The sequence below is a fragment of the Pseudoliparis swirei genome, chromosome 17, assembly GCF_029220125.1.
Source record: "Pseudoliparis swirei isolate HS2019 ecotype Mariana Trench chromosome 17, NWPU_hadal_v1, whole genome shotgun sequence".
Lineage (NCBI taxonomy): Eukaryota > Metazoa > Chordata > Actinopteri > Perciformes > Liparidae > Pseudoliparis > Pseudoliparis swirei.
Window position 1 is genome coordinate 7,556,908 of NC_079404.1, and position 288,358 is coordinate 7,845,265.

The window sequence follows — 288,358 nt, forward strand, 5'->3', positions numbered from 1 at the left end:
TGGAAGGAGGAGGGGCCAGGGGGGGATCAAGGAGGTTGGAAAAGATAGAGAAGAGTTTTTTGGGGTTAGAGAAGGAAGACTGAATTTTGGTCAGGTAGAAAGAGCTTTTGGCTGCAGAGATAGAGGTAGAGAATGAGGAGAGGAGAGATTGATAGAAGAGCAGGTCTTCCGCTTGATTCGATTTGCGCCATTTCCTTTCCGTCGCTCGCAGGGTGGCTCTCTCGGCGCGCACCGAGTCCGACAACCATGGAGCCGGAGAGGATTTCCGAACCGGTCGTGTCTTAAAAGGACAAAGAGAATCAAGAGATGAAGACAGGGAAGAGAGGAGTGTCTGTGGCAGTTAGGCTGCATGAGTGAGAAGCAGTCAGTGGATGAATTACATTTGGAATGCTTGAGATGGAGTCCAACTCTTAAGGACCAGAAGATCTGCGACTTTTACCATTTTAGCGTACACTTTTCAAAGCTCACTTGAAAAGTAGATGAAGGGATGGATTGAAATTTGCCGACCAGACCATGTAGGGATAGATTCACATATTAAGGGTGCCATCTTTCAAACTTCAGAAGTCTTTTTAGTGCAAATATTCATCTTTGAGTCTCCCCGGACCGTGTTTATTACCGAGCCGTGGTGTAGGGATATCAATTTTCATTTGCATAACTAAGCGACTGCCTTTCCGTGCCAGGACCGTGGAGCTCCTACATTACAAAGCGTTAGCAGATCACTTTATAGCCCGTGAGGAAACGGGATGAAGCTCTTGTGGCAACAATGTCACCGTACATATTGACATGTGTTGTGTTAAATGAAGTTTTACATGGGAAACAGGCTTTCCAAGAGTTCAATGAGGTTTGACAAGTAGCAAAGCTTAGCAGAATACAGGAAAGTCTAGTTCTATGCAAAGTTAACAACATCTTTAAAGCTCATTAATTGACATGTCATATTGTGTTTGTAAAAATGACACGTTGTGATTTTACGTGGTTCAATTGCTGGATCTATTTCCTTGAACAGAGCCAGGCTAGCCATTCCCCCCTTCTTCTAGTCGTGATGCTAAGCTAGGCTCATCAGCTCTCTGGCTTAATATTTAACAGATGTGAAAGGTATCCATCCTCTTTCTTATTTCCAAATATGTTGAACTATTTGAAATAAAAACTCAACAATAATCTATCCTTAAGACTGCTGGGTATTCATTTACTAAACATGAGCAGATAATCCTTCAGAACAATTCAAAAATCACTGCTTTTGGTTAAGAATGCTAGAAATACAGACGCATTAAAAAGACAAACATCACTTATTTTTACAACTACATTTATTAAAAAAACAAAACCCAAAATAGAACAAAAATGTTTAAAAAGCAACCGGTGTCCCACCAGGGATGAGACAGTTTACGCAGACACATTTTTAAAAGCATACAAACCAGCCAACTGTATTCTAGCAGCATCCAAATGTTGGAATCTCCAAAATCATCATTTATATATTTAAATATATAGTTGTTTGCCCTGGCAAGCTACACACTTTACAACATACACAGAGCTGTATCTCTCCTTTGTGCATAAAAATACAACTTAATTAAATAAACAACTTTAGGTTAAATAAGCTTAAATAATAGTGTTAAATACAAGACACTTCTGTGGCAGATATGTACAGAAATAAACACATTTGGCATTGTAAGTGTGGTTCACTGGCGCTTGCTCTAATGCTCTAGAATCCACTGCATAAGAACACATTATGCTGTTTTCTCACACACACGCACACACAAACGCGCACACACACACACATCAGTGAGCCACAGACAAGGCATGTGTTTAGAAAAGAGAATTAAAAGCATAAAGAAAAAATCCATTTACAACCAAGAGTTTCAGGCACAGTCTCTTCCTGTTTTATAAATACATGGCCAGTAGAACTGCTGCTCGACAGGAACTAGTCACGTTTGTGCTAACTTCTTTTTCTTTTTTTCTCTCCTTAAAAACACAGTTTTGTAACTACCACTTCATTATTGCTAGGACATTGTGACAGTGAATGGAAACTACTGACAAACGTGTGTAGGGAAAGCACCTATAAAACATCAAGATTACTGCCATGTGACCCTATATTACAACACTGAGGTAAAGAAAAAGTGGAATTCATTGAAAGAAAAAAATGCCCTAGAATATCAAACCTTGAAAGTTGTGGGACTTTGGGACCCAGAAATCTAGACAAAAAGGGTCTCAGTTGAGCTACATTCATTTCCCCCCCACCTCCCCCCCACACTGTATATTTCAAAGACCGCCACATGTGGATTCCTCTTGGTGCAAGCAGACAGTAAGTACCACATTATTATGTCCAGTACATTCCTCCTCTCCGCGCCGCACCCTCTACTTTCCTGTCTCTGTGAAGGCCGGCACAGAAACAGCTGTGTGACAGTGTGAGCAGTACGATACAGTACAGCTGAGTATACAGTACAGTGGACTGATGTGACATACGTAGGTAGATTATAATTATACAGTAAATGAGCTTTACATTCCATTACTGTAAGAAGATCCCAAGGGACTCAAGATGATTCCCAATTCCTCTCCAGCGCAGGAGATGAGGAGGTTTCCCAAGAGTCCCTTTAAACCAGGATAGAGAAACTGTTAACGCCAGAAACAGCCCAGCACTTCAAACAGAGGAAAGTCCCAAAACTAAGGTCCAGATCAGGGTTTCAAGACTCTCCTCACAGGGCTGCACTCGAGTCTCCTAAGCAGGGCCTTTTCTTTTCTTCTTTTTTTTAAGAGTCTTGATTACTCTGTGGGCTGGTAATGGTTTGTTTGCCTGGGGATCATGTGGGAGTTTTACAAAGGAGTTGACTGGCTGCCCGGGAGGAGTGAAGGCCTTCTCTCTTTCTCAGGGTTTCTTGTCAATGGAGTGAAAGAACCACTCTGTGAACTTCCTGAGCTGAGCTGACGCCGTCAGGCTCTCCTCATGCAGTCGCATGTTGTCCTGTCTCAGGTGCTGCACTTCCTCCTGCAACATCGCCTTATCCTGTTTCTCCTGAACACACACACACACACACACACAATCAACACCGAGCATGAGGAAAAAATAAATGGATACAAAAGAGGTTGATAAAATCCCCGCTATTAAAAGAACATCCGTCTGTCGTCAGCCCAGTGTAAATGTGAGGCATTAACATGGAAAAGCAGCCTTTTCTCTGTTGCGATAAAAGTGCACTTCCTCTCTCCATTTGAAGCACATTAGTAGAGGTGGGGATAGGTTGGGCTGGGACACAATGAGGGAAGGAAGCAGCATATTGAATTAAGTGGACCAGTTTGTATTACACAGACCGCGGGGCACACATTACTCAATGTCTATTCTCCCCATCTGTGTGACACCGACATGCATTGTTTGCCGTCTTGGAAAAAGGCCAGCAAAAAGGGGACGGCAACGGAATCCAGAATAGCGTTTGCTGAACGTGGACTCACCTTTCTGAGGTCGTGCTGCAGCTGCCTGAGGATCACCTCCAACTGGTTGACTTTGCCAGTTAGTGTGGAGGGGGCGCCGCTGTTGGGGGACAAGAAAGGATGCTGTTAAGACTCAAGAACAACTAATGTATCACTTGAACAGTCAACAGAATACATAATCTAATAAAGGACAGCTAGCTAAATTACTGTTGCCAAGCCTGTCAAGTGTTCAGTCTTTGCATGTCTAGCAGTCGACACTCAAGTCGGCCGAATGTCGCGAGCCGAGTTTACCCGCTTTAGCTAGCCAGTGTAAGTTAATGCTAAAACACAGTGCCCATTGAAAACTCTGTAGCCAGCTGACATTTAAATGTTTGTTGAAAATTACAATAACAGACAAAGTGGATAAAGAAGTACCACAGCAGCATTGTTTATGTATTGCAATGCAGCCTCAGAACTTTGACTAAATACATACAATGTAATCAAATGTTGTTTGAACATAACCATCGACTGGTTCAGATGCTTACCATTCAGAACACATCTGGACAAGCTGCACAGTCGATAGACTTTTCTGTATTTTCAAACAGGATGTTTTTCAGGCTATCTTAAGCAGATTTAGGAGAACATGACCTATAAGCCCACATAATAACATACAGACGTTAGCTAATGACATGCCCCTTGCCTTTGTAGATAACACTCGCATATGGGATCCAGGCATACCAGCAGTGTGTGTTCCACTCGGGACATTTTTGGTTTTTGTTTCTTCAAACATTATAAAGAAAGACACCACACTCTACATTCTTAGAGTATTTCTCTTATTAGATGTTATTACATGTACACCTAGATATGGTTGCTGAGCTATGATTGGACAATCAATGATCAGAGGGCGGGTTTTAGCAGAGAGTCAATCGTTCGCTTGCTATGGGAGCGCTGGTGTTTGTGTGTGTTTGTGTGTGTCGGTAAAACCTACTCTGCTTCCAGTGCTGCTCCCTCCGCCTCCACCACCCGTCTGGTCAGCTCCCTTGAGATCTGCAGAGCTTCCTCCCGCTGCATGTCCGTCATGGTGCAGAAAGATGCCACGCGCTGGTCTGGAGACAGAACAGGTGACGCAACAGGTCATAATCTGCCCTTCACATAAAAAACAGGAAATGTGTTCAGCAATGCATCTCATGGTGTCCACATGCAACTAAAATTGAGCAGCGCAACACACCCACACCCACACATTCCTGACAGGAATTCATTCACACTTGGTATGATTGAGCGTCTCTAAAATGCAGCAGCAGCAGCAGCAGCCCCCCCCCCCCCCCAAGGAGAGATCTGTATGCAGGCAACAAGGAACAAGGTGGGAAACAGAGCCTTTCTAGACCATCTCGGATAAAGTAAGTCCCTTGGGTGTTGCTCCGGTGCCATCGCCCCCCTGAGCTTCCTCTTGACAGCTGTTTGGCTCACAACGGGCTGGATCCCAGAGAGCTGTGAGGCACCAGTCATGCTTGTTTTACCATATCAGGCCCTTAAGCTCGCTCAAAGCCCCATGGAAAACCCACATTTGGCATGTTCTGCTTAGGGACTGCTCAGTCTTGAGGCGTAATGCTCTTTTCTTTAGAAACCACTTTCTCTCTCTCTCAAGCCCTTGGTCTGAGACTAAAGATACGAGGATCAGCATATTCAAAGAAATGATTAAGCATACCCTTCCATTAATTTAGCCCCCCTAATGAAAGCTAATCCACTCCAAGACAAAAGCTGATCGAAGCTGGAATTGGTTGTTCAGACGAGGTAGGAAAGGGAGACCAAGCTTTAATTTACATATGAATGAACATTTTCCTCAAATGCGATGGCTGCATTAGAAAGATTAAAAGACTTCTTGGATAGTGGAAACAGCTTGTCATTTCTGCGTGACCTGGTGGGTGTCCAGAATTACTGTACAAACAGTGGAAAATCAAACAAATATAGATTATAAGAAAGAGAAAACACAACAATTTATGTTCTTCACTTATTTTTGAGAAAATATTAAAAGCATATCCACTAGCTTTCAGTGAATAGGACAAAAGTCTTTTGTTGTTTGAAAATTAGGCCTTTAAAAAAAAAGATTCTACGGGTATGAGTGCCATACATGCAGGCAACCTCTTTCTGTCCTGGCTCTAAACAGAGGTGGGTAAAATTACAAGGCACAATGGCAGCCTGGAGTCCCTTTCTGCTCGGCAACAAGGCTTGAAGCTTTACACGGCGCTTTTCTGGGCCGGCCAGGCTGCCGTGACAACTGCCTTCAAGCTGCCAGTCAGACTCTGCATGATCTCCACTGACTCCACTTAAATGATATGCTGCGGGCGATGCAGCGGGAACAATATCAAAGAGATCCACAGAGCTTTCATTAATTATGACAAATGAATGGTCACATGCCATTTTAACCGCTCGCTCGTCCCGGGGTCAGGCGGAGTTCGAGTTCAAAACATACTCGTGGTGTGTGAGCATTTCTGTGATGGATGGGAAATACACTGGCATGAGTGGACACACAACTACCCAAGAGCAAGGAGAAAGAAAGAAATGAGCAGAAGTGATGATGTTGATCATGAGGTGGCTGAGACGTGCCAATGCCAATTAGCTGAAAATAGTGTGAAAAGACAGATCTGCGTTTTGACAGGAACATACCGCTCATGTCGTCTAGAAAGACAACATACTGTGAGCCCTCATCAGTTTATCTGAACACTCGATTCCTAAAGTATTGGTTCCAGAGTCCACAAATCATCTTAAGCAGCCACATTCAGACAGCGTATGAAAAAAACCACCTTAAAAATGAAGATTTCTATTTCTAAAGGAGAGAATCAGCCGCGTTCGGCCAGACGAGTTGTCCGACATCGTTTTGTTAAAGAAAGAAAAACATCTTCCAGAGTATATTCAGATTTAATGGACAAAAAGGCCACGAGGGGAGCATCATTTACCCCAAACTACCAACAGTAGAAAGAGCTCTCCCCGAGTGGCCCCTTGCTGGCAATATGGTGTGAAAATTGGCTTCATGTCTGCGCTGACAAATTATGGCTTATTCTTTTCAGGCTACAGCACTCGCTGCGAATCACAACGGGGTTCAGGGCTGAGGTGCAACGAGCCAAAAGGACCCCCACCAGACACCTCCCACAGCATCTTAGGAGACGCTAGAACAGACACAAACACAAAGCGCGCACACAAACCTGCACATGCAAGCGAGCTAGCACTTGCAGTCACACAAAACGCACACATACACACGCACGGCAGCCAGGAGGAGGTTACACAAGGTGCCAGCAGCTTCAGCCAGGCTGGTTACCTTCAAAGGCTCGTGCTGCGTCAACCAGGTGAGACCAGTCCAGGTCTGAGGCAGTGTCTGGGAGGGGCATGAGGCCTGGGTCGCTGAACTTGGACCTGTCCGCCAAGGAGCCGTCAGAGAACCAAAACTCATCTGCAGAGACAGGCAGGCACTCTGATCAGTGGCTAGGCCTGGCCTGAGTTTAGTGCTAATCTCCGAGTCGCCACTCAGTTTGCATCAAAGCAGACACGAGGGGTTGGGAGAGGTATAGCAGGGCACAGAGGAGGGTAGGCAGGGGGTTTATTCAAAACTGGCCGCCGTTGCTTGAAGGATGGTAGTTACCGTGGTCCTGCCCTGCACATCACAACACCGTGTCGAGTCAAACTCCAATCCAGTTGCACCGAAGAAACAAATACTCCCCAACATCGCAAACAATTTAACTCTGAAAAGCAACAGCACAATGGGCTCACATTCAACCACCTTCTCTGCATAGCATTGGCAAGGGGCTGTCTGAGGGGCAATACATGACTTGTCTAAGTGATTGTATTCATGTTTCAATCAATATGTCCTGTCCCTCACAACTGTCTCTTTCTCTCTCTCTCCATCGCCCTTTCTCTTCGTCAGCCCTGAAAGACGGGGAACGCAATAAACAAGCTTCCAATCTGCAGTGAGGCATTTAGAAAAGCATGAGTGGAGAAGCCGAGAGGAGACGGAGAGAGAGAAAGAGAGAGAGACAGACAGAGAGCTTGAGGTGATGCCGACACTCCTTTCAATTTACACAGCGACTTGGAGCTTGAGTGATTCACTGTTTACCAAATTGGTCTGTTTCAGTGGGGGGAAAAAGAGCGCCAGTGTTCTCAACTACCCTTCAAAACCATCAGGAATCCATCAGCTCGACAGCCAGAAGAGGTCTACGAGAGAAACGTCTTTCCAAAAGCTATCTTCTATCCAGCGACGGCAGCCGGAGACGGGTGAGGAGCGTTATGGAAATGAGGCAGGACGGACAGAGAGGGGGAGGCAGGCAGCGACTCATGAGTGAATGAAACATAACGTATGACAGACATCGTGAGCTTCCTGATGGCATGTTCATGTCAAAGATCTTCAAGACCTGCAATGGCGCGCAGGCAGGACACATCGGACCTCTCGTCGCTAAAACATTTTCAGTGGGTGCTGGGAGGATTGGCAGAGGGCGAACACTCGCCAGCAGTCAGTGTGTTTACATGATGGTATAATTCGAATCTTGCTTTAGTCGGACTATGCTATCTTTTGGGTCATCTGCTATTATCCCAATATACATGGCAGTGAGTAATTCGAATCATTGGCCGAAAGCATGTCATATCCGATACGATAGGTGGCGCTGTTTTCATTACAACTCGTGGTGATACAGCCATTTCCGCTGGACCTCTTCACCACTACCAACAACAACCAACAACAACAACATCAACATTTCGAGAAACATGGCGAACAGAGAGCAAGGTTAAGCATAAATTCTGTCTGCTCTTCGGTCCAGACATGTGTGGTGGCTCTTGTGTTCTCCATAGCGTTGTTTGTTTGTTTTCTGCCGGCCAGGCTCCCGGCAGTGACAACTTATCGTCTCTTTCGACTTCCGGGTCACGACATGGGAGGGAGGGGGAGGAGGGCGGCGGGATCTCAAGCATGCGCAAAGACGCAAAGTCCAGTTCCTAATCCAATTCACCGTTACATGCCGCGATAGTCGAATTATCAACCGGATCGGATCGAGTTATCCAGGGGTGTTAATCGGATCGTAGTCGGACCGCACATAGTCGAACAAAGGTGTTTACATGAAACGGATAATTCGATTTCAGTCCGACTAAGCCAGTTATTCGAATGCATGTAAACACGGTCAATGACAGGTGTCTGCTTAATGCAGACGGAGCGGGCCCAATGCAGGTTGCACCTGCCTCGCCCAGTTCCAATTAGAGGCTATATTGAGGAGTGTGTACCATTTGTGAGAATAATATTGGTGGGAAACAAGTGGCTCTCCATCAAGTATCGATATCCTGGCTTTTATCTGGTGCCAGAGAAGAGGAATGATAATCCAAGAGCAATATGCGGAGAAAGTCTACTTCAGCCGTCTCGTCTCTACGAGGTATTTTAGAGCCGCTTGCTTTATTTAAAGCAGCACCTCTGCCGTATGCTCAGTGAGTCCAATTGTACACATCGCTGTACTCACTCCTCAGGTTGGATGCTCCTTGGTTGTGGATAATGCGAGGAGGCAGCGTGCTGTGGTAAGGTGGGGTGGTGCTGAACAGGATGTCATTGGGCATGGCTTGGTCCAGCATGGAGCTATGGGAGCTGGCGTAGGACGAGCCCTTGCGGTTACTGCACACACTCTCGTCCGATAGAGTCCGGTATAGGGAGCGTCTCGGTGACGAGCTGCCCACTGCCGACACCTGAGGGAAGGAGAACAGTTTGTCAAGAGAGAGCCACAACCCCACCTTCCAACACCCCCTTAGCCTTTCCTCAGCACAGCAGGTTTACATGAGCGGGCAGCTGGGCGGGAGCATCGGGGAACAGTGTCAGGAATCAATTACAGTCTTTGCTCTCAAGAAAATGCAGATGGATTGAGCACAGCTGGAGAGTGTCTGGCAGAGTGGTACAAAAAAAAAGAGGGGACAGGGCTTCTGGAGGTGGTGACAGAGGTCAGCCAATAGTCACTGAGCCTAATGTGAGAAACTAGAAGGCAGACAAGTGCCAAAATACGATATGGATAGAGAAAACACCAAGGATACCAGAGTCTGCACTTGATACATTCCCGATGTTCATCATTTTGAGTCCTTTGGGGCTAGTGAGTGCATATGGCCGCATATATGGAAAATCTGTCGGGTTAAAAAAAAAAGAAGCAATTTTCCTGAAACGAAGCTCCAACATGATCTATTATCCGGGGTATGTCGACACAGATATACAAAGAGCAGTGGAACTCCTGGAGAAGCAGGTTTAACGCAGGGCTCGATTAAAAGCTCATCTATGTCTGTGAATTAACTCACCGCACGCTTTCTTTTTGTTTGTTTGCTTGTTTACGAACCCGACGTTCAGTGAAGTGGCAATAATGAACTTCAGAGTGCGTTTGCGGCTTTGTGTGCACTCTCCAGTATCGGACTTGTAGCGCAAAGATGTATAAACGGGCAACGCAGAGGTTGAAAGGAAGCACAGGGTCACGGTGAACAATCACAAAGGCTGCGAGGGTTTCAAAAGCTGCATCGTCCTGAGGCGGCGTCATCTGTCCACAGAGAAGAATCGCACAGAATACCGCTGCAGGGATAATTGAGTTTCATGACTGTGGCCAGAATTTTGACAGAGGATCTCCTGTTTAAAACACACAAAACCGCAATGGCCAATCCAATCTATCATTGTCCCTTTAAGCCTACATAAATATTGCAGGAGTGACATTAAAAGTAGCCACAAATGATATGTGAGGCAGTTGGCCAGATGGGTAAACAACTGCCTCCGGCTGCATCTGCAACCAACGCTAGACGTGGAAACCCGCAAGCCAACACCCAGCCCTCTCCATTTCAAAGACGGATACCCCACAAATCCCACCGTGACAATTTAACCAACATCAAGTGCGTCCTTTAAGCGGAGATATACACTGGAATTCAAAGCAGCGTACATGCACACTGCCTCCACAAAACATCTCACAGGTTTTAACTCTACAAAGATGTCTCTTACTTTAAGTTTCCCCACCTAACTTGACAAGATAAGACCCCATAAGGTTGTCTCTTATCAAAAAACGATTTGCTGCTCTCTCACATAAAGCAAAAAAAATAGCACCGATTTAGAGCTCCAGTAAATGGAGTCACGGCAAATTAAAGCATTCGCAATAGGGCTTAACGTTTTTTCAGAAGCCATCTATTTATTACAACCACAGCTTCAAGCCAGGTTCTCTGAACATATCTTGGCACTGGGTAACAGAACCTGCTGTGCACATTACACAGAAAATATCGTATTAATCAAACCTAGAAGAATGACTATTTTGGCATGTCTAAATCCACTTCAGCTGGCAACAGTCCACACGCCGAGTTGAGCTGTAAAGTGTTTGACTTCCTGTGGCAGCGGCGACACATCAAAATCTTTCCTGATTACCCGGTCCTTCCTCCTCTCCGCTCGCACTGAACAAAGACAAGAACCAGCAGCGAAACCTTTTGACGTGCCACTTGGGAGGATGTGTTGGACAACCACCTATTCAGCGGTGGTTCACTTTCCCACAGGAGGTTCAAAAGAGGAACGTTGTGGGAGAATAAGCCGTGAGCGGCCTTTCCTTTACGTCAGCCAAACAATGGTGTGCCTGTCTGTGGAAGGGCGTCTCAGCGGTGGGCAAGGGAAATCTCTCCGCACCTGCTCACTAACACAAAGACCCACTACTGGATGTGACACACAAATTAACCTTTAGGTGATTAAACAAGTCAGACAGTAATTTGAGATAAATCGACAATGAAAGCCAATGTTGTCACTACTGTATTCTGAGTATTTGACGTTCCAGCTGATGATTGAAAACATGCTGTCCCCGGAGAATCAAAGTATTTTTTCATTGGGATCAGATGTGTATATGGTTGGAATGTTTGGTTTTGAGCCCTCCCTTATCACTTTGAATGAGAACAGAGAGTACATCAAGGACTACACTGCGCTGCGCTTTGAATTTGCCGAACAGCACTGTGGACCTTTGTTCTGGATGCTGTGTTTTCTCTCTATGGAGAACAGAGAATCAAATGAAGGGAAAATCGGAGGGCAGGCCCGATACACCAGCTCCTATATTTTGGCCTGGTTCTCTTGTAAGCATCACAGTATATATTATGTCTGTAAGCCCGGTGCACGGCTTTTGGTTTCCAAAAATGATAATATGTTTCTGTAGGATGTGCTACCGTGAACTAGTGAACTCATCAAGGTGTTGAACATGCTTCGTCGTATCATTTTCTATCCAGCTCAAAGGTCTCACACATGATCAGTTAGCGTGCGCAGCGTTGTGTGTTTCTGGTTCTGACTGTAGCAGCAATACATAAATATCACTAATGCCACAAATGTTGCCTGCCTATTCATTTTACTTGTTCAAACAGGCGAGGACATGGCAATCCTGTGGAACCCTGCAGCACAACAACAAAACCAACTGGTCATTACACCGAGCTGCTTCGTGAGGGACAAGGCCAGCCTCCGTTAGAGGACATGCTTGTTTTCCGTAGGGACAAAGTGCTTTTATAGCACAATTGAGCAACATCCAAAAATAACTCATTTGTATGTCTCCAGGGTCCCTTCCTGGTAGATAATGGACGGGAGCGGAAGATGCAATTAATAGAGTCTGCAGGACTCGGCTACATCAAACATCAATGCAATCTCTGCAACTCCCCGCCTTTAATCCATGACATCCCGACTGAACAAACCCAGGCCCCGTTCTAAATGTAATTTTCCAAACACTCGGTGCCAGTTCATGCGGACTGAAGGGCCCCGTCAGCTGCGGTTCCCAGCATAAGCTTATCTGATCTGGTTCTGACTCTTGCAGGTACTACCCCCGTTAGTCATAATGATGAAATAGCTTTAGGATTTGTACTCAATCCCAACAATGTCATGTCATCATGCACATCAAATCATCACGTCACAGTTTCAACAGGTTTTAGTTGTCCACATCACAATTATCATGTAATTTAGAGGTTAATTAGTCAATTCAGCCACAGTGACCTCACCTTCCCACTCCCGTCTTCTCCTGGAGGGCTGTTGGGCAACATCATTTGAAGGTATTCTTCTTTCGAGAGTCTCTGCAGTGATTTCCCATCCTGCTCAGTAGCCTGGAGCTGGCAGGCGGCCTCCTGTGCGTACAGCTGCCTGTAGACCCAAACAGAGGAGCAGATCTCATCAGAAGGGTCACGAAAGCCACATCCTGCAAGGGAGGCCATGGGCAATCGCAGCTTGGGTCCAGCTATTTAGAAAATAATGTCAGTATCACACTAAGGGTTTAGGTGGGACCGTCTTAGCATGCCATGCTGGTCAGGTGAACGTGGGGTAACAGGGCTGCAGAGGGGAGCCAGAGAGGAGTTTATTACCAATCCCCCCCGCTCCCATCTCTCTCCGCCAAAGCAATGATTAAAGACAGTGTGAAGAACGCAGCCAAGCACTGTGAAGACTAGAAAGGAAGGGGAAAAAGAGGGTTTTGGACAGAAAGTACATACAGAGACAAGTGCAAAACACAGACTCTAGAGGAGTGTTCATACAACAACAGAGGACATGAGAGCTGTGCGACAGGATTGGACAAGGACCCACAAGAGGTGGCATGTTTTGCGGGCGTCAGTGGGATGGTTGTCATTTACATGATTTTATGGAGTGTTTAGAAGAGGGACGAGGGGAGGGGGGTGTATGGTAAAGGGCAGGAAGTGACTGACCTGGCTGGTGAAGTTGTGTGGCTGTGAGACCTCTGCTTTAAGTGACCAGCCTGCGAGCACGGCACACTGAGTGCTGTTGGCAGGCTGATAGACGGCCGCAGGGGGATACGAGACGATGGGCAGCCTGGCTGCGATGGTTACCTAGAGACACTATTGCTGAGCGTCGCCCTGTTTTAAGCTTTTGGCACCATGGCAACCGAGCTCTAAATACATAGACGGGTCTTGCAAATGTCTCTGTGTGATTGCCAGATGCATTCAGACCATGAGCTCTCTGGTTAATAAAACAAACGCTCTGTTCTAAAGGCTGTATCCAGGAAAAAGAAGTGCAAGTAATTTCTCTCTGTATACTCGTGGTTTGATGCCAAGACTGTAGGGAGCAACCCCCTCTTTTCCCTCTGTATCTTGACATAGCCCTTGTTCCAATCATCCCATAATCATGGATCGATCATGTAACAACAAATTGGACAATGCTCAAGCCCTGACCTTTGCAATTAAAGGTTATTCTACTGTGCCACAGCGACTGCGTAACGCAGACAATGAGAAATACAATTTTTCTTGCACAGCAGGTCTTAAGTATGGGTGTAAAAGAAAGAAGGTACGTTTTCATCCACCTGTTATAAATACACCTTTTCTTGCTAGAAATGTGAAGAAGAAACCAAAGACAATAACAACGATAAAATGTTTTCAGGCTTGGCTGAGGTGATAAAGTTGCCATATCGAAAAGAGAAAAGTGCAATAAAGGCTGACGGAAACAGATTATTATGAGTGCAACCTTCCTCTACTGTCGAGAAGGCATTTATGCTATTCTGCCACTCACTGTTCCACAGCTTCACCACAGGCCAAAACATAAAGGAGGTTGTCAGGGTTTGGGTGCAGACTGGATTGCGTCTGCATGTCACACCCCCTCTCTTTCTCTATCACTATCACGGCTGATAAGAAACGCAGCAAGCATTGTAGGCTGTTACACAGCGGTAGGATTCTGTGGAGACACAGCAGAAATGTCACAGCCACTGATGCAGTTGGCTGTTCTCCACTCGCAGGTCTGGGACAAAGGGTGGGGGGCTGGAGAGGTGTGTGCAGGGGAGCAGACCGGGCCACGGGGGTGGACTTTGACTAACTGTGTACCTTGAACGCTCAGACAGCATTTTGAGGAGGAACGCTAACAAGCTCTCCGCTCCTCTGGAACAAGAAGCAGAAGCAAGAGAGAGAGAAACAGCCCAGGGTTAGCAGCATCGTGCATTACATACAGTGTTAGAGCAAATGAGAAAACTTTTGTTCGGGAGAAGGAAGAGAAACTTCATTATGTTAGAACAATATCTGCGAGTAATATTAGGCCATATATCACAAGGCGCTGTTACGTAAGATGAAATATAACTGGAGGAACCAACAATGGGGAAGGTAACTGAATTACGTTGCTTTTTCATAAGTCGGCAGGAGATGACTTCGCTGCTTGCGATCAATCACGTAGTCCTTAAGTGGCAAATTTCACAGGCTAAATTAAATTACTTGGGAGCGACAGCAGGGGGGTTTCTGCCAGGGCAAATCTCACATTCTCTCTGCCCACGGCCCACATGCATAAAACTACAAACAACCATGCACGCCAGCACACACACACACACACACCATCACAGCCGTGTTTCAATTCCACCTTTAATGGCTCTCTGTTCTCTACTGGAAACCATTTAATCACCAGACAAATACAGTCAGTCATTCACTGCTCATATAAGGTCTGAGGAGAGTATACGCTCTAAACCTGGTACAGCGGCTGCATAGTTTCAGCTCCTCTTGCCGGTACTTCTGAGGCTATTCTGTGGCGCGTGTGTCCGTGTGGCTGCATGTGTGACGTGTGGGTCGTTGCTCGGCTCCCAGCAGAGATGCCGATCTGGTAGAAGCTCGGCCTGGCAGTCCACAGGGATGCGACTTCACCAACAATCAATAACTGCAAGTGACATGTGCCAAGTGCATTACGTCCGCAGCTTCATTGAGCTTATTTATTTTGTGGCTGTCGGCATCAATCAAGGCCAGTTTATGCACACTGGGTGGGCCAACTGGGAGTAGGGTGGGCACTTGTGTTGGAGTGGTTCTGTCTCTCGTGCAACAGCTTGTCTGGAAGTAAACAGATCCACAATGAGAGAAACCGTGCCGACGAGGCCAGTGAGCGTGATTCAAGAGTGTGTCGTCTAGCTTGGCACGAGAGATGCTGTTGCACTTATGTGACTCAGCACTAAACTACAAACTCTTGTTTTTGTGGTAAAAGAGAATATTTGGTGTGTTCATGATCTCCTATATGCTCCTTCTTGCTTGATTTCTCTCTCTCTCTCGCTCACACACACTCACCCACACTCTGAAATGTTGGGAGGTCCCTCAGTGCTGTGGGCATCATCATCATCAGTTGTCTTCATTCCCCCTGGGAGTGTGCAACCGGGCTGTGGGCGTGTCTGTCCACAGGCCTCTGAGCTGAGCTCCGGCCCCGGCTCTGGCCCCGGCACTGAGCTGCTGGTCTGGGGGATGGTGTACACCTTGGAGGAGTCAGCGGACATACAGTATCTGGCACCGCGGGCCAAGGGACTGCCAGAGTGGTGTGAGCCACTGACCAAACAGCAACAAAAAAAAAAAAAGCATAATGTAACTCAAAAGTGACCAAAATGAAAACAGTAAACCAGGTTCCGCGGAACTACCTCTGGATAGCTCCAGGCGTACCGGGAGTCGGAACAGCATAGCTGTCTGAGCTTCGAACGGGGGCCTAACACTGACTCCTAACCTAGCTAGACCGCAACGTACACTTGGGCTCTACAAAAAGGGCGTCTAGTCAGAGGAGCAGGGAGTAGAACATGAGCGAGCGACTGACGCAAACCCAGAGCAAACCTTAGAGTGTACAACGGTGAGTGAATGTCTAGGAAGTTAGGGAAAATGACTGGGAGGAGAGAGTAAGCGTGAGAAAGGCGGAAGGTAAGTGGAGCCAGAGAGAAGAGGGGAGTGGCTTCCGTGAAGTTGCCGGCAAGAAGAGGGAGTAGAGGGAAGAAGTGCTCGGTTGGAATCAGGGGGTCGGGCTTAGTCACTGGGAGTGGAGAAGGTCTAGAAGGAGAGGCAGTTGGAGAAGAGCAGGTGCAGGAGGTGGGGTTGACTAGAATGGGTGACAGCCTTCAGGAGCTGAAGATGGGGGAGGCGAAGAGGATTGTTTGGGAAGGCAGAGAGGAGGAAAGGGGTAAAAGAGGTGAGGTGGAGAAGTGAGAGAGGGAAGGATTGAAGGGGAGTGGAAAGTGTAGGGGACAGGGGGAAAAGTGGAAGAAGAGTGGGTGGGTGAAGGAGGAGTTATAGGAGTCGTTTGTAAGGAGATGTAGTGTGGAAAAGAGGTGGAAGGAAGGGGTAAAAGGAAGGAGGTAGAGAGAGAAAGTTTAGCGAGTTGGTAAGGACGGCAAGAGTTGGCAACGGAAGCAGGTGGAGATTTGCACCGTCGTGTAGAAGTGACAGGAACAAGAAGAGACAGGAAGAAAGGTCTGAGAGGGATGAGGTGGTGCAGGTTGTGTCTCGGCAGAGTAACTCGACCATGGATCGAACCTAGTTCTGAATCAGAACATGGTGGCAAGGAGGATGTTGCGACAATTAGGAGATACATATAAGGTGATTGTGCGATATGATGAGAGACAGTGGTGCCAGTTTCATTGGATTTAGTAAAGACTCTATCTTAGTGTTAGCTGAAGGAACATTTTAGCGAAAACTGGCTTCTAAAGGCGTATTAAGTTAGTGAAAGAAGTTAGAAATTAGCCGACAGAATTAGAGAGATTGATATTAATGATTTTAAGATTCAGGCGTGCTAGTCAAAAGTTCATCTGAGCAATCCACATTACAAAGTCACGTCTGTGTTTAAATGACACTTTTATGGAAATGCGATCTATTTTGACAAGCAGGCAGTATTGCCCTACTTTGTGTAGCAGTAGCTCCTTTAGCCCTGGCTAAAAGTGTAATATGCATCTCTTCTATTGAAGTTAATTAACATTTACAGATAAAAGATCATTCTATCAGCTTAACTTCAGTTTCAAAAAAATGACATTAATAGTTAAGTTAGTGCTAAATAAAGTTAAAATACATTCACTTATTTTTAAAACATTATAACAAATTAAAAAGAATACAGTGATTAACATGTACATCAGCATTTTGTACAACACGATGTTAGATCCATCCTCTTCTATTGATTCCAAACATGTTGACTAATAAATCTTAAGTATTCTACGTCCTTTAAAGTACCATTATCAATTTCAACATACATATGTTAAACAACTTAATAAGTTAATTAACTTCAAAATGGTACCATTTAAGACAACATAGCAATTTCTTTAAAAATTTGAAAATCTACCTCAAATGAAGCAAAAGCATTGACAAAGAATTTCATATTAACACACAACATAAAGCAAAACAAGCACGTAAAGATCAAGTTGATGCGATAGAAACATAGAATATTAAACTAAATGTTTTCAGCAGCTTCAAATTTACATCATAAAGTCTATCTATCTGTTAATTAACTATCTACTTGAACTAGACAGGACTTACTAATAATCTAATAAACCGTTTGATAACCATAACATAAATACATGTTGACTTGAAAATGTAGGAAAAGTCTATAGCATCTTAGATGCTCATATTAAACACTGAAGTGGACTTTGGCTATTCAATATAAGAACACATGCTATTCATTTCACACAACCTCAAACGCTCAGACAACAAAGTCTCTTGAAGCAAAGGGTAAGTAAATACACATTACACGCATTTTTACGCATGTACTCAAAGTTTATAAAATACTATCCAGTACTTACATCGGAAGACTATTCCACTCTACGTCAAAATAGTTTCATTAGCAACTTACAGTGCAAACTGACGATGATGCAACCGACAATGGAATAAAGTCATACAAACTTCAAGATCCAAGGAAGCTACAAGCGATCAAATTTATCAGGAAACCAATTCAACCTAGTAGGTAATCAGGTTGCAAAGGGTTCAAGAGTTACCACAGATTCAACCGACAAGCAGCTTTCTTTTGGTTTGCCATGAACCAAGGTCTGCAGCTTCAGAGTTCCACATCCATTCCTCTTTGTCTCATTCGCTTAAAGTTTTGGATTCTCTGAAGCAGAGCCAAGTACAGCTTTGAGCGCATAGATAATCTCTATCTGGCTGACCCTCACTCTGATCGTCTGTCTAAGCCCAGAAAACTACATGAGCATGAAATATGCTGATTTTCCCGACTAAAACCCACACAAAACACCTTCAGAGAATGAAGAGCATTGTAAAACAAGACTAGCATTCCTAGCATATAGAAAGATCCTTCCATAAGAGCATATGTTTAGCCTTCCACAAGGGGAAGCAAGTCATAATAGAGTGGCTGTCCAGAGGCGAAGTCAATCTATTTCATGGTGTTGCCGAGATCTTTTAGAAACGATTATTCTCCGTCATTAAGGCTGCATCTTTCCAGTAGTTTGTGTAGGACAGGAGACATATGGTACTGCAGCCCCTTAGCTGAGTGAAGCTTCAGCTTCATGAGTGAGTGCCCTTTAACTGTTCTTGAAATCATAGACCGAAGGTCCACAAACCCAAACTGTTACTGATATAACAACATGATCTATTGAATAAAAACCTACAATCACGTGTAAGGCACTTATGGAAGCTACTTCAATCAGTGACATAAAGCCTATTACACACAGTTGACTGTTTAAACAGCATTAATTGTGCATAACCATGGACAAATTAGCTTTCTCTTCGTAACGACAAATGCACTTTAAAATTAGAAAGCAGCATTATGGATCGGATAGCGCAGCTAGTTGAATCACTGATAAAGTTTGTGACTACAGGACCGAGACCTTCAAACACATTTACATACTGCACCAGTTTGTTGTACAAGGTTAGGTTACTACAGATTAGGAAACGACAGTCAATAGAATCAACTTGTAGTAATAGCTTGCCTTTAATGACCCAAGTGTCGCACATGTCCATGGCACCTGGATTGTTCCCTGGGAATTGAGTTCTCCTTGAGCTGTAACAGAGAAAGAAGCCTAAATGATAGAGCACATATTCATGACAGAGTTCAGAAGCAAAGCATAATCCAGATAGGGTTTCATGTCTAGGTCAAATCGTAGCCAGCCTAGCTGTTCATCGTAACATTTTTACAGTCCTTCACATGCGCATTCCTATGTGGTTGCTCACGCTGCATCTGAAATCTGTGCATGACATCAAAGGTGTTTACATAAGGACAAGTGTGATACAGCTCAGCTAAAGCCAGAAAGCTCAATTGCTATGCTGCCTCACAATCAGATCTTGAAATTCAACCAATGTCTCGATCTTCTAAAGACGCAAGCTTCACAGAACCCCATGCACTTTGCCCATAGAGGTCTGATCGAAACAGAAGGCTGTTAAGCATGATTTACAGACCATTAAGGATACAACATCATTGTATCGAGCTGCTGACTGCTGCATGTTGTCAATGGGCTGGAAAATTGCCAGTGCACTGTCACTGTACATCGTTTGTCACAAAGCTATGTGAAAGCCCATAATTGGATGCTCTTTGGATAATTCATGCTGCTAGCATGAAGCACTAATAAGCCTTCCATAGGGTTGGGTAGCATGGATCAAATTGCAAAAACATAGACATGTAGTGAATTGTATTACAGCAAGGAACCTATCAACTTATCAGTGAGCTTCTCTCCACAGAGCGCACTCCTTGAGTGAAACTTGCCAGGATGGTGGTCAAGAGAAAGTTCTGACTGTGTAACAGAACGTGACGCAGTCTCAGGTTCATATCAAGCAGTTCATAACAATGTTCCAGTAGTCTGAGGCAACTTCGATGTGTAATGTAAGTAAAAAACATGCGTAAACATCCAATTGAGAGCGAATCATATTTATTGAGTAATCCAATGCACAGACTCTGTTCCAATAAAAGGTGGAAAACTTAACACGCATTTCGGCCTAGTTGGCTCTGCCATCGCGCCTCAGATCCGCTGACTGCGTTTGCTCCAGCTATGCTCAGCATTCAGACAGTAACATTTAAATTCAGGCAGAGGAAAGATCTGGAAGCCATGCACTGCGCTGTTGAAGTCAGTGAGAATCAAAATGACTCGTGGAGAGAGACCACTTTCTGTCATTTTCTAGATAAGACAACCCAGTGCAAATACATAGAAATATTAGTTGTGACATTAGGTTGAGTTTATGAGTAAGTCCTTGCAGACAACTCATGCAACTGAATGTACAAGCTTTTAGAACATAACCCAAGCATTTTCAGAAGCATTTCCTAACAATGCGCTTAAAACTTTCAGAAAGCCTTGCCAGGCCACAATGCCATCTGAGTAGCAATATGACGACAGCTTGAAAATCAAGATGAAACTCAAGGAGATCCCCAACTTTCATAACTTAGGTTGGTATGCATTAAGCTGTCCTGAGCTGTGAGTTGAGTAAAATTTTTTCAGTAGATCTTAAAAGTAAGATAGGCACCAGGCACCACTCAAGTATTGGCTAGCAAAAGCAAAGTGGTACTTACAAGCAGCATGCTGACTAGCCTCAGCTGCAGGAAGGTAAAAGCCATCAGCAGCCAGGCTTCCTGCAAGGCTAGACGCAACAACGCTCAACTGGACTGATCAGTGTAGCTGCGCACGTCGACTAAAGTTGGATTCCGCCAGAGCTCATCACTGACAACCATCACACGTCAAAACCCGCTGAGACCTAGGCAGGCTCGTTCGCAGACTGGTGGTCGAGCTGCTTCGTGAGCGAAAACACTGCACAGAAACATAAGGCAACAGGACAGAGCATTTTACTCCAGTAGCTAGTGTCAGTAGTGCTGCACAGGGTGCCAAGTGCACAAATGGTGGCAAAGCCGACTCATACGGACACATGCCTGAAAGACAATCTGCACACACATTGGAAACTACATTCCAAAATTCCAACACAACAATCAAAAACGGCCCCCCAAAAGGAAAAAAACCCAAGGTTTTAAATTTTAAAGGGAAAATCCCCGGTGGGCTCGGGAAAAAACCCCCCCTAAACCCTTTCAAAACCGGGGCTCAACCCCTACCCAAATTGGGGGCCCCCAGGGCCCCCGGGGGGGAAAAAGGGAAAAAATGGGGGGAAAAAATTTTCCCTTGCTTAAAGGGTTTTGGGCTGGGGCCCCAAAAACCCCCCCCAAAAAAAATTTCCCCCAAAAAAAAACCAAAACAAAACCAAAACAAGAAAGGGTAAAACCCCTTCAAAAAAGGTTGTTTCAGCAGTAATTGGATGAGATGAGCAGAGCTGTGTCAGTGTCCCCATCACCTCCTCCTCAGCAGGGTGCAGGAAGAAGGAGGGAGCGGGGAGTAGGAGGGGGTGTATAGAGAGGGAAAGAAGCGAGGGAGAAGGAGTAGCCCCGCTGCCAGGGACTCTGATTAGGCAACGAAGGCAGCCATTATCCCAGTATAGTCAGAACAGGCAACACCAGGGGGGGGGGGGGGGGGGTGTCGGTGTGACACACTGCAAAGGTTATCATGACTGTAGGGGTTTCATTAGAACGAACAAATCACTGCTTTACATGGCTCAATGGAGATGTCCAAACGGAACACCGTCTAGGACAGAAACAGAGTCTGAGTGTAGCCTTCTCATCTGAAGGGAGATGAAAGCGAAGCCGTGAATTCATTGGACTAAAATGCTCCATTTATATGTATGCAAATAGCAGAACACAATAACCGGCTCCTCTCTAAATGAGGAAGGCTCGGAGTTCAAAGATTTCATCTCAAAGGATCGGGTCCTTTGAGCATCACGATGCTTGATCACGATTCTAGGTCTCTGAAAAACCTTGCGTAGAAAGCTTGACTTCCAAAAGTGCCCTAAAAGGACTTTATGTTTTGTGAAATTTTGTCTCCAACACCGTCTGTTTCTGTGACTTGATCTCGATGTGATGGTAACTTCCACTCTCACAAAAGGTGAACGTTTTGAGTTGCTATCCGTGTCATGCATATGCTATGCTTCAAAAACCTCCAGCTGAATGAGATGTGACTGATGAAATTGTTAGCCAGTTGTCAAAATCCTTTTTTAATGGAAAATACAGGTTAAAAAAAAAAGGATCGCGTATTGACCCAAGAGTTGCAAGTTGTTTTACAGGCAGAAGATGGATATATGCAAGTTCCCGCAGTGCTCCTTTATTGTACGCGGATCAATACGAAGCAGTGAACAACGCTGCTTTCCCCTCCGTAGATGAATAGTCGTTCACAATCTAGCTTTACCTGGACCCATCTGGCAACTTCCTATCAAAGGAGGTGCTCCGTGGGATGGCTGCCTGGTGCTGCTGGAGGATCTGCTGGCACTGCAGTCGTTCAGGGCCCTGTGTGGGCGAGCCCCGGGACAGCTGGGGCCCAGCAGCCGTGGGCAACCGATGCCAATTGGTGTTTCTCCGGAAGGGAGTCTTGTACTCGCAGGGGGTACCCTCGCTGTCGACCTTGTACTCCACCAAGGGTATGCGGTAGAGCTCGGAGCAGCCCCTGCGCGGGAAGGAGGATGTGGAAGGAAACAAAGAAGATACAAGGGACAGTTCAGCAAGAATATCTGAAATATACATGTTTCCTCTTACATAGTAGTGATTAGGGTCGTCACGATACCAAAATTATAGCTTTGATACGGTACCTGCCATAAATATTGTGATACCCGATTCCACAATTCGATACAATACCATAAATAAGATATGATACCACAAATATAATACTGGTAGATTTATCTATAACAGTAATAAATAAAACATCTGTATGGTCCCCTTTTTTACCAGCTTGTTTCTGCCCAGCTTTTTGAACACTTAATATGGCATTTATATTATTATTAGCCTACAGCAAGATATTAATGAAAACTACATGGTACCAGCGTAGCCTTGATTATACACGGCTATGCAGGCCTTTTGTCTGTATATGACTAGATGACTACATAGTTCCTTCCATAACTATGAGCAATTGTAGTTACATCATGTTACAGGTGTGTGTTTGAGTTAAAAACCCATTGGTCTGTGTGGCTTTGAAAAACATTTTGCAGACGGGTCTCTGTATGTCAGTGAGCTACCTTCACTTTTTGCAATGTAGCCAAAGTACTTCCACATTTCGCTTCTTGGATCTTTTTTTCCAAAAAGCCAGGGATTGTCGGCAAAAGCTCCTGCACTTGATGCCATGTCTCCTACACTTGATGCCATGTCTCCTACACTTGATGCCATGTCTCCTGCACTTGACGCTATGTCTCCTGCACTTGACGCCATGTCTCCTACACTTGACGCCATGTCTCCTACACTTGACGCCATGTCTCCTACACTTGATGCCATGTCTCCTACACTTGATGCCATGTCTCCTGCACTTGATGCCATGTCTCCTACACTTGATGCCATGTCTCCTGCACTTGATGCCATGTCTCCTACACTTGATGCCATGTCTCCTGCACTTGATGCCATGTCTCCTACACTTGATGCCATGTCTCCTGCACTTGACGCCATGTCTACTGCACTTGACGCCATGTCTACTGCACTTGACGCCATGTATCTTACACTTGATGCCATGTCTTCCCAGCGCTCGCTCACTGTGAGCGAGCGCTGGGAAGCCCCCTTGCAGTTAATGAATGACAAACATGTATGACAAATACTAGTGGAAAACACTTTGCCTTTTTATTTTTTATAGAGATGAAAATCTCCACTTGCCACTTAATCAGAGATTGGTTTCCCCTGAGTAGCTCTACACAGGAGGCTTTCTCCTCCCTCCATCTCCATCGATATCTCTCTCCCATTACTGCTCTCTGAGATCGACACGGCCTGTGATGCCATTTCATGCAACATTAATCTTCGGGGCTGGACGGAGGCTTGGTGTGTATGTTTGGAAGGACGAGAGGTTTACAGGGTGGTGGGTCAGGGTTAAACAGCCCGGGTGCTCTGCTAGCTCTCCAAACGCATATCAAGCATGACCCTAATGATTACACTGGCCTCCCCCGCCAAAGTCCATTTTCCAGGACGGGGGACGGAAAGCTGTGTATGCTTTGCTATAGTCATACGTGTACACCGGCTGGTTACATAGGCGGTGAGTAATCCCTCTCAGAGAGACCCTTTTCATCAAACCGGGCCATGGGTGACTGGGGCTGTTTACAGTTAGCCTCCCACTGGAGCCGTGGGTGTTAAAAGATCTAACTAGAAGATCTATTTTTTTTTCTTCCTCCTACCCAAACATGTTTCCCACATTTGGTCAGTGTCACCGGCGAGCTGGCCTTATCCATAATGAAAGATGAATGCGAGTGGTGTAGACTGCTCCACAACCTTATAGTTTACATTATTTATTGCATTTATGTTGCACGCATCACTGGTTTGATATATGGGACAGTGAGAGTAATGAGTGACATCAGAAGATCAGACACGTCTGTAATAAATAAGGCGTTTATCTTGGGGTAAAGCTGCCATATAGAATATAGATAATCCCCCCCCCCCTTGCCCTTCTACTTTCATTGTGAATTCGGAGATCTGTCGATTTATTCTTGTTAATATCAGAAAAAAAATTATGCAAACAAGATTGTTAGATCTTGTTTGCAAATGTTGGTCAAATGTTGTTTCTAAACAGGGCTGCTAACCCACTCACTACTTTGATTAACTCTGTGTGTGTGTGTGTGTGTGTGTGTGTGTGTGTATGGTTGTGCCAAGCTGCCACGAATCTTTACTCTCGAGAACAGGCTAAAGCTAGCCAACAGCATGTCAACATGAAAGGTCTCGGCCGTTGTCTCCTGCTCTGCTCTCTGCACCAGAAGGAAAAATAACTGACGGGGTAAATGTCACTTATGATCCTAATATTCTTTCCCAGCGCCTCTACGAGCTTAGCTGGAGGTGGAAAGTGGCCCGGTGTATGTGGAATGTGCTACTTGTTTGTAATGTATGTAAGGGGGACTCAGACACACGGTGTATACATCGCTTAGAAAGAGCAGGAAATGGGTGTTTGGTCAACACTTCAACCGCAGCTGGAGGAGACGCATCCAGCCTGCTGCTATAAGGAGAGGAGGAATACTATTGCCTGCTTCCAGCAAGTACCGCTGGTGCACTCCTCCAACTAAATGTGCAGGTCTATAAATTATACCACGATGACCTACATGAGCTTGGAGAGAAGGAAAACATCTACAAATTAAAACCAACATCCAGTCCACTCAAAATACAGCAACTGCATCTCTGGCTTTTAACACAATCGATCAATGCTCAATAGAAATTAAAATAAAATTAAAATAGTCAGTGACCAGTTAGTGGGGAACAATCAGCTCTTTCAGCCATTGGCTCTTAATGAATTACAATAGATCAGTGTGACAACAGGACCTTAGAGGTTAGAGTGCCGTCACTCTAATGACATGGCCGGCGACTAAGGGACGTGCTAATCCATTCCCACAGTCAGAGTCCATGTCACAGAAAAGAGCCACAGAGGCTGTGAACATTGTCAGGAGGTTTATTAAATAAGGTGTGTGAAAGAGTGCATAGGATTGAAAAAAGAAAAAGAAAAGAGAAGCACAAAAATAAGCCCTTTTAACAGATTATTCTGCAATGTGATCTAAAGGAGAGCACACCTCCTGAGAAGAATGTGCAGGGATAAAGACGAGCAATTTGTGGTGCAGGCTCTTTGAGTTTTGGTTCAGTGGTGCTCTCTTTAGCAGGGTGTCGGCATGGGAAGTGAGAAATCCGGCTTAACTTCAGGCCAGATGAAAATCCGTGATGAAAAATCTGATGACACTTCAAAGGGGAAAGGTCACAAGGGGCTATCTGAATGTCACAGGCAATACTCATTATGAGCAGGCGGCTGATGCAGGTTGAACGCACCTAATGCGGGTTACCCACCATTTTAAAACATGAATCTTTGAGATTTAAACCGTAAATGTATATGTTCTAACAAAATATATCTATGGCAAGTGACAGCTGCTTTTTGTTTTTGTTTCCGTTACCATTTGTATATCTTGTACTAATCATCCATTTTAAGCACATGTTGTACTGATCCTCTTGTTTACTCTTCGATCTCTGATGACCATATTCCAAAACATACAAGCGCTGGCATGTTTCTGTACATTGCATTCCTGTTTTAAAGAGTTAATCTTTCTCATCTTTTTCTCATTAGTTTGATCCAAGGCTAACATGTTGAACTTGTTTGAAGCCTTACAGAGTGATGATGGAAAAGCCTCGAGTATTGCACTGGGCAAAACCACATCCTTTCTCCAGTGTAAATAAATACACTCCTCGGCACGGCTAATATTAGAGCCATATCTCCACTGGTTTCAGGCTGAGCAGGCGAAACTCATTCAAGGGATAAACAGCTTCACAGTGCTGAACAAACGTTCCTTTTTTCTGAAATATTAGTCATTCAACACCAGATTACCTCATCACTCCTCACTGAATCTGGAGGAATCACAAAACAACGAAGCCAAAATTACATTCGGACAATTTAGAAACGGCAGAGGGAAAACGTGCACGTCTCCGGGCCCCAACATGTGCTTATGAAAACATTTCTACTCGCCTTGGTAGAGCAGTGTGGAGCCAGGGTGCATTGTCTGGAGGTCATGAGACTCTCGCCCATTGTTATTAAGACTAAACCTCATCTCTCTGGCCACAGGGGACTGACTGGGGCTGAATTCCTTTCCTCTGAGATAAGAATGGAGAAAATAGAGTACTTAATGTTGACTGCAACACTTTGGCAACTCAAAGACGCATCGGCGAAAAGAGTTGAGGGCCCTCGAGATTCTTCACCTGACCTCTCACCTCTAGATTTGTTGGAGACTTGGGGGGGAAATTCACAGGACCCGAGACGACGATGAGAAACTGTGTTTCAGTAAGACAGTGGAATCTCCCAGTATAGCTCAACAGCTCAGACCAGTATAGTCTTCGAGTGTACTAATCTCCCAGACGCATCTGTTAGCAACGCCATTTATGTGGGTCAAGCTCAATGAATTATGTATCATACCACCCATTATGCGCACACACACACACACACACACACACTTTAAGATCGTATTCACATTGGATCTTCAGCAAGGCAGCCATCAATATCATTTTCCATCAAATGCATTTACACTTAATCCTCTATAAAAAGATGTCATCTAAAGTCCTTCATCGCCAAAGATTTATCAAAAGGCTCCATCAACACTTCTGTATTGAAATGCACAGGGTTAACGCATATGCACACAGAGCAAATGTGCTCTGTGTTAGTTTATTAGGTCTTGAATTAGACTTATTAGCAAACGGCATTAGCATTACCTGTAACGTCGCAAACAGAAAATGTGATTGAATGCCTCTCTTGACACCATCAATTCAATTTGCTGTCCTCATCTGGCACTAAGTAGGAAATAGCATTCTGTGGTACCCAAATCTGTCAGCATGAAGCACAACCAAAACAAAGATGTCAAAAAATATGAGTGTGAAAGAGTGATGGATATCATTTTACTGTCTGACCGCAGACAAAAGAAAACAGGTGTGCTTTCAGAACGAGCATTTCCCACATCCATCCATCTCTTCCTCGTCAAAACAGATCCTTTGGAATATGCTTCTCCCCTTGGTGTCTCCCTGCGTGTGTGTGTGTACCCCTGAAAAGACAAACATTACCGTCCTAATTGCTGAATGGAAGATTGGACCCAGTTTAGAAGAGAAAAAAAAGCAATCTGCAAAAATGTGAGCTGTCAGACAACGGCAGCGAGAGTTGAGCCATTAATCAAAATGCTCCTCTCATTATCATTAGGGAGAAACGCTGACCGTCCGTGTCTATGTGAATACAGCCTGCTGGAGCTTTCTTCTGCAACAAAGCCACATCAAGAGAAAGACGGTCCCCTCTTCAGAGAAATCCAACATCAACCCCATTGCAACTAAAACCGCGTGTAAGCATTTATCTACGCTAATCAACACAAACATGAGAGCAAATGTCAAGCTCATTTACCCCAGCTGCATGGAAAATGGAGAAAATGAAACTTTTCTGCTAGAACTTCATACATTTTTGAGGAACACCTGTTTCTGTGTTTCAATGAGTTCAGCCAAAGAAAAGAGGAGGTATGCATTTGATTTGGAAGCAGCTTTTGTCTGTTATGCTATAAGAAAGTGTTAAGATCTCAAGTGAAAATAAGAAAAAAAAGAGTGGAAGAGTTACCGCCGGGGCGCGCCATCTTCATGAGGCTGGATTATAACCACTTTGACGCTGACGGAGGTGCGCAGCAGATCAATCATTTGCTCGTGGGTGAGAGTCGCGACGGCCACCTTGCAGATCTCCACCAGCCGGCTACCCTGCCTCAGCCCCGCCTTCCAGGCGAAGCCAAAGGGCTCCACGTCGGCCACGATTCCCTCAAAGTTGACGTGGAATCCGAGCTGGCCGAGGCCGTTCCGACGCAGCGTCATCTCTGACGTCTCGCATCCTCTGGTGGCGATCTGGAACCGGAATCAAAATGCTTTGGTTCGTTATCTCCAATTTAGATATATACAGAAGTGTTGATTGCATTGATCAGGAGACACGAAGACAACAGCACTTAAGAGACACAAAGACGCATGACAAGGTCGCAATCACAGAGAAAACCAAAAACAAGCATGAGATGGACACAGACAGACAGACAGACAGACAGAGAGAGAGAGAGAGCCGAATGATCATAATTTCCCCTTAATAGGAGCTTTCTCAGCTATCACAGTTTATTCCAACAGCAGCCTTCAAACAGTGTACAATTTGCATATTTCCTCTTTAGATATGTGAGAAAAATACTATTAGAGCAGAGTAACATCCTGTCCTTCGGCAGAAGAGCACGAGCATATTTGTTTGGCTAATTCAAAGAACCTCTTCAAATCGAAGTTAATAAGAGGGTCTATGACAGAGCTAACTGGTTTAGCCTTAGAGCTGCAGAGAAGCAGCTAAAATTCTACTGCACGCACACACACGTCTGTCTTGTGACCTACAGGGGCTTTGTGGGTACTATGGAGGGAATTGGGATCAACGTGGCCCCTGGGACATGGACGTGTCCATAGAACCAGAGCTAACTCCTGTAAAAAGGACTTTGTCGGACAACATTTAGCCACCAACACACAATCTGCATCAACTGGCAGCTGATGAACACAAGATGATCCCTCCATCCTTCTTTTCCTCCCTATTCTGGCGAACGAGACTTCCCCTGTGGATACTTGGCAGACAGTCGCTGCTTGTCCTGTTGTGTGCTTGAGTGAAACTTAAAGTTGGTTCTCTTCCAATCACGCACTTGAATGCAAATTAAGTTGCTCCCTTTGCTCAGCGGCGGCTTGGCCTGAGACTCTGCTTTAATGGGATTCAGGTTCAACTGAAGGTCAGGCAACCCTGTTGCTTGGGCAGCAATATTTCAGTAAAAACAGAAAGCATTGAGCAGCTATGTTCACCTTGGTCACATGGAGTCCCTGAGCTTATGGAATATAGACTGCAGTGCAGTGTGGGTTCTCAGTGGGACTTGACAGGTTTTCCTGCAACAACCACCAGAGAGAAAAAAAACACACTGCATCCAATGAGCTTTAATTATCCTTCAGATTAGTCTTGGTTCCGTTGTGGGTGGCTGCCTCCATTTGCTGCAGCGTGGCAGCTGGCTTCAGGGACACATCGACTCAAACGATGGCCTGTCGACACTCCACCAGATCCTCACACTGGCAGAAATCCTACCCCGCTGTGTGCGAGGGGACCCAAAACAGCCATCACGGCTCTCACAGAGACACAACCCTAAACACTTTATTGACTTATGAAAGCACTTATCTTGTTGGTGAAATGTGTGACAATCAGTTACAAGCAATACATAAATGTTTGGAGGTCGAGTTTTCAAATGGGACATAAAACTACAGGGGCACTTTGGTGACGACACAATCCCTCCGCGTAAAACATCAAGGGCAAACGAAATGGGAAAAGTGGAATCCAAAAGCTCTCTGGGGCCAAAGTCTGGGAGTAAATGGTCTGTGCATGAAGAGGACCTTAGCTTGAATATTAGGGGCCATGAATCAAACTGTGTCAGAAATTCATGAGGCCTAAATAATAGCTTTCTAAATGCATTCATCAATGCACATTAGTCAGTCTATCCACAAAATGAATGTGTCCAGGTTCCCCTCCGAATGGCCAAAATCTATAATGGCCGAATCTAACAGGACACTCATTATCTCATCGGAGGGATTTGTGGCCCGTTAAGTTATTTTAATGAAGGATGGTGGCATGGAGTTTGGCAGCGAGGATGACACAAATCTGTGAGAGTTGGGACATAAAACGCCAATCCGAAAGAAACAAAACAGTTGTGGAATCTGTTGTGAAGTAGTGCTGCTGGCGCGGCTCCTCTGTGAGAGGTCTGACAGTCGGAAGTAGCTCTGGCATGTTTCACAGACATGACAAAACCATGTCATCCAACTGAACTTCAAAGGATAGATTGGTGAAACGAGGGTCAACCGTTTCCTCTGGGCCGAATATCTGTGAATCAATTCTACAACTAGGACAGGGGCTTCCAGTGGGATACTGCACTGTTTTTCAAAATGAGAAGCCAGAGCAAGACATTCACGTCAGCAGTTATTAATCCAGCATTTAAAAACGGTGCCGATGAATCGATAGTTTGATGGACAGAAAATTATTAAACAAAAACCCACACGGCAATCTATTCAATATTTAAACTGTTGAAGCAGCAAAAATAGAAACCATTGATTCAGATTGTGCTGCTTTTCTAAATTAAATGAAAGAAATGCCACTACTATATATGGACATTTTATACGATAAATAAAAAGATTAACCGATCATATAATTTTAATTTGTTGCAGCCCCTGAACTGATCGATTTTACTGTAAGAAACGCTTATCGTCTTGATCCAGTAATCAGCAGATCATTTTTATCAATCGATCAATTAGTCGTTTTGTAAGTAAGATGACAACAAATGGTGAAAATGGCCATAATAAGTTACCACGTCAAGATGTGGAACGCATAAACACCATGTTTCAACCAATCAACAGTCTTGAACCCAAATGTTTACCCTGTACTTTGATATGGGCTTATACATAAAAAAAAGCATGGAATTAAAAGATTTGAGAAGCTGCAACCAGTCAAGTTTTTTCTCGTTTGTTCACTGAGGTCCACAGCAGACACGTAGATTTGCTTCTATATAAACACAGTACATAAAGTAACACGCAATGTGTGGGACTGCCTGTACTTTGATCAGGTAACAAATTAAACGTGGCACCGAGCCAAGATGGCTTGTCTCTTAAAAAAAGACGAGCATGCGGCCACCCAGCTCAGCAACACCCTTGAGAGCAGGACGTTATTATCACTAAGCTTTTAGCTGTGCTCTCACAGTGGGCTCCTCGGTTACAGTGGGCAATCTCTTCACTCTGGTTCGCATGACATCACAGGTCCGGCTGCCTGTAAAGCTCCCCCGATGAAACATGACTCGAGCCAACCTCTGGGACATTAGAGTCACCTTTGGGACAAAGAATGCACGGTCAGCTCATACCCAAAATGTGCCTATCGCTCCTGCTCCACTGTCTCTGTGAGTAACTCACATAGCCACCCACTTATTAATACTTATTCTGAGATTTGCCTGTGAAATATCCCTCACAAATCCTGTGGGTAAGTGGACAGTAAATGTGAGAGGATATTAGCATAGTGAATGTGGAAGCAACGTCCTTTGGCTAATCACAAATGCTAATATATCCGGCGACGTCCTTTCTTACGATGAGTTGAGCAGACACTGAATGACACTCGTGTCCTTTAAGATTAATTATGGTAAATACTTCTTCGGGATCTTTGGCTATTTTTGGGCGGTTGCGAAATCTCTTTGCTCGTTTTAGTTTCACTGCGAAAGGTTACAATAAGAAAAGGTGTAGATTATCTCCTATCGAAATCCTCAGAAGAGTGAGGTCTTTTCTTATGCTTTCCACAGGAAATGGATTGCTACTCCCATGTTGTTGGCTGAATCAAGGATATGCTGACTCGGGTCTGTTGGAATTTTCTGTTGATGAGGTTGCCAAAGGGATAAGTGGAGGAGAGTATGCAGGCAGGCATACATAAGGTCATGCACAGCTCAGGTTTGGATTTTGGGATTCAATCTCAATGTTTTTTTTGGGATAAAAACAAAAGGTTTGCCTGATTAGAGGTTCAGTAAACAAACCATGGAAACTAGATTAAGAAAAGCAAGCCTCGGCAGCAAAACAAGGAGCGGAAACAACGCATCGGATGCCAGCGTTCAGGCTGATGAACCAGGTGTTTGTCCCTTCTTTTTTGCAGACTTGCAAAACCCTCCAAAAAAACACCACAATGTAACAAGGGTTAGACATTGGACTCAGTAGATAGCTCTCAAAAGGAGCGAAGTAGTGGGGACAAGTGTCATCTAGTCTTAGTCTGTAACTCCAAACAAGGTGTTTTCCTCTCCTCCCCTGCATAAGCTACCTTCTCCTATACCTGCACCCAGACAGCAGAAAAATCAACAATGGGCCTAAATTACATCATGACTAATCTTGCAATCCCATGAAGTGGACTGTCTGCCGCAGGGAGTGGCTACAACTTTTTTCTTTTTTTGTTCTTTGGCATTTCATATTGGTTTATCCTGATCAAGAGCCGAACAACATCTGCACTGCTTGACCTAGACATTTGACTGTACACCTCTGCTGAGCCTGTGTGATGAGCCAAATAAAGCCATCAACAGGAGGTCTCCATTGATTTCACTTCATAGTTTCACATTTATGTGACACTCCCGTCTCTGGACAAGGAAGGCAGAGGAGGTGAAGTTGGGAAGGGAAAAAAGAAAGACAGAAGGAAAGAATACCAGAAGCTCAGTGCAGAGTTGCAACACACCACAGGTACTTGAAAGTATGGATATAGGTTAAACAAGCAACAGTTCCACTGACATTACGATGCAACTAGAATAACAAGGTTTGTGGTATGTAGTAAAGCTACACTGGTAAGAGCAATACTTGCAGAATGCATTGTTTCACCCCGGAGCTACCACAACGATCCAAAGTAAAATGCCTGCACCATTTAAAGAAAATGCAGCTATTTTCCTTCACATGCCATGGAGCTTATGTGTGAAACTAGACTTGCTGGGACAGACTGCTATTCTGTGTTCCATGGAAGTTACTTATAGGTCTCTTTTTGGGCAGCATACATTGGTGAACTTATTTTCAATACAAAGAAGTATATTGAGACCAAAACCTCAATAAAGCAGTTCTCATCAGATACACAACACAAACTATTTCATTTTAATTATTATTTAGAAGGGCAATAGCACAAACCAAAATATGGTCCGTGAGCCATATTGCAATGTAGAGCAACAATAAGACCAATGCAAACAATCTCTTCAAAAAAATGGGACTAAGTTGAGCAACAGGTGAAGACGAGTTCAGCATGTACATGTCATTATTTGTTATGCTTTCCTTTTGTGTTGCACTGAGGCTAAACCGGAAAATGTGTCGTGAGTTACTGCTAACATAGGCTGCTCCTTGTCTGATCCATTAAAAACGGTTCCAACGCCGTTATTGATGTTTTACTGTCATAGGCTCAATATATCAAATGTAAACTGGATGCCAAACTAGGACTAAAGTATTTCTTAACCACGGAGTCTTTGTGTGGTGGGATTAGAGACTGGAAGTGACTCAAGACATGGACATACAGCAAGCTACAACAGATCAGCTCCAGGAGACATTACTCCCTCAAAAATGAGATTATGACAGTTGAGTTTTAAGGATCTTACCTCTAGTCTTTGCACCATCTCCCTGATGTCCTCTCCGCAGTTGTCGTGTGCGGACAGCATGACACACTCCCCGCGCTCATAGAAGATCTTAATGCTCATAATCCCCGAGGTCCATCCAATGACGTCACGACAAGAGCAGTTGAAGACCACGTTTTTTGATTCCTCCTCGATGAGCACAATAAACTCATTGGATATGCCGAGCAAGCAGTCCACGTCCATCGATTGTCCAAAGTCCCGGGCACGGACCCCCCAGGTGACGGCCCCCACGCTCCACAGATGTGCATCCTTCCTGGGTTTCACCTTCTCTTTCTTCTTGGCTCCGAGAATGATGAAGCTGAATTTCACAGCAGAGTCAATAGTAGCTGTGCTAACAAAGTTCTCAGCCAGGTCCTTCAGGTACTCCTGCCGCGTGCGAGTCGCCATGGCTCGGAACTTCTCCGACTTGTGTGCGGCGTTTTCTCCATTGATGACCTTGGCGAGCAGGAAGTCCCTGAAAACGGCCGACTTTGGGAAAGTCACAGACTTCGGAATAGGGGGGCCGAATGGTGGCACGTCTTTAGATCTGGAGACGGCAACGCTAGAAAACAGGATGGAAAGAATAAATCACGAGCAGAAGTGACAGTTAAGAGTACGTAAAAAAAAAAGTGAATGGCTATTGAACAATGAATGTTGAAATGATATGGTTTTCTGCTGGAAAGACTGAGATGAGCTCCGCATAATCTTGTTCTGTTCAATGCTATGTTATTAACGAGAGTTGTACTGACTTCAGAAAAACTTGAGAAGAGTTGCAAGTCATAATTTCAAGGCGGCTCTGAAGATAATAACTGCATCATTACCGAACAGATAAAAAGAGCCCTATGATTTCCTCACATTACTATAAAGTCATGACAGAAACCGCAGAAAGCACTCAGCAGGCTATTATTAATATTCTTTACAATTAGGTGTTCTTAAAAGACATTTATGAAAAGCACATCAAAGGATAAACACTTTTCCCCTAAATTGTCTCGAGGATATTAGTTAGTTATCCCATGGTGAGGAGTTCCATCGTTTGGAGGTTCTTCCTTTTAATATCTTTTTGAGAGAGACTTGCAAGTTACCTGTAGCAGACGTTATCAGTGCAGGGGTTGTGGACTTTGACGATGACAAACACATGTTGGAAATGAGAGCGGATGTGTTTTGGAGTGAAAGGAAGGGCCCCAGGCTCCTGGAATACGATGGTGACGATATCATTGCCAATATGCCTCTTCCTTAATAACTAGAAAAAGAAGGGGGTTAGATACAAGGAGCAATAGCATTACATAAAGGGGGAATATAGTGCAAGAGTACACCGGGGGTCAATTACGGGATATGGGTAAATGATCAAACTAAGTATAAATAATGAAGAGTCACAAAGGCTGTGGAGATGTCTTCATACCACATCAAGTACTTTGTAGAGCAGAGCCTCAGAGCATCCTGTATTGAGCAAAGGAGCAACATTTCATTGATTAATTTGTAAGGGGAAGAATGTGTTACTTCTTCTTTGAAAAGTTTCGTTGTATTATTGTAAGTTGTTGCTGAGCCCTTTTGGATGAAACCATCGACTTACGGAGTGGATTTTTAGGAAAATTCCCAGGGGCCATTTGAAAGCATTTGAGTAAACAAGACAAGGGAAATAAAGTCCCCACAACATTGCAATGAGGAATAACAAATTGAATGTAATGTCTGTTGAGACCAAGATAAAGGGTTTTTGGGATACGGCCAATGCATCCTGCTAACACCATTAAGCCTTTTCTTTAGTTGAAGGAGACTTCAGAATCAATTCAGACCTCCTGCATTGTTGCATTGTGCAGATAGTTAACCACATTCTGTGGCTCATATAAAAGTTGTCATTGAGGGTCAGCAGGATGCCGAAACAAGTAGGATTCCAGGGTTCAGGGGTGAAATGGAAAGGATGAAGAGATAAGTGGGGGGAGCTCTGCCTGAAGACGATTACCACCAGGGATTAAATGCATCTATCCCACTTCATGACATGTAATCAAAGGAGGAAATAAAAGAGAATCCTGCCCATCGCACATTTGCTTCCACATGATGGATTAGGTCTTTGCAGCATCACTGTAGCTCTGTAGTTCCGGCCCTTGCCTTACTCACTACCTCCTTCAGCGTCTTCACTGTTATCATATCTGCAGGGTTGTACCCTCATGGTTTTAACATGGGCTCAAAAAGAACTTCCAGCTACCAGCAGTGCAGAGCCTAAGATGGTGAACCTCTGCGGTTGCAGTTTTATCGGGCCATCGCTCGGCAGTTCACCACTACATCTACTTAATTCCACTTGTTAGCGCAGACAGACACAGAGGCCCATCTAATACCATGTTGGATACAGCCCCTCTGGGAAACATTGATTAAAATCCTACTGTGGGGTACCAGTTACCATGGCAATGCTCATGCTTTCAACTGATTGGTCATTATCGCGGCAAAATGAGCCCCTGGGGAAGATTGGCAGGAGCCGGGATTGAAGATATCCTAAAAGGAAGCTGCTCAGGGACTTATTACCAGCATTAGTCACCGGCTTGCCACAGTAAAGTAAACATGGCGGTCCTCAGAAGAGAATGGGGGGCAGGGGGGGGGGGGGGCGTGGACTGTGGCGTTTACTGACCTGCTGTCTGTTGTTGGGTGTGTAGGGGAGCATGCTGGACACGTGAAACATCAGCTCATAGTCCTTGTAGGTCGTGTAGAGAGAGTGTGTGCCTGTGGAGTCCGCTGCAACACAAAAGACCATTGTGTAAGATAAGCTGATGATGTAATTAAATAGAAATCAAGATTGAAGATGTATAGTCTTTAAAAAAAAAATATGTACACCTCTAAAATAGGAAGGGAAAAAAAGAAACAAAGCAGAGCCTCTGCACACAGCAGGAAGTGAGTGGGCTTGCACTTTGTAAATGTTTACGTTGGATGCGTCCCGTAACTTACTCTTGTTATCCAGCTGCGCTCTGTACTTGGTGAAGCCTTTCAGGCGCACCCTCTGACCGAGCAAATCCAAGAACTCCTCCAGCGCCGGTCCGGCACTCTCATTGTTGTACATCTCCTCTTCTGTGCTCTGGCCCGCCTTGCAGTAAAGCACCCCCACCTTGTGCTGGAAGCTTAGCTGGAATGAGGGACATTCACAGACACTCAGCGGGTAAGTATCACATCCTGACGCAGATATGCATCACACACTCCACACTAGTGTTCATGCTGTACATTATGCACTCAGGAGCACGCGAGTACCCACTTTACATCATGTCACTTCGAATGTGAAGGCCTTCACAGCCCTTCAAGGAAAGAGCTGAAATCCCCTTTTGTGAAGCCAGGCTATGAACCCTCAGGAGCTCTGAGCAGAGCATAAATCAAGCCCGGCTAATAGCTGCTACTTAAGAGCAGCTGTGGAGTGAATTGCGGACAGATAGCAGGATAGCTTTAGTTTATGGCAGAAAACTCTGTAAGCTGCCAGAAAAAGCATTTAAATCTGTTCTAACACGTAGGTGTTTGGTAAACTAACAAAATACAAGACATTGAACTTCCAAACACCCCACTAATAATACTCATGATTCAGCCATTGTTCTACAGAGAGGGCCTCAATGAAGATACATGTCTTATTCACAAAGAGGAGTCTTCATAGACCTGCAGAAGTCAGGCAAAACTCAAAGCTTTTCACTGCAAGCATTATTCGTATCCAGAAAGGACAGGTCTGATATGAACTTGTCTTTCGAAGAGGCAGGAAGAAAGAAAACATCCGGAGTGATTCCTCTCGCGCGAGAGCCCACTCCACCAACATGCATCTTTCATGGCTTAAATCTCCCCGATGCCGGTCAAGAAAGAGGAGATGGGGAGTGAAAAAGAAGGTGAAAAATGGCCCCTTGTGCTTGGCACCTGTTACCTAAAGTCAAAGCTGAGGACAGCAGGATCTCGACCCGAGGAAAATGTGTCAATACGACGAGATGAAAGGTTTCTCCGAATGTGACAGCCAGCAAATTGAACCATACACTGAAACAAATTGAGATTGTCTTTTTTCCTCCTTTACAGGTTATCTGTTCCCGGCTCCTGACACTGTTGTCATGATGACTTCCTCCATCAGGCAAGCCGACCCTGCACTAGAGCTCCTGCGGTGGACGGAAAGCTATTATAGCTTCGAGCCCAGTGGAAATTATGTGATGTGCAATGATGAGGTCTTCTATTTTTCAGCCTGCATTATGCGGGCTCACTTAACCTACCTCTCCTCTTAACAGACTGGCCGACGGCAAGGACAATCGCATTGCCCTTTGGTGCTGCAAATTTGTCTCTGCCTGAAAAGTGCAAATACATCAGGGCACATATACAGATGAGAAATGCTCCCGATGTAAAGCCCATTGTGGAACCGCCTTTGACGTTGTTGTTTTTTGGTGGCATCAGCTTCTGATGAAGTAATGCAGCTGTAACGGGGAATAAGGTTAACCTATTTAACGGATCTGTGATTCGCTAATAATCTAAGCTGCTAAACAGCATGAATTGTCTCTCCTTAGATAACTTTCCTCTAAAATATTCATCTCCCTCTATCAGAGCTGCAGGGTGCTGAACATTGCTCCCCCCTCCTTCTTTTCTGGAAAGAAAAGAGAAAACCCCTCTAAAAAAATGCAAACATATAAAGAGACTTAACGAATGGAGAGAGAAATGAGGACAACGTTCCCCTTGGAATGCTCCGATACGCACCTGAGGGATATAGCATAACATCCCTGTGATACCTGTCTGCACTGCAGTCTCCCCGATGCAGTAAAAGAAATCCAAAACACGAACTCTCACTGTTGCATTTTGGGATAAAACATGGAACTCAGATGTGGCGGGGAGGGGGGGATATATTCTGGTCAGGGCATAATTTCCTCGAATTAATCCTTATCATGACGGGGGATTGATATACATTAAGGAGAGGTGATACAATAACGGCCTCTGCAGGTGGTATATTACTTTATTGAACTTGTGGAAAAGAGCTCACCTGACTTGTACTTCGAGGTTGAGCTGTCGCTGTGGGCATCAGGAGTAATTTGTGGCGCTGCAGAGGCTTTACCCGTTGACTAATTTAAGTAAACTTGACAGGCAGCGTTGGCAGTTGGGCCGTGCCACACATTTACTCTTTGTTCCCGCTATGATTTACAGATTGCTGCAGTGAAAATAGGTTTTCTCTGAGGTAGAAGGTAACTTGTTCAGCATCATTGAGAGGGTAGATTAGTAACTTTTCCCTGACCTCTTTGATGTCGTCTCTGCTATCACCAAACACTACTATGTGTAGTTACATGCAGACACCTGCAGGCGAGCCTTTATCTTGCTCATATGCTCACTTTTCTCTCTTTATATTATCAGGATTTGTAAATTAAAGCTTAAAATTACATGTTTAATTCTGAAACCGATTCAGATGATAAACAGTTTCTATGAAAGAAGAATCCTGTCATCTTCCTAGATTCAAGACTCGAGATGAAAACAGCAGATACACATTTTTAAACCGAGGGCTTTCTTAGAAAAATATGTCATTTGTGATTTCCATCACTTAAAATCACATCTCAGAAATCGGATTAACTGCCTAATGTTTTTCCCAGTCCATCTGCACAAAGCCAGTCCTCTGTGATCAACAGTGTGATCTAAAATACATTCACATATGCTCTGTTCTCCTCTTACATCCAGGGCCATTACAGCGCTGCTTTCAGGGACTTTCCTCTCTGCAGAACTGACTGAGGTTATTGTGAAGATTGTCTGGCTGCAGGATACTCTCATAAACCAGATATGCATTCTGTTCACAGCAAAAAGAAGCCTATCGACAATCTCCGACATGAGGACTAACGTCTCCTTTGCGGTGGGCAAACACACTCAAACAAAGAAAATCCCCTGATAAAAGCTTTGCGGTGGAAGAACACCATGAGCTCATACAAACAAAAACAGGGCAGGCAGAGCACTCTTCTTCTGAGGTGCAGTATTTCCTGTATTCCAATATCAGCCTCCTCATATAAACACATTAGTAAGGGCTGTGAAAGCCCAGCTCTGTTAAAAAGGAAGATGACGTATAACGCAAGGCAAGCAAAACATTAATGATTAAAACAGGAGTGTACAAAAATACTGATGCTCAAATATATAACTGGCCTCCACTGGGTGTTTGGTTTGAGGTCTGTGAGGAGGAGTGTCAGTTGGAGGAGCTTTGAGCCCCACTTGGGCCTCTGAAAGTAGTTTCTGCGATTACTTTCTTGCTTTTTCCCTCCCTCCCCTGTGCGTCAGTTTCAGTCTTTATCTGCGGACAGTCTCTCATAACAAAAAGCAGCGGGAGTTGTGTGGCAGGTGAACTACCTCCTGTATCAGCTCCATGAGATCTGGCAGGAAACACTTCCACTTACTTACAAAGTTACTTTGCGATAATTGGATGCCCAGAGTCTGTCATCATCTTAAGTGCATTGAACTTGCTTTGGAGAGGACACTACACTGCTCCCGTTTATGTGTGGAACAAAATCTTAATATACAAGAGGGACATGGCTGACACTTTTTATTATGAGAGCCTTCCCCTGTCAAATGAAAGGATGGGCTCATGGTAATGAATGTAATTACACTAATAAGCAGCCAATGCTCTGGTAGCAAGACAGCACTCGTTAATCCCCCCACACTCCTTTCCATCTTGCAGTTTCCTTAGATGAGATATTAAAGGCCTTAAGATCACACAATGAATCCATCTCTGACATCTGTGACTGTACAGGGTCTGTATTACTAATAGCCATTTTATTCAAACAGAGATAATGCAAAACGACATTCTCCGCCGTTCCGGCAGAATACCAAATCACCTGCTCTCAGGTGAAGTAAGTTGTCAGGAAGCGAGTCACTTAGCTGTCGTCTATGAGCAGAAAATGTGTGTCAAAGTAGTCGATAATGGCGACAGAGAGAGTGGGATCACATCGATTCTAATTAGGTGTGATATTGGCTGTCTTTTGGCTCCATGCGGGAGCGTGGGTTCGTCTATAATAAGCAGCTCACATATGGGCCAGAGCTGCCTGCTATTTGAAGTTAATCCCTCCCGTTGCCTTCTACAGTTGACGCAAAAGGTCAGATAGCTTGAATATAAGATCTATATCACAATATCAATATAGTCCATCATAATCTAATTCCAAGACATTATTCAAAATAAAGATATATTTTAGTCTGTGTGGAGGAGAGTGAACGGGCCACATATTTTCCTTTTTAAAAAGGATTAGTTCAACACCTTAGGAAATGTGCTCATTGGCAAAGAGTTAGAGTGGAGTAATAATACCACTCGTGTCTGGTCGTTGAATATGAAGCTATACAGCCAGCAGCTGGTTAGCTTAGTTTAGCATAAAGACTGGAAATGGAAATCCACCTACAGGCACCACTTAAGTTGACTAAGTTGGTTTTATCTGGACAAAAAGAGAAATAAAAAAGGTATATTATTATTATTATTAAGTAATAGGATGTAATGCCCAATAAATCCACAAATTGTAATGTTTCAAACTGCTTTTGAAAGCAAATGGACATATTTCCCACATAACAAACGTCCCTGATCAAGACTCTTCGCCACAGATTGCTCCAGTTCTGCTCCAGTTCTGCTCACACGTCTGTGGTGGCACTCAAAAGTACGGAGGACATCTCGGTGTACTCACCCCCTGCTCATCCAGCTTAAGTAGCTGCTCCGGGACCTTGGGGGAATTGAGGGCCAGCCTCAGACACTGGATATTAATCTCGGGGATGACGTATTCGAGCACTTCCTTCAGCGGCAGGCCGCGGGCCGTCCCATGTCTTGCAGTGGATGGAATGGCATCCTCCAGGATGGCTCCACGGAGTGTGGTCAGCTGGCAGAAAAGACAAATGATGAGGTTTCATCCAGTTAAGCCAAGTGTCTTACGCACTCTAGATGTCCCCTTGTAGAATGCGTGTGATTTTATTCATGATTTGGATCTCATAGAGCCCTTGTATTTTATTGAAATATGTTGGAAATCAAACACAGGCTTATATGCTAGCTGCTCTGTGCGCCAACAATAATATCATTTTATGCTGTGCCATATTATTCAAGGCAATGGCCCCATTACGGCTCTATTGAAAGGCATTAGGAACTCACATTCTAAATAATTAAGAAAAGCTAACTGCGCAGTAAATGTGAAGTGATATTTTACTGGTAAGATCATTAATGTGCCAGTAAATATTGACCCAAACAGATTCTGGACACCCACTTTGTAACTCTGTGTTGTTTTTGGGAACATCGGACACATTTACGGCAATTTCCATGCACGCAGCCTATGGATATGAATATCAGCAGTCAACGGCTGTCCGACTGAAAAGCAGATCCTTCAGAGACTCGATGAGGGAAGGGAGAGTGACGGAGAGAGGCAGAAAGTGCTGGGGCTAAAGGATAGGAGTACAGGCAAAAAGACTCTCCATTTGTTGGGCTGGGTGGGTCTAAACATTGTCTGCATGCTACTGCAGGGCTACATGACCCAGATATAGTGCTTTATCGTGGGAGTGGTGCTTTACACCAAGAATGGCACAGGATATCAGTGACATTTTCCTGCCCGACACGTCTGTCACACCTGAATTATCCAGTGAATGAGACCACCCTGCCTCAGGGAGAGGTTTCCGTAACGCAGGCGACAGTGGGACCGTGCATCACAGGTTGTTTTTTAGAATTGGGTGCGTATGGAGAGCAAGGGTAAGCGCGCTGACTCCGATAGACGGCAATCAGTGTTTGCATGACTGGCCAACTGAGTCACAACTGGCACCGAACTCGGCATATCACGGTGCAAGGAGCAGATTTAGGAGCGAGAAGCCTCCTCGTTTTCAGGAGTACCGAAGCATTCCTGCACTCCTGTGCAGTTTGAACAAGCCCTAAACTGAGAGACCTCAACATTGAAAGCAATACACGAAAAACATCCCTGAAAAGCAGGATCTGGCTCGTAGTCAATTATTTAATTCAGCAATAATAATCAGGTTTCTCCCACCGAGCACCTCCAGTAGTTATAGACAAAAGGATGTGCATAATAAGTGCACTTCGATGTAGTGTAGTTACCTGGCTGGTTCTGAAGGTGACTCGATAGTTGTGCTGCATTCCATCTTTCTCCTTCCCGTCATCCAGCCGCTCCCTGCGGACGCTGACCGCCACGGGGCCCAGGTTGTCATCAACCCCAAAGTAGTTTTGATGCTCTGGAGGTCGAGCAAGAAAGATGGGAATTAGAAACACACATTTAGAGCTCTGGGTTGACATCAAATTCACATAATAAAACAACCTTTACTTCCAAGAGATCTTTCAGAATGGTAATCTATAATTGTTCTTCAAATCCGTTTAAAATTATTGCTTTTGGTTCGACAGAATATAATTTTATGTTTCCGAGCCTGTGTATTCATACATTTTATTTATATATAAACAAATCTTGTGTGTGGATTGGCCCTGGACAAGCTGTGACACTGATTAGAGAATGCAGCAGGGGGTCCAGTGGAAATAGTCACTTTGGATGAGAGCACTGGGATTTAAAAACTAAACAAACAAATAAAAATAGAGCTCTGTGAACCATCACTGACCCAGACATGATATAAACCCATTCAGAGCAAAGTATTCTTACAGCATTAGTCAAATATTATCTTTGGCATATTTTATTTTTGTTTCGTTGATGATGTAAAATGAGAATTAAAAAAAGATACAAAAAGCGCCCCATAAACACCCTCTTTATAGGGGGCTTTTTGTATCTTTTTTAAAATGTGTGTTTTTGAACTCACGACAGACTGTGGCTGTACGGAGGAGCAGGCTTAACAACCCATGCTGAAATTAAGGGTTACATCACTCAAGGTCATTTTTGCTTTTGTGTTCATGCCATATGGCTTTCATTCGATAATTGACTGCATGGAGAGAATATATGGGGAGAGACAGACGAGGCAAAGTTTCCTGGCTTCATTTAAACCCAGTGGTTTCATGGCATGTGCCTTTAACCACAAGGCCACCAGGATGTCCCCTCTGATCAGGCTCAGAGTATTTGTGTCCTTTAGGGGAATGTAAGCAGAACACTTGTTGATGTTTATGTTTACTTTTACAGGCCAGATTGGTAGACAAATGTTGTTTTGATGATAGTTACACATCAGATGTTCTTTCCAGCAGGTTGTGAGGATTAAAGAAACATGTGATAAACACGAGAGGGGACTCAGAGTCTTTTTAGTTCAAAGCATTGTAAACACCAGTACTAATTTATGTCTGGACATAAAGTAAAAGTATTACATTTGAAAATGCAATATAACTGCCTAAATAAGACAATCAGAATATAGTTTAGTTAATGAGAACATCGCAAAGATATGGTGCCATTGCGAAAACATATCTTTAATGTTATTCTGATAAAGGTCGGCATGTGTGTTGTGTATGTGGAAGTGTGTGTTTAGGTCATGGACAGGAACTGAGCTCTGCAAACAAAAAGTGATGCCTTGCAAACACCCACTAATCCAGGCTAAAACCGTGGAGAAAGACCTGGATTTAGCAGACAACAAAAGAATAACCTCGCAAAGAGATTCCTGCAGAAGTTTTCACTAAGCATCCATGCTGTGTAAGGCTTATCGTTTGGGTTTTCTCCGATACCGGTGCTAAAATGGACGGCATGCCAGATGCTTCATTAAATGTGCGTGTTCCCCCCTCTACATGTAACTTTTTTTTTGCATTTATTGCATGTCGCATTGTTAAAATCTTTTTGGGAGAAATACAGCCACACTTTTGACTGTTTACCTTTCTGGCTAGCTACTGTAGCTATATAAATGATAGGCTATTGTTAGGTTGTAATAGTTTATTTTGATAACATCTGCAGAGGTTTTATGTTTTAAATTAATACATATACAAAGATATTATAATAGAAAATATTAGGGAGAATATTGATATTAATGTATTATGAAGCATAGGGGTCATGTTTACTCTATGCACATGTAAATGGCAAGAATTAATGTATATTGCATGAGAGTGACTGTATGTTAGTATTATAGATTGACGAGGCCGGTTGAATTCCGTGAAGTGACTTACAATAACAGGGACTTTTATTGTGAAAGTGACTTTAATGCGGACAACAACAAGAGGGGACTCTTATTGTGAAAATACTTGTTTAGCGACTTGACCGGAAGTGACGTTTTGACCGGGGCCAGTGATTTAGAGTCTAAAACTCCGTGGATTAGAGAAATCGGGTCTCTTTTACAGGTATCCCCGAGGCCGCAAGGCTGAGGGGGCGGAGGAGCCGGGAGCCGAGGAAGAGCGCCTTGAATGTTTGTTTTACACTTCCTGCCATTAAATGTTGATAACTTAATTCACGCGCGTCCGGAAGCCTGTTTTCCATCATCTGCGAAGTGCCCAGTTTCAGAACTACTTTACACTATTGTAACCTGTACCCAACCCGAGACTAGAGCATGCAACATAAACACGCCGATTTCTGTCACTGTGGCATTAACGGGGCAAAGCACATATCAGCAGGAGTAATACATTAACTGTATGAAAGGCAGTGCGGGGTTAACCGCCGAAGACATGGCTCGCGAGGAGTGAGTTGGAGATGCTTTGTGAGGCATACGGTCAATTGACGGTCGGGGGCTCAGGGGCCTCTGTATATGATCCACGAGGCATCAGCATGTCGACGGCACAGTGAGGGGGATGGCGTTTATTGTAGAGGAAAGCTTTTTGTCAACACGCATCAAACTTGTCACAGTTCCTCATCACATGGCGTTGACAATTTGCCAAAAGTTGTCGAATGGATGACTTTGATAGTCATGTCAAATACATTTCACATCTTCCCGTCACTCCACAATGAAGAAATGCCTTCAGAAACTTGAATCTGAATGTTTGAACTTTTTATAAATATACTCTATGAATACATGTGTGTGTGTGTGTGTGTGTGTGTAAGTAACAAGTTATGGCCCAATGTTGTGGACAAAACATTGTGTCCATTAATGCAGCCTGGGGAAAAACACTCCTGTTGCTAAGGGAAGGAGGGCTTCAGGCAATCAATTGGATCAATGTTCAGCCCAGGTTGATAAAAGCCTGTCCTAAAGTGTTGACATGTGGCCATGTTTGTGCGAGTGTGTGCGTGCGCCTGTTCGTGTGGGTTTATGGTGAAGCAGAGGTGATGACAGAATTGTCTCTCCGATGAAACGCCTCGTGAAGAAAGGGCAAAAGCTGCAGCGATATACTGTGAAAAAGGCATCTCCTGTAAAAGCCATAACATCAAAAGCAAACCGACAGCAACACGGAGCGTTGTGCATACTCTGGTCCGCCTCAGAGGTTAAATACTACAATGTGAGGCCACATTTCTCGGTAAATAATGATCAGAGTAAACTTCATGGTACAATGAAAGACACTGTACACAAACAGCTCTGTAATGGTCTCGTTAACTGGAAACACTGATCCTCGATTGAGATAAAAAACTGTCCTACTGAAGAATAATTTAACACTCAGTATCTTTTTAAGAAAAGGTCAGGCATCTCTCAGTGTTAAAGGTGAAGCAGCTGTTTTCTGGGGAGGCTCAAGAATGGGTAATTCAATCTGCTGAGAGCGGTGGACAGAGTCGCACAGACAGTGGGAAAAACAGACACGTATAATGTGATGATGGGTCGGGGTCTGCGTGGCATTTCCAGCATCAGGCACATAGGTGTTTTAATGAGGGGACTCGGGGACATGGCATAGTTTTACTGACCCTAAAGTTTCAGAGGAGGGGTTCTCGCACCCCTGCGGCCTCCGCAGCGAACAGCTGCAAACACACCCTCTCTCTCACCTCTCTCTTCTCGCATGACTAATCACAGCCTCTCCGCGGGGTACAGGGCAATATCACGGGGAGGACATGACAGCTCCTCTCCCGAGGAAGTGAAACACACACCCAACACAAGCCTGCTATTGTTCTGGCCCTTATTTCATCTGGTCCTACAAAAATATCTTATCCAATGAGCCGAGGCTGTTCCATTTGGGAAATTGCTCTCACACAGCATTGTGCATAGTCTTGAAGGAAAATGGATTTGGCCTTGGAAGTTTAAGAATCCTCAGCATTGAGCCATTTTAAATCCTCACCGTTTAATCTCAGTACACTCAAATATAACGCATCATCGAAGAATTCCTTACCTCTCCCATAGAAGTACTTGTGGTAGTAGTATGCTCCAAGGTCGATGTGCTCAATGATGTAGCGTTTGACCTTCTCCCTGTGAATAGGCTGGTTTTCTCGAGGCACTTCTAGCACGGAGACGCCAGCATTGGTGCAGTGGGAACTTAAGGAGGATTCAAAAGAACAGCTCTCTGACAAACCACTGTTGGCTCTGGAGAGGGAGATCCTCCTCTCGCCCTCACCACCGATCTCATTGCGGAAGTGAGGACAGGTCAGCACTAAGCTGTTGCTCTTCCCATCTCCCTCGTCAATGTCCAGGTTCTCCTTGGGGTTTAAGTCCTCCCTGCTGCCGAGTGGAGACTCAAACATGGGGGTATTTCCACTGCTACATCCTGCTGCTCCGCCATCGGCGCACCCAACCCCGGGTCCAGCCACTGCTCCACCTCCGGACACCACAGCTCCAAGCCCTATAGCTGAGGCGGCTGAAGCCCCAGTGGTGGTGTTCTTCCTCTGGCTCAGGGTTGATCTGCTTGCCACCGCCTCGCTGATGTTGAAAAGAACACTTTGGACGTCATAGTGCGCAAAGCATTTTTGGAAGCTGAGTGGTCGCCGGTCGTCCTCTATCGAGAGCCGCAAGGCATCGCTCTCGCTCTTTATGGTCCGGAGTTTCTTGAACAGAGACGTTTCGGATGACTCCGATTTAAGGCGCCTCATGAAGGACCGCTCTGGCTCCCGGCTGTAAATGAGAGAGTTGTCTACGTAGTCGTAGCCCGGAATGGGGACTATCTCACCCCTGGCTATCTGGGCTGCTGTCTGCATGCTGGGGGAGAGGGAGGCATCACAGCGCAACAGCTCGGGGAAACCCATAGGCGGTATGCTGCGGTGGTCCAGAGTGTCAACTCGGTAGCCTCTAAGCATGGTGAAGAAGCCGTCTGCAGTCAGGCCCTGGCGGTCAATGGAGGATGTGCTGCCATATTCGCGGTGCAGTGAGGCCCCAGTGTTTGGATTGACGGCATTCTGGTCCATTATGTCCTCAGAGTCAATGTCACTAATGGTAACGTCGCTGTTGCTGCGCTGGCGGATTGGATGTAGACCCTTCAGCGGGGAGTGTCTGAGGAGGTCACTCAGTGTGTATTTGTCAGAATAGTCTACCTCCAGGCAGACTGCCTCGCCTTGCTCCAGTATTTCCACAGAAAGTTCTTGCTGACCGTTTTGAAATACAGGTATCACACTCTGATAGTTCGGCGAAGGTCGTCCGTCCCATCCATCACTCCTTGGTGGCCAGTCTGTCACCCTGGCCCTGACGCCCATTTTAGGCATGGCTGGATTACCATTTGTTTTCCCTGAGCCCTCGGTTTTCCCCTGCATGTTGGGGGCTGGCGGTCCCATGCTACCATTCAGGGCTTTCAGTTTCCTGTTGAATAGCTCCTCTGACTGCATTGGTCTGGAGTATTCTTCTGGGCCTCCCACAATTCCCACGAGGTTTGATTTGTTATCTGTCACAAGGCTCAAAATACTCATATCCTGCTGGCAGACTCCTTGAAGAGCAGACTTCCCTCCTTCATTACATCATGCGATTCGCTCACTGCTGAGCGGAGGAGGAGCCTCTTTCCTGGGTCAAGGAAGCAGCCGTCGTCATAACTCACAGAAGGCGGCTGGCACGACGATCAACACGCAGCATTTGGATGTCAAGGACAAGTGTCTGAGGGGCGCTGAGGCACAGCGCCGTGGAGTTTTTTCTCACAGCGTGTCGCCAATGCAGAACGACAGCTGGAAGGGTTGGATCTATGGCACAGAAACGAAAAGACAGAAGAAAAATGTTAGCACACGGCGAGAGGGTTAAAACTTTGAAACTGAGAAGAGGAAAAGTAATTTTGTCTTCCTCAAAATGACCCAAACATGGCACATTCAGTTCAGACATAAAAAATGATCACACTGTTGAACTAAATCTTCTGCACCCTGTTATCTTGTAATACACTCCAACTGAAGGTTTTGTCGGGCTGCATTAGCTTTGGAGCAACTGCAGAGCATATCAGCGAATTCGGCTAATTAGAGTATTTGAGAGGAGCTGGTGCCATTATGGGTTTGTAACAAGATAGATGTATATCTATGCTGGTGCTTCCAGCCAATGCCTAACAGATGGCGGTGAAGCAAATTACAGCAACAAGAGGCAGATGTTCAGCTAAATGTTCACATGTACCAATATCTCATCCAACTGCTCGCAGCGTCATCAAACTGCAGATTATACATGGGGGATAGTTTTGCATATTCAACAACAATGCCACATCGACCTTTTAAACCAATTCAGATGTATTGGGTTAAGAGGAAAATTAACAAGAAACCAATGAGGTAAACAGACTATGACAAACAAACAAACATGCATTACATGCAATATAATACACAAAATAGCCACAAACACACTGATTTAGGAAGTGGTAGTCCACTCCATACCATAACTAGAGAAAATAAATCTCTAACCCTATCAGTTCTTTTCCCCTTGTTCAGTTGTGTTCAACTGGGGGGAAAATAAACGGACAAAAGGCTGCAGATTTTATTTATTAACCTGACCATCTGAGGACAGAGGGAAGGGGAGTGGAAGCAACAGTTGGCTTGTCCTTGAAAAGCAGATCTGTTCCCTCTTGGGTATTTCAGATGTTGGATACACTGGTGCTGCAAACTCACATGGTTTCCATTTGTATCCGTACTGTCTCTGTAAATCAGCTGTGTGTAGACTTTTGAGTCACAGCCAAAAGTCATGTTGGTCCTATAGCCCCGTTCCAACTGCGGGAAACGGTTCGACATGGACAATGTAATAAAGATGCCAACAAACAAAGACTGTGCTGCATGCGGTCGCTGAAAGCAAAAGAGGAAGTGAGCAACTCCTCTTGCATCAAATTCCATCCAATGCCATTGAATATGTTGTCGGGTGTCGTGGGGGTAAGTCACTGAGGTGTTAGACTGGAATGGAATCACCTGCACAAAAAAAACTGGCTTCTGCATGGAAGTTAACACAACACCATGTCACACTGGCGACTACATGTCTTCCTACATTGACCTAAATGCTTTTCTCGTGTTATTTGGGGCTGGTGGTGTGCCTCCTTCCTCCTACTGGAATCAGGTGAAAACCCCATGGGTTACCAAGAGAACCCTCCACATCACAGAGGCACTGGATTGCTAGTTTTGTTTTGCTTCAGTGCCGATGAGAATCCTTGTTAAAGCTATTGTCGTTTGTGAGGTTTCAAGGACAAAGTTGGGCACGGCTTCCCAACCTTTACTTTAGCTCCATCCCCTGGACTCTGGTATTATATATTCGGTTCCCAGACAACTAGTAAACTATCTTGGGATGAAATGTGGGTCACATCAAGATTAGCTACAGGCCAGACTGGACCAACTACACTGAACCTGAAACATAGTATTACTGAATGTGCTTCAGCCTGGGCCAAATGCAGGTTAATGCATGCATGACCTAAATGTGCATGAAGAGATTGATAATGATACCTCCTCAGTGAGATATACTGCCTAACTACCCACACTCCTCTCTCTCTCTCTCTCTCATCACGGACTGGTCTGCTTATGAACACAGCTTCATTCACAAACACAACACTGCCGTGCCACTGCGTTTAAACACAAGGCGTAGAGGACAGAAAGACATTGTGTTGTGTCATGCAAGTGCATAATGTTGCGACAAGTACTGTTCTGGGAAATATGTTTGTCCTTTAGAACTGGCAAATGATGAATAATGGAATATCTGCCAGCTTGTAGTGGAGTCAATGTTACCAAAGCAATGCAGACAACATTCGAGTCTGAAAGGCTCAAGTGGTAGATTTGAAGTTGGTTTGGGTTTTATTATTGAACATTACAAATGAGAATTGTCCCATTCAATATTCAGTAAAACCATTACTAATATGGTCTATTTTCTGATTCATACACATGTAATACCAATGTGACCAATGATTTTAGATGTATGTAGTCCCTTTCACATAATGAGCCTATTCCTGAAATGTTTAGGAACATTTCCTGCATGGACTCATGTGGGACTGGGAGCAGGATACATTCTCAGGCACAACTGTTATTGTTACACTTTAGACATTTTAGGGGAAATGTTGCTCTGGCTGTGTTGTGACTGAAAGCAGTAACATTGCATATAAGCACAATAAAATCAAGTCAGTCTGACAAAAAGGACGCTTTCATATGGAGCGAGCAACTCACATATTACTTGTTGAGTATTTAATCCACACAACACTAAAGAACACTGGTATCAGACAAAAACAGCTCCTTGCCTTAAGATGAGAGATGTTGGCCCGTCGTGGTAATAATTAAGTTATTATACAATATATGGACATTACCTCAATCTTTTTTTAAGACCATCGACTAAACAGTAGTTTTCAATTCAGTTTTTTTTCTTTTCCCTACGAATATAAAACTTGAGCATGACTCGCATATAGCAATATCTTTGTTACCGGAGCCCGAAAGTGCATTGTAATAGTTGTGTGTTTATATTTAATTCATGTTTTAATTATTTAGAATAATTACATTTTCAATTTTAAATCAATTGCTCTTTAAAAGTGTGTAGGCATCTTGAACTAGTGTGTTATTAGATTATTAGTGCCATAAAATAGTTTCGAAATGACAATATAACATTTATCAGAATTATATATTATATTGTCCAACAATATTGTGACAGCTTACGTGCCCCATTTTCCTCTTCTTTTTCCGTTGAGTTTTATGGCAGTTTTATGGTGCAAATGGTGAAAATCACTAGCGGTGCCCAATTGTCCCGGTCGTTCACCAAGAACTGTGTGTGAAAGAAGTTTATGTCCAGTAAAAGAGTGGAATGGTGACTCATATGGCAGTCTGCTGAACACCAACACCAAATGTCATGCGTTGACTGAACGCGGCCCTTTTACACTCACAATTAGAGCGAGACAGAGCAAAATGTGACACCTGTGCAAACAGCTTCATCAATGGGGACACTCCAACAGAGGCTTTAACGGATGACTGAGAACGAGACGAACAAAGAAACTGACATACTGTAATCTCAACGCATGACAACCAAACAGCATGAAGGAGATTTTACAGTGTCAAGCAGCAAAAATGTAAATAAAAATAAGATAGTTAGAGGTAACAAAAACAATCAGAGCTTGAGGTTTACTATCACTGGTAGGAGCAACAAGGTTACGTTATCGTGTGGAATGAGAAAGAATGGACAAACATGAAGCAATAAAAAGTAAAGGAACAAAATAAATCACCACTGTTAAATAGCTTCCTAATTTCCACTCCAAATATTTTCCAACTGCTTGTGAATTCACAGTAAAAACAAACAGAAGAATGTTTTATGTGTTTATGTTACCGTCTTGCCTCTCCCTGTTTGTGCTGCTACACGGGGTCAGCAAAGGGTTAGCTGACCTTTATTTCACATTGTGGACAGGATAAACCAGTGACCATGGTGGTCTGCGTTTCCCTTTCCCGCCTCCCATTAGCTACTTTCTCTGCGACAGTGATTAATGAACACAGTTGGACCATGTCTCACTTCACATCCATCCATCCCCCCGGCGAACCAATAGAGAGAGCCACAGGGTACTTGGTCAGCAGATTCCATGTTCTTTGTGACCTGAAGGAGGCTGTTTTCTGTCCCTTGCTGCCTTTGTAGCGGTGTGTGTGTGTGTGTGTGCGTGTGGAAGGGAGGCAGCAGATGGAGGGTGGGCAGTCTGCTTTGCTAACAGCCCTTTATTATTGGAGTAATGCATCGCCATTATGGGTGTTTAAGACACAAGGCCTGGTGAACAGGGGGAAGGGATGGTGAAGGAGGGATGGGGAGAGGAAGAGAGGCCTAATTACAGTAATGAACTCATTCACTGTCTCCGATGTTGGATAGTCCGTCTTTCATCGTGGGCCATCCAGAGAGGAGTGGCCCAGTGGTTCTGCCAGGTCTTAAAATAATCCTCTGACATTGTGGCCTGATTAAAGGCCCGGCAGATATTAATATGCTGTCAGAAAAGTGCACGCGTTCTGTCCAACTTCCTGAGATTAATGGTACACTATCGCTGATATTTCACCCGAGCAGGACACGCAGCATGATGTCAGCCAACTCTGACAGACTCACTAGACTGACGGATTTCTCTAGACTTCTACAGCTCCTACACAACGCTCTGGAGAGCAGGTCTGTCTGAACAAAACCTGGAGTTGTCTTTTTGTCCAAATTATCCACGTTCGCAGTATCGGATTGGTCTCACTGGGTATTTATGATTTTATGAGTCACAATGCAAAGATGGTCCACAAAACAGCGGCGCCTATTTTAACACTGCAGTTAAATTTGATCCCAGGTGCAAACTTGGAAATATTTCTTGCACATAATTATTAAGGTTCATCCACTCCGAGCTGACAGCACTTTAGGAAATTAGGTACACATTGTACATTCAAACAGCAGGGCCAAGTCATAAACCCTTTAAAAACCTAAGGTTACATTTGAAAAACATTTCGTGCTCGCTCATGTACTAACAGTTTAGTAAATTGTGTGTCGAAATTGCAAAAAGTCACCTGGATGTCAAAATTAGGCAAGCACAATATCAAGATTTGCAGTAAGAGCATCTTGTGGGGAAAAGAAGCCTCTCAAATGAGGCAGTTCCTTCTTGAATTTTCACAAAGATATCCTCCAGTGTCCAGCCTATTGCACCTCGGGTCAAGCATGTTTATTTAGCCCCTACCACGATGCTGGGCCATGCACTTTCAGCCCCGGGGGTGAACGCAGACCTGTGATTATGGCCAATTATCTTTAATATAGCCCAGCGTAATTGAGCCATATTAATGCTCCTCTGTTCTCTGCAAGCAGGACGTAGTAGCTGGCCTCGTCCCCAAGATGCCTCGACCTCCGGAGACGAAGCCAAGCTGCGATGTAGTCATCCTCTCATCCTGCGGCGCAATGTAGGTTAGAGGCCAAGATGATTACACCAATTTTCCAGCTCATGGACTTCATCATATAGTGAGTCAAGCTGTGTTACTATTTGAAGCAAATATATAAGTGCCACTCAGTGCGTTCACAACCCCCTTTTATTTGGGTTCCTAGTAACCTGCCTTCTACTGTTTAGTAGGGATGCACCGATCTGATCGGCGCCGATCCATATCGGCCGATATTCCCATTATCGGTTTTGATCGGCGTTCTCAAAACGGCCGATCAAAACGGCCGATCAGATGACATAACATCTGCGAGAATTATCAGACGTTTCAATCGCCGCGCACCGCAACGGAGACGATGCGCCCGGCAAGGGCCGCAGAGTGAGGGGATCCTCACGCACCGAGCGGCGTCCCCGTCCCCCGAGTTGAATCTCTGGGTCAACTCAGCCGACACTTACATGTCTGCCCCTATAGAGCGTATTCACTCACGTGACCACAACAAACTCTGGCGGCCATGTTGGGGTCCCTCCACGGCATTGTTTTGCTTTATTTTATGCCGCTCTTCCCTTAGAAATGACCATTATATCACACATATCAGACACAATTTCAGTTCAAAACGGTGTGCCTTGTGATTATGGTGCTGTGCCTCATTGTTGGATGTGGGACTAATGATTCAGAATATGGGTTTATCAGCTCAACAAGACAGGCTATTACTTCAACTTGTCATGCATCTACTTCGGCTTCACTCGGCGTATGAGCGTTAGGACTGTTCTCATGTGTTTCTGTTGATACATCGGGTTGTGGGCACGTTTCCATTGACACTCTCGTCAATAATCTCTTTTTGCTTTTTCGCCGAGTGAAAATCAATGTCTTTCACTTGCGCAAAAGGAACTGTGGATGGAAATTTGGGAGGAAGCCATGAACATGGCAACTCCGTCGGGCGATGTCTGCCTTTACTCTGTGATTCATTTCAATGTAAAATAAAACACTGGCTCCATGGGAACAGCACTCAGCACGGCCAGCCAAACAGTCACTGCTGGTCCTGAAGGAGCTGGAAGCGGCTTCATCCAGACACTCGTCCTGGAGGCGGAGCTGTGCGACTACGGATCATATATGAACCCAGACACGGGGCGCTTGATGTGGTATTTCTACAACAAGTATAACGCAGAAATAGTTGTTAATGTCCCATGGTCGATAGCGGAAATGAAAACTGTTTTACAGGAATGTGACCGGGCTATGTGCTGGTCACGAGGGGTAACTAGAGAATTAACCACAAAGTGTTGAGCGAGTAAAATCAGGTAAAAAAGCGTTGCGAATATTCAATTCCAACCGCTGAAATCTTTCTTTGGTCATGCAGAAGGACATGAGGTTGCTGGGCTCTCGCATAATCAAACAGCGGACACGATAGGTCAACTTCTTCTGACATTAAGTAAGTGGACCCCAAGATGGCGCGATTGAGATGCTGACGTCACGTGAATACGCTCTATAGACTGATGTTGACGGTAAACGCATTCGATCAGGAGCGCGCGAGGGTTTTGATAAAGTTAGCGGAAGGATTTAAGTGACAACATCCGGTTTTGCAAAGTTAGCGGAAAGAACCACGTGAAACATCCATTTTTCAAAATAAGATGTCGACAAATCATACACGAACATATAAAAGTAAACAATGAACTGATTTTGTATCTTTATAGATCGTTTCTGAGATTTAGCTTAAATTATGCTAACATTAAAACATTTTTACTGTACCAAGGAAGAGTTTATAAAAATAAGTCAGACTTTTGTATGTTAAGAAAAGTCATGTATATAGATTTCCCCAAGAATTCCAGGAAATGAATAATGCAGATGTGTTCCATACATATCTGAAATCCCCTACAATAGCAATCAAACAATTTTAATGTATCAATTAGGACATTTTTCAAAGTAAAAGTCCTAAATGTTTAAAGAAATCGGTAATTTCTTTAATGTTTGTGTTGCTTTAGATATGTATTTCCTCATAGTCCTAGGCAGGGCTCCAGACTGCGACCAAATGGTCGCATTTTGCGCCTAAAATTAGACACAGTGCGAGTAAATTTTTCATCCTTTCAGCGCATGTGACAGATAAATTTTTCTTTTTTTTTTTTTTTTTTTTTATTTTTTTTTATGTTGCTCTACACTTCACTAACTCATAAGCCTTATAATGCCTGAATGACTGGTTTGCTAATATGCTAACCGACAGAAACTAGAAGAAGAGAAAAGCGAAAGAAGAAGAGAAGAAGGGCCTGTGTGAGGGGGGGGGAGTGTGTGAAAAGAGGCAGCAGAGACGCAGAGGGCAGCAGGGCAGGAGAGGTCAGAGGGGATCCTCACCACCACCCGCGTCCCCCCCCCCGAGGGTGGGTCAACTCAGACGACTCTCTCTCATGTCTCTCCTCCTAGCTGATGATCACGCTAAACAAACACATTCCATCGGGAGCGATCGGGAGCGATAAAGTTGATAGAGTTTAAGAGACAAGTGTCAGTTTTGCAAAAGTTAGCGGAAAAAAACAGAACCTATGAAACAACATCCGTTATCAAAAAATATAAACATATCACAAATCACACTATAAGTGATTTCCCAAGTTCAGGGAAATGAATAATGCAGAGATGTTCCATACATATCTGAAAATCCCTAGCAATCAAACTATTTTTTTTAATGTATCAATTATTTTCAAAGTAAAGAAGGCCTAAATGTTTAAAAATAATTTCTTTCTTTGAGTTTTGAGTTTTATATATATGTATCCCAGTCCTAGGCAATAATGCTACACAATAAATAGAATGCTTCAATCGACACCGTGATCGGTGATCGGTATTATCGGATCGGCAGATACTGATTTCAGTGATCGGTGATCGGCACCAAAAACCTGATCGGTGCATCTCTACTGTTTAGTGTTGACAGGCTGCAGCCAGACAAACATGTGGACGTGTCACACCGTGTCCATCATCAACACAAAGGAAGGAAGGAATCCAAGCAGAAAACAGACAACCCGGAAAGCATGTCGCACATGCTTCACTCCCTTGATACCTTAATAAACTCGATGTCAGTAAAATCAATGAATCACATTCCATGTCACATGACACTCAAATATGCTCAAATTCCCGCTGCACGAGGTTTTAGGACTTTGTCCTCCAAGGAGTTGCTTTTTAACAACGTGGGAGCTCTGTTTTCAATCCTCTATTTAGAGCAGCTGTTCCAACTGTGCGGTGGGAATTGGAGGGGAGTACGCAATGGTTTTGGGCAGCAGCGAGATTAAATGCATCACACTTTCAGTCGGGGAAGGAGGGGTCGACTGCAACCAGACACGGGCATCTCTAATCTGAGGAAAACACTGGCGTTTCTGCTTCAGTGGAGCGATTCTTTACCTTAACTAGGTTAAAGCGAGGGAGAATGCAAGATTAAGAAGAGAATGGACAAAATGGTGAAGTGGGAAGGAGAATGGGAGTTTTGCCAAACCTTGCTCAAAAGAGATTTGTGTAATTAAAGTAGAGAACCAATTCATTGGGCGATGTTATCCTTGAGAGTTCATTACTGGAGCCTGGGAAACCTGGCATGCCGATCTTCCCCAAATGCCTCCATAACCAGAAAGGACACTTGTTAATGCACTCTGTGTGTGTGTGTGTGTGTGTGTGTGTGTGTGTGTCTAAAGAAAACCAAATCCACCATTCAACATCTCCCCCTTTCATCAACTGCTTGCACAATTCAACCTCACAACAGGGAGGAATCACCCACCAGCTGACCCTCAAATTAGCACCGATGCTGAAGCCCTTCCAATAATGGCCGAACCCTCCCCTTGCGGTATACACAGCAATAACTCCCTGGAGTCTTTGTGCCTTCACGTCTCATAGGGTCCATTGGACCTGGCTGTGTCTGATGCGCCCTGCCCCCACCCCCACTCTCTTACCTCTTCTGTCTCATGGATTTTGGAGGTCTGGATCATGGTCCATGCCTACTACGATCCATTCATATATTCTGTCACATTCATTGAATATGTTTAGATAACTCTGTAATGCTTCATTCTGTACACTTGACATATATTGCTTCTTTCCATCCGGGGAGAGGGATCCTCCTCTGTTGCTCTCCTGAAGGTTTCTTCACTTTTTACACATTGAAAGGGTTTTTTCTATTTCTTGGGAGTTTTTCCTGATCCGATGTGAGGTCCTGGGACAGGGATGTCGTATGTGTACAGATTGTAAAGCCCTTTGAAGCAAATTCGTAATTTGTGATCTTGGGCTATACAAAAAAAAAAAAAATGAATTGAATATCTGAGCCAGCAAGAACCTAATCAACTGACTCCACCGCCTGTTATTGTGGCCAGACCACCAACTGAACACAACCCGATGGCCCATATTGCCTGTATGGAGTAATGCTGGGATTTTAATGGCCAGTGTGAATAGAGGGTCACACCCTCAGTGGAAGGTAAGGAAACAAATGAAATGTGTTCCAGCCAACTTCCTTATCGAGCCTAATATGTGGAAACTAACAGCAAACTATATCGAGCCAAGCTATCCTTGACAAATATTCACATGGGTGAGAATTTAACCACCACAGATGCCAACATTATTTAGGTTAAGAGGACTTGCATGAAAGCTACAGAATTTTTTTTTTTTTTGAGAATCACATTTAAGGCTGTGTGTGACTGCAGATCTGTCTCTCTAAGCAAGAGGGTACGTTTTGCATTGAGACATGAAGCCAGATCTCTTGATGGTGAACCTTTAACCTGTACACATTACATCTATTGCACCTGTCCATCCTGGAGAGGGATCCTCCTCTGTTGCTCTCCTGAAGGTTTCTTCCCTTTTTTCCCCGTGAAGGGTTATCTTGGAGTTTTTCCTGATCCTATGTGAGGTTTTGGGACAGCAATGTTTGTGTACAGATTGTAAAGCACTCCGAGACAAATTTGTAATTTGTGAAATTGGGCTATACAAATAAACTGAATTGAATTGAATTGCATGACATTTCTGTTTTTAAAATGTACAATCAGTCCCTCCATGTTCTAGTACTCTTCTGCAATCTCATCTCTCTTTGACCATTTGCATATGTGCACTCTTTCAATCTGAGCTTAAAAACATTAAAATAAGCTTAATAACTACTGACCATTCAGATATGATAGACATATGTCACCCACACACACACACACACACACACACAGATAGAAAATAGCACAAATGGGAAAGAGTGTGTGCACAGACAAGTGTGTGCTTGCAACAACAAAAGCTTCTGCAGGAGCGATTAGAGGCTTTCTGTTTACATCTCAGTGCACACAGACCCGAGTTGACCCAAAGAACAATCAGCAGAAGAGATTAAAAGGAAAAAAGGAGGTCAGACAGCAAAGAGTAAACATGCACCCTCATCATCTGAGTCTCATAATGCACCGTGGGAAATGCCCAAATTCACGAATGCCCCGTCAGTGCTCCAGGTGCTCAGACTTCTGAAAAACCGAGCCTTTATCAAAACAAGCACTGCAGTGCATCTAGGACTCTCTACTTCGAAAAGAAACACTATTTATACTCCACATTTTGATCTCTATGAAAAAGACTTTGACTTCTTGAAACGAGGAGACTAGACAGGAATTTCTGCGAAAAAGGAAATTGCTTTATACCAGAATAAGACTTCCATAAGCGCGTAGATATAATTAAAACGCTTTCCACAGATATGAATCAGCTGGACTAAAAGAGGCCGCAGAGATGCAGCCATTCCCTGAACTGCACCGTCTCATATCTGCTGCTGTGGTTACTCAGCTAACCCGAGGTCACTGCCCTCCAACAGCCATCTCGCCACACCTCTTCCTGACAACGGTTGTGCTCTCACGTGTAACATTAAAACAAAAGATAGCCGTTTGCTTCTCTGGACTTTGCGTTCTGGACCACGTGGTTATTTTTAGGCGTGGCCTTATCCTGGCGGCAGCTTCCACGAGCATTAGTCTGTTTGGCTACATCAGCTGAGTGCACCCTCGAGTGCGCTCTTTTCCATGCTCGCAGTAGCTCCATCTACAATGTCTAAAATACCGGGGTCACCCGTGATCCACCTCCATTTCACTTGGTTCAGAGAACAGTAAGTATTCACCCAACAGTAACTGAAAATGGTACATTTAATTTCCTGCACACGTTCTGATCGCATAATGTCTACCATATGCTTTGTTACGGACAAAGAAAAGCAGTCTGCCAGTAGCGAGTGGTTTGAGCCACCACGTGAACTAGAAGGAGGTAAAGTCATTGTAAATTCAACTACGTTTATGTTTATCCACGTAACTGGAAGGCACATATCTTTCACCAAGTTGAGCCTAAAAAGAATAAGAAAAAAGGAACCGATTGTACTGTGAAGCACAGCAGCATGTTTTGAAGCTACGCCTGTAAAAGGGTTCAAAGGCAACATGTTTTGCTTCCAAAAACCATCAGTGTGTAAGTAGTGTTTTGGCAGGCTATATGCTCAGTAAATATTCAATACAGATGTTGTTAAGAGTGCTTTAAGAAACCCGAATCTTCGCTAACTAAGCAGATACTTCATTCATCAAGTAATTTGTGACGGTACTTCTAGTGAAAACACGAGATCCACTTTATGCATCAGCTCGACTGTTTCTAAATTGCAATGTCAGATATTGCATTAAGATGACAGCCGTTGATCAAAATAAAAATATAAATGACCACTGCAGCTCTGGAATTTCTGCGTGCCAAGATTAACACAATTACGAACAGCAATCTATCAAGCGGGAGCACAACCAGTGTCACAGCGCTGATGGCAGCTTCAAATAATCGTTGACATGGTGTAGAGCCGAGCTATGCTGCAAAGTTACGTTGTGAAGAGAAAAGGGCCCCTTTGATCTTGAGTTAGTTAGGCACAGCACAATAGTGGTTGTGCGTGCTGTGCGTAGGTAGTGCCTCCTCCCAGCTCCTCAACAACAACAAAAGGGGAGTCTCCTACCGTGTTGCCCTGCCAGCTGGCCATCTGCCCGGCGCCTGCCAGGCAGCACACTGCCATTGTCCTTTAGTTGTCTCAGAGTTAAAATAGACAGGGCAACATAATTCTCTCGTTTATTCACATTAGAATGAAAACAGAACCACAATGCACCGAGGACGGAGATTGAAGCGAGGATGTAAAAGTGGCCACGGATTGCGTAGAGAGCCCCTATTCTGATTCAACATGAATGCAGGCTTATATGACTAATGGAATAGCATGTGGTTATACATGTGGCTAGCAGCAGTGCTATCAGAGAGCACTTTGTTGTTTGTCAGGTACCATTATGCATCAATCAGCATTCGCATCACACCTGCATCGTTTTAGATGGCAGTCCCAAGGCCTATTCAGGTCTCACAGACCGAAGCTCCTGTATGTTTCCCAACAGAAGGAGTGTGTTTGTTCTTGGCTGCTCCAGCGGAGCCCCACAAACAGAGAGCACTGTGCTGTGGCCCTTCTCCAAAAGGGACCATCTGTCCCCCCGAACTTGGCCCACCGGCCCTCACTGCTATGGTGGGACCGAATGGGACGCCCAGGGTTGATGTGGCCCAGAAGGCCTCCAGAATAAACCACCACCTCTTTCCCCATCAGCACACATCCCTCCCTCTGCTGCTTCCCAGCAGCCTGCTGCTTTACCCTGCAACCTCCATACCAATGACAGCCTGTCAGCAGAGTGCACTCTCCCAGAGAGAGGGGAGAAAGAAAGAAAACAAGGGGAGGAGGAGAGAAATGGGGAGAAGAGCACTCTCATCCTGCAACCGGAAAGCTGTTGAAAGAGTTGTGATGAGTTCAGATCGAAAGCTCCGAGAACATCCGCGCTGCTGCTCCTCTGTTGAGGTCAGTCAGAGTCAACATCGCCCCGTTATCGCCGAGAAACAGTGCAGCGGAAGAGGGGCATGGTAAGCCGTGAGACAGTGTTAGGATCGAGCGCAGACGCACTAACTAACGCACAAACTAGGAATTTTAGAAAGGCTGACAGGCAGGAGCCGCTAGGGAGGAGCCGACCCTTGGAGCGGTTCGGTGACCGCGGCGCTCCCCAACCACATTTTCTTTTCAAAGTCTGTTTTTCACACTTTCTTTGGTGTTGCCGACATCGCCGAAATCGGAGGCTAAAAAGGCAATTTAGACATCTGGGAAGCAGCTGTATGTTTAGTCAAACAGAAGATGCACGGGATAAGGAGGACAGGAGTGAGCACAGATACGCAGATGAATCGCTGGTTCATTCACCCAACGAGAACTTTGTGAGCTACATGCACTCACAAATTCATCTTGTGATGTGGCCCACAGGCTAAACCTCTCAAATACACCATTGTCTAAAAACATGACTCTCCTTGCTTTATATAAGTCTTATCCAGCATAGAAATGGGTCAAGATGAATTATTTAGCCTTTGCATGTCTTCCTGAGAAACTATGACACAAAAACCAAACATTAGAAATCAATTGCTGCCATGCTTACCTGATTAAGAGAGTGCTTTTTCATCAGAGCCATAAATCCGAATGGCAGAGGACTCAAAGCCCCATAAGCCACTGTGGTAATGAGGCCACTGTGGAGATGCTATCCAAGTGCATTAAATCCATCAGCCACTTGTTGAGAGAAATCCGCCACACTTCACAGGAGAAAGCCTCTGGAATAAACAACAGCAACCCTTCCTTCTACTCTTTCACCCAACAACTAGTTTGGGGAGGGAACAGAGAGGGGTCGAAGAAAAAGGAGGAAGGAGTAAAATATGGACAAGTCTGGCAGCGATTGGAGAGTCAATTTAGTGAAATGCATACAGCTGCCCCCTTAATGCACACAACCCTCTCTCACCCCCTGTGACAAAGCCACCAACTGAATGAATGGGACTGCACCATTAGCATATGTAAAGGAAAGTAGGTGGCTGTGCTGCATGGGGGGAAACGGTTGGGTGTTGAAGGGGTGGGCCGTGACATTCAGAGCTTTTCTGGCTGACAGGAAGGACAAGAAAAAAGAAGGGGGGGGGAAAGCTATTGTTCTCAGGAAAAGATGCCCAGGTCAAGCCTGTGACCTTCCAAGTTTCTCGCAAAGGCTGACATTTGGAGCGACGGGAGACGGAGGAATCCACTTATCCACTCTCTCTCTCTCTCTCTCTCTCCTACGAACTGCAGCACGGTACAAAGGTCTGTCTGACAAAGACTGCAACCACGACCACCTTAACCACACTGAGATAAGAGGAGATAGACACAACCGGAGAGGGAAATTGCACTTCTTTCAGAACTGATAATCCCTCTAGCCACATGCCAAATGCTGAGCCTGCAATACCTTCAGCAGAGGCCAGAGCAACAGACATGAAGGAGGGAGCGAGGGAGGGAAGGGGAGAGGCTGCAACGGTCATAAGAGCAAGAAGAAAAATGTATGTGTGGGGAGGGCTCCTCTCTGGCGTTTCACTGCAAACACATTTCCTATTACACAAGCGCATGTCAGCTGGCCGTGAGCTGTGGTCTTTGTGGTGTTCAAATTCAACAAGACGTCAAGCGGCATTAGCGCAAACCTGTCATTAAGTGTTTGATCAGTTGCCGTTTTGTTGACGCGAGTCGTTTGAGGTCAGCTTGGAGCGCCCTGCCCCCCGACGTGGAGTAAGTGAAGCAGACTTGTGACTTGGGGGTTTATGGTCGAAATACGTCAGCCAGGAGGGGAAACTTGGGTGTTGGAGGCTAATAAAACGCTTCTCAGCAACCCCAGAGGCACCTCTGCGCAAGGCTCTCCTAACTACTGCGTAACCAATGTTAAAAGCTACACTTGTGCGTTGCAATAACTCGGTATGAATGTGTGCCAGTACGTTGACCGTTTGTTTCAGAACCCTCTGAAGCCACATAAAGACTAAATAAAGAACTCTGAGGAAATGAGTTCCGATGATAGATTTCTGAAGTTGAGCTTCAGGGAGCTTAATTGGAAAAACACTAAAAAAGTGTCATTGTAACCACTTCCTGATGACTGCTTTGCTCTGCCCATTTCTGGGTGGAGGTAGGAGCATGTTAATGGCAGGAAATGACAGACTTAAATCAGGCTGACTGAATGGCAGCAGGTACAGGTTACTTTGTGCCACATTGGGCTTTGATCTAGCCTCCGCAGCCAGGTTCTCAGCTTTGATTCAAGTGGTTTGGAAGGAAAGGGTTGTATTTGAAGAGTGGGAAGCCCCAGGAGGTAACACTTAAGATTTCTTGTCACTGCATCCCAGCAAACAGACAAACTATTCATCAGCCTACACACATGTGCAGAGGGGCCTGTGGAGAAGCACACAATCCCACACTGCTCCTTTGAACATGGACGTCTGGGTCTGATGGGGAGTTTACATACTGAGGGTAGTCATTACACAAACGGATACACATGCTGAACGGCCTACATTTACAAAACACTGAATAAACAATCATTCACAGCTCATCTTTCGAATGCAGAGTTTTGGCAGATTTAAAACAATACACCTTTTGTCATCCAACTCAATGCTATGGCAATATTTAGCCAGACGCACAGATTTTCCAAACTTTTCCAAGGCAAATCTTTTTGGAACATGGAAATGATTTAGCTTTCGATTGAGATTAGCACATTAGCTGTGAACTTAATGTTGACAGGAATAGTTCATAATTTGCTTTCTAGACAAGAAGATTGAACATGTGTTTTGGGAGATCCCAACACAAGCGGTCAGCTCGATGGAGAGTTGTGAATGCACCCGAGACGCGTTGAGGAGGCGGCGCTGCGATCCGATCTGGCGAGTCTGGCCTGGTATTAAATCACACGCTCTTATACCATCTCTGTAGCGGAGCCTGTTCTTTCCAAAAACAACCCCGAGGGTGACTTTTCTACGGTCAACCTGAAGTCAAACTCTGCATGGAGGTCTGGGAACCATCAAGGCGTACGTCTTCATTACAGTAGTAAAGAGGTTGAAACAGCTTTATGCGATAGTGGAGTAGGGCTTCCAGGGGGGCATTTAATCATCCACCAAGAACAAAAGATACCTGTGTCGACCTAAATTAAGCTCTCTTTCATGACTCTGTGACGATGGCCCAGGCATGCAAAGCATTTGTTGTCCAGTGTTTTTAGTCCTGCTGATAACGTCAGGTTTCTTCTCAGCTATGCAGAGTGGGAGAAGAGCCGTTTAGGGAAATGGCCTGTTTCCCTCGCAGAGAAGAAAAGAGGAAAAGCAGCTCGCAGGCAACAGGCAGACACTCCATCTGTGAATGTCACTTCTCCCCCTCCTCTCCTCTCCTCTCTCCCCCTTCTCTCCTCCTCCCAGTTTGTTCTGTATCTGTTGTCGGAATTCAACAGAGAGCAGGAGAACGCCACTCCATCCCCACCACAGAAGAATAGAGTGAGCGGAAAAAGGGGATAGTGGGCACATGAGGTGAGGGGGTGGAACGTAAACAGCGGCTTTGCATCCCTCTATGTTGTTGCTAGGCAACTTATTCTGCATATGACAGCCTTGAGTGACAGCAGACCTCCGTTAACAATGATGACGGAAAGTTGAGGGAGGGCGAGGAGTGGCGAAGAGAGCAGCGGCACGGAGACGCGGGGTGATCTGGTGAATGCAAGGAGTTTGAAGCAATACATAATGAAACATTGGGACACATTTTAAAAGTCCATAAAACGGTGAACCAACATGACCTCAGAGCAGTCATTCCCAATGTCAAGCTCAAGATTCACCAGGGGTAAAGTTCGCGACTATATTATTCAAATTAAATGTGGCCACAACTTATTGCCAGATGAAACGAGGTGATGGGAATGCAAGCCTGAAAAAGTTAGAACCAGAGTTTCAAAACAGGGCGCTTTTGAAAACATTCCGTCCAAACAACTTTATCTCGGTTTGTACCTGATAAAGAAAACTTCATTTCTGTTACTGTGATCCCACTGCAGGGCAGATTAATGGATTCATTTTAACACTATAACATTGCCACCGGCCCACTGAGCATATCAGTTGAGTGCTTATTTGAGTCTTGTTTATATTCGGCAGCCCTCTTTCATTATCTATGACATGATTAGGATCCGTCAAACTCCAGAGGCAGAGCCCCAGTTTTACCTCCACGACCAACAAACTATCCTTTGGCAAAGGTTGGCAGACACCAACGGTTCCGGCTCAGCAGCACAGATTTCACGCTTCTTCCATAGGGCACATAATACGTGTTTTTTTTCCTGTTTTTATTTAACGATTGTATGGGCTAAAATTAGCACCTGATTAATAACTACTGGCTGCTTTTCAATGAAAGTTTGGCAGAGGAAAGTGCACTTGATGCCAGATCAGGGGTGCTGCTGTACGGATGTGAGCAGAGGGAGTAGGCAGTCAAGAAGCAAAAGGAAAGTTGACTCCGGTTACCATACTGTTATCAGAGGGATAGGCAGAGTGCCAGAGCTGTTAGATGACCAGGATGCACCACGAATACTTAGAGACATGGAATACAACACTATAAACAAACAACGGTTACATTAGTAAACTAAGGTATTAAACTATTTACATAGTGTAGGTGTGGCTTGTTAGAGGCAACAAAGACACACTCTATTCAGAGCATTGTACAGGATCTAGCCACCAAAACACTATTAACAGAGCATCCTCCCTAGAGTTGGGAACCGGAAACCGGTGCCAATGTGGTACCGGTTCCAATACAACCGGTATTACCCGGACCGAAACGCAACGCACATTTCGGTGCTTCTTTCCGGTGCCTGAGCCGATTGAAATTTTAAAAAACTATTGTTGTGAACTTCTCTGGTGACTCCGCCCTGTCAGCAGGTTGCGATAGCCTCTCATATTTAAGTTTGACAGCGGAGGCATGCGCCGTGTGTGACCGCGTGAGCCCGTGTTGAGCACACCAGCGTCAGGCTGGGCGGGATGGGGAGACAGTCACCGGTCCCCCTGAACACGTGGAGACCGATGATGACGAGCAGCCTTAACTCAGATTAGTACCATATCGTTGATTGCAAGTCTTGCATTCATAAAAGTAGCCCAAGAAATAATAAATTATCCATTATAACCATGTTTAAGCTAGCTCGTAGCTAGCGCTAGCTACGAGCGTGACAGTCTGCTAGCAGATGTGTTGATGTACAGCGGTCCCGGCTGTATACCCAGTGTTACCGGGAATATAATGACGGAGGAATAAAGACCGTGGGGCATCACTTTGTTTCAGTGTAACTCTCGCTGTCAGAAGCAAAACTTTATTTGTCACGTGTCATCTTCAGTACCTCTAATTGGTTGTTCTCTTTGCCCATCAAAACAGTGACAGGATTAACCCTATAAAGTCTGCACATGACAATACATATCACATCATATAATGGAGAACATATATTGCGTATGTTAACAGTCCGATATCCATTGTTTGTCAGTGCTCCATGATAACGGCTTCTACAGGGAATATGGCCAAAGAGGTTTTTAATGTCCTCATTGTGCGTTTTTAAAAAAAAGTATCGGTTCAGGCACCGGTATCGTTTTAAAAGTACCGGTTTAGCACCGGTATCGGAAAAAACCCAAACGATACCCATCCCTAATCCTCCCCCCCCCCCCCCCCCAGAGTGAAGTTCATGGCCATCTGGAGCATATATTCCGGTGCAGCAACTTCCTCCGGTAATTAATGAAGTTCTCCAAAGGGAACAGTCTGATTAAGTGAAAACTCTTCTTATTCTCTACAGGCCTTGTTACCAGAGCTCAGAGAGAACTGGCTCCGATAGAATTCCTAAGAAGTAGGCGGCCCTGGTTTGTCATGCAGCTGGCATCTCTTTTATGGAGTCACTTTCAAAAGCTTTTCCCCCCCTACAAGTGGCATCAAAAACATCTGTTCCCTGAGCAGCCACCCACATGAGAGATCGCTCCGGTCCTGGCAAGATGGCCTGCAGATGTAGGCTATACAACAAACATGCAAATGTATATGTGAAACCTCAGACAACCACATTGGGACATGTTAAGACAACGGCATGTCAAAAAGTGAAAGGAAAGGCCAAATAGAGACATGAAAGATAGTGGAAAATGACACAAAAGAAGAATGAAGGGAGAGAGAAAACCAGAACAACAAGAGATGGTTATAGTGGATGAAGAAGAGGACAACGAGCCGGTGTGGCCATATTGAAGGACGCTTAGTGGTGTTTTGAATCCCAGGCAGAAGACCAATTGACCTCTATCCTGTTCAAAGCAGCTGTTGGCGGAAGGTGCCTGATGAAGTATCAGTAGTGAGCTATATTTAGGCTGCAGTGTGCAGGACGTACGCAATGCCTTAAATGTGCACTCTGCCAGCACTCGGAGCGGTGTAAAACCTGTGCATCATTAAGGGATGTGTGCTTAAGGAAAGCAACTGCAGAGCACAGAGAGAGCGAGAAGGCGGCGATGGGAAATGGTCCCAGTTATTTCCACTCCCTCAGCCCGTTTATGGAAACATTATTGAAGCGAGGTTCAGTTCTCAGAGGAGAAAAAGATTGAGGAAGCGAGTGCGAGTGAGGGACAGCAAAAGGAGGAGGTAGAAATGCAGTTTGTAGCTGTTTTTCTGGAAAAGACCTTGCTCTCTGTGTTTGTGTGTGTGTGTGTGTGTGTGTGTGTGTGTGTCCTTTATTGTGTGTGGCTCTCCCTGTGGCAAAGGCCACAAAAGCCTCCATTTATCTTTCCCGAGCATCAAGCCTTATTGAGAAAGAACCTCTGAAAGGCGGGCAGCCATCACATGAGCCAGGGTGACATGGCTTTTCCCTTGTTAACACTTTATACACACACACACACACAAGTGAGGGATTACTGCTGCCGGCAAACGGGCAAAAATAAATAGTACATCTGTTCTCTATATTTGCATTTCTTTGGTTAACTCACAATGCGCCACTTGACTCGAAGGAAAGCGAACATTCTCAGTCAGCCGTGAGAAACCCACCCCATCAATGAGGCCCCTTTCCACCCTTTGGTTTCTTTAGCTAGGGTAACAGCACATCACAAGAAGCAGCTTGCACAAAAACACAATCTGTCAACTTCGAGTCAGATGGGGCCAGTTTATTCATGATTCACCCTCATCAGTTTCTATTTACTCAGTGTTCTTGGGAGTAGAAAGGGGACCAAGTGCAATTCTAGGACATCGCAATGTGCGCTATTCAGCAATCTGCAGCTCTAATTGCAGAGTGAGGGGAAATTTTCAACGTCTCTAGCATTGAGGCATGACAGCTGCAGCTGGCATGGCATGCGGTGGGTGTGTTTAAGGGAGGTGTGGCAGCTGAAAGGGTGTCAGAGAGTAACCTCCCGCTGAGAGCCACCCACACACATGCACCTAGGCATAAACATACAGACAAATGCATGCGGAGTTGCACGCCCCTGTGTTCACAATCAATAACGTTAATGACATACCAAAGCACCAAATGTGTTTTCTCTCTAATGCCACTGAGTAGTACAGCCTTCATCTCACTGATTTAGAGAGCAGTCAGCTGTTGTGAAAAAATAATAATAATCCAACGCATACTCTGCATACCCATTCCTCCAGTCAACTGGTCTTAAAGCTCTGCCACGAGATATCTGCGTACACATGAACATAAACTGTACATGAACCTTTAAAAAGTGCGTGGAGAGGAGGAAGGGATATGAATGCTCTCTTTTTATTCCCACCACGTTACTCCACCATTTTACCCATCCCCCTTCCTGGATGCTAAATAGGGAAAGTGTCCAGGGAGATGAGTGCTGATGAATTCATTCCTTCTACCAGGAGCCAAGTGCACTGATCTAACCTGACGCGAGGGCCCCCCAGTGATCGAGTAACCTTTGACCTTTGGAGCAGATCGAGGCCAACGATCTAATGAGTTGCTTCTATGATTGGGGGGAAGGGAGCGTAAAAGATAATGTGGGGGAGGGTAGATGTAAAACACATTTTCCCCAGTCATAAGAAGTATGGCTGTATTGCATCCTGCTGCAGTTCCTCAGAAACCGCGATGGGGAATTAATATGTATGCAATTTAGAAAAGGCATTACAAAAAACATCTTTGAATCTTCACATATGCCGAGATCGGGCACACAATGAAAAATGTGCACAGGGAGGTGTTTAGCCTCAATCACATATTTGGCCAAACTTTAGAAAGAATCCCAAATAAGCACAGATTTCCTTATTCCTCACTTCCTTATCTCTAAAATGCAGCAGGCTCTGAAGAATGTCATTAAGAGAAATCACCAGGCAGTGGCAGCTGTTCAACATGCACTCAGGGTCACCAGACCGGCAGAATCAAGAAGAAAACTGTGCTTTCATTCAAGTAGCCTAGATTGTGATATCCAGCAGGGTTTGGTAAGACGGGCTCCCACAGGCTGTTGCTATAAATGAGAGCGAGAGAGGAGAGAGACACACCTCTTTGGCTAAAGTGACCTTGAAATAACACCTCAGAAATATGAAATATTTGAAAATATTTACTACCATCCCTGAGAAATCACAGGCAGTAATACGATTCAATATAAAATCCATAACAATAACAGTCTCCCAGTATGGGACTCCTCGAAGATAAATCATATCAAGGAGACTCACTTTTGTGGCTAAGTGAATGTGTTTTTCAGCATCCATGGCAAAATCTTTGCAATCCCATCATATTTGAAATTGTAAACCTAGCCTAGCGGGCATGTTGTTGATTCTGCAGTGTAACAACAGAAACCCTGAAGTGACAAACCAGCGGTCCAGCAGCAATCCATGAAGTGATCAAAGAGAAGTGGGACTAACCAGGCTCTGTTTGATCAGAGTCTGGGGGAATGCAAGGGGTCCCCTCAGGGACAACAGACCCTGACTGCTTTTCAGTGGAAATTTAACAAAATGACAGGAAACAATTAACCTACACTCATTTCTCTCTTTACACTCACCCGGAAAATGTCAAATGTCAGCGCCTCAGAGAACCGCTCTTTGTGTGTGACCTGATGAGAATCTCTATGTTTACATGCACTCAACTAAACTGATTATTGTTGGCTTTCTGTAGAAACCCGATTTCTTCAGAGTCAAGTAAAGGAAGATGTTTTCTTAACGGAGGGAAGGGATTAGGACCACTCGGAGATCCACAGGAGAAAGCGGAATACTTTTGCGTACGTAACCACTGGACAGAGTTTTTCCTGAGTCAAAATGAGTCTTCGGTGCTCCCAAAAATCTTTGTGTTGCCATGTCACCGTAATTAGCAGACATCTATGTATTTTTTTTTTCCATAAATAATGGAGGCTATGCTTGAGGAAATCATTTTGCTTCCACTTTAGATTAAAATAGATAGGCTAATAGATTGACAATAGTCCAGGTGTATTGGTGCACGTCGGGCTGTTGAGTGAGTGATCAGCAGCTGGCCGCTCTGTCCATTCGCGCACCTCACAGTTGCGTATTGATCAGACAAGAAGACACGCTTATCAACTCGATTACTATTGATCAAAACAGAACGAGGGTTCGGCTGTAGCCTACTTGAACCATACTATTGAGAACATATTCGCTGACATGCACGTGATGAACACAGTTTTGTTTTGTTTTCCATCGCGGACTTTTTTTTGCCTAAAGGTGCGTTCACACCAAAAGCGAAACTATTTTTCGGGTCGCCCAAAACCCGTGAGTTTACTCGCTCGACCGTTCGCCGTGTTCTCGCCATAAGCGTCGAGACGCTCCACGAGGGGCGGGGCTTATCTCCGTGTCTCGTCTCCGTAAAGACCGTTATCATTTCCTTCATCCACCAGAATAACTAACCACTAGTTCCGCTTTATATTTGTTGTGGACGTCCCACACACTAACGCCCTCGTGTTTGGGTTCTTGACATCACCCGTAGGCTCACTCAGCTCGGTCACTTTCACCGATGAAGTTACTGTTACGTCTGAAAGACTTCCGCTTCCCGCGCTACGAGAGCGGAACTCAAGAGCTGATTGGCCCGAGTTGCGAGATGACCGCCTCAAAGTTGAAACATTTCAACTCGGGGCGAACATTGTGCCGCTGGAAACGCGAAAAAATAGTTTAGCTTTTGGTGTGAACGCACCTTTAGGCGCTCGGGATTTGTCATAGGCGTTCGGGAAAACGGCTTAGGCGCGCGCCCACATTTTCTCTATGCAGGAACAACCCTGCTGGAGTTTGTGCGTCAGTCATGTATCAAACCATGAAAGCCGTGTGGAGGAAAGAAAAGAACTGACTCCAAGGAAGTAAATGTGTTACAAGATAAATCCATCAACAAGTTGGACGCTTATGTTGACCTCTGACCTCTGGTGTTTGCGAGCCCCACCTAAACACAGATCGTCTCGAGATAGACGGGAACAGTGTAATTACACAGCTGCTCCTGCGGTCAGATAGGCAGCACCTGGCTGTGTATCCAGCAGATGTGTGTTCCCCTCGTTTTGGCTCAAGCCCATGCAGCTCGGTGCTGAACTGCTTGTGGCTTGACGCTGCCGTTTACATTTCAGAGAGGTTCCAATGGCTTCCAGTAAACATAGCCCGGGGAAGGTACGCAGTGAATGAACACACAGTGTAGCTGCTGGGCATTGTAAGAATGAGAGACCTATTGTTTGGCTCCCGACACGGCGTCTGGGACACCGTTATGCAATCTCCTTCTCGGCTGCTTCTTCTTTTAAAGAAGGACGTAAACCCATATAAAGGCAAGCATTCGGCATCAAGTCTGCTCTGCCCGTTCTGCTCGGGATCCCACCCCCCGTGGCTAACCTCCAAACGTCCACAGACTGTTACAGTACACTTTAATGCATGGAGAGCAGTTGATCTCCTCCACATTGACAGACGAAGGCAATTACAGAAGCAAGAGAAAGGGGAAAGAAAAGAAAAAATCAGGCCACTGTTACTCCAGATCATTATCCTCCATCAACAGCCTTTCTAAATAGCATAAAAGTACGGCTTGTCAAGATGATGTCTCAAAGAAAGAGGAAGGGGGGGGAAAGAATATACTACCTTAGCTTCAAATTAGCTCTGCTTGGCTTGGCCGGTGCTCCTTAAACGCATCATAGCACTGCAGCAGCAGCAGCCCAGAGTACGAGGAGAGGCCAGGCGGACTGCCAGGCGGACTGCCAGCCCTGCACTGTTCAGCTCTCCTCAGCCTTCCCTTCCACTTTGTGTAAAAGGCTTTCCCATACACACCAGTAACTCCAGTATCCCCGGCTTGTCTATAATAGTCACAGATAACTATGTCTTCGCTAACAGCAAGTTACAAGAATAGGCCAAAGGCAACATGTAACGGCATTTTTGTGCTTCAGTAAGTGGAGACAAGGGGCTGCATAGTAATGTCCTGGTTTAATGGTGTGCATAATTCAAAAGTACAATCTGAACTGAACTATGAGACAAAATAGTTCCCTGTCAAGGATATTAAAAAGAAAGTATGATGTTTATTTAACGACGCTCTAAAAACACTCCAACGCCTCTGATTTGTTCCTGCGCGACGCTAAAAAGATTTTGACTGTTGAAGAATAACATCTGAATAATACATTTTATCTCACCACTTGCATATATACATATATACACACACATACACACTGAAAATATAACTGCAAATGGCCAAAGTTGTGTTACAGTTTTTAGACCACATATTTTCAGCAAAGCAAACTCTTTATTATCTGATTTATGGATCAGTGGAAACCCAAACAAGAAAAACATCCTCCTCCCAGCGTGTTTGTTCAGCACTTTTAAAAACACAATGACAGACTACAGACCATGAACAGACTTTCTAATTTGTCTCACGTCAGTGAGCTAGCAACATGAAAGGAACCAACTAAAAACAGACACTTTCTCAATTGATAAAGGGTTGTTTAGCAGAATGTTCCTTCCTGTAAAAAGGCTGATAGCCAGAAAACGTGTACATTCCCGTCAGTACTGTACACAAAGCAGAATAGGCCGTCTCAAAACAACCCAAAGCCACTCTGTCAAAACAGCAAAGGACACGTTTTTCTTGTATTTTTAGATCAATTAATTTGTGACACTAAGGCAGTGGTTCTCAAACTCAAACTGTCGCGTCCCACTTCGGAGGGAGAAAAATGTTCACGCCCCACCACCCGAACAAAATTGTAACTAAATTGTAGACGCTTAATTTTATTGAAATAACAACTTTGCGTGACTCCTCCATCTGTGCTTTTTCAAATAATAGAATAAAGAAAATTGCATTCACTTTTAATTAAACCAGATTGCTTCATCAGACAAAACAATGTAAATGAAGTTGTGCAAAAAATAACTAATATTTGGCAAATAGCTTATTGTGGCTGCAATTAACATGTTTGCACTGGATATATTTTCAAGACAACAATAAGTGCAGCATGTGAAAAACTAATCAAAACAAGTTCAAATATATGGCGAGTTTTACACTAAATATCTTTTCAAAACAATAACGTGCCAAAACAAAATGTGTGCAGATATGTGTGAGCCATCAAGTTGTATCAGTATTAGTTCAAATTCACTCATATTCTGAGGGGAATCAATCTTCCCTTGATCAAGTCGCCTGTCCCACATCTCAACTTCAGAGTGAAACCTGACCTCATCTGCAGCTGAAGAAGCTGCTGCTCTCTGCCTTGAAGATGAAGATTGAATTCATTCAGCTTTCCAAATATCTTACTGCGAGGCCAATTTCATTAGACAATCTTATAAAATAAATGATAAACTGAGTCTACCTTCTCTTTGCAGAATGTGTGTATGGATATGTATCCAATTTCAATTGTACTGTCCTGTAAGACATATGTCATTATATGACGGCTGTTTAATGTCTCTGAGCTCAAAGACTCAACGACACGTTTCATCCTGAGAGCCATCGAGCTTCGCTGTGAAACAGCTGAAGGCTCCGGTCTCCTCAGAGTGAAAACAGTGGTTCTTTTTATGAAATTGATCACGCTGATAGCATCACAACCTTATTTAATTCACGGCACATCTAGCCCTTCTGTGTATGACGCAGTATGTCCATTGCTCATTGGAGACACTCTTGATCAGCGCGTACAAGCCCTTCCTTTTCCCTGCCTTGGTCTGCGCACCATCTGTGATGTCACAATCGCGCATGCGCAATCGGAACCCGTTAACACCGAAATCGTAATGTAAATATTTACACGTACTTTTGGAATATGTGAAGTTCTCCGCACTGCCCCCCGCGCCCGACCTGTAATACCTCGGCGCCCCACTTGAGGGTCGCGCCCCCATAGTTTGAGAACCACTGCACTAAGGAAATAATGATCAAGGGAACTTCCTTACAATGTATAATCTATTGAAGCAACCTGTTGTTCATGTCGGTTTGACTAGCACGATCAACTGAGAGTTCCGCCTACAATGAGGGAGCACTAAGAAAATAGAGAGTCGATCCGAACTAGGGCTGCAACAACGAATCGATAAAATCGATAAAAATCGATTATTAAAATAGTTGGCAACGAATTTCATTATCGATTCGTTGTGTCGCGCGATTATTACGGCGCTCAATAAGTCACGGAGTATAAACAAAGTTGAGTTGAGCGCGGAGCGGCGCAGGGGAAACCAGAGCGGAGGGAGAGACGAACGCTGCGTTGTGAGAGCCAATCAGCGCTGAGCTGCTCCTCTGTTGATGAATCTAATTGGCTGCTGCTGCTCACGTGGCGCTGGATGCGGAAGTCATTCACGTAGTCGGAGACATTCACGGAGCTGAGTGCGCCTACGGGTGACGTTATGAACCCAGGTACCATAGCGCTACATGTCACGACGTGTGTGGCATTTCCACAAGAGTACAACGTAGAAAACGTGGTTATTTATTCCGTGGCGGATAGTGGAAAATATTTTTCCACGGAGAAAGGCAACGGAGATAAGCCACGACGCCACTCGCTGTGAGCGCTGCGCGTGGAGACAACATTTAACGGAGCGGAGCAGCGCGTGAGCTCTGATCGTGCGCTCTTTTAATGAAGTATCGAGACTAAAAATATGCTAAATCACATCGTTTTTAACGTACTGGTACTTTGTTAGTATCGCTACACCGTGCAGCGTGACAGCAGCAGATGTAGCGGACTAACATTCAAGCTAAACTAACTTCCCAAACGCTGTCGACATCTGAACGCTGATTGGCCGAGGACGACTCGTCCCATCAAATATGTTTTATTGCAAGAGCACCACTTCACATTTTTCCGCGTCTCACTGCAATCTCAACGGCAGCGGGCCAGGTGAAAAAATAATAAATCGGAACGCGTCTCTGATATTGTTCAGGGGCGGTCCACATGGGGACCACTGCTAAGGAGAGTAAAGCGCTGTCAGTCTGTTTGTGACGGGTTCATCCACATGCTGACCAGTGGACAGGGTCCATCCACATGCTGACCAGTGGGTCTCCAGGACCTTTCCATGACTTTAAACCAAATTTCCATGATTAAACATTTTGTGAAAACTCTGTCTATACGTGACAAAGTGAGAAGATGTAGTATTTAAACTAACAATGAGAATTCCAAAGCATACCGTATATATACCGTGTAAATTAACATTTGAATAAAACAAATTTGCATTACTTTTCCAAATATTTTGGGATTTTATTTTTTCAATTACTTTTCTAGGCCTGCTAATAGCCATTTAAAACTCCATGACTTTTCCAGGTTTTCCATGACCGTACGGACTCTGTTTTGAATAAAGGGTTGAAAATTAAAGTGTTTTTGTTTTTTTATCCGATTAATCGATAAAATAATCAACCGATTAATCGATTATCAAAATAATCGTTAGTTGCAGCCCTAATCCGAACCATGCAGTGGAAAAAAGAAAAGAAAAACATCATGCTCAACAACCGTGCAGAGGCAGTGTGAGTGCCCTGGTGAGGTTAAGTGAAGGATGTACCGACTTCAGCAGCAAATGCATCCACCCACACAAACACACACACAAACACCCTAAAGCTGAGCACTTTACGCCACATCTGTCACAGCTCTGCTTCATTTTACTTGGCAATTACAATCGACCGCCATCAGAAACAAGTCAACGGGCTTTTGCGCTTTAAAACAACTCATGCGATGGCCGCTTGCTCCTTGGCTCCCCCAGGGTCGATTTGAGAGTCAAAGGACGCAGATGTTTGCAACGGGGGTTTCGTGCAGTATTGTCCTATATTTTGTGACGACAGGTTTAATTTACTGTACTCCAATCTCTATTTACTTATTAATAGTCATGAAATAAATTATCTTGAGAATAATACAAGAAATACACCAATTATATGGGAAATAATTCCATCCTTCAAATCAACTCATATCTTAAACATTTCATTTGGCAGGCTGGTTCATTTATAGACAATGCTGTATTTATGTGTTTATATGACACCTCTTAGTGTGTCACATTTTGATTAATTCCATACCTGACAGAGGCGTTGTTGCTCAATGAATGAATAGACAGTGTAAAGGCATGCAGTCAGGACTGTGGATGTGTCACCCACACCCAGACCTGTCTGCCTATCCAGACAGGCACATTCTGTTTCGCTACAGTAGGAAGGAGGTATGCACATCGGCACAAACCAAATCCCCTCTTATCTCCCATTGGAGGCTGGCTGTGAACACAGAGGTCAGCTGTCCTGATTGTCCAGGCCCACTGAGGGGGACACAGAGCGAGTTAACCCCGTGGGTCACGACTGGTCCGTGGACCCAGTGGCAATCGGGTTAATGACTGGCCAGTACTCATTCTCTCCATTGTGGCCCAGTGACAGACACGTAGACAAAACATGCAAGGAGGGTCAGCAACTTTCGCTGGCCTTTTTCCCCATAACATTCCTGATACGGACACTAATGAGTCCCTAAGGGAACAAAAGTTGCAGACATAATTAATTTTGGCAAATGCACCTTTTTTTTTTGCTTACGGATCTGATGAGTAGTATTTGCACTTCTGTTCACTGCGCAGAAATGCCTCCATAAAACTAGTCACACCAGGAACAAGAGTTACATGACTCATGGATCTTGTGCAAAACCAGAAGGCTGTGTTTGCCTCCATTTTGGGGTAAGGTGGCGATCGCAAAGATTTTTTAATCTTTGCCAATTAGACAATAATCGTCGTCCTTTATAAACTGAGATGACCAACATTTGCCACCACCAAATTTTTTTCTTGATTAATGATTTTCTTTCAGATGACCGTGTCGACTGTCAGGGCTCCATCTGGAGACTGTGATTGTATCCGTCTGACAATAATGCGTAATGATGGAATTCAGCGCAGACCTTCATGAGGTTTCAAAAAGTCTTCGTAAAACAGCAAGGCCCAATCTGGTCCAAGCACTTCATATGATTTGTTTTCCCTTCCATCCATCCATTATCAATACCGCTTCATCCTCATTAGGGTCGCGGGGCGCTGGAGCCGATCCCAGCTGACATAGGGCGAAGGCAGGGGACACCCTGGACATGATGATTTGTTTTCCCACTGACCAGAAATAATATCTAATACGTGGATAGAACATATTTTTCATCATCTGCACTGCAGCAAAAAAAGGACATGGCATCTATTGCTCCGGTCGAAATTATTGTCCATTAATAGTCTAGCTCCACATGAGGCGGCTCACACCTTTATATTCCCTTCTGACCCCACATAACACCGACTCTGCGATGCTCAGCTGTGTGTCACCAGAGGTTGACAGGGGAACTCAGCAGCAATGGCGCGATGAGCATTTGACTTCTGCCACTATGGCATCTGCTCCATCCAGCAGCTTCCCCTCCAGCCATGGCACCATTTTTTTCCACTCAAATGCGCCTGGCTTGACAGCAAGCCACTGGATCAGTGAGTGGCAAGATGGTGGGAAACTAAAGATACAAGATGTACAAGACACAAGTGACAGGCTGGCGTGGCAGCTATTTTAGCCATTTATACTGGAGATAATAGCATTTACGAATACCATTAACATACACTTCTGAATAGTAACCATGAAGTTGTTCAATGGATCCGCTTCTCCTTTAGAGAAGCATCCTGTTTCTCGGTCGGATTTGTGTACCTGTTTTGTACTCGCTTTTCTATACAACAGAGAAAAAAAGGAAAAGCATAACTTAATGTAATGCCTTTCAATGGCAGGCATTACATCTGACCAAACACAGCGTCCATCTGCATCTAATCTATGCCGCTTTGAAAAGGCTTAATCACTTCAGTAGGATTCAGATTAACCAAGGACACATCGAGATACAAATACAATACATAAACAAAAAGCGGCACAAAAGGACGGCAATCCACATATGTCTTTAAGAAACACTCCACAGGCTTTAACATCTCATTTGTGCATATCACATAAAGAGCAGAAATATGGAGCTGTGAGCGGCTGTTGGCATCTTCCTGTGGTTCCCTGAAATGCATGCTGACATACGGCGTAAGCGAGCCGTTAAACACGCTTTCTTGAGGCCATAACGCATGACAATTCCTATAATGTGCAATGAAGTCAAAAGTGGCCTGAAAAGTACCCAAAGTGCGGACCTTGGAGCAGTTAAAGTTAGAGATGCACCGATCAGGTTTTTTGTGCCGATCACCGATCACTGAAATCAGTATCTGCCAATCACCGATAATACCGATCACCGATCACTGAAATCAGTATCTGCCGATCAGATAATACCGATCACGGTGTCGATTGAAGCATTCTATTTATTGTGGAGCATTATTGCCTAGGACTATGAGGAAATACATATATAAAGCAACTCAAACATGAAAGAAATTACAGATTTCTTGAAACATTTAGGACTTTTACTTTGAAAAATGTCCTAATTGATACATTAAAATTGTTTGATTGCTATTGTAGGGGATTTCAGATATGTATGGAACACATCTGCATTATTCATTTCCTGGAACTCTTGGGGAAATCTATATACCGACTTTTTAACATACAAAAGTCTGACTTATTTTATAAACTCTTCCTTGGTACAGTAACATGTTTTAATGTTAGCATAATTTAAGCTAAATCTCAGAAACGATCTATAAAGATACATCAGTTCATTGTTTACTTTTATATGCTAGTGTATGATTTGTCGACATCTTATTTTGAAAAACAGATGTTGTTTCACGTGGTTCTTTCCGCTAACTTTGCAAAACCGGATGTTGTCACATAAATCCTTCCGCTAACGTTATCAAAACCCTCGCGCGCTCCTGATCGAATGCGTTTACCGTGAGCATCAGTCTATAGGGGCAGACATGTGAGTGTCGGATGAGTTGACCCAGAGATTCAACTCGGGGGACGGGGACGCCGCTCGGTGCGTGAGGATCCCCTCGTGGACCTCTCACTCTGCGGCCCTCGCCGGGCGCATTTTCTCCATTGCGATGCGCCGCGATTGAAACGTCTGATAGTTCTCGCAGATGTTACGTCATCTGATCGGCCGTTTTGATCGGCCGTTTTGAGAACGCCGAACAAAACCGATAATGGCAATATCGGCCGATATGGATCGGCGCCGATCAGATCGGTGCATCCCTAGTTAAAGTCACAGGATCCTTTGGGAGTCGGGTTTGAAAATCACTCTGAAAATCGTATGGGAGGTTGACTGTTCATCCCAAACTAATGGGAAGTATTGCTGCCACTGATGAGGCACAAAGTTCTGGAGCTCTTAAAGGGATCACCAACGTTACAAATCTAACCGATGTTTCAAATCCAGAGAGAGAGAGAGAGAGAGAGAGTTTTTGTCAAGCACCCACACATCCACCATAAACAGACCCCTGGTGGAACGGGAGACCAATTCATAAAAAAACATCGACCTATAGACGGCATCTGCGCTTTCCCCGACGGTGATGAGTGGCTTAAATCTGTCCATAAATCCAGACTGCAATCACAACAAAGGCTGACAAAAAGACGCAGGAGAGAGTCTGGCTCTCACAACAGGAGCAGGCAGCATGTGATTCCCTGTCTGCTGGTTGGTTTGTTTTGAAGCAACAGGATTTGGTTGGGAGGCCGACTGAGAGTCCGGGCTAGGCAGCCAGGCGGTCATCCCGCTCAGACCTGACCAGACCAGCTTCCTGATCCTTGTCACATGCATGTGGTGTGGGATCGGTTGGAAAGCAGGTGCGCCACGTGGTTTGGAGAAATGCATCACTCTAACAAACGTGGTCTGAACTTGGGCCCTATTTCTCATCGTGGCTCAAAAAAGTCGATCAAATGTTCTATTATCCCGCTTAAATTAACGAGATGATTGACATCAGGCTATCTCGGTTTCTTAAAGGCTGATCCGCCCTCAAACTGTCTTGTTAATTTGAACCAGACGTCAGTCCTCAAGATGATTGTGTGTGCCTGTCCAACTTCAAAAGGGGGAAGCATCGATCAGCGAAACCATAATTTTATAATGGCACAAAGTCAAATAAACTGAAAGGAAAATACTTTTTTTCTCCACTGAGGAGCAGGAGATGATCATGAATGCATATGAGGAATTCCAGACCATAATCATGAACATCTAACACCGCTTTCATTATCTCCACGGAAACAGGTATACACCCACGAAAGAAATAACCACTTGTTCTGCTTTATACTTGCTGTGGAACTCCCACAAACGGCAGAACATCAAACTCCCTCGTGTATGGGTTCATAACAATATCATATACAGGACTGTGTCAGAAAATTAGAATATTGTGATGAAGTTCTTTATTTTCTGTAATGCAATTTAAAAAACAAAAATGTCATGCATTCTGGATTCATTACAAATCAACTGAAATATTGCAAGCCTTTTATTCTTTTAATATTGCTGATTATGGTTTACAGCTTAAGAAAACTCAAATATCCTATCTCTAAATATTAGAATATCATGAAAAAGTATACTAGTAGGGTATTAAACAAATCACTTGAATTGTCTAATTAACTCAAACACCTGCAAGGGTTTCCTGAGCCTTGACAAACACTCAGCTGTTATAAATATTTGTTTTTACTTGGTCTGAGGAAATATTAAAATTTTATGAGATAGGATTTTAGAGTTTTCTTAAGCTGTAAGCCATAATCAGCAATATTTAAAAAAATAAAAGGCTTGCAATATTTCAGTTGATTTGTAATGAATCCAGAATGCATGACATTTTTGTTTTTTTAATTGCATTACAGAAAATAAAGAACTTTATCACAATATTCTAATTTTCTGAGACAGTCCTGTATATAATTATACATAACATCACCGTAGTCACACCGCCGATAACTTTCTGGCGACTACGTCTGAATAACTGGATGAAAATCCTCTTTATTCTCATCCATTATCGCCTGTTTATTCATGAATCTACTTTCAACGCGTTCGGTTTGAAAGCAGCATAAGTGTTTGGGAAATGTATCAGATCATTTTAAGTCCTCATTACCCCAATCAATCCGATTATATTTCTTTAAATGTGCATGCTAGCAGTCCGCTTAATGGCTCAACTCTTCCAGAAAAAGTAGATCATATATATGTATATACCTGATGTGGAGATGACCATATAGAATAGGAGTGTTAATATGTGTGTGTGAATCTGTGTACGGGTCAGGGAACATAATGAACACATCCAGAAGTTTCTCAAGGCTAAATAAACTTTATGAACAGCTTGGCATAGAGCGGCTTTCCTGATATCCTGCATCGCCAACACTGTAAAACAATGTACAACACTTTACACAAATTTACAACAATGTACCACAATGTACCACAATGTACCTCTTGCACAAAAAAATGAGGCTCTGCATACGGTCTTTGAGTTAATGCGGCTGCAGCGTGTGGTGTTCAACTTGGCTCGAGAAGGTCTGTAAATAAATTATTCTTTGTGGGCAGAATGGATAGTGCTCATGAAGGAAGTCATCATGACGTGATGAGAACGCTCTCCTATAAAACTCTAATTTAACTAATATCGCTGCTTCATCAATGAGGAAGTGAGCTCCATTTCCTCCTGGTGGCTTGGCCAGATTATCCAGCTCGACTGAATGAACCTGCGCTGGAGCAGGTTCACATTTTTTGATTTGTTGCTATGGTGATTTTTCCAAACTTGCTTTGTGGAACTGAAAAGCCTCGCTTGTGTAATCTCATCCTCGAAATGATCCCGCTAACTACATTAGCCAGGTATGAGAAATAGGGCCCTAAAGTCCAGCTGTTTGTTTTTTCTCCCCTCTAGTGTTTTCCAAATCATGACCAGTCAGCAATTTGGTAGCAAAGCACCGTGGAACAGAGACAAAAAACAAGGGGAAATCACAAGGTAACAGTGGGGGAGAGACAAGAAGGCTGAAACAAGCCACTGCTGTTAAGTAACTTCCCAATCCTTAAGAAAGACCCCAAACAGTGCTGTGTTATGGTAATGTCTTTGCAGGCAAACCCAATGGCTGTAACTCGAGGGGCGTCTCCAAGCCCACGAGGCCAAGAAGACATCCTAACCAGCTCTGCAATGACTGGATACAGCCTCCGGACATGTCACAGGAAGCCGCTCCTCTGCCAATCATGACAGGTGTGTTATTCTTCATCTGAGCACACATTGTGCTCAGTAACTATTTTGAAAGACATATTTATCCAGCTCAATTGCACTTGTTAGCCATAGAAATAGATGAGAAAATGTTCTTCTTCGGGGCCCTGTCTGCTGCGCTGTACCGATGGCAGAATGCAACAGAACTTTAAGACTTTCCTGGCACTGTCATTATTGGGGCCCAGGCAGCCTCATTTTCATCAACAATAGGGAAGATCATGTCTTAGATCTACCTTTCATCTATATGTAAAAAGTCTGTCCTCCTTCTATAATGTAAGAAAACACGACAATTCCAACAGAAAAAGTAACAGTGGGAATCAGTCAATATCAAGATTGGGTGCAACCATATAATGAGGCACGGCATGAACTCAAACTCAACTGTAAAACAGACAACGGCTAATATGAATGTTTGTTTGGTGACGAGAGAAAATGAGCAGATTAATAGGGTTGATTTTGGCTTCAGTGCACAATAATAGCAAACCATTCACACATCACTGCAGCTGTCTTAATGCCCACTCAGAGAACTAGTCATTTTCCTCCCTGACATGCAAACCTTAAGCCAAACATATATAGCGTGAAAAGGGAAAATATGTTAAATGTTATACCAGGCAATGAACATACTGGAGTGATCTTAAATGCCTACTTAGTTCGGCACAGACTCACAGAAAACTGATCTTTCCCAGATGTGAAAACCCTGTGAAATCTAATGGCGTCTTATTGATTTTCAACAATTTAGGAGAAAATAACTTGTTATGCTTGATCTGTTCAGATGGGAGCTGTGAAGCCACGGGGACAGAAATGCAGAGCACAGAGAATGAAACAATGGAAACTTACATTGCCACTCAAGAGCACTTTGTTGTTGTTTCTGCAGCTAGCCAACGGCATGAGGGCCTGTTTGTTTCCCCTTTATTGGGAAGTTGGTTATTGTGAGGCTAAATTTCCTGCAAGAAGACAGCAAAGGATATAGTGCTGGAAAACAAACATGATTTCACTTGTTTAGAGCTCATTTGTATGTTGAATAGGCCACAGGAGCAGCCAGTAATGAAGCAAGAATGAGCATGCTGTATACAAGCAGGCTGCCACATTTTAAAAACAAGTCAGAGGTTAAGGGAAATTGTTCCTTGTCTGTACAAACTGATAAGCTCCCACTTCTGGAAAAAGCAAACTCTTTATTATCTGATTTATGGATCAGTGGAAACCCAAACAAGAAAAACATCCTCCTCCCAGCGTGTTTGTTCAGCACTTTTAAAAACACAATGACAGACTACAGACCATGAACAGACTTTCTAATTTGTCTCACGTCAGTGAGCTAGCAACATGAAAGGAACCAACTAAAAACAGACACTTTCTCAATTGATAAAGGGTTGTTTAGCAGAATGTTCCTTCCTGTAAAAAGGCTGATAGCCAGAAAACGTGTACATTCCCGTCAGTACTGTACACAAAGCAGAATAGGCCGTCTCAAAACAACCCAAAGCCACTCTGTCAAAACAGCAAAGGACACGTTTTTCTTGTATTTTTAGATCAATTAATTTGTGACACTAAGGCAGTGGTTCTCAAACTCAAACTGTCGCGTCCCACTTCGGAGGGAGAAAAATGTTCACGCCCCACCACCCGAACAAAATTGTAACTAAATTGTAGACGCTTAATTTTATTGAAATAACAACTTTGCGTGACTCCTCCATCTGTGCTTTTTCAAATAATAGAATAAAGAAAATTGCATTCACTTTTAATTAAACCAGATTGCTTCATCAGACAAAAACAATGTAAATGAAGTTGTGCAAAAAATAACTAATATTTGGCAAATAGCTTATTGTGGCTGCAATTAACATGTTTGCACTGGATATATTTTCAAGACAACAATAAGTGCAGCATGTGAAAAACTAATCAAAACAAGTTCAAATATATGGCGAGTTTTACACTAAATATCTTTTCAAAACAATAACGTGCCAAAACAAAATGTGTGCAGATATGTGTGAGCCATCAAGTTGTATCAGTATTAGTTCAAATTCACTCATATTCTGAGGGGAATCAATCTTCCCTTGATCAAGTCGCCTGTCCCACATCTCAACTTCAGAGTGAAACCTGACCTCATCTGCAGCTGAAGAAGCTGCTGCTCTCTGCCTTGAAGATGAAGATTGAATTCATTCAGCTTTCCAAATATCTTACTGAGGCCAATTTCATTAGACAATCTTATAAAATAAATGATAAACTGAGTCTACCTTCTCTTTGCAGAATGTGTGTATGGATATGTATCCAATTTCAATTGTACTGTCCTGTAAGACATATGTCATTATATGACGGCTGTTTAATGTCTCTGAGCTCAAAGACTCAACGACACGTTTCATCCTGAGAGCCATCGAGCTTGGCTGTGAAACAGCTGAAGGCTCCGGTCTCCTCAGAGTGAAAACAGTGGTTCTTTTTATGAAATTGATCACGCTGATAGCATCACAACCTTATTTAATTCACGGCACATCTAGCCCTTCTGTGTATGACGCAGTATGTCCATTGCTCATTGGAGACACTCTTGATCAGCGCGTACAAGCCCTTCCTTTTCCCTGCCTTGGTCTGCGCACCATCTGTGATGTCACAATCGCGCATGCGCAATCGGAACCCGTTAACACCGAAATCGTAATGTAAATATTTACACGTACTTTTGGAATATGTGAAGTTCTCCGCACTGCCCCCGCGCCCGACCTGTAATACCTCGGCGCCCCACTTGAGGGTCGCGCCCCCATAGTTTGAGAACCACTGCACTAAGGAAATAATGATCAAGGGAACTTCCTTACAATGTATAATCTATTGAAGCAACCTGTTGTTCATGTCGGTTTGACTAGCACGATCAACTGAGAGTTCCGCCTACAATGAGGGAGCACTAAGAAAATAGAGAGTCGATCCGAACTAGGGCTGCAACAACGAATCGATAAAATCGATAAAAATCGATTATTAAAATAGTTGGCAACGAATTTCATTATCGATTCGTTGTGTCGCGATTATTACAGCGCTCAATAAGTCACGGAGTATAAAAAAAGTTGAGTTGGGAGCGGCGCAGGGGAAACCAGAGCGGAGGGAGAGACGAACGCTGCGTTGTGAGAGCCAATCAGCGCTGAGCTGCTCCTCTGTTGATGAATCTAATTGGCTGCTGCTGCTCACGTGGCGCTGGATGCGGAAGTCATTCACGTAGTCGGAGACATTCACGGAGCTGAGTGCGCCTACGGGTGACGTTATGAACCCAGGTACCATAGCGCTACATGTCACGACGTGTGTGGCATTTCCACAAGAGTACAACGAGAAACGTGGTTATTTATTCCGTGGCGGATAGTGGAAAATATTTTTCCACGGAGAAAGGCAACGGAGATAAGCCACACGCCACTCGCTGTGAGCGCTGCGCGTGGAGACAACATTTAACGGAGCGGAGCAGCGCGTGAGCTCTGATCGTGCGCTCTTTTAATGAAGTATCGAGACTAAAAATATGCTAAATCACATCGTTTTTAACGTACTGGTACTTTGTTAGTATCGCTACACCGTGCAGCGTGACAGCAGCAGATGTAGCGGACTAACATTCAAGCTAAACTAACTTCCCAAACGCTGTCGACATCTGAACGCTGATTGGCCGAGACGCGACTCGTCCCATCAAATATGTTTTATTGCAAAGAGCACCACTTCACATTTTTTCCGCGTCTCACTGCAATCTCAACGGCAGCGGGCCAGGTGAAAAAAATAATAAATCGGAACGCGTCTCTGATATTGTTCAGGGGGCCGGTCCACATGGGGACCACTGCTAAGGAGAGTAAAGCGCTGTCAGTCTGTTTGTGACGGGTTCATCCACATGCTGACCAGTGGACAGGGTCCATCCACATGCTGACCAGTGGGTCTCCAGGACCTTTCCATGACTTTAAACCAAATTTCCATGATTAAACATTTTGTGAAAACTCTGTCTATACGTGACAAAGTGAGAAGATGTAGTATTTAAACTAACAATGAGAATTCCAAAGCATACCGTATATATACCGTGTAAATTAACATTTGAATAAAACAAATTTGCATTACTTTTCCAAATATTTTGGGATTTTATTTTTTCAATTACTTTTCTAGGCCTGCTAATAGCCATTTAAAAACTCCATGACTTTTCCAGGTTTTCCATGACCGTACGGACTCTGTTTTGAATAAAGGGTTGAAAATTAAAGTGTTTTTGTTTTTTTATCCGATTAATCGATAAAATAATCAACCGATTAATCGATTATCAAAATAATCGTTAGTTGCAGCCCTAATCCGAACCATGCAGTGGAAAAAAGAAAAGAAAAACATCATGCTCAACAACCGTGCAGAGGCAGTGTGAGTGCCCTGGTGAGGTTAAGTGAAGGATGTACCGACTTCAGCAGCAAATGCATCCACCCACACACAAACACACACACAAACACCCTAAAGCTGAGCACTTTACGCCACATCTGTCACAGCTCTGCTTCATTTTACTTGGCAATTACAATCGACCGCCATCAGAAACAAGTCAACGGGCTTTTGCGCTTTAAAACAACTCATGCGATGGCCGCTTGCTCCTTGGCTCCCCCAGGGTCGATTTGAGAGTCAAAGGACGCAGATGTTTGCAACGGGGGGTTTCGTGCAGTATTGTCCTATATTTTGTGACGACAGGTTTAATTTACTGTACTCCAATCTCTATTTACTTATTAATAGTCATGAAATAAATTATCTTGAGAATAATACAAGAAATACACCAATTATATGGGAAATAATTCCATCCTTCAAATCAACTCATATCTTAAACATTTCATTTGGCAGGCTGGTTCATTTATAGACAATGCTGTATTTATGTGTTTATATGACACCTCTTAGTGTGTCACATTTTGATTAATTCCATACCTGACAGAGGCGTTGTTGCTCAATGAATGAATAGACAGTGTAAAGGCATGCAGTCAGGACTGTGGATGTGTCACCCACACCCAGACCTGTCTGCCTATCCAGACAGGCACATTCTGTTTCGCTACAGTAGGAAGGAGGTATGCACATCGGCACAAACCAAATCCCCTCTTATCTCCCATTGGAGGCTGGCTGTGAACACAGAGGTCAGCTGTCCTGATTGTCCAGGCCCACTGAGGGGGACACAGAGCGAGTTAACCCCGTGGGTCACGACTGGTCCGTGGACCCAGTGGCAATCGGGTTAATGACTGGCCAGTACTCATTCTCTCCATTGTGGCCCAGTGACAGACACGTAGACAAAACATGCAAGGAGGGTCAGCAACTTTCGCTGGCCTTTTTCCCCCGCAACATTCCTGATACGGACACTAATGAGTCCCTAAGGGAACAAAAGTTGCAGACATAATTAATTTTGGCAAATGCACCTTTTTTTTTTGCTTACGGATCTGATGAGTAGTATTTGCACTTCTGTTCACTGCGCAGAAATGCCTCCATAAAACTAGTCACACCAGGAACAAGAGTTACATGACTCATGGATCTTGTGCAAAACCAGAAGGCTGTGTTTTGCCTCCATTTTGGGGTAAGGTGAGCGATCGCAAAGATTTTTTTAATCTTTGCCAATTAGACAATAATCGTCGTCCTTTATAAACTGAGATGACCAACATTTTGCCACCACCAAATTTTTTTCTTGATTAATGATTTTCTTTCAGATGACCGTGTCGACTGTCAGGGCTCCATCTGGAGACTGTGATTGTATCCGTCTGACAATAATGCGTAATGATGGAATTCAGCGCAGACCTTCATGAGGTTTCAAAAAGTCTTCGTAAAACAGCAAGGCCCAATCTGGTCCAAGCACTTCATATGATTTGTTTTCCCTTCCATCCATCCATTATCAATACCGCTTCATCCTCATTAGGGTCGCGGGGCGCTGGAGCCGATCCCAGCTGACATAGGGCGAAGGCAGGGGACACCCTGGACATGATGATTTGTTTTCCCACTGACCAGAAATAATATCTAATACGTGGATAGAACATATTTTTCATCATCTGCACTGCAGCAAAAAAAGGACATGGCATCTATTGCTCCGGTCGAAATTATTGTCCATTAATAGTCTAGCTCCACATGAGGCGGCTCACACCTTTATATTCCCTTCTGACCCCACATAACACCGACTCTGCGATGCTCAGCTGTGTGTCACCAGAGGTTGACAGGGGAACTCAGCAGCAATGGCGCGATGAGCATTTGACTTCTGCCACTATGGCATCTGCTCCATCCAGCAGCTTCCCCTCCAGCCATGGCACCATTTTTTTTCCACTCAAATGCGCCTGGCTTGACAGCAAGCCACTGGATCAGTGAGTGGCAAGATGGTGGGAAACTAAAGATACAAGATGTACAAGACACAAGTGACAGGCTGGCGTGGCAGCTATTTTAGCCATTTATACTGGAGATAATAGCATTTACGAATACCATTAACATACACTTCTGAATAGTAACCATGAAGTTGTTCAATGGATCCGCTTCTCCTTTAGAGAAGCATCCTGTTTCTCGGGTCGGATTTGTGTACCTGTTTTGTACTCGCTTTTCTATACAACAGAGAAAAAAAAGGAAAAGCATAACTTAATGTAATGCCTTTCAATGGCAGGCATTACATCTGACCAAACACAGCGTCCATCTGCATCTAATCTATGCCGCTTTGAAAAGGCTTAATCACTTCAGTAGGATTCAGATTAACCAAGGACACATCGAGATACAAATACAATACATAAACAAGAAAAGCGGCACAAAAGGACGGCAATCCACATATGTCTTTAAGAAACACTCCACAGGCTTTAACATCTCATTTGTGCATATCACATAAAGAGCAGAAATATGGAGCTGTGAACGGCTGTTGGCATCTTCCTGTGGTTCCCTGAAATGCATGCTGACATACGGCAGCGCCCAAGCGAGCCGTTAAACACGCTTTCTTGAGGCCATAATGCATGACAATTCCTATAATGTGCAATGAAGTCAAAAGTGGCCTGAAAAGTACCCAAAGTGCGGACCTTGGAGCAGTTAAAGTTAGAGATGCACCGATCAGGTTTTTTGTGCCGATCACCGATCACTGAAATCAGTATCTGCCAATCACCGATAATACCGATCACCGATCACTGAAATCAGTATCTGCCGATCAGATAATACCGATCACGGTGTCGATTGAAGCATTCTATTTATTGTGGAGCATTATTGCCTAGGACTATGAGGAAATACATATATAAAGCAACTCAAACATGAAAGAAATTACAGATTTCTTGAAACATTTAGGACTTTTACTTTGAAAAATGTCCTAATTGATACATTAAAATTGTTTGATTGCTATTGTAGGGGATTTCAGATATGTATGGAACACATCTGCATTATTCATTTCCTGGAACTCTTGGGGAAATCTATATACACGACTTTTTTTAACATACAAAAGTCTGACTTATTTTTATAAACTCTTCCTTGGTACAGTAAAAATGTTTTAATGTTAGCATAATTTAAGCTAAATCTCAGAAACGATCTATAAAGATACATCAGTTCATTGTTTACTTTTATATGCTAGTGTATGATTTGTCGACATCTTATTTTGAAAAACAGATGTTGTTTCACGTGGTTCTTTCCGCTAACTTTGCAAAACCGGATGTTGTCACATAAATCCTTCCGCTAACGTTATCAAAACCCTCGCGCGCTCCTGATCGAATGCGTTTACCGTGAGCATCAGTCTATAGGGGCAGACATGTGAGTGTCGGATGAGTTGACAGAGATTCAACTCGGGGGCGGGGCGCCGCTCGGTGCGTGAGGATCCCCGCGTGGACCTCTCACTCTGCGGCCCTCGCGGCGATTTCTCCATTGCGATGCGCCGCGATTGAAACGTCTGATAGTTCTCGCAGATGTTACGTCATCTGATCGGCCGTTTTGATCGGCCGTTTTGAGAACGCCGAACAAAACCGATAATGGCAATATCGGCCGATATGGATCGGCGCCGATCAGATCGGTGCATCCCTAGTTAAAGTCACAGGATCCTTTGGGAGTCGGGTTTGAAAATCACTCTGAAAATCGTATGGGAGGTTGACTGTTCATCCCAAACTAATGGGAAGTATTGCTGCCACTGATGAGGCACAAAGTTCTGGAGCTCTTAAAGGGATCACCAACGTTACAAATCTAACCGATGTTTCAAATCCAGAGAGAGAGAGAGAGAGTTTTTGTCAAGCACCCACACATCCACCATAAACAGACCCCTGGTGGAACGGGAGACCAATTCATAAAAAAACATCGACCTATAGACGGCATCTGCGCTTTCCCCGACGGTGATGAGTGGCTTAAATCTGTCCATAAATCCAGACTGCAATCACAACAAAGGCTGACAAAAAGACGCAGGAGAGAGTCTGGCTCTCACAACAGGAGCAGGCAGCATGTGATTCCCTGTCTGCTGGTTGGTTTGTTTTGAAGCAACAGGATTTGGTTGGGAGGCCGACTGAGAGTCCGGGCTAGGCAGCCAGGCGGTCATCCCGCTCAGACCTGACCAGACCAGCTTCCTGATCCTTGTCACATGCATGTGGTGTGGGATCGGTTGGGAAACGGGTGCGCCACGTGGTTTGGAGAAATGCATCACTCCTAACAAACGTGGTCTGAACTTGGGCCCTATTTCTCATACGTGGCTCAAAAAAGTCGATCAAATGTTCTATTATCCCGCTTAAATTAACGAGATGATTGACATCAGGCTATCTCGGTTTCTTAAAGGCTGATCCGCCCTCAAACTGTCTTGTTAATTTGAACCAGACGTCAGTCCTCAAGATGATTGTGTGTGCCTGTCCAACTTCAAAAGGGGGAAGCATCGATCAGCGAAACCATAATTTTATAATGGCACAAAGTCAAATAAACTGAAAGGAAAATACTTTTTTTCTCCACTGAGGAGCAGGAGATGATCATGAATGCATATGAGGAATTCCAGACCATAATCATGAACATCTAACACCGCTTTCATTATCTCCACGGAAACAGGTATACACCCACGAAAGAAATAACCACTTGTTCTGCTTTATACTTGCTGTGGAACTCCCACAAACGGCAGAACATCAAACTCCCTCGTGTATGGGTTCATAACAATATCATATACAGGACTGTGTCAGAAAATTAGAATATTGTGATGAAGTTCTTTATTTTCTGTAATGCAATTTAAAAAACAAAAATGTCATGCATTCTGGATTCATTACAAATCAACTGAAATATTGCAAGCCTTTTATTCTTTTAATATTGCTGATTATGGTTTACAGCTTAAGAAAACTCAAATATCCTATCTCTAAATATTAGAATATCATGAAAAAGTATACTAGTAGGGTATTAAACAAATCACTTGAATTGTCTAATTAACTCGAAACACCTGCAAGGGTTTCCTGAGCCTTGACAAACACTCAGCTGTTATAAATATTTGTTTTTACTTGGTCTGAGGAAATATTAAAATTTTATGAGATAGGATTTTAGAGTTTTCTTAAGCTGTAAGCCATAATCAGCAATATTTAAAAAAATAAAAGGCTTGCAATATTTCAGTTGATTTGTAATGAATCCAGAATGCATGACATTTTTGTTTTTTTAATTGCATTACAGAAAATAAAGAACTTTATCACAATATTCTAATTTTCTGAGACAGTCCTGTATATAATTATACATAACATCACCGTAGTCGCACACCGCTCGATAACTTTCACAAGCGACTACGTCTGAATAACTGGATGAAAATCCTCTTTATTCTCATCCATTATCGTCTGTTTATTCATGAATCTACTTTCAACGCGTTCGGTTTGAAAGCAGCATAAGTGTTTGGGAAATGTATCAGATCATTTTAAGTCCCTCATTACCCCAATCAATCCGATTATATTTCTTTAAATGTGCATGCTAGCAGTCCGCTTAATGGCTCAACTCTTCCAGAAAAAGTAGATCATATATATGTGTATATACCTGATGTGGAGATGACCATATAGAATAGGAGTGTTAATATGTGTGTGTGAATCTGTGTACGGGTCAGGGAACATAATGAACACATCCAGAAGTTTCTCAAGGGCTAAATAAACTTTATGAACAGCTTGGCATAGAGCGGCTTTCCTGATATCCTGCATCGCCAACACTGTAAAACAATGTACAACACTTTACACAAATTTACAACAATGTACCACAATGTACCACAATGTACCTCTTGCACAAAAAAATGAGGCTCTGCATACGGTCTTTGAGTTAATGCCGGCTGCAGCGTGTGGTGTTCAACTTGGCTCGAGAAGGTCTGTAAATAAATTATTCTTTGTGGGCAGAATGGATAGTGCTCATGAAGGAAGTCATCATGACGTGATGAGAACGCTCTCCCTATAAAACTCTAATTTAACTAATATCGCTGCTTCATCAATGAGGAAGTGAGCTCCATTTCCTCCTGGTGGCTTGGCCAGATTATCCAGCTCGACTGAATGAACCTGCGCTGGAGCAGGTTCACATTTTTTGATTTGTTGCTATGGTGATTTTTCCAAACTTGCTTTGTGGAACTGAAAAGCCTCGCTTGTGTAATCTCATCCTCGAAATGATCCCGCTAACTACATTAGCCAGGTATGAGAAATAGGGCCCTAAAGTCCAGCTGTTTGTTTTTTCTCCCCTCTAGTGTTTTCCAAATCATGACCAGTCAGCAATTTGGTAGCAAAGCACCGTGGGAACAGAGACAAAAAACAAGGGGAAATCACAAGGTAACAGTGGGGGAGAGACAAGAAGGCTGAAACAAGCCACTGCTGTTAAGTAACTTCCCAATCCTTAAGAAAGACCCCAAACAGTGCTGTGTTATGGTAATGTCTTTGCAGGCAAACCCAATGGCTGTAACTCGAGAGGGGCGTCTCCAAGCCCACGAGGCCAAGAAGACATCCTAACCAGCTCTGCAATGACTGGATACAGCCTCCGGACATGTCACAGGAAGCCGCTCCTCTGCCAATCATGACAGGTGTGTTATTCTTCATCTGAGCACACATTGTGCTCAGTAACTTTATTTTGAAAGACATATTTATCCAGCTCAATTGCACTTGTTAGCCATAGAAATAGATGAGAAAATGTTCTTCTTCGGGGCCCTGTCTGCTGCGCTGTACCGATGGCAGAATGCAACAGAACTTTAAGACTTTCCCTGGCACTGTCATTATTGGGGCCCAGGCAGCCTCATTTTCATCAACAATAGGGAAGATCATGTCTTAGATCTACCTTTCATCTATATGTAAAAAGTCTGTCCTCCCTTCTATAATGTAAGAAAAACACGACAATTCCAACAGAAAAAGTAACAGTGGGAATCAGTCAATATCAAGATTGGGTGCAACCATATAATGAGGCACGGCATGAACTCAAACTCAACTGTAAAACAGACAACGGCTAATATGAATGTTTGTTTGGTGACGAGAGAAAATGAGCAGATTAATAGGGTTGATTTTGGCTTCAGTGCACAATAATAGCAAACCATTCACACATCACTGCAGCTGTCTTAATGCCCACTCAGAGAACTAGTCATTTTCCTCCCTGACATGCAAACCTTAAGCCAAACATATATAGCGTGAAAAGGGAAAATATGTTAAATGTTATACCAGGCAATGAACATACTGGAGTGATCTTAAATGCCTACTTAGTTCGGCACAGACTCACAGAAAACTGATCTTTCCCAGATGTGAAAACCCTGTGAAATCTAATGGCGTCTTATTGATTTTCAACAATTTAGGAGAAAATAACTTGTTATGCTTGATCTGTTCAGATGGGAGCTGTGAAGCCACGGGGACAGAAATGCAGAGCACAGAGAATGAAACAATGGAAACTTACATTGCCACTCAAGAGCACTTTGTTGTTGTTTCTGCAGCTAGCCAACGGCATGAGGGCCTGTTTGTTTCCCCTTTATTGGGAAGTTGGTTATTGTGAGGCTAAATTTCCTGCAAGAAGACAGCAAAGGATATAGTGCTGGAAAACAAACATGATTTCACTTGTTTAGAGCTCATTTGTATGTTGAATAGGCCACAGGAGCAGCCAGTAATGAAGCAAGAATGAGCATGCTGTATACAAGCAGGCTGCCACATTTTAAAAACAAGTCAGAGGTTAAGGGAAATTGTTCCTTGTCTGTACAAACTGATAAGCTCCCACTTCTGGAAAAAAGTAAAGATACCACAAAACAACAAACGTGAATTAAAGGGTTAAGATCAGGCGTGCCAGTCTGAGATATTTTTATTTGACCCCTACTTCGATAAATTGTTAATTAAAAATAAAAATCCACGCTGGGCTTCCCACAACAATGGAATAACCCGCAGGACGGTGGGCCTCACCTTTATTATCCATAACCGGTTGGACATTGATGCCTTTATCGCCCCCCACCGTTTTCATGGAAGCACAAATTAATTGAAAATACAGTTCTGTGCAAGGTCAGTCCAATTACCCACCACACACACATCATAGCACCACTACTACCACCAAAACCTCCATAACAAAAATATGCGACAACGTGCAGTACAATTAACAGTAAAAGAAACAAACAAAAGATTAAATATGACAGTCTGCCTTCTGGATTGTGCAACATATGATCTATTTTTGCTTCGAGTCTGGTCTATACCGGAGGCGACACGCTCCTCGATAAATAAACAAACAATGAGTCCGGTAAGTGAGTTAAAGGCACCATTAATGAACAGACACACATACTCAATATAGACTGCTACTGAAACACAATACCCTGCAGTTATTTTTTATCCGTAATTCGCAATACATGCCTCGGTGCCTGAGAGCAACTTTATCCTTCGTGTATTCACCATTGGCGCGGATGAGCTCGTGAGTTTCTCCGCCTTCCGCGGCTCTGACTCTGTGCAGCGCTCCTCACTTTTCCGCCACAGTTCTACTTTTTTAGTTTGTAGGTCGTGTCGGCGGGAGGAAATTAGGCGAACGTTGCATTCGACCCTCTTACCTCCAAGTGGGAGTGAGAGCGGCGTCCCGTCCAGGCTGCGAGGTGGGTGACCGTACTAGTTATCCCGAAAGGCTGAACCCAGTTGAAGCTGCGGTCGTCGGCCTTAGATCTCTCTCTCTCTCGGCGTCAGCCTCTACACTGAAGCGGCTCTGATCGCCGCGAAATCCGCACAGCACCTATCTGGGTGATGACAACCCGAACAGACTCCGCCCACCCGACGCCAGGAGAAATTCTCCGTGGCTCACTCTTGTCCACACACAGACCTGTTATCACAGGTTTGTTTGGTCTATGCTTGAGATACACTAATAGACTAATGTGTCAACTGCAGGTTGAAGACTAGTAATGAGCCTGTCATGTAAACTCGGTCCAGTGGCCCTGGTGCTGTTTACCATTAGCCAGTTGTAGTCCCAAGTAAGCCCTACAGTGGCACCATCTGGTGAAAAGTGGAACACATGCTCACTCAAAGTGTATATCAATACAGTTGCATCTTCATATTCATTCAACCTATGCTTCTCTCGTGTTATACTATTGCTTTCATTTCGAAACCTGTCACCCGGCACTTATATCTCTCCAGTTGTTATGTCCCCTTCTTTTTATTTTGGAAACAAACTTTCTCAATTCCCGGTATGTAAACAAGCAAAGCCTCCCAAAATATCCACAAATAAAACCAAGCACAATTTCAATTAAAAAAGTAATCAATAATCAGTGCTGTACGCGATGGTTCCCCAAAATTCAACTAAAACTACATTCCCCAGGTATCCCGGACATTTTGTGACGCATAATGCTCGCGACAGCTGTTTGTTTCCATGGAGCCGATATACACTCTATTTGCGGATTAGCTAGTTAGCTAACAGTTGTTTAGCCCGTTGTTGTTGCTGTTTTATTGTCACCCAGATGGCAGGATGGCAGGACCAGCATATAGCGATGATCTCGAGACTCTGTTTTCATTTGAGCTTTTGGTGGAATACATCCGAGTCGAGAAAGTAAGCCAAGTGTCCGACGACCTGGCTCTTGGAGTACGATTACTGGATTTCCCCACGCTGCTCGTCCATCGGCCTCAGCGGAGCGGCGGTGGCATCAAGCAGCGGGGTCAGCAGGGAGAACACGCCTTTAACCGGGGGAAGTCTTGTTTCTTCAAAATGAACGGGAACTCTCTGCATGCCAATTTGTCCAGCACCCCTCTCTATGTCATGGTATTGGATGTGAAGGAGGATATCCCCAAACTACTTGGTACCTCGCTCATCTCACTGGCGAGAGCGATGGACAGAATCCGCCAGGATGCGAATGAACATGGTGTTTCTCTTCCCTCGTCTCACGGCGAAAGGGGGGTTGTTGGTGTTTGCGACCTCACAGGGAAGACAATTGGATCAATTTCCCTGAGTTACAAACTGTTAAGTCTGGGAGTTAGTTTACTACCATCTATCACACAGACAAGTCTTAAAAGCACTAGTGTACATGGAGAAGAACATGTGTATCAAAGTAACGCAGTGAAAAGCATCCCAGAATCCATGCCCCTTGACCTTGGGAATATCTGCCCAACAACACCGGCCGAGTCTGATGCCCGCAGAGACCTTCAAAACAACAAACAATCAAATGAAAAAGCCGTAAACCTAATAAATGAGGACAAACGGGTCAGTGGCCCAGTGCCTCAGACACTTGAAGAAACAGAAAGCGACCGTGACGAAGATTTCACAATATTTTGTCCACCGCACCTCTTCTACAGTAATTCTGCAGAGGAAAACAACAGAAATGAAGGAGGGGATTGCACCTTTGCAAATTCAAACCCAGATGTATTTACATTTGAAGACACATGTTCAGAAGAAAGTACAAGTTCTCCAGTCACGGACCGGAGAACTAGACGCGAAAACCCAGAAACAAGTAAGGGGACTCCAAATGCCCTCGGCGAGGCCTTACGCCAGTTGCCTCTACTAAACGCTCTTCTTGTTGAGCTGTCACAGTTGAACGGCCCGAACCCAGACCAGCCCGCGTCTATTCATCCCAAGCTTCCTTGGATTTACGGGCCTGCTTCCACGGAGCCTTCGGTTGGGTATGGAAACGCCCCAAGAAAGGAGCACGCCGAAACGTCGCAGAAAAGCGGTCAGGGAACTGGTCCCCACTTTAAGCATGTACATTCCCCCAGACACCGTTCCACACCAGCAGTTCGGCCTGCATCTGTAAAAGTGAAAAACAAACAAGAGGAGGCTTTGTTCGAGAGGAAAAACTCTAGCAAGTCCCCCAGGAAGAGGCTTGTGTATGGCACAACTAAAACATTCAATCTGAGGCTGAAGCAAATCTCTCCTCTTAAAGTAAAACGGCGTGAATGCACAGACTTGATGCAGAATGAAGTGCAGCCAAGTCTGGCCAAAGGGAAGACGAAATCAAGTAAAAAGATTGTGAAGCCTGACAGCAGAGCTCAAAATCAGAGCTCCAGTCTGAATGAAAATGTAGAGACAAGGATGCAAAGCGTGGCAGTGGACTCTGCACTACAAGGAACTATCACACTAAAACAAAAAATCCTGCGTGGGAAAGTTCATGGTGAACAAGACAGAGACTCCCTGAAAGTTTCACAAATGACTTCCCTTTTTGAAAGAGGCTTGAAATGTATTCACGTCCCCTGTGTGGATGATAATCATGTTGCCAAGAGCAACGACAAGAAGGAGCGCCACAGTGAATCAAATAAGGTCGGGTCACAGGCGGAAGCTGACAGGCACGGAGAGAAAATTGATTCTCTGGGAAGTGGCCGACACAGCACCCCCAAATCTTCATTTTCAGACTCCAGCGGGGAAGGAAACGAGGAGGCAGACTATGCGGATGACTTTAACAGCTTTGAGCTCAGTGAGGCCTTCTCCCCTGACTCCTTGAGCAGCCCAGAGTCTCCTGTTCGCTTGGACTTCTGCAACTCCGATTCTGACCATTTCCGGAGGAGAGCAGTCCTCCCCGTGCCCATCAAAGCTCCCTGTTCTCCGCAGCGCGCTTTGAGGGCCACGCATGTTATCCGACCTCGAACCCACGCCTCGGCCCTCAGCTTCTCCTCCGAGGACGGCGACGGAGACGGGTCAGGCTCCTTGCGAACCATACGCTCCAGAAAAACGATCATGACGGACAGTGGCAGGGTGGAAGGGGGCTCTGGGTCCGACTGTTTCGTATCCTCAAGAGGTGAAAGGAGCAGGTTAGCCAAGGACAGCGGTCATTCCCGGGGATTTTCTGCAGAATCGGTATCCTCGGTCGAGGAACTGGAGGACGAGCTTGGATCTCTGGATTTCAAAAAGGAATATCGGCATATATCTGAGCTAGTGGTCAACAAACTCCCTGGTTACACGATGTAAAGTAATAAAATATATAATTCCACATTGTGGTAGCACCAACGCTAAACTAGCTCCCCTAATCCTGTGAAACGGATGAGTAGTTTTATAGTGTACAAATCCAGGGAATGTGTATCTAGGTGTATGTTTTCTTCTGAATAAAGACCAGCTTTTTGTGGAAATAGTGTGAACATTGTACGTGTTATTCATTCAGTTAATGCCTGTAGCTCATAACGCTGTTCCTTTAAATACTTGCTGCTACTTTCCATTTCTCCTGTGGTAGTATTTGATCAGCAAAACCGAGGTTGCATGTTTTGCATGACGCAGTTGTGTTTTGGATTTGTGTAACAGTATTGGGTTTCAGTGGAGCAGCTGAAACTACATTTGCACCGGTGGTGATTCATTATTAGTTTTAAGCATATTTTTATATTTAAGTAGTGTGACGACGTAGAACTCAAATGTGTTTGTACTTTGAGTATCTACATGTTATGCTACTTTATAATTATACTCCCCAAACTTCTGTACTTTTCTTTTACTGTGCTAAGATTTTAAGCATTGAAGAGTATTGTTACACAATATGTACACACACATAATTGAACATAGTTCAAATTAGACTAGTTCTTCCTTGACCAGCTGTGATTTAAACTGCATTATGCAATAATTATTAAAAATATTTAATTTAATGTTTGTTTTAAATTCGACTAATGTTACTGACACCTTTGAAGGTTACAACTTACTTTGCCAACTCACCAAATATATGTAGAAGTTGCTCATTGAAAAAAGAAAAAATTCTTATCAACTCCGTGTCTGCAACGCGCATGCGTCAACTTCAGTGTTTACGGAAGAGCTCCAGCGGCGGGTCTACCGGCGAAAAGTGAAATGTTCAAACACGTTTTTCTGACGGGACCTCCAGGTAACACGTCCCATCCGTCGTGCCTGGGGCTGCTGGAGATACAGTCGCTGTAAATACAGAGCAGTCAGTCAGCTGTCTTCACCCAGTCGCACAGCCAGCACACGTTTATGTTGATCCTGATGAAAGTTAGCTTCTTTTAGCTATTTGTGTCCGGATAATATCGCATTATACTGCTAACTAAATATTTATGCTATTCCTTTAAGATCTTCCTTTCATTTAAAGAGACTTGCATATGTACAATTACATTTTTTAAATCCTATTCTGACAGGCTTTTTTAGTCAGTGTGACTCAATAATATAATAATAATATAGTTTTTACCATAATTTAAATTGAGTAGACCTACCTCTATATATCTATGTAGACTGGGAGCATTGGTCCAGGAATAAGGATGCTTAGCATCTCGAAAGCATATATTAAACGTATCCAAACATTGCACAGTATCGATCAAGTATATTGCGGTTGTGATACAATGTCTCTTGTTTGGCACACAGGTGTGGGGAAAACCACTCTGGTCCAGAAAGCTTGTGAGGCTTTAGTGTCATCGGGCGCGGGAGCTGAAGGGTTTTACACGGAGGAGGTCAGGGAGGGAGGCCGAAGAGTCGGCTTTGATGTCGTCACAGTGGCGGGAGAGAGGGGCCACCTGTCCAGAATCAGGTAGCAGGGTTGTCATCCTCTCCAAACCGACCATTCTCTTACTTTCTTTTTTATCACTGTGCAGTTTTTGAGTAAGCGTCCCCTTATTTTGTCTTCACTTCACAGAGACGTTACCGGTTCATCCCATGGCCGACGGGAGTACACGGTCGGGCAGTATGTGGTGGACTTGCCTTCATTTGAGAACTTGGCTCTCCCACTCTTCAGAAACGTAAGACGGCAAAACACGCTTTTTAAACTCCCCCCTCATCAATAGATCACAGTGCGCTTAACACTCCTCCCACACACTTAACAACCCATCAAACCTTTGAATTTCCTTAGAATTGATGGAATAATTGGAAGCTTGCAAACGCATAAATTCCAGAGTGACATTTTTAGTGTCCGTGGTGCCGTCTGGCTGTCACTGGCCGCGATTAATCCGGCATGTAAAGTGAGCCCGGAGTGACGCCTACACATGTGCTGTGAAGGAAGGTGTCTGCGCCTTGGCGGCAGAACATTCCACTTTCATCTCACTTGAAGCTCTGTAATCACTGCTGATCGCTTGTTGCTTGCAACATCCAAACGCCGTCTCAGGCATACTATCAATCACACATACATTAGACATCAACGCATGGAGCATTTTTCCGCATGTAAGATTCGCCAGATGAAACTGATTACTAAATGTCTCCACCAAACTGTTTTCTTTTTATTTATAACTTAATACATAATGTCACACTTGTGCACGCCCATCCTCCGTCCGCAGGTAGGGGCGGCAGGCGCGGGCGCCAGAAAGGTGTTCATCATTGACGAGATTGGCAAAATGGAGCTCTTCAGCCAGCCGTTCGTCAGGGCAGTGAGACAGACTTTGGACAGCTCCTCCTGCACCATCCTGGGCACCATCCCCATCCCCAAGGGTAGACCACTGGGTCTTGTGGAAGAGGTGCGCAGCAGGAGAGATGTCAAGGTTTTCACTGTAAGTACGAACAACAGCAACAACAACAAAAAGGAAGATATTTAGGTCAATTTGGGAGCTTGAATCCTACAGTAGCTACAGGACACTGATTACACTGTATTCCTCTTGTGTTAGGAGGGCAGTCGGTCTGCCCACTAATGCAGAAGCAGCATGCCCTGCATTATCCCTCTCCCATAGCAGGATTAGCTATAAATCATGCATGACTGATTCAACAACAAAGGGTGGGCTCAGATGTCAACATAATGTATCACGGAAGACTCAGTTATGGATATTGTCATGCAAAAAATTCACTGTGCCAGAAGGCTTATTCTATCCAAACAAGGTTATGTGGCGGTGTTAACATTTTTGGTAAACATGACTTGTAATTTCACTTTTAAAACAGTAGGTCAGGGATTAAGTGTTTATAACATGTGATGGACACTGCAATTGTTTGAAGCTTAGGTTCTCCAGGACTCCACATGTGTCACAGCTCTCTTTGTTCTTTCTCTTTAGCATACGCCGTGTCATTTTACATGATCTGCAGGCTACTTACTTGACGCCTTTGAATGATTTTTCTTTCTTTCCTTTCCCCACTTAGGTGTCGAAAGAAAACAGAAATGACATTTTACAAGACATTCTAGCAGAACTACAGAATTGTCTCAAACACCACAACTAGTATGGCGCTTTCGAGCAGCTGTAAAGTGAAAGACATGACTGTGTTTTCTTTCTGCTGACCACACGTTGTATGTGTGTCAGTGCAGATACAGTGCACAAGGCAACGTGTGCACTGTATCTGTTGAGTGGATCCACACACGCTTCATAACTGTGTTTTGACCTACGCTGAGGGGCATGCAGAGCTGGTTTAGTGTGTCACATGCATGTATTTATGTCCATAATTCTTTTCTCTTTCTTTTTCAATCTCATGCAGCCTTTAAAATGTATTGCGTGCTGAATAATTGATTGAACACAGCGAGGGAATTGTTCAGTTAGTGTGTAAATATCTCGTGCTCTCGGTGTCAAAGACGGCTAATAACGGCTCATCTTCAAGACACTCCGGCAGGCATTTCTCCATTACTCTTTGTGTGTAATATTAATTTGTTCATGAGCAAGTGGTGCCTTTCATTTTTATTTGTATACATGTGCCAACAAGTGCCCTTGTTTATTCATTTAGTTATTTGCTATGGGAGCACCCCTTGTGTGTGTGATCCTGAAGTTGTGCTCATTGAAAATCAATCTATATTTAACAATGTATGCAACTATGTCCAATCCTTTCATTGGCTATTCATCCATTCGCATGAAAAAAAAAAAAACAATAAACAGATGTTATCTTTCTTTCTCTGGTCTTTAATTCTTGAATCTAAAAATGGAAACTAATGTTTTCATACAAATAAATATGCTCCACTTTTACTCAGGCATGTTATGCTCCATCCTGGGAGTTAATGGCATGTCTGTCCTTGTCCACTCAGATTACAGTAGGGGATAAATCATATCTGTGAATACAGGATTTCTGAGCCATCAGTGCATGTATTAAGGATTTATTACAGCTCAAAAGAGGCCTCTGAATGTTTTGAACAGCTACAGAACCATAAATGCTATCACGTTTGAAGAAAATGCAGCTCTCTACGGCTGCGGCACATTAATAAAGTGGCTTAATTATTCATTGAATGTATTTTAACTCTAAATCTGTCCTTCTGTACACATGACATCTATTGCTTCTGTCCATCCTGGAGAGGAATCCTCCTCTGTTGCTCTCCTGAAGGTTTCTTCCCTTTTTTCCCCCTGAAGGGTTATTTGGGAGTTTTTCCTGATCCGATGCGAGGTTTTGGGACAGGGATGTCTATGTGTACAGATTGTAAAGCACTCCGAGACAAATTTGTAATTTGTGAAATTGGGCTATACAAAAAATAAAAAACTGAATTAATAAATGTTGGTTCATGAGGAATAGGTGGAGTTGTAGAGACTTGAGTAGCTCGAGGGCATTCAAGGTCTGTGGACAGTTCAGGTCCAAAGTCTGGCAGTCGTATCACGTTTTCAATAGAAACCCCTCTGACGAAAGATAGTTTTGACACTGCAGCATCTGAAGGTTATTTGAAAGTGAAAAAAAGGAATGCTTTTTTATTTGTAATTTTAATACTGTTTGTGTTACTGATGTAACAGTCTGGCTTAGGAGAGAGCTGCCAGTTGTGATCTACGTCAGACATGCTGCTGTGCCAGCATCTGTTCTGTGGCCACCGCTGACGTACCTCTGGATCGCAGAATTGGCTCTCAAAGTCAGCATCGCAAATGATCGCGTGTTGTTTTTGGACCAGCGCGGGAGTGCGGCATCCTATTGTTGCGGGTAGCAGGGTTATGTAACAGTATGTTGACAAACTATTTCCCAATTTGATCAAGTAAAGGCTGTGTGTGATGTGTTATGATGTGACCAGCAACGTTATTGGGACACTCATTCCCAGACTGGGATATTTCTGCAGTCGCCATGGAAAGATTTCAGGAGTCGCTCAACCAATTTGAAAAACAAAAACATTTAGTTTCTCTAATTTGATTGTTTGTTCATTTGTTTGAATACATATCCCCATCTTGAGTCCGCAGTTGAAATAGCTGAAATAAATGGATAAAGAGTTCAAATGGAGTTGATGAATGGGTACTTAGGTTCCTCTGATAGGGCTGAGTATGCGTGACAAAACAGGGTTTACAGGGTTAACGTGTGTTTGAAATGTATTCCATATCAGGGTTTTCTTCTGCTTTTTGAGGAGTTCTTTCTGATCCGATGTAAGGTCTCAGGACAGGGATGTCATATGTGTACAGATTGTAAAGCCCTCTGAGGCAAATTTGTAATTTATGATTCTGGGCTTTACAAAATAAACTGAATTGAATATCATTGCAACACCAGTAGTTGATATAGCAGCAAATAGTTCGGATCTATCAAGAGGATCTAGAGACACTTACAGAAGAGAAACCTCTTCAGTGCTCCAACAACATCTGTATTTCAGTACTATGTTTCAGTGTAGATTATCATGCTTACATATTTTACATTGAACGCCGCCGTAGGTTTGTTTATGCGTAGCTATTGTGCAACTAGAACAATGAGATACGCTGTCAGGGGACCTGAGCGTATTGAAGCTGCGTGAGCCATATGGAATAGCTTGAATGAATATGAAGTGAATTAATATCCGTATCGCGACGATGCATTCACACCATATCTGTGGGACAGATGACACCCTTTATCCCTCCACACATGGACGACACAGAAATGTGGAGAGCTTACCAACAAACCAGGACAAAAGGGAGCTTGCTTGTGGGAGGAGGGGCAGGGGTGCTGGAGCTGAGGCTTAGATGAGGACATTTCTCTCCCGTTATTGCACTTTGAGGGACCAGCCCAGGAGGCAAAATGACAGCTGAGCGTATTATGATGTATTGTCGGAGGAGCCCTCCGAAAAGGCCAAACACAGCGGATGAAAATCAGACCATATTGTTCAAGGGACATGTGGGAGATGCACAAAAGTCTGCCCCGGTTTTCCCAAAAGCCGCACTTCAAATTCACCGATTATTTCCCAAGATGATCGTGTGATTTATTGGAAGATTGTGTAGTGCTAAAGCTTTTTAGCACCTTTGATGTCAGATTTCTCCGTGCAAATCTTGCACACTAGCAACACTCCCTTAAATGAAGGTCATTTCTCAGTATGTGCCAGGTGTGCGAGTTCTCACAATTTGTGCCACAAGTCTTTTCAAGGCCCGCAGGCTATGTTCAAATGTATTCCCAGAAAGCTATAATTGAGCTTTATATCACCCCATCGTGCTAATGGGAATAACCCAGGTCCACTGGTCTCGGCACATGGGCAGTTAGTGTCAAATGTGATCCGTAGGCTGTGAAAATTCAGCCATTTGATCTGACTTCCTCACCGCTATTCCACACTGCTTCCCACCGCCGACGACTCCTAAACGGTTCTTCCCATTACATCACTTTCATGTGCTCACCGGCGCCGCTGGAGGCAAACAGCGTTGGGTGTCGAAGTCTGCATCTGTGCCACGAACACACCCCTCTCTGCAAGTCTACCTTCTGAGATCAAAGCCCAAAGACAAGACACAAGAAGGAAAAGGAGAAAAGTCTTTTCAGGATTTCAACAAACTTTGCTTTTCAAAAGAAAAGGAAATAAAAGCATTTATTATTTTCCAAAAACACTGACACCAAGCCATTTAGATAGAATGGGTCTGCTGTTATACAAACAGGCAACCATTAACACATTCCCTGTAGAAATCTGCCATGTGTAAAGAGTCATGCATACTCTTCTAGAGGACCGTTTTCCATCAGCAGCAGGGGAGGGGTCGAGGCCTGAGGGCATCCCTCTCCTATTACACTACCTTGCTGGTTCCTTGTGATCTCCAGATCTCTTTGAATGGATGTGGTAACTCCCTCTGTGTCACTTATCACTTAGATACCCAACAAAAACCTGGACTTCACTTCCCCTTTTGGGAGGATATATCACGTGGATCACCTGGAGAAACCCAAGTGTGGCGAAGTGCGTGGGCCTTCTATTTAGTGGCGCACATATCCATTGCCTCCCTCCCTCCCCCCACACATTAAGAGAAGGGAGCCTCCGTAGTGTGCTGGAGTGAGCGCATCGCTGGCCTCTGCAGGGGTGGGCTGAGACCCCCGCAGCCGCGAGGCGAGCAGTCGGGAGCTGTCAGCGGTTGATATGGAGGTCAGAGGGCATAGAGCCGGACACACACAAAACGGGGGCATGGGGATCAATCTATCGGCCTTAGCCGTCCCTCGGGGGCCGCAAAGGATGTGGCTGTCATTCCAAACTTGACAGAGAAGAAAAACACACACTTGTCTTCTCTTGTGGAAGGACAAATCCACATGTTTGTAGTCCGTGCATATCAACTAAATAGGTGCCATACGGGCATGCAGCAACTATATGAATTTGACAATCATATCCCGACTGTCCATGTGGATTATTAAAATGCCCACACTAATAACACACAGATCAATGCAGTGGCACGTGGCTGCATTTCACAGGTCTGTGAGAGGCTGAGTCATGCAGCATTCCGCTACATATAGAGTCATGATAATGGCTCCCAGATTGCTGACCCGCCATGATTAATGCCTCTGCAGGGAGCTTTTGACAAATCTGCACCGCAAAAGTTGTGTGTGTGTGTGTGTGTGTTTGTGTGTGTGTGTGTGCATCTGTGTGTGCGTGCGTGGATAACAACTGAAGCTTCGGCTACCAACATGCTTCACACTGCGATCAACTTTTAAAGTTCAAACAAACGTTTTAAAAGCGTCACTCTTAAAGTGACCCCTCAACCGCTTTTATCTTTCACCTCAACCGACAGTTGCACTACGTTCAGTGCTCACGCGTGAATGGAAAATGAATCTGTTAACTCGACATTCACATTTCTACACCACCACTGGTTTTGACTGCTTCTGGCTCTCACTCTTCAAAATATATTGCAACCGCTTCAAGTGCTTTTCTCTTCAACCGCAACTCCCAAACCACATGGCACAAGTAAACAACTCAAAAGACATTCTAACTTATTTAGTGTTTTCTTCAAAGCCTTTTTCTAGTCTTTTATGTATTCCAAATCATCCAAAAATATATATTTTTAATTTGTACCAAGTGAGCCTCTGCTGTATCTAATCTGTCCATCAGACGTCTCGGAGGAAATCGTTGATTATTTTGTAATGCTAAACGTATTAATGTATAAATGTATTCTGCAAACTCTCTGGTTCATCGTGCAGAGGATGTTTGGTTCATCAGCACAAATGCTGTTGATTATGGATTTGTTTGAATCATGTCTTTTTAATATGCAGAGGAGGCGAATGATGTGAAGATTGGCCTGCATGGCCTTTAATCTCTCTCTTCATCTGATCTCCTTTCTTCAAAGCCTCCAGAGATGAGAACAAAGCTCGAATAACAGACTCCACAACTCTTGAAAATAAATACCCTTGAATAATCACAGCCGAAGCAAATCACTTTTTTAATATTTTATTATGAATAGTCATTTTGTATTTAAAAAAGTGTTAATATCAAACAAGCTCAAGCAGTATCAAACTGCTGATTTGAATATGTGGAAGAACATGTTTCGGTGCATCACACGCTGTACATGTGATGATTTTTGTTAACTCTTGGTCATAACTGAGTCAGTTCCTAAACTGATTCTCTACTGAGCAGGTCGGTATCTTTAATACCTCGAGAATCCCAAAACTATAAAAAGAAATATGAAATCAGACCGACAAGGAAACCTGTTTTTCCAAGAATCACATCTACAACCACACGGTGCACACTCACACAGTAGTGCTCCTTTCACGAGAACAATGAGAAAGAACAATACAAACACTCAGAAGGACCGGAAGTGATTTATATAAAACACATCTAAAAAAACAAAAAACCGTGGTCGCTCTTCGGATCATAAATACAGTCAGTAGTAGCGTTTTTGTTGTTGTTGTTGCTTTTCAACAAATATGTGCACTGCACATTAGAAACTATTTGTAAAAAAAAAAACTTTATTAGTAAAATATATATATTTTTAAAACTCAGATGTCCCTTTTCCCAAAGAACTTCTTGAAGACGGACTTGTTGCGTGGCCTCGGCAGGCTGGTGTAGCTCCTCAGAGCCGGATCCTGATAGCTGTCCTGCTGCCATCCAGCAGCCGCCAGCAGCGGCGGCTCAGAGCTTCTGCTGGTGGACGACAACTTGTCTCCAACCACAAGAGTCACACAGTAGTTGGAGCCTCGTTCCGGGCCTCGGCCTCCAGGTGTGTGCAGCCTGGGTTTGATCTTCTGAAATGTCGCTGAGAGGAAACGGCAACACATCTGTTTAGGATTCCTGCGACACGTCATGCATCATCGAGTAGTTTTGATAACGGCAAACTCACCTGACGTGAAGGAGTGGGAGCGCCGCTTGCTGCTGAGCCAGTCGTCGCCGCTGGAGAAGGAGGAGTGAGAAAAGGAGGAGGAGGAGGCGGCGGCAGCGTCTCTGGGTGCACCAGACTGTGACAGCCTTTGAGTCACTGTCTGCTTTAAGCTGTCTTCATCATCATCATCATCATCTGGCGAAAAGATTATCAAAAACAGGAGTCAAGAACGGAAGAGACTGGTGACAAAAAGGGGAACATTTACTGAAGTAACAGATGTGAGCTCCTGTGATACTACAGTTGTTTGATAAGTGGTAGGACGATACCATAGCTCCCCCTAGTGGAACCCACTATGCCTGCAACAGCCGTCCAGCATTTTTCTTCCCGGGAAGCTAAATTAACTTCTTTTTCCACAGTTAGCTCCAGAGCAGAGCAGATAAAACCACCTTGTTTGATCAAATCAGTGGAGGGAAAATTCATTAAAATCCTTTCACCACCGGTGGTGCTATTCAGTAGCCAACGAAGAAGGGTTGCAACTTGCAACACAGAAGGGCCTTACCGCGGCACCCTGCATCCGAGGACCAGACGGTCGACCGCTCGTCCACACTCCTTAAACGGCTCCGCGGCGCGTGACTGAACTCTCTGCTGAGGACGGAGACCCCCGTGGTTTGGGCGGCGCCTGGCGCTTTGCGCCTGGGGAACGTGGAGGTGACATCGTGGCGGGAGGAGCAGTGGCATTTGGCGAGGCCGTGACAGCCGGAGCAGAGGAAGGGCTTTCTGGCAGGTGGGAGGGAAACGTTTTTTTGTTTTAATTGACCAAACATCGCTGTGAAGATTGGCAGCATCCTTCTAATCGAGAGAAGCGTCACGTCTTACAGGGAGATGGGGATGTCTGGATCAGCGGGGACGCATGAAGACACGGACTCACTCAAACCTTTTTAATACGTAGAAACAAATGCATCATTTTCACATCAGTTCGGCGTCGGCAAACAATAGCTCTGAAATAGAGTGTTTACCTGTGCTTGCTTGTATTTTCATCATCCACTTCTTCATCAAGAAGCGCGAGGAGGCATTCAGCAGATACTCAGAGCCATCGCGGAGCCTGAGGGCCAGAGAAGATGATCGTTATATCCTGTAGTGCTCAGACACACAGCTGTCTCTACCGTCCAACATCAAAACTGGGATTTTTAGTCTCACTGTAGTCGAAAGCAGTTGCTTTTTTTGGTGTATTCCGCTGCAGGTGAACACTCAGCTCCCATGAGGTTCAGCGGCAGGCCGCATGCAGAGCTCTGCAGCACAACACAGATTGATTACCGTTCACTTCATACTCCCTAATACAATTATTCACCATCTCGGTTCTCTAGGACTCTTATGGCTGCAGTTTTTTTCTTTCTTTTTCTGCTCACCCTTAGTGTGTCCTTTCTGTCCTGGTAGAAGCACAAGGTGTGTCTGTATAGGACGGCATGGTAGGTGTTCCACCCTCTGGAGGCAGCCTGTGAAAATAAGATAAGAGTGTGTGCTGCTGACTGCAGGGCTTCACATTTGCTGACTGCGCTTGGCTTCGGCTTAGCAGAGCCTTTCTTACTTTCTTCCCTCCCAGCTGCAGCTTGTGCTTCCTCTCCAGCGTTCCATCCATAGATGGCAGCTCTGGCTTTCCACTCTGAGAGGGTTGAAGTGAACACCAACGTTAAGACAAAAAGGAAAACTCCTCTCTGTAGTTCATCAGAAAAGCTACATTTAAAAGAGAAGAAGAAAGGAACAAAAAGAGCTTCACACATCGCAGTGACTCTTACCAGCGTGACACAGCGCCCTCTTGTTGCCACACATTCTTCCTGCACCTCCATGTTGTTGAGGCTTTGCGAGGCTTTTCTTTGCCTACAGACGCCATCCGAACCCGTTTGAACTGACAGGAGACCCATTGATTGGTCCTGTTGAGAGAGAAGATGACCCCTGATGATACAATAGGACTTGCTCATGCAGTTGTGTTGCTTTCAATACCAACACCAGAACAGGGGTAAAAGCTACGGTCCAACTACAGATTCAGAGCAATGTATAATAATAAAAGACAATATATTTTATTTATTACTATTGCGTTAATTAAGATTCTAATAAGTGAGGCCGCATGGGTTTACCGTTTCGGTCGACCCAAATTACTTAAAAACTCCAACTTAATCTCTGGTGCTGTCGACATGCTGATGATTTCGGTTTTGTTTGCTCAGGTTTTAGATATTATGAATGAGCGAATAATGCATACTCAGTGTGGTGCTTACAGCAATGAAACATGACTTTGTAATGTCTTGTTACACAGTGTCAACTCCTTTCTAGGACCTGTCAACTATTTCCTGATCCCTTTTATCTGACTGGTATCATATATATCTCAAAACCTGGAGTTGACCTCGTGCCTTCGTACCAGTAGGAATATGTTTGTATTTTGTCATTTTTGTGAATTGATCCGAGTCTTAAAGGTTTCAACATCACAGTATCTCAAACGCTGACCTCACCTTCAAAGAACCTGCACGCTCATCCAGCTCCTCCCCCACCTTTGCCCCCTCCTCCTCCTCCTCTCTGTATTGATAGATATATCTCTGATTGTCGCCCACATCTGGCAGCTTCACTGGATCAGATGCCGTCTCGTTCACAGCCACCAAGGTCTTGCCGGCTGGTTCCCTGTTTGGAAAGGCCGCCCAGGACCTCCTGTCTCCTGTGGCCAAGGGAGGGAGGTGACCTTTGGGGCTCTGCTCCTTGTTGTAGCCCAGCAAGCTCTGAAGGTAGGGGGGCAGTTCAAACTCGGCCACGAGGAGGTTGGGTGCTGAGGCTGTGACCAGTTTCCTGTAGAGCACAGACGGGGTCTTGGGCGAGGGTGAGCGGGAGAGGGGCTCCCTAGACTGGTCTGAGGGTCCGGGGTTGGGCTGGTACATGATGTCTGAGCAGATGCTCTGTCTGTAGTTAGGAGTACGGTTCCAGATGTCCTCCAGTTCTTCCTCTTCCTCCTCAAACTGCTGGCGGTCGAGGTGCACAGACTCTGTTTCTAGCTCTGCGGATGGAGCCGATGATGTTAAAGCGTTCCCCTTCGTTTTAGCGTAGTCTAGACCTCCCACCTCGAAGGACATGAGCCTCCCCACCACACCCTTGGGCTGCGGGTTATCTGGACCCGGGGCCTCATTGCAAAGCTTGATGCTGCTGGAGGTGGAGATTCCAGAGTCGACCGAATCCTGGTGAACACTCACCGCTGACCTCAGATTCACGACCATATGAGAAGCTTGGCTCAGACACTGAAGTCTAGGACTCTCTCCACGCACAATCTGGGTTCTTGCATGTCTATGATACTGGTGTCCATTTAGGTCTCGGATGAGCGTGTGGACACTGGGGCATTCGTGTTTAGGCGAAGCTACCTTTCGGGCTTGATTCACATAAATAGGCAACTGGGAATGCTGGCTGCTCCCATCTCTTTCAGCCGTACTGGTTTTAACCTCTGAAGACATTCTGTCCCACTCCTGTTCTGCATACTCGTGCAGGCTGGAGTGGGTTTTAGACAGGCCGTGACACGGTGCAGTCTGATCCTTGTCTCCTTCCGGGAAGAGAGGAGGCTGTGGCTGGTAAATCTTTTCCACATCAGGAGAATCTTTCACTCCAGCGGTGGTAGTCCATGTTTCAGTCAAACCGAGCTCTGCTGAGCTGTGTGTGACGGCGGGAGTGGGCCGTGTCTGTTTGAAGGAGCTCAGGGCTGTGTGTCTCTGGGAGTGGGGATCCGGGTCAGTTCCTGTTCCTTTTTTGGACTCCGGTGGGGCGATGGTAATGATGTCCTGGATGCTGGGGATGAGGGTCATGTCCTTCGGGAGGTCAAAGCTCAGCACGGAGCCCAAAGAGAGGAATCTGCAGTGGCTTCTCGCATGATTTGTGGCTGTGTCCTCCGAGAACGCATATGGAATAATGCTGTATTCTCCAGCACATTCCGTGTCGATGTCCCTCAGCAGAGGATTCTTTATGTAGGCCATAGCCTCTACCCCATCCCCGCTCTTCTGTGAGCTCTTCTTCCTTCTGCCTTCTTTCAAGGGCCATGTGTGTGTGTCGTACGTGATCATCTCGCAGTCATAATGAGGCGTCCCTTCTGTTTGCTCCTCCACTCCCATGATTTTCTGAATGGTGTGTCTGCGAGCATCCTTCTTCCTCTTCCTCTTCTTGCCCATCCTCTTGAGGCTGCTGAAGATGGAGCTCCCGCCGCTCCCCGCCAAAGGGCTGAAGGATACGTTGGTCATCTGAGACGCCGAGGGAGACGGCGAAGAGGAGGCCAGCGAGAAAGTAGGGGAGGTTGAGGCTGCAGAGCGGCTCTTTTGGCGGGGCAAGGTGATACTCTCATACACGGGGACCACAGCCAAGTTGCTATCCTTGACATGCAAGTAGGTACTTACCTAGAAAAAAAGAAAAGGACATTAGGTGAGCTCTTGTATTGTTGAGACAAAGAATTAACCCCAGACTCATGTGTGCCGCAGGCTGGAGGCCTGCAGCCTGCAGCCAGAACTAGAGCTGCATGTGTTACAGATGGATGATGATGATGATGATGAAGAGTGAACCTGACTGAGTCCAATAGCTACTTTTCAGGGACAAACATCAGCCCCCTTTCCTCCAAGTCACACATCCAAGAAGAAAACGGATTCAGGAATGTACAAGTCTCACACAGCAATGCAAATATATATAAAGGAGAGAGAGAAAAACACGAAACACATGAAAATTAGATGGAAGGACATAAAGAACACAGAAATGATTGCAACGCGCACTTGCAGGACTTAATCAAAGTCATATGTGGCTGCGCATGCCGTCATACGCAGCTGTAATGGCTTGACCTTTCAACTCTGTGACTAATCTCTTGTTTCTGTGGAAGCCCCACCCTATAAATCACTGTGTGCAGTCTGGGGGCCTTTCATGAAAAGTTCAGCACCAGTTCTTTTGTCTAAAGAGTGCGCGCCTTCGTTGGCGTTTGGGATGCAATCTGGGGGCCATTTTTGGAGCACAACTTTCATAGGAAGTGAAGTTGAGGTCATTCACTCCCCACGACCGAGGCGCAGCCGCGGAAAGACAAACAAGACCAGGTCTGCGTCAAGGTCGCTGTGAAATGACAGAAGGGGGAGAGAGCGCTTCTGTCAACATTCACAGCGGAGAGGAGACCGTTTTTTACTCATCGCTCTCATTCCATATCTGCCATCACTGCTCTTGAGTTGAGCTCCAAAGAAATGTTTTAACGACGGAGGAAACGTTGTAATTAACTGTCTGTTTTGTCAGTTGGCAATTTTCTAACCATTTGGCCGAGTTTACACAAGACTGAAAAGGACTGTCGACAGATTAGATGGATTCACATTTGCAATCTAAAAAATACACATTTGTTTTCTGCGCCTCAAGCTTACTTATAATTCCTTGTTTTTAAGGCTTGAATGTATGACTCCTTTAAATCCACTTTCTTATGCCGCTTTCATTTATAGAAAAGTAATCAACACACTTTAACAACAACTTACATCACTTTTTGAGTTGGCAGAAAACTATGTATTTGGTATTCAATTCAATTCAGTTTATTTTATATAGCCCAATATCAAAAATTACAAATTTGCCTCAGAGAGCTTTACAATCTGTACACATACGACATCCCTGTCCCAGGACCTCACATCGGATTAGGAAAAACTCCCAAGAAATAGAAAAAACCCATATACATTCATTGTATTCATTATAGTAACTTGTAGAAAACTTATAACAGTTGCATAAAGGCAATACATTTATTTCTAAAAACAGAACAGATTTGTGTTCATTAATTGGAGATCATAATATAGTATTTCAACACCTCTGTCATTACATCTGTATTTTTACAAATGGATTGTAAAATCTCTTTTCTCCATCCCATTGGAATGTGCTTCATTAAAAATACAATTTATTTGGTTTTGGATTTGCATTTATGGCTGCAGTTAAGTAGGACATTTATGAGTTTTGACAGTGAAATGGTTTGTTATCTTTTCTCACTTTTCTCCCATTTGCTGTAAAATTTCCAGCCCAACCGACTTCCAGAGATGGGCGTGCAGCGGTGAAGCCTCGTGACACGGGTTAGTAGAACATGCCGCCCCCAGAAAACAACTGCACACAGCATGCAGTCCCAACGCACTTTGAGGCTCAGCATGCAGCGCCAATTCACAACACGCAATTTACCTCGTTTGCACTCTGCCGATAAATCTTTCTCTTTCTCTTTAAACTACCAAAAGTATTTTCCAAAAGCCCCTGGCAGCGCCTCCAAAAGCTTTTACAGGCAGAAGATTGAGGCTCAGTGGGCTGAGGGAGAAAATGAGGGAAAAGTAACACATGGTGGCTAAAGGAGAGGGAGGAACGACCAGCAGCAGAGAGGAGGGAGATCCCATGCAGTGTCGTGACAGAGCATCGGTGTTGCACCGGCCTTCGGAAACAGCGACAAGTATCATTCCCTTCAGTACTTTCGAGGGAGAAATGTATGCAGTCAAGGACAAGAGTGTTTGGTGATGACTTTAGGTGTGAAGTAATGAGCATGTTTCTCACCCTGTGGACGGGCTCAGAGGTCTCGTCCACTGCCTCGTCCGGCCTAGCAGGCGGGTCAAGCACCTGAACCCGGCTGTCCCCCTGGCCCCCAAAACTTAGGATGAGGTTGACCGTGCCCCCTAAAGCAGGGCTGCTTGGCTCTTTGAGGACCACGATGGAGGATTTGGGAGACTTTGAGGATATGGCCTTTCCATCCTGCGGTTCGATGCTGTTCATAACCTCATACCCGTCCTCGAACTGCTTCTCCTCCCGCTGCTCAGCGTGTCTGGACGGCAACGGCGAGGGTTGGCCGTCCGCCGCCGTCGCTGCCTTTGATTCGTCTTCATTGAAAGTGATGAATGGGGATGGATGGGACTGGCAGGCCGCCAGGTGGGCTTCTAGCTCAGGAGCCAAACTCTATGGAGGAAGCCATGGAAATATAGATTGAGGAAGCATTCACATTGGTAAATGAGTACTGAATATGTACTACTCATATTTTCAATGGCAGGAAACACTAGTTATTACACAGTTATTCATTCAGCTTTGGATTTTTACGGTTTTGTGACTTCATTTGTATTTATGTCGATGCCATAATCTTCAGGCTATGGAATAAGTTGTGTTTGTATAAGGGGTAATTATTTTACACCTACGCCTATCCCGAAAATAAATGCCTCTGCTTATTTACCTCTGTCAATGGCGTGCACGTGGTGGTCTCAGAATAGATGTTATCTTGTGAAGGCTCCTGTCTGCTCTTCTTGTGAAGCCACTGTTGTTTCTGAGCCCTCCAGTGCACCGAGATCCACCCGAGCATACTCCTCAGTTCCTCCATGCGCTCTCTTACCTGCAAAACATTACTCAAGGTTCGTAAAAAAAAATCGAATAAAGAAAATCAATGTGTCCAAGGGCGGCAGTGAGTCATGCTCACCATCTGCGTGAGGTGGTGTTCCTTGTCTAAAACATTCCTCCCCGTGTCCGCCAGCTCATCAAATTCCTCAAACTTGTGCTCAATCTGCATATCCAGCTCCACAGCGAGCGGCCTCTGGCCCACCCTCCCAGGATGCAAGGCGGTGTCTGAGAAAATGCACGACCTGGTGTCTTCTGTCCATGAGCTGTTCAGAGGAGAGGGGGGAGGTGGCGGATGAGACGGGGAACAGGGCTGTGAGAAAAGCCATACATTCAAGGAAAACAACATGAGCATGACCAGACTCTCCCCGATAGAACAGACATTCATCGCCTTGTCACACCCAGCCCGGGAAACGTGCGCCGACGTCCTCAGCACGTCTTAAATTATACATTTCACCAGGGACATCAACGAGCACATCCTGTTCTTCCCACTGGAAAGATATTCTAATGAGCAGATGTCCTCGCAAAGACGATTGCGAAAGAACGTCTGGCATGAACGTGTCACGGCGCCCCCGCGCCCTGCTTACATCATGGCGAGGTAGCTCCTGAAGAAGTCCTGGAGCTGCACAAACTCTTGCAGACGCGACTTGTTCTCCGTCGTACTCTTGCCCAGCTCCGTCCAGCCCTCCAACATAGCCTGGATCTTTGCCCCGAGCATGTGCACTCTCTCTGGGCACAGTTCCTCCAAGCGAGACGTCTGGCTCTCCATCTCCTTCACCTCCTCCCTGATGACTTCATAGTCAATCTGTGGAGAATCACAACAAAGATCTATCATCTTCCATCATCCTCTGTATCACTCAAACAGCCTGTACCAATTGTATCTCTGTTTGACTATGACCTCACCCCCATAGCTTTATGCATATCATTCCGCTGCAGGCCCATGTGGTCTACACATGGGCTGCCACGCTGCAGCGAGCAAGCGATCTTGACCACTTTATTCTCCTCTCGGAGAGGCGGTAATTAATAGCACTGAGGGTTCTCTGGGAGTAATGCTTCACAACGTTTCTCGGCTACAGCAGGCCTCGAGAACGCCGAGTTGTGGATGCCTGTCTGCTGACGGCAGTTATTTCAGTGTGGGGGATTAGGTCATCTCTGCTCTTCAATGGTATCGAGTCCAGACAGCTGTGTGTGTGATAAACATAAAACTGCCCCCAAAAAATCACTCACACAGGACTTTACCAACATCGCCAACACTGTGACCCCCGGATGCAAAGAACACAGCCCACCAGAAACACACACACATTTTGCGAGTGAGCAGAACAATGATTCACACAGGCGGAAATAAATATCCCGTTTGAATAATAAACTTCTGCACGCTCTCTGTGTGTGTGTGTGTGTGTGTGTGTGTGTGTATGTATGTGTGTGTGTTGCAGTTTAAGTACTAAATCAAACACAGCACAAAGCGCGGTGGGCTGTCTTTTTCTTTTTTTTAAGATGTGAGAAATTCTGGCAAAACAGGAAACAGACTGTGGAACAATGTTTTAAAGGCAAGTGTGCAAATGAGAGTGTGAGGGGGAAGGGCCTTCCTCTTTTTCATTTCACCAAGCAAAGATCAATAATCAAAAGTCAATGGAATGGAATGCTGGATCGTATGAGCACAAGTGCATCATTTTGAATGTTTACACCGGCCTCCTCTCACCTCCAGGTGGTCCTGCTTCTCCTGCAGAGCTTCGAGGCCACAGTGGTCTGGCTCACATTGGACAGCCATGTCCGTCTCCTTCTCCAGGATGTCCAGGCCCAGCTCTTTGCTGCGGCAGAGGCACTCCTCCACGTGCACCGCCAGGCTGGCGTGCTGACGAGGCGCAAAGTCATTATGAGTATTCGTAGGATGTCATTAAATTGTTATGCTGCACTGTGTATTGTTTTCTTTCCAACGAGAGCCAAGTTATCGTTTTTAAATGGTGTCATGGAGTCCCTTCCGGATGCGTGTGTGTGTGTGTGTGCTATTTGGACAATGATCCTGCTTTCTTACCAGGAATAAATAGAATTAATGCAAAAACACTCATGCGAGGGGGAGCGGTGGCTTGATTGGGGCCTATTAAAGTGCATAGCCACAGACAAGAAGAAACCAGATGTGGCTCTATTGGTTTGTGCAGCTGTTTGTGATGGAAGTGGAGGGACTTTAGTATCTTCTAAGATCATTAGATCCGATGGTTGCAGCAATGTTTGTGACGTTATTATGAAGTCGACCTGGAGCGCTCGATAGTTTGACACCACCTGACTCCCATCTCCGTACCTTGCTCAGCAGCTCATGGATGGCCTGGTCGTGGCTCTGCGACCGACCTCTTTCCCGAACGGTGTCATTCAGCATCTCGACGGCCTCTCGTAGTTCCTCCACAGGGTCCCCCATGCTTTCCATCAGGGGCTCCCCACTGCCACTGCTTCGGAGGCCCAGCAATGTAGGAGCTGATGAAATCTCACTGTGAAGTGGCTGTTAGAGAGAGAGAGAGAGTATTATTGAAAACAATCTGTCACATGTTCTCCCATGTGGTAGGTATCTCTGAGTTGGTACCTCACATATTTTAGGTAGAGAATTATTTCTGAAACAGTTACAAATACAATTCCATTCACCATGATTGTATGGGGTTGGTGGCAGCTCACATATGAAATATCTCCAAACCATTAGGTGAAGAGATTCTGTTTTATTTGAGGTGAAATGACCCTTTAAAAGCCGGTCTTGGTGTCTCACCTGGCCAAGGCTGTACCGACAGCCGCTGAGCTCCTGGCTCTCCTCCAGCTCCACGCGCTCCAAGAACTCTGTCAGCATTCGTGTGTCCTGCAGCTCTGAGTTCTGCTGGGTCAGGGCACTTTGGACACGATGGTACCTGGAAGATACACACACACACACACACCAGCAGGGATGTGTTAATGACCAGCTACGCCTCAACTGTAATCTGCATATGTGCAGTACAAACCTGCATCTTTCAGCAGAACCACATAACAGAGATGTTTAATTAGTCGTATATCATGTGTCACGTCAACATTTCCTGTACTTCAGGACATGAAGGTACCCTGTCCATGCAGAGTTTATGTTTGAGATGGTAAAAGGAACTATTTCAAGGGGTATTGTTTCTAGGACAAGTGAGCCTTAAATGTTCTTGTGTGTAGTGTTAAATAATGACATCATCCCAAGAGATGTCAGTGGTTCCTCAGACTGCACCGGTGTCCATCCCTTCAACCATCTAACACCCCCACCCTGGAAACACTTAAACTGGGCTTTTTCCCTTTCTTTATTTTCTTTGGTCAGCTTGGTGTTCTTCACAGAGTCTGAACTTGTGTTTATGGACACAGGTAGGCACGTCCAGTAAACCAGCCGGCATCATGGGCTTTTACTGCGAGTCCATGGCAACCATCTGTCTTTCGGGAGTGAGAGGCGTCGAGTGAGTGAGAGGCGTCATCTTGCAAACATGGAGCCGGTGACTCTGACACGCACTGACAAGCTGTGGGTGGAGTGCATGTCAGGACTGTGGGGTCGACCTCGCTACGTGCCGCATGAATCACAAATGAATAAACTTGAGCCTTGCAACGAATGAGCACATGGAGAGTATTACGTTTTTAGCCAATTTGGACCAAAAAAAGGCAGCATTGAAGTTCTATGGATATATGTACTGTAAATATATTTTTTGTGGTTTACGGTTGTTTATCTTAAATAAGAACTGGGGATTTTATGAACAAACTCTTCCATGTTGGCTTGTAGACATGGCAAGCCAAAACCTGCAACCTCTTGGAAACACTGACAACATTCTCTCTTTATTTCCTGACCACAGTGTCGAGCGAAACCACCACAGTGTGATTGTTTGGATCCATAACACGAGTCGCCCGCGATGACAGACACCAGGGAGCTACCCCGAACCCCTCCACTCTCCTCCTCTGACAAAACTCACTTTCTTTCCACCTCCTGCATGCGTGCTGGCAGGCCTTGTGTGTGTGGGTGACTGTGGCTGTGGAGGCGCTCCACCTCGCGCCTCAGCGTGCGGAGCTCGGGGCTGCGGGCCGCGACCTCTTTCTCCAGCAGACAGCTCTCCCTCTCGGCCATGCTCATCGTCTCAGGGTCGCCGGCGAGAGCCGATTCCTTCATAGAGAGCTCCACGGACTCCAGCCAGGCCTCCAGACTGCCCAGGGCCTGGAGCACTTTTACAACCTGCACGGTACAGAAGCAGCGAGACTAATGAGTTAGCACTGCCAAAACAACCAGTGGTGATGTACTGTACAAAGGAAACAAGGATCGATGTTTCTCATGGAAGTAGACCAAGCTCTGAACTACATCTTTTGTAATAAAAGACTCATGCTTTCTGACAATGTCATCAATCTTGGGGGATTTGCAGCCTCTTTCCATCCCATAATTGAATTATATGGCAGAGCAATTCATATCTTTGTATTACTCTTCATAAATTCTGGGGAATATACCTTTCAGACTCTTCCAATTAAGATGGTGAAGATGAAAGTAAAGGAGCTCCTAACCACGAGTGGGCCAGGCTCAGGGCCAGAAGAAAGCTTCTCCCAATGGGAGAGCTGATCCAGATTCATCTGTCATAACCATAAATTTCCCCTATAACTTTATAGGTAAGTCAAAGCCTGGGTATGACTCAAGCGGAGAGCCTGTTGTGAGATATTTTATGAACCTTACCCTAAAACCCAGCTCCTCTGAGGCCTTCAGAAACACTGCGTTCCTCTGGTGCCTCCTCCGCAGCTCCTCCCACAGGACTTCCAGCTGGCTGAGGAACTTCTCTATCTTGGCGCTGCCGGCGTGCTGAGCGCGGACCAGCCCGTGGCCCTCCTGAGGATGGAGTGTTAGACTGATGAGAGCATGTGATGACTAAGTGCTGGGATTCGCATTGCGAAATAAAACTGAAGTTGAGGGCAACTAAAGATGAAACGTCAGCCTTATTATTTGATTAATACACAAACCAGGCCTGTCGAGGTGCCCAGTTGGTGAAATGGCGTGTATATTTTCATTCAAGGCATTCATCCAGTGTGCCTTGGCTTACCCGTTTGACCACCTCTATCCTGGCCCTGTTGGTGAGAATTTCTTGCTCCAGAGCGTGTTGACACCTCCTGGCTGCTTCAAGCCCCTCAAAGCTGGCTATTGTACACACCTGTGTGGCCATGGACACATTGTCTTTCAGCCATGACAATGTCTGAGAGGGAAGGGGGAGCAAACGGGGGAAGAGACAAACATATTAAAAGAGGAATAGGTTAAATGGGAGAACAGGAGACATTTAAGTGCCGCAGGAAGCTCAGTGACCAGGATCCAAAGTAATGTACCTCACACGGTGGCCCACCAGTCAGGCCACGTCACGGCTGAATGCACGACAGCTTTTATCTCATTTAAAAATGTGACCTAATGTCTGTGGCTGGTTACAAGAGCAGGGTGTTATATAGATAATGAGTGCAACTGCAGCGCTGACAATTCATAGCAATAAATACTGAGGGTTGGTGGGTGGGGTCCCATGATTTTACTCGAGAGGAACCATTTTTCTTTCGACAAAGCATGGAGACGGTGTCGAGAGGTGACCGCTGGTGTAAAAGGGTTGGCTCACCTTGTCGGCAGACACGGTGAACTTCTGGAGCTGTGTGTAAAGCTGTGGGTGGCCTTGCGGGGCGGCGGCAAGCTCAGGCTCTGCTCTGGGCTTCCTGCTGCGGCAAAGAAAACACAGACATGTGACTCCGATTATGACTTACATAAAGACCTCTCATTATGTAAGTCGCAGCGAGAGAGAGGGAAGTAGGAGCCAGGCCGAAATGTCACCTTTCCCCCTTCAATTGATGTCTGACGATGACATCATTTACACAGGCAGGGGAGTCTCCCGTGGGTGAGGGGGTGTGGTTCGCTGATGGCTGCTCCTGGCTCGGTGTTCTCCTGCCGATCCCACATTCAACCGTAATCTGTGGACAAAAGAGTCAAAGTCTCTGTAGGTAAAAAACAAAAAGAGCAACAAAATTGTATCTAGTGACGTTTTGCATCTCGCTTTTGTCGGTCGCCCAACCCAATAAAATGTCGACTGGATGCACAAACGTCTCAAACGGAGGATTTTACACAGTCACAAGACAGCGAAGCGTCGCTGTAGCTCTCCGCTAATGTGAATGTTACAATGCGGCTGGAGGCTGGACAACGTGGACAGAGTAAAGTAAAGCCTCTCCTGCAAACGGCACACAGCATACACTCTCACAAAAGGTTGTCTCTTCCTCGTGAAATAATCCAGGCCAGACTAAAGAGACAAGCTTTATCTGTTTAACAGCATCAAAGTGTGCAATAAAACCACTAAAGACGGCAGTGAAAGTTTAAATATCTTATAATTGCTTCATGAATGAACACATTAGGTCTAACAAGGTTGCCAACATGTGCTATACCACTCTGCTGACTAAAAAGAGCCATTGTCGTTGGAAATAAGAGCCTTTAAAAAAAAAATCCCAATCCCCAACTTTCATTAACTAGCAGCAGGTTTTTTTTCAGCCTGAGATACAGATTTCCATGGGCTGTTTGCTGTTACTCTGTTTGGAACTATGCAGTGGAGTTTTTAGCGAGGTCAATGCAAGCGCTGTCGGCCTTTTCTACTCGCAGAAATAAATGAAAGACGTCAACAGGCACTAAGCCTATTTTACAACGACCCGAGTGCTTTAAAGGTTGGCCAAAGAACTCAGCAGCAGGGTTTCCAATGAGAACTCCATGGATCTGGACTGTTACAGAGAACACAGTGGGATGACGGCTGGTCTAATTACCAACAGTCCACTTCAAACATCTCAAACTTCGTTCTGCAACAGAAGTTATTGAAAAGTGTATTTTTGTTCCATTTAAGGTATGTGGTTTCTAACTGTCTGTCATATAGAACTGTAAGGCACCCACCAAGGTTTTAAAAATAACTTTATAAGTAAGGTTCTACTACATTCTTCTATGCTGACATTTCTATGTCTAACTATATGATTAATGCAGGCCGAGCTGTGTTATTTATTCTGTATAAGATAATGTATTTTTCATATGCCAGTAAAAACAGTGTTGACACAAGTAAGGTCTCTGCAACAATCAGCAAGGCAAATATGCATCTGTCAATGCTTTCACGCAAAAATAAATAAATCAAAAAGGCTGAATTTACACGGCCAGCCAAAAAGCTTAAAAACAGCCATTAATAATGGTGTTTTATGGAGCAGCTTTGATTTAACCATGGCATTTTCTGACTGGGCTTATAGAAAAAGTGAGTCAGAGAGCTGGAGAAAAGTGTCGCCTCCAAAATGATGCGAGCGATGCAGCAAATTAAAGGCGTCTAACATCATTTACTAACGTGCCAGTCATTTTATAGGTGGTTCTGATTTTCATGGAGGCACATTATCGGCCCATTTCTGTGCTAAAGCTGAAGCACTATCACACTAGTGTGATTCATTTAACAACCATCAGTGACGTCTCCTCCCTCAAAATGTGCTTCTGTCCTTCATCTTTCACAGTGGCTTCCACTCTAAACAACTCAACGTCCCATTCTACCGTATGATGAAGAATGATGTCAGCCAAAAAAACCTTGCTGTCATTTTCAATGCTACTCTCTGTTTTTGGACCTCATCCAATCATCTTGTGTTTCAGCATACTTCTTGGTGTTGTCGATTCTTATCTGTTTTCTACTGCCCCCCACCACGTGTGTCTTTCTGCAATGTGCTATGAAGTGATGTCAGCCAGGAACTATCACTTAGCACCAAGCCCATCTGGTCTGCAGCCCCGGCATCTGGCTATAATTAGTCAGAGAAACAGACGATAGCCATATTTACCTCCAGCCACAAGAGGCCATACTACGGCTGACACAGACATGGGCGTATAGATTATAACGCATGTACCCCATGCACATGCAGACAATAGAAACCTTTACCATTACTTTCAATCTACTGAGTCAATTTGCACCAGAGGAGGAGAGACTGCTAGAAGGAAAAATGTTAGCACCTCTGCAGAAGTGTTGAAAGTGTCGTCTACCAGCACATAATGCAAATGCCTCAGAGTCTGTCAGCCCATAAACCTGTGCAGCTGCACAAATATCAGATTAGAGATTAAGTTCTGTAATCAATGCAGCAGGACCGGGTCATGGAGTTAAAGTAGAATACTGTTCAACTTGTGGACAAACAGTAAAACTGAGTTTCGCTTTTGGGCTCCAGGTTTTTGTTTGGAGTGCCTTATTAGTCGTTTCATAAAGAGTAACAAGAGCGGCTCCGACTGACAGCGCACCCAGGTAACACCCACCTCCCAGAGCAATAAAGGCAACGCGCTCAGCGCCTGCCTGCTGCATGATGGCTTCCTGTCAAAGGTGGAGAGGCTGCGGAGTCGGTTAGAGCCTCAAAAACACGAGCAGGGAAATAAACGGAACCAGAAACACAAGGAGAATGGAAAGAGTGAAGCCTTCTCTCATCGAGCATCTGGGCACTTTTTCACTGGGCAAAAACGAGGCCAGAGGCTCAGCGGAGACTTCACACAAGCTCAGGGTCAGTAACAAGAGGGTAGCATTGCATCATGGGATACCTCTGGGCTGAACACAAATAGCCACTGTGCATTCACTTACGGATTGTAAAGAGATTTAATGTGCTAACCTAAAAGCTTAAATATACACATAATTACTGTTTTTTAACATACCACACACTTACGTTTCTGGAAAGACTTCTAAAAGACGCCGACAGAATTTCCTCGTAGGTTTATGAGCATTGGGGTTACTATAGGGGAGCCCACGTGTTCAATAAAGTGCTTGTCTGCCTCCAAGATGAGGAATGTCGTGTCTGGGGAATCCACATGCTCTGCAGGTGATCCGCTCACCCCGGACTGACCCACAGGTCATCTATTAATATAGTATTAATCCAATGACTGTGTACTTTTGTTCATGCGGTCGAAAGCCAAGATCCTATTCTGCCGTAACGTTTTGGGTCGGAAGGGGAAGGCTTATTTGCTCTGGCTCATTGTTCAGCTATGTTGTAGTCGTGGCTTGACATTTTTCATGGAACTTAGTGTAATTATTGTGCCAGGGTAAATAACACCTCCAAAGGCTCTTCCTGTGACTCCGAAGGGCCAATATTCATAACACAGGGTTATGGTCAGGAGATGGAGAAGACTGGTAGGAAACGTTACATATAACACATGTTGTTTAGGTGTTAGACTCACGCTGATTTTCATCCTAAAAGGCTGTCAGATGTTATTAATTACAACTAACTAGCTGGTAGGGTGGAAAAGCAGCAGTATGTTGGGCGAGACTGGAAGCCACTGCTTGACAGGACATACAAAAACTCTGTTATTTTGGAAGAATCCTGCTTAACTAGTAAATCAGCCATTTTCTAAACCAAAGGACAAAGTGCGTCACTTTCTGCAGCCACAGATGTTGTAGGACGTGAAGGGGCTGATGGCGCTGTGCTCTCCCAGTCAAGAGCCACACTGTGGTTTCTCCAGTAATAGAACTTACCACACAGCCTTTCAGGCGATTCTGCTCCTCCTTCACCTCCTTTCCCATGATCCTTTGCGCCTCCATTCCCACGTTGCACTCGGGTTCTCGGGCTGGTGTCAGGGGGTCGGCATCTTCCCTGGTGAAAGCGGAGCCAGTGGGAGGGAGCGTGGTCCTGTCAGGAGGAGCAGAGCGAGAAATTACTGCGGCGCTGACAGCAGAGCTCCAATTAAGGCTCTGAAGTTTTCTGCCAGTGTTTGTGTCATTTGGTTTGAAGAGCTATGAAACACAGCTGATAAGGCGGACAAGATGATGTAATATTTGGAGCTAAAGATAGCCCGCCGACATGAGAGGCTCTCAGCCTGAGAAATGTTTGTAAAAGCAGCAGATGTTGGAGATGGCTGTAAGACATGTGGCCTTGAGTTATTTCTGACCGTATTCGTGATCATAAAAATGGAAAGTGTTTAATCTTCTTGGTCCAGGTATTTCAAAAGACTGCATTGTGATCCATCCACCTTGATCCAGTGTGTCCAAGATGAAAACATGAAAACTAGCGGATGGACTGAAATAACATATTCATGGTCCCCAGAGGATATATCCTAACGATTATAATAATAATAATAATAATAATAGCTTCCAATAACTTCATTTATACAGCACTTTTCAGAACAAAGTGATGAAATTTGTTGACCTTATATATTTTGGACATTATTCCAAAAAATGCCACGTTTCACAATGCATGCAGCAGGGTTGCAGCAGACATCAATGATTTATGGGTCATCAGTTTACATCGACCACAATGCCCAATAAGCTTCTAAATACTTGTAGCTTGGTTCCCATCTAACCATAGCATTTTAATGTGTACTCGTTAAGTAGATATTGGTTCTAATGGTCTAAAAAAAAGGTCTAATGATGTAAAACCCTGGACTCTTATTGAAGGCTATTAAAGTAACAATACATTTGTTTTACAAATGCAATAAAAATAACAAAATATTCTTGCAAATGCTGTATCTTAGATTCAGCAGACTATTCAGGTGACGGCACAATTTTAATAGTGAGAAAGAGAACAGTCCGCGTTGCTAACTTGATCTGCATCAAGACATTATTCACCGAGTACAGTAATCAAACATGTGGCCAAATTCCAAACCAGTGCAGAAAACTGAACATTACAACATTACTAGTGGGCGGTGAGTGATGCTCTATGCGGTGGTTGGTCTCCAGACATCCAGACGGACCGGTCCTTCGCTTTGCTTATAATTTTTCACTGATTCAAACCCAAATTCAACAAGGCTAATCAAGAGAGAAGGAGAAATCTTTACACAAACGTCCAATGGAAAATACTTTTCATGTAGAGCACCAGAAGAGTAATAACAGAGAAACTTCGTTCCAGCTGAGTGGAAAGCTGTGGCGGGCCAATTACTGGGTGAAACGGCGCCCGTACGCACAAGGCCACCAAAGATGGTGTGTGTGTGTGTGTGTGTATGTGTGTGTGTGTGGGGGGGGGGTGCTCTGCCTGCTGCCTCACCTGAAAACCTTCTGAAGAAGCGCCCAACAGTCCTTCACCTCGCTCTGTTTCTGTGTGACGCCGGCAGCCAGGGCAGGGTGGAGATTAGACACCTGGGACACGCTCACATCGAGCATCTACCACACATAGGCCTGGAGGTTAGGTAGAGAAGGCTTCTGCGACACAGTGTCAGCATCTGATGATGCAGCGCTGCTTTGAAGGACAAATACATCAAAAGGATTCATACCATAATTTGACTGGCGATGTCGCGTATTTCTCGATCTCCAAAGTTCTCCGGTTCTTTGGAGGCAGATATACTTTTCCACTGAAAGAGATGAGGTTTGTGTTCAGTCAACGTGAACCTCAGATCGAATGAGAAAAATAAACCTTTAAGCTGCCGGGGAATTGTACCATGTTATTAATAGCAAACAAGGTATTGTCGGCCTGTTGGTAGAAAGAGGACACCTCCAGTGCCAACTGAAGATTTTCATGGTGGTTTTTCAGGTGAGACTGGACCTTCAGCCACCTGCACAGAGAAGACAACACACAAATCAGTCACCGCTGGATTGAAGATGTTTCATTCAGCAAACCAGTTCAACTTGAGTGAAGGTTTAGGTGTACATTTTGTTGATGTGTTTCCTCTTGCCGGAGATGTTTTTGACATCTGTCTTCCCTTGTTTCTCCAGGTTTAGGGCCAAGTGGTTGATCTCCTCGTGGAGGTTTCTGTATAGCTGCTCATCCTGCAGGGAAACAGGGGAACACAATCCAACTATGACCTCAGCTGTCTTTACCATTGCACCCTGGGAGACAAATAGTAGTCAGCCATGGAGAAAAGACTGGGAAACCTCTGCAGCATTCTATTCTAAACTAATAACATATGGGAATGTGTATATGTTTACTAGGGATGCACCGATCTGATCGGCGCCGATCCATATCGGCCGATATTACCATTATCGGTTTTGATCGGCGTTCTCAAAACGGCCGATCAAAACGGCTGATCAGATGACGTAACATCTGCGAGAACTATCAGACGTTTCAATCGCCGCGCACCGCAACGGAGACGATGCGCCCGGCGAGGGCCGCAGAGTGAGAGGTCCACGAGGGGATCCTCACGCACCGAGCGGCGTCCCCATCCCCCGAGTTGAATCTCTGGGTCAACTCAGCCGACTCTCACATGTCTGAGCCCCTATAGACTGATGCTCACGGTAAACGCATTCGATCGGGAGCGCGCGAGGGTTTTGATAAAGTTAGCGGAAGGATTTAAGTGGCAACATCCGGTTTTGCAAAGTTAGCGGAAAGAACCACGTGAAACAACATCCGTTTATCAAAATAAGATGTCGACAAATCAAACACTAACATATAAAAGTAAACAATTAACTGATTTTGTATCTTTATAGATCGTTTCTGAGATTTAGCTTAAATTATGCTAACATTAAAACATTTTTACTGTACCAAGGAAGAGTTTATAAAAATAAGTCAGACTTTTATATGTTAAAAAAAGTCCTGTATATAGATTTCCCCAAGAGTTCCAGGAAATGAATGATGCAGATGTGTTCCATACATATCTGAAATCCCCTACAATAGCAATCAAACAATATAATGTATCAATTAGGACATTTTTCAAAGTAAAAGTCCTAAATGTTTAAAGAAATCGGTAATTTCTTTAATGTTTGAGTTGCTTTATATATGTATTTCCTCATAGTCCTAGGCAATAATGCTAGACAATAAATAGAATGCTTCAATCGACACCGTGATCGGTATTATCGGATCGGCAGATACTGATTTCAGTGATCGGTGATCAGTATTATCGGTGATCGGCAGATACTGATTTCAGTGATCGGTAATCGGCACCAAGAACCTGATCGGTGCATCTCTAATTTTTACTTCAATAATGTTGTTCGGCATTTTACCCTTCTGTTATTATTAAAAGCTCTTTATCTTGTTCCATTACGACACTCACCTGCTTCAGATCTAAAATTCTCCTGGTCAGCTGCATTTTGTCAACATTCCCCCCCAGGACGTCCACCAGAGACTGCTCCTCTTCCTGCTGGCACACATAAAAGTCAGTGTTTATTGCTCCCATTAGTTATTTTCAGAGTCGCAGGATTAAACCACCTCAGCCCTGCTACCAAGATGCTGAGCAGAAACAGCCTAGGTGAGGACTTGATACTAATGCACGGAGGACATTTGGATGAGTGGAACTAAATGGAGAATGCAGTCTCCTCCGGGGATTGATGCTTTATCGACTTCATAAGCAACATCCTCCATTACATTCCCACTGCTCCATTATCAATCATTAGTTCCCTTGTGCCAGACATGAACAGAAAGATAAACATACTCCTACAACGCAGATTGCTTTTTGATAATGACAGGCAGATGTTTTACACTGGTGAATCTACACAACTAAGACACGTCTTCAGGATGCTGAGCTAATTTCCTATAACAGCAAATGCAGCTTTTATTTTTGCAGAGCTGCACGTCCTAGTCGTAACTGTTTTTGTCGTTGTTGCTTGCGGAAAGGTTGATCACTGTTGTGTTTCGATAAATGGGGAAAGGAGATAAAGAGATTTGAGGAGATCGAAATTAGAATCACAATTAGAAGTATTAAAAAGGGTGACATGGGGCATACACATAAAATAATTAGTATTAATTTCATCCTGTTTCACATGAATGAATCAGTAGAAAATGCTATGTTGAAAGAATTCTTCTAGTGAGTAATCTTTCGCTCTGAAAATGATGACATCCCTCTGCCATTTAAATCCCATTCTACGCAACTGAAAAGCACAAGAGACTTTTGCTTTACCTTCTCTCTAATCCATGCCTCCAGCTTGTCGACCTTTTTGTTGAACTCCTGCAAGTTCTTGGCTCCATGCAGGGCCCTGGTCTGGTTTGCAGCCGTCTGCTTCAGGCTCTGCCACTGGTCCCTGAGCTGGCTGATCTGCTTCTTCACCAGATCAGAGGTGGGGTTCAGCTTGCAGATCAACTGCTCACCCATCTTTTGAAACAGAAAGTCGGTGCTCATTTCAGGCGTAGTTGAACAGAGAACAGTGTCCGAGAACACTTGACACCTCAAGTTTGCCAAGAGTCATCGCTTGGGTGCCAATCGGCTTCACAGATGTTGGAAAACTACCATTTATTTATTGGATATTCCCTTGAAAATGTCCTGGCTCTGGACAGAGGTTCATTATCAGCAACATTCCATTTACAGACATTTTCTCTTGAGCGAGGAAGTATAAACTGGCTTGCCGCCGCCTGGAACATTGGAAGTCTGCTTTTCTGCCTGGTCAACTGGAAATGCCAGAGGCCACTATGCTCTGCCATCATGTGACATGACAACACTCTTTTAGTGCCAAAGATCGTGTTTACGGTACGCATTTAATTCCCTTGTCAAAAAGTTTAAAATAAACATTTCCTTTTGAGTGTGGGTTGACGTGAAGTGCTCCGCTCTGGCAACTCAGTAATATTTCAGCTGGAGTCCGTCGACCTGTCGATTCTTTTTCTCACCTGGGTGAGTTGAATGAGGGTGTTCTCGAAGTCTTTGAGGTCTCTGTGAAGCGTCTGCGAGGCTTCTTCCCAGTCCTGCAGGGGGCAGCGCTGAATGTTGCATCCATCCTTCAGGTCCTGCAGCTTGCCTTTGATCCACTCCTCTGCCTTCATCGCAAACAGAAAAACGAATGTTTAGGATGTGCTTCACGCTGTGCACATCATAATCAAACAGTTTGGTTGGTTTATAGACCAGATTCAGCTGGTTGATGATATTGCCCATTTTTTGAAAAAAAAGCTAAATGTGAGAGTGTATTAGCTTTAGAAGTTATATAAGTTATAGATGTATGTAACATGGTTGAGGATGTATATATACACATGTTGTACTTGTTTTTATATTTTACAAAAAATCTTTCTTTTGCAGCTTTTTCAATGAAATTCATATCTTGAGCCTCTCACGGTGGAGGGTCATCTGCAGCCCACTGGTTGTGAGACATGGACGGTGTGACAGGACCCTCAAACAAACCGTCACAACGATAAACACAGTCATATTTTCTTCCCTGACTAACACGGAGCCTCAGGCACATCGAGAACAGCTCTTCGTTCTCCGACTCCATGTTATGAGGAGCAGAAGTTTGTGTTGGCGAGCGCCGGGACTCCGTCGCGTAAGGCTTCGTCTTGCAGACCTGCCTTTTTCTGGCAACGTCGGTCTGGAGTGAGAACGTGCGAGGCCAGGTGGCCAAAGTCAGAAAGTGTTGCAAACTACAACACGTTTGTCTTCTGCAAAGAACTCAGTATAGAAGTGAGTGACCCGCCCAAGTGAAGTCACAATAATTGAATGTATTCATAAATCCACTCCGGTTCTTCTGCTTCTCAGACGGATCACAAGCACGTCATGATACAAGTGCTCTTGTATTTTTCACAGTGTTGCTATTGTGTGCCATTACAACTAACAGTGAAGCGCACAAGTGAGTTGATATTTCCCCGAGGAAATTAGTACAACCGCTGTTAAATAATAGACTCTACAGTGAGCCCTCTTTTGGATCAATAAAACATCCAAGACCACACATGACATGGACTCAAAACAACTCTTTACTCCAGATTAAAATGTGATGTCACCTCTCCTCAGAGAGGCTGGTTATTAACTTTATAAGCGCTACCCCCCCCCCCCCCCCCTGCAGTGGAGGCCTTTCTGTGTCGAACAGAAGGAAAAGAGCTTGACAAAGCAGGCCTGCCCCTATCTCCACACACACTGGCTGCCATGGCATTATCATGACCTCATACAGGAAGTCGATGATTCCCTTGTTTTTTCCTGTCTGCTCTCCACAACAATTGTGTGTTTATCAGAATGTACAGTACGGCCTTAGTCTGGCCACAAAGAATGGACTGCTAATGCATGCAGTTCAGAATGTATCACCGCTTCTGATTCTTTTGTGAGAAATCTATGGCCACACAGGGAAACCATCGCTGCAGTCAACACAGACCACATTTTTAAATAAACTCCCACATTTGTTGATTATAATCTGTAATCAGATACCAGCCGTTTTCAGGCTGCTTTGCGTTTCTACCAACTTCAAAGGAACCCAATTTTAGCATCTTAATTGGGAAGCAAGTGTGCACATCTTTACACTTTATAAACTGTTTACCAACAAGCCACATTTCTAGGCCGGCCAGTACTGCAACTTGGCCCACGAGGAAACTGTGTGGGGAGCGAAGGATTCTCGACTTTCTCCATCGTGAAACCGAGGCGGTGGAAAGCAAGATGTTCCGCAGAGCAGATGGCCCTCAGCGGGCGCTGCGCTTTCTCCATGTGGTGACCTGCTTTGCTCTCCAAGCTTGAAGCGCCAGGGGCCTTTAAAAGTCTTTTCACTGGAAAACTCACTTCCACTTGTACGCCGATGTAATACTGAAATAACGCTTCCTTTATTATCAGCGATACTAGTGAACCAAATCCCTGTAAAACATGCAGCTCCCCAGTTACCAAACCCAAAGCCCCCTGGTTATTTTAAGTCTGAAATACAGTTTGGCTGTTTCCTGCATAAGCAACAGAAAACCAAACTCCACTCAGGCGCTAAGGAGATGCTCAGCTTGTGAACATTAACGATGTTCTTCGGGGTTGTTTTCAACACGTACGCACATTGTGTGTTTCCTTCAGCCGACATGTCAAAAAATTACTTTCTGATTACTGGAATTAAACAGCCTGCCACTCGGAAGGTTGATGACAAAGCCGACTGCCGGACAAAATGTCCCTCAGCCGAGCTCAACAAACAAAAAAAGTCCTCGTCGACTGGGGGTGGACGCAGCGATGAGATAACACATCCAGTTGTGCTGCTTGGCTGAGTCTCTCTGGGCCATAGGCGTAAAGAGATGGATGCCAAACAATGATCTCATCCCAAAATAATTGCTTCACTTGTGGCGTCCCCCCCCCCCCCTTTCTTCCCTCAGCTGAACCCAGCTCGCACAGTTCTCGGGACAAAAATATGAAGCAGTAACTATCTATTTCCCTGTGATCGCTTCCATTCTGTTTTTTGTTTTTGTTTTGGAAAAGCGCAACCTCCCTGAAAAAGTTTCCAATGATATGAAGTAACCCAGAGAAAAGAGGAAGGATACCATGATATACGGTTCATGATGATGATGAGGATGTTGTGTGTGCATGCCAAATGTTACCTGCAGCGCTTCCTTGTTGAAGAGCGAGTTGCGCTGAGTGAAGCAGTCACTCTGGGACGTCCCCGCAGCCGTTTCATTCTGTGCGTGCGGAGGACTATCTCTTCTCTGAGGCTCTTTCTGATGCAATTCAGGCCCCGAGATCTGTGTGAGTGCACGACAACAGACAGCATAGTGTTGAAAGCATGTGACGGCCTTTCGACTGACACATTAATACGATAAAACCTGAACACCAGATGACGTTCGCCTCTGATAAAAGCGAGAAGAAGGAGTTTTGGTCTGTGTTTTTTTTTTACCATCCAGTCACACTATAAACGTGTCTGACACCAAAGGTCTCTCTGACCAAAGGCCGACTGTCAGCACTACGTGAGATGAAATGAAACACGACTGGCACTCGCCGAGCATTCCGGCTGCTCTCCAATCAGGAAACATCTGGGCACATGAAGGAAGCTAGAATAGACAGATCCTTGGATGTCAGATGTTGTTTTTACTGTCAGCCTTACATGTAAACATATTATCGTTAAAAGACTTTGGTCGACCCTGTCCTACCTGCACAAAATAATATTGTGTAATTATGAGCATTCTTTCAGGTATGACTGACACACGAGACGGAGGAAAAGCAAGGTATTGTTGAGGTTTCAGAATAAGAGGGGCATAATGTCCATGAGTACGGTAGCTTTTTTTGTCCTATAAGGGGAAATGAGGCCATTGCCGTGTCATTGTGTTATTATAAGCAGCCTCCATGAGGACTTCAGCAAGCCTTTTTCTTTTGTTAACATCTTCCCTGACCTCATGTTTTCCAGTGAGCCCTGCCTCTGTACGGTCTGCTGTAACAGAGCACTTCATCCACAACACACGCTGACGACTTCAATGAGAAACAGGCCAAATCCAACAGCCCATTGACTTTAAACAATATCCTACAATATACATACTCATTTTTTTTCTCCTGTCGACGGTTTCTTAAACACATTGCAGTTAAACAAGATGACACACAACAGGCTGTTTTTGTGTGGCATTTAAAGACACATTGCTCGCACAACTTTTCCACCCCATGGTGACTTTACTCCAACTGTATAACATAATAAACTGGTTAAGTTTGGTGAACACGCCGTGTGACCTCACTTCCTAAAACTCGAAGAGATCAATTCCACACCTAGGTACCTCTATAAAGACTGTAGCCTACTGTCTCCCAGCAAAAGCAAATGCAATCTGAATGAAGTTAATGGGGAAACGGCACAAATCTCAAAACCAAAACACTTAAGCTTTTTTAAATTCAACTTTTACAGAGATAAAAACATGCAAATCATGTTTTAATTCAGCAGTTAGCTAACGTTACCTGTTGGTCAGATTTCTCTCTGTTCAGTTCCCGTCTGGTTTGTCCCTGCGTGGGCTGAACGTCATTGCTGCTTTCTTTTCTGAGTAAAACCTAAAAGGATTCTAATTTACAATCTCATACAAATATTATACATATATATATGTATATATATACATATATATATATAGTTATCTTGGGGTACATTTGTAAAACAATAAACCAATATATCTAAAATATTTAAGCATTTAATGACTAAACAGAGTGTGTTCTTAGCAGTTTTAAGCACATTCACTGCTAAATTGTACTGTAAATTAAAAAGATTAGACGAAATGTTCATGCTGCGTTTGAGGTTAATGTCTTTGCTTGGAGCTACATCACCAGTATTGTCGTGGAAACCGTTGAAAGGAGACGATTCTTCACAAAGATGATATAACTGATGTTACACATATGTTTGAAGATATGTGTAATCTACATATATTGTGTCTTATACTCCAATATTGAAAGAAATCCCACCTCTGTGACAACATATCATTTCCTCTCTTATTACATTGGCCTATTTGCATTAATCAAGTGTGTCTCCTGTACCTTGAAGTGAGAACTGGGCTTATCCTCACAACTCACTCCCACAATCCTGGGCAGACGTGGCTCCGACGTGCTGGTGACATTGTTGTTGTTATTATTGTTTTCAGACGTGAACCCCGTGATGGGAAGCGGTGGCACGTGGCTCTCCGAGCTGTCTTTGCACCCGGAGATCGTGATCTTCTTGATGGACCTGGAGACTGCGTAGGGAGAGGAGGCGATGTTCTGGTTCAGGTCGTCCTCGGCTGCCATGTCCTCCTTCTCGCGCTTCGCGGGCGCGACCTGCATCGCCGCGACGGGCGACACGAGACAGCTGGGGCTGCGTGCGCAAACCTGGGACCGGCTGAGGAAGAGCGAGTTCAGGTTGTGTTGCAGGCTGCAGTTATCCAGGCTCTGGCTCTGCAGGTAACTCTGCGTAAACTCCTGGCATTTAGGCACAGCCGGGGCTGACAGCCTCGTCCCAATAGTGAAGGGCTGGACCTTCCTCACAATGCTATCAGACATTATTGGTCGGAGTCCAGGTGAGAACACGAAATGTGATGAAGTCCAAACGGGAACCGGGATGGGGTGGGGAGGGGGTTGAAGAAAAAAGAAAGAAAAAAAGAAGTATGTCACATCCCTTACACTCTCCACACTACCCAGCTGGTCCAGTCTCTGTTCAACGGGCAAGTGGGAGAACGGGCTGAGCAGAAAGTGGAGGGAGCAGCTCAGTTCTCCACTTTCTTGTGCATGTTGAGAATGCACAGCACGCAGCCCAGGACGGCTTCCTTGGACTCCTGGGATCGAATGCGGTCCCAGACGTGCCGCAGCGCCGTGCCAAGGTGGGCCGCGGCGGAAGAGAGGTTTCTCCTGAGGAACTGTGCCACCGAGCCTGCCAGTCTGCTACTGAGGAGCCTGATAACCAGGGACCGCAGCAAGATGAACACTGCTGGCATACTGCCGGGGCTGTGCTGCGAGAGAAAAAGAAAAGGAAACTGAAAAAAAGGAAGGGTGGGGGGGGAGGGTTCAGAAAGGGGATGAAGTCATCTCGCTCTTTCTCGCGCTCTCTCTCTCTCTCTCTCTCTCCCTCTTAGCGACAGTGTTGAGGGGGCTGTAAAGCATTGCTGTCAAAACTTCCCCTCTGAACCCGAACAGAAAATCTGTCCAGATAAGAGGCCAGTAATGGAGTCAGAGGGAGAGACCTCTGTCAGACCTCTTCAATCACAGCTTATCCGGCTCTATGAGGTAATATCCTCAGCCCAAAACCAACTCTCTCTCTCACACGCACACACACACACACACACAAACACACCTACACACACACACACACACACACACACACAGGCCCACTAAGCTTCTACCTTACCTCCACCTTGAAGTGTGGAGGAACAGATTCAGCACGGAGGTGTTCTGCTGTGTTGAAAAAGATTTACAAGACGGAGCGAAAAAAAGAAACTATTTCAAAGCCAGCAGGCTTTTACAAATAATCTTTTTTTAAATTAAGTTTAAAATCTGAGAAGAGAGTGAGCTTCAGAGGCTCATGCGAGTGCTGTTGGTCCGGGAGTGAGAGTGCTTTCCTGCAGCGTTGAGCCTCTCCTCATCCGCGAGGAGCAGTTGTCACTCAGGTTCTAGCTGAATGAATGGACAGCCCAGACACTCTGCTCCTTAAACTGCAGAGCTGCTGGAAATGAGAAGTGTGTGTGTGTGGGGGGAGGGGGGGGGAGTTACAGTCAAGAAGATGATGACCCCCACCACTCCTTTATGGTGGCAAGGGTTCAACAGAGCACATGTTGGGCTGACTGATTGGAATGGCAGGGGTGGCGTGCGTGTGTCAGGGGAGCAGGGATTACTGAGCAGAGCAGACAGCAGGGGAAATATTTTTGCAAGGAGCAGAGCAAAGAATCTGCTTCCACTGGTGAAAGCTTTCCCCAAAAAAGGAACTCTCGCTCCTTGCTCAGCTGCTCTCTGACTTGACCCCATGCAGCACCTGGCCGAACAGCTCGCAGTACGCTGCTCAGACTCTCAACAAAACCAAGTTAGTGTCCCACATGTTTAGAGTTCCCTAAAATATAGACCTGTGTAGTAAAATGACATGATATTTAGGAATAGAAACATTCATGAAATATAGTCATCCTTATGCTCTAAAGTCACCAGTATTGCTGTAGTGTTTAAGTCGGGCTCGAACAGCCAGCAGGGGGACAACAACCCCAGCGGGGCTCCGTATAACAGAGGTACAGGACATGGTTAATGGTGCTTTTAAAAGAGCTCTGGTGTCATGATGAAGTCATCTATGGAAGAGTTTTAATGTGTTGCAGCTTGAAATCATAGATACCGTAAATTCTGCGCAGGCTGGGTGGTGTTCACGGAAGGCTGCATGGGTGGAGTTCAAGGGTTTTGGCTGACATTAAAAATACAATTTCCTCATATTGCTGGGCTCTAAAAGTGTGTGAGTTATGTGAGCAGTGGGTACACTGTGTGACGCTGACACCACCACAGGCCCAAAGCTTGGTTGTGTTCAACCGGAACATTAAGAAAAATGGGTTGCTTATAAGGAAATATATACATAAAAATGTTGTGTAAATGCAAACTGAGTGTCCACCAAGAGATGTTGATGAGAATACTCATAGTAGGGCGACTGTGAGTCAGTGGTTATCAGGTCCGTCTTTCAATCAGGGGATTTTGCGGTTCAATCCCTGCCCTAGTCGATGTGTCCCTGAATTGTTCCCTGTAGCTGTGTCTACGGTGTATTAATGTAACGTGTAAGTCGCTTTGGATAAAAGTGTCAGCTAAATGACTTGTAATGTACAGCAATCCCCCGAGTAGCATCAAAGCAAGTAGCATGAAACTGCAGTTATACACAGAAGGGCTGTACTTGTAAAACACTTTTCTCGTCTTCCGACCACTCAAAGTACTTTTAACACTATATGTGATCAGCAGTAACTAACATTCACACACATTTACACACCGTAGGCACAGCTACATGAGCAATTTTGGGGTCAATTTTTTCGAACTACTAACAAATCGGGTACAAACAGACCGCACTGAGCTGTAGAGCCAGGATGCCATTAGCCTTGCATAGATAATGGCCATGCATGCTAGGGTAGACAAATGGCCTCTTTGGCTAGGCTAAATATTGGAAAGTTGAAAAGCACACCTTCCAGCTCCTGTAAAACTCACTATAAATGACAGTTTACAGGTTCATTTTTGAATTTTGGAGAGTCTTTATGCTAAGCTCATCCAAGCTAATGGCCTCCTGGCTCAAGCCCAGTATTCAACGCAAAGACACAAGAATGTTCTCAATCATCTCATCCAGGTCTAAGTAATAACTTATTTACAAAAATATCAAACTATTGCTCTCAATTTACCCTTTAAAAAAGCGACAATAAAAGGGTGGGCAGGTTCCTGGACACATTGCACAGTGTAATGTAAGGTTTTCTAGAAGTTCACAGGTACACATTTAGGAAAAATGTCTTCATGTAAAATAACTTTTCATGAAACTCATTATTTTTCGCCTTTGAATTGAACACTTTGTGTGTAAAGCCCGTTTTCCACTTGGCCTGTAAACATTTATAAAGGATGGAAAGTTGTTGCCCACACAGTTACTGTCTGATTAGATTTGAACCAGGTGTCGGACCTCTACCAACCGAGTCAGATTAGGCTACTGTAACACCTTCCGTATGTTGTTTACCCTGGAAGTCTCCCCTCCCTCCTTTTTGCAGCGCTCATCCACATCTTGTGTGTCACGTTTAACTGTGCTGCCCACATCCGTTACAAATTATCCAAACCTCAGCCGTCATTTGATAGCTCTTCATTTGTGTCATCTTCCTGGTTATTAAAGCAAGCTGGTTCTGTCCTGCTGGCTGATATCATTGCCTCCCAAGATGGTAATATAACCCCGATGCGCTCTTACCACAGGCCCTGGTTGGTGATCACCCTCGTTAGATATCTTCCATTTTATAAGAGTCAGTAAATACGACTTTGAAGACTAGTTCAAGGGGTGATGTCACCGAGGCAGCCCGCATGAAAGGAGAGTGATAGCTGCGGCGGAGGAGAGAATATGCATGGGGGCAAAGGGGGGTTGTACTTTTCCACTCGGTGTATGTCATCACAAAGGCACGATCGGCCTCCTGGTCAAGTTTCACTACAGATAAGATTACGCTTTAGCTCTGGATCATGATCAAGAAAGAAAAGATTTTAAGTTTTTAAACTGGTTAATATGAAAAGAACATAAAAATAAAAAAACTTCCATCACATGTGTTATGTCAGGCATACTAGGCCTGAGCTTTTTAGGATGTAGACAGGATCCAGAGAGATTCAACCGCAACAGCTCTGAATAACATTAAATACAAAAACATTCTCTATCAATTATATTGTTTTACGAGAACTTCGTCATTAGAATCAAGTCTGTTTATTACTTTTATAGTTTTTTATAGTTAATGTTGGATGCCAGACCTGGATATCTACCAAAATGTAATAATTTGTCCTGCTGCTCAAAACGCTATTTTTACGTTTTGACGAGCAGGACAGACCAAACACAGACTCTATTGAAAAAGTCTTCGGCAACATTTTAGAGCAACATGTGCATATTTATACCAGTTTTACTTTGTTTGAATAGGAATCACGGACTAAAGATAAGCTTATGAATGACTGGGAACACAAACCTCAAGACAATGTGGCATGGTGTCAGTGAAATTGTAAAGTCATACATTTCTAATAAAGCTTATCTGTGGATCTAAATATCTTCAAATTCCTTTGCTCTGAGCTCACAAGTCTGAACCCACATCTTGACAATGACCTAGACTCTCTCAGATGGCATTAACAATGAAATGATTTGTGCTTGAAAAAAACAAGATGAAAGCTGCAGTGTATGGACAACGGGAAATATAAATCCATTACGAATGGTTTCATGAAGTTTTACCCACCCCAAATCTGTACAGCTGGAGCTCCCAACATAGTTTATGACATAACTAACGCACACACATAAAAGTCTTGAAACCTGTCAACTAAATTAACGACACCTTTAATCACTTTATATATAATATAAGTGTGGCACCTTGTTTCCTCACTCACCTGGGGCTATTTGACCTAATGAGACTGCATGCTTTTCAGCTGACGTTCACACACACCTGTGGCGCTTCATCCTGGGAGTCCTGTTTCACATGTTTCTTCTGAGCATGTCCACTCTTATCAGCACATGACATCATATGCAAAGAAATGCCATGTTAGTCAGTCAGTGCTTATTATTTAGAGACAAGTGTGCCAAGTTTTGTCACACAGCAGAGGCAAGCCGAGACAATGAATCCCAACCGTCGAATGACGAATATATTTTTCATCTTTTAAACTGTAGCAGGCATTTTTCCAGAAAAATAAATGCGGAGTGGCTTGTTAAAAGGGTGCCTTGCTGCCAACTTTGGCCTCCTTTTGCAATATTACTCAATGCAAACATGAAACCCATAATATTTGTTCTATTTAGGCTCCAACTTTGGCATCAGGGTGTCATCATGAGGAGAAACAGTGAAAATATGTTTGAATTAAAAGACAGGAGTCAGACATGGCTTTAAGATAAGAGGGTCTTTGTTTTGACCTCCTAAATGGGTTTCTTGTCCTACCATAACAATTGGCCATGACATCAGGAAAATACATCATGCAACGTAGTTGAGAAACAAGTGCTTTTGGAGAATGTTAAAGATCAAAAGAGGCTCTTGAAAAAGATGATAATTTACAGTCAACATTCGGGCTTGTTGAGCAAGTCAATGAACAGGTCAGTGAGCAAATTTGTAAATTATCAAATGTATTCTAGTTTCCACTTCTGGACTGGCGGCCAGCTGATGACAGATTGGCATCCGTGGAAGAATTTATTATCAACAAGTCTCACGGTCACTGGGAATGAACGACTAAAGGGCTTTTCTTGGCTGTGATAGCAAAGTTTGGGAATTCTGAGAATAAATTGAAGATTAAGCCACGCTAGCGGCATGCCTCCAGGGATGGCAATGATGGTCCAGACAGATATATCTAAATAACTTTTGGATGGGTTGCCATGAAAGTATGCACAAACATTCATGGTTCTCAGTGGATGAACCTTATTGATTTTGGTGATCCCCTGCCTTTTCCTCTAATACCACCACCACCAGGTTGACATGGTCACGACACTCTATGGATTGATTGCTATGACATTTGGTGCAGAATGTTATGTCCATCTGAAAATCAGTTGCAGTAACTTTGGGGTACCTAAAATAATTTCTCCAATACTCTGTTTTATGACCAAATACCTTCAAAAATTATGTATTTCCCATCAGCCTTAGGTTTACATTGTGTTCCTCCACTATATCTTTACATAGTAAAATCGGGTTTTACTGCTATATTGTCGCTCTTAATGTTATGTATTGCTCCTTTTAATCTGTAATTAAAAGGTAATCTATAAACTACAGCCATTTAGAAAGTTGTGCTCACTCCTGCAGGTCAGAGTTCCAATGTGGGAGGCACACACTGTATAATAAAGGCCTTTGTTGTACTTTAGAGTGCAATTTGAAGGCACCCTCAGGTGGCAGTATGGTGGAATGAGGTCACTCACTCTGCATCATAGTTTCACATGCTAAACGTGCTCCGGCAGCAGGAAGCAATTTTCCCATATCAAAGGTTGAATAACAAAAAATCCGTACGTTATTTTTGCCCTCTCGAACAGGATTAATCACCTTGAGTGGGAGGCTTAACATTTGACCTCTGATGTCATTCCAGCAGCAGCTTTGGTGCCTTCAAGCCTTTATTTGGAGGCTCTGTTGACCCGACGGTGTGATTTATTCATCACATAAGCTTCAGTAACTTTAATCATGTGCTGCAGCCTGACTGGAGTATATGTTTGCCCGTGTGCTTGACACCTGAATCGCCATGTGTTGCCAAGTGGAAAGGCTTTTGTGACAAATATGTTATGCAGAAACAAAGAATCAAAAAAGAGGTAAACCTACATATTTACATTTCAACATTTACACACCCAGCCATTTGATGGATCTGCTCTGTAATTATCATGATGTTCCTCAAAACTTCACGAGAGAAACAGCAGAAGAAAAAAGATTGTTTCATCCAAGTGCTTCAGGCAAATGGAAAAATATAGGTGACATTTCTGAACACCACTATTCCGTTACAGATTAGCTTCATGTTTTAGTTGAGGTCATTCTTCTCTGACATTTTCTAATTAGAGGTAAATAGAAAAAAATACCAATAAGTACACAGAGAACTTTAAAAAACGTTCACAGATGTTCTAAAACATTCTTGAAAAGCAGTGGGGTCACCCCTCCTTTTATCACACTGTGACGACATCATTATACCTCACCTCAAGGAGTCTGGATTCAATACAAAACAGGCCAATGTGATTCCTGCTCTCAAATACAAATGGCCTCCCAGGCTTTACGTAACAAGCTGGACCCACCTGAAAGTCCTGCATTATTGTTTGCCTCACTCATGTCACCTCCTGTTAGTGGAACAGATGAGCTCATTGCTGACACCAGTCTGAGCTATGGCTCGTGGATGCTAAAATGCAGCTGACACTATAACAAACACACGAACACCGGTGGTTTACTTTTACAAATGGAACTGAGTGGGATTTGTCTCCAGAGTGGGATGACAATTTGCAACAAATATATACACTACCGTTCAAAAGTTTGGGATCACCCAGACAATTTCGTGTCTTCCATGAAAAATCACACTTTTATTTATCAAATGAATATAAAATATAGTCAAGACATTGACAAGGTTAGAAATAATGATTAATATTTGAAGTATTAATTTTGTTCTTCAAACTTCAAGCTCAAAGGAAGGCCAGTTGTATAGCTTATATCACCAGCATAACTGTTTTCAGCTGTGCTAACATAATTGCACGGGTTTTCTAATCATCCATTAGTCTTCTAAGGCGATTAGCAAACACAATGTACCATTAGAACACTGGAGTGATAGTTGATGGAAATGGGCCTCTATACACCTATGGAGATATTTCATTAGAAACCAGACGTTTCCACCTAGAATAGTCATTTACCACATTAACAATGTAGAGAGTGTATTTCTGATTAATTTAATGTTATCTTTATTGAAAAAACAGTGCTTTTCTTTGAAAAATAAAGTCATTTCTAAGTGATCCCAAACTTTTGAACGGTAGTGTAGGTAATTGGGATCACCAAAAGACAAAACGTGGAGGGTCATTTTGTGGTTTACAAACCTGTGGACATTTTACTTTTATATAACCTTTATCTAACTGCATAACCATGTGACAAACAAAGCTATTGGTGCTCACAAAGTCCTATTCACTAGTAGAGTAACCTGGACTGCTGCCTCTTTTGGCATATTTTTTGTTACACACATGTTTGGATTGTAAAAAGCACATGATTTGTTTTAAGCCACACTGTTGCTTCAAAGAGACAACATGTGACTGACTCAACCATGTGTTGCACATTTCTCAGTTAAAGATGTATTCAGCACGGAGCATCATACTTGACTTTAAGCATCACATGGGGATGATAGGAGCAGGTGCCAGTGTTTCATGATAGGAGTGGGATAACAATTGGGTTTAAAACAGGTGTTGTGCATTTACCAAGCAACTGTCCCAACTGTATGGGTGGGGGCTCTTCAGGCAAAAATAGAATGTGAGCCACATAATTGAAGTGATGACAATACTTGTTGCTGCTGGTCCATTCTGAAAGATCCTGTTGGATGGTAATTATTATATTCATTGTTACATGATGAGAATGCTTATCACCATCAAGAAAACCCCAAAAGAAGCTGAACTGCATCAATAACATAATATCACAACGTGTCAACCAGAATGTTTATTTCCACTGTGGAAATGATAATACTCGATTTTTAGAGAAATCTTTCGGATTTGAAGCTTTGTCCAACAACCGGCGTTCCGCACGGTCACATGATTTGCTCATGAAGTATGGCTTGTCGGTTAATTGGAAGTCAGAAACAAAGCCGAACTAATAAAACAATCTATTTAATTAAATTCAGTTTATTTTATATAGCCCAATATCACAAATTACAAATTTACAAAATTACAAATATGACATCCCTGTCCCAGGACCTCACATCAGATCAGGAAAAACTCCCAAAAAATAGAAAAAACCCTTTCACAGGGAAAGAAAGAGAAGAAACCTTCAGGAGAGCAACAGAGGAGGATCCCTCTCCCTGGACGGATAGAAGCAATCGATGTCTTGTGTACAGATGAACAGCGTTAAAGAGTTACTTACAACACATTCAATGAATATGACATGAATGTATAAATAATTAGTAGTAGGCATGGACCTCCACAATCCATGAAACAGAAGGAGGTGTGTGTGTGTGTGGGGGGGGGCATCAACAAAGTACTAATTTCACTCCTAATTCTAATGAACCATAAGTAAGGAGAACATGACCTAAGGTGAATAACAATCTTCTTCTTTAGAAACTCACAGAGAGGAGCTCTGTTCATTTAATAACCCTCAAATTAAAGGAAAATGTATGATTCAATTCACAGAGTTAGATCATACTCTATGACATCATTCTGGACTGCCTTACGCTGTTGACCGAATCCAGCTTTTGAGGAAGTGTAATCAGTACGTCAAACATCCGGGGAATAGCTCTGCTGACCTTTGCTGGTAAATACACGTTGTCTCAGAGGTGTTGGATATTATGAAACACGTACAAACTTTTTTCAAACTATTTTCCCTTACTTTGTGCATATGAAATTGAAATACATGGAAACTATGAAAGAACCTTGGGATATGTCTTTTATATTGTAAAACATAACACAATTTCAGGCCAGTTACATACAAAAAGTAAACATGATAGGGAAGCAGATGAAAATAACACTGCAACATTCTTTACTGATCTATAACAGTGCTTTTTGATGTCAAGATCAGCAAGCGTTTCTCTCCCTTCCCTTCCCTTCATTTATTGGTTTATTTTGCATGGAGTTGCTTTTACTGTTCATAATAACAGCACACTTAGGACTTTTATGAGCCATGCTGAAGAAAAAGGTTAACCAAATGAGCCATTTCTAAGTAGAAGCTGTGTTTTTCTCTGCCACAACGCATTGCAAAGCTCTTCCATCTTGGGTTTACCCGAAGAATACCAAGCAACAGTTGGTTCTCGCAGTTGTTGTTGACTCGGAGAGCTATGCTGCAGTTGGGCAACTTCTGTTCTCTATCTTAAGGCATGACAACAGACAGACAGCACATGTGTTGGCTATAAAATGTGTAAAACACACCACGAAGCAATTGTGTCAAAGGGATGCTCAGCAGGGTCAGATGGGTGACGCAATTTGTACAAAGGCTGACAGGTGGGATGGCAGACCTGGCTTTTTAGGCCGCACAGGCTGTGCGTCACTGCATAGGATTACTTTCTCTGGGCAGGGCTGGACTTTGCTCACTGTGGTGAGAAACTACAACAAATATCAGCTCTGTTAAGAGAGTTGAGACAAGAGACGAATCGTACCTGTTTATGAGATCATCAGCTACTGGAACAACTACGTAATGGTAGTTGTAAGTGTCATTTACAGGAACAAACAAGCTCTACTCCATTTCTCTTTGTTGGTGAATAGGCAGAATGTTTCCAACATTATAAACTGGGGTCCGGCACAAAGTCTAATAGGAGAAGGTGTGCCTCAATATAATATGGTGTGTCCTCAGTATAATGTTAGTTTATTATATCCTATATCATTATACAATATGAGCTTTGCATATACTAGCTCCAAAACAAAACAATTACCCCAAATCGCATTCTGTCCCAGACATGTGATCTTTTAAATAAACTTTCTTCAAGCCATTTCAAAAAATTCCTTGGTCCACTTCCAGACAATAACGTCATCTAACTGTGTAATGGTACGAAAAAGGACTGCTAAGTAGACAGCTTTTGGGATCTACAGTTTAGACTATCAGAATTAATTTGAGGTATTTTATCTCACACAAGATAAGGAACACACTTGGGCACTGGGCACTGGCACATTATATATATAGTGATTGTACAAATCAACAAACTACAAAGTTTTCACTTTCTGAGTGATGATCATTTTAGAATCTACCACATCAACAGAGCACCGTAATCTGTTTTTCAGTGCGTGTCCATCTGTGGTCTGTAATCACCTATCGGAGCTCCAAAGAGCAGCCTTGGGCAGCTGTCATGTGGGCGCCCCACGCACAAGCTCACCATTGTGTATGACTGGCAGCTGGCATGGTGCTGGAATGCCTTCAAAAATTAATCAATCAAAGCCCTTCTTAAGCAGACCAGACCTGGGCAGTGATACGGGCAGATCCATGGCAGCTGTAACATGGCTCCTCAGTGTCATAATCCGTTTACAAGGCTCTACTTTCACTTCAGCCAGAGCATTTGAAACCAAACTGAACACACTAAACCCATTTCTTTGAAATGCAATGCTTTTAAAATGATGTTGCATGATGTGTCATATTTACAGTCTAGACGTGTGAAACGGGCTGATTAAAGGGGATCCAACACAATTCTATACATACACTACCGTTCAAAAGTTTGGGGTCACTTAGAAATGTCTTTATTTTTCAAAGAAAAGCACTGTTTTTTCAATAAAGATAACATGAAATCAATCAAAAATACACTCTATACATTGTTAATGTGGTAAATTAATATTCAAGGTGGAAGTGTCTGGTTTCTAATGAAATATCTCCATAGGTGTATAGGCCCATTTACAGCAACGATCACTCCAGTGTTCTAATGGTACATTGTGTTTGCTAATCACCTTAGAAGACTAATGTCTGATTAGAAAACCCGTGCAATTATGCTAGCACAGCTGAAAACAGTTATGCTGGTGATATAAGCTATACAACTGGCCTTCCTTTGATCTTGAAGTTTGTAGAACAAAATTAATACTTCAAATATTAATCATTATTTCTAACCTTGTCAATGTCTTGACTACATGTTATATTCATTTGATAAATAAAAGTGTGATTTTTCATGGAAGACACGAAATTGTCTGGGTGACCCCAAACTTTTGAACGGTAGTGTATAAGATAAGCTTCACATACTGTAAAATAGTCAGTTTCTCAAGAGATGTTCACATTTAACCTTTGGCCCCGTCATATGGACCACAGTAATGTAGGATTAGGTCAGATGAAGGCTATTTTCTTTTTCAAGCCAGGCAAGCTGCCAAAGCGCACATTCTTTTTATTGATAGCATTGAGCTGGAAGTGGTGCTTACAAAATGGAGGCCTTTTAAAAAATATTAAATATAAATTTCATACGTATAACGTCCCACTTTAAGCGCAATGTTACACTGGAATAATTTGAGGTTGTTGGGCTTATTTAGTGGTTAAATAATCTGGCCTTGCCTCAGATAAAATGGGCTCCCGCCTGTGTCAGTATGCTTTCCATGCTAAAGAACAACCAACTCTGAAACACTGAGCTCTCCAGGGACGCTGCCTGGTAACTGACCATGCCATGACCATGCCGTCATGAGAGGCAGACATTCAAGCAGTACCAAATGATGACATACTTTGCCAAGATGCACCCCAACCAGACCAACTGCTCTGACCAATAATACTAGTAGGGATCATATTCTTAAAGGCTTTTTGGTCTATGTGTTTGGGTCTGTGACAGCCTGCTGACCTCGAGAGCAATATAAAATGTGTGTGACGGCGCCACCTAGTGTTGCAATTATGTTATTGTGTGTGACAGAAATAGTCACCTGGGTTTCTGCAACCATAAACAAACAATGTTGATGTATGTTTCATCAGCGCGCCCAATATTCTTTATTAGTTTGTTATCAACCTTATTGACTTGTTACCACAGATTAGGCCTGTAATGTTGATGTGAGTTATACGTTTAATAAAAATATATATATAAAGTATATTTAGATTAGAATAGATTATATATAATGTATTCATCCCCAGGGCGAAATATATTTGTAGCAGCAGCAAGCATGTTTACAATAAACACAATACAATAAAAGAAAAAAGCAGAGCATATTACATTCAAGAACAATAATAATAATAATGCAAAGTGCAAATTTCCCCTTCTCCTTCTTTCATTTGAATTCATTTTAGAGGCATGGGGAGGTGAAGTTAACCACCATTTTACAAATAAAAAAAAGAATTTAAAACATTTAAATATTTATATTGGGGACCATAGTCCTGACCCCAAGGTTATATATATATATATATATATATATATACATATGGAGTAAACACGGTAAGTGCTCTTGCCAGTAAATAGCTACAAGTATACCAGTGAAACATGGCATACCATGTCTTGGCTGGATCACTGTGTATGTACAGCTGATGCTCATGACTGTCTCCAGGATGTTGCAATCTTGTATGAGCTGGCTACAGCAGATCACATACCTGTCTCTATGACATTGCATGTTGAGAGTCTACCTGAGTTGACCAGTAATGATGATAACCATGAACACCACTTTAAAGTAGATTGGTCAAAGCTCACAGAAGATGATCTATTGCATTACAATTCACAAACTGATAAGAGCCTCAGAAATATTGATATACCGCTTGATGCGATTCTGTGTGGCAACATCAACTGTAAAAATCAAAACCACAAAAATAATCTCTGTGTAATGTATGATAACATTGTGAATTGTCTAAATAATATAAGCAAATCATTTTGCAAAAAAAAAGGCTAAACAACATAATCTTAGGCCAGGATGGAATGAATATGTGTCTGAACTCCATAGAGAAGCTAGAGAAGCTTTTCAAAACTGGGTTTTATCAGGAAAAGCAAGACATGGTCCAGAGTGCGAACACAAGAAACACACAAATGCTCGATTTAAATATGCTGTGCGCTTCATTAAAAGAAGTGAACAGGCCATGAGGGCAAACTCCATGGCCAAACATTTTCAGCAGAATAATGTCTTTGACTTCTGGAAAGAAGTTAAAGTTGCCTGTTAAAGGAGCCCTGTCCTTCACATGGGCTACTGAGGCATTTTGGTTCCTCCGGCTAGATGGTTGACGCGCTCTGTGGTTCTGCTGCTTGCTGTTCGTTTCAAATAACTTGCCTCCGAGACTCTGAATGTTGTTAATAGGGTTTTAATTTAGTGAAGTCCGGTACAAACAGTTCACCAGCTCACCGTGATGCGGTCAAAACCTATTTCCCCGTTCCGGGGTCAAAACACCTGCTGTCGCCAATTACCTGGTTATTAATGTAGGCGGACAAATAACAGCAACAGCGCCACCCAGTGTATACATAAACATACATGCACCTACACACAACATTTGGCTCTTACATTACCAATAACATGAAGACGCCCCTGCCATCCAGTATTGATGGGGCAGTTGGTTCGGACAGTATTGCAGATCTGTGGAGTAAACACTATAGGGACATTTTCAATAGTGTTAAGAGTGACACATTTAATATTGGTAATGTTCCTAATGATGCTGGTGTGTGTATTAGACCTGATGAAGTGTTGTATGCTATTGAAAAATTGTCATTGAACAAAGCATGTGGCCTTGACCAAATAACAGCAGAACATCTGAGGCATGCTGGCAACAGATTGTCAGTGTTACTTGCGATATGTTTTTCTGGATTTTTAATGCACGGCGTACTTTCCTCATTCTATGCTCACTGTGTTGTTAGTGCCAGTAATCAAAAATAAAACCGGTAAAATATCCAGCATTGACAATTATCGACCAATTGCTCTGGCCAGTATACTTTCTAAAGTATTAGAATGAATCCTCTTAGATAGGCTTCAAGATTACATCTTAACCACTGATAATCAATTTGGTTTTAAAAGTAAACATAGCACAGACTTATGTATATATGCACTGAATATTTATGTGTTTCCTGGATGCATCTAAAGCTTTTGATCGAATTAATCATTCCAAATTGTTCGTCAAATTACAAGAGCGAGGGGTGCCACCATATTTGATTAGGATTTTGCACTTTTGGTATGCACGTCAAACCATGCGAGTTAGATGGGGTAAGAGTGTATCTGCACCCTTCCTTGTGACAAATGGTGTCCGACAAGGTGGAATACTGTCCCCTGCACTTTTTAATCTCTATATGGATGACCTCTCTAAAGAGTTAAAAAAGTGTAAGACAGGATGTGTGGTGGGAGAAAGTCTCATTAATCATCTCATCTACGCTGACGACTTAGTGGTCCTGTCACCTTATAGTGCTGGTTTCCAGCAATTGCTCAGAGTGTGCTCAAGGTATGGGGTGCACTATGATATCGAGTTCAACTAAAAAAAAAGTGTTATCATGATAGCAAAAACCAGGAAGGATCAGAAGCTAAATTTTCCTTCATTCTTTTTGGGAGACCAGGAGCTAAATGTTGTTCAGAAATACAGGTATTTGGGTCACATCATCAGGAATGACCTCAGTGATGATGACGATGTGCAGCGGCAGTGTTGCAAACTGTATGCACAAGACAACATGCTGGCACGTAAATTTCACATGTGTACAGAAGATGTTAAAACTGCTCTGTTTAGAGCCTACTGTACTCCTCTGTATACAGCCCACTGTGGTGCAGTTATAGTAAAGGAAAAATGAAAAAGATGCAGGTGGCTTTCAATGATGCCTTCAGAATCCTGCTCAAGCTTCCGAGATGGAGAAGCGCAAGTCAGATGTTTGTGAGCCGGAACGTTCCCACTTTTCATGCTGTTTTGAGGAATTTTATGTATAAATTTAAATGTCGACTAAATGTCTCAGAGAATGTAATTATAAAAGCTTTGGCTGACCCATCACTGAGTGATACCAGGTATTCGTCTTGTTTCTGGAAGCAATGGAACAAATGTTTGTATGTTTTTTAATCCCGAGTGATTTTTTGGCTGCAATGGCTGGACCGGTGTCCTCGTATTGTATTTTATATATTGTTGTTGTATTTGTGTTTGTTGTTTTATGGACCCATGAGTCTGAAATAAAGATATATATATATATATATATATATATATATATAGATATATATATCTCTTACCCCCAAACGTCCCAGGTTCACTATGACATTTAGTGAGGCCATTATCTTAGCTGACACATACCTGCATAGGAATAGCAGGAAAGTACAGGTATAACTAAGAATCTGCAACCTATTCAAGTGTCACAGAAAACCATGGCAGTGAGCCAACATGTGCACTACCAAGAGACCCTGAAATCAAAGCGGTAGTATTTCATCTACTGGCATGTCAAAATGTCATCTGTGAAAAAGACCTATTACAAAATTATCACCACTATAATATTCATTATAAATGGGCCCTGCTGGAATTGCTTCTGTCCATCCGGGGAGAGGGATCCTCCTCTGTTACTCTCCTGAAGGTTTCTTCCCTTTTTTCCCGGTGAAAGTCTTTTTCTTCTATTTTCTTGGGAGTTTTTCCTGATCCGATGTGAGGTCCTGGGACTGGGATGTTGTATGTGTACAGATTGTAAAGCCCTTTGTAATGTGTGATGTTGGCCTATATAAAATAAACTGAATTGAATTGCTATATGAGCTAATCTGTCTGCCTCCTTGGAGATAGGACATTAAAGTTTAGTCTAAAAACCTTAATTATGTTTAGCTCATATTGGGGTCACATGGTGCAAATGTCTGCGTTAAATCAGAGAGGCTTAAAGGAATTGAATACTGACCAATATTAAGAGTAAATGGTAGTTTTGGAAAACGAAGAAAAAAATTACAAAGTTCCAATACAAGGGTCGGATAGAGTTGAAGTGAATAGGGGTTTTCTGGAGATTGAAAGGAGCCGACAGGGGGTGCTCGCGTACGCGTCTCGCCCCCCAACACGTCACGAGGGAGTCGGCAGGGGCTCCCAGTGGACACCGCTGCTTTCCAAAATACCAGTTACCACAACCCACTCGACCTGAAGGTAGCTAACGCACATTACACCTCTGATACTGCCGTCTGTTATTGAACCAGTTCGTAACTTTGCCACGGTTGGAAATGCCGCTGGGGTAACTCGTACGGGGCGTTTATGTATTTACTATTCAGTTCACGTTAGCTAGCTAGCCATTACATGTTAGCATTAGCATTAGCTAGCAACAGCTTTCCCTCCTGGGCACTTGGCTGGAGCCGGACACGCTGTTGTCGGGACACGGTTGTTGGTAAAGTTGAGGGTGGGAGGCCAGTCGCTGTCGCTCACAGGTGTCTTGTTATTCCTGTCGTATAGCTAACGTCAGATAGCAGGTGCATGAGGCGTTGACTGGACTGTGGTAACCGTGTTGAAGCTCAATGTCACCGGCTCTAGATTAGCTTTATTAAACCACTATCTGTGCCCCCGCAATGTTAGTTAGCGTATATGGCCCACCCGGACCTCTGCAGTAGTACACGTGGATGTTGCTGTATGTTAACCGCTAACTAAGTCGTAGTGACTATTGATCTATTGTGGTCCAGTTGTCAGTGCCATAGCTAGTCGTCTGACATCAACAATGTCCTGCTCAGTGGGTTAGGAAGGCGTAGGAACCGCTTTCCACTTCGGCTCAGTCCTCTCTTACATGCAACACAACTATTACTCAACTAAAACCTCTCTGTCGACTAGATATTGACCGTGTGGCTCCACATGTTATGTTGAATGGTCTTCTGGGGATTTATTTATAAGAGCAAATAAAGGTTGGAGGTCAACGAGTAGCGTCATTGAGATGGAATAAGCAGGGGTGTGTAGGGTTTAGCAAGACATTCAGGTAGTGACTAAGTGTGTGTCTATTAAATTAGACTTGGATTATAAACTGCAAGCCACATGCTTTCTCTTAAAAAGACTGCCCAAATAGCCAATGGACGGTTTTAACTCATGCTTTCTTCTCAAGTTATTAGAAGCACATGTACTGATTTAGGATCTCACGAATATCAAAAGATCGCTGATGCCATTTGTGTGCAATAATATTGATATGGGCTTTATATTGATGTAGTATCACCCACAAGAGGTTGTATATTATTTATATGATTATATATTGTTGCACTTGTGTAGTGCAGTAGGAGGTGACATGGATAAGAGTGAGCAGAAAGAGGAGTGGTAGGTGTAGGTCTAATCAATTCTTAAAATACCCTCCCAGCTTTGATAATAGGGGGGGGGGGGGGGGCTCGTGAGCCTGTCAGCAACAGCAGAGCTGAGCAACTCTTAGACCAGGAGCACAAACAGTCGCCCTTTGTGCTCTCCTCATTTTGTCTCTCCTCGTTCCCCGAACTGTTCTCCTAAGCAGAGTGCCATTCCTTGTTGTTGCGGTCACAGGTTTCAGCAGTGTTGGCTTGATGGGATCCAGGCGGGTGACAAAGTGATGGTCTGAGGACTCGCAGTCACAGAGGTGCTTGCGCGTGGAATGTTGCGCTGGTCGGTGCACCTAGAAGGAGGGCCGCGGAGAGTCAACCATGCTGCTGTGGCGGTGGGGCACAAGGTGTACTCCTTTGGAGGCTACTGCTCTGGGGAGGACTACGAGACACTCCGTCAGATTGATGTGCATGTCTTCAACACAGGTAGGTGGTGATACTTTGATTCAGTGGTTCCCAATCATCTTCAAATCATCATCTTGTTTTCCATTTTTCTTTTAGATTTTGAGTGCTACTATTATGGGACATCAGTAAATTAAAAAAAATAATAATAATTTGAGGGGCCCAAGAGCACTCTGACTGGTTAATACAAAGTTATTTCGGGACACTGAAACCCAAGTTTACATATTTATGTAAATTGATCTTATCTTCTGTTGTGTTCTGCTTGTAGGTGAAAAGGGCATGTTTCTTTTATACACTACGTTCTAACTGTTATAACGCAGGAAAGTATTTGTCTTTTTCGAATTATGAAGTGTTTCAGAGTTGATCAAACCTTCACCACTTTAACGGTAATTCTATAAAACTGGCATTGAAACCCAAGCTTTTCATCGCGGTTTGGTGACATGTTCTGTTTTTGCTGTTTTTCCGTTTCCATCTCACAAACACAGGTGTTTTCTTTAAATGTGCCGCTCTAACTTTTAGAAAACTGCTCCCTTTTCTTATTCGTGACCCATTTGATTCATATATTTGTGGTCGGCCACCTGCTTTATGGTTTTAAAACTTGCAAAAGTAGCTTAAGCCTTCTTGCCGATGCCATACCATTATTAATACAAATTAAAAAAGCTGTGGCACCAAACTTTGATAAAGATGCCTTTGGGCTGATTGGAATGGAAACTGGAGCACCGTAACTATTGTTTCCGTATTTTATCTTGTCACTTGCTTTGTATACCTTCTCTTTGATGTCTATTTTTACCTATCTGTCAAATAAGCAGTTTTGGAATTCAAGAAGATGTTTCAGACTTCGTTACATCTTGTCATACTCTGCAGACGGTTTAAAGAACACTGGTATTTCAGAAAGCTGTAAGAGCTTGGTGAAATGTCAACACTGACCTCTATTTTGGCTTCAAAAGTGAATCTCTTGCATTCTATCTCACAAATTGATTCTCTAATTGTAATTGCTGCTTTAATACTTTTGGCTATCTGAAAATCACGTTACTATTGTACTGTGTGTAATTGCTGCTTGACTTCATATTATGACTATATTTTCTTAGAAATTATTCTGGTAAAAGGAATTTAAGGTTGTCTGTTATAAAACATCCACAAACATTTAAACAAAGCAATTAACATCTTACGTTTTAAGTATGCATTCAATGAATGTACCTTTCTGGATGTTTTTGTACTTCAGTGTCTCTGCGCTGGATGAAGCTGCCTCCAGTGAGGATTGGAGGGGGACATGAACGTGCCCGTGAAGTGCCATATATGCGCTACGGCCACACCGCTGTGCTGCTGGATGACATTATCTACCTCTGGGGTGGTCGTAACGATACAGAGGGGGCCTGCAATGTGCTTTATGCCTTTGATGTCAGTAAGTAGATCTGCATCTAACTCACTCTGCTAAGTGATAGTTTGAGGCTGCGTTGCCTTTGAGTTGCACCTGTTTGATGTTAAGGTTGTGATAGCAACAGGGGAAGAAAAAAAATGTGTTTTACTCCATGGCGCTGTGGACGGACTCAAGTGTTTTGTCTGTAATATAAGAGGTTGGGTCTCTTGCAAGATGGCTAAGACTTGATATAGACTCTCCCTGCTTCATAGACACCCACAGATGGTTCACACCCAAGATTTCGGGGACCGTTCCAGGGGCAAGGGACGGCCACTCCTCCTGCGTCCTGGGAAAGGCAATGTATATATTTGGAGGCTACGAGCAGCTGGTGAGTCTTTGTCACTCTTCACTGTGGGACTTGCCTGCTGAACATTAACACATGATTCAATTAATCTCCTCTGCGTTGTCTTAGGCTGACTGCTTCTCCAATGACATCCACAAGCTGGACACCATCACCATGGTTTGGTCATTAATTAATCCCAGAGTGAGTTAAAACGACTATTTCTTTATTCTTAAAAACAAAAAAAGGTACATTTTTTGTTCTTTGTGTAAAGAAAATGTTGTGCATTTAATATTCAAGGCCCAAGAAAGAGGAGTACAAAGCAATCATTCAAATAAACAAAAGAATGGACTGGCAACATACTTAGTTACATTCAAAGCACTGTTGGAAATCAACAGACCATTGGTTATTCCAGAGGTTGGCAGCATTGCTACTCAAGCACTTAGTGGTCGGATTGGCTGGATACAAAGGCACTGAAATGTAATGCAGCTCCCTAGTAGGTGGCCAAGTACAAAAAGCCTCACAGGTTTATATACACTCCCCTTTTGGGAAGTGCCATTTGTGTTTGTATGCAGTCTGTTCACTTGATACACTCTTCTTAAGTATATTCTAGACGTAGACATCAGGTCCTCGGGTGAACTAGTTTTTGCTGTGCTTTCACTCAAAACAGTTTACACAGTTTTTATTTTGTTTGGTGTGCTCACTAGTTTTATTTTTCCTAGATCAGCACGGCCGTTTGAATTATTTCAATTAGTTTTGTAAAGCTGGTACTTTTTTTATTTCAACCTTTTTTTGTATGATCTGTTTGTCTTCTGGTTTGCTTTTTCTCCCCCTGCTTTATTTGAAAAACAAGTTCAAGAGCCTGCTGGCCTACATAGCATTTGTGGGAAAACAATGGCAGCAAATTCTGGAAGGGTGTGAAAGGCTTTACCATGGCTATAGCCCAGTAAAATACATATGGATTAGAGGCTGAGGCAGTTTCATACCGTGGAAAAGGATTGCATTTTTACTTTTGTCACTTTTTTATTCATAGTACTCTTGTAACTAATGACTGTCGGCTGCATCATTATTTTGAGATCAGTGTTCTCACAAAATTGCATACAATGTCTCTATTACTGGCCATTATTTTTTAAAGACAGGTGGTTCCTGAAAAGTGTTTTTGTGTTTGAGTGGTTTTGTAGTCAACTGTTTTATGTTCCATCACTTTACTGAAACTTTTATGGAGTGTTAAAGTATAAGAGTCACATATCATCTCACGGTCTTCTCTTCACAGGGCCCTCAGGCACGCTGGAGGGACTTCCACTCGGCCACTATCATCGGGACAAAGATGTTTGTGTTTGGCGGGCGAGCAGACCTCTTTGGTCCCTTCCACTCCAACAACGAGATCTACTGCAACAAGATCAGAGTGTTTGATACACAGACCAACTCCTGGCTGAGCACGCCTCCAACACAGCCGTTGCCAGAGGGACGCAGGAGTCATTCAGCCTGTAAGACAAATGCACACGTAAAATCAATATGCTGAACAAAGATTTATGATTCGTGAAGCACTTTTAAATGCTTATATTGTAATTCAGTAGACCAGTATCCGAAATTGCTTTTATTCGGTCCTCGCAATAAAGATTTAACCCGGAATGAGTTTAGAGATGAGATTGTGAGTCCCAGTAGCTCAACATTTCAGAATAGAATCTGGTTGTTAGGAATTTCCACATCCTTTTATATTAGTGAGGTTGATGAACCGGCACTTATTATTAAACATGGTTAGTTTAAATAGTCTGACATAATATGTTTTCCAGTGGAAGATCTGATGGAATAACATTTCTAATTTGTTTTTGTGATTATTCATTTGTGTGTAAATTGCAGAATATAAAAATAGTTAATTTTCATTTATTTAGTATAGCATGTTCTTCCCATAATTGATTAAACGATTGGTCATTTGTTTTGTTTTCCTTTTTGTGTTTAGTTTCCTACAAAGGGGACCTGTATATATTTGGCGGATACAACGCTCGTCTGGACCGGCACTTCAACGACCTATGGAAATTCAATCCAGGTAATTCACAATTGTTATGGCCGATTGGGGGAAATGTGTCATGTTGCTATCAAACACCGCTGTTAAGTGTAATTCCCGGTAGCGTTTCTTTGCTTTGTGCGTATTACATTTGTTTTGATCTCCCTGCATTGATGACTGTTAAACCTCTATGGAGGAAATATAGCACTGGAGGTGCTAACTCGTGTTGACCCACATGAGACTCATTTTTGATGATGCCCTCCGCCTCCCTCATTGCATCACTGTCAGCCTGGGCCCTATTCCTCGTATCTGGCTAACGTAGTTAGCGGGAGGATTTAGAGGATGAAATTACACAAGTGAAGCTTTTTCGGTTCCACGAAGCAAGTTTGGAAAAATCACCATGGCAATAAATCAAAACATTTGAAGCTGCTTCAGCGCAGGTTCATTCAGTCTAGCTGGATAATCTGGCCATGCCCCAGAAGAAATGGAGCTCATTTCCTCATTAACGAAGCAGCGATATTAGTTAAATTAGAGTTTTATAGGGAGTGAGTTCTTATCACGTCATGATGACTTCTTCTACGAGCACTATGCATTCTGCACACAAGGAATAATTTATTTACAGACCTTCTCGAGCCAGACATTGAACACCAAACGCTGCAGTCGGCATTGACTGTCTCAGACTGTATGCAGAGCCGCACGCTTTTTTGCGAGTGGTACATTGTTGTACATTGTTTTACAGTGCAGTACATCAGGAAAGCCGCTGTATGCCGAGCTGTTCATGAAGTTTATTGAGCTCAAAAGAAACTTCTGGATGTGTTTATTACGTTCCCTGACCTGTACACAGATTCACACACATATTAAAACTCCTATTCTATATGGTCATCGCCACATACATGTATATACTAGGGATGCACCGATCTGATCGGCGCCGATTCATATCGGCCGATATTCCCATTATCGGTTTTGATCGGCGTTCTCAAAACGGCCGATCAAACTTGGCCGATCAGATGACATAAAATCTGCGAGAACTATCAGATGTTTCAATCGCCGCGCACCGTAACGGAGACAATGCGCCCGGCGAGGGCCGGCAGAGTGAGAGGTCCACGAGGGGATCCTCACGCACCGAGCGGCGTCCCCGTCCCCCGAGTTGAATCACTGGGTCAACTCAGCCGACTCACATGTCTGAGCCCCTATAGACTGATGTTGACGGTAAACGCATTCGATCGGGAGCGCGCGAGGGTTTTGATAAAGTTAGCGGAAGGATTTACGTGACAACATCCGGTTTTGCAAAGTTAGCGGAAAGAACCACGTGAAACAACATCCGTTTTTCAAAATAAGATGTCGACAAATCATACACTAACATATAAAAGTAAACAATGAACTGATTTAGTATCTTTATAGATCGTTTCTGAGATTTAGCTTAAATTATGCTAACATTAAAACATTTTTACTGTACCAAGGAAGAGTTTATAAAAATAAGTCAGACTTTTGTATGTTAAGAAAAGTCCTGTATATAGATTTCCCCAAGAGTTCCAGGATATGAATGATGCAGATGTGTTCCATACATAGCTGAAATCCCCTACAATAGCAATCAAACAATTTGAATATCAATTAGGACATTTTTCAAAGTAAGTCCTAAATGTTTATAGAAATCTGTCATTTTTTAAATGTTTGAGGCGCTCTAGATATGTTTTGCCTCTGAGTCCCAGGCAACGACTGATGCAGATGTGTTCAGGACATCCCTGACTTCCCCTAGCCTGGCAATCAAACCTATTTACTTTCGCAATTAAGAGATTTTTCAAATTAAAAGTCCTAAATGTTTAAAGAAATCGGTAATTTCTTTAATGTTTGAGGTGCTTTATATATGTATTTCCTCATAGTCCTAGGCAATAATGCTACACAATAAATAGAATGCTTCAATCGACACCGTGATCGGTGATCGGTATTGTCGGATCGGCAGATACTGATTTCAGTGATCGGTGATCGGCACCAAAAAACCTGATCGGTGCATCTCTAGTATATACACACATATATATTATCTAATTTTTCTGGAAGAGTTGAGCCATTAAAACGACTGACAGCAGGCACATTTAAAGAAATAAAATCGGATTGATTGGGGTGATGAAGGACTTAAAATTTGCCGATACATTTCAACAACACGTATGCTGCGTTCACACCAAAAGTGTTGAGAGTAGATTCATGAATGCACAGACAAGAATGGATGAGAATAAAGAGGATTTTCATCCAGTTATTCAGTCGTGAAAGTTACCAAGATGTATGAGCCTACTGGTGATGTTGTGTATAACTATAAGATGATATTGTTATGAACCCAAAGGGTTGTTCGTTGTTACAAAGTTTGTGGGAGTTCCACAACAAGGATAAAGCAGAAATAGTGGTTATTTCTTGCATGGTATATATCTGTTTCCATGGATATAACCCACGGAGATGAGCCATGCGACCTCTAAAACGCAAAGGAAGTGAATTCATTTAATGACGGCGGTGTTTGATGTTATTATTATGGTCTGGAATTCCTCATATGGGTTCTTGATGATCTCCTGATCGTCAGTGGAGAAAAAAAGAGGCTTTTCCTTTCAGTTTATTTGACTTTGTGCTGTTATAAAATCATGATTTCGGTGATCGACGCTTCCCCCTTTTGATGTTGGAAGGGCACGTGCAATCATCTTGAGGACTACCGTCTGGTTCAAATTATCGAGACAGTTTGAGGGCGGATCAGCCTTTGAGGAACTGAGATAGCCTGATGTCAATCATCTCGTTAATTTAAGTGGGATAATAGAACATTTGATCGACTTTGAGAAATAGAGCCCTGGTGATAGCGACTGGATGCTTTCTATGCTGCATGTGAAACACACATGCTCTGTCTTTTTGCCATAAACACGCAGATTAACAACTGACAATACATCAGTCTCAGTCTGCAGATTAATTTTCAAGTTGTTTTCTGAAAGAAACCCTGAAAAGCATTCTTGTCATAGCTATTGCCACACTAAGGCACACATGGGGCCTCTTTATTGTCAATACAATATCTTATAACAATAATACAGTGTCTTACAGTAACAGCGCATGTTATGATTACCACATCACATGTTTTTCATGGATGAAGAATGTACCGTGTAGGAAGAATGTACCGTGTAGGAACGATCTATTGTGAACTGGGTGATTTGCTGTAAACCTGTGCTTTACGTCCACTAGATGGCAGCACCTCCATTATAGTCCTAATTATTCAACGTCTTAATGGCCTGTTGCTATAGAGATGCAGTGATGCTGTTGGCTCAAAGTGTGAGACTCATTTCATCCTTATATGGAACAACTGAGTGCGCTCCAACACCGTCACTCCGATTGCACTTCTGCCGAGCAGAAGAGAGGATTCATTTCTATTTCTGAAATGGAAAGTTCTTTATGTTCAAATGAATGCTAGGTTTTGTTTTCTTGATGGAATCACTTCTCTTTATCCCCTAGCCCCTGGGCCTTGTGTTTCAGGTTAAATATAACAGGAAGCTGAATGAACCGCAGGCACTAAAGAAAGCACAAAGAGGTTCATGTTACTTTTAAGTGGCTGAAAGTGTGTCTAGCTGCTCAAGATTTGTTGTGCTAAAGATCACTATTTTGAGCTATTTGTAGCCGGGATGTATCTTGAAGTTACTGAGAGTCTTCCCTCTTGAGACCATCTTCTTTTTTTCCATCATTATTTCTAAATATTGTTATCTCAACTTTATTCTTGTGTTGTTTGTACACTACAGAAGCCTTTTCCTGGACGAAGGTGGAGCCGAAGGGGAAAGGCCCATGTCCGCGGAGACGGCAGTGCTGTTGTATGGTTGGAGATCGAATCATCCTCTTTGGAGGAACCAGGTAAGGCACAAAATATTACTAATGATGAATGCTCCCAAATATTAACTGTTTTCCCAGTCATTAATCTAGTGGCAACATTAGTCTTTTCAATTCCTTATTAATTGATTTATTACAATATATCCCAAGCATAGTTTATTTTACCAATTTAAGAATATGAATATATTTACATGTGGCTGGAAAAAAAGTAAATTTGATGTGCCCTGTTTTTGAGTACATTTTGCAAATATAACTCTTTATTTCACTCCTATATTCACTCTAATTACCACCCTCCCCCAAAGAAAAAGAGTAAAATACAGTTACATATACACAGACACAAAGTTTGCAGGGCTGCATGCATTTTTATACACCCACCAACAAAAACTTGAAGGGAGAATTGTTTAGTGTTTAAATATGATTAATATATACACTACCGTTCAAAAGTTTGGGATCACCCAGACAATTTCGTGTTTTCCATGAAAACTCACACTTTTATTTATCAAATTAGTTGCAAAATGTATAGAAAATATAGTCAAGACATTGACAAGGTTAGAAATAATTATTTGTATTTGAAGTATTAATTTTTTTTCTTCAAACTTTGCTTTCGTCAAAGAATGCTCCTTTTGCAGCAATTACAGCATTGCAGACCTTTGGCATTCTAGCTGTTAATTTGTTGAGGAAATCTGTTGAAATTTCACCCCACGGTTCCTGAAGCACCTGCCACAAGTTGGATTGGCTTGATGGGCACTTCTTGCGGACCATACGGTCAAGCTGCTCCCACAACAGCTCAATGGGGTTGAGATCTGGTGACTGTGCTGGCCACTCCATTACAGACAGCATACCAGCTGCCTGCTTCTTCCCTAAATAGTTCTTGCACAATTTGGAGGTGTGCTTTGGGTCATTGTCCTGTTGGAGGAGGAAATTGGCTCCAATCAAGCGCTGCCCACAGGGTATGGCATGGCGTTGCAAAATGGAGTGATAGCCTTCCTTATTTAAAATCCCTTTTACCTGGTACAAATCTCTCACTTTACCAGCACCAAAGCAGCCCCAGACCATCACATTACCTCCACCATGCTTGACAGATGGTGTCAGGCACTCTTCCAGCATCTTTTCACCTGTTCTGCCTCACAAATGTTCTTCTGTGTGATCCAAACACCTCAAACTTGGATTCATCTGTCCATAACACCTTTTTCCAATCTTCCTCTGTCCAATGCCTGTGTTCTTTTGCCCATACCAATCTTTTCTTTTATTGGCCAGTCTCAGATATGGCTTTTCTTTGCCACTCTGCCTAGAAGGCCAGCATCCCGAGTCGCCTCTTCACTGTCGACATTGACACTGGCGTTTTGCGGGTACCATTTAAAGAAGCTGCCAGTTGAGGACCTGTGAGGCGTCTATTTCTCAAACTAGAGACTCTAATGTACTTGTCTTCTTGCTGAGTTGTGCACCGGGGCCTCCCACTTCTCTTTCTGCTCTGGTTAGAGCCCGTTTGTGCTGTTCTCTGAAGGGAGTAGTACACAAGCTGTAGGAAATTTTCAGTTTCTTTGCAATTTCTCGCATGGAATAGCCTTCATTTCTAAGAACAAGAATAGACTGGCGAATTTCACATGAAAGTTCTTTTTTTCTGGCCATTTTGACAGTCTTATCGAACCCACAAATGTGATGCTCCAGATAATCAACTAGCTCAAAGGAAGGCCAGTTTTATAGCTTCTCTCATCAGCAAAACAGTTTTCAGCTGTGCTAACATAATTGCACAAGGGTTTTCAAGGGTTTTCTAATCATCCATTAGTCTTCTAAGGCGATTAGCAAACACAATGTACCATTAGAACACTGGAGTGATAGTTGCTGGAAATGGGCCTCTATACACCTATGGAGATATTTCATAAGAAACCAGACGTTTCCACCTAGAATAGTCATTTACCACATTAACAATGTATAGAGTGTATTTCTGATTGATTTAATGTTATCTTCATTGAAAAAAACAATGCTTTTCTTTGAAAAATAAGGACATTTCTAAGAATGTAAGGGCCTGTGAAGAAAGAAGTTGGTAATGTTCCCATTTTTCAGCAAATCTCAACGTGTTATGCAGTTTTTTTATTTATGGAAAATATTAAGCTATTCCTTTTATCTGATATAGTTTTAATATAATAACCCCTTCACTTTGTTTTATTATCTGTATCCATCTTTGTACAAGCCTGTCTCTGAACAACTAGTAGCTCGTTTTTTATTATGCTGGCTCCAGTGTCTATATCAGTTCCCAAAATCTGCATTTTCAATGAAGCAGTAAGAGTGTGAATGCAGGCAGAAATTCTTGCAAAGAATACTGTGATGGCCAGAGGTCTCGTCACCAAAGATATAGTCAAACACGTCAGAGTTAGCAGAAGAAGTTTCAGATTCCAAAGCTGAAGCTTCGATGGCACTGGAAATGCTGTCTTCCCTTTATAACGGCATGGACACATTCACACTGCTCTGACAGCAATATATTGCAGCTTTGCAACACTAGTTTTGGAGATCATTTTTGAAGAAATGGACTGAAAGTTAGAAATAAATCCAAATATTAAAACAAGCATGTATGTTTTCCAAAAGCATACAATTTTGTTTTTACTAAGGATAAATGTGTTCTTATAAGCGCTCTTGACTCTTTTTTTGTCATCCTAATCTTTGTGAAGCACAAGATCTCAATAAACGTCACTCTTTGCATGTGGAGAAAAACGTTCCTCTCCTTCTCAATATGCCAAATGGAGGGTCTGGCTCCTGTAGACGGCAGCCTGTGATGATTCCCTTGCTGGCCCCAAGACAGTAGTGATTGCCGGGGGTTCGTAGCTGGTAAGGTGCCGCTGGGCTGGTGACGGACTTGTAATAGGCCAGTAGCCAGTGGAGTAATGAGGTAGCTAACGGCATTACCATGGTCCAGAGTAGTCCAGGACCTGAGCTACTGTTATCAGCATGGATGTGTTATCAGGCAAACCCCACTGGGAAAACCTGATAGTGGGGATCGGGAGGCTGTGGATAAGAGTCCTCTCAGTCCCACTACGTCTACAGGCTCTCGAGTCCTAAAGGCCTCTTGCTGCTGCTGGATTCGTTTTCTACTGCTCCGTTGGCCACCACATCATAGGGAGCACACAGTAATACACAAGTATAATCTTGATTCCTCCCTCATCAATGCAGCAGCAATAGTGCAGACGTGTCATTCTTACTGTACTCCAGATCTATTTTTAAAGGCTACCTTTCATTTTGGAATGATTAATTACAATTTTCTTTTTTATGGAAACAATCAAAAGTCAGCAAAGTTATTGATATGCAACTTGAAAAAAGATTTATACAATATCAAGATTGTTATGAATTGTTTGGTTTCTTGCCAAGATTATTCCAGGAGGGGTTTTAAGAGTCATGATTTCCTGTTGTGAGCAGATAGTGTTGGAAAGGGAGTGTCTTTGGGGCCACTGGATTGATGGAGGGTGCTGGCTGAGGAGAGGAAGAAATCAAACACTGCATCTCTCCAGCATCCTGTTTCAAAGGATCAGGGCAGATTTCTTTTCTCCCATCTTTCTTTTTTTTTTAAGGGTCCAGTGCAACTTTGAAGCTTTTAACCTATATTTATAAATGCACACACAGTATCTTACAAGGGCCGAACTTTGGTTTGTTTGTGTTATTTGAAGAGTAGTTTGCTCAGTTGTTGTAAGTCTGCCAAGATGTTTCCTGTTACTGTACAAATCAGAGCGTGATCCTTGCCGGCTAGTTGTGGCGAGTTGGCCACACAGGTTCTTTTGACCATCATTGCACGTTTGTTGTTTACATGAGTGCGCCTAAGCCTCTTACTCACAGGAACTCCAATAAGCACGCGCACACACAACCTAAGACACACAAACAGACTCCAAGCAGCTTCTCATCACATCCTCACACATTTGTTTGCTTTCTTCTCTGCACTAAGAACGTTTTCCTGTTCAGATTCACATGGCGTTTAAATTTCCGCTTGATTTGCACGGATTTTTCAATTTGACTCTGCAAGTATTTTTCCAATACAGGTCTCTAATTTAATGTGAACATTGCGTTAATAACCAGCCGTTGCTGTTTCTCCTGTGTTTACTCTTACATGACCTAACAACACTGGGGTAGTTAAAAGTTCTCGGTGCCTGTCTCAATGCAGTTGACAAATGCTCGCACATGCCAACATGAATTATTTGCTGGAAACCTCGCTTGTGTTTTTTTTGTGGGGCTTCTTATTTTGGTAGGTCTGTTCAGGAAATTGTGTTAAAATTTATGGTCAACATCTTGTTTTCTTGGATTAGTTGTCCTTTCATATTGATCCAAAACAGAACCCCTCTGTTGATACTTTTTTCCAGTTTATGATATTTATTTTACCTGCAGGAATTTGTTCAGGAATAATTTATTACTTTACTGAAGGACACTAAAGCTATTAAGTCCGAGAGCCCTCTGCTTTCAAAGGGGTTACACTTTGGACTGGACATAACACTGAGGTGTGTTAACAAAACATCAACGCCGTGATATAGACTCTAATGAATACAAAGAGACTGGTGTCCGCAAAACGTGAGGTTTTTTGGAATTTGCTTGGATTTAGATTTTAATGAGCCGTAATTATGTTTTCATTGAATTTCTCTTTTTGGCACTGTTAAGTTCGTTGCCATTACACTGGATTAAATGCATGATATTCTTTGTTTTTTAAGTATATTTTTTGAGGCACACGAGTTTGCGTGTGTGAATGACAGACTGGGCATTAGTGGAAGTCTATTGAGTGCCACTTACGTCAGTGTAAACAGGCCTGCTGAGCTGCAGAAAGGCGCGAAATTCTGCCCCATCCCTGATTTATGACCTATGGGAGCATTCTTTCTCACAGAGTGCAATCTGATATACCCTCAGTGCCTCTGCTACACTCATTTACTGAGACCTGCTCACTGCACCACGAAGGACGCCCCGTGCATGACTAACTCCACCTGCACTGACTTTCACCTCCGTCCTACGCACACAGGCAAAGAGCAGCATACTCTGCTAAACCCTGTGCGTGTCTACTTTTGCCTAACCTCTTGAGGAATTGAACGCTTGTAAAATTGAGTTGCCACAGAGAATATGGATGTCCCACTGAGAGTATGTTGTCATTGTTGGCATTCGTCACGCTCTCTGTATAATCGCTTACGACAAGCCCAGGTTGGGCTAAATCTGTATGCATTTTAAGCGCGGGAACAGGGCATCCTTCGAGCGGCAGGATATGAACAAGGACATAACAGATTGGCATGCTGGGCGCAGACAGCTTGGAATCTGCAAAGAGAAGACTGCCACTGCCCCTTGTACTACTTGGACATAACCATGTGTATTCATTCCATTATATTTGATGATGTACTTTTAATGACAGGTATTCATGACTCTCGCAATGATGACTAATTTAAATTACCTCTCTGTGTTCTGTTGTTTCTCTGATTGAAGGCTTGCCTTTCTGTCGTTTGGTAAATGGAAATATCCCAGTGGTCGGCAAAATTGACATTTTGTGCCCTTTTTAGCCTTTCAGCACCTTATGTGGGCTGCTGTTAATGACTGTTCTTCAAAGGAGTTTTAATTGCCTTTCCCTGTGAGTAGCAGAGACCAGTGGCTGTCAGTTTAGATCTAACAATGCCAAAGTGGCCTTGTTCTATGAATACGTGTCTTTGATGTCATCACTTTGCTTAGGCAGGCTCAGATAAAGTCTGCAATAGTGTTTGACATTAATATATCGGTGGTTGTTTTATTTTTATTGGCATATTTTCGCATCTAAATTGATAAATTAGTTGTTGATGCTATTTACTGGCCCGAATTGTAGGTGCTTTTTATCAATAACATTGAATTTTCAATTCAGGCACAGATTCACTAAACATCCTAAATAACTGCCTAAATAATGTGTGCATTGTGTTTTAGCCATACTTCCAAGATGAGAAGCTATGGTAGGATTTGTACAGCATCAAAATATCACATTTTCCGGTGGTTCACTATCCCTGGATCAGAATGTCAGTCAAATTGTAGATTACGGTTGAGATGTCCTACTTCCGGTGTAGTGTACCACTTGAGTGTGTTTGTACCTCGTGTCTCGATGCGTTCACTTAACTCAGAGCTGACGTCAGAGTGGTGCACATACACACGCACACAATTGCGTTTATCTGCCAGCCTGAACTCATGTGGTCCATTTGGCAAAATGCACATACAATATGCACAGTCACTTGGCAAAGTGAAGAGGGAAAGCATGCTGATGCCATTCCTAACATTAAATAATTCAATTAGTGGGTCTCTTAATGTTTGTTTAGTTTTAAACCATTACCTGATAAATATAGGTGGAAAATGCTAAAATTAGGTGTTTTTTTTTTAGTATCGATGTAAGATTAAACAGATTTGATCTGTCAGTTGTTCCTTATATTTGTGGCTCTTAGCAAGGGTGAGACTACATAGCAGGTAATCTCGCTGGTAGCCAAAACATCCCACCCCAAAACCTCTTGTTTAATCCACCAGAATCTCACCGTGTTATTTAATCCGTGTGGAATTCAACTGGTCATTTCAAAACAGCCCGCTGTTGAGCCGCAGAGCTTCGGCAGAGTCCAGTGGTTTTGTTTGGTAGATCAGGAAGGTCAAAAGCCTGGTGCCTTGATATCACCTACGAGGGCATTTTGCACCTTATCAATGACTGAAAGCTCCGCTGTTATGATAGTCCAGCCGGTTAAAGTGTGGCTTGTTATCATTGTTCAACCTGACAGTTCAAATGTTAGACTAAACACAACATTGGACTCAGGCAGAAGTGATTCTGAAACAGTTTATTGTTCTACCTGGCATTGCACAATGATCCCAAATTCATGTTTGGATTTTCAGAAATTCCTGAACATACATATTCATGTCACACGTGGCAGCACGTTCTGCACCCTATAGTGTCTTCAGGTCTGCCGCAGGGGAACATGGCTCCGTCGAGACGGTTCTATCAACACACCATAGATTATGATGCCACACACACATGTTGTTGTTGGCCTTCAGTGTCAAAGGGTAGGCTGCAGAAGTTTCCTTTATTAATTGTCTGTGCGCACGTGTGTGTGCACTTTGTAGGCTCGAGATAAAACCTGTCAAACAGTGGAGATGACCCCAACAGGATACGGGGCATCCCGCACGTGTCTGGACAGGACCTCGGGGCAGCACAGTTAGACCGTGATTTACTCTTCAAAGACAAGCTCATGATAGTATTTCATCTGCATCGTAACCCTCTTTAACCCACTAACAGGCTGTATACATTAAGGAGTCATGGGGTTGAGTGTTACACAGCAGCTCAAATAAACAGCCTGCCTAGGCGACGCTTGTGATGCCGTTGTCCACATCAATTCACATGTTTAATAGTAGCAGTTTAACTCGTGATTTACTACTGTCATCACAAACAAAACACCTCTTGGGGGGGCTTTAGGTCCACTCTGTGGAACAATGCCCTGCTATGGAGACAACTTTTTAATAAATGACAAGCAAAGCCGACCGGTCGATTGATTTACCAGAATAGTATGATTTTCGTTTAACAGCGGGCAAGTCTTGTTCAAGCAACCCTTCTTGACAGAAAAAAAGACTACATGGCTTTTTTGACGGAGGATGATCCAACTAACATGACAGAAAAAACTCGAAGCAAAAAAAGAGCAGTATATGAGGAGATAATCACTTTGCTTGCATTTATCGCTAGTTCACTAATGAGCTGCTCTCACAAAATATCATACAATTCTTTTATCGTCATTCCACAAAGTACAGCAACATTAAATGGCAATCTTGACGATGCATTAACACGCAATAAATAAAGCGGTTGTAATTCAACAGATAAAACTGGTCTGTAGCCACTGTATGGTTGTCAGTATTTTCTATTGTGAGTGTCTCCTATTCGGTGGCTGACCTTGAAGCTCGTCTCCAGGTGAAGATGGGGGCTCTAGAGGAAGTAACATGTTTCCAAATTGAATCTGCCATTTTTAGAGGAACATTTGACAACCCCTTTAGACCCCCCCCAACATTATCCAGCTGTGTTCAAGGTCCTGATACACTATTTAATGTAATCTTCCTCACTTTTACAGGCAGCAAGGCTCACGACAACCTATTCTGACAAAAGGGAATGCATTTGTGTTTTGCTTGAGATTTGCAGGAGCAGTTTTGGTCTCTAATACCAACATCAAGTCCAGCTACATTTTGTCTCAATTTCAGATGCATTCTTTGCTAGCGGCTGGCATCTCCTTTGTCTAATCTGAAGCCAGGCATCTCTCTGGGAGCCAGCGGTAGTTTGTGTCTCACCCTCTGCATGGGGCTTATGTCTGGGCAACTACAGGTCTTAAGCCACTGTCCAGCCACTGCCCAGGAGGGGGCACAGATAACTCGGTAAGACGAGGTGACAGTCAAGATTAGGGAAAAAGAACTGGACGAGAATCTATCGATTGGTGATAACCAATTATTTGTTTGTTGGTCTACAGCAGGCCTATTCAACTAGCGGCCCGAGGGCCGGATACGGCCCGTTTGAGTTTAACTATGGCCCGCAAGACTGCCTGCAAATCAGTATAGCTTGGTAAGAAAAAATAAAACTGACGGACACGCCTCTTTTATACATTGAGACATCTAACCCAGAGCCATTGAGTTTCACTGTTGCCTCAACCAAACCTGTATGGTTACATCTTTATGTTACGCACCCGTGTTGGTTGCCGGTGTTACACCCCTACTGGTTTCCCTACGCGTGCGTGCGTTGTGTTCTCTTCACATCTGCAGCGGGGCTGTGTCTCGCTCACCAGATTCGTCACACATTCACAAACATATTGGAGATCTTCAAGCCACCGTTCATATCCATTTCGGCGATTACGATTGTATAAGTGAGCAGTGCATCACAGCCACGTATGAAGAAATACATTTTCGAAAAAATAAAAATAAAAAGATCGCCCGACCTGGTTTCGATCTCTTTCACGCAAAAGGAGACTGCACTCAAAGACATGCAGTCTGTGCGCTGCGCCACCAGATATTAGTTTCAGCCCAAGTAATTTATATATTGATCTAGGGCTGCAACTAACGATTATTTTGATAATCGATTAATCGGTTGATTATTCTATCGATTAATCGATTAATCGGATAAAAAAACAAAAAAACTTTAATTTTCAACCCTTTATTCAAAACAGTGTCCGTACGGTCATGGAAAACCTGGAAAAGTCATGGAATTTTTAAATGGCTATTAGCAGGCCTAGAAAAGTAATTGAAAAAAATTAAATCCCAAAATATTTGGAAAAGTAATGCAAATTTGTTTTATTCAAATTTTAATTTACACGGTATATATACGGTATGCTTTGGAATTCTCATTGTTAGTTTAAATACTACATCTTCTCACTTTGTCACGTATAGACAGTTTTCACAAAATGTTTAATCATGGAAATGTGGTTTAAAGTCATGGAAAGGTCCTGGAGATCCACTGGTCACCATGGTGATGAACCCGTCACAAACAGACTGACAGCTTTCCTCTCCTGAGCAGTGGTCCCCATGTGGACCGGCCCCCTGAACAATATCAGAGACGCGTTCAGATTTATTATTTTTTTCACCTGGCCCGCTGCCGTTGAGATTACAGTGAGACGCGGAACAAATGTGGAGTGGTGCTCTTCGCAATAAAACATCTTTGATGGACGTGTCGCGTCTCGGCCAATCAGCGTTCAGATGTCCACAGCGTTTGGGAAGTTAGGTTAGCTTGAATGTTAGTCCGCTACATCTGCTGCTGTCACGCTGCACGGTGTAGCGATACTAACAAAGTACCCGTACGTTAAAAACGATGTGATTTAGCATATTTTTAGTATCGATACTTCATTAAAAGAGCGATCAGAGCTCACACGCTGCTCCGCTCCGTTAAATGGTGTCTGCACGCGCAGCGCTCACAGCGAGTCGTGGCTTATCTCCGTTGCCTTTCTCCATGGAAAAATATTTTCCGCGATCAGCCACGGAATAAATAACCACGTTTTCTACGTTATACTCTTGTGGAAATGCCACACACGTCGTGACATGTAGCGCCCTGGTGTCTGGGTTCATAACGTCACCCGGAGGCGCACTTAGCTCCGTGAGTGTCTCCGACGACGTGAATGACTTCCGCATCCAGCGCCACATGAGCAGCACCAGCCAATTAGATTCATCAACAGAGGAGCAGCTCAGCGCTGATTGGCTCTCACAACGCAGCGTTCAGTCTCTCCTCTCTCTCTCCCTCCGCTCTTGTTTCCCCTGCGCCGCTCTGCGCTCAACTCAACTTTGTTTATACTCCGTGATTTATTGAGCACCGTAATAATCGCGCGACACAACGAATCGATAACGAAATTCGTTGCCAACTATTTTAATAATCGATTTTTATCGATTTTATCGATTCGTTGTTGCAGCCCTATATTGATCCATTAAGTCACATTTCTTGTGTTTTCATGGGAACAGTTTGGTTGAAGGGATCTGAAACAACTGGTTACCTTGAGCGGATATTTACACTATGAAACATGTTTATAGTGATGCTTGTTCGCAACACTTTTGCCACACAATACCGACGCATTTTCGTGTGTGACTGTTTACCTGTGGAAATATACATTACTGTTTTTCATTTTTAGCCATTATTTGATCAATATTCTGTGCGGCCCTCACACCCCCCGTGATTTTCTTACTCGGCCCACTTGCTACTGAAGTTGAATAGCCCTGGTCTACAGTTCAGTAAACGCCTCCCATTGGACCCTGTAGGCATTTAATAAAACATTTTCTACTTTGAAGTGACAGTAAAAACAGGGCAACACAATGCTACACATAATTGTGACAACTAGAAGTACATTATTTAATATTTTGGAATAAAAATGTGTTCCAACATTCGAGACCACGAGAACAGTCTTAACACAGTCCAACCACAATCTTAGATTTAAATTGTTATTTTCAAAATAATGTTGCTCACTAATGTTTATAAGAACGTATGCCTATTTTTGTTGGTCGTTGGCCATCACAGCTTTCCTCAAATGTTTTCCCTCTTTTTTATTTTTTTAATGGTTTATTTAATAAGGGACAGTGCACATTGATAAAACATTTCAGTAAATGTGCCAGAGTTAGCCAAGAGGCTATTTTTCATCTAGTCCCAAATGTAGTCCCTCAATAGTAAAGTTTCACTGAAATAATTGTATTTCATGTCTGGCCATCCTGATAAGGTGCTCTGCAGGAAGTTGTAGTGTGTGATGAGTTCCTGTGAGCTAGGTGGTTCTGAAGGACCAAAGTTCAATAGGAAGTGGAGAAAGGAAAAGGATGCAGATCATATCACTCCAAGAATGAGGATATGGTCAATGAAGCCACATGTCTACGACAGGACCCAGATATATTGTTTACATCTGTGTTTGTGTTGCTGATGAAGTTTTTGTTTTCTTGTCAGTTAATTTGCATTGTTGGGGTCTCTGAAATCCTTTTACAGAATTTGAAAGCAATACAATTCTTGGACATTTGAGGCAATTTGGAGTTCCCAGGTTCTTCGTTGTTTCCACATTACTTTTACGATTGAAGCTCTTTCTTCTTCTTCAGGTTTTGAACCTAGCTTTGAGCATAATGAGGTGGGGCAGGCAGTGCATTGCTAGAAAGGACTGGCAATTGGGTGATTAGACACCCTCATTGAGTGTTGTTTGAAATAGCAACCGATGTTTTTTTTAGTGGGGGAGCGGCATCACTCTGCCCTCATTTAGACTGGGAACTAGCACTGCTGTAGGGGGAGGAGCTCTTTCACACATTGCGATACTTTGCTGATCGAGTAACAAAGTGGCCCATCAAACACCAGGATGCCACATAAAAGTCGCGCACTGTGACTTTCCCGCTTTTGCCAATCTATCGGACACCTCTTAGCACCCCTGCTCTTCCCTTCCTCCACGATCCCCTTCAGGCTTTACCTCTTTTGTGGTGACCAATAAAGCATTATCATTCCCTAATGTTCTGCTGAATTTAACACCCAGGCCGATGTTATCCATGAGCATACGAGAAAGCTTCGTACATGGGGACGCAATCTTCATCTTTCATGTTGCTCTCTGTAAAAGCATCCTGTTATCTGCACCCTTTCGCGCGTCAGGATCCAGGCCTTGTACCCTCACTCCATGAGCTTGCACAGTAGTCGATGGCTACTGCAGTGTGCTCTTCAAATAGAGATGATACTTTTCGTTACCTCCGTGATGGAGACAGATGACTGATGTTAGTGTCCAAGGCAACCAATCGACATATTGTGTAATTGTTGTTTTTTACGAAGGTGTAGAATAATCAGTATGTAGACGAGATGTACAACCAAATTCATATAAGATAATAAATGTTGTAATATTCAATAAATTGCTAATGACTTGCTAGGGCCAAATATGACATGCACAGTGCTGTAGTTTTGGCTACAGTCAGGAGTTTGCTTGGTGGGTCGTGACATTTCAGACTGAAGTAAGAGTAAATGTCCTCAACAAGGTATCGTACGGTACAGTGCCACCATGAAAGTTGCTGACCATTGTCCCCGCACTTTATATAAATGATGTGTTTTGTTGTTGTGATTGTTCCGTCTCAAATTTAAATAACGAATACAATAATCCTTGGCATTTCTAACAATCTCAATTTCAGCAGTTGTCTTATAGCTGCAGCTTTTTTAAAATTAAGTCCCTATTAGTGTTTTTTTCTTTTTGATTTGATTGAAAACCATTTAAATCGCCCCACTGATGTCAGTACTGAACGGCAGGTCCCGGAGTAGACGGTCTAATGATGATAGGGGTGGGGAGACTTGGGTGTTTCAGGGTATTCTGATAAAGGCCCATGCCGTAAGCCCCGGTGGATCACCTCCTACGGGGGCAGGGGGGCGTAATGACTTCCCCAGCTGGCCCCCTGGGATGACTGCGCTCGTGCTCTGCACCTCTCCTGGCTGCTTTAAGCCACTACAGTGTTTGTTTAGGGAAGATTAGCAACGTAAAAGCCTTACAACATCCTGAACACGCAGCGAAGGGAGACGCAATGGAGCAGACAGCGGGAAAGAGGAGTAGAGATTGATGGGCTGAGAGACGGTGGAGGGGAGATGTTCTGTGCAGCAAGACAATGAATGAGAATGCAAGTGAAAGTAATGTAATCCAAAGCCATTTAAAACAAGTGGCAGTAGTCCTTCGACAGTACTGTATTGGTGTCTTGTGGTCTTTGTTTGGACACATGCCATGTGCAGCCGAAAGCATCCTTCAAAGCTATTCTTAAGGACCAAATCTGGCAACCAAACCCCTCAATTATTCTCCATGATGGATATTTATAGATTCTAAACGGCTTGGTCAATGCACCTGTCTGGCTAAATCTGTCCTCTGGGTGGTGTAAATTGTGAAGTGCTTTTTTATCCACTAATCTGAACAGGTCTCTTGGTGCGCTGTGGATACAAAGCAGAGATGTGCATCTTGTACATTTACAGGAATATACTTACCGCCTGCGTGGATAAATCTTCCTTAAGATTTTAGCTGAAATCTCACAGGCTGTTACTTTTGCGTTGTGTTTTTCTACGGTATCCTGCTAAGTTGTCATGTTTTGCATTTTAATTGATTGATGTAAAAGTGGTGACGGAAGAGTAGGATATTTTAGTGGTGCACCAGGTGTGTGTGTGTGTGTGTTTAGCCGTGGCAGGAAACAGATGTGCAGTGATATCAACGGCTACACAGGTCTGGGAGACTATCAGTATGGGTCAGTCTGCCTGCCGTCTCACTGCAGTGATCCACTTCCTGTGGGCTTAAATCATGCCAGCCCTTGATAAAATTTAAAAAAAAGCATAGCACTGTGTTAACTGTTCTTTAATGGATTCATCTGTGGCTCCCTGATTATGACCCCTTGTGATTTAAAGAAAGATGGTAAGAGAGAAGTCGAGCTCAATAATCCGGTGTCTGTTGGTAACCAATTGTTGGGAATTCTAGGAATGGCTTGAGGGAAGAAACAATAAAGTTGCCTCTGTTAAACAGTTGAATTGCAAATTCAACCTTGGCAAGTGGTGGGGCGCATGCTTGTGATAACAGACAGGAAGTTTAAGGAGTTATTGTTGTCCTCCTGGATCAGGTTTGAAGCTATGACCGCTTGTAAATTAAAGCAAACTTTTTTTAAATTCTCTTTACAGCCCCTGTCCAGAGCAAGGGATGGGCGACGAATTTAACCTCATGGATCATTCAGACCTGTATATCTTGGACTTCAGTAAGTATTCTTGGTATTTTCCATGTCTCACTTGTTGGCGTAAGAAGGTGTGTAATCTTACACATTCAGATATTCAGTCAGCTTCATAAATCCCCACTCGATCCCACGTTGCCATTGTAAGTAAAGATGTATTTTCAGTAGAGATGCACCAATCAAACTATTCGTCTTTCAGCTGATCAGCTGTGACCGGTCGATCTGTTTCTGCCAGTCACATTTGCACATGTGTGCTGCCACCAGTTCTTTGTTGGCACAAACATCACAGCCACTCACACTTTGTCATAACTGTAAGTCCAATAAAAGGCATTAAGGAACCTCCTTGAAAACGCTTGTAACAGCTCACTTAATCAGACTTTTTTAATCTGGCCATTGGTTCCCATGCTGCTGCTCAGTGTCTGGCTCGCCGCCTGCTGTCGGCACAGTCCTACTTATAACAGAGCCAACCATTAGTGGAGGTTATTATGATGCTTTTAAGTTGCATTCAGTAGAAATTGATATTTCACAAAGGTGAATTTCAACACTATCAAGATGTTTAAATGTAATCTTGTAAAATGTAGTTTTTGCCAAGAAACTTAAATAACAAGTTGAAGCAGATGTTTTCACGGAAATGTAAAATAGTTTAGATAGGACATTTAGACCTGTTTAACTTAACACTAGCTATTTGGTGCTTACAATAAATACATCATTAAAATTCTGCTTTTTAATCAAAGCAAATATTTCAATACAAATATTTAAAATAAATTCCCAAATTTTTTGAATTGTGTGGTTTAAAAAAAACCTAATAACCGGTTAAAATGTAGAAAGAAAAAAAAAGTAGTCTGTAGTCATGCTGTCATATACGTATAGTTCTGGGCAAAATCTGAATTGGCAGGTCACTCTTTTAAAAACTCGACCAAGAAAATTGCAACGGATGCATCTCTAATTTTTAGCCACCGTTACATAATATTCAAAGGCTATCCTGTGGTTTCCTCAGAGCATTTTATAGACCACACACCTACCATTGCTTTATTTATTACCCTGGCCTAGTATGCTTGGCCTTGTCCCTGCTTTGTGCTATCATATGGGCTACTTCCGCCTCTTGCACTACCAAATATAGTTGTTTCCTCCCTGCACTGGGGTAGCCTGCAATGCTGTCAGGTCACAGCGTGTGTAGGTGGGTTTACACAGGGACGCTGAGACCGTATGGGACTGGCAGTACTCGGTGGCATCCCCTGGGGCACACACTTCCACGTGCCAGTCATGTGTGCCTTCGCAGTGTTTACCACTGGACATATGGTGGAGCAGACATAACGGTGGCCATAATTGAGAGGAAGTTTGTAATGAGATGATTTGTGCACCACGGTAATTTAACACTGTCCGCATGAACATCGTTGTTTGTCTATTTTTCTGTGCTTTGGTAGAAACAAGCCTGTGACTCATTACCCTTTCCCTTCTTTTCAGGCCCTAATTTGAAGACGTTATGCAAAATAGCTGTTATTCAATACAGTCTGGAGCAGTCAGGACTCCCACATGATATCAGGTCAGACAAGCATCTTCTTCTCTGACATTAGTGCAATTTGGTCAGAGCATTGGCATAATGTTGTTCATGCAGTTTGTCTTTGTTGCCGCCACTCTCTCCTCCCCTAATAATGAGGTTGTTTTTCAAAGAGGCAAATTATGGCTCATTATCCTTCATTTAACCAGTAGTACGTTTTACTCAGGCCTTTGTCTGAATTTAATTCAAATCCCCATATGTAACATTGTTATGTAATTGCATCATCCTCCAACTAATGGCAAAAAGATTTTTGAATAGTAGAAAAACTGCAAGACAAAAAAACTGCCAAAAATAAGGCAAAAACTTCTTCCTTTCCAGCAAAGTCCAGCAGGCAAAAACAATGTAACGCCAAGTGAGGATCACTGAGTACAATCTCAATTTTGCCCTTGATTAATCTTGCGTCATTGTAAAAATGACATTCACCATCTTTAGGTTCCAAAAATATTGCTGCTTAATTAGCAACCGCTGGAAAAATAATGTCTCAGAGAAGCTTCTTCATAAGATGTATCTATTCTCTACAATGATTTCTATTTGAGTGCTACTAATGGTTCTGTTTATTCATATTGGACAGGATGTAACAAAAGGAGTCACTAGCTCGTAGCTAGAATAATTTCTTTCATTGGCTGCTTGAGCTGCGAGTGTGCAGAACAAAGCCATATTATATATATATATATATATATATAGAGGGACACATCCTCCAATTGTTCAAACCCCTGATTACATTATTACATGATAAACATGGAGATCTGAGATATAACTTTAAAATGATTATTTTTACCAGATCATTTTTTCTTCTATTTCTTCTCCAAAAATAATACACACACTTACTACGAAAGAACTTGCTTTCTATGAATCTAGTGAAATCCAGTTAATTGGTAGACTAAATAAATCAAGGCAAAGAACAACCTTCTTAGTGGCAAGCAGGTATGAAACAAATTGCTCCTTTTTGACATTTTTAAAGATGAGCATAAGTTTTGAGCCAAACATTGCTTCCTAAAGAAAAAATTTAATAATTTTAGAATGGATAATTGTATCTTTTCACTGACAAGTTTTGACACTTGCAAGATGAAAAATATCAGAGCACCTCTTTAATTTGTTGTGACGTAATCACATTATGTTAACTGTTACAGACAGATTTTAAATAAAGGCAAAATACAAAGCAAATACTGTCTACCAACCTCCTAATATGGAACATAATTGTGGATAATATTCACACAATCATTCCATTTGATGCAGGTTATTGATGACCATATTAATGAGTCCTCATTGGGCAAGTACATCTGAAGTGGAGGAGTTTTGTATACACATGGGCTCCATGGAACTTGATACTAATTACTCCTCTAGTGTCTAATTTTTCTCGCACCGTCACTGCCACCTTGTACACTCCCCACTTTGCAGTTGTGTTTCTAACCCTGAGTGGCTTCTTCGTTGGGGTCACAAGACTTTGGTTAACTCCCTTTGCCCCTCACTGGCATCTCCAGCTCCAATGCCAACCTCTCTCCTCTTAAACACACACGTGCACAACAAAAAAACGAACAAAGCGATTGAGAGGGAGTGAGTGTGAAACCAGAGCCAGTGATAACAATCTGGAGCGCAACCTCTGACCTGTCAGCAGGTCAGCACTAGACCCTGTTGTCAGGCCCTGCTCCTGGTTCTCGTGTTACAGCGGGGCCTTCCCTCATCCTCGTCCACATCGTAGCCCCTCAGTCCTACAAGGCGGATAGGAGGGTGAGAGCAAGTGTCACACAGTTGCTTGATTGTCTGTCATTCTCGTAGAGTTTTAGCATCTTGGCTATATGAAAGCATAAAGGTCCAGTTGAAGTTAATAAAAGCACCAGGAGTGGGAACTCAAGACATCAGCTGCCTACAATTGTAAAGCCATGAGTAAGTTTCGAACAAAATCCAAAGTGGCGTATATGACCAACTACTTTGGAGTATACTGGGGCCTCCTGAAGGTTAAGGAGTGCTTTTACACTAAAACTGCAATCTCTCGATCTGAATAAATAGAGCCCATTTTTATGCAGGATCATTTGATAACCATGGTAACACACATGCTCTTTAGCGCAAATTTCCCCTGAACCAGGAAAACAACGTAACTCTGAATCCTAACCCATCTGTTTGAGCAGTTCCTCAACAACAAATAAGACGGGCATTAACTATACTTCCAGAATATTGCAGTAAAACATGTACTGTTCCGTTTCCATGTGTTGGTTTCCACAGTCTGGACTCATAACTAAAAGGCAAAGATGTATTGTTTTTCTTTGGTCTGGACCAAATGTCAAGCTCACCTCAGATTCTTGCCTTTGTTTGCTCCAGGTGGGAACTGGCAGCCATGACTACCAACAGCAACATCAGCAGGCCCATCCTCTCCTCTCACGGCTGACACCGCTGAACGGGAAGCAGAAGCAGGACTGCTCGCTCCGTTTCAGGACACCAAGCTTTTATCTTTCTAATCAGCTTCGACGGACTGTTTTTTTGAGGAGTTTGGATCTGTATGCAGATTCTATTTTCTACACTCACTTCAAGTGACCAAAACACCCTGCGTGTGACTTCCCTGGACACCGCGAGCGCTCTCATGTCTATGGATATTTTAACGCCCGAGACATTAGTTACGTGTGACATAAGTTCTTCACACCTGTTCACCTTTTTGTCTTCTTTCTAGCCTCTCTAGAAATCCAATCAGCCTATGATAATCATAGACTTCTTAAGCACAGGAAGAGACAAGGACTTCAGCCAAAGGTCTTGAGAAGTAAACTCTTTGTTGAGGATGTCGTCCTGATGTCGCACTCGGCAGACCTCCCCATAGAGACCAATGTGAACCCCTTTTGTTTCGAGCTATAAAGAGATTGAGAAGGTCATGAGATTGTTTATGTTGCCGCTCCAACGTGGTCGTAAAACCATGGAACTGCTTCGCCCTTTGCAGAAAGTGAAGTAATGTGGAGAAGACATGCCTAACACATTACTTGTTATTACGTGTTAAATGCAAGCGGTGTGAGTATTGGGTATGTCGTGTTATGCTTGTTTGACTGACTTTCAATGCTCCACTTTTACCTGCTTTATCAGGTGTCTCAAAGGTGATTTGCAGAGCAACTGAAGCAAGCCTTGTAAAACCATCATGTCCATCTACCTCCGTCAATAGTATGTATCAGTGCGTCTTTGACAAGACTTCCCATACACTACTCATCTACTTTTCCCCCAGAAAAAGAAAAAAAAGCCTTTTCCCGTTTATATTTGTGGGCGTGTGTTGTATTCTTCCAAGAAATGTTGTAGCGTCACTGGAAGAGTGGAACTCACCTGCTGTGCCCGCCCCCCGTTTAGCCTGCGGTTTGTTTTTCAGTGCCAAACGTAGAGGGGAATCATGATGCAAATATGTACCGTGTATGTGTGCGAGCACATGGTCCCCGGAGACACGCGCCTGCCTCAGTGTGCCTGCTGTTGCGGGAGAGAAGATCCCCAATATGCATCCAGAAGTCAGCCTACACCAATCTTCCTCTTGTAGACAATCCGGCAGCGATCCGACTCATCGTGATGCACTCAGTCACAGTTCAGTGAAACAACTGTGCGTTTGTGTACGAGCAAAGCTGAACATGAACAGATGTTGTTATTAAGGGCTGTTATTAGAATACACACTCACCAGTCACCACACAGCTGGAAAATGACTTGGGATAATGCAAATTAAGTATGTTTATTCAGGGTGTTTTTATTCCAATCTCACATTTTAGATAAAAACTTTGAAAACACAGTAGCGGTGCTGGACTTTTTTTTAAGAACCTTTTATTTTCACCCACTTTCGATAAATGATGTGGGTGCCGATACTCTATAGTTTTGATGAAGTCAAGGAATACCATAAAAAGACATTTCTGAACCCCGTCTGTGGCTCTCGTTTGTTCCTACTGAACAGATCGGTTTATTAATTTCCAAAAAGGAGTAAATAAAGAGTTTTGTGGATGACGGTGTATTCAGGTTTGACTTTAAGTGAACTGATTTTCATTGTTGTGAAGAAATATTTCTCCCAGTCCAGTGCTGTGGCTCATTTATGTGTTTTTAATTGTTTTAGGGTGACAGTTAAAGTCTGCAGTGAATTTTATCGGGCTTTGGATACGCAGACAATATCTTTGAGAGAAATTGCTGGTTTTGGTCTTTTTAATGGGATTTGTTGACATAACGGAAAAAAACAGTATGACTGGTGGTATCCTTTGCATCTTTTACTAAGTAATAGGGCATGACATTGAAATAAATGACTTGTTGAGGATGAATATAGAGGCAAAGGAGTTGTATTTATACTGCCTATTTATTTAGATGTAAATAGGAGCTGTTACCACACTTGTGAGCCGCATCAATGCTTTTCAGTCCCAGTCTTTGGGACAGCCTTTTCTCTCTGGCCAGATAGTCCAATTTAATCTGTATCAGTCCCTGATTAGCTGGCCAGAATGAATCCCGCCCCCACACCTCCCCACGCAGGGCTCCGGGTCCCAAACAGTCGGACTGGATAACACTGACCTACACGGTAAATGTTTACAAATCTGTGTGTTTCATGCATAGCAGTGTAAACAATCCGAAACGCAGGTCGAAGTCACCAAATATCTGCACTAAAGCCAATCGTGGCATGACGGGCCTTATGGAGAGACGACGTGTTGTCTGCCCAAACCAAGTCAGAATTTAATTTCTAGTCTCATGCCTGGACGCTGTGCTCAGGCATGGACATATCGCACACTTGATATTCCTCAGTACCCCGGTTACTCGGACGACACGCCAGCTAACAGGATCAAACCACAGGGCAGCTAATCGTGTTCACAAAATGCTGGTGAGCATTGTGAACAAATCAAGCTCTTTAGTGGCCATTGGCAAAAAAAAATCTTTTTTTTCTTTTTCTCTTCTGCGTGGTGTGAAAGTACATTTTTATTTGCTCCTTGTTGCGTTTGAAGATTGAGGGTGATGGTATTTACAGTCGAGAGCTTTACAGGAACATGACAAAGTAAATATTTCGTAAATGACAATAGAGACTAGACACTCTGGTCAAAGATCCATTACCTGCACAACAAATGTGCTCCGTGATGGTCGTTCAAGGACGGCTATGTGAAAGACGGGTTTTGGCCCAGATATATGGCCACTGCGGTTTACATTGCAATGATGTTAAACTTTCTCCTTGTTATTTCTGATTTGACTTTGAGGCTTCAGCAAACAGTTCCAACCTGGCAGGGTGCCAAACCCCTGCTTCTGTCAACAGAAGTGCATCATTAAATTAAAGAGACGCTCGTTATTGAGTGAGCAGTAAGTATTTGACGAGCAGACAGAAGTACAATAGCCAAACTGAGTGTATTCTATATTTAGGGGCTGATAGTATCGGTTTGTAATAATTCGTAAACAACAAAGAATGCTTGAAGAGAGCAAAAAAACAGAACAAAGTATGGAATGTATTTGGAATAGTTTTACAACTGTGCAGGCTCCCAATGCTTCTTGTTTTTATTTTGTATTTTACACCGGTTTCAGAGGGGACTGTCAAGGTTGGTCAGGACTTCCTGTGCAATATACTTTATTACTGTATCAATAATAAATCTGAGACAATTTGACTTGTTCAATGTGCATTCATTTTACATGAGTTCTTCATTCAGTTTCTTTACTTCATTACTGTTGTCTGAATGAGACATGTGAGTCGCTGCTTCTCCAAAGGGTGTCCAGCTGCAGGCCAAGGGCCCCAGAAACTATTAAACTCCCCCTACATGTGTATTATTTTATGTTGACTGGCCCACACAAATCATCAATGATAATCATGACAAACTACATGCGTCCTGAATGAATGATCTAAACAAGTCAGATGTGGTGCCCCTATTGTCCCCCTCTTTGTTGTTGGCCTCCTCGTGGAGCTACTGTATGTGGCTCTTAATGGTGCGCGGGTCTTTGAACCCTGCACTTCCACCACATTCTGCTTCCTGCCGAAGTCCAGAGAGCTGGATCTGCCCCAGCCGGCCTGTCTGATAGCCCTCATCATCTACTTCAGTGGGTACTCTGAAGCTGTGGTGCCACTGGCTGTCAGACTACCTAATGGGATGTGTGCGGCTGCTTTTGGGGGTCGGGGTCCCATCATTAGAAAGTGTCTCACCCTGAACCCCAGCTCCAATCTTCGCCCCGGCTACCAGTAGCGGCCTGGCAGTTTGTTCCCGTCTGTCACCAGCCCCGTGCTATAAAGCCAGCGTTATCTGTAGTGTTAAGTGCAGGCCACAGACGGGTGGTAAGCTTAAAGTGAGGCAGCAGAGACAGCCTGGCCCCGCCGCACACAGGAAGCGGGGCTGCGCTAGGTCCCTCTGTCTGGCCCCGGGGCCCTGCCTCGGACAGCGACGCAGGCGCTAATGCAAGGAGACCCTCGGCTAAATTATTCTCTAATTTCCCCTCTGGACTCAGACGATTCCCAGCGGCCCTTGAGAATCAGACTGAGGATTTGTTAGGAGTGATTTGTTTTGTCTTGTCCCCCCCCCTCCCTCTCCATCCTCGTGCATATCCTTCACTCAAGTTCTAGTTCTCTGCTCCTAGCGTTGTTGCAGCCACTAAATTGGGGATTTAAGAAAAGCACAAGCCCTGAGGTCAGAAGCTGTGGAACCTAAACAGATGGAAAAGAAGGCAACAAGTTGCCTTTTCTCAACATAACGGGATAATTTAATTCTAGTTTTCTTGATGAACTCCTGCAGGATGAGTTGCATACTTTAGGAAAAATGCAAAATTTCCAGTATGCTGTGGTCTTGTTTTTGAGAGGCCCATAATCTACTCATCTGCTAAAAGACTCATTTTGTGTGAGCCTCAGTGCGTCACGCTTGCAGACCTGTAGTTTAATTCCCTTCCAACAAGGTGACGAATACACACGCAGTTAAAGCCCCATGAATACAGACCGCCATCGCTGACGGCCCCAGGAATCTGTTGAGAAATTAAACAATGATGCATCAGGCTGTTTTTCTGCTGAGCTTTGAATGATAATGACACTGCAGTTTAATGAGTTTCATTTCAAACGGCAACATGAAAAATAAGTCAACGGTTATTTTATAGTATGCAGATACACGTTATGTATACACAAATACAATATACACACACTCATGCATATGGACTTGTGAACCATACCACGTGTCTTTAAGTTGACATATCTTCTGAACATATAACATTTCATTCTAACAACAGTTCAAATTAAGTAATATTTCTCACACACAAAAAGAAAAAGATCAACATTTATTTCTTTTTACCTCTCCCATTAATCATTTCGGGACCCCACAGGTTTATACTGTGACTCCTTGGTGGGGCTTGACCCTTGAACCCACTAGGGTAAACTAGTCAAGTCCTCGAGCTACATTGATGCATCAGTGTTAATAATGCAATTTGATATATGTCGTTAGTCACGGGGATTTATTTTGTCAAGCACTTCAACTAAAACGATTGCACTTTTGTCGTATGATTTTGCATCCAGAGCTTTTACTTGCAATGGAGTATTTAATATAGTAAGTTAGGGACCAGCGTTTTGTGGCACTTCCATTTAAAAATATAGAATATATTTACCTTTGCCGGTAAAATATCCCCCCAGCTGTGTCTTGGGTGTGTTTGTTGGCTCATAACGAGATTATGAATTAGTTACAAATTCAGTCACGTAATACTTTATTCTTTCCATTCACTTGACTGCACAGAACTCTGCCAGGTGCTGTTGATTGGCCACCGTATGTTCTTACTGCAGGTAATTAACACAATATTAGTCGTGCGCATTACGGACCAACACCTGCAGACGGTTGAAATGATTACGTGAAACATCACACGCGCGCGCAACATTAACGCCATCATTAATGCCCCATGCATCCCGCGTCCGATCTTAAGGGTTATTTTTTAGCGCTCACCAGCCTCACGTCACTCAATATAACTCTCCTCGGTCGTGCGTCACCGCGTCACAACAAGCAACATTATCACTTTTGTTTTTTCCCACCCCCGGCTGAGTTGGTTGAGAGGCTATGGAAGAGGGACGGGCAGACTGGCTCGACACTCCAGCCCAGAACCCGCAGCGAGGTCAGGATTCAGGCTCCACGTGAGTTCCCCGTCCTCTAGACTCTGTTTGTAAAGAGACATCGTAACTCCTCGCACAAGGGGCTTCAACATGGCCACCTGGAGCAACTCCTGAAAGTGTCACGTCAGTGCTGCGTGCAGCGCTCACCTCTTCCCCTCTGCGCCACGTCCTCCAGTGGCCGAATCAACACATTGCTGTTTAGTAAAGTGCCTGCAGGGCGCGCGCACCGCGGGGAGCGCTTAATCCCGTTTTCTCCCGTCTGCAGCGCGATACTGTATGTGATATACTAATCCAGCCACAGTGATGCTGTGTTACATTTAGTTTGTTAAAACGGAGAAAATAAATCAAGTTGGGTTCAGTTTAGCCTCTATCAGAAATGTTTGGTGGTGAATTTACAATGGGTCTGCAAATGCAATAAACAGGCTTAAAATGTAGGTCTCGTGTGAGTATCCTAAACATCAATAATAATAAAAACTTTAATATATGCTATCAATTACATACATTTAATTAATGGATCTTTATTGTTACTGTACCAGGATACAAATGGACAGAATTCTCCTTTTGTGGCACTTTCTGTGTCCTTGTGACGTGGGACGCCCCGCTGTGAGGACACCCACTCGATAAGGCAATGGAGGCAGCAGAAGTAGCCCAGCCTCCTCTATGTGTGCGACGCCCACGCTGAAGCCCTGGCGGCTATAAAAGCCCCAGGCTCTCTGTGGATGGGCCCAGACAGATCTTGATCACACAGTCGACTGAGAGCCCTCGTGTCTGCCGCAGACACGGCAGCCTCTCATATCAGCAGTTTCCATAGGAACCCTCGAGGAACAGATACCGGGCTGAATTGTGTAAAAAGAAGCTTGATCCGTTCAGAGCAATTACTCCTTTGAGTTCCTTTTTTCCCACACTGGTGTAGAGGAGGGTTAACTCCAAACAGGTCTTTTTTTCCTTTTCTTTTGTTTGTGGCTGTAGACAACTTTGTCTCCTTGGCTTTAGTTCTCTTCAATTATCTTCCAACCCCTGACCTCAGTGGCTATGGTCTCTCTCAGATCTACCAAAGGAGCGTCCAAAGCCCGACGGGACCACATCAATCATGAGATCCGGAATATGCGCGCCCTGTTGCCCGTCACCCAGGAGAACCAAGAACGTCTCTCCTACCTGCACTCCATGTCCGCCATCTGCGCCTACATCAGGAAGTCTGTTCTCTTCCAGGGTAAGTCTTCACACTCCGGTTATACGGTTGTGCTTTCATATCTTTGAAACGGTCATCGGCATATAGTCTGGGCCGCATCAAAGCTAAACCTGCAGAGATGCATGGAGTTCACCAAGGCTCACCTCACTCACTCCCCTTCCTCAGGACTCCCTGCTGAGGCGAGATCCTGCTGCTCTCTGCCGTACGAGGCCTTCCTTCCAGCCCTGCACGGCTTCATCCTGGTTACTACCTCACAGGGGAGGCTGGTCTACGTGTCCGAGAATGTAGAGGAATATCTCGGTCTGTCCATGGTGAGTCCATTTATACATCTGCTGTTTGCTTTACTTCACGTTGGGCTTTCATTGTTTTGTTTCTAACTGGGGATAACACAAATCACATTCTTCCAGATAGATGTGCTGCAAGGAGACACTTTCTACGACATGGTGGAACGCTCTGACATTAATATTGTGAAATCAAACCTGGACATTGATCACAACTCTCCATCAGGTAAATTTAAAGGCTTTGACATCACTTTAGAATAGCCCCGAGTAGCATTTTAGACTGGGCCCACTGTATGATGGTTACCATCACAATGTTGCTGTTATTCTTAGTGATTTGCATTTCTCACCCAAATACTCGTTTTATTTTGAGCCATACTATTCGTACTACTGAAAGACTAAACTGATCCGTTGTCTTTCTTCAGAGAGGAGCTTTATATGTTGTATGCAAACCTCCAAGGCCTTCAAGCTGCAACATGGCAGCTGCTGTTCCATGACGGTCAGAGGGAGCTTCCAGTCGTTCCCTCAGCCGTGGCTGTCCTCCTCTTCGGTCTGTCCCACCAGCCAGCTACTGTTTGTGGCCCTCTGCACCCCCACGGCCAACCGCCTGCAGAACTGCGACTCCCACTCCTGTGACGGCTTCAACAGTGCCCACCGACTCGATATGACCTTCACTCAGCTGTCAGACAGGTGAATACACGGAATCCCCTTCAAATGCAGGGAAGCAAAATGTTCTCGTACTGGTCACTGACAAACTTTTCCATGTCTTTTCCTTTTCAGCGTTTTAGATTTGTTGGGGTATTCGCCAGAAGAATTGACCGGTCGATCTTGGTACAGTCTCATCCACCCTGAAGATCTGTCTCTGAGTGCAGATTCTCATAGAAGTTTAAGTAAGTATGTCGTCTATTGCAGGAAAACTGGCATTATTCATTTCCATAAAGTCAGAGCGAGAAAAATCACATTTTCATTGTACGCTTGTTTTTTAATCGTGCATTGGTCATAACCACGGATGTTTATTCCCTATCTCGTCCAGTGCGGGCAGATGAGGGCTTCCAGGCGGAGATGGTGCTCAGACTCCAGTGCAAAGATCTGTCGTGGACCTGGATCTACAGTCGAGTTAACAAGGAAGCAGAGTGCCAGGGCATGAGCTGCACCAACTTCATCATCAGGTATGACGGACTTCACTTCCCCGGCAGACCTGAGCCCACAGTGCAAGACGCCTTTTCCATGTTTTTCCAAGTCAAGAACGTCGACTTAATCCATTGCTTTGCTCTTGCAGTGAAACGGAGGCCCGATTTCTGCAGAAGAAAGTCAGCAGCGATGCGTTCAGGCCATTGCCTCTAGAAAACGTTGCGGATCAACAGGCCCCTCACTCTCCGACCTCCATCAACACAGAGTGCTTTAAAAGACGAAGGACGTCCAGCAGCCAAAGCGACGAGCCAGGTGCCAAAGTGAGGAGGGAGACCGAGATATGCTATGTGACGTGCGATGGCTCACCTGCTCCCTCGGGAGAGAGCCTTGCTCTCTTCACCCCTCCCTACAGCCCGGCCTCCTCCAGCTCCACTCTGCAGCAGGAGGAGCTCAGCCATGACATCCTGATGGATGTGCATGGATACACAGATCAGCTGCTGTCCTCCCCTGAGTGCTCTCCTTCCTATTACTCCTACCCAGAGGCGGAGCTCACCTGTCACCATTCACCCTCCAGCTCCCTCGCTTCAGCCGCTGAACAGACATTTGACCGCGCGGCCTTCGGCGCCCGCTCCCCAGCCTTCTCCTCATCTCCGAACTATGATTTCCAAGTTTGTACGGCTGATGCTCGATTAGTTCCAGACTGCCCGTCCATGTCGGACATGTGCAAGAGCCCAGTGGACTGCGCTCTGCATCACGACGACTTCAGCCTCCTCGAGCAACCACAAGGGGGCGACCTTGTCCAAGTGCATCATGTCCCCTACCACGCGGTGCCCACACACTCCATCCTTCTCACCCCCAGCCAATCTCCCACATCCACAGAGACGCTGCCTTACAACGAGAGGGAGCAGGCAGAGATCAGTATTCTGGCTCAGCAGATTTCCTCCCTGGCCAGCAGCTTCGCCATGTACCACACGCACAGCCCGCTTCAGAGCGTGAACCCACCTTCAACCACCAACACCACGGTGACTTCGGCCTGCGACTGGCCCCGCCACGCTCCGCTCCCTTCAGCCCTTCCTCTCAAGCGCCAGCTGGTCCTTGACGACGGTGTGTTCGACAGCATCCTAAGGGGCGCGAGGAAAAGCGGCACGTCCTGCCCCGACGCTGCAGCGTCCGGGTACCAGCACGGCTTGTTGCACTGCAGGAATCGGTCCCTTCAGTCGGAGCCGGAGCCCCTTGGCATCTCCCCGACCATCACAGAGGAACCGCTGCCTGCAGAGCAATTCACTGCCATGGATCCCTTCAGTTTGCAGTTGGGATGCCATGAGCAAAACACTGGGTTGCATCAACTCAACCACTATATGCAGAGTGGCCTTCAGCAAGGTAGCTTCAACAACAACAATAGCCAATGAGTTTCCTTTGGAAAATTTCCTAAAGGTTACATTTCACTAATGTTGTTCTGTCTCCTTTCAGATGAACTTGCAGAAGAAAACCTGTACTGAAATAAGTCTGTGACTTACTGTACTACCACGCGTATGACATATTGTCAGGGCAATCTTCAAAGACATTTCGAGGACGTGTTTGCTGAGTGTTCCCTCAAAAGACTTATTTCTGAAAGTTGAAAAGCAACTAAAGTAGATTACTTGCTCTTCAAGGCGACATATTTGTCTTCATGTATCAACACTGCTGTTGACTGTTTTGCTTCTGTTTTATATTTTATAAAAAAGGTACTTTCAACAGAAACTTTTCTGACATCACTTAAATACTGAAATGGAGGTATATTTGTATTCCAATGTTGAGTGACCACATTTTACTATTGAGCACTTTATCAATGTCATTGCCACACGGATTTTATAATGGAGAAGGCATTCTGATTTCAACGGAATATGACCTTGTATTTCAAAGCTACCTTGATTAGCTTTAAGTCATACATTATTCCTTACAATGAGGAGCCATTTGTAAATGTTTGGTTTTAGGTGCCTTAAAAATGGGAGGGGAAGACACTAATCAGTTTGTCAAAAAATAATAATACTATTTGTCTTTTTCTCAGTGGGCCATAAATGCTTTAATGTTGTAATGAATGAATAAATCAGTCAGCGAGATGATTGTTAAACACCTACCTCGGTACACCTAAATACATTCCAAGTCTGAATTTTATGAATTAATTGTATTTATTTGTAACTTCAATTTCATGTAATAGTCTTAACATGTTTTTATTTTACTGCAATGTGAATCTTAAACTTAATTTTGTCCTTCCCACATTAGTACAGTAGGCTACTGCACGTGTCTGAATGTCCAACGTTATTGTGTTACACCAAACATGTAACAACAACAATGTAAATAAATCAAATGAAAAATACATTGGATCAATTCAATTCAGTTTATTTTGTATAGCCCATTCTCACAAATTACAAATTTGGCTCAGAGGGCTTTACAATCTGTATACATAGACATCCCTGTCCCAGAACCTCACATTGGATCAGGAAAAACTCCCAAGAAAAAAATAAAAAATAAACCTTTCACAGGGAAAAAAGGGAATAAACCTTCAGGAGAGCAACAGAGGAGGATCCCTCTCCACGATAGACAGGTGCAATAGATGTCATGTGTACAGAAGGAATCATTACAGAGTTAAAACGCATGCAATGAATATGACAGAGTGTTTGAATAGTTGGTAGTCGGCATGGACCACGATCCAGACCTCCATGATCCATCAGGCAGATGGAGGTAGAGTGGAGGATCATGTTGATTTAATGATTAGGGTATTCAATGTTTCTGCTTCCACAAAAACACACTTAAGGTGTAAAATGTCCACGACTCATTAATACCTGAGACACACTCAAAACCATATTGACTCACTTTGACATCATTAGTGCCAAGACATATACACATACCGCTGCTGGAATAAAATAAAATTTGTAGCGTTCCATCCAACAATTTTTATTTTCATTTGTTAACCCAAATAAAGATTAATCCTGGATTAACTGATTAAGTACAACAAGTAGTAAACACACGATCGCATGCATCCTATTATCACCTTACAAGGTGTTTATGGCAAACAGTTGCCTCATCAAGTCGATACACAGCAACAATGGCATTCATTCATCGCCGTGTTTCTGTCCATCTCGTGAATGTTAAATCTATTTTAATATTCACTCTGTTTAGCTGTTTTGGTCTCCATCAACTCCTGAGTGAAATATGTGACATATCTTTAGCAGCTAAATGCTTCCCTATGTTCTCCAGACCTCTGTATGTTTGTGAGATGCTTTATTTATTTGTAAACAGATGCCTTCTGCATCTGGAAACGATGCTGATGAGGGAGGTGAAAGAGAACCAAAACCATGTGAACGCCAGTACACACTCGGTGACTTTCAAGGTCGAGAAGTCGCTGCACTGTTCCCGCTCCGTGACTTGCTGTCTTGTAATCTGAATTGGCAGGAGTATGTATTTATAGCAGAAGGGTTTACTGTCTATTTATATGAGCACTTTCATCTGACCAGATGGCTAAGCATCTACTGAGCTCTTCAATGCTCCATTGGTTTTTACATCTTGTTGCCAGTCATACCAATGAGAGCATATAAACTGTATGCAGGGGAAATCAATTTTCGTCTTGGAACAAATTTGCAGACTCCAATGCATGAATGATTAAATTGGTCGGACAAAGAAATGAAAAAACTGACGAGAACGAAGGACCGTTTGCACGACTGTGGAGCACGAAGCTCGCAGGAGGCGCCACAGTCCTGCCGCTGGTGCAGAGCTCCTATTCTCACGTGGGTTAAAACAGCCACTAGATGGAGTAATAGCTCCAATCGCCTCCCAGTAACTCAGATATGTCTAAATGCCACGATACGAGTATAATATTATTCAAGCAAGATTGAAAAGTGTGTGTGTGTGTGTGTACGTGCGTGCGTGCGTTTGTGTGTGTGTGTGTGTGTGTGTGCACACACACAAACGTGTGTACGCGATGAGAGTATAACGAAAGGACGTCATTCGGTCCGTTCATGAGCAAATAGTCCAGATGTCTTTTCCTATCTACGGAGAGCTAATTAAGAGTGATGTCTGTTGAAGGGTACAATGGCAACTAAAGTTCCTCACAAACTCCCCGCATATGCTGTGCTTCAGTCTTTCTGTGTCGCTCAGCGTTACCTGGAATGATACTGATGATGATGTCCCCCGGAGGCTCAGCGACACCAAGTCCAGGGTGCCGGCACGTTTGTCCACACCAAAGAGACAGCAAGAATCTACACGCCCAGCAACCCCCTATGTCTCTGCACTTTACGAAACACAACAGTTTACACACTACAGATGATACCAGAATCACAATTTCATTGTGAACTCCTCTAAAGAGCATGAAAGCAACCACTGTTACGAAACAGGTGGTTCTCAAGGCTGAAAACAAATAAGAGTATGGCAGTGTGGCAGGCAGTTTTCCGTAGCTGTGTATACATGGTTATTAATAGATGAGGTGTTCTCTTAAAAATCAATTAAATTTAAATGGTGGGAGTCAAGGGCCTCGATCTGTGGCGGTTTGTGTGTAAAATATCACAGGTGGCTCTTCTGTCGCCTCCCTGATATTAAATTGAGCCGATGTGAGATTAGATGAACACAATCTATGCCTCACAGAAAGAAGAACTTCAGTAGTATGCCAGTGGAATTGAGTGGTGAATTGCAGCTCGGATGATTTTTATCTGAGATCTGAGAGCGGCATCAGGGTTGAAGATGATACCGCATGGTTGAGCTAACAAAAGAGAAACACGGGCAAAACCGTCTTGTGCCCTACTTCAGTTGCTTCTCAAGCGCTCTCTCAGGTGGATGGCTGGAGGGTGGATGCTGAGGGAAAAGCGCATCAGTGCAGTTAAACAGAGCAGCTCATGGATGGGATTCTTTTTCAAAGCCGTGCCTCCCACAAGCAGCCAGGTTTTCATATCATGCCTCACCGGTGGCTTCTCACGAATGATTACCTCATTTACCTGCAGAGAAAAAACTCTCCAAATTGAAACTCTCACTGATTTCAGACAACAGGGCCTCAGGTGGCGCTGCCGTGTCTTCGTTTATTTTCCGGCTTTATTCTTCTGTTGTCACAGCCACTGGGGCTTGAGGGCTCTAATGAAAGCTTATCTCAGGCTTTACATTTATTCTAAAAGACATGAAGATGTGGAAAGCCAGAACGTAATTTGTCTATTTTGCTCGGGGATTGTTTGGCAGATGGAAGCGATGACACAGGCGATAGCTGCCAAGGTCACGGAAAGGTGTCGCGCGCTGTCATGAGGGATGCCGGAGCTGTTATTGTATGTTCACCGGAATCTGCCTTTTCATCTCTGTGCTCCGTGTGTAATTTATTTTCTCCCTGTCTCACTTGTTTTGGCTGCATTACATTTTTACGTCTACAGCTTTGTTGTCCCACTTTTCAAAAGATGCACCTGACCGGTTCAGTCAGCACACACCAACACTGTAATTGGGTTAAACAAAAAGCCCCAAAATAGACTGCAGACGGTTCCTTCAGGACCTCTCTTGTTGCTTCCGTTCCTGTGCCTGATTGAACACTGGATCCCAGTCAGGCAGAGTCAATACATCCCTTTTGATATTCACGAGAGAAAGGCCAGCCAACCAGGGAGAAGAATACAAAGTGCATACTTACAACAGAGCCTACTTGCATATGCATTTTTGATTTATTTTTCTGCCATTCTCTCTCTGGGAGGAGTTTGCTGCTTAAGGCAAAGCACCTGTCCAGAGAGGAGACATATGCATCCTGCTGTCAAAATATGCGTAACGCATCATCCTCTGTTGATGGGAATTCTCGTGTGTTGGAAAAAACATTTTCTCGTGTAAACATTTCCATTATTGACTTTAGAATGCTGGCCTGGATGTCATAGTTATGCTTTACAGCGATCCCAAACAGACTGTCATGGGTTTACGTGTAAGTTCTTTCTCCTGCAGCAGCAATCCTGCTGGTTTTTAGGGAGGGAAAGACCTCTCAATGTATGGTGTATTTGCCCAACACATGCTCAGAATTCAGAACAATTTATGATTTGTGCTGGAAATCCAATATACAGGAGCACATAAGTGGATTTCTGCAAAATACTATTACATTTTTCAAGCGCCGTGCAGTGATGGGGGTATCTCAAGAAATGGACGAAAATGGCATTGATTACCCGCATGTAGTTGCTCGGCCAGAGGCCCATTATATACCATCCATATAGGAAGGAGTAAATCGTAAACATGTTTATCTCTCCACTTGTGAAGCATCCCAGGGGGCAATACAAATAGACACGAAGAGCTGTATCTTATGAAAGGCTCAGAAAGGCTTAGAAATGATTAGAGGGCAATTAAGTGAGATGCAATAAATGAATTCATCGATAAATAAAATCAAATGAAAAGATAATCATGCATGCCAAATAACTGAGGCATAGCCTAATTAGAAATGAGTATTGTTAGATAATTAAATGATGGAATGTGTTAAATCAATGCGTTGACCCAGTTTCTAATGGGGATGTAAACTGCAGACGATTACTTTAAGGGCGGATGGATGGTCAGGAAAGCTAAATGACCATTACCTTTCATTGGTTTCGCCTCCAGCTAACATTGACATGACCATGGCGTAGGCTTCTGTTCTCTCGTAGCAGTTTACAGTGATAGATAATGTTGACAGTTTTGGTAATGTTTGAAACAACATGGCCATATTCAGAAAAGGGGACACGAATGCAGCTCTGAATTTTGCAGAGGGCAAATGTAAATTTCTTGATAGCTGAAATGTCAACTTGCTGGCGGATTTCATCAGCAGCGAGCTTTCTAAGTGGGTCGAAAACGCCGTCTCTGGCTGACTCTCATGTTTCCAGCTGCCTTGTATCAAAATAGGAATCTGTCATTACTGCCCAGTGGACCCTCCGCTACCTGCTCGCCACCAGACTACAGATAGGCACAGTTGGATACGAGCTGGTGGAAAAATGTCATTTAGCCATAAATAAGCGTTTAGCAGCATATATTTGCTATATTGAGGATATTTTCCTGAGACATAAAAGAGAGTAAATATTAATAATAAAAAATAATAATGGATTCCATTTCTACGGCACTCTTCATCCAAGAATCTCAGAATCTTAGACTTCTATTCATCATTATGGAAAGACACATGTCTCCAAATGAATGATAATGCTGCTGCGTAACTGCTGGATGCTTGCATAATGAGTGTGATGATGTCAATGTTGCGAGAGTACGTCGTAGCATTTCAAATGATCGTTGTCTCTGTCATTCGTGTTTCAAAGCGCTCTATGAATCATCATGACTTGCCTGGCAGGAGTGTCGAGATGTATTTTGTCTTTTCGTGTGTCTGTTTGTTTGCATGTGAATAGTTGTTTAAAATTTGTCACACACATTATCAGACCCTTTCAACGCCCACTTGACTCAGGTTTGGCGCTCATTGATAATTCTGACAATGCAACTCACTCAAAGGGCACTAGGCCTCAGCTCACGCACAACGGAGACGTTTCTTCTTCATTTCAAAAGGATGTTCTTCATCATTACTGTTGAAACCCTCATTTGCAAAGATTCCTCGCAACCTTCTCTATAGATCAAAGCGTTTCATTGAGACAGAGTTTAGTAATACTCATTGAATGTGTTGTTACTCTGTAATGCTTCCTTCTGTACACATGACATATATTGCTTCTGTCCATCCGGGGAGAGGGATCCTCCTCTGTTGCTCCCCTTAAGGTTTCTTCCCTTTTTTCCCTGTGAAAGGTTTTTTTCTTCTATTTCTTGGGAGTTTTTCCTGGTCCGATGTGAGGTCCTGAGATAGGGATGTCGTATGTGTACAGATTGTATTGCCCTTTAAGGCACATTTGTAATTTGTGATCTTAGGCTTTATAAAATAAACTGAATTGAATTGAATTAATAGCTGGAAGTCAATGTCAAACAATGTACCAGTTGCATTGCTGATTAGAACATTCTCCACAGGATACATGGGAGGTCTCCTTATTATAGATCTCAGTATCTCTGAACCATGCTGACGATCGACACTGCATGATTAGAAATGCCTCCACTACAGAGGAAACGTCTCCCTTTCTGAGGCACTTCAAACCAACCGTGAGGAAGACTTTGGATAGCGCTGGGGACGAGACAACACTCAAGTGGTTTCACAGCGGCGCAGTCTATACTCAGCCGGCGGGGTCAGTGTTTGGGTGATCTGAGGAAGGGTCTTGAAGGGTGAAGAAATCAAATGGACCATTTGGAGAAGATGAACACTTTTATTTGGGTTTTATTATCATCACTCAACCTTTGCCTTATATAAACAACCAAGCAATATGCACAATTTATCTCCACACTACTGAGGAACATGTCATGTATCTATGTATCTTAAGGAGTTTTAACTGCATGTGTTGTTGTTGTTTATTCGTGCCAGAGAGCGGTGGACTGTTAGCGCCTTTGTAAATGTACAAAGTGTTCCGGAAAAAAAGATCATTGTACAAGATTTATTCATGAGGAGGTATTTCATCTTCATTTCGCAGTCACAAGTGTTCCTGCATGCAAGCACAAAGAGTATTACCATGGAGATGGCACAGTGCACAGACCCACTATATCTCATAGTAAATGGATTGAACCTCAGGGTCATGGATAATAATGTCCTAATCCCATGTTCTGTTTGTTTATAAAGCAAAATATCCTTTAATAAGTGCAAATAAGGTGGAAATAGAGACGTGCATGTGGGCGTGCTCATTATATTCATAATAATACAATGCAGAAACTGGCAGACTACCTTGCCCAGAATAAGAGAGTAAAACAATTCCATGTTCTTGCTTCTGCACAATTAACATCTAAAATCTCTTGACTTTTCATTAGCATGGAATTTGTATGGATTATCGGGAACAAACTTCTTCTGTTTTTTAAGCACAATGTTAAAAGGTTTCTGTCACAGTTAAATCTCTTCGAGGCACGGATCCTCTGATTTGCAAACGCAGTCTTGCTCTCCCCGTTCATTGGCACCTTTTATCCATCTTCTATTTCATACTTTAACTCAATCATGTCATGTTTTGAGGCCATTTTAAAAGACAAGAGGAGACAAGACCTATCCAATTTGCCGAGCACTATATTTAGCTCATTCCAGCCCTCGCTAACGATGATAATTGAGAACAGCGCTTCTCAGGTGACAGTTTGGCAATACCCGCTAATTAGTCCAGCCATTTTATACATTAATGTGCGTCCTTTGATCCTGGTGTCCTCTGGTCTGCAGGGCCCTCGCTTGACCATGCACACCTCCTCGTATACAGAACACTGGGGTTGCTGGGGCAACTGTAAAGGAACCGGGGCCCCTGCATGGAATTAAACAGAGTGAGTGATAATGTAGTTCGGGCTGACTGCCAAATGGAAAATAAAGATGTAATTAGAAAGTCAAATGAGCATGGATTTGCAACTGTACACATATTGTATTGCACATTCCCACAGCACATGCAAAATACTTGCACACACACACACACGGCTTTTGTCCTCCAACAAACCAAAACCAATAAGGATTTCACGCAGCGAATCAAACATAATCTCTTTGGGTTTTGGACAGAAAAGCAGTTGATTCGAATTTAATAAACCGCATGCAGCGTTAAAGCAGTCACTTTGCCCTCTCAGCGAGTCTGGTTCTAATATATCTCAGATCCTCAGGGGGGCTTTACAATGCTCATGGATCCAACGCCAGAACAAAACAGTCCTACAAAAAAATATATCTAAATGCGCATATACACGCATAAATGTGACTTCTTTTGAGAGCCACGGTTGCGTGTCGCCGCCACAGGGTTCGGGTGTCTAACGGGAGTTCACGCTGAGAAGGATGATTTATAGTGCAGTCGTTACTCGAGGTGTGCTCAGGCTGTGCCACCAAGGGAGATGCCTTCCATCACATCTCATTTCAATTCAATCCATTTACTAATGAGGCAATCGCAGGATGGGAGAGCACTCGGCTCACACTCACACTATTGTTTTATCCTTCACTGTGAACCCCTGGGTCTGCACTTACAGTACAAGTCATCATTGGTTCAGTACCACACCTCACAGTCGGTTTGACACAGATTGTGTCAAGTATTACTTTTACATTTCAATTCAATTTTCAATTCATTTTATTTTGTACAGCCCAATATCACAAACTACACATTTGCCTCATAGGGCTTTACAATCTGTACAAATGGACAGAAGAAACGGATGTCATGTCCAAATAAGGAAGCAATATAGTTAACACATTCAATGAGTATGCCAGAGTGTATGAATAGTTCAAAGTAGGAATGGACTATGATCCAGACCTCCACAATCCATCAGGCAGATGGAGGTAGAGGGGAGGAGTGGGTGGGGCACATCAGCAGGGTCATGGCATCAGACCCAGCCAGGTCCAATGGAATCCTAGTTGCCCCAAATGCCTCCAAATGTCATATATTGATTTCTTGCTATATGTCACAAATGTCCCTCTTTATTTCCATCAAAGGCACAATAAGTTCACATCTGACCACATTTCAATCAATATGTAGTAAAGTTCAGATTCCTGTGGCTGTAAATCGGTCTATTTGCACTAAAACTACAAAGGCTTGTTCCAATAGAAAAGCTTCTTTACCCACATTAGGATTACACTTACTTTACGTTTATTGATTTGGAAGATGTTTTTGTCCAAAATTCTCTGCCTGGCTTTATATCCTCAGACTTTATATGTCTTTGGAGAATTTTATGTTTCTGCTCGTTTCTTTCTTGATTCATGCAACACATGTTGCTTTCATTTAGTCCTCGTCCTCGCCCTCGTCCTCGCCCTCGTTCATCCCTTGCTGCTCTCTCTCTCTAGCATTGACACACAACATTGTACAAATGATACAATTGTGTTTTCTGCCTCCAAAGGACTTCATATATATATATATATATATATATATATATATTTTATTCGTGCCGGGGAGCGGTGGACTGTTAGCGCCTTTGTAAATGTACAAAGTGTTCCATAAAAATAGATCATTGAACAAGATTTATTCATGAGGAGGTATTTCATCTTCATGTCGCATTTTTGAAACATATTCATGTCAGATCCAACAGAGTGGAGTTGAGTTGGTTGATTCAACCAATTCCCTCACAGAGCCAGATTATAAAAGGCACCTGTTGGCCTGTGTTTACCCTTTTGTCCACAGTCCTTTGTCTCTGCTGTGGCTTATAGTGTACGGTGTTACAGCACACCTGTCGAGCGTATTGTGTGCAATTGTTGTCCAACTTTATATATCATTTTCTTTTGGGACTGATCCCACCTGTTAATACACCATACCAGAGGTGAGTCACCTGCTTGTTTTGTTTGATTTAATATTTTGCCTGAATTGTCAAACCAACTGGGTTGTTTTTGTTTTTGCAGCTTTTTGTATTAATTCCCTTTCATTCAGTGATGCAGAGTGCGCTATTGAAGGAAGGCCATCTGTCGGGAGGTATGCATGCAAATAAAAAAACGGGTAAACAAAAGTAGATTGCACATCCTTACTCTGTGATGCATGATGTGTTGCAGCTGAAGTGGCACCCCTTGGTGCTCCTTGTGCAGCTTTATTCAAATACACTTTCAGTTGTGCTACTGCTCTGGAGTTTTGGCAGGGTTGTTGCATATAGAGATCTAAAGCCTCACAACCTCATAGTGTTATGGCATTTATGGCATTAAGTGAATGTCATCAACTTTAGCTCAGCCTGCAACAATCCAGAAGAATGGACAGGTGGAAGAAAAGCACGTAATCCATAAAGTAATAGTGAGAATGCACACATGAAGAGACCGGCCCCTTTGCGCTCCACCTCTGTACTCCTTGCTTTCTTTGAAGGATTTACGTTTATTGCTGAGGAACAAGACTGCTCGAAGGTTGGTAGGGTTAATGATTTCAACTTGGACGAAGATGGTTTCATGAGGAGGCAGCCTTCTTGCAAAGTGTTCCGATACCAATGTCATGATTATGAGAGAAAATTGCCTCAATGTATTAAATGTGAGTTCATGTCTTAAAGACATAAAAACATGAATGACCTGCAACTTCTTGATGTTACTTAAGACTTTCCTCTTTGACAGAGCTTATAGTTAGGGCTGAATCAGGTTCACCTGGTCCAGCCCCTTGATATGCTGCTATAGGCTTATAGGCTGCTGGGGGACGTTTTAGGATACACTGAGTACCTATCTCCTCTTTTATCTCTCCTTATGGATTTCATCTCTCTATTGCACATTACTAACTCTGCTTCTTCCCCAGAGTCCTTTTGACTTCACGATGGACCCTATGAGATTCTATCTGCCTGATGGATCATCGAGGTCTGGATCGTGGAATATGCCGACCACCAACTATGCCATGGCCCTGTTTAGACTCCCCCACTCCTACTCTCTACCTCCATCTGCCTGATGGATCGTGGAGGTCTCGATCGTGGAATATGCCTAATACCAACTATTCATATACTCTGTCATATTCATTGATTGTGTTGTTACTGTGTTTTAATTTGTGTATAATGATTCCGTCTGTAGACATTACATCTATTGCATCTCGGAGAGGGATCCTCCTTTGTTGCTCTCAAGTTTCAAGTTTCAAGTTTTTATTGTCACATCCCTATATACATATAATCGTTCATGAAATTTTATGTGCAAACAACCCACAGCAGTAGCAAGACCAAAAGAATTCTCCTGAAGGTTTCTTCCGTTTTTCCCCCCGTGAAGGGTTGTTTGGGAGTTTTTCCTGATCCGATGTGAGGGTCTGGGACTCGGATGTCTATATGTTCAGATTGTAAAGCACTCTGAGACAAATTTGTAATTTGTGAAAATGGGCTATACAAACAAAAAACTGAATGATTTAATTTTCATCCTGTGGATGAAAACCAGCATACGAAAACTCAAAAGGTGCTCTTATGGGAAAACTTGTTTTTGCAATTTAAACGTCTGAGAAAACCAGGTCAGATATTCTCATTCTGAAGCTCAGTGGCAGCTGTCCCATAGTGGGCCATGGGGCCTGGCCCCACCCACCTTGAGCCACAAAATAAAAAATAAAAAAAGATAATAATAATTATATATATATATATTTAAATACATTATACAAATGGTCAATATTTGTGTTTGGAGATATGAAATGTAACTCGTAATATTTTTAAAACAGGATATCTGTGCAAAATATATGCTTTTCCTGCACTTCCTCCACGTCCTGTCTGCTTCTCTCGGCCTGTTTGGTTGTATCAGTTAAGCTGAGGCAGAATTGTGTGTGCCCACAGGAGACGGGTCTAAGAAGCAGTTTAGCCAATTGATTAAAGATATAAATGAGTGATATACAATTTAGAAAATCAGCGCTCTAAAAAAGGTTCCGCTTAGGGCTAAAGTCATCCTGCCCAAAAGATATCAGGAATCTCGTTAGGGATGTCTCGCGAAACTTCGCGAGTCGCCATTTTAACAACATAACCATTGCGAGCCCAAGCGTGAGCACTGGTCTTCCAAGAAGACCCAACCCTAACTTGGTAAAATCCGTCCTCCAAGACCCATTTGAGAGAAGAATTTTGGCGGACAAACTTATCGTTCAAGCTTATGACCGGGCTGCTGTAATGAGGGAAGCCACCGGCGGAGTGCTGTCATGATCTGGAGTTTGTGTCTCATTTTGTGTCTTGTTTTGTGTCTTGTTTTGAAGTCCTTGTGTCGTCTGTCTCCCTGTGATTGTCTGCCCTGGTCCTGATTGTTTCCTTCTGTGTGATTGCTGGTCCCGCCCTCATTGTGTTCACCTGTGTCTCGTTCCCCGTTGTCCAATCACCTCCACCTGCCTGTGTATGTAAACCCTGTTCGTCTCATTCCCAGTGTGGCTTCGTACTGTTTGGTCTACGTTTTTGTTGTTCCTTTCTGGTCTGTGATTTTGGGAATTAAATATTAGTTTGTGCAGTAATGTCGGCATTTGGGTCCTGCTTTTTGAGTCGTGACAGAACGAAGCCACCAATAATGGACCCAGCCTTCAGTTTCCGCTGCACGGTTCCTGCCTGGCCAGCTAACGCTCATGTTCTTCTCGAGGAGATGTGGGAGTCCCTCCAGGCCCTGCAGTCAATGTTGGCGGTTCCTGTCCCCGATGTTCCGGTTCGAGACCCCGAGGTTCCAGTCCCCGGTGTTCCGTCACCGGCTCCAGCCCCCGATGTTCCAGTCCCCGGAGTTCCATCACCGGTTCCAGTCCCCGGTGTTCCGCCGCCGGCTCCAGCCCCCGATGTTCCAGTCCCCGGAGTTCCATCACCGGTTCCAGTCCACGATGTTCTGGTTCCAGTCCCCGGTGTTCCGCCTCCGTCCTGCCCGGCCCCGGTTCTCTCCATCCCGCCTCCGTACCGGCCAGCCCCAGTTCCCCGTGACCCATCCCGGCCAGCCCCAGTTCCCCGTGACCCATCCCGGCCAGCCCCGGTTCCCCGTGACCCATCCCGGCCAGCCCCGGTTCCCCGTGACCCGTCCAGTCACAGTTCCCCATGTCTCGTTGCCTGGTCCCACAGAGCTCCCATCCCCAGACCCCGGTACCCCTGTGACTTCCTCTCCTGAGCCCGGTCCCCTAGCTCCCCGCTCATGTCCTCTGGCCCGCCCTTCAGAGCGCGCCCCTTGGCCTGGTGATCGTCCTGCGGCCCGCCCCCCGGACTGCTTCTGCAGCCTTGGACCCTCCTCTGGCTCCCCTTCACCCACCCGTGTGGAATGCTTGGGACGTCTGGAATTCGTCCCTTGAGGGTGGGGTACTGTCATGATCTGGAGTTTGTGTCTCGTTTTGAAGTCCTTGTGTCGTCTGTCTCCCTATGATTGTCTGCCCTGGTCCTGATTGTTTCCTTCTGTGTGATTGCTGGTCCCGCCCTCATTGTGTTCACCTGTGTCTCGTTCCCCGTTGTCCAATCACCTCCGCCTGCCTGTGTATGTAAACCCTGTTCGTCTCATTCCCAGTGTGGCTTCGTACTGTTTGGTCTAAGTTTTTGTTCCTGTCTGATCTGTGGTTTTGGGAATTAAATATTAGTTTGTGCAGTAATGTCGGCATTTGGGTCCTGCTTGTTGAGTCGTGACAAGTGCAGCCTAAGATATTGGATGTCTACGACAATGCGCACTACGTCCACCGTTATCATATAATAATCAAATATTTAACCTTTATTTCAACACTTCTATCATAAAAAACTACTGAATTGTATCAGTAAAATGTTTTTTATGATGTTAAAGTGTTGCAATAAATGTTAAATATTTAACTGCAAAGTAGTAATGTGCATTTGATACCTTTTTTTGCATGGAGTCACAGGAATGTTTGCTGAAATTGATTGGATGGCCCCACCAAAAACAATATCCACCAGCCGCCACTCCTGAAGCTTCTCGTTAAACTCTCGGTGGCAGTGGAAAGAATCAACACCAAGCCAAATTCTTCAGCATCCATTCATATCTCTGTGCTGATATAGCTGTTGGTTGTCTTCCACTGACATTGTGCATGAGCACCTAGCACCTGCTAGGCTGAGCAACCTCTCCTCCAGAGCAGTCACCAACAGAATCCATCTAATTTCTGTTTCGTTGGCCTACAAAAATACTCTTATAAAAAAATTTAATTGATCCTTTCCCAGAATCACTCATTAAGATGGATAGGGAGAAGAGGGAACCTACAAGAACCTGAGAACAATGCACACACATCCCACTCAGTTAGAAAAAAACAGACATTTATCAATTCTACTGAATAATTTTTTAAAACATGACGTGAAATCTATTCTTTCAATGCAGTGTGTTGTCTAGCATCCACTGCAGCTGGAGAGAAGGACGAACGAGCTGGAGTTAGCAGCCCGACTGTGACTTTCCCTCCATAGTTGTAAGCGATGAGAAGCAGCCAGAGGTTTCATCATTAAAACCCATTTCTTTCTGCCTAATACATCCTGCGCTTAAACTAAATCAGCCCAGTTCTGTGAAAAAAAGCTTTGTGAAGTCAAAGTCTATAAATTGAAATTTACGAGTCTAATAACAATCCGGGCGTCATTTGAATAATTTCTCTCATATCGTGATCCTCGTGTCATTTTTTACCTGGAAGATTAGTTATCAGCAGATTTCAGGATTTTCAGAGCTGGAACACTTTTGAAAACTTTTCCGCGGGAGTGAAGTATTGACTGATGACCTAATTATATGCATTAGGTAATGAAGCAATAAATCACGAATGCTAATTTTGAAAATGCACGCTCAAGTACATGTTGTGGGCTGTGATCCTAATTCAGACATCACATACTGCATCTAAACTGGGCGATGCCCTCCTGCGGTGTGGCCTTTCAGTCATAGTGCCATTACTGGAGGAGGGCAGACTGACTGGCAGCTTCAGTGGGTGGTAAAGATGTGTGTGTTCCCTCGGAGTGGGAGGACCAGCACTCTGTGTCTTTATCGCTCCCATCAATCAACAGTTTGGATCATGTCTGTCCATATAAAAGATCACTGTGTAGTGAATGGGATATCATAATTCACCCTTGTTCCTGGTGTAGTTCTTTACACAGTTATTCATGTATGAGTCACACACATCAGTGTGACTGTTCCGGGATCACGGTCCCTTTAAGTGTTGTGTTGCTGTTGGTGAAGTCGAGCCCCATGCGGGTTTGGTATCTGGGCAGCGCCATCTTGTGTTCATTCGTTTTGTTATACGAAATAAACGAGACACACACTTGTGTGCTCAACTTGAGGAATTGTGTTTTGCGTTTTAATGCAACTTCCACACTGGTGACCCCGACGCCTGTTTGCTGGACGTATTCGCAAACACGACTCGACCATGGCCGCGAACGCTGTTAGCCTCAAACTCCCCGAATTCTGGGAATCTTCAGCGTCGTCATGGTTCGCCCAGACGGAAGCGCAGTTCGCGCTGCGGGACATTACCACGGATACAAAACGGTACTACTACGTTGTGTCAGCTCTCGGTAACTCAACGGCGACCCGAGTGGTGAGTCTCCTGAAGCATCCTCCAGCTACGGAGAAATATGCGGCGCTCAAAGCCCACCTGCTAAAGACTTTTGAACTGTCCGACGCTGAGAGAGCTAGCAGGCTGTTCTCCCTCCAAGGGCTAAGTGACAGCAAACCGTCCGAGCTAATGGACCGCATGCTACATCTCCTGGGTGAGCACAGACCCGATTTTCTTTTCACCCAACTTTTCCTGCGTCAGCTGCCTTCCCAAGTCAGAGCTGCACTGGCCAACACCGCCATCACTGATTGTCGAACACTGGCTGAAGAGGCTGATAAATTTTTCCTGGCAAGTCAAGAGCACTGTGTCATGGCCGCGCTTCTCCCCACGCACGGCGCTCCAGTGACAATGGCGGATTCCACACTTGTCGCAGCAACCTCTTCTCGTCGGCAGCAGTCTTCCGGCCCACAGCAGTCTTCTTCAGGCTTGTGCTTCTATCACGAGAAGTTTGGACCGAAGGCTCTTAAATGCCGCTCGCCATGCAGCTTCGGCGGGTTGGGAAACGCTCAGTAGTGGCCATGAGCGTCAGCCGCGTAGGCAAGCTGCTTTTTATCCGTGACAGCATCTCCGGACGACGTTTCCTTTGCGACACGGGTGCACAGAGGAGCGTCCTGCCTGCATCCCGTTTGGACATGGCGACCGACAGCCATGGCCCCCCGATGGAAGCGGCTAATGGGACCCCCATCCGCACGTATGGAATAAGGTACATTGACTTGTGTTTCGAAGGGCGTCGATTTGGCTGGGATTTTGTCACGGCAAAAATCGCCGTTCCCCTCCTTGGCGCTGATTTTTTGTGTGCGCATGGACTGTTGGTGGATGTTAAGAACCGCCATTTGATCGACGCTGTCACGTTCTGCTCGTATACGTGCACGCTCAGCGGTGCTAACTCCATACGACTGTCTAGCATGCTCTCACCATCGGATGACTTCCACCGTTTACTGGCTAGTTTTCCAGCACTCACTCAGCCCACTTTCTCTGCGTCGGCCGTGAAGCATGGTGTGGAGCACCATATCGCCACTACTGGTCCACCCGTCTACGCCCGTGCTCGGCGCCTCGACCCGACCAAGCTTGCAGTTGCTAAGGCTGAGTTTTCCAACATGGAACGCCTCGGCATAGTCCGCCGATCCGACAGCCCGTGGGCGTCACCCCTTCACATCGTCCCCAAATCTGGTGGCGGCTGGCGCCCATGTGGCGACTACCGGAGGCTTAATGAGGCAACGACACCTGACCGATACCCAGTCCCGAACATACAGGATTTTTCAGCACACCTGGCTGGCATGGTGATTTTTTCTAAAGTGGACCTCGTCCGGGGCTATCATCAGGTGCCCATGCACTCACTGGACATTTCAAAAACAGCAGTGATTACGCCGTTTGCTCTTTTTGAGTTCTTAAGGATGCCGTTCGGCCTTAAAAACTCAGCCCAATCTTTCCAGCGCCTCATGGACTCTGTTTTACGGGACCTGCCTTTTCTTTTTGTGTATTTGGACGACATTCTGGTAGCGAGCACGTCCAAATCTCAGCACCTGTCGCACCTCGGAACACTTTTCGAGCGGCTCAACCAACATGGCCTGATTGTTAACCCTGCCAAGTGCCAGTTTGGTCTCTCCACCATCGACTTCCTGGGACACAGAGTCACCAAGGACGGTGCAGTCCCTCTCCCATCAAAGGTGGAGGCGGTCACACAGTTTCCACGCCCGCTCACCGTGAAAGCCCTGCAGGAGTTCCTCGGCATGGTAAACTTTTACCACCGTTTCATCCCTCGAGCCGCTCAGCTCATGCAGCCCTTGCACGAGGCCTTGAAAGGTAAACCCACGCACGCTGTGGACTGGACTGAGGGCAGGGACAAGGCTTTTGCTGACACTAAGGCAGCCCTGGCGCAGGCCACCATGCTGGCACATCCTTCAGCCACAGCCTCCATCGCCATCACCTCGGACGCCTCTGACTACGCTGTCGGTGCTGTCTACGAGCAGTGGGTAGGCGGGGCCTGGCAGCCGCTTGCCTTCTTCAGCCACCAGCTGCGCGCTAACGAGCGTAAGTACAGCACTTTCGACCGGGAGCTGCTGGGTCTCTACCTCGCCATCAGACTTTTTCGTTTCCTGCTGGAAGGTCGACACTTCACCGCCTTTGTCGACCACAAGCCACTGGTGTTCGCCATGGCCAAAGTGGCCGAGCCGTGGTCCGCCCGCCAGCAACGTCATCTGTCCTACATTTCTGAGTTCACCACGGATTTACAGCACGTGGCCGGTAAGGACAACCAGGTGACGGACTGCCTGTCACGGGCGGTGGCAGGGGCAGTCCATCTTGGTTTGGATTACAGCCACATGGCAGCGGACCAGACCACAGACCCAGACGTGCACATCTTGAAGACCTCGACTACAGGTCTGAAAATAGAGGATGTGGTTTTTGGAGAAACCGGCACCACGCTCATGTGCGACGTCTCCACAGGCAGTCCTCGGCCGATCGTTCCCACGGGGTGGAGACAACGCATCTTTGATGCCATCCACGGCCTCTCCCACCCTGGTTCGAAAGCGTCACAGAGGCTGGTGGCGGCGAAGTTTGTTTGGCGCGGCCTCAAAAAGGACATAAGAGACTGGGCTACCACTTGCCTTGAGTGCCAAAGGGCCAAAATACACCGCCACACTAAAGCCCCGCTAGAGTTGTTTCCGGTGCCAGAGAGGCGTTTTGACCATGTTAACGTGGATCTGGTTGGCCCTCTGCCCTCCTCTCAGGGTTTCACCTACCTGTTGACCATGGTTGACAGGACCACCCATTGGCCCGAGGCTGTGCCACTGACATCGTTGGCATCTGTCGAGATGACACGGGCATTTATCGGCACCTGGGTTGCCCGTTTCGGCACCCCTTCGGACATATCCTCTGACAGGGGCGCGCAGTTCACGTCTGAGCTGTGGAACGCGGTGGCCCAGAGCCTCGGAGCGAAACTCCACCGCACGACCGCATAACACCCGCAGGCTAACGGACTCTGTGAGCGGTTTCATAAGTCCATGAAAGCTTCTCTTCGTACCGGCCTCAAGGACAGCAACTGGGTCGACAAGCTCCCGTGGGTGATGCTTGGCATCAGGACTGCGCCGAAGGAAGACCTACAGTCCTCATCCGTGGAGCTCGTCTATGGTCAGCCACTGCGGGTTCCAGGGGATTTTGTTCCCGCCTCCACCGTTCCCTGGTCTGCCACTCTCCAGCGGGCCGCGCTACGGGACAATGCGAGGCTTTTCGCACCGGTCCCTACTTCCCATCACGGCCTCCCTCAGTCGCACATCCCTGCTGGGCTTCAGACGGCTGAATACGTTTTTATTCGCCACGACGCTCACAGGGGACCACTACGCCCGCCCTACGAGGGCCCGTTCCGGGTTTTGGAGACGGGAGACAAACATTTTATGGTGGACATGGGTGGTAAACCGGAGCGACTCTCCATTGACCGCCTCAAACCAGCTCATTTGGACGTTGCTAGGCCCATTGATTGGCCCAGCCCCCACGACGCGGGCGTCCTCCAGCTCTGCACCCACCCCCTGCTCCCCTCCCTCCCAAATCTCCCACACTCCAGGCCCCACACCCATGTCATGGTGGTACACCTGCCACAGTAGTGTCTCCTCGACCCCCTGTAAAGCACAGCCGTGCTGGCCGGTTACTCTGACCACCTCGCCGATGATCTTTTTCTTATTTGGTGAATTCTGGGGCGACGTGTGTAGTGAATGGGATATCATAATTCACCCTTGTTCCTGGTGTAGTTCTTTACACAGTTATTAATGTAATGAGTCACACACATCAGTGTGACTGATCCGGGATCACGGTCCCTTTAAGTGTTGTGTTGCTGTTGGTGATGTCGAGCCCCATGCGGGTTTGGTATCTGGGCAGCGCCATCTTGTGTTCATTCGTTTTGTTATACGAAATAAACGAGACACACACTTGTGTGCTCAACTTGAGGAATTGTGTTTTGCGTTTTAATGCAACTTCCACAACTGGCTCTTTTGATGTCTCCAGTGACACTGGACACTAATAGCTACTTGCATAAAGAACAGCCTTTTGGGGTTCGTGCAGCGCGTCACGAACCGCCTTAGAGACTGAGCAGAGGGACCAATAGCGACTTAGAAAACCAATGGCTCAGTTGTGTAACAAATACAGAGTTCATTTTATTCCACACTTCTGCTAAAGTTGATGGAATTACTGTGTTCCCTTCACTTGGCAGCAAAAGTTAATAAAATTTAGCAGATTACAAAGGAATGTGCAAAAGGTCAAACATTGGAAGAGTGCTCGCCGGCTCCGTTCAAGGCATCTTGGTGCGTTTTAAAGTGCTGAGTGGCCATTTGCTGAGGTTGAAATTTGAGAGTACTAGCAAGTTATTAACTTCCTCTAATAGGAAAATCCTGCTCTTGGAATGCAGATGAGGTGAGCAGTCAGGTGACTGAGAGCGTCGCACTGCCGTTCACAAGATGATAATGATGTGTTCACTCATGCACGGAGTGTAACGGCCTCTGCGTCCTTAAGCAGCGGTCTGACACGTACATGTCAAAAGTCCATGGAGAGTTTTCTCTAAGTGTCTAGTCATGAAACTGAATGCCATGGGTTACTTATCATCATAGCTGACTCATCTTTAGTCATGTCTTTTTTTGATTTTACAAGGATTATTTCAAAAAGTGAAAACATGCAGCGTCAGGAGCATAAACCACTTTCCTCCCCACAAACATGTAACCATTATGGCTTTATTTGCTATTTGGAAAAATTCATTTTTCCTCAAGGTTGTCATTTTATAAAAACAAACCCCATTCTTAGCTGCTACATTAATTCATCAAATAGTATAGTTCAATAATAAAATGTGCATTATTCTGAAATGGAAAATATTGCTCAATGAGTAATTTTACCAGAGAAACTCAGTATATTTGAACGCTAATTCTTTGACACTTTTACTTCAAGTTATCAAGGATGTCGTAGCAAGAGCAAGAGAGAGGACCCAAATGCTGACACGTCTTCTAAAGAAAGATTTAATTCTTAACTTAGTAAACAGTACGATGCCACCATGGGGAATGAGACAAACAGGGTTTAAATACACAGGGAGGTGGAGGTGATTGGACACTGGGGAACGAGACACAATGAGGGCGGGGCTAGCAATCACACAGAAGGAAACAATCAGGACCAGGGCAGACAATCACAGGGATAGGAAATGCAGGGAAACAGATAACACAAGGACTTCAAAATAAGACACAAAACAAGACACAGAAACTCATGACACAAGTTTTATTTTCATTATTTTCCTGACTTTTACTCGTAACATTATTTATAAACTGTGGTATTGCTTCTTTTACTAAAGTAATATATCTACGACAGTAACTTGCTTTATTTAGTCAGGCTTGCTATCTACTGAATGTTAAGTCTATGATAAAGATGTGATTATGTGAACAGCGTGTGTGTAAACAAAGGCCTGTAACATATTGGATTACAGTACACTATCCAAAAATACGAGCGTGTTATCTTAAAAGTAATTAGAAGTTTCACAAAACAAAATTAAAGCCACGACTGCAATCACACCTAATGTTGCTGCACTGCAGTAGAAGGCCAACATGGTAACTAACGGTTTCGATCTGATGGCGTAGCAGTAAGTGTCTCTCTTACATATTGTATTAAATGTTTGGGAAATGTGCTGTGTGGCAACAACAAGGTGAGAGAGCTACAGAAAAAACACACACACAGACGCGATAGAGATGGAGAGGGGGAGGCATCAATTAGCAGACATGTTCCACTCTGCGTGGGGCCGTGTTTTTCTCGCGTTCGATAGAATGCTCGCCATGTATCATTGGCTCCATTACAAAACCTCTCAAAAATGTCATCAGAACCAGTAACCCTTCAAACAGCACAATGCATCGGCTCTATTGTATATGCAAGTTTTTCACACTGTGTCCTGTCAGCGGAACCCTCAACCTGAATTTACTATGTTGTATTTTTCAAGGTTTTAGGATTGCAATATAATTTAAACTGATGTGGTTAGAGATTGGAGCTTGATTGTCAACACACAGGGCGACACACATCTGTGGTAAATATTCTAAATGTATCCCACAGACTTCTTCAGCAAATGGAACTCACAGGGTATTTATTTGGGTTATATAAAAAATGACATTTCCATCAGCCTCAGCTGTACTTGGTGTTTTCCTGCAATCCATTGTAAGTCAAGTCAGAACAGTGTGGAAGATTGATCTCGCCATCATGAACAAACCTTGTCCGACAACAAGATGATTGCGCACACAATGAAACGCTAGAATAATAGCTTTTTCATGAAAGTTTATTTCATGCAGGGTTTGTGTTTTGACGAACGTTTTCTGTAACAAAGTGGTTGATCCATTTATTTGTCCTTGATGGAAGTTGTTGCAAGCACACAGTAAGTTATATACCCACTCTCTCTTTCAACAAGGTTACTGCAGTTCCTGTAAATTAGAAGAAAAGTGGTATTTTTCTTTGATATCTTTGCTGGTTGGGCTGTATATTATTGCTGTAGGTCCCCTGTAGATGCTCGTGAAGCTCAGACACTTGGCATATACAAATATCAGTTTGCAGTGGGCGACCATGTTTTCCCGACCAAACTTGAATTTGTGAATACCGACTTGGAATTATCGACTTCCGACGGGCAATGGATTATAGCATTAGGGCTAATAAGCGAGTGTTGGCGTGCTGAGGAGTTGAACATTGCACCTGACAGCATGCTGACGTTAGCTTTAGCTCAAAGCACCAGTGAGCCTTAATACCGCCTCACAAAGATGCTGGGACTTTATAGAGTCCTGTTCCAACATAACTAACTTGGAGCATATAAACCGAAACTAACTTGGAGCATATAAAGATGGATTCTATTTTGTATTTTTATTGTCTTATAATAAAAAATAAAAATGGATTCTAGCAGACAGGGTTGCTTTATAATGTGGGCTTAAGCTTGTCAGGTGGACGCGTTCAGCCATTCTAAATTAGCTGGAGTAAAACACTGATTTTCTACCACCTCCGGGGACACGGTAATGTAAGTGACCGTCACCTCTATCCTCCATGTGGTAAGGAAGCAAGAACATTTACTCTGCAGGGCTCAATAGTGTGGGAGGATTACTCGCGAGCCTTGGAATTAAAAGAAAATTAACACATGAACATGTTGAACTCATGAATGTATTCTGAGCATACTGGTAATTCTCCAGGTAATCCCACCTCGAGTTAATTTAGGCAGTCTGTGAACACAGGGACACTCTGACATCTTGTGTCTATATCAATCATCTCTTCCCAGAGTTTCTCATACTGCACTAATCTCTCTCTCAGTGGTTTCATTCCACAGCAAACATGAAACCTCACTTATAGCGCCTCTAGACGGCGAGGATTTATCTCGGGTAGCTGCACGTGTGACTTATCTCAAAGGCAACTGACACCATGTAGCACAAAGTTTCCTTCTCCATTTTTAATATGACACTTTTGTGGTAGATAAAGCGTAAGCGACGGTCTGTCCCGGTGTTAACAGCACATTTCACCCGATGATAAATGGGCAGATTGGCTTGTAATTTCCTCCCTTTGCACAAGAAAGAAACTGTGAAACAGAAGGGAGAGCATTCTAATTTGTTTCAACTGGCTCCCTCCGGTGGCCCAGACAGCGTTGATGTGTTTCCAATTGATTTCCACCGAATCCTCAGATGAGCTGCAAGAGAGGGACGGAAAAGTATGCTATTTGTCCCACTAATAAAGGTCACGATTGTGATTAAGTCGACTTCCACAACTTCTTCACACCTAATTAATCGTAGCAATGAATTCAGTCTAAATATGAATTAACGAAAGCATTTATAAAGTGTCTTCAAATCTGCTTTGGTATAAGAGTGTGAAAATTGAGCTTCAATGGATTCTGAAATGAGGCATGTCTTCAATTTTTAAACTATGTCAAGGATGACTGATTGCACTTAGGGGCGGACTCATCCCACTATCTTCGTCACCAGACACAGATCGCATTCCTGTACTCGAATAACAGGATGGAACTGTTGCATTTTTCAGCCGTATTTGACAGGCCACTTAACCACCCAACTCTTTTCTCCAGGGCCAGGGGAATAAAAACCAAACCCCTGGGTGGATCCGAGTTGTCTTTTCTCTTTACCTCTCAACAGTGTCATGGACACAGCATTTATCTTAATGTAGTGAACAGGACAGCAGAGGATTTAGGAGTGCTACTCTTAATCTTAGTCAAAGTGCCAAAAGCTCTTTTTGATTATTAAAAACTGGCTGTATCTTTGATCAAATAGCTTGGGCTTTGCAACCTTGCCAATATTGAAACACGCCGGATGGTATTGTAATAAACATCATGTCAGGTGGAAGGAAGTGGATGGACATATTACACAAATGTAATGAACACGTGACAACTGCATGCTTGCAGGTTCATGACGGCAAAGGAAGAAGTGGCGCGGAAGGTAGGAATAATCACTCACTGGCATATTTTATCATCTGCTTATATCTAATCTTTATTTCTACTCTGGCACGCACATCAATAAACACATTAGTTTGTTGCTGCTGATCGATGGGCTCAGACGGACAAAACCTTTTGGCCGCGGCTGCCGCATCAACACGATCAGCCAAAGATCGCCGCAAATTAAACCTCTGATCTCTTCACCTTGCTTTCAGACTGACCCAACATGTATCAGACTTTCATAGCTGCGAAGCTATTTGCATCAGCACAAGAGCTACAATCAATCCAGGGCTCCGAGAGAGGTTTACCAACTGGAGGGCTGTCAATAACTATTTAAGATTCACTGTTGATTCCCCATGTGCGAATCAACCTCCTGTACCGAGTCTGCTGCAGGATCCGGCGGTGGTGATGGCTGCTGATGTATTACTCCGCCATGGATTCGCTCGATGGTGTTTTGAGCCCTCACCGGCACCTTCCAGGCAGCCGCTGCCTGGAAGGTGCCGGAAGGTGGTCCCGCCCCCCAAAACTCTGATCCAATCAATGCGCTACCCCCCACTTGGATCGGAGCGCATATTCAAACCCACTTGGAGCGCATTTGGAGCGCATTGCATATTCAAACCCACTTGGAGCGCATTTGGAGCGCATTAACCCACTTGGTTCAACAATTTCAAAGGTACGTAGCTAATATATTTATATTTTTTGGGCCGGCTAATGTTGTGGTAATGTTATTTCAACCTGCTAGCTAGCAGATAGATTATGCTAATCTTAGCTGTGGTAATGTCATTTCTACCTGCTAGCGAGCTAAATCTGGTTAAAACATTAGGTAACAAAGTAAGATTAATTACTGTAGATTAATCACTGTATTTTAGTGATTGTTAATGGTTAGTGGTAATCTTTCAAATGATGCCTGTGAGGCACTTGACGTTGAGACTGGTTGACTTCCAGGCTGCTTTGGAATAAGGATACCTCTGAGGCAGCCACCAGTTTTTGGATAACTCTGAGGCATCATAGGTCGTGTTGACTGCCAGGCTGCCTAGTCGTTGGTATACAGGTTAACTCACAGGCATCCAGTTGGTTTTAGATACCTGTAAGGCATCTAGACGGACATTAAGAGGGCTGACTCCCAGGCTGCTTACTAACACTGGTTAGCTCTCAGGCAGCCAATTAGCTTTGGATGCCTTTGAGGCACCTGATGTTGAGACTGGTTGACTGTAGACTGATATCCCTTAGTTAAATTGTCCTCATGCCTCCTCATACAGATAGGCCTATTGAATAAATCTGCCAGATTATTTTTAACATTGCATATGCCTAACATTATGTGATAATACTAATCACACTCATATTGCCTTTCTCTTTCAGTTTATGAAGAAATGGCACCCAGGAAGGGTAAGGTTCAACCTAGACCTACTTTAATGACTAAAAAAAGTCTCTTTCACACACTGACATTTAACAATGACTTCAATAATTCCCCAAAATACTTATTATTTCCTTGCAATGTCTTTATACAGTAGGAGAAGCGGAAGGCCCTGCAGGTGTCAAAAGGTGGTAAGTTATTCTTTATCTTGCCATCTGGACTCGAGTACTACAACACTAGTTCATCTCCTCATAAAGCAAATTTGGTTACTTCTTGTGACTTTATAGGACCATCTGCAAAGATCGCAATTTTCCACCAGTCACCACTGGTTGGTGGAGCCCGCCCAGCCCCAACCCCATCTAGCCCTGCTGCTCCATCCACCCTTCCTGCCCCATCCGGCCCTGCTGCTCCACCATCCCCTACTGCCCCATCCCAGCCGGCATTTCAGAATGTCCACAGCCTTTTGAGGACATGCTCGGGCATCGGAGCAAAAGGTGAAGTGCACAGCTAGGCATAGGTTTCTTCAAGACAGGTTTATATTTTTAGTGGTAGTGTGGTAGTAACAGTGCTGAGACCATCTGTGATGGGATCTGGGAAAACCAGTCACATGGTGAAATTTGACCTTTTGGAAGCTGACTTCAAGCTTGTTTCAAATATTTTTCATTATTTGTCTGTTTCAAATGTTATGATTGCCCAAAGTCAGCTGATCAGTTAGATTTCATGGAATAGAATTTTGACAAAACAACTTTAAAGAGAGGGTTCTAAATAGACTGGCTGGTTGAATAAAGCACATTTTAACACATTCAATTAATGAAAAACAAGTAGATATGTTTAGGGATGATAGACAACATGTTATAGAATAATAATTGAATCAAAACCCAATTTCACCAAAATACTGAGTTTCGACCTACTAGTATTTTCACTCTAATCTCAAAATGTCCCTTTTCACCATGTGACTGGTTTCTGCAGAGCCCATCACAGTTTTGGGTTATAGGAACATCTGTTGGGATGGCAGTCAAGACAGAAGGGCTATGTACAGACATTACATGTGTACAATACTGTACTGTATGTAAAGAAGATGAAATCATAATATTGTTACGAATAATATTGTTGAAACATTGAAACCTTCTTTGAGTGTGACTCAGAAATTATTTTTACAAAGATACCAGATAACGGTGGAGGAGATCAGGAGGAGGACTGCTCCACCTGATTGCAAACTATTCAAAGACAGACCACAACAAGCGGCAGATACAAACTGTCCATCACGACGGGGCATTTAAGCGCAGGCGAAGACAGCGAACCCGTAACTAGTCTTTCCCCAGTTTTCCGACCTGTCCCACACTGCCCCAATAAAATATTTAGATAATATTTATAGTGTATTAAATTCTGCCATCCTTAGTGCTTAGTAAACTAAGCTGTTTGCGTGTGAAATTTTGTTTTTACCATTTTACTGTGTGTATGAGGGTTGTACTTGGCCTTTATTTTCAATAAAGAATATGTCACACCCCATCAGTCATGTCTCTCCTCCATCATGTGTGTGTCCTCTGACGATACATTTTTTAAAAATAATTAATGTAAGTTGGGGTTTCATTAACTTGTAACACTCTACTGGAATAAACCCTTATGTGAAGCTGTAGAAATTAGTGTTGACATATTGTGTCACCATGACTATTTGCCTTAATCCACATGCCTAACATGTCGGATCTGTAATTTACACCATGCGATTTCAGGCCCAGCTAGCTAAATTATCAGACTAGTTAAATCAAGATGCCAAGTTCAATACACTTCCAATTCACGACACATACACAGTGATGTAGAACATGAAGATATTTAATTAATGAACACAACAAACAACAAATTGCTAATTGTTAATATTTTCAATGTGTGTGTCAACACACTTTTTAAAAATATCCACCACCACCTCTACCATTCCTGGCCCCAAGGTGTGCGTGAGGAGGTCAAATTGATCATTTGACCTCACCTGGTTGGCGAGGTGCTGGAGCTGTTGTCTGGAGGAAAAGATAAAAACATAAATTCAGGATAAATAATGTCTATTAAACCTGTCAGAGCCCATATATAGGATGTGGAATATTGCAAATTACTTGAACTCCGTGGCTCTCCCTGTGGCCACAGTGGGGTCTGATGCCGGCAGCATGGCCACTTCTTTAAATTCGATGCTCCTGGCAGCCAGAGCACCGACGGAGGAGCACAGGTCCTTGGCTTCGCCTTAACAAAATGGGAAAGACATATCATGACACGAACACAGTATTAAATTCAGATTTGATGCACATACCAATGTGACAATGAAACACTTATTGACACTGGGGTGTAATAGTTTGGAGCTGGCTTTCTGAAGTTCTTTATTGATATAAAGTAGTCTTTAAAGTCTTTAAAGTAGTTCTTTATTGATATAAAGTAGTCAACACTACCTATGATGCCTCAGAGTTATCCAAAGACTGGTGGCTGCCTCAGAGGTATCCTTATTCCAAAGCAGCCTGGAAGTCAACCAGTCTCAACGTCAGGTGCCTCAAAGGCATCCAAAGCTAATTGGCTGCCTGAGAGCTAACCAGTGTTAGTAAGCAGCCTGGGAGTCAGCCCCTCTTAATGTCCATCTAGATGCCTTACAGGTATCTAAAACCAACTGGATGCCTGTGAGTTAACCTGTATACCAACGACTAGGCAGCCTGGCAGTCAACACTACCTATGATGCCTCAGAGTTATCCAAAAACTGGTGGCTGCCTCAGAGGTATCCTTATTCCAAAGCAGCCTGGAAGTCAACCAGTCTCAACGTCAAGTGCCTCACAGGCATCATTTGAAAGATTACCACTAACCATTAACAATCACTAAAATACAGTGATTAATCTACAGTAATTAATCTTACTTTGTTACCTAATGTTTTAACCAGATTTAGCTCGCTAGCAGGTAGAAATGACATTACCACAGCTAAGATTAGCATAATCTATCTGCTAGCTAGCAGGTTGAAATAACATTACCACAACATTAGCCGGCCCAAAAAATATAAATATATTAGCTACGTACCTTTGAAATTGTTGAACCAAGTGGGTTAATGCGCTCCAAATGCGCTCCAAGTGGGTTTGAATATGCAATGCGCTCCAAATGCGCTCCAAGTGGGTTTGAATATGTGCTCCGCTCCAAGTGGGGGGTAGCGCATTGATTGGATCAGAGTTTTGGGGGGCGGGACCACCTTCCGGCACCTTCCAGGCAGCGGCTGCCTGGAAGGTGCCGGTGAGGGCTCAAAACACCATCGAGCCATGGGCTCCGGTCTGACTCGCGGGTCTGAGGTTGTAGGATCAATTCTTGACTCTATTTACTTAATATTCACCACCTACTCTTCATTCCACACTCCCATGCAAATGATGATAATATTATCCTTATCATTATACATTTAGTAGTCTAGCATTGCTGTCTGTGTATTTCGCTGTATTCCTCTTTTTTTAGACCTGATTATGGTGCCTCTTTGTGGAAAGAGCCACATATTTATATTCTCATTGTTTTCCAAGCTCCTGTACCAAACACAGCTCAATTATCAATAGGGCATTGACACGCTGGCGATTGTTTCATTACCTTTTAATGGCTATTACTGATAAATACAACAATTGTAAACTGAGGACATGAATAGGGTTATTGTATGTGTCTGACGGCCTTGTTATCGGCTTAATATACAAAGCCGGACAGGGTCACCTTCTGGCAAACCTTATGAGTGGCTGTTCATGAATCAGAGGCCTGCCCTATCGAAAGTCCCGATCCTGATGATACCCATTGTTCCGAGTGGTGCACTTGATAGCAACACAAATGTTAGATCCTCACGAGAGGGTGTGATTTCAGCTGCAAGTCACAGGAATCATTGAAGCAGCTGATTCTACTGACTATTTACCAAGCTGTGCTTGTCCTTTTCTGAGTGGTTTTAGAAGTTGTTGTATTTTTTCACAGATTATATAAAGATACTATGTCTAACTTTCAGAAGATCGGGTGGCCGTTGAGTGAACTGCAGTTAGCATCGCATGGATGTTTAAAGAGAACTGAATACAGTGTTGGAGGTGGCGCCCATTCATGAAGGAAAACAGCATGACTTCCAAGTAAAGAATTCTGATCAAATTAACTTAATCTTTCAACCATCTTGTTCATACATGGGGCTCATAGAGCAAGGAAACTAGCATTTCCTTTAACTCCACCACCCAGAAATTGGTTCAGCCTCCATCATAGGCTCATTCACATGAATGGGGAGAATGAAAATAACTCTGGATTTAGAAAAGTGTATTTACCAACTTAGGACCTCATTAATACAATATTGGCTTTACATACTTGGAATCGGATTTACCTCGAGAATAAATTATCTGCAGTTACACACATTTTTGTGTGCAATGGAAGTATTTTTGGGGCCTAATGGATGGACCTGGATGTTTTAATTTGAACCTTCTTTCCGGTGGTCTTCCTGAGCACTTTGGAGATGGACCTTCAGTTAGCCGCTGGAGCAACTGAAGGATCAGGACCTCGCACTGACATCAGATCCTTTGGATTGGACTAACATCGGAGTCAGTCCATGCAGGCTGATAGGCAACCGAGGATGTCAGGAACGGTCCATATTTTTAGCTTATTGTTCGGCAATAAAAAATGTTTAGATGTTTAAAAAAGCACAAAGCCTTTAAGTTATGTTACTTTTATCACAACTATTGCAGTCATTCCCTACATTTAAAGTCATTCATTGGGTAAAAACCAAAGTCGCATGAAAAGTCATGAGTTAACTGTGTAAGAATGACGAGAGAAAGGAGGTAAATCAACAGCTGGCAGGAGAGAAGAAGCTGCAGCTGGGATAACAGAGCAACAGAAATGATGCACGTGGAAAATGTGTATCGTACATTCACCAGCCGAGGGGTGCACAATAGCGGCTGATCGAACAATGTGATCAAATTAAGGATGGTGTCAAAAAGTTTGCCGCGAGTGAAAGCGAAAACGCCAAGGGGATCGAATCTAACACCCCCAGAATCAAACACACCTACGATGTTTCAAGCCCCCTGTGTGCACGGAGGAACCGTTCTCTGTGTGAGACCTTTCTTCTGTTAATCGTTCTTGTATGTCGTCTCACCCATTTTTTTTTTTTTTTTTTACATTTTTTCGCAGAGACAGAGGGATGGAGGGCCTCATTGGACTGGATATTTGCACAGGAGTAGAACCATGATTGAGGAGGATTGCCGGTACCCAAGTCTCCTGACGTTGAGGCTGGCGAGGTGAAGGCGCTCTCCAGTGTAAACAACCTATTTGTAACAAAATATTGTCTTATATATATATAGCTCTGCTTTCATGTTGTTTCTCTCTGCTGGTGGAGGAGAGGGTCATAGCTCTTTATGTATTCTGGATCATTCGTTGTGTCCTCTTTTCTGATTGTTTTTAAAGCCATCTAGAGAAATGTGGTTCTGTGTGTGTGTATGTGTATATATATAAATATATATATATATATATATATATATATATATATTAATAGACTATAGTGCCACCTATAGAAATGAACATATTGTTTGTTTTAATATGAGCCTCTTTGGTGTGATGTTGTTCTACTAATGTATGTCTTAACATGTAATGCTTGTATTTTTTTTAAACCAAAGTTTAACATTTTGATTCTGAGGGAGACATGGATGTGTGTATTAAATTCCATGGCAATCAATCAACATTATATAGTAGCTACAGTGGTACGCTGCTAACTGCCCTGGGCTGACATTGTTTCCAGTGCCAAAGAAAAATAACACACTATGACCCGACTGTATGCCACAATAATATTCAGGCAACGAACACAGTTGCAAAGAGAGAGACATCTACAGAATGTGGATGATGTTAAGATATACCAGTGTCATGAAAATGGATGCACGGTATTATCGGGGTTAGCCACAGTACTCTTCTGCAGCTCAGCTTATGGATATTATATATCCTTATCTGGTAAACTCTTCACCAAGCAGCTGATGCAGATTTAAAAGAACAGTGCAGCTGGTTGTCGGTATGAATGTTGCTAGTTCTAAGCAATTTGTTCCACAGACAGGTGATTATTTTTAATTTGTGTGGTCCACCATTAGACGGTAGCAGGATAGTGACAAAGCACAGAATTAATTGTATTTGAGTGTTAAACCTGCTGCAATGACAAATACTCGTCTGTCGACTGGTCGGAAGGTTTTTCTTGAGGCTGATTTATTGTGATCTCAGTGAAAGATTTGTTTGTTTAATGCACCGTAAAAAAGTATTGTTGTTCTTGTTGGACAGGTCACACTTTTACACAGAAAATCTCCACGGTACTGTTTGCTCTCTTTTCCTGTGAGACAAAGCCTACATCAAATTAAACCAAACCCACATTTTTTGGGCTTCAGTTTCAATCAATAAAGAGGGTCAGCTTGGCTGTCGAGACTGTGTTCATATGATCAGCCCTCAAACACATGGCCGTATCATTATCCCGTGTGAAATTTCTACCTTCCTCTGCTGGGGTTAGACCAAGAGAATTGAAGCTGCTACAGGTTACTTTTTTCATTTTTAAGGATCATATGTGTGCTGTTTAGAGACAGAGCGAGTCTCCGGAGATGTGGGGCATGCGTCTATAAGGCAGATTCTATTTGTTTGTGCGTAAATGCCGTGAGAGAGTGTAGCCTGTGTGTGGAGATGTTTAATAAGGGTGGTGGAGAGCAGAGGGGCGAGATAAAAGGGAGGGAAAGAGGCGTCCTAGTCATCACCTTTGCAGCAGACTGCATATTCACAGCCCCTCTCTATATATTAATTTCATGCTACCTCTATTTGAGAAGCTCTATAAATATGAGGAACAGCAAGATGAGAAAATTCCCATCCTGGGAATAGCAAGGTAAGAGGAACTATTGAGTCGACCTGAGATGAAGACAAGTCCTGATGGCTTTCCTAATTGACCACAGGAGAGCAGCTGGGAATGGCCGGTGGCGTTTGAGCTGCAGCCAGAAGGAGCGAAGCGGGCTTTTAGCTTAACAGCCTTGCACCAGGTGACACGGACTACCTTAATGCCAGCATGCCTTACCCGTCCATCCTATTACGTTGTGTGTAGTGTTAAAAATAGGCATGCCATGTTTCATACAAATGTTCCCTCTTTAAATGGTCAGTATATAACACCCACTATAATGTTTTTTTTGCTTTTTGAGAACAGCACATCGACTATAGGACAGGCCGTGAACTTTAATTCAATCAGAGGTTCAAACCTCGATCCTCTGATTGAAAGACGGACTTGTTAACAACTGACCCACAGACGGCACCATTGCCACTTGCAGTTCTACCTCCACTTTTGGGGAATATTTGATTAAAAATGATCACCCTCTGTGCATTACTCTCGGCCTACAAACCCCAACCTCTTATACGAAATGAACTCACTGAACTTTGAGTTAACCTATTTTTTGTTTCATTTTCCTCCCCAGAAAAAAATCTTTTATGAATCAGTTTTTCTCCATAAATATTAGAGGCACCTTTTCTTGTACCCGGGGAGAGCTCAAGGCTGTGTTAAGTTGTAATAGTTTATTTTGATAACATCTGCAGAGGTCTTATGGTTTAAATTAATACATATAGAAAGATATTATAATAGACAATATTAAGGAGAATATTGATATTGTTATTAATGTATTATGAAGCATAGGGGTAATGTTTACTCTATGCAAATGTAAATGGCAATAATTAATGTATATTGCATGAGAGTGACTGTATGTTCGTATTATAGATTGACGAAGCCGGTTGAAATCCGTGAATTGACTCACAATAACAAGAGACTTTTATTGTGAAGGTGACTTTTAATGCAGTCAAAACCAAGACGGGAATCTTACTGTGAAAGCGACTGGAACCGGAAGTGACGTTTGACCGGGAACAGGAAGAGTATATGACTGCGTGTTTGTAGAGGGATCTTTCTCTTTCTCAGGTAGGCTGCGACGCTGCAGGCTGTGTCTCCCAGGTGCAGCCTGCAGCCGGCGCCGGGAGTAGGAGAGTGCTTTGAATGTTTGTTTCACTTTTCCTGCCATTAAATGTTGATAACTTAATCCATGCGCGTCCGGAAGCCTGTTTTTCCACCATCTGCAGAGTGCCCAGTTTCGAGAATACTTTACAGCTGTGTATAAGCTTTCTTTGGTTGCATACATTAATTGACTGCTGCGCTAATTTCAGCAACAATGCAGTGAATCCTCCTCAGGCGGAAACCTCTCTTTCCATCTATTCAGCGGAAAGCACGTCGGAGCTGCTTCCCGGATCCAGCTTCACAGCATGCGCACACGCGGCACAATACCTTGAAGAAATAACGCCCACGTGTTCAAATAGAGCGGGGCACTGTGGAAATGGATGTGTCACTCTGCCATGGAGAACGGCTCCTGTGTGCCGCTCAGCGTGCGGAACCCGACCTGGTGATATGACACAAAGGCTGCTCCACCAGCTGCCTAATACAAAGTCAATTGGCCTGTGTGAGTCATCGTGGTCCTTGTGAAAGTGTCGATTACACTCAAGAGGGGGTTCTGTAACATGCAACATGCCTGCAGTTACTATAGGAAGACATTTAGCTCATAGACATGTTGACTGTGCAGCCACTATTTTTCATTTTATTTTTAATGTATATTAGCAGGCGCATTAGATTTTTTTTTTTTTGACTTTTTTTTATTGCAATGTTTTGTTGCAATAACATATGCGCTTGTACTTTTCTGAATCTTCATTATTCTCTCGGGCCCCATGCTCAACCCTAAAAATGTTTTATGAAACGGCAGGAAATTCTAGCTAATAAACATTCACAAGGTTCCGTTTTAGTTTGCAAGAAACACAGAGAGGGCACAACGTGACCCAGAAAACGGCTCAGTCTTTTGTTGCCTATTAGCAAAGTGTGTGCTTTTGTTTTTCAGTCTCACATATAGGATATACAGCAGCTGCAACAAAGAAGAGCATTTATTAACAATTGAAATCACAAAGCTTTGATTACTATGTCCCTCTAATGCGGATATGGGCAGCACGGTGGCTCAGTGGTTAGCACTGTTGCCTCACAGCAAGAAGGCCCTGGGTTCGAATCCCGGTCGTCGCGGTCGTTCCAGGCCCTTTCTGTGTGGAGTTTGCATGTTCTCCTCGTGTCTGCGTGGGTTTACTCCGGGTACTCCGGTTTCCCCCACCATCATAAAGACATGCACCGCAGCCTCACCCCGGTTCGTATGGATGTGAATGAATGTTGGTGGTGGTTGGAGGGGCCGTAGGCGCTGATTGGCTGCCACGCTTCCGTCAGTCTGCCCTACTGATGTAGCTTACCACCACCGGGATGACTGTGTGTGTGTATGACTACTTGACTGGACTGTAAATCGACTTTGAGTGTCTAGCGAAGCGCTATATAAAATAAATGATTATTATTTATTATTTATTTATAAAATGTCTCCTTTAAAAAAAGTTGGTATATTTACCTTCGCATTTTCAATGCGGATGGTAATGTTTTGATCGCCGTGTATTTGCATGCGTGCGTGCGTGCGTGTTATTCGCATAAGTCAAAAAGTATTAAACCGAATCGCATGAAATTTGGTGGGATGATTGTTTATTATCCGGGGACCATTTGATTAGATTTTGGAATTGATCGGGTCAAAGGTCAAGGTCATGAAAAGGTCAAAATCTTCTTTTTACCATAGCACGGTCAATTGTTATGTTCATAATTCAATTCTAATCTTGTGATATGCGAAGGTATGCGCTCTACCGAATGCCCATTCTCGTCTCTTTTGTACAGAGACTCAAGTGGAAGTTCCCTTGTTTTTTGGGCAGCTTGAAGGTCAAATGTACGAGACAAGGAAATATCTCATTATTTCACCTCCTGGGGTCAGAAACCCTTGCAGCAACAAGGATGTCTTTCTTGTAGAGAAAAGTGGTGTTCTCTACATGCACTTTGCAGACATCTATTATCTTTAAGCTTTTAGGGAGAGCATTCCTTCACTGGTTATCCACTGATGAATAATGTTGATTAGCAAAATATTTTATTCCATTCAGGTAACCATGACTTTAGGTCAAGGTCCTCCACCAAGGGAAGCCTGTAAGTTCAGCTGCACTTGCTTTCTCTGATTTAAAAATAAATAAATAATAAAGTCTATTGTCGGGCCTGAAGGGACAGCTTCATGGATTGTTTTAGTAAACATTGACTGCTACGGCATATTAAGCCAATGCAGTGAACGGTGAGATTGCATCTCAATTGAATTATTGCTAGCAATTTTTGCTGTCATTTTACATTCCTCCATTTCTAGCGCTGATGATTATGGCGGGAGAGAAGAAACCATCTGTAAAGTCATCTCATTTTTTAACATTAGATGTGCACATTTGCTTGATAAGACAAGCCATTTATTGAAAAATGTGATTCTGCAAACTGTCACTCTTGGCTTCTGGGTTTAGGATTCAAAAGGCATGCATTTTTAAACATTATGTTTGACTCTTATTGTGCCTTGTTTTCATTCATCTGTCATAAAATAATAAGTAAAATAAATGTCACACTTAAAGATGTTTTGAAAATTCTCCTTTTCTGTTTTGAAAATAAAATAGACCAGCACAATCAAAGCTATTAGTAGGATTGGATTCAAAATCCAATCATTTAAATGAGAATACATATATATACAGTATATGTGTGTGTGTGTGTGTGTGGGGGGGGAGTGTGTGTACATCATGATTTATTGGGCAAATTAATTGACCCACGACCAGAAAACTAAAATAAGGGAACCCCGTCTTCGTCCATTAGTCATGTGTTGGACTTCGGAGTTCAACACAGTTCAGATGGATGGGTTGGAGTGTAATGGACATCAAGCAAAAAGGATGCAAATGGATGTGTGTGTGTGTGTGTGTGTGTGTGTTCTCTAATGTGTCTTCAGGAGGTTGGGTGAGTGAGGGATATTGAATATATACATATGTACTCCAAAAAGTGAACAAGAGACGAGTAAAGAAGAATAACAAGAATTCCTTTAGTTGAGGACCTCTGTAAAAAAATATACCAAAACATTTTCACCTGTTGACTATCACTCTCTGGTTCAGATTATTAGATGATTAACAATGTTGTCATTCTATGTTGACGACCCAATCAAATTGCCTTGCCGACTTCCAATATGATAAAATGATCATACTACTTTGTGGCAGGGGTGTGTGTTTAGGCTCGGCTGCAGAGTGGCTGGAGCGGGGCTGTGGTTCAGGGAACGGTGTCTGATTGTCCTCAGCTTGTGGCTGATTGGTAATCAGCCCCGCTGAGGACAATCTATCTGTGTGTGTATCTTTGAGTTGGTCCCCATAAAGGAGAACTAGGGACTGAGGAGCGAGGAGAGTGGAGAGCAGGTGCACAGTCTGGAACGACAAAAAAGGATATTCCCAAATATCTTTCTGCGTATGCCTATCCTTCGGTGCTTTGGGGGAAGAAACCCACTAGTGACAGCCACAAACTTGTCACATACTTATACTGCCCTACATGAAGGACATAAAGTGACTTACAATAGGAAAAAAACATGGTGGTCATAATGTCCAATTTACTCTACAATCTTCACAAGTTGAATTCACCTGTGAGTTTCTCTTTACTATTCAAACTCAACTATATTTAAAAAAAATTTGATATGGTTTATATTTTGTGCCAAATATGCATCAAGACACACTAATTATTGTCTTCTCACAAGGTAAATAAGCATATTTCAAAGCAGATGGTCTGGAAACCGTTAACTAGTGCAATGTAGTGGTTTCAGCCCCAACATGGTCCAGCAGCTAATTGGGAAAGCTTGGATGGTTGAAAACCGAGGGTTCAGAGTTTTAGGTGTGTAGGTAAACCTGGCTAAGCCTGTTAGAAACACAGAAATAAGAAATGTCCATAGCCACAGTGGAAAATGCTAAGTTTTCAGCACAGCTGCTTACTTTCAATCTAGTTTCAGTGTAACTCCAAGCTAAATTGAATGTACAAGGCATGCGTGATGAGACACATTTTCTGAACCGATATGAGCTGTGTCTTGCTGCCAGATTTCTTCTGTCCATGTATGCTATATGTTCTGAAAAACATTCATAGTATTGCAGCTCCAGCTAATAACTGCAGCCCTCCAGGCAGAAAGACACCTTGGAGACTTCTCTGCTGAGTAGGCGGGAGGAGCAGATGTGTAATCAGTGCTCAGGGGACATCAACTCGGATTAGTCTGAACAGATGAGGAAATTGACAACAGGTCAGATAGAAATACGAATGGATCAATGTTATTAATTCACCAGAGAAGAGGATCAATTAGTATCATCAGTGTCCTCTACCACTTGATTATTATTCTAATCCTTCTTAAAACTAGAATTACCGCCGAAAGGTTGTAAGCCTCCGCCAATCAGTCAAGTCTGTCCAAAATGTCATCACTTCATAATTTTATCCAGTTAGATATTTACGTGAAATTATCAAAATCTGCATATGATTTATTGAGTTATGGCTAAAAATGTGTTTCAAAATTCGCAGTGACCGTTGACCAACAAAATCTAATCGGTTGATCGAATTGGTGCCAATTCTGAAGAAATTCCATCAAGGTGTTCCTCAGGTACCATGTTCACTGAGATGGGATGGACCTGAGGTTACAGTGACCTTCACTTCTTACCTTTGACCACCAAAATCTAATCTGTTCATTTTTGAGTCCAAATTGACTTTCGTGCCAAATTTGAAGAAAGACGTTTGTCATGTTGTCATCGAGTTTCCCTGTGTTTCCTCTGTTTCCCTGTCCTTCTGTCTCCTGTGTGTTTTACCCTGTCTGTCTAGTGTTCACCAAGAAGGTGTGGCTGTCTCCTCCCTCCCCATGGCGGTGATTTCCGGAGCAGCTGGGACCGATCAACAATTAGGACGATGCCTATTTAAACTGTGGTGTTGTCGGAGCGTTTGTTTCTCTCCTGTTGCCAGACTTTGGTTCTGCTTGGTGCAAAATAAAAGAAACCTTTTTATTTGAAAGAACTCCTTGTGCTGCTTTTGGGTTCACGACTTGCTCACCCTTTCATTCCCTCGATGTCACGTTATCGAGCATGGACCGGACGGATAACCAGAGACTAGAGAGAGCAGAGGGCCTCAGGCCCTGGCGGTAGTTCGCGTGCATGTTACAAATAAAAAGAGAAAATAACAATCGGCGTGATTGTGAGCCCCATTAGATAAAGTTAAAGTGGGTCAAACAACAAGGCGCTTTGCGTAGGAGCAGGTGGGTATGTTACATTCTTGGTGAGGTTGGTGGATTTGATAGAAGATGCTGTATATCAGTCTCTATGTGAACAAACAGCCGTTGTCTCTAACGATTCAAGGAGGAAATTGAGTCTGTTCACTGTAACCAGACAGCAGAGCAGCTTTATCTGCAGCCCGTTGGCTCATTAATGGAAGACACAAGCTTGCCTGAACCGAAATCTTTATCTTGGCTCTGTGGTTTGTTTTGTTTGTTTGTTTGTTGACTTGTATTCATTGATTTAATCCGGAGAGTAGGATAGGAGATAATGGGGAGCCAGCATGAATGTTCACGGCCCTTAATTAATCCCCTCATTTGAACCCTCGAACATATTTATTGTTAGCATTTTTAGCGCTGCACAGAAAACTCAAACTCCTCAGATGAAAGATGGGAATGAAAAACTCTTCGTTCTTCTTATCAGATAACTGGCAGTTTTAATCTTTTATGTGTGGCAGCGTCTATTTGGGATTCTCTTAAAATGTGTATGAATTCTGCATTCATACTTTTTTTGGTTATACCTCCAGATTAAAATATATAACTACAATAAAATACTTACAAGATGTATGATTCAAGCTTTTAAGATGCATGTCCACCTGAAAATAAAATGTAGGATATTTCGAAAATCACTTTTGTTCTGATTTGCAAATGATGAAAATGAAAACCATTATGTTCAGAAAATCTTTGCTTTTTTATGTGCAATCACAGCCCTCATGGACTCTTCTCCAAGTACCTGTTAAGCACTGCTGTTTAAAGAAAAGTTTGACATTTTGGGACATATATTCATAATACGTATTGCTTTTCTTGCAGAGCGGTAGGTGAGAACATTTATTCCACTCCCCAGTATCAGTATATTGGTGCTAAATATGATCTGGCATTGGAAATGACTGGTGTTACAGATTAAACCATACATGTTACAGTAATTATTTGAATTTAGAAATGTTAGACAAATCTGTTTTACACCTAGTAACTGAATGCTAACCACATGATCAACACGACATGTGCAGTCTGACATGTATTTGCTGGTATTGATGTATGTAATTGTCGAAGTCAGGATCTGAAGGGAGCTGATTTACACTTCCTCGAGTGAGTAGAGTGAGTGAATGGGCTAATGTCAGGTTTTAATATTTTTTTAATAGCATCCTCTGTCCAAGTACAAATGAGAAGTGACAGGAATGCTGGCATGTTATTGACCAGTTGACATTTAAACCAGTCGAGGATTTCCTGCCATATCCAATCATCCCCTCTCCAAACAAAATCTCAAAACAGAGAGCCCCCCCCCCCCCCCCCCCCCACATACACACACATACACACACACACTGCGCCGTCAGCCTTGCCAAATATAAAGCACTATTACCTGCAAGCATCCATCTCAAGGGTGAGGACACACATTTGAATAAAAAAGCTTAGAACACCCTGAAAGCTGCAGGGCTTCAGGGCTTCAGGGTTCAGGGCCAAGCATCCCTGCGACAGAATGTGTGGGAAAACTTGTTTTTGACAAGAAAGATGGGTTGTTGGTTGAGTTCAAGATTGTGATGGATTTGCGAGAGACAAAACGTGGCCAGGTGAGACAGGAAGAGAAAGACAGTTTGTAATCAGTAAATCTAAGACTGACTTTGTAGATGTTGTGACATGAACTGCACATTTACTGTTAAAGACCCATATGTTTGCATCCGACGAGGTACTAAATGGTATTCACACAAGGCTTGTGTTTGTTTACTTCCCTCCCTGAATAAAATCCCAAAGGGAAACATTGTAATCTTCCATGCAATCCTTACAGCCTGACAGTAGTCATACAAATGATGGAGCAAAGACATTTCTCATTGTCAAATTGACTGGCAGACCTTTTAATTGAACGACTACGTTTCAGCTAATCAGATTAAGAGCTGAAAGAAGCCTTTCCGTCTGCATTATTTGAATTTCCCGTCTGGACCAAAACTTGTCTGTTGAATTCAATATCACTAAAATACAAACAGCATTTGAGTCCCTCTAAACCAAAAGGGCTAGAAAAAAAAAAAAGTGGGGCTTTTAAGGTCTTGCAGAATATGGATTGTGAAGCTCCAGTCATCCCACATTGGACCCCCTGTGGCAGCATTTTTGGGTAAACTGAAATGAGAAGAGAAGCAGCCACCTTATTGTTTAATATATTTACTCGTAATTACAGTTGTAATAGCATTACAAGTACAGAGGAAAGTGTTGCATACAACCACAGTTCTAAAAATGAATGAATAAATAAATAAAAATAAGGTTCATAAATGATCCGCAAGAAAACGTACATGGAGTATGTAGAATTTCCCTTCTGAACATGAATGATGAGTGCATGACAATGTGGAGGCAAATAATTGGCAATTGCTTAAGGCGCCCGTCCAAAGATTTCACCGGTATAAAACATACATATTTTATCATTAACTTTCCCCAGCATTAAGTATGAATGAAATGAAGATTGATCATGTCATATCCTGAGGATAGTCACCTGTGTTTCTGCATGCCTACATCTTGATTCATATCTTTATAAATCAAGTGAAAAATAAGAATGGAACCGCAATAAATATTATAAGCACGTGCACATATTGTAATACTTGAACAACATAATGCTTTGGGTATTCTTAATAAAAGACCTAAAGTATAAATTTGTGTGTGGCTCCTTGCCACAGAAGCTGTGTCTGTCACATACGGTAAACTCGGTGCATTTGAGATTCTGTTTTTGTAAAGCTGGCGAGGATCCCTTATTCGGCACCGTGGCCTTTTATTTTCCCGCAGACTGCCTCACAGAAGACTCCACCTCACATAACGGAGGCATTTGGCTCTATTGAATGGAGCATTCCCACATTGCGCAACACCGAAACAGCTGCGGTGATGGCTCATGGCTGCATTAGGTTTGTGTGCAATGGTGTTAGATGCCTGCTTTGGCACTGCAGCAAAGCAATGATATATTTACGCGATTAAATGGCCCCTATATTTATTTTTGGTTCGTGACAGCCTGCACGTAGGGGAGAAAGCGCCTTTTTGTTGCCGCAATTGCTCCTTACTAAGTGACATATTATTTGCTTTTGAAGTAATTACGATCAAACATAATGGCCCCTTGTTCTGGCTACAGAAACAGCAATCTCATCTATAAGTATACACCTCAGTCGAAAAAGCTGCACTCATTCAGGCATCCTCATATTTGCTTTCATCATTTTAATGAGATGAAAGCGAGTTTCAATTAGGCAAATGTTGCCAAATTCTCCAGCCGCTGTTAAATCACTACGGGAGGATTATTGTCTGATGTTTGTCATTTGTTTTTTTGTTGTTGTCTTGTAGCATCACATGTTCATCATTCTCACAGTTGATACTAACCCCAATCGCTATACTATATTTGCAATTTGCACTAGTTTGTATCTGGATGCTATTTCCTGACGACCCGAAGGTGCACACAAACACACACACCTACACACACAAACACACCCACACAGAAATATCCATGGCTGCAACTGAAGCTAATTAGCTCAGGAAAGCTGTCTCTTGAATTTAGATAACAACCTTTTCCGTGACACTTATTTATGCTCCCAAATGCCAGAAGATGATGCTCCATCAGTTGAATGTTAAACCTGCTTTAGTAGCTTTATTCTTTCGGCCATTTAGGAGTTGTCCAATAAGGTTCCATTCATACAAAACTGTATGTGGAACAACACAATCACCAGTCCAACATTCACTCTCTCTTTAGCTCTCTTTGGAATTTCTTCTTGGAAAAAGCTCTCTACTTGGATGCTGGATAAACGCTATATGTTCACTTGCTTGCTGATAACTATGTTGCCTCCTGCTGTGCAGGTAGTGTCCGATGTGTTGCTGTCAAGAAGAGAGTGAACCACAGCATGCTGGTTGTGGGCTTTAAAAGCAAACCAAGGAGTTAAAAGATGTTGAGACAACTCGTTGCTAAGAGCAACTGCAGTCAGGTTGCGTCAGTACGAGCGACCCATCCCACTGTTGACATGAACATATTAATTACAGCAGCTAATTAATTAAGTTAATTCTCCCATGCTGTTGCTAATTTTGCCTTATATAAATTGGCTCTACCCTGAGAACAATCCAGCACTTATGCAATAGCATATTTTCTTTACCAGCCAGTTGACATACTTCTTAGAAATACAGAGTAGAGTTTGAGCCTCACTGTGCCCCTGGTTTCAATGAAAAATCGCAGCCTCAGGAAAGTGACACAAGTCATTTAAATCTTTTCTCTCGGTCGGACAACGAAATCCTCTCGAGTGAGAGGAGTGGCAGTTAAAGTTGAAAATGCAACAGTCTTCCTACAGGAGTTTTTGCAAAGTGATAGAAGCTAATGATCCACTGGCAATGCTGAGATTAAAACAAATTGTGACTGTCTGTTCACATGTTCTGGCAGCTCCATCATGAAGCAGATTATGTGACATTTTTTGGGGGATTATTATACAGTACATATCCCGCAGCACTGAACTCTGAAGTTGAGATATCGATACAATGCAGCAGGCATCAAGTTGGACTCACATACAGAAGAAGTGTCTCTCTCTTCGCACTTTGGAAACAGATCCAGTCATGGCAAAGGAACTTGCTGGATAGAATCTTGTGCTGAGAAGAAATAAATGTATTTCATTAGATCATCTTGACTCTGACATTTACTGATCGAGCACTGCAATTGAGAAATAACCAGTCAGCCCAGTGCTTGTCGAGGTCACACGGGGTGCCGACCGTTTCATTTTATTTATGATAATCCATCCCTTTTAAAGTTGCTCCTCATCAATAACTCCAAATGCAAGCGTGGCTTACTCTGGCTTTGAAGCTCTCCCAGAAAATGTTGACAGGCTTTGTAAAATATATCACATCACAGGCCTTATAAAATATGGCCTTTCTCACCCTTTCAACCAAATACTTTCTCCATGCTTCTGTGTGATTTGACCTCTGCATAGATGTTATCCATGATGCACAGACAGAGTGATCCACCAGGTGGATTACTCTTTTTTTTACCTTTCATAAAACTTCCATATTTGCAAGCACGACCTTGCTGAGCTTGCAAGGTCTGCCTATTTTATCTGATCGTGAATAATAAATCGATTGAAATGAGCTGCATTATGTGGCTAAATGACCAGGGAGCAAGTTGAATGTAAACAGTGCTTCATGCTCCACTTATGCGTTTATGAGTCGAGCAATAAAACAAAGCAAGAATAACCCATGAGCACTCAGCTTAAAGAGGACTGCTCAATAGTTATGCAAGAAAAGTATCTTCCAAAGCCAAACTATCACTGATGTCTTCCATTTTGTGAATATAAATGCAACATTACAGCAATCGTTATTACAGTGCGCTTACTGTTTTCAAGCATTACCAACGTTGAGATGCAGTTCACATATCCGAGCATGTGAACCAGCCGGTAATTCAATCGTTCTCCAGGAACACGCAGTTCATCAGAGGAGTCTTGTTATTTTTTCCCCTGCAGGATCTTCAGGTGTCTGTTGGTAATGCGCGTGTGGGCGAGTGAGCGATGCTTAGGTCACAGCAGCACTTACACACTCTGCTGGATGACAACATGAGTCATTTAATTGCCGCACCGTTTGAGGAATGCAGGTGTTGACAGGATGCTGACTTCGCCACTGACTTCAAACTAATACTGCAGAATTTGGAGTTGCAGGTGCTTTTTAATCTGCAATGTTCTTTTTAATTAATTTATTGCTGGTGAAGCCTGATGAGTAATTATAATTATTCTCGTCATATTCTGTGCTTTGTTTTATGACCGATTTGAAATGATCATTTCTATGTGAAAAGAATACTTTTGAAAATTTGGGAAATACGCTTGCAGAAAATGTTGATGACGAGATTGATACCACTCTCTACGCGTCTGTACTGTAAATAAAAAAATCAAATGTAGCCAAAAGCTGGTTAGCTTAGCTTAGCACAACGACTGGAGTTGGAAAACAGCTTCCCTGGCAATTACTTCCCAGAGTTTAAATATGTGGCAATTGGTCCAAAATACAATACAATGATTTGTCGCACTTGGGCTTAACTAATATAGTAAATAGTAATAAACAAGAAATAACACATTTATAAGTTACCTTTAGAGATGCTGGAACTGGACCAGACTGGCTGTGTTTTGTTGTTACTTGTATCCAGTCTTTGGCTGAGCTAACCAGTTAGCCTCATATTTAGCATGAAGGGCATGCGAGTGGAATCAAACTATTTCTTTTTATGCATTATCAATTCATTAATTCAGACCTAATATGAATCCATATTTTTAAACTGCTCTGTATGGGTTGCCCATGTGTCACGATTTCCCCACCTTCATAGTTAAATTCATCCTGCTTGCATGTTTAATTAACTCTCCTGTCATTCCAGATCCTGTCATCCTCACCTGATTGTCCCTCATTCCCTTCACCTGGTCCTCACGCCCTTCTCACCTGCAGCCCATCCCCTCATTAGTCCCTCACTATTTAGCTCCCTCACTTCCACTTGTCCTCTGCCAGATTGTCTTGTGTGTCACCGCCAAACTCTCCAGCGAATTCCTAAGTACTAGTTCTGATCTGCCTGTTACGACCCTGTTTGCCTGTTAACCCGACTTGATATTTTTACCTGCCCCTTTTTGGATTTGTTGCCTTGTTTGACGGACCACCTGGTTTTGACCCTGCCTGAACCATTAAGTAAAGAGCCTCCTCCTGCATTCCTGTGTTTGTCGTGCTTTTGGTTTCCAGTACCTGTAACCATTACACCATTTCTGTTTTTTTATATACCTATGTGCAGGTTTTCACATTAATAGGTTTTCAAAGGCTGTCTGCGAATCGAAAGTAGATATAGATACAGAGAAGCATATTTACAATACAATAAAATAGGAGGGCATATTACATTTAAGAATAAAAATATATTTTTTACAGTGTATATAAAGTGAAAGCGGTGCAAGGTTTATTGATGTTGGACGATTGAAGGAGCATCTGGCCAGACTAAAGTGATGTGGGGATGATTCATCGGAACACCCTGGACTTGGTGGTGTTTGTGACCAACACACTTTTTTTTAAAATTGAAAATACATTATTTGGGGGAAACAAAAGGTGTCTGCGTCAACCCACCCACTGGTTCATGCGACAGAGAAAAACATGCATTTATTTTGTTATATGTAATTAGCCACCAGATGTACTAATTAGTCATATCTGCCTGTTACCGTTTCTCACTAATTCTCCATTTCCATTTCCCCAAACAAAAAGCCGCATATCACCCAATCTGTGCCTGACGTGTTGATGGAGACCTGTGGTTGTCATCAGGGCTCAGCAGCAGCTAACAATATGTGATGGGAGGTGGTTTCGCTGCAGTGAGTGTTTGCTGGAGAGTGTATGTGGATATAATGGACTGTTCACAGCATCGCCCAAGGCATTTCCCCCCACCTCCTGAGCATTTCCTGCAGCTCTTAGTTATTCAGTACAACACCACAAGTCCATAAAGCTGAATGAGCGTGTGATAGTTTCTGAAGGTGCCAACTCCGTGTACACATTCAGTTCACTGATGAATCGGCCACAGAAACACAGTTGGTAATGGGGGACTTTTGATTCACCTCTTCTCTGTTTGCTGAAGTGCTCTCTCAGTTGCAGCACCAGCGCTGACAAGTGTGGCAATTTCAGAACTAAACAACTCAAGACATGCGAGTAGCTACAGTCTGAAACAGCCAGGCCTTGTGTTGAATATCCTCCTTCATCCAAACACTCTCAGCTGCTGCAGGTTGTGAATAACAAACCTGTAATTGAGTCAGGCAGTTTGCCGTATGATGTATCGTAAGTTGTGCTTCCTCGGTGCAGTTTTTAGGTTCTCAGTGTCCCCAACAGAATCCCAAAGCTGGTACAGCTTCACTGTTAGCAACAACTTCATTTATTAACTTTAATAGCAACTGGAGCTCGGCAGCTAGGGGCGTAAATGAAAACATCCACATCGTTTAAGTGTTTAGCATCAATTGTGAAGAAAATTGTGACTGAATAACATGATAAACAATGTAATTCGACTTATTTCCTTTTATATTCTTGAAGGAAGAGCTGCAGCAGGAACAAGAATGTGTAAAAAACAGAAAAGAGATGTTATGCGTACTGCTGAGGTCTCAAATACATTTAAGAAGTATTTTAACCAGCACAGCAGGGATGTGTTAGGGTAGCTGGGTTTGTGCCAACGTATTTCATCAGTAGTCATCTGACAATGTGAGAGAAACCAAAATTGGGTTCTTTCTTATTCCCTTCCAGCAACAGTGAATGGCAATTAGGGCAGAAGAGGAGAGAGTCAGTACTGATGGCAGACATTAGAGGTGCATAAGACCAGAGATGATCCATGACCCCCCCCCCATGTTCATCTATACCCTTGACATTTAATGCTTCTGTCCATCTGGGGAGAGGGATCCTCCTCTGTTGCTCTCCTGAAGGTTTCATCCCTTTTTTCACTGTGAAAGGGTTTTTTCTATTTCTTGGGAGTTTTTCCTGATCTGATGTTGTATGTGTACAGATGGGTACAAATTTGTAATTTGTGATATTGGGCTATATAAAATAAACAGAATTTTTTTGAAACGCTCCGCTGGTTCTGATGTCTCCGTAACGGTTGAACATGAGAAAAAATAATTGGGTTTTAGAGGATCTAACAAGCACAAAGAGTTTATTATTCACATTAACATTATATCAGTTTGACTGAGGGTCATAACTTAATATTTTAATTAAACTTTAACGTTGAACTATAGCGGTGTCTTTTTACTTTTGACCGAATTGTCTGCAATTAGATGCGTAATATATATATATAAACACTATCGTTCAAAAGTTTGGGATCACCCAGACAATTTCGTGTTTTCCATGAAAACTGACACTTGTATTTATCAAATGAGTTGCAAAATGTATAGAAAATATAGTCAAGACATTGACAAGGTTAGAAATAATGATTTGTATTTGAAGTATGAATTTTTTTCTTCAAACTTTGCTTTCGTCAAAGAATGCTCCTTTTGCAGCAATTACAGCATTGCAGACCTTTGGCATTCTAGCTATTAATTTGTTGAGGTAATCTGTTGAAATGTCACCCCACGCTTCCTGAAGCACCTGCCACAAGTTGGATTGGCTTGATGGGCACTTCTTGCGGACCATACGGTCAAGCTGCTCCCACAACAGCTCAATGGGGTTGAGATCTGGTGACTGTGCTGGCCACTCCATTACAGACAGCATACCAGCTACCTGCTTCTTCCCTAAATAGTTCTTGCACAATTTGGAGGTGTGCTTTGGGTCATTGTCCTGTTGGAGGAGGAAATTGGCTCCAATCAAGCGCTGCCCACAGGGTATGGCATGGCGTTGCAAAATGGAGTGATAGCCTTCCTTATTTAAAATCCCTTTTACCTGGTACAAATCTCCCACTTTACCAGCACCAAAGCAGCCCCAGACCATCACATTACCTCCACCATGCTTGACAGATGGTGTCAGGCACTCTTCCAGCATCTTTTCACCTGTTCTGCGTCTCACAAATGTTCTTCTGTGTGATCCAAACACCTCAAACTTGGATTCATCTGTCCATAACACCTTGTTCTAAACTTCCTCTGTCCAATGCCTGTGTTCTTTTGCCCATACCAATCTTTTCTTTTCATTGGCCAGTCTCAGATATGGCTTTTTCTTTGCCACTCTGCCTAGAAGGCCAGCATCCCGGAGTCGCCTCTTCACTGTCGACGTTGACACTGGCGTTTTGCGGGTACCATTTAAAGAAGCTGCCAGTTGAGGACCTGTGAGGCGTCTATTTCTCAAACTAGAGACTCTAATGTACTTGTCTTCTTGCTGAGTTGTGCACCGGGGCCTCCCACTTCTCTCTCTGCTCTGGTTAGAGCCCGTTTGTGCTGTCCTCTGAAGGGAGTAGTACACACCGCTGTAGGAAATTTTCAGTTTCTTTGCAATTTCTCGCATGGAATAGCCTTCATTTCTAAGAACAAGAATAGACTGGCGAATTTCACATGAAAGTTCTTTTTTTCTGGCCATTTTGAGAGTCTTATCGAACCCACAAATGTGATGCTCCAGATAATCAACTAGCTCAAAGGAAGGCCAGTTGTATAGCTTCTCTCATCAGGAAAACAGTTTTCAGCTGTGCTAACATAATTGCATAAGGGTTTTCTAATCATCCATTAGTCTTCTAAGGCGATTAGCAAACACAATGTACCATTAGAACACTGGAGTGATAGTTGCTGGAAATGGGCCTCTATACACCTATGGAGATATTTCATTAGAAACCAGACGTTTCCACCTAGAATAGTCATTTACCACATTAACAATGTATAGAGTGTATTTCTGATTGATTTAATGCTATCTTCATTGAAAAAAACTATCCTTTTCTTTGAAAAATAAGGACATTTCTAAGTGATCCCAAACTTTTGAACGGTAGTGTATATATATATATATAGTGGCGGGCCGTTCATTTTCTACCTAGGCCTTAAATGCCGTTTTACTACAGCTGAACAAACTAATGAAAGATATTAGTTCACCAGTGTTCCGGTGCCGGGCTTTTATTGTGAAGGAGGAGACAGCAAGAGAGGAGTTGTGGAGAGAAGTGAGTGTTTTGTGGTGAAGGAAATAAAGGTGCTGTGTTTCTTGTGTTACACTCAGTTACACTAATAACCTCATTATGACACCACCGCGACAATTATTATTGGTTTAGTGTAAACACCTCGTATTCACATAACACTGCAACAAGTGAAATCAAATGTTGCATGAAGCGCAACACCTACAAATACATAACTGCAGTGTGCAGATACATAAATACGCGCATGGCGGTATGTCATTAACGGACAATGCTTGTAGTCCTCACCACCATAATAAACACAATGACAAGAACACATTTACAAGAACCTGTCACATTTATAACAAAACATGACAAAACAAGCAGACAGAACTGTGGCATTAAAATGCCTCACACTCAATAGAATCAGAAAGAACCATATAATAAAAACAGAGACCAATGAACACAACGCTACAGCAGGACACAACAAGCAGCCCACTCACCAACTCCCTTCACTTAAAGTTAAAGTCCATCCTCCTCTCTTTACCAACACACAACTCAAGAGTTTGTCGTAGAGTTTTAAGTCCACTAACAGCTCCTTCTCGATGGCCATGGACGCCAGTGAGGAAACTCGAGCCTCCCCAGTTGCGTTTCTGGAATAAGTCTCAATCCATTTCAGGGCTGAAATTTGCTGGTTCAAGCTAGCTAGCTGTGGGGTCGGGCGGCCATTGGTTATAATGTCTTGCTTTTCCTGAAACATCCTCCTTGAGAAAGGCTTCGAGATTAAATCCGACACCAAGTCCGCTACTCCTTCTTCCACCATTAAAAGTTAAAAGCAACAAACTTAAACTGTGGTGACTTCTTTACTTTTTGACCCCTGCTAATCTATCTCCTTCTCCTCTCAGTTGAACTGCATGCTGGCCAACTAACCGATCACAGCGCATGTTAATCTGACCTACTTTCATGAGCTTCCAGAAGGCCAGAAGACCTAAAAAATACACCCAGTATGTTAAACTAACAATATGATTGGTTGAAGATTATGTCAATCAACGATAAGGCCTCCATGTACTTCAAGCAGGCTGTGCTTGTCTTGGCCTGTGTGAAGGCCTGAGATGAGCTGCTCTTCTTTCATAGAGACTGTGGAGGTCACATCTGATTGGATAAAAGCTCCCATTAAAATAAATTGGACGGGAAACAGCGCTGCCAGATCTAAGCACAGTAACAGAGGAAGATAATACTGCAATAAGAAAACAAAAATTAAAAGAATTTATATATATTTTTTATTTTTTTATTTTTCATAATAAAATAGCTATGACTTTGTATTTATGTTTAGGCCTTCAGAGAAGGCTTAGAAAGCCCAGACGGAGCCGCAACCGATATATATATATATATATTTCAGAGGGGAAATCTTACCGCATCAATGTCAGCTGCAGCCCAAGCACAGCAGAGCATTTGATACATCTCTGTAGCTCTCAACAGACCCAAAGTTGAATTGCCAGAATGTGAGCTATTTCACTATTCAGGTCAAATGCTTTACTCCTCACAGTTTCTCCCTGTCACCACGGACCTCTGCTTCTATCTGGCTCTCATTTTTGTCTCATTCCAATGATACCTGTTTTCTTGTACACTACTGTTCAAAAGTTTGGGATCACCCAGACAATTTAGTGTCTTCCATGAAAAATCACACTTTTATTTATCAAATGAATATAAAATATCGTCAAGACATTGACAAGGTTAGAAATAATGATTAATATTTGAAATATTAATTTTGTTCTACAAACTTCAAGCTCAAAGGAAGGCCAGTTGTATAGCTTATATCACCAGCATAACTGTTTTCAGCTGTGCTAACATAATTGCACGGGTTTTCTAATCAGACATTAGTCTTCTAAGGCGATTAGCAAACACAATGTACCATTAGAACACTGGAGTGATAGTTGCTGTAAAAGGGCCTCTATACACCTCTGGAGATATTTCATTAGAAACCAGACACTTCCACCTAGAATAGTCATTTACCACATTAACAATGTAGAGAGTGTATTTCTGATTAATTTAATGTTATCTTTATTGAAAAAACAGTGCTTTTCTTTGAAAAATAAAGTCATTTCTAAGTGATCCCAAACTTTTGAACGGTAGTGTATTTCTTAAGAGTCTTGCCATTACGTTTTCTTATCAGAATCAGAATCAGAATCAGAAACATGTTTATTGCCAAAGAATGTTCATATTAAAAACACAAACAAACGAGGAACTTTTTTTGGCGGAAGGTGCAAGAATCGCGCACCAATACACCGAGGCGCCGTCCACACATGCATCAGTCATACATCGGGTGTTAAGCATCAAGGCTTTTCATTCATTTTGTCATTCTAACAGTATCTAACACAACCACAAGTTAAACTGTAATGGGGGTTTGTGATCAATAAATTGTTTATATACATGAATAAGCAGACAGGAAATTATCTTATAATGAACATTAGAACAAAAATGAATTTTACAAAATGTGACCAGTCATTTTGATATTATCTTATTGCAGTAAAATTGATTACATATTTTTATTTTGGGTTTTTAATGGCATGGCAGGAATAGCTAGGAAGAATACAAATCTAACAGTAGAACAAATAAAAACACATTACATTTTTAAGAATTATTACTTATTGAAAAAAACATTCAAAATGTAATGAATCCCCATGTAAACCGACACTCTCAACAGCGACAACAGAGTGATGCATTACAAAATGTAGGTTAATATATCGACATAAAATGGTCATGCTTGCCACCCATCATAATGACTGATATTGGTATCTATCTGGTATTTGTCATTACACCAGGCAGCATTTCAGAAATGTTTTAATCTTTGGAGAGCCATATACAATTTACAAATGTATTTTTTTCAATTAAATTCAGTTTATTTTGTATAGCCCATTCTCACAAATTACAAATTTGCCTCAGAGGGCTTTACAATCTGTACACATAGACATCCCTGTCCAAGGACCTCACATCAGATCATGAAAAATTCCCAAACAACCCTTTCACAGGGAAAAAAGGGAAGAAACCTTCAGGAGAGCAACAGAGGAGGATCCCTCTCCAGGATGGACAGAAGCAATGTATGTCATGTGTACAGAAGGAATCATTACAGAGTAACAACACATTCAATGAATATGACAGAGTGTATGACTAGTTGGTAGTCGGCATGGACCACGATCCAGACCTCCATGATCCATCAGACAGATGGAGGCAGAGAGGAGGAGTGGGCAGAGCATCAACAGGGCCATGGCATCAGACCCAGCCAGGTCCAATGGACCCTATGAGACGTAAAGTCACAAGGACTCGGGAGAGAAAGCAGAGTTAGTAATGTGCAATGGAGAGATGAAAATGCATCCATAAGTAGAGAGAGAAGAGGAGATAGGTGCTCAGCGTACCCAAAAATGTCCCCCAGCAGCCTCTAAGCCTATAGCAGCATATCAAGGGGCTGGACCAGAGCAAACCTGATTCAGCCCTAACTATAAGCTCCGTCAAAGAGGAAAGTCTTAAGTCTACTCTTAAATGAGGTGACTGTGTCTGCCTCCCGGACTGAAGGTGGAAGCTGGTTCCATAAAAGAGGTGCTTGATAACTGAAGGCTCTGGCTCCCATCCTACTTTTTAAGACTCAAGGAACCACAAATAGACCCGCATTTAGTGAGCGCAGCTCTCTAGTGGGGCAATATGGTATTACAAGCTCCTTAAGATATCATGGAGCATCACCAATCAAGGCTTTGTAGGTGAGGAGAATAATTTTAAATGGGATTCTTGATTTTACAGAGTCAGTGCAGAGCAGCTAGTGCAGGAGTGATGTGATCTCTTTTCTTAGTTTTAGTGAGAACACGAGCTGCAGCATTCTGGATCAACTTGAGGGACCTAAGAGACTTATTAGAGCAGCCTGATAATAAGGAGTTGCAGTAATCCAGTCTAGAAGCAACAAACGCATGAACCAGTATGTATGGGTGCAGGACTTTCCAATCTACAAGCTAAACGCCAACCGCACAATCATCTGGACAAGCTAGCTAATGTCATGTTAACTGAATGCTAAAAATGTTTGGCTATTTAATGCATGATTAATATATCAATGGCAATTGCCCAAAACCAAGATGCTGACGGTGCAAAACCAAGATGGCGTCAGTCAAAACCAAGATGGCAAAGGCCAAAAACCAGGATGGCGATTGCCAAAAACCAGGCGATAGTTAAAAAAGAAGAAGATTGCAACATCCAAAAACAAAAAGGATAGCGACAGTCCAAAACTAAGATGTTGTGTCAGATCAGCACTTCCTTCTGACGCTTACAGGAAACAACTAGTGGTTGGTACGCTTACCCCTATCCTCCAACAATGATCGACTTGCTGTCGATGACAACAAATTCCTATTCCCCATTGGAAATAAAGTAGGTCCTAGAAGCTAAATTTGCATTTAGCGTGTCTGATGGACAGATATTTGGTAACCTGACCTTCTGCCAAGTTAGAGGTCTGTGGAAAATGTAAACTAAATTAGATTCCACCTAAGGATGATGGATGATTTTGCTCTCTGGTGTGTGTACCAGAAAATATTACATAGATAACATAAATATGATGATTCCAGAGTGTGGTTTGCCTTATGTACATTTTGTTAAAACGGGGACGGTTATAGTGATTTCGGGGCCCGAAGCAGAACTGTACCCAAAGCGCCTGAACCATTAGATTGTGATAGTTTTGATATGAGCAATCTTTTTAACATATGTATCCTATTTGTAGTGTATCTTACGCCTCACACCATACCATTTGCCAGTCTCTGCAGAGGATCTGAAGTAAGAGGATTTTGACAAGTCTGGCTGCAGGCAGCTGAGGACTTGCTTTGTTCTTCTGAGCTGTGAGCTGCTGTTGTATTTTTGCAGCTTTTCACAGTTCATAGCATCCTGGAGTAAATACAGTTTGAGTTCAGGGGGGAATAGATTTTAAAAAACAAAACAAAAGCATCACCGATCTTAACAGCAGATTTATAGGTGGACAGAAATTGTAAAAAAGAAAATCAACATAATCCTAACTAAATTATTTTCTATTGGTAGTCCTTATGCTTTATGTATTAGTCAACCGAATGTGGGACAGGATTTCCAGCCAGCATTTCAGATGTTTTGCAAAATGGCTAAATTCACTATAAAATATGTATACATGTATATGTGTGTATTTATTAGTTTCCATGTAAAGTTAGTTGTTAGTTATGTAATATTTACATAATCCTTAATACTGTTAAAGGTCACGACAGGCATCACAAACACATCCCAGGAGGAATGCATTTATCTTTAGGTAATACTGAAATAGACTAGTATCGCTCTTTGTGGGATACGTCTCGTCCTTTATTTAAATTTTAGAAATTGGCCCTTGTGTTGCTTCAGTTCATTAACTGCACATTACCGTATCATCATCATGATCGTCAAGCTCTTCTTACAACACTTAGGAGGCCTCTGAGAAAGCGCTGAGCACTCATAGGGGAGAGAATGAGGGCTGAACTACGATGTAAGTCTTGGCCTCAGTTTGACTCACAACTTGGACCGGGATATGCGTACAAACTTATCAATAGGAGGCTGCAGATTGCCAGCTCAGAACTTTCTTTCCCAGTTTGAGTTTTTATCTCAATTATTCAGGTATGGCTTGCGATTCCCCTCAATCTCTGGCAGCTGAATTCTAGGAAAGGCCAAGTGAAATAATGAGTCAGGAGCTAGGCACTCTGTTAAAAAACTACCAACAGCAGTTACTTATTACTTATTCTGCCTTGGCACGAGCAGTGAAGTTTAATTTTCTTCACTCCAATCAGACTGTTTTGTGAAATTTAAAAAGTTGTGCCCTATTGGATGTTCAAAGAAATATAGTAATCCCATGCCGTCTCTTCCATACCACCACAGACTTTTGTATTATTATTATTATTATTATTATTGTTATTATTATTATTATTATTATTATTATTTATTCTGTGTCTCTGAGGGACATGTAGCCTTGACAGGCACAGAGGGACATTCAGAAACATCAGAGGACATGCCCTTTTATCTTAGAGGGAGCTGGAGAGAGGAAAGCACGTAGGAAAGTGCGGGGTGGTTTGCAAGGAGGTGGGGAGCCACGCTACGGCAAGCCAAGCTAAATCTCCACCCTACTTTGTATGCGTGCCAACGCTCACCGGCTATGCATACTGCAGGAGGAAGGCAGAATTTGTCACCCAGCTCAGGAAATTATTCAGAATTAGTCAGACATGTTTGATATCCTGGGATGCACCTGTCATTTTATATGGTGTATTTATATACAGGATTTGAAGGGAAAAGGGGGCAGGGGGAAATGGAGAAATACTCTTAATGTGTTTCTAAAAAGCATCACTGAAAGAATATTGAAATTCTAACAAATTTCAGACATAAAAACATGTACTTCTTCCCCCAGCATTTTTGGCTCATAGGTAAAGGGAATAAAAGTGTTTTATGAATGATATTATAAAATAAAGAGCAACCACAACATTATCACAGGGATGTAATAGCGTTGAAGGGTGTTTGGCAGTTGTTGCTTGGAATTTTAAATGTTACCCAAGTCCCTAATCGTTTTATTTCCTGCAAATCCACTCATCAATGCCTGTAAATTATCCATGTATGTCATAGGTATTCATGATACAGGAGACATTTGCATGATTGCAATGTCAACACCGATGTCCACCAACTGGCTCTGAATATTCATGAGGATGTCTACAAATGCATAATTGTCAAGTTAACTTCACTAGCCAGACTCGCATACATACTGTGAAGAGCAGTTTGGAATGCGAGCCTTGGCTTCCTTTCTGAAGCTCAGTTCAAAGGTTACAGAGGGAGAGGAGCCTATATGGCAATAAATAACTGAATTGGAGGGTTCAAGTACAGCTGGGGACCATTTTCAATTATTTATTGGTCAATAACATATAATGAAAAAGGTACTTGTTCAAAAAAAGAGCATGACGTTAACCCCTGCAGTCCAACTGGCTGGATGAGATGTGAGGGTAAAGAGGAGAAATGCACCAGGCTACCTATTGGCTGGGTGAAACCTGTTGAGAGAATACAAAGTAGTTTTTTTCTCTAAAATGTTTGTGTTTATTTTGCAAAGTGAAAATATGTCCCTCTGAACTCACATGATAGACGAATCCTCTTGGCCAGTAGAGCCCAGGCCAGACACCGTCAAAAGGGACTTTCTGCTCTTCAGCAGATAATGGTAGGCCCTGGAATGTCTGCTGAAAACCATACATGTACGGCCTTAGAGCTGTTATCATTGTGTAGCTGAATACATCTTCTTGGATGGAGAAAAAACTCAAAGAAACATTAAGGCCATTAAGGCGGACTCCCTTTTCTTTTTTATTGAAGCCAAATGGAGCTTGGTAACGCTACAGGACAGAGAACTGTGGTCTCTAGATAAAGTGCAGAATGTGCTTATATTTTTGCCCATATGATTTTTTTAAAGTCTGTGTTCAAGTATGAGAAGTTTATCTCCGGTGTATTGCCAACAACAATCATAATGTCAGTCTGCTCGTCGCTTAGTTCACCACTTTGAATTGATTGCCATAAAATGATATTCATGTACCGCCTGAAAGTTAGTTGTAATAACTTTGTTGATAAACTGACTTTATATCTGACATTATCATCTGGTCATCATTTGAAATTGTCCAATATTTTTGTTTATGAACAAATATGTGCAAAACTAATGACACAATGACAAAATGGCGACCTCCCATCAGCAAGATGAAGACCGCTTTTGTTTGCTGTATTCGGCTGAACAAGAAAAAGTGCAAAAAGAACATCTTCTTGATCCGAATATGACTTTGGATGGTACATATACAGTACATGATACTGTGGATTTCCTTTTTCGTTGAACACAGGCAGAGTAACAAAACATCACAATGAACAACCATGAATTTTCCTTGAGTACAGCCTCACAGAGTGTGTGACCTAGATCTCCGGTGTGAGGAAAAACTAAAACATTTCTGAAAACACAGATATAAAAACAATACTGCAAACATTCACTCGTCTAGTTGTAATAAGACAGCGGTAGTCTAAACCCTGCTGTTCTACTGTAATTAATTATACAGACCAAAGTTTGGTTCTGAACAAAGATCAGCTTATGGCCTTCACTGTATGTTCCTAGGAGAAGAACAAAAGAGCAAAAATAAACTTGGAAACCATCTCATCAAAATTCCTCACTTGCCAGAATCTTCTTAATATAGGAATTTAAAAATACATGGATTTTTACCCTAAAATGACTGTATCCAAGCCTATTTTGTATATCATATTGAACCTCTAAACTCATGAACATTAATGAGCCAAAGCCAAATGTAAAGATGCAGATGCTTTTGCAGACTCTATTCTCCATCAAATATGAAATGTGGTGTCCTGATTGGCTCTCCTTTCTTACCAGCTGATTATGGTCTTGATTAAAAATGAGATTTTGAAACCCTTCAGCAAATCTATCTAGACTCAGCACGTTGAAATTGTGTGCTTATGGAATTGGGGTTGTATAAGTTTCTTGATTGATGTAAAAAAATATACCGAGCAATAATATGATTTTTCTATATCACACGTTTCCTGTGGTGAATTTGCTTCGCCTTACATTGTCAGGCTTTTCTTATTCAGCCGTTAATGCAGACTTATCATCAGGATGAGGTGTTCCATCACAGCAGCTTAATTGATTTCTTCGCAGAAACCATGTGTAACAAAGCAGAGAGATACATTTCTTGTTAGACTGTTGATTGATTAATTTCCTTGGATATCCACAGTTAAACCTTTTTGTGCCTTTTGAGGACTTAAAGCAGTTATCATAAGCTAATAAGGGTGTGTTTGATGCTTTTTTAACTGGTGGTGCAGTAGACATTGAGCTATTGTTGTACTTTAAAAGGGTCATTGCAAGATAACATCCCATTAGATTATTTTTGCATCAAAGCTAATTCAATTCAATTCAGTTTATTTGTATAGCCCAATTTCACAAATTACAAATTTGTCTCGTAGTGCTTTACAATCTGTACACATTGACATCCCTGCCCCAAAACCTCGCATCGGATTAGGAAAAACTCCCAAATAACCCTTCAACCCTAATAAAATCAGTATCTGTTGCGCTATGAATTATTAACTCTAAGGACTGCCTCATTTACACTTTTACTTTCCACTCTCTGGATGGACAAACATCATTATCAGACAAAGCTCAGGAAACTAAATAAACATGTGTATCCTTTTTCAATGTTTGGCACAGACCATAAACTGCTTGCCAACAACAAACCCAGCATTGCCTCATTTATCTTAATGCTCAATTTGGCTCAGCTATAATTACACAGGAGGCACTGAAAAATATGGGACTGTGATTTGTTGAATTGACCAGTGTCAACGTATTTACTTTGGTCCGACTCCTGAAATATTTACAGCCAATTCATATGAAAGCAGGAGATGTGTCCATCGCTTTCTTTCTCCCCTGTGTTGCGATGACTGGCGGTTTTGTGAAGCGTATCACCAAGGGGAGAAAACAAAGCAAGGTTATGGTCAAATGTAAAATGGTGCAGGGTGCTTAATGTTGGGGCATTAGTCTCTGTCAGGGCTTGGTTAGAGGAAGTTGTGTGCAAGGTTGTGCTATCTGGACAGCATCCAGCGAAGTCAGCATGGCGAGAACCGGCTCATTTACCTCTCAGGCAGATGCCGCCTTACATCACAGAGCCTAACTTAAAGCTCCGGAGGTCTTAAACTCTGTTGACTCTTCTCACATCTGACCAATTAGTGGAGTTTGACTGCAGACACAGTTGGTTAACGATACAGAAAATAAGTAAACCGAATTTCTATTTTGTCTTGTTTTTTCAAGAATGATGAGTTATTGGAGACATTGTCTTATAGTAGCTGACGTTGGATTGGCCGACATGCTGTACGATCAGGTTGTAATAAATGCAGTTTTCCCAAAGGTCATTGTATTATCCACATACTTTGATAATGTGTATATATTGCATTTACTTCTGGTCATGTTTGGGCATGTTTGAGTGCCCCCGATTAAAAATGGTCTTGGATTATTTCCAGGTGGCTGTGCTTTTGAATTACCTCTCAGAGACTAAAATGATTCAGCATCCCATTCTGGTCAAAAGTGCAGCTACAGATGCGTTGTCAATTTAATTTAAAATTGATTATTTAACACGCTTGTGTGGATCATGACTGCTTTGCTTGCTGTTAATAGCTCTAAATGCTTTAATTGTTATTTCAGATCACTTCTTCCCGAGATTATGAATGTTTAGAATATCCTGTTAAAGTGATGCTCCACTCGAATACAATTGAGAAGAGTTTCATTTTCTACAAAGATGTAATTGCTTTGTCCACTTGAAGTGCCCATGATACCAAGATAGATATGATAAAACATTTTTACGGAAGTAAATACTGTCAGTTTAAGTGCCCACAAAAACAATTTAGAAGACAAGCAGAGAGTTATTTTAGCATCTCAGTGCAGATGATTTGCAGTACCATAGTATCTCCATCTCAATCCCATCTGAATAAATCTATAATAGGCCATTCATGAAAATGGGAAGCCCTCTATTAAAGCCATTTGACAAAGTGGATGCTTGCCTGAATTAATTAATGCCAGGGGGCTGTTCCCTAAGAATACTGATGAACTACGACTTAATGTCTGGACTTAGCCAGCGGCCACTGAAAACCACACTTATATTTTATGTTAGAATTATTAGAATTCATCCCCAGCAGCCCACTGAAAACATCTGTATTCCTATTAAATGTGGCTTGTGGCATTATTTGAATAATTTGCTTGTTTTGTTCACAAATAAACTGAAGCGCAACAGCTTGCAGTGTTGTTGAACCTTATCACTAGTGGTGTGGGACACGAGGTATTTTAAAAGCTCCTTGCGTCCCATGGGTGCTCCCTCACCGGGGCTGTGAATTAATCTGCTCGTAGTGAATCATCGTGTCGCCTGCTGCCTAGCATTGGTTCACTCTAATATCTAGTTCAACATAGGTTGGCTGACAGCAAGAGAGGGATGCTAATTCAATATCCCTTTTTACACATCATAAATAAAAGTCTGTTTCAAGACTGGATTTGTGGAAACTCTGCCGCTGTCCTGTGTGACACTTTCTCTGATTTTGCACACAGCTGACTCAAATAGCTCCACCAATGACAAGGACCGCCAAGGACACCACCATTGATGCCAAACATTTTTCACCGTCTTCTATGATGGATGTCAGATTTCTGGCTCATTTACTTAATAAATGAAGTATAAGAAAGAGAGTTGCGGAGGATGATTATTTTGGGTGCGCCTTCATAGCTCTCTCCCTTCTTGCTGCCTGCGTGGTGTGATTTGTGGAGAGATTGAAATGAGGCTGGCTGGTAGAGCAGAGACTCACTCTTGATTTACACACACTGTTAAATCACACAGGCAGCTGGCTGCCGCCAATGCCCACTGCCCCGCCTCAGACACACACATCTATCTCTGTGCAGCATCCCCTCCAGATTCAGAACCTTATGGGTAGCTATGACACACAGTCCCCAAGCTGAGTCCCAACTCCAGCCTGCTGTTGACACTGTTGGAGGCTGTGAAACAACTGCCAGTTAATGATGTCTGGCTCAGGATTGCTTCGAGGACATTGGACCAAACCTCAGAAAGAGAGGGAGAATCCGTGAGGACCTGCTGGTCAGGTGGCCATTGTTTGTGGTGGCATGGATACATATCCATGGCTGCAAGTACAATGACTCTTTGCAGGCCTGTCTCCTAATGGAATATGGATGCTTTTGTTTTAGTGCAGGAAAACAATTATTTGTTTGAATGACACAATGCTTTGTGTCTGCATGTGTGGTGTGCTTGGGCATAGAATGCAACCTGGTCCCTGTAGAAAACTTCAAAACTGATGATTTGTCACACAAAACCCTAAAGACAGTCCTTTCAATTTTAATATATTGCAAACCACACATATTGTTTACCTATTTGGCAGCGTTTCCATGTTGTGTGGGTGTTTGATCTACACAGATCATATTAACACCGACAGATGCATTTATTCATATGGTTTAATAAGTTCTTCATACTAAGTCAGGATGCAGATGACGACTTGAAGACAGCAACACGAGTCTTCGGTGACACTATAAAGAATCAGGACACTGCATGAGTATTTAACAAGCACATCAATTACAGTGATAATGACTTGTATACACAAAACAGTCAGGGTGACTCAACTCATTAAATTGCAATTTGGCATAGAGCACACGACCCATTAATTCATTTTTTAGGTTGCCAAAGAACACAAGATTAGATTTTCAATTATGTTTTATTCCATTTAAATAGGGAGATCTGTCCTTAGGGCCGAAACGCTTCTTTCATACCAGTTTACAGGAGGAAAGACTGACTCATCTGGCAAGGTATTTTCAGAATGAATTGATCAGGACACATTTTGTCAATCTAATTCAGCCCCTTTAGAATGTTCTTCAGTCACCCGAAATAAACAGTATATATATATATTTATTTATTATTTTTTAAACTATTTTTTCTCACATGGACACGCTATTTAGAGCTCTCACATGCTACATATGTTAGTGTGTTCCAATAGCCTGTCATCATACTCAATGATATAATCCACGGGCACTAGGACCTTGGGGAAGCTGCTGCGCTGGCTTTCTCTCTCTGCCAAGTAACGACAGCCAGGATTACAGACTGGAGTTTAGCTCAAAGTAAATGATGTACTGAGTGACCTATAAATCCAGGTAGTTACAGAATGTGGCTGTCGGGAGTTGTTAACGAGTTGTACCTGCTTACATTCAGCTTTACTTGAGGGAAATGAAAGGGAAACTTAGAAACTGTCTCCATTAAGCGAGCGTGTGTGAACAAGCGAATTCTAAATACAATAAATAACTATCGACATCTCTCTGTTCTTTGCATTTATATATATTTTTATTAGATTTTTTCATTGAATGGTATATTTTACACTAAACTACTTCATCTTTATCTCAGTGATAGTGTCCAAATGAGCATAAAATATCACTATGACCCTGAAATTATGTCTCTTGCATATACTGAATGCAAATAAACTACAGAGCAAAATAACTTTCTGATTGAACCAATCTATGAACTGTCTCTAACAATGGATATATGGGGCCACCCAAAAAATTGCTTCGCGCCCATAGATCCCCCTGGGGCTTTATTTACCAGATACCAGATTGAGATCACTTACGGCTCACATTACCTGCAGAATCATGAGCACATGCAGGAAATACGTTAGATGCAACGTTTTCACATCCAATCATAGCTTAAATCTCCCATGCTGACATAATCAGTCAGCACTTTATCCAAAGTGTTCTGGCCTTTGACATGGACAAAATAAATTAGTTTCAATCTGGACAATGATCTGTGACATCAGGGCTCATTTCTCATATCTGAAATATTGCAGCCATCCCTTTTTTAATACAGACTTAGTGTCATGGCGGCTTATTACGTCATATGCTGCATAGTTGGCATGAAGTACCTGCTGGCAGCTGAACTGAGGGGGACTTTTCTGTGCTTAATCTTATTAGTGAAAAATACGTCTTTTCTTGAGGCCACTGTTTCTTTCCTAAGTAATGCTGTGTCACAGTTGAGTGACAGTGTAATGCCTAATATATTTTCCTGACAGTGTCAGGTAGTTGCATGCAGTACAGCAAATGACACACAAGAGATTTGTCAGCCCTGTCTTTCTTCCCATGTCGTCAAATACCTACCTTTTTTCACAAAGGGTTTTTCTTTCACTCAGGATGTGTGTGGATGGGTGGATGAGTCAAGCATGTCTTAAGACATACAAACATGGATGACCTGCAGCGTCTTGATGTTAAACTGACAAAACTGAACTAATTTTACTCGTCCCAGAGGAGAGCAACCAACTCGGTAAAATTCAAGCATGTCTTAAAGACATAAAAACATGGATGACCTGCAACTTCTTGATGTTAAACTCAGACAAAACCGAAGTAATTTTAATCGGCCCTGAGCACCTCAGAGATCAATTATCTGGTGATGTGGTTACTGTAGATGGCATTGCCCTGGTATCCAACACCACTATAACGAATCTTGTCGTTATCTTTGATCGGGACTTGTCCTTTAACTCCCACGTGAAGCAAATCTCAAGGACTGCATTCTTTCATCTATGTAATATTGAAAAAATCAGGCACATCTTGTCTCAAAAAGATGCAGAAAAACTGGTTCACGCGTTTGTTGCTTCTCGACTAGATTGCTACAACTCCTTATTATCAGGCTGCTCTAATAAGTCTCTTAGGTCCCTCCACTTGATCCAGAATGCTGCAGCTCGTGTTCTCATTAAAACTAAGAAAAGAGATCACATTCATCCTGTATTAGCTGCTCTGCACAGGCTCCCTGTAAAATCAAGAATCACATTTAAAATGATTGTCCTCACCTACAAAGCCTTGATTGGTGACGTTCCATCATATCTTAAGGAGCTTGTAGTACCATATTGCCCCACTAGAGAGCTGTGCTCACTAAATGCGGGACTACTTGTGGTTCCTAGAGTCTTAACAAGTAGGATGGGAGTCAGAGCCTTCAGTTATCAAGCTCCTCTTTTATGGAACCAGCTTCCACCTTCAGTCTAGGAGGCAGACACAGTCACCTCATTTAAGAGTAGACTTAAGACTTTCCTCTTTGACAGAGCTTATAGTTAGGGCTGAATCAGGTTTGCTCTGGTCCAGCTCCTAGATATGCTGCTATAGGGTTATATGCTGCTGGGGGATGTTTTAGGATACGCTTAGCACCTATCTTCTCTTCTCTCTCTACTTATGGATGAATCTCTCCATTGCACATTATTAACTCTGCTTCCTCCTCGGAGTTCTTGTGACTTCACGTCTTATAGTGTACATTGGACCTGGCTGGGTCTGATTCCATGGTCCTGTTGATGCCCAGCCCGCTCCTCCTCTCTACCTCCTTCTGCCAGATGGTTTGTGGAGGTCTGGATCATGGTCCATGCCTACTATAAACTATTCATACAATCTGTCACTCATTGAATGTGTTTATGTAACTCTGTAACGATTTTTTCTGTACACATGACATACATTGCTTCTGTCCATCCTGGAGAGGGGTCCTCCTCTGTTGCTCTCCTGAAGGTTTCTTCTATTTTTTCCCTGTGAAAGTTTTTTTTCTATTTCTTGGGAGTTTTTTTCTGATCCTATTTGAGGTTCTGGGATAGGAATGTCATATGTGTGCAGATTGTAAACCCTTTGAGGCAAATTTGTAATTTGTGATATTGAGCGATACACAATAAAATGAATTGGATTGAATGAGTCAAGCATCAGGCCTTTCCCCCAGGAAAACCAAACTCAACAACAACATATTTTAAGTTACATACATGAATAATCTTCTTTAACCAACCAGACTTACGTCACAATGACTCACATCACATGTGAAACATACTTGATTACTTCATGTTGACTAGCTCCTATTGTTTGAGTCAATGTAACTATTAAGCTTAAAACTGCAGGTTGTAGTTGAGTTTTATGGTGGTATATTTCTTGGCTCTGACCTGTAATTTACAGCTAAGCAAATCCATGAAATAACCTGGTACATGAACAGTTTCTTCCTCTTGACATACCAGCTCAGAGATTCTGGTTTCTGACCTTATCTCTATCCCATTACGTTGCCCCACCCTTCATCCACCCTGCTTCATCTTGATTTTCTACTTTCCTGACTCTAATTAGGTTACCAGAGCGTGGTTTGCAATGGAGCGATTAAATCCCACAAGGTCGTGTAGGTGTCAAAACTAGAAGTGAACGATGTAAAAAACTCAACATTATACAGTATGTTAAGTCGTTACCTACGCAGCCTGCTGCGAGCTGGAAATATATTGCTAATCAAAGCATGAGGTGCATTATTGCTTACTTTTATTTACACAATTCCATGATAGCTTGGCAAGTTAGCAGCTTAATACATGCCTCCTACATATTGTCCAACACTGTTTCAGAATTTATAGTTTAAAAAGCTTATAAATAATCCCCTTTCTGTCCACAGATTTACAAAGACGGTTAGGGTATGTCACTACACGGCCATCAGAGGCGGGTTTCGAGGACGGGGACGGGGGGGGGCAAATGTGTCCCCTTACCATCTTCCTGCTAAACAGTTTTCCAAGAGACAGGGGGGTCATTCCTGTAATGTGGGTTTGCGACTCATCTTCCTCCTCCTCCTACCATCCCTGTGACCACTGTCAAGCTCAGCTTACTGTGTCCATCTATATAAGCAATATATTCTTTGGTCTGACTTCTGTGAACACCCCCCCCCCCCCCCCCCCCACACACACACACACACTCACTGCTGCTCTGTCTACATCCTATCCTATCTCTTCACAAGCCGTCCCAGCCCTCTCCAGAGGCCACTATATCTATACCACCCTGGCAGTCTGGCACTATATATCACTTCCCATTAATAAAGTTGCTCTAAGGATCAGCAACCTTGTGTCCTCTATGGATTCTCTTAGACGAGGGGAAAAAAACAGTCTGCCTCATCAAAAGGCCTCGTCTTTTGAGTCTGTTTAAATGTTTCAGATGTTTCCACAGTGTAAACAACTTTGCTATGTGCTATATTATAAGTCAGCTACATTTGTTATGTGACACCCACCAATGTGTTTGCACATGTGTGTAATGTGTTTTGTGTCGATTGACAAATAATATGTTTCATAGTGAACATTATATTATCAAGGAAGTGAAATACTTTAGTTTTGTATAGACTGTACATTTCACCTTGCAGCATCTCTATTTTGCGTCAGGCAGGCTTTGCAACCGTAGAGCGGTGATGCGCAATGTCTAGACGTAAATTTGTGTGGTGACATTTGTGTGTCCTGTTTACCGGTGGGTGAGGAAAGAATGAGAAGTAAATAAGTTTGTTTGGATGAAGTTACTGTTTTAGCAGCTATATAGCTAGGAGATGGATGTCTGTAAATGTATGTATATACATTTTTGTCTGAATGCTTAGTTTTGATTAGCTGGTGATTAGTTTGTTTTGATTAGCTGGTGTACTCTCATCACTCCCGTTGAGAGTATTGGCTCAATAAATATTTTATGTGTAATATTGTTATTTTTAAGAATATTGTTGGAATGTGATTTGCAATATGGTTTGAAAATAAATTGGATTCTGCGGAGTGATGCGCAATGACTAGACGTAAATGTGCATTGTGTCATGTGTGTGTACTGTTTACAGGAGCAGCCATCGTAGTGTTGGTGGGGGGGTTAAAACAAACACAGGACTGGTACTTAGGAGACTGCCATTTATTTCCCTTGTTGTGAAACCAAAGGTTACGGGATGTTATGATGTTATGTGAAGTCACACGATGTCAAGTGGCTTTGTTGCATAAACCTTACCAAAGTCCCCTGGTGTCAAAGTATCTATCAGAGCGGCATAATATGATGCTATGGGGTACATTTATGTGAGTAGATGAATATATTGAGATTCACTGTTTCGCTGTTTATTTTTTTTGCACATTTTCTTATAAGGAAGAAAAGATGTATACAGTAACTCTCAGTTAAACTTGAGTCCTTCACTGGTAGTGTCAGAGACTAGAGAAAATGCAAAAGGAAAAGGTATGATACTGCAGTAATAAAATTATAAAACATTAATAATTGGCAAGTTTTTCACATTACAAAATTAAACAGAAGCCAAGGTCAGTCAGTCGGTTCGTTAAACAGAGAGCTTGATGCAAAGTCCCCAGGCTTTGGAACTGCAAGAGCTAATCTTTCAGGGTGAAACCTTTTTTAGCTACAAAGACACTGAGGAAGGAGGTGATGCTTATGTTTTTAGGGAATTACAAAGTCTGACTGTAATCAAACAACAGCTACTCTCACCCTTATGCTGTCAAAAATAATGTCATGATTTACACTAGCGTTCAAAAGTTTGGGGTCATCCAGACAATTTCGTGTCTTCCATGAAAACTCACTTTTATTTATCAAATGAATTGAAAATTGAATAGAAAATATAGTCAAGACATTGACAAGGTTAGAAATAATGATTAATATTTGAAGTATTAATTTTGTTCTTCAAACTTCAAGCTCAAAGGAAGGCCAGTTGTATAGCTTATATCACCAGCATAACTGTTTTCAGCTGTGCTAACATAATTGCACAAGGGTTTTCAAATCAGATATTAGTCTTCTAAGGCGATTAGCAAACACAATGTAACATTAGAACACTGGAATGATCGTTGATGGAAATGGGCCTCTATACTCCTCTGGAGATATTTCATTAGAAACCAGACGTTTCCACCTAGAATAGTAATTTACCACATTAACAATGTATAGTGTGTATTTTTGATTAATGTTATCTTTATTGAAAAAACAGTGCTTTTCTTTGAAAAATAAAGACATTTCTAAGTGACCGCAAACTTTTGAACGGTAGTGTATATATATAATAGTATCAGATATGCTTCCTTTCGAGTGGGCATGCTGTGGCAGAGGCAAAGAAAATGAACTTCTGCTCTGTTGATAGCCAAGGATAAATAGAGAATAAGGGTCCATACTCAACATATGCAGCTCAATGTTTAACCTGTTTTACAGCTGACTATCTAGCTAACCACCTGTCCTGCACTCTGACTGTCCTGCAAACTGTGCACATTTCCAAGGTCCAACCCAAGATGTAGGTTATTTAAACTGATACTAATTATTTGTAAAATGTATTTCTTTAGAGGCACAGCTTTTTTCTCATATTAAATATGAAATGTATCATATGGATGATATGCAAATATTTAAAAGTAAAATAACAAAGTGGAATTATGTTTCGATAATGTTGGCAAAACCCTGGCAATAAGACTGCGAGCCCCAAAGCCCCAAAGCAGATTGGACCAGTCCTCCTTTGGAAAATATAGTTTATGATTATTCATGATTATTAATAAGCTGCATCTGTGGGACTGTAAAGCATCTGAGACACAATTAATAACTCCTGTTTTCTTCTTTGGATGAGGTTCTCTGTCTCACCAAAATCCTATCCCAAGCGAGACAATAAACAACAAACTAATTATCACTGTATCTTGTTTTACTACCGCCATTATAGGCTATTAAAATGAAATATCTAAATACTCTACACAGGGGCTTTCACACAGAATGTATTGGTTGAACAGAAGCACCAGGCTCAAACAGTTTGACTGTCTCAGGCTGTTGGAGCCTGGTTGATACCTTATTTTCATTAATTCTATGTGTTCGTGTGGCTCACCCAAAACAATCCTCTAGAATCCTCTACAAATGAGTAATGGTCTCATCTTAGGACATATTCAATTCAATTCAATTCAGTTTATTTGTATAGCCCAATTTCACAAATTACAAATTTGTCTCGGAGTGCTTTACAATCTGTACACATAGACATCCCTGCCCCAAAACCTCACATCGGACCAGGAAAAACTCCCAAATAACCCTTCAGGGGGAAAAAAAGGGAAGAAACCTTCAGGAGAGCAACAGAGGAGGATCCCTCTCCAGGATGGACAGATGCAATAGATGTAATGTGTACAGAAGGACAGATTTAGAGTTTAAATACATTCAATGAATGTGACAGAGTGTATGAATAGTTCATAGTAGGCATATTCCACGATGGAGACCTCCACGATCCATCAGGCAGATGGCGGTAGAGAGGAGGAGTGGGCGGAGTCTCAACAGTGGGCGGAGTCTCAACAGGACAGTGGCGTAGTCAGGAGCAGGAATTCCACGACCCAGACCTCGACGATCCATCATGCAGATAGGATCTATGCCGTCTCATAGGGTCCGATGACCCCATGAGACGTGAAGTCAAAAGGACTCCGGGGAGAAAGCAGAGTTAGTAACATGTAGTGAAGTTGAAATGAAGGGTATAGAGTTGTGGGTGCAATCCAATATTCACTGACCTTTTAGATCTGATTTGGTCTTCAGCTGCTCATGAAAAAAAGGGTTCTTTACAGATTTCTTCAGCTGTCTCGCTGGCCAATGCAAGCCAAAATAGGCTATATTTCATTTCACACATTTAACACAGGTGACCGACACTCAACACTGTGCCTGAACTCATCCTACGTAATGTATTGGCTAGATTGTCAATGCTCACGCCAACTTGTTGCTCACACTAACTTGTTGCTGTGTAGACGTGGTGTAAGCCACGCCCACCTTATGTTATGATTAATCAGCTTCAGCTATATAGCTAATAAGGCTAACGTTAGGAAGGGACACTTTTCTCCTTTTCGTAGTTGTAAAAGCAGGTGTTACTCATCACATTGAGGATAAATCTAATATATAACTTCTATGCATGTGTCCCAGTACGAATACCAGGGCCAAAACTGAAGCAGCTACAGTAAATGGAATTCAACAATGTCCGGCTCTGAGATGTCAGACTGTCTTCTCTTGTGGAGCTATTTCTTTCTCATATATTTATCAGAAAGAGGTCAGTGATAAATTGTCTGGAGAGTTTGATCCATTTGCATTGTTGCCACTGGCTGTGTATCCTGTCCCATGGTACGGCACCACACACATTTGAAATGACAAACATCTGTCAGCAAAATATCTGCTGACGCGTGTAAACGAGATTCGTTCAGTGTGTTAACACGTGTAATTGGGTTTTCCTTCTGTCTCAAAGGAATAGTTCAGATGTTTGACACACGGTGCCACTTTAATATTTATGCATGCATGCACTTTATAGATCATGTGGATGTAGTTGTTTCAACATCTGACGTGACTAAAATGTTTAACCCTTTCTTGGCCAGATAATCAGTTTAACCTTCACCTCAAAAATGTAACCTTAACTGAGCCTTTAACTAAATACTGACTGTTGCAGGGATATCCTTGTTCCTCTGTGAGGCTATACTTAATTATTTAACCCCCAACTAACAATGAATGCTGAATCAAAATTGTCTGGCTGTAACCATCGTCATGCCAGCAGCATGCTGTGGAAAAATGAGAATGCCAGATTTGCCTCATTGGAATGAAAAATATTCGCACTGGGCCTAATCAAAAATATTATAAATGTAATAAAGGAACTACACCAACACACTGGAATAAACAAATAGCCACTATTGAAGCTAGACTAGTCAGCATACATCAGACGCTAACCACTGAAGTACTAGCTCAGCTAAATGCAACACCTGCTCTCCTGAATCTGGCTTTTCAAATGTTGGGCTGAAATCCATTTTGCTACGGGCTGGCTTGTGGGGATGTAGTGCGGGGAGGTCATGGCAACAACGGTAGACAGAGGTAAGAAATCATTGCCGTTTCTCGTAAACTTCGCCAGCACTCACCATCTGTTTCATTAATGCTTGTTGTGGTTGTTTCGATGGCAGTTTTTTACACCTCACCCTTGGGTTACATGTCGTTTCAAGGTAAACAGCTCATCAAAATGAGTGACAGGTGTTGTGGAGCAGACTTGACCAACTGCTGGCGGGGGGGGGGGGGCTTTGAAATAAAAATTAAAGCACAGTCACAGACAGTGAGCAGTGTTTGCTTTAGCATTATGACACTGAGCCAATGTTCATTTAGGTCTTTAGGGACAAGACTAACATTTGCATATAAATAGATGCCTGAGAAAAAGCACTGTTAGCAACCGACAGGATCACATACCATCTGAATCTTTTTACGAGTCAACAACTTCTGACGGAAAAACCTGCCGAATTGCCGGGATTGAAATAGTAAATCTCAAAGAAACATGTTTAAAATATTTAAATTCCTTTCCATAATTCACATTCAGCACTACACGACGCTCTGAGCGACTGGCTCTCATCTCCGACACCTGGGTTCCATGTTGGGTCAACTGAAAGTAGCTGGCAGTCATGCGGGGTGACCTGATTATTCGAAAGATCCTACTGTAGCTGCGAGTCACAGGCCTGATCCTGGTTCACATTTCACAGCAGTTGTTAATCCCCTTTGAACTGGTCATGAGCGAGATAGTGAGACCTTCCCTGTAATAGAGTGGACTCTGCTCTCAAATCGCTCATAAAATGCATACATGCATGTCTGAGGGCTATCTGTGAGGAAAGCGTTTCTCAATTACACTGGCTGTTATTTGGTAATTAGGAGCAATAGAAAGAAGAAAAACAAATAAGTTTCACAAATGTGTTGACTGAGTAACAGATATTTGCAACTGCTCAGCTTAATAGTTCAAGGATGTCAAACTTTGCCGAAAGCTAATGTGCAAGCCCTTGGAAAATCTCTGTACATATAGCATATTTAGTGGGAATTGGATGAGTCTACAAACTGTGCAGAATAATTCTCTAACCTTGTGCACTTTGCTCATGTGTACGGCATCTATTCAATTCAATTCAATTCAGTTTATTTGAATAGCCCAATTTCACAAATTACAAATTTGTCTCGGAGTGCTTTACAATCTGTATATATAGACATCCCTGTCCCAAAACCTCACATCGGATCAGGGAAAACTCCCAAATAACCCTTCAGGGGGGAAAAAGGGAAGAAACCTTCAGGAGAGCAACAGAGGAGGATCCCTCTCCAGGATGGACAGGTGCAATAGATGTAATGTGTACAGAAGGACAGATTTAGAGTTAAAATACATTCAATGGATATGACAGAGTGTATGAATAGTTCATAGTAGGCATATTCCACGATGGAGACCTCCACGATCCATCAGGCAGATGGAGGTAGAGAGGAGGAGTGGGCGGAGTCTCAACAGTGGGCGGAGTCTCAACAGGGCAGTGGTGTAGTCGGTAGCAGGAATTCCACGACCCAGACCTCGATGATCCATCAGGCAGATAGGATCTATGCCGTCTCATAGGGTCCGATGACCCCATGAGACGTGAAGTCAAAAGGACTTCGGGGAGAAAGCAGAGTTAGTAATGTGTGATGGAGAGATGAAAATTCATCCATAAGGAGAGATAAAAGAGGAGATAGGTACTCAGTGCATCCTAAAACGTCCCCCAGCAGCTATAAGTCTATAGCAGCATATCAAGGGGCTGGACCAGGTGAACCTGATTCAGCCCTAACTATAAGCTCTGTCAAAGAGGAACGTCTTAAGTCTACTCTTAAATGAGGTGACTGTGTCTGCGTCCCGGACTGAAGGTGGAAGCTGGTTCCATAAAAGAGGAGCTTGATAACTAAAGGCTCTGGCTCCCATTCTACTTTTTAAGACTCTAGGAACTACAAGTAGTCCCGCATTTAGTGAGCGCAGCTCTCTAGTGGGGCAATATGGTACTACAAGCTCCTTAAGATATGATGGTGCATCACCAATCAAGGCTTTGTAGGTTAAGAGAAGAATTTTAAAAGTGATTCTTGATTTTACGGGGAGCCAGTGCAGAGCAGCTAGTGCTCTGCACAGGCTTTAATCTACATTTCAGATTAAAGCCTTCGCGATCATGAGAACTCCCAAGTGTTTGAAAAACGCACAGTTCTTTAAGTTAAGCCACAGACGAGCATTAACTGCACTCCGTGCAGCGGCACACCTTATTGTTATTTGTTTTTAGAGAGTGGTCTTTTCAAATCTAAAATCAGTTACCCTGCGGACAAGGGAATCGATAATTGATGAGCATTCTTTTTCTCTGCACTGGTTTTTCTGCACTGGTTCTCTTCTAACACGCCTCCAATGAAAAACACATTTGTTCCCCAGGCTCTGTTCTGTTGCCATCCAAGACCGCCGAAGGTCGAGCGGTGAATTGACTGCAGCCGTTTGTCTTGCTCGCTTGGCACACGCCTGCTTTTGTCGCCGTTTATGTGGTGAGTGTGTAGGTGCATCCAGCAGCTTTCTACTGTTTATTAACATTCGAGAGTGCAAAGCCCCAAAAGAAAAACATGGTCATCTGGATGAATGCAACATTCATTCAGGGTCTGGCAGAAGGGTGAGGTGAGTCGGGGTGGGAGGGGGCGAGGGTAGATTGGTTTGGGTTACTTCCCAACAACACGCTTGTGGCTTCCAGGCGAGAGGATCATCACTTTATTCTTAAAACTATTTGTACATGACAACAACATACGGATATGAACACGAGCTGAAGTGCTTTGTGGATACTACACACACATCTTGATTGAACAAATGAACTGTGATGCTGTTTTATATATTTCGCCAACATCAGATACAGTAACAGGGGAGCAAGTGCACTGGTTGATATTCTGCACAAATCTACATAGGTGAGTGAAGGCTTTTACACTGAGCCAAAACCAGTTAATCATGCCCTCTGGTTTTCCTGAGACTGCATCGTCTCATGCTAACCCAGCCACCACCAAGAAAACGCGGAATTTCAAATACTAATGCATACTTGTGTTACACGTGCAGCATTCAAACTGTGCTTTGCAGGTCGTCACACCGATGGGGGCTAGGCTTGAATTAGTTTGCATAACGGGCTCTTCTTGTTCACATACATAGATGCGCTTTTTCCCTGTCAAATACATACAGGTCATATAAACTAGAGCCGGTGATGCTTGTTTTCTTTTTTTCTTTTTAAAAATCTCTGTAGTCTGAGTTACTCATGGTGCATCTCTGCCCTCCTACATTATATGATGGAATGGATGTAAGACCGTGTGCCTCACAGAAAATACGATCTGCTGGTTGGATTTCACATTTTCTTCTTCACACACACAAGGACACATGCGTACCTCCAATTGAATGAAGAGGATCAACATTAAAGTCTGTGTGCACTGACTAAATGTAACGTTTTTAACAGTATTGTGCATTTTCTGTAAATAATTTGTCTTAACGCTAAGTCACGCGAAAGAGACCCTTTTTTGTTTTTTATTTTCAGAATTCCATATCATCCACACAATGAAAGCTGCTGGTTTTTAGTGAAATCATAATTCAGCGCATTCTGTATGCTATCTTTTCATTGACGGTTCTGTAAAAACATTCCATTCCAATAGTTTATTATAGCATCTAAATTGCTGATGTTGTAATTTCATAAGACATCTGTGCAGACAAATAATGCTGCAGCAGTCTAAATTGGATTGTTTTGGGGCACAGAAAGTTGCCACCTTCCTGTAGATTGTGCCGAGCACATATGAAAATAACCAGCTGCTGCACTCTGGTTTTAACAAACATGGACAGCCAGTAGTCTGCTTTACATAATGCGAGCAGTCACTGTTGAAAAAGATTATGCAAAGGATAGTACAAGAGAAGGGGCCTATTGAAAAAATATAGTTATTTTTTTACATTTTTTATTGTGTCAACTGTGACAATATTATTGTTTTCATTTTCGCACTGCCTTATTCATCACCCAACTGCATTGTTCAATGCATCTTTGCATCTCTGGTATTATTAGCATTCACCCTCAATTAAAAATAAATAAATGTCATCCTTCAATTTTTCAGTGGCCTTTTGACAATTACCAGCTGTTGTTCGATGAAAGTACCAACATTTCTCCATTACTGAAAAGCTAAAAATAATCTGACTCAAGTGGTGATGATGAAAAGCAAAAAAATTGCCCGAGACAAAGAGAGATTTGTCATATTAGAAGATGTCTTGGCTGTTGTTTGTATTCACATCACTGGACCTTAAGTATCCATTTTGTTCATTTGTGTGAAGAACTAAATAACAGTGCTTCCAAAGATCTGCCGCTGTCGCTAAGCACAGGTAGTCAATGAGCGCCTGAGGAGGATATTAAACAGGTTTCCTTATTGGGAATCATTTATCCATCTGCAGCCCCTTGACTGTGTATTCTGTCCGATGGCTATGGCACCACAGTCACCCTTTGCAGTGATCTGACTGCTCATTGCTTCAAGTAGAATTGTATTCAAACGTTTCCCTTTTCCCTTTAAAATATGAGCTGGAATATAACTGTCATTCTCAAGATGAATGGCATTGCACAGCCACCACAATAAAGGAGGTTCAAATTGAATTTGTAACCCAGGTTAATTAAAGGACATTTGCTGCAACTACAACATTAATTTAACTCAATTGGACCAATAACCAAGTGATTTCATGAAGAAGAAATAAACAATAAAAATTGTACAGCCAGTGAAAAAGCAGGAAAGCATTTTATCTTGTACACAATACTTTATCAAAGAGTCACATATAAAAACATTTTTTTAAAGAGAAAACTTCAACTGATATTTTCACAACTTTGATTCTCCTGTTGGTTGCTCCTCCTAACTTTGACGTGTTAAAGTCCTCGACAACTAAGAACATCCGAGCAACAGAAATACACACAACAGCACACAGACCCTTAAGTTTAAGACTAGAATGCAACACACACAATTAAAAAATATATCCTCTAATCACGCAGTAGCTGGAATTTTTTTTGTATTTGTTGTACAATTATAGAAAATACACAGGTAACTGCATTTGTTGGAGGAAATGTTGAACAAAGTCCCACGTGATTTTGCACCATGACAGCTTTGGATATGCGTCTGCAGTGTCCCATGTGCATGTGAGCATCAGCGGAGATCGTGTTTGTGTGCGCATGCCCGAAAGGGTCTCAGGTGTTGTGGCCCACCGGCGTCCTGAGGGTCATATATATTCATGTAGACATCTCTAGGATCCGCCCCACCCTTCTGTCATGTGTGTTCACATGTTGTCACCTCCGGGAGGGGTGTCTGGTCCTGCATGACCACAACAGGAGGGGTAGGAGCAGGGCGAGCGTGAGCCACCAAGTTTTTTTGCAGCTCCACCCTGAAGGCAGGTGAGTTCTGCAACTGTCTCCTGTACTGCACGAAGCTGCAGGTCTTTAGGATGATGGCCAGGACGTTCTTGCCTATCAGGATGCCGGATACTCTGGCGTCCCGGTACAGAATCATATTCCCCCCTCGGATGAAGAGAGTGATGACGTTGATGGTCACCAGGCTAAGCATTGGGTACAGCAGCATCTTGTGGGGCACGATGTTGATGCCCTGCATGCTGATCTCGCTTAGGGACACACAGGGCAGCACCAGCAGCAGGATGTAGCAGTAGAAGAACATTAGGCCCTCCGCCCACAAGGGGAGCCCCTTCTTCTGAGGCTCCCACAGGTTGGCCTGGATGTCCAGTATGTCCAGCAAGTCCACCACCACCCAGAAGAGGCGATTGCGGATCTCCTCGCGCTTTTTGAAGGCGCGGACGTACTCCATGTGGTCGATTGCAACCAGCACGATAAACAGCAGCGGGATGCAAATGGACAGCAGCAACGTCAAGGCTTTCCTTGCCAGGGCATCCAGGCTCTTCCGGTCCGCCTTGTAGTTTTGATACACAAAGTAGACCTTGATTTCCAGCACAAAGATGTAAAGAAACCAGAGGACCATGGCATAGCCTCTCTTAGCCGTGCGTACCTCGGCGCCCACCCACACCGCCACGTAACGCAGGACGATCAGGAAGCAGATGTCTCCCACCATCACCATGATGCAGATGCCAATCTTGCGCGGCCCGTGGTTCTGTTCCACTAGGTATGCGTCAATCAGCGCCATGCTGCTCATGATCAGGATGGTGGAGAGGCACACGTGGGGCTTGTTGGTGGGGGGTGGAGGTACCATCCTTGCCTGGGCTAGAAGAAGAGGAGGAGGAGGAGGAGTGTTGTTGAAGAAGGGAGTGTGGCGGGTACTCTGTTTGTCCAAATCAGATAGTGCTGCTAGACAGTGGCATTCCCCTCCATTGCTTCTGCCTTGGCCAGAGTCCAGGATGCACTAATAGGATTCACACAGATCACTTCAATAAATCTCAGTTTGTGCCAAAGCCACCTGCCAGGTACAAGGTGCCACTCATTTAGTAAATGATGTCCATTGACAAATGGCCTGCAAGCATACAGGTCTGTGATTGTACAAATGAATTAATCTCAGGGTTGTGTCTACCTTTGACACCGTAACAAGCATTAATCAAACACTACACAGCAGTTTAATCAACAAGTTGCATTTGCTGATATCAAAATAGAAGAGGAAAAGCAACAAAAAAAAGCTAACGCGATGTGTTTTCTGATTCCAGATTCATCTCGTTTTCACCCGCATAGATGAAATTAAAAATAAAAATCCATCTAAATACTCACTTGTGTCCCTCTTTGTACTTTATCCTAATGAATGGCAGCGAGCGATCATCCATGAGACTGGGGAGATCACAAAGCCCATCTGTAATCCACAGGGGAAGAGAGGAAACACGCATAGGATGTAAATCCACCAGTCATGGGTATATTTCTCTCTCTCTCTCTGTTTGTTTGTTTTTCAAGCAAAAAAGAAATCCCAAAATATTGCCGACATAATCCACTAACTGCTCAGACTGAATCAAGAGGAGGCATCGTAACGGTCACAGAGACCGCTCTCAATTCCTGCAAACTAAGAATAGAGGTTATTCTGGGTTGTGCTCAGAAAGAGGGTTTAAACCTCCAGCTCCACAAAAAACAAAGTTATTATTAGTCGACAAATCTCCGCAGTAAGTCCTGCTTAAAAGAGAATCTCCCCTCCAGAAGTTTTCCTCTCCGTCGCCCAGCATCCACGTTCAAGAAAATGTAACATCGTGCATCTGTGCAAGTGTGTGTTTCAGAGGAAGAAGGGCTGGAGTGGATCTTTTCCGCGCAGCCTGGGTCTACTGTCTGTCCCCACTCTGCTGTGAGCGCGTGCGTTTCCCCGTGTGCGTGCGCGGGCGCAGGTTTCAGCAGCTGTCTCCACGCTTCGTTGTCGCTGTATCAACGCCGAGATCCTCGATGCCGTGGCACGGTTTTCTGTCTCCTGCTCAAGCAGCTTCTGTCGGGAATTCCTCTGCATCCACCCAGCAAGCTCTACCAACGCCGCCTGCCTCCGTGCACTTCTCAGTCCGTTCTGGGAAGTCAGTGAGAGAGACGATCCAGTGGCGCGTTCATACACACTCCTGGGACAAGCTCTCTCTTCTTTCCCCTCTCTTCTGCTAAAGTAAAGGCACTTGCTGTGTGGAGGTGACGATCAGCCGACCACAGCTGCAGAGAGAGAGAGAGAGAGAGAGAGAGAGAGAGAGAGAGAGAGAGAGAGAGAGAGAGAGAGAGAGAGAGAGAGAGAGAGAGAGAGAGAGAGAGAGACCCACAACAGTTTTCAAGAAGTGGGTGGAGAGAAGGGGTGTGGGGGGAGGGGGGGGGGTGGAGACGAGCAGCCTTTTTTAAGTGTTTTTCAGAATCAGAATCAGAATCAGAATCAGAAACAGTTTTATTGCCAGGAATGTTTTCACAAACAAACGAGGAATTTTTTTTGGTGGAAGGTGCAACATTTGGACATGACAAACAAACAACAATCAACACGACAGAAAGACAACAAATAATGTGAAGTGTTTGGGTGTGTGCTTCAAGTGGTGTGTTTTAGTTAAAGTGCATGTTAAAGTGACGTGTGTGGAGGAGGGAAGAAGAAGGAGGAGGGAGGAGGAGTGAGGAGGAGGAAGAGGAAGGAGCGGGAAGAAGGAGGAGAGAGGAAGGTGGAAGAAGAGGTGGTAGTCCTGGGGGTGACAGTCAGTCAGTCCCGGGGTCCATTGATGAGCCCGACCGCCGTCGGGAAAAAGCTTTTGGTGTGGCGGGTGGTCTTGGTCATGATGGACCGCAGCCTCCTCCCCGAGGGGAGGGACTCGAACAGGGAGTGTCCAGGGTGGGAGGGGTCAGCGACAATCTTTCCGGCCCGCTTCAGTGACCTGGAAGTGAACAGGACCTGGAGGGAAGGCAGATTGCAACCGATAACCCTCTCGGCCGAGCGGATGATGCTCTGCAGCCTGCGCTTGTCTTTGGCTGTGGCTGCAGGGTGCCAGACGGTGATGGAGGAGCAGATGATGGACTCAACGATGGCCGTGTAGAATTGTACCATCATTCTCCTGGCAGGTTGAATTTCCTCAGCTGCCTCAGGAAGAACATCCTCTGCTGGGCCTTCTTGGTGATGGAGCGGATGTTCAGCTCCCACTTGAGGTCCTGGGAGATGATGGAGCCCAGGAAGCGGTAGGACTCCACAGCGTCGACGGGGAGTCACACAGGATGAGAGGGCGGGTGGGGCTGCATTCCTCCTGAAATCCACAACCATCTCCACTGTCTTTAGGCGTTGAGCTCCAGGTTGTTCTGGCTGCACCAGGTCACCAGGTGGTCAGTCTCCCACCTGTGGCGGTCTCGTCCCCACCAGAGATGAGTCCAATGAGGGTGGTGTCATCCGCGAACTTTAGGAGCTTGACGGACTGGTGACTGGAGGTGCAGCTGTTGGTGTACAGGGAGAACAGCAGAGGAGAGAACACAGCCTTGGGGGAACCCGTGCTGGTGGTCCGGGAGCCTGAGACGTGTTTCCCCAGCCTCACGTGCTGCTTCCTGTCGGTCAGGAAGTCTGTGATCCACCTGCAGGTGGAGTCGGGCACGTGCAGCTGGGAGAGCTTGTCCTGCAGCAGGGACGGGATGATTGTATTGAAAGCAGAGCTGAAGTCCACAAACAGGATCCTGGCGTAGGTTCCTGGGAGTCCAGATGCTGGAGGATGTAGTGAAGGGCCATGTTGACTGCATCGTCTACAGACCTGTTGGCTCTGTAGGTGAACTGCAGGGGTCCAGGAGTGGGTCGGTGATGGTCTTGAGGTGTGACAGGACCAAGCGTTCAAAGGACTTCATGACCACAGAGGTCAGGGCGATGGGCCTGTAGTCATTGAGTCCTGTGATCTTGGGTTTTTGGGGACGGGATGATGGTGGAGGCCTTGAAGCAGGCTGGAACGTGGCATGTCTCCAGGGAGGTGTTGAAGATGTCGGTGAACACCGGAGACAGCTGGTCAGCACAGTGCTTCAGGGTGGAGGGGGAGACGGAGTCCGGGCCCGCTGCTTTGCGGGGGTTCTGCTTTTTGAACAGCCTGTTGACGTCTCTCTCCAGGATGACGAGGGTCATCGCTGAGTTGATGGAGGGTGCTCCAGAGGTGTGAGCCCCTGATGGGCTGGGGGAGGGTGGGCTGATGGTCTGTGGCTTGTTGATGGGGCTGTGGGGGATGGTCTCAGGACTGCTCCATTTTGTTCTCCCTGTCCATGTTGGCCCTCAAAAGAGCCCTGGTTTCCTTGTTCTTTGAGGATCCCATTAAGGGTGTGTACTTTCCGACCCTGTGCATCGGGTTTGAGGTGCAGAGAGGAAAAGTGATCCAAAGAGAAAGAAGAGAGGGGTGCTCTCCAGTATACGATGTAAACAAATAAAATAAAAACAGCTTCCCAGCAGGCTTTGTCTCTGCAGTATGAGGAAACATGGAGAAGAGCAGTGGCTCCTCCTGACGGGGAACCTTTCTATTGATATCCTGACAGAGCATTTAATCAGGAGCCTGAGATGAGGCCTGGGACCAAAAAAGATCAGAGTTAAGGGGAGATGGGGATGTACAGATGTGGGGAGAGTCAATGACAAAGTGGTCAAAATAAACAACAACATGACGAGGAGGTCGAGTGACATTGTAGGGAGAGAGAGAGAGAGAGGGAGGGAGAGAGAGAGGGAAGGAGCGGAGTGGTGCTAAATGTCAGGGGATTTTTTTAATCCACTGACATATAATAATGCAAATAATGCTTATGCTAAACATATTTCAGATGGGGTAAGGTTGGTGTGTATTCTCCACCGTGCAGTATGCTAACACCACTAGCTCTGTTTATCCAGCCGGCCAATTAGCAATAATCCTTCCACAGAGGAACCAGACTGCTTTCATTACTAAAGTATGGAGCCATTTTACTGCTCACTTCATGAGTTGCAGTTATATAGAGGAGTCAGAAAGTATTGGCTTTACATGCAGTGTGGCCGCAGTACACATCCAACTGTGTAATGACAACTAAACATAATTGCAATCAATGCTTCAGATTTTTGGAATGAATATGGTAGAAGGATTCAGGTAGCTGTGGATCAGCTGACAGCCACTGTCATGGCTGTTTGACTTGCCTTCACCATGGAAGCATAAGAAAGCTCTAAGGAGTGAAAAAAGAAGAAGAAATCAGTCAAGTGTAACAGCCGTTATCCTTTCACCATGCTTCTCTCTTATTGACTATTTCCTCTGGATTCATCAGCCGAAATTGAGTCTTGACAAGCGCAGTGATGAGTTGGATTCAAGAAGTCTACCGTTACCGCGACACGGTCAACACACTGTTCGAGAAGGTGACCCCCATGGTGAGAAAACTGTAATAAAATCCACAGGTCTGATGCCTTAATAGTTTTTACACTCGTAAAATTAGTATGGTAGATTGACACAACAACCTCTATCGCCCACTTTGTTATTCCTCCCATGTCTCATCCAGTGATCTATAATGTATATACATTTACATCCCTTTTGTAATACATAGTGGAGTCCAAGACAAGATATTCCATTTAAAAAGGGAAGCAAACCTGGGCTCGCAGTCTTATTCCCGTGTTGCTGAATATCTTCATTTATACATGCTCAGCATTTTTGTCCTCCTTCCCTCTGTGTTTATAATTCAAGAGCGTAGAGGGAATAACATCCTGTCTCTTTAGAGTATTGTCTATTTTAGATTGAGCCAATTTATGCTCTGGTTCATGGTTTATTACAGTTTGTCTGTGTCACAGTCTAATGCCCTGTCTAATGTAATTATACAGATATACCAACAGAAATACACCCAGGATTCTTGCGTGTCCTCTTCTGCCTTTTCTCCTTCGTCCATCATGCTTCTACAGAGGACTGTCCTTGGCTCCTGGACAGAGACGCTGCATCATCCATTGTTCAGCACCAGACAGGCTAACATACAACAGCTACATCCTCTGCAAAGTAGAGCATTCCTGGAAAAAAGCACTTAAAGTACGGAAGCCGGAGGGAGAGGCAACAGAAAGTTCTGTTGAAATTTATTTGTTAAGAATTAGGCCTCTGAATGTGGTATTTGCCTTTATACAAAAATGTAAGCTCGCTTTCTCAGAGCATAACACAGAAATGTTCCCATGACAACTGAGTGCAGAAGGTTGACACACGTTTCCTCATCTTGCCAAATAAGATATCACGGTAGAGACACTGCAAGCTGCACCTTAAACCAAGCTGGAATAAATGCATAAAATATGTTTTCGAAACATCGCACAGGTCATTTGAATCCCTAATGGAACTACAATATTTAACTACAAAGGAAAATAAGTGTATGCTGGTATCTTTTCTATATTCAACATGACGTCAGGTCAGATGTGAGACAAAGTCTCACGTCAACAGCTCTTACAATTCAATTCAATTCAGTTTATTTGTATAGCCCAATTTCACAAATTACAAATTTGTCTCGGAGTGCTTTACAATCTGTACACATAGACATCCCTGCCCCAAAACCTCGCATCGGATCAGGAAAAACTCCCAAATAACCCTTCTGGGGGAAAAAAGGGAAGAAACCTCATACAGAGGATGATGACTACAAAGCAGACATAGATCCAACAGTATTTGCATTTCATTGATCTTGCTTAGAGCCCATGTGGGTGGGCTGTGCAACTGCGGGGAAGAGACTGACTGCCACGTAATCACCACAATTCAGAAATCAAGAGGGAGACATTTTGATATCCATCTATTTAGAAACCTTACGACTTAACTAACCCACAAACACTAAGAATGATCTGCATTATATCGTATTTACCGTTCAGGGGTTGTTGTTACATAATCATAATATAAAGAGGGGCCGGTTCTTGCATCTCTTCAAATGCTACCTGGGAACACTGCAAGCGACAGCTACAGAATACTTATGATTACAGATCATTGCTCCCCCAGTGTGAGAACAGGTGGAGGGGGGCTGGGGGTAGGAGGGAGCATCGTCATTCGCTTTGGACATGCGAGATGAAAGATGTGTAAATTATATTTCCTGTTTACCTGTCCAGCACAAACCACCCTGGACAAAGAAAAAGGATTTATTTCAGGTGTATGGCAGGCAAGGCAAGTTTATTTGTATAGCACATTTCAACAACAAGGCAAATCAAAGTGCCTCAGATAAAACCATTTAAAGCATCAAAACATAATGCAAATGAAAACAAGATTTAAAAACAATGAATAATGTTTGTTAAAACATTTAAAACAGTCAAAATGCAAGAAATAGAATAAAAGTTGCAATGCTGAAATAAAATGCAGCAGTGAGATGCAGAAATTGATAGATATCCTTGAATCTTGTTCAATTAAAGGCAACAGCAAACAGAAAAGTCTTGTATCTGGATGTAAAGGCTATCTATCTGAGGCTCTCTGAGGGTCTCTGAGGGTCTCAGCAGACCTGCAGCTTTCAGGGACCTTGTCTCAGATATGTGGAGCAAAAAAACTGAATGCTGCTTCTCCATGCTTAGTCCTGACTATTGGAACAGGAAGTACACCAGTCCCAGACAACCTGAGGGGTTGCAATGTTTCATAAGGTAGCAGCAGAATGTATGTGGGCCCTAAACCATTTAGTGCTTTATAAACTAGCAATTGCATTTTAAAGTCTATTATTTTTTGGACAGAAAGCGACTGCAAATACCTCAGAACTGGAGTGATGGTCTTCGTGAGGACTTGAGCTGCAGTGTTCAAATTTAGTTTTTACAGAGACCTGTAGTGAAAATAAATGCATGGACAAGTTTCTCCAAATCCTGTTGAGACATAAGTGCTCTCATCCTTGATATATTCTACTGGTGATTGTAGGCTGATTTTGTATGTGTCTTGATATGGCTGTTCAGGTTAAGGTCTGAATCCATAACTACACCTGACTAATCAGTGATTGAAGCTGAGCGTGACTTTCGATCATTCGTCCTTGGGACCAAAAACAATTAGTTCTGTTTTATCTTTGTTTAATTGAAGAAAATGATGGCACATCCCATTGTTGGTTTCTTCAATGCATTTAGCCAGCCTTTTTATGGGATTATAGTCCCCTGGTGATATAGTTATGTAGATTTGTGTGTCGTCTGCATAATTATGATTACACCATTTTTTGTTTTTCTGAGCCAGTGGAAGAATGTAGATGATGTCGTTGAAATCCTTAACAAGAGCAGTTTCAGTACTGTGGTGCTGATGAAAACATAACTGGAAGACATCAAAACTGTTATCTTTGGCCACAAAGTTTTTCAGCTGTTGAAAAAACACTTTTTCCATTATTTTACTTTAAAATGGGAGGTTTGATATTGGACTATAATTTTGTATTATTTCGGGGTCTTTTTAAGAGTAGTTTAATAACTGCAGGGGCAGTTAGGGCATGTGGGAACAATTTGTTAAAGATCAGTGGTCATGCAGTGTGAAGTGTATTTTTGAAGAAGTGTGTTGGTAGAATATCCAAGCAGCAGGAAGGCTTCTTTGGTTGATTGAATGAAATTGTGTCATGATATTTGAATGGATGTTATTTAAAGGCACCGCCTGCTTGTCTAATTTTCTGCAAAAAAGGAGACAAATTGATTGCATGCCGAGGTGGATTGGAGCGTAGCAGTTACTGACACCGGAGGGTTCGTTAGCCTGTTAACGGTAAGAAGTAAGGCGTGCGTATTATATATTATAAGTTCCAAATTCTAATTGCGAAGTCTCTTTTTTATATATACCACAGTGAACCTGGAGATTAGTTTTTTATAAAGTAAAGCTTTTGGTGACCTCCAAGTGACACAAATATCAGCCACATTCTCACTATCACGGCAAACACAAATGAGCTGGAAAATGCTCCGGTGAAGAGCTGATGTGTCACAATGCAAAATAATATTCTCATACTGATACTTTGTAGATTTTGTCTTTAGAAAAAGTTAAGTGTTAAGTACTGCCATTCACTTGCTTAATAAGATCCACCATCAATTAGCAGAAAATGTAAGGAGGCGAGTTTTCAAGAGCCAGAAATCTCTGCACCAGAGTAACAACCTTCTAAACACATTACGTGAAATATTTTTGAGAAACCATTTGATAAAACAAGATTTTGTAGTTTTATAAATATTGTTGGTATTTTAAAACTATGGACTTTCACTCTTCTCCCAGTCTCCTTTGATAACAGTGAATACTGAGATGATAGTGGCAGTGGAGATAATGTCACTCTGGGATGCTGTGTTTTAGAACTAATTGGCAGCACATTCCCTTAAAAGGCTTTTTGTTAACCAATTCATTTTGATTGACTCAGAAAACAAAAACAGAAAACATAATGGGAGAGGTTGTCAGTCAATATTAACGACTGAGACTCTTGTTAAAACAAATGAGGTTATGGGTTCTGTATCAGAATTTGGATCTCATGATTCTTCCTTTTGAACGCAACATGGAGCCAAGAAAGAAACGTTCACTGCATCAAATATCAAAAAAAGTACATGAATGGTGATGTGTGGGAAAGTTATTTGTCTACAGCCTTATTAAACTAGATAATCATTGATGAATTTCCTATTTGTGCAAGCCACTCTGTGGTTTCCTCATTCTGATTAATTCAATGCAGACTACAACTGTGATGCAGCCATTTAACCATTACAAATATTTGCTCCCTGGAGGTTGTGTGTGTACACAAGGAACGCATGGCATTACAGTTTTTTTCGATTGCTAAACGACAGTGGGCACAACTGGAGTCACATGTGCAAAACTCTAACTACAGTCTGCACTACCAACAGTCACCTGAGCTAAACAGTTCACATCACCTGCAAAACTCATTCCAAGCAACAACTCTTAACACATGGCTCAAAACACGCTCAGTGCAGCCAAACACTCTGCACAACCCTCACTGAGGTAACACACACTGTCACTCAGAACACACAGAGAGTAAAAACACTAGCATCAAACACCAATACAGAAAATACAAACTTGTCATCTTTACAGTTTGAACAATTTCAGTGACTTCAAACAAAGTAATATTTTCTTCAAAGAAAAGAGTGACATTCTTTCACATGATTTATTACATTTTTTAGAACATAACAATTCTTTAAGGTAAATGAAAATTAGCAGTTTGCTTCAATAGTCTGTAGTAATTTACGGAATTACAGTAATGAGAAAAAAAAGGTAGAAACTAAAAGTACATACTGTAATTCGAACAAATAATTGAGGGGCTAATCCTGCCTCTCTCTAGCATCAGGCCACATGTTGTCATCAACATCACATCTCATGTTCTCTCTTGCCATGCACCTGGGGAAGAACCTTCTGGAGGGCCTTATCCATCCCTGGCAGTCCTCTGGACTCGTGTCCTCACATCTGGCACGCATGGCTTCCAAAAGAGACATTTGGTCATGTGGGTGGTGACCAAACGCTTGGTTCACGACATTACATTACATGGTCTATAAGTGTAGCCTTTATTTCATCTGGAATAACAGCTCTTTGTCTTCCTCCACGCATCCGCCCTCTCCCTGCCACCCTTCTCCCTCCCATATATATATATATGTGTGTGTGTGTGTTCACTAACAAGTCTAAAACAAGACACCTGCTTAGCCTTTCAGCTGAAATTGCAATCAGCAGTGTTTGAAAGGCACAAGGCTGAAATCTATTCCGTTTTGAATGTGTGGTTCACAGTTTTGACAGCAGTGTGTTAGCATTTGAACAAAGTGCTGTAAATCCACAGTGTTGTGCAGGTTGTGGTTAAAGTCATGGGATAAGTGTGTTGAGTTTTGAAAACTGTGTTCAAGCAATGAAAAACAAACTAGAGTTTGGTCCACATGAACTGCTGCTGTGCAGACTGTAGTTAGAGTTTTGCACATGTGACTCCAGTTGTGCCCACTGTCGTTTAGCAAACGGAAAAAACTGGAATTAAGCTGTCCACAATCGTAAAAGAGAAAATAAAAAACAGCCATTTGTAGGATACAAAGCAATTACTTATCAGTTGTTTTCTTCTCACGCTGCTGTGTAGTCATTTGGGTGTATGTGTATTTGTTATGCATGGACTCTGAGCTGACTACCAATAAATCGTAAGCCTGCTTTATAAGAGCAAAACAAATCTTTAAGAATTGACTATCACAAAACATTTTTTTCAAAATATTAATATCAGTTTTCTCGCAAGCAAACAATGAGCACCAGCTTGCATCATTGTTTGTGCTGACTGAACAAGAGGCTACTATATTGGCATCTTCATGAAAAGCAACACAGCAGAACATTCACCTTACGCATTTCTTCCTTTTCAAAGTATTGAGCATGACTGCCTCTCGATTCACATGTGCATTTTCAGTGGCAGGTTTGCCAGCTCTCCTCACAGGGTACCCTAACGGAAGGAATTCATAAACGGAAGAAACTGTACATCCCTGGCTCACCTTTCTTCCAGAGGACAACTGCTGTGTGTTTGTGTGTGTGTGCGTGTGTGTGTGTGTGTGTGTGTGTGTGTGTGTGTGTGTGCGTGGTTGTGTGCGTGCATGTGTGCGTGCGTGCATGCGTGCGTGCGTGCATGCGTGCGTGCGTGCGTGTGCGTCCATGGGTATGTGCATGCGTGCATGGGTGTTCGCTGAGAAAAGAAAGGGTACAATTGATGAATAAACTTTGCTGAGTTCACTTGGGAAAACATTATCTTGCATGCTGCTGAAAGTATTATTACCTATTATGGGGCAGGTCTGGTTTCCATCTCTGGTTGACACGGTATTTCCGACAGATATGTAAGCAGTGTGTTCCATCCTTTCTCCAGAGCTCTTACAAGACGCGGGCGGGCGGCTCTTGGTAAATGGCTGCACTAATATTGCGCCGTGACAGTGGCCATTAATCACTCAGGATGGAGGATGGTTTTGTTTAATATTCATTGTAGCTTTTACCATTGCACATGTATTCTAGAATCCATGCACAGTCGTAATGAGCTGAGGTAGATGAGGAATATTAATGAGGCCGTAAATCAACTCAGACTGACTGGAGATTCAGAAACCATCGAGGTCAAGTTTTATGGAGCTAAATTCTTTACTGGGAACAGTTGAAGAGGGTTCAATTCAATTCAGTTTATTTTATATTGACCAATATCACAAATTAAGAATTTGCCTCAGTGGGCTTTATAATCTGTGATCTGGTTGTCAGTGTGTTTACTGTGCAGCTGATGTGGAAAATGTGTTTGATGAATTGTAAATGTTGAATACATGTGATAGTTATTGAACCATAGACTAAGCCACAGGTCTTTTCAAGGATCAACTGCCTCTTTACTAAATCCTGCCATGCTACACCTGTCAAGCTCGTAGGCCTACGGCGATTAAGAAGTTTAGTGGCAGACCTTTTTTTTCTTTTTCTATGAAACAGCGTGTCCTCATTCAAGGCATAGCCAGAAAAAAGCTGTCTTCTCGTTTCTAGCCAGTGACCAGTTGAAATGACAGCTGTTTGGTATATTTTATTAGCTGGAGCTTGCTAGCTAATTAAGCTAAGGTTAGTTCCACGAGTTGGTTCAAAAGATTCTCTCCGGCTGACTTTCTAGGACTCATTTTAAAACAAGAACACTGTCAGGGTGTGATAGCTACAAACATGATACCCTGCTAAAAGACTGAGGCTAAACCTGCATGGTTTACCCAGGCTATATGTCAGCAATTGTTGATGTATTATATGACACAAGAAACTGAAGGAAGAGTATTGTCCTCGTACTGCAGTGTTGTAGAATAAAAAGCACAAAGAGAAAACATGGAACAGTTTGTTTCACATTTAATGTTTCAATTCAATTCAATTTATTTGTATAGCCCAATTTCACAAATTACAAATTTGTCTCGGAGTGCTTTACAATCTGTACACATAGACATCCCTGTCCCAAAACCTCACATCGGATCAGGGAAAAATCCCAAATAACCCTTCAGGGGGGGAAAAGGGAAGAAACCTTCAGGAGAGCAACAGAGGAGGATCCCTCTCCAGGATGGACAGGTGCAATAGATGTCTTGTGTACAGAAGCACATATTTAGAGTTAAAATACATTCAATGAATATGACAGAGTGTATGAATAATTCGTAGCAGGCATATTCCACGATGGAGACCTCCACGATCCATCAGGCAGATGGAGGTAGAGAGGAGAAGTGGGCGGAGTCTCAACAGGGCAGTGGTGTGGTCGGTAGCAGGAATTCCACGACCCAGACCTCGATGATCCATCAGGCAGATAGGATCTATGCCGTCTCATAGAGTCCGATGACCCTATGAGACGTGAAGTCAAAAGGACTCCGGGGAGAAAGCAGAGTTAGTAATGTGTGATGGAGAGATGAAAATTCATCCATAAGGCGAGAGAAAAGAGGAGATAGGTTCTCAGTGCATCCTAAAACATCCCCCAGCAGCTATAAGCCTATAGCAGCATATCAAGGGGCTGGACCAGGGCAAACCTGATTCAGCCCTAACTATAAGCTCTGTCAAAGAGGAAAGTCTTCAGTCTACTCTTAAACGAGGTGACTGTGTCTGCCTCCCGGACTGATATTGGAAGCTGGTTCCATAAAAGAGGAGCTTGATAACTAAAGGCTCTGGCTCCCATTCTACTTTTTAAGACTCTAGGAACTACAAGTAGTCCCGCATTTAGTGAGCGTAGCTCTCTAGTGGGGCAATATGGTACTACAAGCTCCTTAAGATATGATGGTGCATCACCAATCAAGGCTTTGTAGGTTAAGAGAAGAATTTTAAAAGTGATTCTCGATTTTACGGGGAGCCAGTGCAAGAGCAGCTAGTGCAGGAGTGATGTGATCTCTTTTCTTAGTTTTAGTGAGAATACGAGCTGCAGCATTCTGGATCAACTGGAGGGACCTAAGAGACTTATTAGAGCAGCCTGATAATAAGGAGTTGCAGTAATCTAGTCTCGAAGTAACGAACGCGTGAACCAATTTTTCTGCATCTTTTTGAGACAAGATGTGCCTGATTTTTGAAATATTACGTCGATGAAAGAATGCAGTCCTTGAGATTTGCTTTACGTGGGAGTTAAAGGACAAGTCCCGATCAAAGATAACGCCAAGATTCTTTACAGTGGTGTTGGATGCTAGAGCAATGCCATATACAGAAACCACATCACCAGATAGTTGATCTGAGGTGCTCAGGGCCGAGTAAAATTACTTCGGTTTTGTCTGAGTTTAACATCAAGAAGTTGCAGGTCATCCATGTTTTTATGTCTTTAAGACATGCTTGAATGTTACTGAGTTGGTTTGTCTCCTCTGGTTTTATCGATAGATATAGTTGAGTATCATCTGCATAACAATGAAAGTTTATGGAGTGTTTCCTGATAATATTGCCCAGAGGAAGCATTTATAAGGTAAATAAAATTGGTCCAAGCACAGAACCTTGTGGAACTCCGTGACTAACGTTGGTGGTTATCGAGGCTTCATCGTTTACAAATACAAACTGAGATCGATCTGATAAATAGGATTTAAACCAATTTAGTGCGGTGCCTGAAATGCCAATCGACTGCTCCAGTCTCTGTAATAGGATGTCATGGTCAATGGTGTCGAATGCAGCACTAAGGTCTAACAAGACCAATACAGAGATGAGTCCTTTATCTGCTGCCATTAGGAGGTCATTTGTAATTTACACCAGTGCTGTCTCGGTGCTGTGGTGTTTTCTAAATCCTGATTGAAATTTCTCAAATAAACTATTATGATGTAGAAAGTCGCACAACTGATTTGCGACCACTTTCTCAAGGATCTTGGAGAGGAAGGGGAGGTTAGAGATCGGTCTGTAGTTAGCCAACACCTCTGGATCCAGAGTGGGCTTCTTCAGGAGAGGTTTAATAACAGCCACTTTGAAGGAGTGTGGTACGTGGCCTGTTAGCAGAGACACATTGATAATATCTAATAGAGAGCCGCCAATTAAAGGCAAAACGTCTTTAAGCAGCCTCGTCGGGATGGGGTCCAAGAGACAGGTAGACGTGTTCGAAGTAGAAACCGTTGAAGATAATTGGTCACGGTTGATGGGAGAAAAGCCCTCCAAATATACACCAGGGCATACAGCGGTTTCCAAGGCCATTCCACTTGAGGACAGATTGGCACTGGTTATGGGCAAGAGAATATTAATCTTGTCCCTAATAGTTAAAATCTTTTCATTAAAGAAGTTCATAAAGTCATTACCACTGAGGTTTATAGGAATGCTCGGCTCCACAGAGCTGTGACTCTCTGTCAGCCTGGCTACAGTGCTGAAGAGAAACCTGGGGTTGTTCTTATTTTTTTCTATTACTGATGAGTAATAGGCTGCTCTGGCATTACGGAGGGCCTTCTTATATGTTTTAAGACTATCTTGCCAAACTAAGCGGGATTCTTCGAGATTAGTTGAACGCCATATGCGTTCAAGCTTTTGTTAAGTTGTAATAGTTTATTTTGATAACATCTGCAGAGGTCTTATGGTTTAAATTAATACATATAGAAAGATATTATAATAGACAATATTAAGGAGAATATTGATATTGTTATTAATGTATTATGAAGCATAGGGGTAATGTTTACTCTATGCAAATGTAAATGGCAAGAATTAATGTATATTGCATGAGAGTGACTGTTAGTGTTATAGATTGACGAAGCCGGTTGAATTCCGTGAAGTGATTTACAATAACAAGAGACTTTTATTGTGAAGGTGACTTTTAATGCAGTCAAAACCAAGACGGGAATCTTATTGTGAAAATACTTTAGCGACGGGACCGGAAGTGACGTTTCGACCGGTGAGAGAAAACTCCGCGTCTCAGAGAGACCGGCCTCTTTCACAGGTAAGCCCAGAGGGGGAAGGCTGCGGCTCCTGAGCTCCCGAGCCGGGAGCCGGCGCCGGGACAGAGGAAGAGCGCTTTGAATGTTTGATTCACTTTTCTTGCCATTAAATGTTGATAACTTAATCCATGCGCGTCCGGAAGCCTGTTTCTCCACCATCTGCAGAGTGCCCAGTTTTGAGAATACCTTACACTTTCGTGACGTTTGCTTCAGTTTGCGGGTCTGAGGGTTATACCAGGGAGCAAACCTCCTCTTCCTCACTGTCTTCTTCTTCAGAGGGGCTATCGAGTCCAGTGTCATTCTCAGAGAGCCTGTGGCACTGTCAACAAGATGATCAATCTGGGACGGACTAAAGTTAGACCAGGAGTCCTCTGTTATATTATGATATGATATGATATGATATGATATGATATGGGTTTTATTGTCATTGCATAGAGTACAGGTACAGAAGCAAGACGTGGTATCGAATCAAATACAGAAGGAATCGCTTTTTTAAATTTAGCTACAGCACTGTCAGTTAGACATCTGGTGTAGAAACTTTTGACTAACGGAGTACACTCCGGTAGTATAAATTCAAAAGTTATGAGGTTGTGGTCTGACAGAAGAGGATTCTGTGGGAAGACGTTCAAATGCTCAATGTCAACGCCATAGGTAAGAACAAGATCAAGCGTATGGCCAAAGCTGTGAGTGGGTTTCTGCACTCTCTGACAGAAGCCAATCGAGTCCAACAAGGAGATGAATGCAGCACTAAGGCAATCATTATCAACATCCACATGGATATTAAAATCTCCAACAATAATAACTTTATCAGTTTTAAGAACCAAACTTGATATAAATTCTGAGAATTCAGATATAAACTCTGAATATGGACCTGGTGGCCGGTACAGAATCACAAATAGAATTGGCTGTAGTGTTTTCCAGGTTGGATGTGAAAGACTAAGAACAAGGCTTTCAAATGAGGTGTAGTGTAATTTTGGTTGAGGATTAATTAATAGGCTCGATTCAAAGATGGCTGCTACTCCACCTCCTCGACCGGTGCCTCGAGGAATGTGAGTATTAATATGACTTGGAGGAGTCGATTCATTCAGGCAGACATATTCTTCATGGCTCAGCCAGGTTTCAGTTAGGCAACATAAATCAATGTGATTATCTGATATTAAATCATTCAGTAACACAGCTTTAGATGACAGAGATCGAATATTTAGGAGACCACATTTAATAGACCTGTTTTGTTGCACTGCTGAAATAATGGTGTTAACTTGTATAAGGTTATTGTGTAAGACTCCTCTTCTGCTTACTTTTGATTTATTTAATTGAAGTGGCCGTGGGACAGACACAGTCTCTACTCTAGAGTCATGGGTGGGTAACTGCTCGAATGGAAGAGCAGAGAAGGGTGTTAAACTACAACTCTGCTCCCGGTTCCTGATCTGAACCCTGGGTTGTCATGGATTAAGTCCGGTGATCAACTTGGTCATATTCGCAGATATGAGACGCGCTCCGTCCAACGTGGGATGAATGCCGTCTCTCCTCATCAGATCAGGCTTTCCACAGAAAGTCTTCCAGTTGTCTACGTAGCCCACATTATTCGCTGGGCACCACCTCGACAGCCAGCGGTTGAAAGACGACATTCGGCTATACAATTCGTCTGTCTGCAAATTTGGGAGAGGGCCAGAGAAAATTACGGTGTCCGACAACGTCTTGGCATAAGCACACACCGATTCCACATTAATTTTAGTGACTTCCGACCGACGGGCTCGGGCGTCATTACCACCGGCGTGTATTACAATCTGACTGTATCTCCGCTTGTCCTTAGCCAGCAGTTTCAAACAAGACTCCACGTCGCCCGCTCTGGCCCCCGGGAGGCACACAACGGTGGTCCGCGGCTTCGCTATTTGTGTTGTCTCGGTGCTGTGGTGTTTTCTAAATCCTGACTGAAACTCCTCTAATAAGCTATTATGATGTAGAAAGTCACACAACTGATTTGTGACCACTTTCTCAAGGATCTTGGAGAGGAAGGGGAGGTTAGAGATCGGTCTGTAGTTAGCCAACACCTCTGGATCCAGAGTGGGCTTCTTCAGGAGAGGTTTAATGACAGATACTTTGAAGAAATGTGGTACGTGGCCTGTTAACAAAGACACATTGATAATATCTAATAGAGAGCTGCCAATTAAAGGCAAAACGTCTTTAAGCAGCCTCGTCGGGATGGGGTCCAAGAGACAGGTAGACGTGTTAGACGTAGAAACTGTTGAAGATAATTGGTCACGGTTGATGGGAGAAAAGCCATCTAAATATACACCAGGGCATACAGCGGTTTCCAAGGCCATTCCACTTGAGGACAGATTGGCACTGGTTAAGGGCAAGAGATTATTAATCTTGTCCCTAATAGTTAAAATCTTTTCATTAAAGAAGTTCATAAAGTCATTACCACTGAGGTCTATAGGAATACTCGGCTCCACAGTGCTGTGACTCTCTGTCAGCCTGGCTACAGTGCTAAAGATAAACCTGGGGTTGTTCTTATTTTTCTCTATTACTGATGAGTAATAGGCTGCTCTAGCATTACGGAGGGCCTTCTTATAAGTTTTAAGACTATCTCGCCAAACTAAGCAGGATACAAGAGAGCACTGTGGTGTTAAGGTGCGTTCACACCAAAAGCGAAACTATTTTTTCGCGCGACCGAATCCCATGTAAAGTCAACGTACAGATACGTGTGGCTGCGATAGACGCGGTATTTTTCCGGGCGGCGCGTTTGGGGCGACGTGTTTACAGCGGTGCGTTTACAGCGGTGTGTTTTCAGCGGCACAATTTTCGCCCGTAGTTGAAATATTTCAACTTTGAGGCTGTAATCTTGCAACTCGGGCCAATCAGCTCTTGAGTTGCTCCGCGCGTCATCGCTGTCCCGCAGAAGTTGAATCAGAACAAGTCGGACAATAATGTTATGAACACAATGACATCGTTTAGATGTTCCGCTCTCGTAGCGCTGGAAGCGGAAGTCTTTCAGATGTAACAATAACTTCATCGGTGAAAGTGACCGAGCTGTGTGAGCCTACGGGTGATGTCATGAACCCAAACACGAGGGTGTTAGTGTGTCGGATGTCCACAACAATTATAAAGCAGAACAAGTGGTTAGTCATTCCGTGGTGGATGAAGGAAATGATAACAGTCTTTACGGAGACGAGACACGGAGATAAGCCCCGCCCCTCGCGGAGCGTCTCGACGCTTATGGCCTGAACACGGCAAATGGTCGAGCGAGTAAACTCACGCGTGTTGGGCGAAGCGAAAAATCGCTCCGCTTTTGGTGTGAACGCACCTTCACATTAGCTTGGGTTGGTGGAGTAGCCTACAAACTTTCCCAAACTTGCCCCAAAGTGCAGTGGAGATCGTGTAAGTGTAAATGTTCAAACAGTATACAAATAAACAGTGAAACCGGTAGCCATACAAAGTGATTCATGTAGTTGTAATGTTAGCCTATAGTGTTGCTTCTTTGACTACTTGTTGGTTAGCTGGTCATGCTAACAACATTAGCTTACAGTAGAGCAGTTAAACACTGTTCAATCTATTTCTAAAATGTTATCACTTGCAGTTTTGGTTGTGGAAGGCTAAGAAAAAGGACACCACCTTCCAACCTTATGTAGTCATGGTCCTACTACTGCCTCAAGCATAACGCTTCAACCTGAGGAAGAATCCGAAGCTGAAGAAACTACCAGCCTCATAGCAAACCGGCATCATTTCTGAAGCTGAGCTTAATCCTCATGGATACAGGAGCGGGGTTGTGTACTGCATACTCAGTCAGAATGTACTGCATGCTGGCGACTAAATTAGCAATTAAGTATGCCATTAACAGCAGACTGTGAACACTGACGTATAGGCTACTCAAGAGAAATACGTCTTCTCTGCATATCTATCTTAACATTAAATCTGAGCTAGCGTTAAATGAAAATTGTAGGCCTACTGTAAATTACCTCTTCCACTCAAATCATATTTAAAATTATTATTTTAAGGCAAATTCAAAATGATTACATATTCTCGTATTAAATACAGCATGTTTTTACAGAACATTACATATAGTTGCATCATAATGTTTACTCAATTTAAAATCTGCATCCTATGCATAGTGCATTATATGCCATTAAGAACACAGACGGGGATCGCTGTTTGCAACAAGTGGAATGATTCAAATAGCATTGGGTAACCTGTGATTGTTATAAATATCTACTGGACCGTAGCTCAGATTTCTTTTCTTTATTATTAAGTCATATTTTCACAATAGAAAGTAAGCTAGCCAACTAGGGCAGAAGAAATACAGCAGAAATGCCGCAAAGAGTAAATATATCACAATGCAAAATACTTTAGAGATATCTCGATTTCATGTGCTTTTTTGGATGAAGAATGAAATGTGCTCACTGGCTCGTATTGTAGCACCATCCTCCATCTCTAAGCAGGGGAGGATGCAGGACGGTGGGTGGGGGGGGGTGCGGATATGCCGTATGGTGTGGGGAGGTGGGTGCTCATAGATTGGGAGGGCTTTGAAATTCCAATGGGAAGTTAAATTTGGAAAGACAGAAATTTGTGTTATGTAATTTTAGCTACGACAGAAGGAGAGAGGGAACAAGGGAAAGGAGGTTTGTTCCCAAATGGAGGCATTTGGGAACGACTGGACAGGGATGTCTGAGGCAAATTTGTAATTTGTGATAATGGACTATACAAAATAAACTGAATTGAAATTGAATTGAGCTCCAATCATATGGTTGTAGCAGCTGGCCAGGTTACAGCAGAGTTACTGATGTTAATTAGCAACCTTAAGAGACCCATGTAGATGCAGTACGGTCAGCTGTGTGCTATGAAATATGAAAGTTGCACCTGATGCACCTTTTAAAATACAGTGACAAAGAATACTCTCACTTTAAATATTTTCCATTCACTAAAATAGGGTCACAATAAGACACAGCAAACATGATCACTGTCCCAATGGAGATTCAAAAGTAAACCATTTAATTTGGCACTGGCTTGCTCATGATGTAGGACTCATTTTCTCTGTGAAAATGTGCCACCGCTACTCAAAACAATGTATTTGGGTCAGTCGGAACTCGAAGTTCTGTTATACAGAGGGGCGCCACCCAACGACAGCAGCGTTTCGAGGTATCCATGAACATAACCGGTGTATTTTTGGGCTAAGATGCAGCGCCAGGGCTTATTTAAATCAATTGGAAATGAAACGGAAACTGGACTGCGATTCCGACCACCCATCACAATCTCCATTGTCTTGTGCCACAGGCATTTGGTGCTCGCTAGATAAGGGAACTTGAGATGGATACTCATGGAACAAAAGAAGAAGGACCCATTGGACTAAGAGATAGCCTGTAAGGAGAAACCTGGTTTGACCACGGTGCGTTTAAACTGAAGTGACATTATTCATTAATAACATTTCTGCTGGAGCTGTTTTTTGCAAGCAAGTGCAATTGTTTCAGCTTTTGTGTGTCTGAATTTCGCAAGAGGCATTTAGTCCAGCTTCACAATGGCTGAGGAAAAAAGCCTCTGATCAGAGCAGTATTGGAACACCTCGTTTTAGCCCAAAAGATGCAGAAGGGAGGGAGGAAGGGATTGTAAAAGAGGTCTGCCCTACATTTTTTTGTTTCTAATGCTCAACATGATGCCGAGGGGGAGTACAGGCTAGTCTGCCTTGCAGTTAATACGGAAACCATTTTCTTTTCTTATGATCCCTCCAGCTCGAAAAAGAACCTAATTTCAGTGTCATTTCACTGGAGAAAAAGAGCTTTATTAGATATCATGAGTTTGCTTTTAAATTTTACCCAGAAATAGTGGCGTCTGAGCAAGTCCTCAATCCAAGTCTCCATACACTGTTCCTGTCACTGACACTTTGTAGGTTCTTTATTCGCATCAACGGGCCTGAAGAAAAGATCCTCACGCTACAGAAGGTGGCTCTTTGTCTGGCTGGAATCCCTATCTTTCATTTACGGTTTTCAATGACGGAGCTGTTAGAGAAAACTCATTAAAAGCCCTTCAATCTGCCATCATCCTGGCTCTCAGAAAGAGAGCAGAGTGTGTGTGCTTACTGCTCAGACAGGCACTTAGTACCAGGGCTCTTAAGTTTTGAAGACAGGCAAGCGTGACATTTCCATCAGCACCCGATGCTCACCTGTGCGCGCATCGCAGCTGAGCGTTGCGCGCGCCGGCATCGAGCCGAGAAGAGTTGTTGACGGAGTGCTAGTGACTATTTTTTTGCTCCGTCCCGATGCGCGCAGACCGGCGTCGGAGCTCTGCAGCGACCGCGATCGACCTATCGATCGGCGTATTGAGCACCCCTGCATTCAAGCATTAAATAGCCGAGAGTTTTTTTCAGCGTGAGAAATACGATGTGTGGCGGGAGTGCGTGAGTTAAGACCGAAATGCGTGAGTCTCACGCTCAATGCGTGAGACTTGAGAGCCCTGTAGTACATGTATGCAGAGTTTTGTTTTTCTGTACGAAGAAAAGCATAGAAAAAACTTTTAAAGACATTGTGTGCTTTAAATTATAATGAGTGTTTCACTGAACCATTTGCCTTTTAATCAAAAGCGAGCGATTTCCAGGTACCTCTAGAAATATGCATCTACTTAATAACTTGTGTTACGCATTACGGAAACAGCTTCTTGTGTAAGCAGCAACCTCAAGTAGTTTGGCACTATAGTGTTCCATGAAGACTAGCATCCTTGTGTGAGGAAAGAGTGATGAAAAGGACTGAAATGTTAAAGTGAAGAAAAGAATTATTGTTATGCTTGATCTCTCAAGGACCCACCTCTGCACTTGCAAAACTGCTCTTGCCAAAAGCAAATGTGCGTTAAGTATCTAAATCACACAACTTCAAATTGGCTTTTAGTGCTTCTTCACCATCTGCTAATTATCTAAGTGTTAGCTGAGGGAAGCAACACCATTAAAACGGGGGTATGTAATGTAATAATGTATAATTTCATCCAATTAACCCAAAATGATTGTGAATCCACATATCCACTCACATCTTCTTGACGGCCTTGGGAGTTTGTTTTTGTGTGTGGAATTTTTCAAAAGTGAAATGAGTTTAGAGTCAAATAAGAAAGTTTCTTTCTCTTTAGCCAGCCACCTCTGTAGCTCATTATAACCAGCTCAGGTTAATTCCATTCTTCAAATGAACACCGAGAGTTGGCACAGTCCTCTCCACAGTTCTTTTTTCAGCATCCGAGGAAATTATAGGCTACCTTGATTGAATTACTAACCTTGGCCTACAATCAGAATCTCGAACTCTTTACATAATGGTTCTGATGCTGCCAAAGAGTAGCATAAGCCTTGGAAGACTAGAATACAAAACAATCCTTTGGGGAAACGACCTCTCTGTGACGTCTTGAACTGAACAGTAGTGTATCTTTTACCTACAAGGATTTTGTCAAGCACTTACGGATGCTGTTTAATGCTCACAAATGATCAGTGTTTCATCTCTCCTCAAAAGAAATTCAGATTAAGTTTACAATATGGATAGAATACCACATAACCACCCTTTTAACTCTCAATAACTAGCTGTGCAGGGTTTCTGTTTTTTCATATCACTGTCTAAATATTGAGCCATTCTCCACTCGTGAAAACAAGGCGTTTTTTTGTTCCTGACATTGCGACTGTCTTCTCCGATTAATGACAGCAAGGTGACCGTACAATGTGATCATTCAATCAACTGCGGAGTTGAACCAGTCAGATGGGGCTGTATGATCTTGTGTCTGCAAAATTTCCACAAAGATCAATAATAGGTTTCTTTCAAAAATGTAATAATTTCTTCCAATGTCCATGTGGAGGCAAACCGAGTGTTGTTATTCAATAAAAACAAACATTGCTTGTCACTCTTTCATTCAAACGTCTTCTTCCGTCTCTGGAGGATCAGACAGCGTGGTTAAGCCCGTGGTTCCCCTTCAGAAGGCCGACATGAAGCATTTGAATGACAATAATTACGCAGCCTTTATGTGAGCGGCCTGCCAGTATTAATCCTCGCTCTTACAAGACTATAAATGCAGATTTAAAGCCAGACTGCTCTCTGAAGATGGGGGTGAAAATCGTGTTGCTCACTGACGATAAATAGAAGGAGGTAAGAAGTTCATAGAAGTCCATCCAATATGGCATAACTTGTGGGATATTGTAACATGCACACCCTCTTCTCTCCACACTGGCAACAAATAAAGACACTTTGCTCATTTTCATAAACACTACAAAGATTACTGTTCAATGCATCCCATGGAGTGGAATCTGTACTTAAAGACATATGGAAACAATTTACTGCACGTCTGACTCATGCATAGGCAATGAGATGAAAACATAAAACACATACATCAGCAATACGTCAAAGTGAAGGGTAATTACTCAAGCAGTCATTAAGCAGTATGACCGAAATGCACAATCATTCTTATTAAAAACGCGCATATTCCCAAAAAAATAACAATGAGCAAAATGTTTAGCTGAAATCACTGCCGCATAGCAGGAAGTCAAGATCAAAGGGAGGGGGCTCAGTCAAACCATAATCCAGCAACTTGTCTGTGAGGTGAAGGAGAGCGGAGCGGCATCCCTCCCTCAGAGTCCCCGCGGTGTCAGCCTCTTTTGCTCCATCTCTGTTTTTAGCATGGAGATGTCAGCCACTGTGGAATCAATTTCTCCACTGGCCGTTCAGGTCCATCTACATTTTTCAATTCATTTACACTCATTA

General features: G+C 43.3%; 7 protein-coding genes and 1 long non-coding RNA gene across 14 annotated transcripts; 4 read left to right on the forward strand and 4 right to left on the reverse strand.

Moving 5' to 3' along the window:
- Positions 1 to 1,283: 1,283 nt before the first annotated feature.
- Positions 1,284 to 95,884, reverse strand: LOC130207561 (signal-induced proliferation-associated 1-like protein 2). The gene is made up of 19 exons (XM_056436207.1): positions 95,798 to 95,884; positions 46,832 to 48,596; positions 42,779 to 42,912; positions 41,379 to 41,567; positions 36,691 to 36,865; positions 36,377 to 36,480; positions 34,842 to 34,999; positions 33,745 to 34,321; positions 28,182 to 28,456; positions 22,299 to 22,553; positions 20,770 to 20,822; positions 15,406 to 15,697; positions 14,194 to 14,247; positions 12,376 to 12,514; positions 8,877 to 9,096; positions 6,704 to 6,835; positions 4,379 to 4,496; positions 3,433 to 3,511; positions 1,284 to 3,001 (listed from the first exon to the last, which is right to left on the reverse strand). Exons 2-19 carry the CDS (start codon positions 48,330 to 48,332, stop codon positions 2,855 to 2,857), a joined length of 4,602 nt encoding a protein of 1,533 aa, XP_056292182.1. The 5' UTR covers positions 48,333 to 48,596; positions 95,798 to 95,884; the 3' UTR covers positions 1,284 to 2,854.
- Positions 95,885 to 96,615: 731 nt separating this feature from the next.
- On the forward strand, positions 96,616 to 99,290 carry map10 (microtubule associated protein 10). The gene has a single exon (XM_056435686.1). It carries the CDS (start codon positions 96,700 to 96,702, stop codon positions 99,121 to 99,123), a length of 2,424 nt encoding a protein of 807 aa, XP_056291661.1. The 5' UTR covers positions 96,616 to 96,699; the 3' UTR covers positions 99,124 to 99,290.
- Positions 99,291 to 99,945: 655 nt separating this feature from the next.
- ntpcr (nucleoside-triphosphatase, cancer-related) lies at positions 99,946 to 102,926 on the forward strand. Its single transcript, XM_056435625.1, has 5 exons — positions 99,946 to 100,012; positions 100,504 to 100,666; positions 100,772 to 100,874; positions 101,406 to 101,615; positions 102,193 to 102,926. The coding sequence occupies exons 1-5, from the start codon at positions 99,979 to 99,981 to the stop codon at positions 102,268 to 102,270; spliced, it is 588 nt and encodes a 195-aa protein (XP_056291600.1). The 5' UTR covers positions 99,946 to 99,978; the 3' UTR covers positions 102,271 to 102,926.
- Positions 102,927 to 107,568: 4,642 nt separating this feature from the next.
- On the reverse strand, positions 107,569 to 135,517 carry LOC130207098 (uncharacterized). Of its 5 annotated transcripts, none has more exons than XM_056435539.1 (34): positions 134,827 to 135,517; positions 134,263 to 134,352; positions 132,930 to 133,070; positions 130,284 to 130,430; positions 129,583 to 129,774; positions 128,740 to 128,823; positions 127,401 to 127,519; positions 127,191 to 127,305; positions 127,027 to 127,104; positions 126,801 to 126,916; positions 125,297 to 125,450; positions 121,630 to 121,766; positions 121,421 to 121,517; positions 120,869 to 121,018; positions 120,508 to 120,657; positions 119,765 to 120,021; positions 118,570 to 118,705; positions 118,117 to 118,311; positions 117,520 to 117,672; positions 116,408 to 116,625; positions 115,903 to 116,086; positions 115,663 to 115,818; positions 114,999 to 115,394; positions 114,639 to 114,758; positions 110,954 to 112,861; positions 110,246 to 110,380; positions 110,038 to 110,112; positions 109,859 to 109,945; positions 109,650 to 109,741; positions 109,469 to 109,554; positions 109,329 to 109,386; positions 109,012 to 109,229; positions 108,474 to 108,647; positions 107,569 to 108,389 (listed from the first exon to the last, which is right to left on the reverse strand). In XM_056435539.1, the coding sequence occupies exons 1-34, from the start codon at positions 135,322 to 135,324 to the stop codon at positions 108,133 to 108,135; spliced, it is 7,173 nt and encodes a 2,390-aa protein (XP_056291514.1). In that variant the 5' UTR covers positions 135,325 to 135,517; the 3' UTR covers positions 107,569 to 108,132. The 5 variants fall into 5 exon arrangements, 4 of the variants coding, with proteins under 4 accessions (XP_056291514.1, XP_056291515.1, XP_056291513.1 ...); XM_056435540.1 differs by having other exon boundaries at positions 121,421 to 121,514; positions 128,740 to 128,826; XM_056435538.1 differs by having other exon boundaries at positions 128,740 to 128,826.
- A 16,004-nt stretch (positions 135,518 to 151,521) lies between these two features.
- On the forward strand, positions 151,522 to 181,981 carry klhdc3 (kelch domain containing 3). Of its 3 annotated transcripts, none has more exons than XR_008834240.1 (11): positions 151,522 to 151,592; positions 152,949 to 153,190; positions 154,389 to 154,568; positions 154,796 to 154,911; positions 154,996 to 155,067; positions 156,137 to 156,350; positions 156,824 to 156,910; positions 160,624 to 160,732; positions 174,807 to 174,880; positions 176,031 to 176,218; positions 176,318 to 176,396. XR_008834240.1 is itself a non-coding variant. In XM_056435627.1 (11 exons), the coding sequence occupies exons 2-11, from the start codon at positions 153,037 to 153,039 to the stop codon at positions 178,792 to 178,794; spliced, it is 1,152 nt and encodes a 383-aa protein (XP_056291602.1). In that variant the 5' UTR covers positions 151,522 to 151,592; positions 152,949 to 153,036; the 3' UTR covers positions 178,795 to 181,981. The 3 variants fall into 3 exon arrangements, 2 of the variants coding, with proteins under 2 accessions (XP_056291602.1, XP_056291603.1); XM_056435627.1 differs by lacking the exon at positions 176,031 to 176,218 and adding an exon at positions 178,728 to 181,981; XM_056435628.1 differs by lacking the exons at positions 176,031 to 176,218; positions 176,318 to 176,396 and adding an exon at positions 178,728 to 181,981.
- A 2,406-nt stretch (positions 181,982 to 184,387) lies between these two features.
- Positions 184,388 to 189,396, forward strand: npas4l (neuronal PAS domain protein 4 like). The gene is made up of 9 exons (XM_056436210.1): positions 184,388 to 184,461; positions 185,487 to 185,650; positions 185,795 to 185,940; positions 186,037 to 186,136; positions 186,333 to 186,597; positions 186,688 to 186,797; positions 186,941 to 187,076; positions 187,187 to 188,418; positions 188,509 to 189,396. The coding sequence occupies exons 1-9, from the start codon at positions 184,388 to 184,390 to the stop codon at positions 188,535 to 188,537; spliced, it is 2,256 nt and encodes a 751-aa protein (XP_056292185.1). The 3' UTR covers positions 188,538 to 189,396.
- A 26,122-nt stretch (positions 189,397 to 215,518) lies between these two features.
- On the reverse strand, positions 215,519 to 216,852 carry LOC130207176 (uncharacterized). The gene is made up of 3 exons (XR_008834243.1): positions 216,746 to 216,852; positions 215,809 to 215,932; positions 215,519 to 215,715 (listed from the first exon to the last, which is right to left on the reverse strand). It is a non-coding gene; the product is annotated as an uncharacterized LOC130207176 (long non-coding RNA).
- A 46,417-nt stretch (positions 216,853 to 263,269) lies between these two features.
- LOC130207256 (transmembrane protein 121) lies at positions 263,270 to 266,003 on the reverse strand. Its single transcript, XM_056435773.1, has one exon. The coding sequence runs from the start codon at positions 264,723 to 264,725 to the stop codon at positions 263,778 to 263,780; it is 948 nt and encodes a 315-aa protein (XP_056291748.1). The 5' UTR covers positions 264,726 to 266,003; the 3' UTR covers positions 263,270 to 263,777.
- Positions 266,004 to 288,358: the final 22,355 nt, after the last annotated feature.

Bases quoted from the DNA above. Each gene is read 5' to 3' on its own strand.
- LOC130207561 (XM_056436207.1), bottom strand. From the start codon at position 48,332: ATGAGTATTTTGAGCCTTGTGACAGATAACAAATCAAACCTCGTGGGA. The intron at 42,913-46,831 runs GTAAGGAATTCT...CTCGACCTCCAG, and splicing joins CAAGTACTTCTATGGGAGAG to AGCATCAAAACTACTTTGGG. The intron at 15,698-20,769 runs GTCTCAGCGGGT...GTCACTTTTGAG, and splicing joins CTGCGAACGAGCCTGCCTAG to TTACATTATGCTTTTTTTTT.
- map10 (XM_056435686.1), top strand. From the start codon at position 96,700: ATGGCAGGACCAGCATATAGCGATGATCTCGAGACTCTGTTTTCATTT.
- ntpcr (XM_056435625.1), top strand. From the start codon at position 99,979: ATGTTCAAACACGTTTTTCTGACGGGACCTCCAG. The intron at 100,875-101,405 runs GTAAGACGGCAA...CTCCGTCCGCAG, and splicing joins CTCTCCCACTCTTCAGAAAC to GTAGGGGCGGCAGGCGCGGG. The intron at 101,616-102,192 runs GTAAGTACGAAC...TTCCCCACTTAG, and splicing joins GAGATGTCAAGGTTTTCACT to GTGTCGAAAGAAAACAGAAA.
- LOC130207098 (XM_056435538.1), bottom strand. From the start codon at position 135,324: ATGTCTGATAGCATTGTGAGGAAGGTCCAGCCCTTCACTATTGGGACG. The intron at 130,431-132,929 runs GTAACATTTGGC...TTTGCGATGAAG, and splicing joins TCAACAAGGAAGCGCTGCAG to GCAGAGGAGTGGATCAAAGG. The intron at 127,105-127,190 runs GTACAATTCCCC...CATCTCTTTCAG, and splicing joins TGTTTGCTATTAATAACATG to TGGAAAAGTATATCTGCCTC.
- klhdc3 (XM_056435627.1), top strand. From the start codon at position 153,037: ATGTTGCGCTGGTCGGTGCACCTAGAAGGAGGGCCGCGGAGAGTCAAC. The intron at 155,068-156,136 runs GTGAGTTAAAAC...TTCTCTTCACAG, and splicing joins GGTCATTAATTAATCCCAGA to GGCCCTCAGGCACGCTGGAG. The intron at 156,911-160,623 runs GTAATTCACAAT...TGTACACTACAG, and splicing joins CCTATGGAAATTCAATCCAG to AAGCCTTTTCCTGGACGAAG.
- npas4l (XM_056436210.1), top strand. From the start codon at position 184,388: ATGGAAGAGGGACGGGCAGACTGGCTCGACACTCCAGCCCAGAACCCG. The intron at 184,462-185,486 runs GTGAGTTCCCCG...GGTCTCTCTCAG, and splicing joins GGTCAGGATTCAGGCTCCAC to ATCTACCAAAGGAGCGTCCA. The intron at 185,941-186,036 runs GTGAGTCCATTT...ACATTCTTCCAG, and splicing joins AATATCTCGGTCTGTCCATG to ATAGATGTGCTGCAAGGAGA.
- LOC130207256 (XM_056435773.1), bottom strand. From the start codon at position 264,725: ATGGTACCTCCACCCCCCACCAACAAGCCCCACGTGTGCCTCTCCACC.